Consider the following 288,358-nt stretch of genomic DNA (forward strand, 5'->3'; position numbering starts at 1 on the left):
TGTCAAAGTAGGCTTACAATCCATGAGACTTTGAAAAAAGACATGCATGGCTTGACATGAACCTGTTTATCCACTTGTTCTTCAGACAAGGATGTTACTGAAAATGTTGTGTTGTTTGATGCAAAAAAACACTATACAAAATTAAATGCATTATTATTCCCATACCATTATTACAGAGAATCAAACAAATGATGCTACCCTCTGCCTATTGGCTACTTATTCAAGCCTGTCTCAAAAACACTGCCCCTTTAAAGATAAAAAAAAAAAGCTCTTTACCTGACTTGCTTTTCAAAGTCTAAAAATGTATATGTTTTGTGCTCTTGTAGGAAGCAATCACTTCCTTATTGCTGACTACAAATGATATATAACTGGGCTAATAACTCACAAACTAGCAAAGGATATGAACAAAATGTGCAGACGTGGCGACATGCAGCTCTCACTTTGATCTCAAATCAAGCGCATCTACTCACAACTGCTCAGTCTGTAAACACAGTCCAGTTCAATAAATGGCACAGATCCATATATGGCAATGGTCTATTTGCATATAGGCCTACTGCAGCTCTGATTGTTTATGCCGCACTGGTCTGTGTAGAGTACGGGCTGAGTAGTTTATTTTTAAAAAATTATTTCACCTTTATTTAACCAGGTAGGCTAGTTGAGAACCAGTTCTCATTTATAACTGTGACCTGGCCAAGATAAAGCAAAGCAGTGTGACAAAAACAACACAGAGTTACACAAGCAATAAACAAACGTACAGTCAATAACACAATAGAAAAATCTGTATACAGTGTGTGCAAATTAAGTAAGGAGGTAAGGCAATAAATAGGCCATAGTGGTGAAGTAATTACAATTTAGCAATTTACACGGGAGTGATATATGTGCAGATGAGGATGTGCAAGTAGAAATACTGGTGTGCAAAAGAGCAGAAAAACAAATGTGGGAATGAGGTAGGTAGTTCGTTGAATGGGCTATTTACAGATGGGGTGTGTACAGCTGCAGTGATCGGTAAGCTCCTCTGACAGCTGATGCTTAAAGTTAGTGAGAGAGATAGAAGTCTCCAACTTCAGTGATTTTTGCAGTTCGTTCCAGTCATTGGCAGTAGAGAACTGGAAGGAAAGGCGGCCAAAGGAGGTGTTGGCTTTGGGGATGACCAGTGAAATATACCTGATAGAGAGCGTGCTACGGGTGGGTGTTGCTATGGTGACCAGTGAGCTGAGATAACCTAGCAAAGACTTATACATAACCTGGAGCCAGTTGGTTGGGCGACGAATATGTACAGTGCCTTGCGAAAGTATTCGGCCCCCTTGAACTTTGCGACCTTTTGCCACATTTCAGGCTTCAAACATAAATATATAAAACTGTATTTTTTTTTGTGAAGAATCAACAACAAGTGGGACACAATCATGAAGTGGAACGACATTTATTGGATATTTCAAACTTTTTTAACAAATCAAAAACTGAAAAATTGGGCGTGCAAAATTATTCAGCCCCTTTACTTTCAGTGCAGCAAACTCTCTCCAGAAGTTCAGTGAGGATCTCTGAATGATCCAATGTTGACCTAAATGACTAATGATGATAACTACAATCCACCTGTGTGTAATCAAGTCTCCGTATAAATGCACCTGCACTGTGATAGTCTCAGAGGTCCGTTAAAAGCGCAGAGAGCATCATGAAGAACAAGGAACACACCAGGCAGGTCCGAGATACTGTTGTGAAGAAGTTTAAAGCCGGATTTGGATACAAAAAGATTTCCCAAGCTTTAAACATCCCAAGGAGCACTGTGCAAGCGATAATATTGAAATGGAAGGAGTATCAGACCACTGCAAATCTACCAAGACCTGGCCGTCCCTCTAAACTTTCAGCTCATACAAGGAGAAGACTGATCAGAGATGCAGCCAAGAGGCCCATGATCACTCTGGATGAACTGCAGAGATCTACAGCTGAGGTGGGAGACTCTGTCCATAGGACAACAATCAGTCGTATATTGCACAAATCTGGCCTTTATGGAAGAGTGGCAAGAAGAAAGCCATTTCTTAAAGATATCCATAAAAAGTGTCGTTTAAAGTTTGCCACAAGACACCTGGGAGACACACCAAACATGTGGAAGAAGGTGCTCTGGTCAGATGAAACCAAAATTGAACTTTTTGGCAACAATGCAAAATGTTATGTTTGGCGTAAAAGCAACACAGCTCATCACCCTGAACACACCATCCCCACTGTCAAACATGGTGGTGGCAGCATCATGGTTTGGGCCTGCTTTTCTTCAGCAGGGACAGGGAAGATGGTTAAAATTGATGGGAAGATGGATGGAGCCAAATACAGGACCATTCTGGAAGAAAACCTGATGGAGTCTGCAAAAGACCTGAGACTGGGACGGAGATTTGTCTTCCAACAAGACAATGATCCAAAACATAAATCAAAATCTACAATGGAATGGTTCAAAAATAAACATATCCAGGTGTTAGAATGGCCAAGTCAAAGTCCAGACCTGAATCCAATCGAGAATCTGTGGAAAGAACTGAAAACTGCTGTTCACAAATGCTCTCCATCCAACCTCACTGAGCTCGAGCTGTTTTGCAAGGAGGAATGGGAAAAAATGTCAGTCTCTCGATGTGCAAAACTGATAGAGACATACCCCAAGCGATTTACAGCTGTAATCGCAGCAAAAGGTGGCGCTACAAAGTATTAACTTAAGGGGGCTGAATAATTATGCACGCCCAATCTTTCAAATCTTTTGATTTGTTAAAAAGTTTGAAATATCCAATAAATGTCGTTCCACTTCATGATTGTGTCCCACTTGTTGTTGATTCTTCACAAAAAAATACAGTTTTATATCTTTATGTTTGAAGCCTGAAATGTGGCAAAAGGTCGCAAAGTTCAAGGAGGCCGAATACTTTCGCAAGGCACTGTAGGGAGGACAAGCCAACGAGAGCATACAGGTCACAGTGGTGGGTAGTATATGGGGCTTTGGTGACAAAACGGATGGCACTGTGATAGACTGCATCCAATTTGCTGAGTAGAGTGTTGGAAGCTATTTTGTAAATGACATCACTGAAGTCAAGGTTCGGTAGGATAGTCAGTTTTACGAGGGTATGTTTGGCAGCATGAGTGAAGGAGGCTTTGTTGCGAAATAGGAAGCCGATTCTAGATTTAATTTTGGATTGGATATGCTTCATATGAGTCTGGAAGGAGAGTTTGCAGTCTAGCCAGACACCTAGGTATTTATAGATGTCCACATATTCTAAGTCAGAACCGTCCAGAGTAGTGATGCTAGTCGTGTCAATACAATGGAATCCTACTCCGATGCGTTCTGCCTACAACAAAATCTCTTGCATAGTTTGTTTTGTTTCGGTATGTTGCATTGAAAGTGGCTAATGTTGATTCGATCACAATTGTCACAGTAAAGGGAAACGTTGATAGTGTTAACAGGGAAAACTCTAGAACAGTGGTCACCAACCTTTTCTTAATCAATATCACTTAGTGTCAAAATGCAAGCTGAGATCTACCTCTCAGTAAGCTATAGGCCCAATACATTATCACTGCATATTGGCATATTGCCCTGCCAAAGCAGTGTTGTTTGGGACATTTAAAAAAAAAAATGTATGTTTCAAAATTATGATCACACCGGTAATAGATCCATTGTTGTATTACTTGTGAAGCTGAGTGAGCATACATTTAAATAATTTGCTTTTATTTTCCTGGGCTGATGGTGCCTGCATCTGATGGTCAGTCTCAGTGGAGGGAGAGAGCAGCAGACTGAGGGTCAGCCTCTCAACATCCCTCCGCTCTCCCTTTCCTCCACTGACACTGACCAAAAAGGGGCACCGCATTATTTTTGCCTCGTGCACAAATTCATGTTATTATGCCTATATGAACAGAGAAAGTGAAATATTCCTCAATATTAATAAAAGACCCAAGCCGCTAATAATAACAACAAAGCAAGCCTAAACCCAAGCCTATAGATACACTTGCCTACTCATTCATTACTGCTGCAGTGCTTGTTAGCATGTAAATCTTGGTGTGGCCACATTTTTTTATAAAAAGTGGGACGCACGCCAGCAAAACCACTACACAACACTAAACAATAAATTTATTGCACAAAAAAGGGCTTGAATTTTCATGGTCTACCCTTAGATTTGGCAGTGATGTACTGTCCCCACGAGTGACAGAACACTGAGCTAATCATGGCGCAACTAGACAACATTACCAATACCTACGCTCCGTATTTTCCGCTGGCAGCCCCACCACCACAGAAAGCACTGAGCTAGGCTGAAACACCTGCATTTTGGAGCTGCCTTACTCAAGAAAGCAAAAAAAGAGACCATCTTTGTATGCGGCTTTATTAACTTAATTATATATTTTTTAATACATTGTTTGCAAACTGATATGTGACATGTATTAATGCTAAATTAACATGCAAAACAGGTAAGGGACTGGTTGGTGAGCACTACTCTAGAAAATTGTGAAGTACAATCTCGTGCTTCTCTATGTGGGCTGGTTTTTCTGTGAGGCAGTCCCGGGAGAGCTATGCAGCAGTCTCGGGGCCACTGCGCACACGCAGTTTAGAGGGAATGTTGCTCCCAAGACATGCTAACGTTGCACCAATAACAGGGGAAGTTAGCATTTTGTTGGTGGGAGGGATGATATTTACAGAGGCTCAACTTTCACCGGGGAAGGGGGGGACATGTCCCCACATTTTGAAATGTCCCCAGTTTTATCATTGGAATGTGATACAAAACGAGGCAACGGTGTGCTTTAGGACCCTGCGGACGACTCCGAGAAGGCCAGGTAGGCTGTTTGGAGTGTTTATCCGACTGGATATTTTTTTTAAATGACAAAGTTGAGCCCCTGGATATTTATGCCTCTAACTTTCTCACTCATTATTCACGATTAATTCAGCATTATCCGTAATCATGGTAGCATCCACATTTGTCCAAATATTTTTGGTTCCCTGCATAGAGTTGACCAGGCTGTTGATTGTGGCCTGTAGAATGTTCTCACACTCCTCTTCAATGGCTGTGCGAAGTTGCTGGATTTTGGCGGGAACTGGAACATGCTGCCATACACGTCCAGACAGAGGATCTCAAACCTGCTCAATGTGTGACATGTCTGGTGAGTATGCAGGCCATGGAATAACAGGGACATTTTCAGCTTCCAGGAATTGTCTACAGATCCTTGCAACATGGGCCCGCGCATTTTCATGCTGAAACATGAGGTGATGGCGATGGATAAAAGGCACTACAATGGTCCTACAGAATCTCATCACGGTATCTTTGTGCATTCAAATTGCCATCTATAAAATGCAATTGTTTTCATTGTCCATAGCTTATGTCTGCCCATACCATAACCCCACCTCCACCACGGGGCACTCTGTTCACAACATTGACACCAGCAAACCGCTCGGCCACACAACTCTGTTCACAACATTGACACCAGCAAACCGCTCGGCCACACAATGCTATACACGTGCTCTGCGGTTGTGAAGTCAGTTGGATATACTGCCAAATTCTCAAAAAGACATTGGAAGCGGCTTATGGTAGAGAAATTAACATTCCATTCTCTGGCAACAGCTCTGGTGGACATTCCTGCAGTCAGCATGCCAATTGCACACTCCCTCAAAACTTGAGATATCTGTGGCATTGTATGACAAAACGGCACATTTTAGAGTGGCCTTTTATTGTCCCCAGCAGAAGGTGCGCCTGTGTAATGATCATGCTGTTTAATCAGATTCTTAATATGCCACACCTGTCAAGTGGATGGATTATCTTGGCAAAGGAGAAATGCTTACTAACACAAATATAAACAAATTTGTGCACAAAATGGGTTAATATTATTTTGTGCATATGGAAAATGTCTTCCATCTTTTAGGGGACCAACATTTTACACGTTGCATTTATATTTTTGTTCAGTATAGACTGCCATGCACCGATTACCTCGGGGAACCTGCGTTAAATAAGAAAATACCTCTGAAAAACTATTTTGAGAGCAATAATTGGCTTACACGTGCAACTACAAAACCTTAAAGTAACCAAAGCCGCTACACGAGAGCTCCTTTTTTGTTTCCAACTACGTGTAACTTTCATTCGGTCGGCAGACAAAAGTAGGCTACTCAGAAAACGTACTTCTTCTCCGTCAACTGAGTAGTCTAGCTGACAGCCCTCCCCTTTATTCGCCTCTTCGCCCTGGCGGTGATCATTGGATTTTGAGTGCCCTGGAGAACTCCACGAAGAGGGAATGAAATAGGACTTCATACCAGGATCATGGCGGCGCCGCTCGGGCGGGAGACCTTACCTGAGCACTGGTCCTACGGTGTCTGCGGAGATGGCAGGGTGTTTTTCGTTCAGTGAGTCGAATATGTGCTTTTTGGCGAGGCGAAATGTGGTCGTTCTTCTTTTTTTGTTGGCTCTTTTAAAGGAGAGTTCGATTGTCTAGTGTTTATTTCCTCTTAACAGGTGTTTTGTCTTTCTGGCAGCGATGAAACGAACACGACTGCTTGGCTCCATCCGAAAACGGGCGAACCTGTCAATTCCGGACACATGATACGGTCAGGTATGCTTGCACTCGTATCAGATTATTAATGCCGTTTTGGCCTACTTCACAGAAGAACGGGTTTCTTTTGTGCGTTATTGATATACCGGTAGCATAATGATGCACGAAACTTTCAGGGAATGCGCCTACCCTCGAAGGTAACGCACTTTTTTTTTTACTCGCCCAATGCAGATTTACCTCAAGGATGGGAAGAGGGTTTCACGGACGAAGGGGCCAGCTACTTCATAAAGTAAGTCAAAGCAATTGAATTCGACTATATTATGTCGTGGCGAAGTACCTGAGCGCACTACTGCCGTTGAGGTTACTAGGGGAGCAAAAAATATGGCTTCTCTAGCCTACTGACTGACACAGGTGTGTGTGTGTGTGGTGGGGGTGTTCATAGGTTAAAATACTTCAGTTACAGTTGGTTTACAACTAGCCCGATAATGGACAAAAGGAACCTACTTACTCCTTAGTCCAGGGATCTTACATGTTCTGTTTATACGCGAATTGGCTCTGGAAGCCAAAACAGCCAAATCCTATATCTAAACGTGAACTGATTCTCAATTGTGGTATGGTTCTAGAAACATAAATCCCTCTACTTTCATATCACTTCAAAAATAATGTCACAAATGCTAAATACTTACTTACTGTACCCAAACAAAAAAATGTGGGATGCATTCCAGCAAAGCCACTACACAACACCAAACAATACATTAGTTGCACTATAACGATGCCAAACGGTGCCCATAAACTGTTAGAGCCTACATAAATCTGTCCCAACAGCAGAGCTGAGTCCCAACTCCTTACCACTGCTACACCTGTCTTTCAGCGTAGCCTTGTCTGGCAGCAAAACAGTTCATTCAGCCTCATTTACTGCCTTAAAAAAAACGCATAGCTGATATGGCTGACTTGCTTAAACAAATGTAGTTTCTACTGACAATTGAGATGTCGTCCCCTTATGCCATAATTTGTACAAGTGGATAAGAGGCAATCTAATTAATGAGCAACCGATGACGGACGTAGTCAATATCACTATTTGTTCAGCACTTTTTGAAAGGTACAGTGACAGATGTCAGAACATGGGCTACTAAATGCTTACTACACAACATACACTTAGTATTAGTTTCTTAGCTACAGTATACATTTCTCCCTGGCATATTACACCATTTATGCAGCAGCATACAAGACATTTTTGGACTCACCTTGTGAAGTTGGCGAAGCGGTCCTTTTGTAGGCACATTTTGTTATCAAAGTCTGGTATTCTCTGGATTTATGGTGGGAACTCTGGGGGAGAAAAAAACCCACAGCCACTCCATTGAATAGCAGGCTAACGTTAGTGGTTTCTTTGCAACTCTTAGCCACTGATTCCTTCCAAACAACTCATTGTTGAATTTGCAATTTCCAACTTGTTGTGTAATGTTTATGTACAATGGCTGATGAGCACCGATACGTTTTATCTATAATTTCTCTTCATTATTTCCCTTCATATGACAAGGGTCGAAAAGGATTTGCCAGTAGATTGTCGAGTTGATGACAACTGATGATGACAGCTGATGATGACTGCTAGCTAAGACTTTGAAAGTAAGATGTTGACATCAGTCCAATCAAAGCTACTGCAGATATGTGATTTGATGTCATTCTATCTGTGGCCAATAACCTTGAGCCTTCTTGGATGGGCTCTTCTAATATAACTCTACAGCAGAACCCAAGGGGCTAACAGTTTCGAGCTCTAACCTTAGAATTGGGGATGACGTATTGTTCCATGAGTGACAGAAAACTGAGCCAATCAGGGGCAACGCTCTGTATTTTTCGTCTGGCTAGCACCACCACCAAAAAAAGCTCTGAGCTAGGCTGAAGCACCTGCATTTTGGAGCTGCTTTATTCAAGAAACAAAAAAAGAGACCATGTTTGTATGACATAATAAAAATATTTCACCCCATGCTTCCTGATGCAGCTCCCATAAGTTGGATTGGCTTGATGGCTTGACTTCTTATGTACCGTACGGTGAAGTGGCTCCCACAACAGCTCAATAGGGTTGAGATCCGGTGACTGTCCTGGCCACTCCATTAAAGACATAATACCAGCTGACTGCTTCTTCCCTAAATAGTTCTTGCATAGTTTGGAGCTGTGCTTTGAGTCATTGTCCTGTTGTAGGAGGAAATTGGCTCCAATTAAGCACCGTCCACAGGGTATGGCATGGCGTTGCAAAATGGAGTGATAGCCTTCCTTCTTCAAGATCCCCTTTACCCTTTACAAATCTCCCACTTTACCACCACCAAAGCACCCCCAGACCATCACATTGCCTCCCCCATGCTTGACAGATAGCATCAAGCAGTCCTCCAGCATCTTTTCATTTTTTTTCTGCATCTCACGAATGTTCTTCTTTGTGATCCGAACACCTCAAACTTAGATTCGTCTGTCCATAACACTTGTTTCCAATCTTCCTCTGTCCAGTGTTTGTGTTCTTTTGCTCATCTTAATCTTTTATTTTTATTGGCCAGTCTGAGATATGGCTTTTTCTTTTCAACTCTGCCTAGAAGGCCAGCATCCCGGAGTCGCCTCTTCACTGTTGACGTTGAGCCTGGTGGTTTGTGGGTATTATTTAATGAAGCTGCCAGTTGAGGACTTGTGAGGCGTCTGTTTCTCAAACTAGACACTCTAATGTACTTGTCCTCTTGCCCAGTTGTGCACCGGGGCCTCTCACTCCTCTTTCTATTCTGGTTAGAGCCAGTTTGCGCTGCTCTGTGAAGGGAGTAGTCCACAGCGTTGTACCAGATATTTAGTTTCTTGGCATTTTCTCACTTGGAATAGCCATCATTTCTCAGAGCAAGAATAGACGAGTTTCAGAAGAAAAGTCTTTGTTTCTGACCATTTTGAGCCTGTAATCGAATCTTTCAAAAACAAGAACATTTCTAAGTGACCCCAAACATTTGAAAGGTAGTGTGTGTCTGCCCCACCTGCCCTGAATGACGGGTTGCCACTGACTTGTACCTCTGTTTTAGCAGTTGCGCCCGACAGTATTTTTCTGCCTTCCTTCATCCAGGTGTTAAGGAGATGCAGCTAGCTAATTAGCACAGGTAGTCAGGTCTGTTTTCTGTAAACAAGCGCTGTACCATAGAGATGTGGCTGTGTGGGAACCCATAATCCTAACCCTATAAAGGTGTGTATCAATTGAAACTTAAAAAAATATATATATATATACATTTTTATTTTATTTCTTGCTGATATGAAAGATTAGGTCCTTATGCTTCCAAGACTGTACCGCAAGCGATGCATGTTAATGTTCAGACCTAGCGTCCCAGGGCTCTTAACAACCCCCCCCCCCCCCCCCCCCCGTACGGAAGACTCCTTCGTCCACTGACTCTTATGTATAATGTAATGGAACTGAGAGTCATGATCAAGGGCTAGTATACAACGCACCCTCTCTTGTTGACTTGCTTGCGTATTGAACGATTGTGGCTGTTGTTTGACTATTTGGAAAGTTGGTTGTTCAATATCACAGCTACTGCTTTAGGCTGCGAAAAATTTTGCTTGTGTTTGACCATCTGATTCGGGATGTTTTTGACATCTACGACACTTATGATCTTGACGTGAGGCTCGATGTGTTATTGTGTACCTCTTCGCTATTAGATTCAGTAAGGTGTATTGGGCTACTGTCGATTTACACACGAGTTGAGATTTCACACGTTGATTTCTGCTATTATTGTAGGATTTTGAAGGCCCAGCACTCTTGATACCTATAAAGGGAGGTAATGTAAACAATGTAGCACAGGAGAACGAGGGCACTTACATGCTATTTGCTAATGTCGGTGTTCAATGAAGTTCCTTTTCCAGTGTCTCGTGTCTGTCTCCACTCAAAAATGTGACCTTTTTATTTAACTAGGCAAGTCATTTTAAGAACAAATTCTTATTTACAATGACGGCCTACACCGGCCAAACCCGGGACGACGCAGAGCCAATTGTGCGCCGCCCTATGGGACTCCCAATCACGGCCGCTTGTGATTCAGCCTGGATTCAAACCAGGGTGCCTGTAGTGCAGTGCCTTAGACCGCTGCGCCACTCAGTGCAGAGCATCACAACTGGTACCTGGCATTATGTCGTGATATGATTCCAGATTGCCCTACTGTGACATAGGGCCTGCTGTTATGTGACTCAGGGCTACCGCATTATCAATACTCCATGGTGAAATGAATCCTAGTGAGTGACTTCAGCATAGTTGGCCTGTCTGGCCAGCATTTGGACTGTGTGTATGTATATATTGAGACTCCAATACTGAAAGATGCAAACTTCAGAGGCCTGGACCTCACCTATAGCTCTCTTTTTGACATCCATCCACCTGTGTTGTCTTCAAACTATTCCTCCTTTGGGAGTTTGAGTTTCGTACGGCCTCGTCTCTGGCCACACAATTGCCACATGAGTGAGAACCTTGTGGAGAAATAACGTGACGTACATGACACCCTTCCAACCCAATATCCTATTCTAGTTGTGGGGAGGACTATTTCCAAAGGTTATGTTTCTGTAGCATCTCTCAATGTTTGCTCTGGCCGTCACTGCTACTGACTGGCTGAACATGTTTTCTTTTTATTTTTTTTACAATATCAAAGAGCTCTCTCCAATGGAATGTGTTTTTCATTGTCTTTGGACCCTCAGTTCTGGGATTTACGACCTCTCCCTGTGATCTGAATGTCCACTTAAAGTAACCGTTATGCCCTTAGATTGGTGCAGTCTGTTTTTATCAAGTGTGTGTGTGTGTGTCTTAATCCGCCCCATTTCTTGAATTCTCTCATAACACAACCCACCCAGTCAATTTACTATTGTCCATTTTTTTGGCATTCTCTTCAGAGACATGAAAGGGAAAGGGGGATACCTAGTCAGTTGTACAACAGAATGTCTTCAACTGAAATGTGTCTTCCGCTTTTAACCCAACCACTCTGAATCAGAGAGGTGCGGGGGGCTGCCTTAATCGACATCCACGTCTTCGGGGCACCCGGGGAACAGTGTGTTAACTGCCTTGCTCATACCACAGACATGGGAGAATTCTGGTGAAATGCCCTCTCACTGTGTTTCTCTCCCGCTCAGGAGTAGTGTGCTCTAGCCTGGTCCCAGGTCTGTTTGTGTTGTCTTACAAACTCCTACGGCCAATGTCAATCAATTAGGTGCAAACAAGCCTGGGACCAGGGCCGTGACAAATGTTTTTTGTTTTGGCTCTGTACTCCAGCACTTTGGATGACACAATGCCAGAGGACTAATCATGAACACTAAATGTAATACAATAATAAATAAAAAAATCCTTTCTTTAGATACTTAATCTGTCCTTTCTCCGGTTTGTCAAGCCAGCTCTCTATGTCAACTACCTGAATGGAGCTGTGTGCTTTAAGTGGAAAGAACTACTGAAAGTGTACCCACTTTTTAGACCACCAAAACACTTATCTCCCAGAGGCACTCATGTGAAAGAAAAGAGCATGTGCATTCACAACATCTCACCGCATATTTTTATTTTAACCGTCTTTGTTAAAATATGTGCGTCACCAAAACGCAGCCATCCGAAACCTCATTCTTTCTACTTACTAACACATCAACAAAACAGACTGAGCTCAAAGATGATGATGATGATGATGAATTCATTATGGCAATAGGATGGCCAAATGTGTTCCTTATCTGTGCCTCTGGCTGTTTGCATTGGGCCACATTTCATATCCGTCTCAACTGTTACTCCTTCAGACTCTTATTTGCCTGGGCTTTGTGGTGAATAGTCCCGCTTACGCTCCAGGGGAGGGTCCACAGACCCATACGTCACATACACCCCCCTCCTCCCTTTGGACGTCAGGGGCTACAAATGGGGGGGGGGGGGGGGGGGGGTGTAGCTTGTTCGGGGCCCCTTCAGGAGTCCCTTGAGCCTGCTATCGTGCGTGTGCTGCAGGGGCAGAGCGGGATCAAATTCTAGGGATGAAAGAGGAAAACTAGGGGATAAACCCCTCGCAGAAATGTCAGAGGGATCTTAACTCCGGCTGTGCCTATTGGAGGAGGGATGGTTGGTACTGGGGGCGGGGGGGGGATGCAGATGGCACAGCCAGGAGTGAGTAGCAGATGTCAGGGCCAATCTCTAATGAAAGATGGCACTTCTAGCCTCCCCCTAAACCCAAGTCCTCCTAGCCTCCTCCTTTAGCCTGTTAGCAGATCTGAAGACACTGGGTAGGTGGGAGCAAAATGATAATGGCTCCACTTAGACCTACAAGGGGCTTTGGAGAGCTGTATAGGTCTTTCTACAAATAATTGGGCCAATGTGTGACATTGGAATCAACATTTCAAAATGTTTTGAAATAAATACATATTTATTTTTTTAAATTTATTTTTACATTTATGCAGTTCTACCTGTGTACGTACTTATTGGAATAAAAGTGAATTTATGCAAATTTGCCCATAACTCCTATACAACAACAGGCCTAGGACTATACATCCTTTAAAAACCTCTTAAGGATCCCGTAGGATCGGTGGGATGGTTGTTTTACTGGGACGGTTGCAGCTAATGTGACTAGAATGACGTTGTAAGCAGTGGCAAGTTTAGCATGTAAATCTTGGTGGGGAAAAAATATAGAAAATGTTGGATGCATGCCAGCAAAGCCACTACACAACACTAAACAATACATGAATTGCACTATAATGGTGTCCCAACAGCAGAGTCCCTACAACAGTCCCAACACCTTACCACTGCTACACCTGGCTATCATCAGAGCCTTGTCTGGCAGAGAAACAGTTCATTCAGCCTAATTTACTGCCTTTAAAAAAATCATAGCTGATATGGCTGACTTGCTTAAACAAATGTAGTTTCTACTGACAATTGAGATGTACAAACTATGGCATAAGGGGACAACGAGCGGATAAGAGGCAATCTGTCATTTCGATGAAGACAATAATGAGCGAGCGATGAGGGACCTCTTCAATAACTTTGTTCAGCACGTTTGAAATGTACAGCGACAGAATTCACAACATGGGCCGTTCTTAAAGTGTTCTCTCTGTACACCAAGTCAGAACCGTAGGATAAATAAAGGGGGCATATAAGCAGACAATGAAAGCTCTTATAATGTTTGATTACATTCTCTAAAACAGGTTAGGCTTCATGTGCACCTTGAGCCTTCTTGGAAGGGCTATTCTAATGTAACTCTATGGCAGGACCCAAAGGGATTAAATATTTGATGTCCTCCCTGACTAAGGACTTAGACTTTGCCTGTGATGTAGTGTCCCCATGAGTGATAGAACACTGAGCCAATCACGGCGCAATGCTCCTATTTTCTGCTGGCTTCCCCCACCACAGAAAGCACTGAAGTAGGCTGAAACACTTGCATTTTGGAGCTGCCTGACTCAAAAAAGCAATAAAGAGACCATGTTTGTATGCTGCTTTATTTACTCAATGATATATACAGTGGGGCAAAAAAGTATTTAGTAAGTGTAAGTTCTCCCACTTAAAAAGATGAGGCCTGTAATTTTCATCATAAGTACACTTCAACTATGACAGACAAAATGAGAAAAAATCCAGAAAATCATATTGTAGGATTTTTAATTAATTTATTTGAATTTATTTAATTTGCAAATAAATTCATTAAAAATCCTACAATGTGATTTTCTGGATTTTTTTCCCTCATTTTTGTCTGTCAGAGTTGAAGTGTACCTATGATGAAAATTACAGGCCTCTCATCTTTTTAAGTGGGAGAACGTGCACAATTGGTGGCTGACTAAATACTTTTTTGCCCCACTGTGTGTGTGTATGTTATATGTATATGTATGTATGTATGTATGTATGTATGTATGTATGTATGTATGTATGTATGTATGTATGTATATTTATTTATTTATTTATTTATTTATTTTACATTGTTTGCAAACTGATATGTGACACGTATTAATGCCAAAATAACATGCAAAACAGGCAAGCCAATGGTTGTAAGTAACTGCAAACTTTCCAGGGCATAGTCAAATTCTTGTCATTCTAACTCCACTGTCCAATTACAGTAGCTATTACAGTGAATAATTACAGTGCTATTGTTTGAGAAGAGTGCACAACAAAACTTTTATCACAGCAACTGGTTTGATACATTCACCTCTGAAGTTAGATTACTGAATGCAAGTACATTATTTTTGATTTGTCATCCTGAGGGTCCCAGAGTTCGATAAAATACATTTTTATATTAAAATGTAACTGGGTTCTACAGTTTGAACCCCTGCTGTCTCTGGCCCCACATCCACCCCGCCCGGCGGTCTAGATGTGTGAACGTTAGTGTTTTTTCATTAGGGAAGCTAATTATTCATCATGTATGACATTCCTGGTAGTGTGTAAGCTTAAATTGTGTATTACCAAATCATTGTTGTATGTTCTCTATAGTTATGTACTTGAAACTGTATCAATTGACCAGTTCGGCACAAGAGCAGACTTGATAGACAATATTGTGCAGGATTGCAATGCTTCACTCGATCAGTCTAAAACGTTGCACAAACACTGCTGCCATCTTGTGGCCAAAACCTTAATTGCACCTAAACTCCAGTATGATATTATGGACTTTCTCTTGCATTTCAAAGATTATTAAAAAAACAGGAAGTGCATGTTTTTTTGTTTGTATTATCTTTGACCAGATCTAATGTTATAAATTCTCCTATATTAATTTCACATTTGTACAAACTTCAAAGTGTTTATTTTCAAATGGTATCAATAATATCCATATCCTTGCTTCAGGTCCTGAGCTTCAGGTCCTTAGCTACAGGCAGTTAGATATGGGTATGTAATTTTAGGCAAAAATGTAAAAAAAAGGGTCCAAATCTGCAGGGTTCATACAGACATTGACAAGTCAAGTTCAAGGACTTTCAGGGAATTTTTCATGGACTTCAATGTTATACAATTGTGGCGTTTTTATAATTTAACATATAGGGCCTAATATAAACTCAGCAAATAAAGAATTGTCCTCTCACTGTCAACTGCGTATATTTTCAGCAAACTCAACATGTGTAAATATAACAAGATTCAACAACTGAGACACAAACTGAACAAGTTCCACTAACATGTGACTAACAGAAATGGAATAATGTGTCCCTGAACAAAGCGGTCGGGGGGGGGGGGTCTAAAGTAACAGTCAGTATCTGGTGTGGCCACCAGCTGCATTAAGTACTGCAGGACATCTCCTCATGGACTGCACCGGATTTTCCAGTTCTTGCTGTGAGATGTTACCCCACTCTTCCACCAAGTACCTGCAAGTTCCCAGACATTTCAGGGGGGAATGGCCCTAGCCCTCACCCTCTGATCCAACAGGTGCCAGACATCCGGGCTCTTCGCTGGCCATGGCAGAACATTGACACTGACATATGAGGAGGAGGATGTCTTCCCTGTAACACACAGTGTTGAGTTTGCCTGCAATGACAAGCTCAGTCTGATGATGCTGTGACACATCATCGGACGCGAGTGAACCACCCCAGTCCATGACGGACCCTCCACCTCCAAATCGATCCTGCTCCAGAGTACAGGCCTCGGAGTAACGCTCATTCCTTCGACGATAAACGCAAATCTGACCATCACCCCTGGTGAGAGAGAACCGCAACTCGTCAGTGAAGAGCACTTTTTGCCAGTCTTGTCTGGTCCAGTGACGGTGGTTTTGTGCCCATAGGCAACATTGATGTCTGGTGAGGACCTGCCTGACTCCAGGCCTATAAGCCCTCAGTCCAGCCTCTCTCAGCCTATTCCAGACAGTCTGCGCACTGATGGAGGGATTGTGCGTTCCTGGTGTAACTTGGGAAGTTGTTGTGTGTGATGTTCGGATGTACCGACCCTGTGCAGGTGTTGTTACACGTAGTCTGCCACTGCGAGGACGATCAGCTGTCCGTCCTGTCTCCCTGTAGTACTGTCTTAGGCGTCTCACAGTACGGACATTGCAATTCATTGCCCTGGCCACATCTGCAGTCCTCATACCTCCTTGCAGCATGCCTAAGGCACGTTCACGCAGATGAGCAGGGACCCTGGGCATCTTTCTTTTGGTGTTTTTCAGTCAGTAGAAAGGCCTCTTTAGTGTCCTAAGTTTTCATAACTGTGACCTTAATTGCCTACCGTCTGTAAGCTGTTAGTGTCTTAACGACCGTTCCACAGGTGCATGTTCATTAATTGTTTATGGTTCATTGAACAAGCATGGGAAACGGTGTTTAAACCCTTTACAATTTTTCTTTGAAAGACAGGGTCCTGAAAAAGGGACGTTTCTTTTTTTTTTGCTGAGTTTAGAACCTCCCCCCTCCCAAAAAGCTTGCAAAAATTGTAAAAGAAAAAGTAGGCCATTACCTCAATTTTTTTTAAGGCCTAGATATTCAAATTGTTATTATATTCTAAAATATGTGAACATTGCCTGACTAAATAGATTGGATGCCTGCATGGAGATTATTTCCATGTGGCTGACGCAGGTACACATAATAAAACCACAAATAGAGGTAGCATTAATCTCATTGTTATTTTTATAATGAGAAAATGAGTTTCCTTTTTTAATGTAATGATTTGTATGGAAAGCCAAGTTGAAGCCAACATTCAATGTTGTCATCCTCACTGCAAATGGTTTTTACCGCAGCAGAGTAGCGCAACACCCTTCAATTAAAGTGGTGGGAAACAAACGAAAGTGGCCACATCTCTCACAAAAACAGATTTAAAAAAATTGTAGTCACTGATAATTATAAGGGAGCAGGAGAACTTATAAATTGGCTACAATAATTGCAAGGACTTTTCAAGCACCAAATTGACAATGTCCGATTTTTCAAGGTAGGCCTATTCTAGTACCTGATTTTCTGTGCTCCCAAGTTCAAGTAGGCTACTTCAAGCCCCTTGTATTGTTTAACGTTGCCGGTGTAACATGGAAAACAAGATGTATTTGTCATGACTTCATTACCAGATCATCATTGTGAATAAGCCCACTAGGCGATGTAATTTGTCATTATTTAAGGGATAATGCCAGAGAAGCCGGTGTTTTGCAGGATAAATTGCCACTGGTATTAGGCCCGAGACAATGTTTAAGCTAACGAGACCCTGCTGTAAATCAAGCAGACGACAACAGATGATCAACCTCAATTCGCTAGGGATATTAGATCCAACGTGGAACCAGGCACCACTGTCTTCACCGGCATAACGAATGAGACGCCAAAATATTCTGGACATTCCTCGCAAATGCACCCCCCCCCCCCCCCCCCCCCCCCCCCCCAGCACTTGGGCTGCTGTTGCATTGCATGCACTCACGACAGCTGTTCGTCACTTGCCTGTCATTCTGATAATTCCTTCCTGGTGTGAAAATATCACTGTGTAATTAAACAGCTCAACACCAGATGTAATACCACAATTATTATGCATTATTGATACCTAGGTTTTTAGGTATCAAGTATCTTTCTGTTAGAAGTATTAGATTTTTCAATTGCATTTATTATTTAGCATTTGTGTGCCCATAAACTGTTTTCACCATGTAACAAGGAGACACACAAAGTTGCGTAGTTACACTGCATTTCTGACCGCTCGGTCCAGGAGTCCTACAGGGTTAAATGTCTAATTTCACTGATTTAATGCTTACTATGTGATATAACGACAACTTGCACTGCCATAAATGCAAGGACAGAAAAGTACTGTTTTGTCACACGGTTTTGGACCGGTACCCTAGCTTTATAGAAAGATCCATGTGAGTTTAACTACGAACGGTATATTTATTACTAAAATTGCTTGATCAAACCCACTTGACCTAAAGCCGTCAGTAGCTCTGGGCGTTCAGGATGCAATATACAGCTCTTATGCATATAACGAATAACCACATGTAGCATCTGCACTGGGATTCGATAGCATGCTGCTGCCACCTGCAGCGCTAGAGCTGGGAACTGCCAGGGACCTCATGATACGATCTCATCACTCATGTGCTGATACGATGTGTTATTTCAAAGAAGCAACCCTAGCTTAACATCACACTTGGGTGGCTGGTGTTGACATAGAAGATTACATGAAACATTGTTCTTTGTAACATTGTCTTAGATTGACTGTTTTTTAATTTTTTTCTTCCCATTTTCCACCATTTTCTTTTTCTCCCCAGCTCTGCAACAATAACATTGGTGGTGGGGTGGCGGTGGCGCTGTTTACGCCTTCTGCGGATTCCACCATTAGCTCAGTAGCCTAATGCTAGCAATTTGAGTAAGATTGATTGTTTTGTTTCAGTGTCCTATGGGCTTACCAATAACGACACCCTATGTAGTGCACTACTTTTGTCCAGGGCCCGTAGGGTTCTGGTCAAACGCAGTGCGCTTTATAGGGAATAGGTTGCCATTTGGCATGAATACCATGGCTAATTCAAAGAGCAGCATTTTTTTGTGGCAGCCAAAGAAAGGCAGGTTAAGAGGAAGCTCTGTAAGCAACTGTTTAAAAAACAACTTTGGGCTCAAAACAGGCAAACTGAGTTTGTGTTTGCTCGCTGTAATGCATTTTTGTTCTTTGGAAATGTCAAACCAAGGATGGTCTCCATGCATGGTTGTAGAATGTTTAATTGTTTTAGTGGAACTTTCTTTTGACAACTCTTTGTTGCAACTCAGTTATTTGACAACAAAGGGCCTATGGATCAGCCATTTCTATCTATCCATATATTGCCTGTCTGGTAGCTGGGCAATAGGAATATATCTCTGGTAGTGTGAGTGATTAACCTTTAGAGGAGTCACCGGTAAATCGTCTGTCTTACTCTATGAAAGAAACATCGGCCTTGGAGTCACAAATACTGTGTCATTGTTCAGTGTGACGAGCTGTGTATTTTTTGGAAGGAAGGGTTTTTGTATTCAGTTGCTGTCTGTACTGCACTCGGCAAAACAAATCAACACACACCGCATGACTGTCTGGATTGGCACCGACTTGAGTAAAACTTGAATATTTCCATTTTCTGTTCAAAAAGAGAGTATGAAAGAAGGGAGGGAGGCAAGGAGGGAAAGAGGGGTTGGGTGTCCTTGGAAAGAGGGATAATTTTTCTCTGAATCAGAGCTTCCCAGTGGGCTCGTTGTGCTGAGGCTGCTTGTTCTTGCCCCTCAAACACTCTCATATATATATATATACACACACACACTTTTTCTTGCCACTGTGTGTGAACCCTTTGGAAATACCTGGATTTCTGCATAAATTGATCATAAAATTTGATCTGATCTTCATCTAGGTCACACCAATAGTACAAACACAGTCTTCTTAAACTAATAACACACAAACAATGATATGTTTTCATGTCTTTACTGAACACACCGTGTAAATGTTCACAGTGCAGGGTGGGGAGGGTATGTGAACCCTTGGATTTAATAACTGGTTGACCCTCCTTTGGCAGCAATAACCTCAACCAAACGTTTTCTGTAGTTGCGGATCAGACCTGAGCAACGGTCAGGAGGAATTCTGTACTATTCCTCAGTTCAGCAATATTCTTGGGATGTCTGGTGTGACCTGCTCTCTTGAGGTCATGCCACAGCATCTCAATCGGGTTGAGGTCAGGACTCTGACTGGGCCACTCCAGAAGGCGTATTTTCTTTGGTTGACACCATTCTGTTGTTGATTTACTTCTGTGTTTTGGGTCGTTGTTCTGTTGCATCACCCAACTTCTGTTGAGCTTCAATTGGCGGACAGGTAGCTTAACATTCTCCTGCAAAATGTCTCGATAAACTTGAAATCATTTTCCCGTCGACGATAGCAAGCGGCACTGGCTCTGAGGCAGCAAAGCAGCCCCAAACCACGATGCTCAACATAGACACGGAGAATACAACAATTTGTGTGTTTGAGCACACTGTTTGTCTATTTTTGTGACCTTAGATGAAGATCAGATCAAATTTGATGATCAATTGATGCAGAAATACAGGTAATTCCAAAGGGTTCACATGCAGTGCCTTGCGAAAGTATTCGGCCCCCTTGAACTTTGCGACGTTTTGCCACATTTCAGGCTTGAAACAAAGATATATAAAACTATTTTTTTGTGAAGAATCAACAACAAGTGGGACACAATCATGAAGTGGAACGACATTTATTGGATATTTCAAACTTTTTTAACAAATCAAAAACGGAAAAATTGGGCGTGCAAAATTATTCAGCCCCCTTAAGTTAATACTTTGTAGCGCCACCTTTTGCTGCGATTACAGCTGTAAGTCGCTTGGGGTATGTCTCTCAGTTTTGCACATCGAGAGACTGAAATGTTTTCCCATTCCTCCTTGCAAAACAGCTCGAGCTCAGTGAGGTTGGATGGAGAGCATTTGTGAACAGCAGTTTTCAGTTCTTTCCACAGATTCTCGATTGGATTCAGGTCTGGACTTTGACTTGGCCATTCTAACACCTGGATATGTTTATTTTTGAACCATTCCATTGTAGATTTTGCTTTATGTTTTGGATCATTGTCTTGTTGGAAGACAAATCTCCGTCCCAGTCTCAGGTCTTTTGCAGACTCCATCAGGTTTTCTTCCAGAATGGTCCTGTATTTGGCTCCATCCATCTTCCCATCAATTTTAACCATCTTCCCTGTCCCTGCTGAAGAAAAGCAGGCCCAAACCATGATGCTGCCACCACCATGTTTGACAGTGGGGATGGTGTGTTCAGGGTGATGAGCTGTGTTGCTTTTACGCCAAACATAACGTTTTGCATTGTTGCCAAAAAGTTCAATTTTGGTTTCATCTGACCAGAGCACCTTCTTCCACATGTTTGGTGTGTCTCCCAGGTGGCTTGTGGCAAACTTTAAACAACACTTTTTATGGATATCTTTAAGAAATGGCTTTCTTCTTGCCACTCTTCCATAAAGGCCAGATTTGTGCAATATACGACTGATTGTTGTCCTATGGACAGAGTCTCCCACCTCAGCTGTAGATCTCTGCAGTTCATCCAGAGTGATCATGGGCCTCTTGGCTGCATCTCTGATCAGTCTTCTCCTTGTATGAGCTGAAAGTTTAGAGGGACGGCCAGGTCTTGGTAGATTTGCAGTGGTCTGATACTCCTTCCATTTCAATATAACAGCTTGCACAGTGCTCCTTGGGATGTTTAAAGCTTGGGAAATCTTTTTGTATCCAAATCTGGCTTTAAACTTCTTCACAACAGTATCTCGGACCTGCCTGGTGTGTTCCTTGTTCTTCATGATGCTCTCTGCGCTTTTAACGGACCTCTGAGACTATCACAGTGCAGGTGCATTTATACGGAGACTTGATTACACACAGGTGGATTGTATTTATCATCATTAGTCATTTAGGTCAACATTGGATCATTCAGAGATCCTCACTGAACTTCTGGAGAGAGTTTGCTGCACTGAAAGTAAAGGGGCTGAATAATTTTGCACGCCCAATTTTTCAGTTTTTGATTTGTTAAAGTTTGAAATATCCAATAAATGTTGTTCCGCTTCATGATTGTGTCCCACTTGTTGTTGATTCTTCACAAAAAATACAGTTTTATATCTTTATGTTTGAAGCCTGAAATGTGGCAAAAGGTCGCAAAGTTCAAGGGGGCTGAATACTTTCACAAGGCACTACCTTTTCTTGCCACTGCAGTCAGTCTGTGAGAATAAGGGATGCAGGGAGTTTCTGCTGTGACTCAGCTAGGTATTTCCAAGGTTGAGGGGAGAGGGGGGACAGCTGTGCTCATAGCAGCCCAGTGGAGAGGAGGCTTGGTCAGGTCATAACCTCTACACCAGGGTTTCCAAAACTCTGTCCTGGGGCCCAACCTGGGGGCATGTTTTGGGTTTTTGCCCTAGCACTACACAGCAGATTCAAATAATCTATGCTTGCTAATGAGTTTATTTGAATCAGCTGTGTAGTGCTAGGGCAAAAACCAAAATGTGCACCTAGGTGGGGCCCCATGACCAAGTTTGAGAAACATTGCTATACACAACCTCTGCTGTCTGAAAAAGACAAGACTTCATAGTTTATATTTTATATTAGAAGGGTATTTGCATTAAGAGGGAGAATAACCAGGGGAATGAATACCTGTTAAATGTTTCCTGTAACAAAGGGTTCGTCCCAAATGGTGCCCTATTCCTTATGTAGTGTACTACTTTCGACCCAAGGCCTATAAGCCTCTGGTCAAAAGCAGTGCACTGTATAACGTGCTTCTACACCTGCATTGCTTGCTGTTTGGGGTTTTAGGCTGGGTTTCTGTACAGCACTTTGAGATATCAGCTGATGTACGAAGGGCTATATAAATAAATTTGATTTGATTTGTATAGGGTCACGGGGGCCATTTGGAACATTCAGTCCGGTGCATTTCGCTTGAACACGACTCAAGTGCTTCTTGAACAGAAACAGGTTAGGGATCCGTGAGGTTGTGACACTGATGGAGCGTCATTGATCCCACATCGTCTATGGAGAGATGGACGTAAGTGAACGAGAGGGGATTAAAAAAAATGGAAGGAGAGAAAGCGAGAAAGAAGGCTGGATTTGAAGAGGAGTGGAGTGGGTAGGTGGAGGAGAGTTGAAGATTGCAGGTGCAAGGGGACCTGAGGAGGTAGTGCCTGTGTCCAAATACACATACTAGCCTCATAAATAGTAAGCGGAGAAAGTGTGTGAAATATAAAAAAACAAAGTGCTCAATGTGTCATCTGATGTGTGATCGCGTTGATTCCCGCCAATTCCTTCGTCTTGGTACAGCGCGTCAATGTATCTGCTTCTCAGCTGTTGTCAGACACGTGAGTCAGAAAAGACGACTGAATTCTACTAGATCAAACGGCGAAATGAGTATGCAGTTTAAGTACGTGGTACGCTAGTATGGATATTCGGACACGGACAGTGAGAAAAGAGGATGGGGAGAAGAGGGCAAGAGAGGAGAATAGATGAAAAGATCGGGAAGGAGAGAGGAGGGGGGTGAGTGACTCACTGTTTCTGTTGCCTGACTCACCGGGTCTGTGTTGTGGTGCTGAGCTCGGGGAGTTATTCAGCACTACTGGCATATTATGTGGTGGGTGGGTGTACAGGAAAACCATATCAGACAATCGAACCTCAAATCACAACCTGAAGGTACATGCTACTGTACTGTTTGCTGAAGCTCAAAGCTAAGATGAAAAGCATGCAGAGAGCGTCAAGCCAAATACCGGTACTGTAACGGAAGAGTGTCACGTTCCCAATGGACTATTGTACTATGTACTGAACTATTTACAGAAGGCCTTGCTGCATCTCTGTTTGTTGAAATGTGTTTGAAGTTCAGACCAAGTAATGAGCCAATTGAAACATGCTCCTGTCATGGTGTCACAGAAGCCTATTCTTCTTATATCCCAATAGTTGGATGGGTTTGCAACCCAAATTATACCATATTCCCTATATAGTGCACTACTATTGACTAGGGTTGTAGGGTAAAAGTAATGCAATATATGGGGAATAGGGTGCAGTTTGGATAATGATAGCCCTAGATCCTAGCATTCATGAATGTTAGCAGTTGCTTTGCTGATTGATGTTCACCCATTTCAGATAGAGAGCTGGACAGTGTGTATTGTAGGTATGTGCTCAAGATTTTTACACACACAGTTACCCAGGATTCTAGAATATCTTCGCTGGTTGAAAACAGCCTCTTGTCCTCGACTTGGTTGACAGTTCTTGTGTGTGCGCGTTCGTTCGTTCAAGCTTTTGTGTCAGTATATCTCAGTGCATTCGGGAGAGTATTCAGACCCTTTGACTTTTTCCACATTTTGTTACTTTACAACCTTATTTGGACCTTAAATGGATTCAATTGGTTTTTTCCCCTTCTCTCTCAACAATGTACACACAATAACCCATAATGACCAAGCAAAAACTAGTGTTTAGACATTTTTGCAAATAAAAAAAAAATGAAATAAATTACATTTGAAATCACATAAGTACTCAGTACTTTGTTGAATCACCTTTTGGCAGCGATTACAGCCTAGAGTCTTCTTGAGTATGACACTACAAGCTTGGCACACCTGTATTTGGGGAGTTTCTCCCATTATTCTCTGCAGATCCTCTTCAGCTCTGTCAGGTTGGATGGGGAGCGTCGCTGCGCAGCTATTTTCAGGTCTCCAGATAAAACATGTTAAATGTTTTTTTTATTTGACCTTTTTATTTAACTAGGAAAGTCAGTTAAAACACGGCACTCCCAATCACGTCCGTTTGTGATACAACCTGGATTCGAACCAGGATATCGGGAGTGACGCCTCAAGCACGGAGATGCAGTGCCTTAGACGGCTGTGCCACTCGGGACCCCCCGATCGGGTTCAAGTCCGGGTTCTGGCAGGGCCTTTCAAGGACATTCTGAGACTTGTCCGGAAGCCACTCCTGCGTTGTCTTGGCTGTGTGCTTAGGGTTGTTGTCCTTTTGGAAGGTGAGCCTTCTCCCCAGTCTAAGGTCTTGAGCGCTCTAGAGCAGGTTTTCATCAAGGATCTCTCTGTACTTTGCTCTGTTCATCTTTTCCTCGATCCTGACTAGTCACCCAGTCCCTGCCTCTGAAAAACATCCCCGCAGCATGAGTCTGCCACCACCATGCTTCACCATAGGGATGGTGCCAGTTTTCCTCCAGACGTGACTTTTGGCATTCAGGCCAAAGACTTCAATCTTGGTTTCACCAGACCAGAGAATCTTGTTTCTCATGGTCTGAGAGTGTTTAGGTGCCTTTTGGCAAACTCGAAGCGGGCTGTCATGTGCATATTTACTGAGGAGTGGCATCCGTCTGGCCACTCTACCATAAATACCTGATTTGGTGGAGTGCTGCAGAGGTGGTTGTCCTTCTGGAAGGTTCTCCCATCTTCACAGAGGAACTCTGGAGATCTGTCAGAGTGACCATCGGGTTCTCGGCCGCTCTCCCCCGATTGCTCAGTTTGACCAGCCGGCCAACTCTAGGAAGAGTCTTGGTGGTTCTAAACTTCTTCCATTTAAGAATGATGGAGGCCACTGTGTTCTTTGGGACCTACAATCCTTGACACAATCCTGTCTCTGAGCTCTACGGACAATTCCTTCAACCTCATGGCTTGGTTTCTTCTCTGACATGCACTGTCAAGTGTGGGTCCTTAAATAGACAGGTCTTTTTCCAAATCATGTCCAAGGATGATCAATGGAAAAGGGATGCACCTGAGCTCAATTGAGTCTCGTAGAGGGTCTGAATACTTTTTTAAATACGTTTTTTTTTTAAATACTTTTTAAAAAATGACTAAAAACCTGTTTTCACTTTGGCTTTATCAGGTATTGTGTGTAGATTGGTGATTATTATTTTTAAATACATTTTAGAATAAGGCTGTAACTTAACAAAATGTGGAAAATGTCAAGGGGTCTGATTACTTTCCGAATGCACTGTATCTCTGGCGTGCGTGTGTAAGTGACTGTGTGCACAGGCCTGTGTGCCCCAGACCTAGGTTCAAGTACATGTTTATTTGAGTATCTGGTATAGAAGTCGATCGATTATGATTTTTCAAAAAAAAAAAAAAATTGTGTATGTATATATACTGAAGAGTCTGCTTAGGAGACAAATACTCTCAACTGTTTGAATGAAAATAGAGTTTAAGTTACATTGGACCTATATGCAGGAAATCCTATTTTAATAATGGACATGGTAAGAATTTACTACCAAAGTGCAAGTCATAATTCCCATGACACCTAGCAAAATCTGAAAAGCGGGTTCCTTCATTCATTTATTCCATAGGATATTTTTAGATTCACTTAAAATAAGGTCTGTTTCGTGTAGGCTTACACCACCGTGCCAATTTTATAACTGTGTAGATATCCATAGGACAAGGTAACTCTGATCAATATTGGATAAATATAAGCAAAGATCTTTTTTTTTTTTTTGTAGAGTGGATTTATGAAAATATGTTGACAAACGTTACCTTATCCTAGTGAGATTTACACGGGTATCAAAACGCTGAGGCGGTTTAAGCCTGCACGAAACACAGACCTTATTGGTAGTAGATCAAGACATTCTCTATGGAAGACATGAACGGTAAAATAACGAAGGAACCCCTTTCAAGTTCAGCCGCAAGTTATTACAGGCATTATAACGCGTCGACTATTTCTCTCTAAACCATATACCTTTGACTATTACGAGCCTGCTGCTGCCTACCACCCCTCAGTCAGACTGCTCTATCAAATCATAGACTTAACGATAATAAACACACAGAAAGGTCAAATCCAGAAACGATCACCTCGAAAACAAAAATGTTTATTCCGTTCCGTATTTTATCTAACGGGTGGCATCCACGAGTCTAAATATTCCTGTTAAATTGCACAACCTTCAATGTTATGTCATAATTACGTAAAATTCTGGCAAATTAGTTCGCAAAGAGCCAGGCGGCCCAAACTGTTGCATATACCCTGACTCTGCGTGCAATGAACGCAAGAGAATGGACACAATTTCACCTGGTTAATATTGTCTGCTATCCTGGATTTCTTTTAGCTAAATACGCAGGTTTAAAAATATATACTTCTGTGTATTGATTTTAAGAAAGGCATTGATGTTTATGGTTAAGTACACATTGGAGCAACGACAGTTGTTGGACTAGTTAACTGTAAAGTTGCAAGATCGAATCCCCGAGCTGACAAGGTAAAAATCTGTCATTCTGCCTCGTTCATAGGCCATCATTGAAAATAAGAATGTGTTCTTAACTGACTTGCCTAGTTAAATAAAGGTGTAAAAAAATATATATATATCGGCAAATCGGCACCCAAAAATACAGATTTCCGATTGTTATGAAAACTTGAAATCGGCCCTAATTAATCGGCCATTCCGACTAATCGGCCGACCTCTAATCTGGTATTATAAAACAAATCTGTGTATTTGAGTATTTTCAAATACACAGTCCAAAACAAGTACTTTTACTTTTATTCCCCCCAGAAATGACAGGGAACTTGCAGGTAGGTGCCTTGGTGGAAGAGTGGGGTAGCATCTCACAGCAAGAACTGACAAATCTGGTACAAACCATGAGGAGGAGATGCACTGCAGTACTTAATGCAGTTGGTAGCCACATCAGATCCTGACTGTTACTTTTGATTTCGACCCCCCCTCCCCCCCCCCCCCCCCCACACACACACACCATTTGTTCAGGGACACAATATTTCATTTCTCTTAGTCACATGTCTTTGGCACTTGTTCAGTTTATGTCTGTTGTTGAATCTTATGTTCATACACATATTTACACATGTTCAGTTTGCTGAAAATAAATGCAGTTGACAGTGAGAGGCCATTTTCTTTTTTTTGCTGAGTTTATATCTGAGAACTTTACAGTACCTGTCAAATTCCACGAGTGCAAAAGCTCTCATCAGGCAGGGTGGCTACCTTGAAGAACCTAAAACTAAAATATATTTTGATTTGTTTAACACTTTTTACTTGGTTACTACATGATTCTATGTGTTATTACATAGTTTTGATGTCTTCACTATTATTCTACGATGTAGAAAATGGTAAAAAATAAATAAAGGGAAAAACCCTTGAATGAGAAGGTGTCCAAACTTTTGACTGGTACTGTACTTCGAATGTATGTGAAAATAATTGATAGTATTTGAACCGAGGCGTGTGTGTGGGTGTTTTGTACTGATCCCAGTATATCCCTAGCCTGGTAGTGCTGTCGTGACAACGGCCCTGGGTCCCTTGTGTCTCTGTGTGTGGTGCGAGAGGCGGCACAATGACGCTGTTGTTGCCTGCTGGGGTCTCTGGTAGCAGCGGTGGTGTTGTACACATGCATTTTGATGCTGCCCCACTGGAGACTTGTTTGAGCCCTCAAACTCTCTGTGTGTGCAGTGCACTAATGATTAAGAACGCTTCTTTTAGAATGAGATCGGGTTCTCCATACAGTACAAATCCAACCTGACCCCTGAAAAAGTATGTTTGACTGGCGCCCGTAGAGCATTTCGTAAACTCGACTGCGAACTTAAAATGGAAGTCTTTCATCTTTAACGTTGTCCTGGGGCAAGTTGCCATTTTAATCTTGAATGTTTTTAAATACATCTGGACGAATCTTTTATCTCTTGGAGGATGACTGTGTACAGAATGTAATATATTTGAAAGAGAACTTGTTTTATCACCTCTGCTTGTTAATACACAAGTGTGTTGTTGACAGATGAGGCTAGTTTCGTTTGAGGTTTTTTAGTGAATATGAAATTACAGTGTAAAAATCCCCATTCGTCCGATGTTTATAAATAAATTATCCTGCCAGGATTTGCTTCCTGCAACACATGGCCTTTATATCCTAATAATTAATGAGTACTCCATAGATGCTATGATGCGTGCGTGGTCTTCTGTCCTACTCTGCATGAAACTCTATTTGTGAAGGTAGAAGCCAAGACTTTGTTAGTACTGTACAATCATTTTTTGTAATTTCATCTTGCGAGCATTGTAAGGACACTGATTTTTTTTAGGTTGAAATGGCACCCTATATAGTGAATTACTTTTGACCAGGACCCATAGTGCACTACATTTGATCAGACCCTATGTAAGGAATAGGGTGCCATTTTGGGATGTAGCCTTCGAATGACCTAATTTAGTTATTTGACTGACTGACAAGGTCTTGCGTGGGCAGAGGAAAGAGTGGACTATAAAAATATAAATGCAACATGTGAAGTGTTGGTCCCATGTTTCATGAGCTGAAACGAATGCTCCTTACACAGGAGCACCTTGTGCTGGGGACAATAAAAGGCCACTATAATGTGACGTTTTGTGTCAAAACACAATGCCACATCTTTCTTAAGTTTTGAGGGCGTGTGCAATTGGCATGCTGACTGCAGGAATGTCCACCAGAGCTGTTGCCAGAGAAAGTAATGTTCATTTCTCTACCATAAGCCGCCTCCAACATCGTTTTAGAGAATTTGGCAGTACGTGTGTGCGAGCAGTTTTCTGACGTTAACATTGTGAACAGAGTGTCCCATGGTGGCGGTGAGATTATGGTATGGGTAGGCATAAGCTATAAACTATTGCATTTTATCGATGGCAATTTGAATGCACAGAGATACCATGAAGAGATCCTGAGGCCCATTGTCATGCAATTGATCAGCCGCCATCACCTCATGTTTTGGCATGATAATGCACGGCCCCATGTCGTAAGGATCTGTACACAATTTCCAGAAGCTGAATATGGCCCAGTTCTTCCAGGGCTTGCATACTCACCAGACATGTCACCCATTGAGCATGTTTGGGATGCTCTGGATATACGTGTTTGACAGCGTGTTCCGGTTTCTGCCAATATCCAGCAACTTTGCACAGCCATTGAAGAGGAGTGGGACAACATTCCACAGGCCACAATCAACAGTATGTGAAGGTGTCGCGCTCCATGAGGCAAATAGCGGTCACACCAGATGCTGACTGGTTTTCTGATCCACGCCTCTACCTTTTTTCTTTTCTTAAGGTGTCTTTGACCAACAGATTGCATATCTTTATTCCCAGTCATGTGGAATCCATAGATTAGTGCCTAGTTAATTTATTTAAATTTACTGATTTCCTCAAATGAACTGCAACTCAGTAAAATCTTTGAAATTGTTGCATGTTGCGTTTTTTATATTTTTGTTCAGAATAAATGTAATGTTAAAATGAGCTTCTTTGTTCCTCTCCACATAGAGATGGAGAATGGCCTTTTAAAGATAAGTGTGTGTGTTTTGTATATATCTCACACCAAACAGCCCAGATGTCAGAGAAGAATTGGCTTTATTTCTTCGGTTCACCCAGCTATCTGTTCAAGTCACGCTGCGTACACCGGTCTCACCGCCCTCGCACAAGCTCAGTGTGGGATCTTTGCACGTTGTCTCCCTGGGCTGGGCGCGGTTATTTACCGTGTTGGCAGCATGGCCAGGTACGAGGCCCTGCATAAAGACACAGATCCCACCACTGTGTCGGTGTGTGTTTACGCTCAGTCTTGTGTGCCTCTGATAAAGTAATGAGTGATAAAGACTATTGCCGCTTAATGTTTTCGTTAAGTCCACCTTTCTCCTACAGGCAATATGTAACCGGGTGTGTTTATGTGTGCGAGTAAATGTATAATAGTCAAACAATGAACATTTGGACAATCGCAAACTTTTTCGCCAGTCCCCACAAGGGAAAATGGCTATTTTAGGGTTAGAATTAGGTTTAGGGGTTAGGGAAAGTAGGATTTTGAATGGGAATCAATTGTTTGGTTCCCACAGATCCACAGATGTTCCTTCAATATTGTAATTACCAGCAGAGTAATAAAAAAAAATATAAAAACAAATTAAATAAAAATATTGATCATCACTGAATTAGGGTTCCAAAATTCCTAGCTTTTCCAGAAATCCCGGGTTGGAATCAGGAGGGAATAGGCAGAAAATCCAACCAGAATTTTTGGAATACCTGGGAATTGTGAGAAAGTTACTGGAATTTTTGCATTCATATGTTGGAATGAAGTCATGCAAATCTCTTGTCTATGCCTTGGACATTGCTCTGACCCCAAACCATGTTTCTTTACCACCTACACAACATTGGGAAAGTTGAATGTGATTATTTTGGACTTGGGTGCGGATCTGGTCTAGCCCATAGAGCCACCACATTTCAATTCAAGGTGTATGCAAACAAACGCGCCTTGAAGGGTATATCAAATGAAGACCTCCCTTGAAAAGAAACGAAAATAACACCCGCCCACTTTTATGGCTGCTCTGAGTCGTAATGTAGTTTTGACCAGCGTGGGTCTCCGTCATGTAGTGTGGGATTGTCATGTGGGCCACAGGCCATAGAAATAGAGTTACTAGAGGGGTTAAAGCCCCTCCCTCATACCACTTGAATAGTGATTCCCATTCTAGTAATTATGTTTCTATGGGGGGGGGGGGGGGCTTTTCCAGTTCATCACTACATGGCTACATCTCAAGTGGCACCCTATTCCCTATTTAGCGCACTACTTTTGACCTGGGCCCATAGGGCATGTGACTTCTGCTCAGCGATATTTATTCCATAGACAAACACGAGGGGCTCGTCTGAGCAGTGTGGGGGTCTGACCATACAGAACACAGATATCGGAGGAGGACACACACAATGGAGGGATTGAGGAAGTGATGGAGAGATGGCAGATGGATGCAGTGTTGTGGCCCAAACGTCTGTCCAGTGTCCATGCTGCACCATGGGAGACAGTAGGCATTCTGTCACCCGAATGACAAATGACAAATAGTGCTTGGGCACAAAACCATTAGCATTTTGAGTCTGAGTGGAAAGAGGGGGAGAGAGAGAGAGAGAAAGAGAGAGAGGGTGTCATGTGAGAGGACAAAGACTGGGGAAGAGACAAAACGCAAAACAGAGGGAAGGGATGAGAGGGAGGACAAACACTTCATGGGACTTAGAGGAGGGGAAAAAGAGTGTGGGAGATGAAAACAGAGGGAAGGCTACATGGGGAAAGGTTAGACTAGTTTGTCCTCCTAAGGCAGAGTTGAGGGATGGGGACCTGCTTTAGCTGTGACCCGGCTAGAGACTCGGGTCCCGAACTGGTTCCCGTCAAGCGTCACGTCACCCAGCCGAGACGAACCAAGGCTATCGCTAGCGTAGATCGATGGGATCTGATATGCAACACCAGGTAAACATAGAATACTTAACTTTTTTTTAAATACGTTCCTTATATTGGCACCTAATTCAGTATTTTGTATGTCTATATATATTTTTCTAATTCAGTTTTGCCGAACCTTAATAGCAGGGTTTTGTTCCTTAGGCACCAAACGGAAGAAAACAGACTGAAACAGGGAGGTACTATCTGGACTGGTCCAATAAGAAACGCTCATTTGTTTTCTTAAATGTTTTAAAAAAAATGTTTTTACATTAAACACAACCCAGTGGTAGTGTTAGATACAGTAGAAATGAATTGATATTGACCGGGGAGGCAGCAGCAGCGAGGCGAATGAACTGCTCCATTACAGCTTGTTACATCACCCCTGGTTTGTTTTTGAGGTGTAGCGGTATCCTGCGTCGTACATCACACTCCACAGGCACTGACATCTGCTTCACTCTGTTTTAACTGCACATGTACACAGTCAACCGCGCCCACAAACACATGCATGCATTCATACATAGTCAGTCGCACACATGCAACCACACACGTACCCGTGCATACGCACACACACGCAACCTAACGGCATCCGCAGAGAGCAAACATTGGCTTAATTCGGGGTGGCAAGAGGCATTTGACAGCTTTACTAGCACGCTCAGCACTTTTCCCACTCCCACTCACCCAAGCCAGCCCACAACACAGGTGGATACCTTCTCATCGTAGCAGTCTGATAGAACAGACCTCGTTATCCAAGCTGTGATTTGATTATCTGTCCGACGGCCGTTTCGAATGGGATTCAGTTGAATCCAGTTTGAAAATGTGGCTCACATTGCTAATTTTAACAGTTCTCTTTTTAGTGTGGCATAGATATGGCAATGACTCTGGTAAATTATACAGCAGTGTTGGTTGGGCATCGCTATAAGACCGATCTTCAGCTATGTCTCCAGTTTCTGTTCAGAAAAACTTTTAACATGCAAATCATTGATGACAAGGGCCAGATTCCTTCGAACCAGGGTTGTCAAACTCATCCCACGAAGGGCCTAGTGTCTGCAGGTTTTTGTTTTTCTTTCATTTTAGACCTAGACTTATTATTATTATTATTTTTACTAATTAGTGACCTTAATTCATCAATCAAGTATAACTGTCTCAAATGTAGAACTTAGATTTGTATAATCAAACAATTGCTGCTACTGAACATAGTGGCAGATCACTGGATTCAATATATATGCAAACACAACACTGCCAAGCCAGTGATAAGAAAACGCCCCTGCGGATTCCTGCCTGCCTCTTATGGCACTCATTTGATTATTAACTTGGCTTCCACGTACTGTGCGATTTATTCACCATCAAACAGTGGGTTGAAATGAAATGCAAAACCTTACTTTTTAAAATATTTTTATCAACACCACGATATCAGGAGGAGGAAATTAGCCTTTTATGCATTTTCATTCAGATATGAGAGATGGAAATTAAATGGAAATTGTTCCGACTGTAAGGAAGGCAATTAGGATATGGATTATCCAAGGTATCTGAGGTCGATTACTCTCCTGGGCGTTGTGAGTTCTTAATCTTGTTTAGCCGGGGGGGGGCACAGGACGAGGGTCCCACTATGTGTCGTCAGTCTTTAGGTGGGGTCCCTGAGGTTGTGTGTCTACTGCTGTAACTGTGTGCGTGTTACTTTCTTATGACGCAGGACAATTAAGTGCTGGCAGTGGCAGTGTTTTAAGTGTAATCCGGCATCCACAGACGCAGAGACGCGATAGTCCGGCATCCCGTTGTGCCATAGCTACGTGGCTCTGAGACCACCATCCGTGGGGGACGCCCAGCCCGCCCGCGCAACTCCCCAAAATTCCAAAGCAACACCGGCACCGCGTACGCATCCTCTGTTCATTTGAATGTCTTGACAGTTGGCCCCGAAAATTGCTTGAGCCGCGCTAAGAATTTGGAACGTATGAAAGCCGACAGCCCAATATTCCAGAACGCTGCTGTGCCTCCACGTTTTGGACTCTTGATAGGCACTTAAAAGGTTAAGAACCGGAGGCCTGTTCAGCAGGGCACAGCATTGCGGACTGTTCCAATTTCTAGAAGTGTAGTATCTATAACAAACCTCTCTTTTTCTGACATGTAGAATAAGGAATGACTTCAGCTCCATTCATGGCGTGACATGTCAAGCTGCGAGGTTCCACAACGTTTATGCCCTCTGAGGTGTCTTGACTGTTTCTCAGGCTCACTGACGTGGGATCACTGCTGTCTCTGTGGAACTCCGCCTACACTGTAGCGCTGCCCCGGCATTTCGACGTTGCTTTTATACCAGCTGTGAACTGTGTATGTGACGAAGAAAATGTACATTTGGTGTCACACTGTCGAGGACATACCCACTATATTTCTACCAGAGACTGGGAAGCTGTGGTTCCTCCTCCTTGGAGGACTGCTTGTAGTAAAACTAACACTTTTTCAGGAACTGTTACATTTAAAACAAACCCTTGAGAACTGACTAAATAGGTGTTGGAAAACCATTTTGAAGGACCGGCCAGCAACACCACAGGTGCCGGAGCTGGTCCCCTGAGCGGGAGGGTTGAGAAACACCAAGATATATCCGATGTAGACTGGCTATGTCCCAGTGTGCCACGTCACATACCTACTGTACGTCCTTGACCCTGATGTAACGTCTAAGGAACCCTAATTCAACGTTACCTCAATGGTTTCTGTGTGAGAAACAGCTCGTTGTCTTTTGGGCTCGGTTGCACACAGACCCACCACCAGGAGTTACTGTTGACTTTCCTGCTTTACAGGAAAATGTGTGAAAAAACATTAAGTCTTAGTAAGATGAATCTAGACCTTCTCGATGAAAAACACGATTCTGTGTACTACAGCGTTGGGTTGAATCTCTTAACACCAAACACCCACTTCCCTAAGAACAACCTTGCTTTTTAAAAAATTATTATATGATGTAGGGACACTTTGTTCTCGCCATGTTTTTCTCCCGTGGCAGGGTCCTCTTGAGGTACCTCTCTGTCACTTTAGATCTCGATCGGCTATGGGCGAGAGTGATTTGATATATTTGGAAAGAATGTGAATTATTCAGCGGCGAGGATTGAGTTAGTGGTCCCTTAGCTCGCGCTTTTACTGTAAAGATGATATCCGTGAAGTCTAACCGTGAAAGACTTGTATTTCCATTCGTGTCTGGATTGCCATATGTAATGTGGAGTTTGTCACAGGAAGCAATATAAAATAATAATTCCCCCCCACATTAAACTGGTTACATGTCAGTCTTTTGTCAGTTTCCTTTGCAGCTCAATATGAACCTCTCACTATAATCTGCTGTAGTCTCATGTGTGGGCACTGGTTGGCTGTTTTTGACATGTACAACATGCATATAAAAGGTTGGCTTTTTCTATAGAAATAGGTCCTGCCTCTCGCTAAATAGTAGAAAGCAGATTATTCAGCCGGCATTCCTATTGGTCCTTACAATATGGCGGCATCTATATGAACGCAGCTGCCACGTCATTAAAGCCGTTAGCCGTATGACTCCCTGAAAAAAATAAAAGGTTAAATACATTTTCTTTTTAAAGTCAAATAAACATCAAGGCCACAAGCATCTGGCAACACAGTTTGGTTTGGGTGTGACAAGTGTAATGTGGTCTTGTGGAGAGGAATCATCAACTCAGCCATCCGTTGTCAGTGACTGCAAAGAAAAGATGGCTTGGAGCAACGCCACCACTCGCTCGTCACTCTGTGTATCAACCAGTCTGTCAGCCAGTCTGTCTGCCAGTCTGTCTAGCAGTCAGGCACACAGTCGGACTGTGCCGTAACACGTGTTTGGCTGAATCGGTTTAGAGGGAGAGGTAAAAGCAGTCAATTAGCGAAGGGACTACTTTTGTCCTCCCCGGGGTGTATTGTAATGGTTAACTTCACTCTGTTAGGCAGCGAGAGCAGCCGGTGTGAGGTGAAACTAAACCCAGTGTATTTTGGGCATTTTCTACATTGTTGTTGCTCTTTTAGTCCCGAGGCCCAGTTAAGGGGATATTTTTAATCTTGTTAACTAAAACTGAATACAGGCTACTGCATTTCTTTCACAGTATGGTTTGTCTACTTTTGCAGATAATATCATACAAGTCTATAGAGGCAATGCCAGAAAGAATAGTAACAGAACACTGTCTGTGTATTGTTAGCAGACCTCGCATGGCGTTGTTGCGACTTCGGTTATTTATGAATGGATCCTTTTAATGTCCTTTAGAGGCGATTTGCATGTGACTGTTCCTATACCAAGCTGGCCCTTTCGAGTGTACGAGGAGACAATTAAAGGTAACGGAATTACATCATGGGTCCCTGATCTGTACTATATAGAAATGCATGGTTCTGAATATTAATATCATTCTCATGTATCCTGAATAGGTACACAAATCTAGAAATATGCCATATCTTTATTTAGCATATTTTGGTAATTTTCTACACAGTGGCTATTATTGTAACGAGCTCCGCCCCCAAAACAAGACCACATTTGGTTGGCCTGGACCAGACCAAATCTGAACCAATCACAGAAGTCTGTTTCACAAGTTTGCACATTACGGCTCAGTAGAGAACACTATAGTACAGTAGAGTAGATATGTTTAGTAGAGCACAATACAGTACATTACACTGTACTCTAGTGTGCTCTACTGTATTGAATTCTACTGTACTCTACTTTTCTTCACTGTACTGTACTGCGCTGTCCAAACTCGTGAAACATAGACGTCTAGGATTGGTTCAGATTTGGTCCGGCTAGGGCGGACTGACCAAATGTCCACAAATTTTCAACATCCGTGGATGGCCGGTGCCAGTTTGTGACTATATGAGTTCCCATTGTTGCCAATACAATTGCAGTAATTCAGTTATAGATTTGGTAACAGAATTACTGGTTGTAATCACTTCATAATTCATAAACAACCTTGCTATCAGTAGAAACACTAACTAGTGGGTCTATCGTTTCTTGTTACTTCTGTGAACTTTCGTTATCCTCCCTCCTCACGGGGGATCGAAATTAGAAAATATCTTAAAGATGTGGGTTTTTGGTAACGGAATTTGTTTAAACCTACAGAAGACAAATAATTTCTCCAAAACTAAATGTAAGTGTGTTGATATTAGTTGTCAGGGGTCTTTTAAAGATGGTCTAAATGACACCTTTTTTTTCCTGTTTTTTTTTTTGTCTTTAAATAATTATTTTTTTACCTAAAACTAAAATAACAACATTTAGTCGGGGAAAGTTGAAAAGGGAAAGTGCGTTGGTGTGATCACTTTGGCCGGATATGATGACATTGTTGCACTGATGCATTGCAAATAGTTGCACTGCACAGACGGAGATGAGCACAGCGAAAAAGATAAACCAAAGGAATTGACAACCATTAGAAAAACGGAAATTACTTGCAAACCACTTGAGCAATGAGGCTGTAAGAGATGTGCAGGGTAAACGGCATTTATTGTTGAATTGCTACATTTTACATACGAGTTATTTAAAAAAAATTATGTACAGTACATGTATTATTTGCAGATGTCACTGACAATAAACATACCCTGAAAGCACTGAATTGTCTTCCATTACCACCTTATTAATAGGCCTACAGCGTTCAGTAGGATGCGTTGCTCAGTTGATTGTCAGGTGTACTGTAGAACGATAACCTTTCATCTAGTGTGGATGCTCACCAATGTGGGTTAGAGTCTGGACTCGCGAAAAAACTTATTTTAAAATATCTGACTTTTACTGAAATACTGCCATCTGTAAGATGATAATGAGTGTTCTTGACTTTAGGGCTGGCACAATTACCGTATGACCGTGTAACTGATGGTTATGGATGAAGATCTTCATAAAAATTTAACTATCATAACTGTAAAGAAAGAAAATATATTAAGGGTGGGTTGCACCAACATGGTTTAAATTAATCTAGGATTTGAGCTAATCTAGGTTTTGTAAATCTAGGTTTATAATTAATCAGAGATGTGTTGCACCACTTAGTTTTAACTCTGGATCAGTAAATTGATTTAACATTTTTAAACTATGATTAGTGACATGTTAGACCAATATAAGAGGTATTTTGTGAGTTGAAACAAAGTAGCTAGCCTACTTGACAAATGAGGCCACAAAGTTGCTGTTCCTTGGTAAAATAATAACAATGTAACGTTAAAACTACTGCAACTCCATCGTGAAAGGTTCTCATGGGTTGGTTGATTTTGAAATAAAATCTGTTATTTGCCAGTACTAGACAGAAAATGTATTTGTTAGCTAACGTTAGCTACTGTAGCTAGCTAGTTAATAAACCAAGCTAGATGGCATAAAATATTTTCATTTATTTAGCCATTTTATTATTTGTCCGCTAGCCACCTGATCATGGCACTATTGTCGGAGCTGATGGAGGAAATGAGTAACGTAACTGTTACCGGAGGATCAAAAGACAGGCATCACGACTGTCAAAAAGAAGGAAGCAACCTGGGCCCTTTTTATGTGACGGAGAAGAGGCACCCCCTTTTTTTTAAAGCCAAAAAAGGATGCAGCAGAGAAGACGCGGGGGATATTTCAGACCGGAGCGGGGCCTCCATCCAAGGGAATTGATCCTATCACCCAGACGATATGCGAGATGATTCCCCAGCAGTTTGCCCCTCTCCATAACCCCTATGACAACGACGGACAACTCTATCCACCAATATTTAGCAAGCGTAAATATCAGTGCCTATAATGCACGTTAAAACTAACATTAACCGTAACATTGTAGTGAAGTTGCATTATCAGGCCCGTTACAAATGATGATGTTATGCAACATGCTGTATCAAGGCAGGGCAAATCATAAGCCCCAATTCAATTGTCGTACAAAATGGGCACAAAAATAGCCTACTAATAATGAGTTAATTATCATAAAACTCAACAGGATTCAACCTCTCTCTAATTATTCTCTGAGGAACTCTGTCGTTTTGGTCTCTCCACAGTAGATATGCTGCCATTTTATTAGTTAAACCACCTCAAGTGGCAGATTAGAATTCATCGCCAATCTAAGTTAATATTTGTATTAAAATAAAATCATTGCGCAACAGGTTTCAAATAAATCTAGGTTTAAAGTGAATACTAAACTTAGATTAGAGGAAGAATTTAACTAGGATGCATTTAAAACTAGGTTTAAAATTTGGTGCAACAAGATTATTAGATAAACCTTGATTTAACCCAGTTTATGAGTTAATCCATGTTGGTGCAACCCACCTTAAGTCTAGATATACACTGAACAAAAATATAAATGCAACATGCAACAATTTCAATGTTTCCCTTCACAGAACAGTGCAAACTGGCTCTAACCAGAATAGAAAGAGGAGTGGGAGGCCCTGGTGCATAACTGAGCAAGAGGACCTAGAAGGCCAGCATCCCAGAGTCGCCTCTTCACTGTTGATGTTGAGACTGGTGTTTTTCGGGTACTATTTAATGAAGCTGCCAGTTGAGGACTTGAGAGGAATCTGTTTCTCAAACTAGACACTCTAATGTACTTTGCCCTCTTAATCAATTGTGCACTCTTCTTTCTATTCTGGTTAGAGCCAGTTTGCGCTGTTCTGTTAAGGGATTAGTACACAGCATTGTACGCGATCTTCAGTTTCTTGGCAATTTCGCACATGGAATAGCCATCATTTATCAGTGCAAGAATAGACTGACGAGTTTCAGAAGAATGCTCTTTGTTTCTGGCCATTTTGAGCCTGTAATCGAACCCACAAATGCTGATACTATAGGTACTCAACTAGTCTAAAGGCCCGTTTTATTGCTTCTTTAATTAGAACAACAGTTTTCAGCTGTGCTAACATTATTGCAAAAGGGTTTTCTAATGATCAATTAGCCTTTTAAAATGATCTACTAGGATTAGCTAGCACAACGTGCCATTGGAACACAGGAGTGATGGCTACAATAGTTATATATTTACAATAGTTATATAGTTATTTACAACATGAACAATGTCTACACTGTATTTCTGATCAATTTGATGTTATTTAAACATTTTTTAAAGTAATTTTTTTTACACCCTTTTTCTTCCCAATTTCGTGGTATCCTGTTGTTAGTAGTTGTCTCATCGCTACAAATCCCGTACGGACTCGGGAGAGGCGAAGGTCGAGAGCCATGCGTCCTCCGAAACACAACCCAACCAAGCCGCACTGCTTCTTAACACGGCGCGCATCCAACCCGGAAGCCAGCCGCACCAATGTGTTAGAGGAAACACCGTACACCTAGTGACCTGGTCAGCGTGCACTGCGCCCAGCCTAGGCGAATTGTGCACCGCCCCATGGACCTCCCAGTGGCGGCCGGCTGCGACAGAGCCTGGGCTCGAACCCAGAGTCTCTGGTGGCACAGCTAGCACTGCAATGCAGTGCCTTAGACCACTGCACCACTCGGGAGGCCCAATTTGATATTTTAATGGACTAAAAATGGCTTTTCTTTCAAAAACAAGGACATTTCTAAGTGACCCCATACTTTTGAACGGTAGTGTACATGTAGGTAGAGTTATTAAAGTGACTATGCATAGATAATAACAGAGTAGCAGCAGTGTAAAAGGGGGGGCAATGCAAATAGTCTGGTTAGCCATTTGATTAGACATTGAGGAGTGTTTTGGCTGTAATGTAACGTTCTATCATGTGCACGTTAATCTACTATTTTAATTGGCTGATACTCTTTTTGAGATGGAGAAACTTTAAAAAAATGTAAAGTATGGCCCCAGGGAGGCTCTGACAAAAAGATCAGGATGTAGAAGATTTGCCATTTTCTATATGGAGCCACAGAAATAATAAGTGAAAGTTGAGTCCAAATCTCTCCAAATTCTCATGCTATTATTGCAGAGTTAATGCTCTTTCATTTGGGATTGTAAGCCACATTACAACAGCAACTCAACAGGTTGATTGTAGCACTGCATACAGTCTGACACCTCTCTCGCTTTCTCACTCATCTCATAACCACGTAGGTGCTCTTTGTTCTGTTCAACAAAGATCTCTAATTTGTCAAATTGTCTCATCTGTTGTCTCATCTATTGTTAGGTTCAGAGACCTCATTTGCCCATCACTAGGTTTAACCTCCTGTCTTGACTGGATGAGGAAATGAATTATATTATTACAGTTGATCCTTCGATCATAACATTTATCTTTTTGGGACTTTAACTAAGCGTATTCAGAAACTTGCTTTTGTATGATCCAGCAGTCAAACATTTTGTTTCAGTGTTCAAGAGAATTTAGTCAATTTAGTCATTCTTGTAGCAAATGTCAAGGATTTGGCATTTGGCATATATTTGGCATTTGTGTCAAATGTAGATGGTGAATTTAATGGACATTTTTTGTTCCACTTTCACATGAAATGACCCTGACCTGAATTTCCGTGTCACCATCAGTTGGTGGTGACTTTTTCTGGTAGCCATTATGTAAGGGATAAACGCAGACGTTCTGTACATTTACTTTGGAGCAGAGTCCCTTTGCTGAGTAAATATTTCCAAGGTAATGATCAGAACGGAGCCGTTTATCCTGCTTTTACAGTTGCCAAAGAAAACAATGGTACTAATTATTTTTTTCATTTTTCTAAGCAAATTCATACTTTCATTTTTTTGTTGCTAGAGACGCAACCAAGTTGTTTGTTCTATATGTTCCATTACCATGCTCGCTGGCAACGTTCTTATCCCTTGCTTGCTAATTAGCCAACTAGCAATGGCTAACACGGTCAACCTCTGCAGCCAAAATAGCAGCATAGTAGCTCCAGTGTAGTAGCATAGTAGCTCCAGTGTAGTAGCATAGTAGCTCCATTTGCGTTTGTTTAAGCTGTTTTCTATTGACATTTATTTGGATGTATCCAAATGAATGATGGCCGATATTGTCTGGCAAAGCTAGAACATTTTTCCTTCTCGTCAGGACACTCGACACTGTTCATTACGAGGAGGATTTCATTTATGGGCTCCCAAGGGGCTCAGTGGCCTAAGGAGGCATCTCAGTGCTAGAGGTGTCACTACAGACACCCTGGTTTGAATTCAGGCTGTATCACAACCGGCCGCGATTGGGAGTCCCATAGGGCGGTGCACAATTGGCCCAGCGTCGTCCGGGTCAAGCCGGTGCAGGCCGTCATTGTAAATAAGAATTTGTTCTTAACTGACTTGCCTAGTTAAATAAAATGTTAAATTCACGAAGCTAGCTAAATAATTTGTTGCTGACAAACCTACCAATATGACAACCGTATTCTAAAATATCAGTTGCTGACGACAACTGGTCGAACTACACTGAACAAAAATATAAACGCAACAATTAAAAATATTTTACTGAGTTACAGTCCATATAAGGAAATCTGCCAAATGAAATAAATTCATTAGGTCCTATGGATCTATGGATTTCACATGGCTGGGAATATAGATATCCAGTACCAGTCAAAAGTTTAGACTTTTATGTTTTTCTTTATTTTTGCTATTGTCTACATTGTAGAATAATAGTGAAGACATTAAAACTATGAAATAACACATATGGAATCATGTAGTCACCAAATAAGTGTTAAACAAATGAAAATATATGACCGCTTTGCACACCCTTGACAATTTTAAACGGAATGAAACGGGAGGGACCTACATTAATTGTCATATAGAAACTCTTGTTTTAGTGAAGGTATTTGGACTAATGATTACCCCACAGAACAGTTATATGCATGCAAGAATGTGCAAGGCAGTATTGAATTTGTCACTGTCTGTCATCTTGATTTACTCCAGTTTCTCTCGACCTTTGCACTTAAGTTATAAACTTTTCTTTGCAGGCTAGGTTGTAGCAACCTCATGATGGGTTTAGGGCAAATTCGAGTATCATGTAGTAGCCTAAACCTATCGATGTTACATTGAACTGGGTGAATGGAATATGAATGACAGTCATCCAATATGCTGTATTAGAAATAAGGCCATGCTCCTAAAAAAAAATAATCGTTCTCCCTAATCTTAAATAGAACACACACACACACACACACACACACACACACACCCCAATAAACACACCTCTTCTGCCAGATCACAATCTCTATAGACCTCTAAGAATTTCGTATCACCCCCCTTATGGTTATGTATTATATAATAGCAATATAAGTAACTAACAGTTCAGGTGGGCCTTTGCCACACACACACACACACACACACACACACACACACAGGGGGCTGGACTGATTCATATTGTCAGTGGGTGTGATGGGCCAGTGTGATGAGGACTCTGAGCTTATCGGTGTCCTACAGCAGCCTTTCTCCCCTCGCCTTCTCCCCACCCCTTGTCTGCTGTCAAGGTTACATCCAGCAAGGTATTTCAGGAATTCTACCTCCCCCCAGCAGACCCTGGCTGCGTTCCAATTGCCACTCTATTCCCTATATTGTGTACTACTTTTGACCAGGTCCATAGGGCTTTATAGGGAATGGGGGGCCATTTGTGACAGCCCCGCTCTCTCTCTCTGTTGCAATCTTACTCTCATGCTCTCTTTCCCTCTTTAACCCGATCCTTCCCCGCTCTCACTCTGACTTCATCCCTCCCTCCTTCCCAATCTCTGTTTCTTTGAACAGGGGTGTGTGTGTGTGTGTGCGCACATACACCCCCCCCCCCTAAAAAAAGGTCTACTGATGCAGATACTTCTTCAGACTAACACACACACACACACACACACACACGTCTTCTCTCACTGCAGCGGTGAGATAGCGGGGCTACTATAAACAATTGTTAAAAAAGCAGTTATCAAATGTATTGGTCACATACACATGGTTATCAGATGTTATTGCGAGTGTAGCGAAACGCTTGTAGTAAAGTGGCTGGTTTTCCCTTTGTAATCCGTGATTACCTGTAGTCCCAGCCACATACGTCTCGTGTCTGAGCCATTGAATTGTGATTCCACGTTGTCCCTATACCGACATTTCGCTTGTTTGATTGCCTTGCTGAGGGAATAACTACACTGTTTGTATTCGGTCATATTCCCAGTCATCTTTCCATGGTTAAATGCGGTGGTTTGTTCTTTGTTTTGCACAAATGCTGCCATCTATCCACGGTTTCTGGTTAGGGTAGGTTTTTGTAGTCACAGTGTGTACAACCTCTCCAATGCACTTCCTTATAAACTCACTCACCCGGAACATTTCCCAGTCCGCGTGATCAAAACAATCTTGAAGCGTGGAATCCGATTGGTCAGACCAGCGTTGAATATTTCTCGTCATGGGTACATCCTGTTTGAGTTTCTGCCTTGTATGCATCGCGGAAGTTAGAGCAGCAGTGATCCAGTGTATTGCCCGCACAAGTGCTACAGTCAATATGCTGATAGAATTTAGGTAGGCTTGTTCTCCAATGTGCTTTGTTAAAATCCCCAGCTACAATAAATGCATCCTCAGAATATATGGTTTCCAGTTTGCATAGAGTCCAGTGAAGTTCCTTGAGAGCCGTCGTGGTATCGGCTTGAGGGGGGGGGGGGGATCTACACGGCTGTGACAATACCAGAAGAGAAGTCTCTTGGGAGAAAATATGGTCGGCATTTGATTGTGAGGAATTCTAGTTCAGGTGAACAAAAGGACTTGAGTTCCTTTATGTTGTTACGATAACACAATGAGCCGTTAATTATGAAGCATACACCCCCGGCCCTTCTTCCCAGAGAGATGTTTATTTCTGTTGGCGCGTCGCATAAAGAATCCTTGTGGCTGTACCAACTCCGACAACATATCCCGAGAGAGCCATGTTTCCGTGAAACCGACTATGTTACAATCCCTGATGTCTCTCTGGAAAGCAACCCTTGCCCTTATTCCGCCTACCTTGTTATCTAGAGACTGGACATTGGCAAGTAATATACTCGGAAACGGTGGGTGGTGTGCACGCCTCCGAAGTCTGACCAGGAGACCACTCCGTCTACTTCTTCTGCGGTGATGTTGTTTTGGGTTGGTCTCTGGGATCAGATCAAATGCCCTAGGTGGTGATGTGAACAATGGATTGGCTTCGAGAAAGTCGTATTCCTGGTCGTAATGTTGGTAAGTTGACGTCGCTCTGATATCCAATTGTTCTTCCCGGCTGTATGTAATAACACTTAAGATTTTCTGGGCTAAAAATGTAAGAAATAATACATAAAAAACAATTGTTTCCAAAGGACTAGAAGCGAGGCAACCCTCTCTGTCGGCGCCATCTTATACAAGACTGGCTGATGCTACCTAGCTAACCTTGTTAGCAAGATATGTCAAGTTAGAATGCGGTCCTTGGCTAAACTGTTATTGCTACTGAGCTAACTAGTTAGCAATGCTAACTATATGTATTTTAGGACTGGATTACTAGCTATTCTATCCAGGACCAGGTGTAGAGTTAAATCCACTGTGTCAGGCAATTGCAAGCAGGTAAAAAATTCCTTAGGATTCTGAATTTAAGCAATCATCTGAGGAGCAATGTTGGATAAGAAAGTAAAGCGTATCTGCTTCCTGGATACCATCTTCGTAATACGTCTAAGAGAAGATTAATGCTCTCTCTAGCCTTCCAGGCTTTCATTAGACGCATTCCAAATGACACCCTATTCCATATGCACTACTATTTACCAGAGCCCAATTGGCAATGATCAAAAATTGTGCACTATGAAGGGAATAGGGTGTCATTTGGGACTCAACCATGGAAACCAAGACAAGGGATAGATTTGCATATCACCACCATTTGAATCCCCTTTCAGTACAATAGTCTGATGGTTATCATTTGAACTAAATGAATGCCTTTCGTCAGGGAGAGTTTCTCATACTGAAGGACAGAAATTAATCTAATCCAAATGGATTGCTCGTCTCTTATATAATAGTTTTCTAATTCCGTTAAAATGTGACTGCATCCCAAATGGCACCCTGTCCGCTATATAGAAGAATACTTTTGACCAGGGCCCATAGGCTCTGGTAAAAGGGTGCCATTTGGGATGTACCCGGTCTCTTCAAAATCATACTGTGCTCATATTGTATTGTCATATAAACATTCTAAACTGACACAGGGAAATTGTGTTACATTGTCTTCTCCACTACTTTAGGGAGCCTGGGTTATCCTGGATTCTATTTTAGTCAAAAAATTGGATTCCCACAGACAAAGTAATGGGTCAGACTGTTGGAAGCAAACGAATATGGCCCCGAGTTCTGAATAAAGAACTTTTAAAAAGTAATGGCTGCCAGTTTCCAGGTCCTTTTTATGATTGAAGAATAACTTTAACATAATCGCTGCTAAACTTGTTGAATACACGTTTCTGATTGGCTAGAAGGGCATTCTAGATTGGACATTAAAACTAGATAACGGGATAGTTGGAAAAGATATCGGAACACCTTGAAATCATGACGCTATATGCTCCTACACATGCAGACCGTCCTTGCTACAAAGTTACAGAAAGCTAAACCAACAATCACACAAACCCGAAATTGGATACATTGTAAATGCAGGTGCAACGAGGAAAAACTTCCAGCGTTGACTGTTTTTCAGATACGTTTTTTTTTTTTTAGCATCTGATGACCTAATGTGGTGAGTGATGAACATGAAATTCTCCAGTCCCTACTGTTGCAGTAATGACGCAAGTGGTGCTATGCTGTCAAATCCACGTTTCTACTCTGAGTAAAAATATAAACATGTAAAGTGTCCCATGTTTCATGAGCGGAAATAAAAGGTCCCCGAAATGTTCCATACGCACAAAAAGCTTATTTCTCAATTTTGTGCACACATTTGTTTACATCCTGCTAGTTTGCATTTCTCTTTTGCCAAGATAATCCATCCACCTGACAGGTGTAGCATATTAAGAAGCTGATTAAACAGCATGCTATTTACCCAGGCGCACCTTGTGCTCGGGACTACAATTGAATGTCCGAGAATTTAATGTTCGCTTCTCTAGCATAAGCCGCCTCCAATGTTTTAGAGAATTTGGCAGTACGTCCAACCGGCCTCACAACCAGAGACCACGTGTAACCACGCTAGCCCAGGACCTCCACATCCGGGGTCTTCACCTGCTGGATCGTCTGAGACCAGCCACCCGGGACAGCTGATGAAACTTGGGGTTAGCATGCTCAACTTCAATGGCCACTGCCACACTGGAGAAGTGTGCTCTTTGGGGATGAATCCCAGTTTCAACTGTATCGGGCAGATGGCAGAGTATGGCTTCTTGTGGATGAGTGGTTTGCTGGTGTCAACATTGTGAAGAGAGCACCCTGTGGTGGTGGGGTTATGGTATGGGCAGGCATAAGCTACAGACTGCGAACACAATTGCATTTTATAGATGGCAATTTGAATACACAATGATACCCGTGACAAGATCTTGAGGCCCATTGTAGTGCCATTCTTCCACCGCCATCATGTTTCGGCATGAAAATACACAGCCCCATGTCACAAGGATCTGTACACAATTCCTGGAAGCTGAAAATGTCCCAGAACTTCCATGGCCTGCACACTCGCCACACGTCACCACCCGTTGAGTTTCTTAGGGATGCTCTGGATCGACGTGTACAACAGCGTGTTTCAGTTCCCGCCAATATCCAGCAACTTCACAGCCATTTGAAAAGGAGTGGGACAACATTCGACAGGCCACAATCAACCACCTGGTCAACTCTATATGAAGGGGATGTGTAGCGCTGCATGAGGCAAATGGTGGTCACACCAGATACTGACTGATTTTCTGATCTGTGTGCCTAACTTAACTTTTTAATTTTTTTATCTGTGACCAACAGATGTACATTACCAGTCAAACGTTTGGATACACCCACTCATTCAAGGGTTTTTCTTAATTTTTTACTATTTTCTACATTGTAAAAGACACAAACTATGAAATAACACATTTGGAATCATGTAGTAACCCAAAAAGTGTTAAACAAATCTAAATATTTTTTATTCTTCAAAGTAGCCACCGTTTGCCTTGATGACCGCTTTGCACACTCTTGGAATTCTCTCAACCAGCTTCACCTGGAAGGATTTTCCAACAGTCTTGAAGGAGTTCCCACATGCTGCGCACTTGTTTGCTACTTTTCCTTCACACTGCGGTCCAACTCATCCCAAACCATCTCAATTGGGTTGAGGTCAGGTCATCTGATGCAGCACTCCATCATTCTCCTTCTTGGTCAAAAAGCCCTTACACAGCCAGGAGGTGTGTGTTGGATCATTGTCCTGTTAAAAAACAAATTATATTCCCACTAAGCCCAAACCAGATGGGATGGTGTATTGCTGCTGAATGCTGTGGTAGCCATACTGGTTAAGTGTGCCTTTCATTCTAAATAAATCCCTGACAGTGTCACCAGCAAAGCATCCCCACACCACCACACATGCGGAGATCATCCATTCACCTACTCTACACCTACAAAGACATGGCGGTTGGAACCCAAAATCTCAAATTTGGACTCATCAGACCAAAAGACAGATTTCCACCAGTCTAATGTCCATTGCTCGTGTTTCTTGGCCCAAGCAAGTCTCTTCTTATTGGTGTCCTTCAGTAGTGGTTTCTCTGCAGAAATTCAACAATGAAGGCCTGATTCACACAGTTGATGTTGAGATGTGCCTGTTACTTGAACTCTGTGACGCATGTTTTGGGGCTGCAATTTCTGAGGCTGGTAACTCTAATGAACTGCAGCAGAGGTAACTCTGGGTCTTCGTTTCCTGTGGAGGTCCTCATGAGAGCCAGTTTCATCATAGCGCTTGATGGTTTTTGCGACTACACTTGAAGAAATTTCTGCATTGACTGACCTTTGTCTTAAAGTAATGATGGACTGTCATTTCTCTTTGCTTATGTGAGCTGTTCTTAACATAATATGGACTTGGTCTTTTACCAAATAGGGATAACTTCTGTATACCACCCCTACCTTGTCACAACAATTGATTCGCCCAAACGCATTAAGAAGGAAATAAATTCCACAAATTAACTTTTAACAAGGCACACCTGTTAATTGAAATGCATTCCAGGTGACTACCTCATGAAGCTGGTTGAGAGAATGCCAAGAGTGTGCAAAGCGTTCATCAAGGCAAAGGGTGGCTGCTTTGAATTATCTCACATATAAAATATATCTTGATTTGTTTAACACTTTTTTTAGATTACTATGTGATTCCATATGTGTTATTTCATAGTGTTGATGTTTTCACTATTATTTTACAATTTAGAAAATAAAGAAAAACCCTTGAATGAGTAGTTGTGTCCAAACTTTTGACTGGTTCTGTATTTGGTATAGTTTCATCTAAAAAGGATAACTTTAAAAAATAAATGTTTAACCTTCCTCCTCTGAGGAGCTTCCTCTGGTGGACATTTTCTGTTTTTGTGTGCGTGTGTGTGACGTCCCTCCCACTCTGTCTGCCGTATTCTTTCTCTCGGCTCTTGTTTTCCATAATAGGATATAGGTGGGTGGAGCTGGGAGGGTCGTCAGCGAAATCGGACACAGTTGTGTCCCGGGGATAAATACACCTTTCCCTCATACATCGAGGAGACTCTCTCCACACAAGACACACTGTTGTTTTTTTGTTGTGGCATTTTGGGGCTTTGTGTTCATTTATTTTGGCACCTCTCAACACCACTCATTATCACCATCTATGCACACATCCACTCACTTTCACTACACACCATTGTTACTTTATTTAATAAATATATATTTTTTAAATTTCTTTATCGCTGCTTCCCTCTTTGTTATGGGCTATGAGCCGGTTCGTAATAGTGAGAGAGAAACTGCATGTTTCAGTATGTACTTTTTTTACCCCCCTCCTATGTATGTGTGGGCAGAGCAAGAGCACAGGTAGACTGTCCACCTGCTTCTAGACAAGGGGAGAGAGAGACAAAAAGAGGGAGGGAGGTAAAGAGGGAGTGGGTAGGCAGGGTTTCCTCTCCCTGATGAAATTGGTCTGGAATTGAGTTTCATAAAAGCAAATGGCAGGAGACAGAACCCACCTCCCTCCCTCCCTCCCTCCCTCCCTCCCTCCCTCCCTCCCTCCCTCCCTCCCCTCCCATTCCCACCCCAGTCTTGACGGCACAGGGGCTTGACGTAACCACACTATTACACCAGTCTCCTTCGGAGAGTGCTGCTCTGCCCTACACAACTAACCTGTATCTATCAATCTGTTTGTCTGCCGTATTGTGTCAGACTGACTCTGTCGTGTATGATGCATAACAGGTGGGTGTTTGAATTGCCTGAGGCCGCTGATTCAATATGCTCTCTGAGTAACACTTAGACAAACAAGACTGTTGGATCATTCAAGGAACGATGTACAGGTAACTGCTAAAATCATGGAAACACTTGCATAAATGAGGGATACAAAGTATATTGAAAGCAGGTGCTTCCACACCGGTGTGGTTCCTGAGTTAATTAGGCAATTAACATCCCGTCACGCTTAAGGAAAAAATGCTGGGCAGGCCATTATTTTTCCTACCATGGCTATGCCCTGATAGGATGACAATGCCCCATCCACAGGGTAGGAGTGGTCACTAAATGGTTTGGTGAGCATGAAAAGGATGTACAGTGAACCATGTTCCAATGGCCGTCTCAGTCACCAGATCTCAACCCAATTGAACACTGCCGGGAGATTCTGGAGCAGCGCCTGAGACATCATTTTCCACCATCATCAACAAAACACAAAATTATGGAATTTCTTGTGGAAGAATGGTGTCTCATCCCTCCAATAGAGTTCCATACACTTGTAGAATCTATGCCAAGGTGCATTGAAGCTGTCCTGGCCCGTGGTGACCCAATACCCTATTAAGACACTTTTATGCTGGTGTTTCCTTTATTTTGACAGTTGCCTGCACTGTATGTAGTAGGGCTGTTAAGCTAACCAAATTGCCCCCTGGGATGTATTCATTAGTCACCCTGTAGTAAAACATTTGTATAGATTCATGTTCAGTTTGATGTCCTACTGCCCCAAGTGGATGTTAACCATGTTAAATCCATTTAGTGGATATGAATGCAGTGACCTAACTTCCTGTTGCTCGTGTCCTCTCGCTTTTGGCACTGCTGAATTCCGTCCCAAATGGCAGCCAATGAATTCCTTCTATAGTGCCCTATGGGCCTCTGGTCAAATCCGTGTACTACAGTACATAGGGAATAGGGTGCCATCTGGGACGCAATCCATTGCAGTAACAAGAGCGAGAGCGGACATGAGCAAGAGGAAGTTGGGTCATTGTATTCACATCCACTAAATGGATTGAGTGGATATATTCAGGGGCGTGTGGAGGGCTCTGAACACTGCGGCTCGAAATAGAATTATCAGCTCCATTCATTCTGTCTGACAGATAATAGTTTGTGTTCTGCACGACACATTCTGTGATGTTACATCCTTCTGACCAGTCCCCTGCTCTGTCATTTTTCCCCAGCATATTCAATAGAGCATGGACACTGAAAGATCCACTGTTCCACCCATTTGCGCGGTTCATTACAAATCTAAAGTATTGGACTTTTACTATACAATAGGACTAAAAACATCTGGACTTGCAAAATGATTATGTTTCAATAGTTAGGCATAGGCTCAAAAATGACTATCGTCAACCAAAACATATATCCACTTTCTATCAAATCTATGTCCTCTATAGTCCTTTAAACAGATCAGGATTTTACAGGTCGGGACATTGACCTATACACACAACAGAAACGGTCAGTTTTCCCAGATTTTGGCTGTGGAGGTCACTCCCTTGTTGAAGTGGAGTTGTGTACTGGCACCCTACCAACACTGCTGCCAAGACCAGGTAGAGTAGTATTGGTCTATCTCGATTGGTCCCTCTCTCCTTGTTTTGCACTCACTCTCATTGTTTTTCTCATTCTCCCATTCTCTCGCACTCTTTCTCTCTTAGCAGTGCATATCCTGCCACTGAGCATGGGGCGGGAAAAGGAGAGCAGCCTCTCTCTCTCTCTCTCTCTCTCTCTCTCTCCCCCTCTCTCCCAGTCAATGTGCTCAGTCGCTCAGTGCTGTCGTGTCATGAGGCTCGGGAGCCGGGCGGAAAGCCGGTGCTGAGGGGAGAGAGACTAGTTTCTAATTAGTAATGACTGCCTCAGAGATGTATTAGAGACAGCGGCAGAGAGATGCAGCCAAAACTGTCCGGACCGACACGTAAGGGACACTGGCGATACGGGATAGAGAGAGACTGGACTATCGCTATCCGCCACAGACTGAGGAGATACGCATTGAAGTGATCCAGCTAGTACCAGAGACCGTGAGGATCCACTGTAGAGAGACTGGTGATTTAGTGTCAGAGACCGTGGGGGGGATATTGCTCGCTTTGACATACCGGTTAAAGAGATTGAAGACTTTGCCGATACACGCTTACGACCTCGCACGTAGTTTACATGTCAGATTGTTTGGGGGATACCTGTTAGACGCTAAGGAGGGGGGGGGGGGGCATCCGAGACTCTTGACTTGACTGAATGTTTTGGTTAGAGGGTAGACGTAGACACGTCTCCCCAGTGATGTCAGGTGGGGTCAGCCACACCCCTTTCCTACCCTGCTGAGAATTGTTGTGTGGTCTGGGAAGAGGCTAGGGTTTTTCGGGGTGTCTGGATGACGGCACAGGTGTGTTAACCACACCAGTGCGTTCCTCTCACTCTATCCTATCTGCTCTCTCGGTCTCTCCTTCACTTAAAGCTCTCTCTCTTTCTCTTTCTCTTGATCCCTCCCTATGGATAAGTTAAATAGAGCAATAGCAGAAGAGGCTCTGTAAAGTAATTCCACCCCAATAAGTCTTAAGAGGGCAGGTCTGCAGCTGCTACAGAAACCGAAGCAACAGCCGGTAGCCGCAGTAACTGAGTGGATTACCAGAAGCATCATGTGGAGCCAGTCGGGATACTGCAATCACTTCCCTCACCCCGGACATCCCTTCTACCACGCACCCTCCTGCAGGTGTGTGCTACTTCTAATACACCAATCTTGCTCTATTTCTGCCCGCTTTTTATAGCCTCGAAATACAGCAGATGTGTTCCTTTAGGGTAGAGTGTTAGTGCCGGTGATGTTGTGCATTTTTTTACAGAACGTTTGCTGCAGGGATATTTGGATCAGACATGGTTGCTAGGTAATCTCAATGTGATGTTGTTTTAACAAAAGTGGTTTAGCTTTTGTTGTGGAGTCCTACTTGGTTTTTAGAGGACAACAATGTCTCTGAATAGGCTGTTTTTTTGGGTGCGATTAAACACTGGATTGGAATGAACAATGAGGCTAGCAGAACAGGCTGGTTTAGATTGGGTGATGTTGTTCCTGGCTAACTGACGTTGAGGAGGTTCTGCATTTTTGTGGTGGAGTAGGGCCAGGTGAACAGGCTGATTTGGGCTCGGTCATTGTCACAATGCCGTGGGTGTGTGCTATTGAACGGCTGGAGGGACTTGTTTAGGAAGGACTCAAATTACACGTTGACTCTTTGGGATGTCCTAAACATAGTTGGCTGAGCCATTGTGCTTATATATGTTACCCTTACAGTGGTTCATATTTGTCACCCACGTTGACATCGGAATTCCCATGGATATGCCATGATTTGTTAATGAATCTTGTAGTGTTCGATGCTTGCTATTTGCTAGTTCTCTAAATTACACGTCATGCTTTCTCATAGCATCACTGTTGACTCCACATCCTAGCACAGTTTCACTGCACGGAAATCGGGAATCATTGCGCAAACCCATTCCCAGGTTTGATGGAAAGCTCAGAGATTGGAATCTTTTTGAGGGAATGAAAATGACTCCTCCTCCTCGTGTTAGAGAAACGTTCTATTTCCCGAATAGAAGTTTGAAAGGCTGAGATATCATCACTGTGGCTCTCTATTCCCCCTCCAGCCATGACGACATCCTTACATTTATCACACTGTTGCGGATGTGCCCCTATCTCAAATGAACACCATCGATTCTCATCACCAGAGGGGGTGAAAGACGGACACACACACACACACACACACACACACACACACACACACACACATTGTTATCTGGCAGATGAGGAATCTCTATTCTCTATAGACCTCTAAGAATTGAATATCACCACGCTTATGGTTATGTATTATGTAATAGCAATAAAACTCACTAATAACAGTTGGGGTGGGCCTCCGCGCTACAACAAATGTACTTCTTGGATCTTACAATCTACAAAAAGAAAGAAAACGAGCTGGAGTCAACTATCTTCCCGCAAGCCGCATAGTAGGAACACACTTTTACGCGCAGACAGTAACCACCCTGAAAGTAGAGTCAATTCCTAAAACTTTCATCTAACTGTAGTACAGACAGAGTTTGAGCGCGAAGCTAATATGCTCACCAGGTTCCTGTAACGCGGGTATACGTGTTATTGAACAGGCCTATACATTTTTGTTGTTGCCGTATGCACAGTCTAACCGATTCCCTTACGCACAGCATGCAGCTACCCAAGAAGCGTGACACTTGGTTCCCAAGCCTGCCCAATGTCATTTACAAGTGTGGCGACTGTGTACATTGCGACAAGGCGACCAATACTAAAAAAAAAAAAAAAAATGACCACTCGAGAACAGGTAAAGACTACCAAATCCAAAGCTTCCTTACTTGTCGGACCACAAATGTCATATACAGTACATTCTCAAATGCATCTGCGGGCTGCTTCTATTGGTCAAAATAAACAAGCATTGAAGCTCTGCATCTGAACAGAAGGCTGCTATTCGTAATAAAAACACGGACCATGCTATTATCACCACTGCATTAGATGCCAACCATGGGTCACCTTCCTCCCTGCACTTTGTAACCATAGAACACAAACACATTTTTTTCCCAAGAGGAGGTGACCTACATCAACTAAAACAAAAAGAGGCATTCTGCCAGTACTCCTTAGACCAGAGATCATCAACTAGATTCAGCCGTGGGCTGATAAAAACATTTCTGGAGCGGATGGTCCGGGGGGCTGGAACACAATTACAAATAATATGTAGACTGTGAATTGACTGCAAGAAGCCAAAACAGATATAATGTTTGACTAAAAGAAATGTATTTGCTTATGTGGGAATACTTGAACAGATTTTTTAAATTAAAATCAATTGGAGATGATTTCCTAGTGTTTTTACAATCTTTTATGTCCAATAAAAATTCCACACAAAATGTTCTTGAAGCCAGTTGGGGAACCCTGCCTTAGACACTGTGGATCTTAAGGGACACAACAATGATTTTTCACTGTCCTTGTTTCAATAATGTTGTTGCCTTGATTTATTGTGTCTCTGGATTCACAGACATCCAAATATCACCTATGTACACTACCTTTCAAAGTTTGGAGTCACTTAGAAATATCCTTGTTTTTTAAAAGAAAAGCACATTTTTTTGTCCATTTAGAATAACATAAAATTGATCAGAAATACAGTGGGATCATTTTCGTCAACATCCGCAGAATTCAAATGAAATTACTAAAAATATGTAATTTTCATGAAATCACAAGTGCACTATAGCAAAGCACAGTTTGGCTTGTTGTTAATCCACCTGGCATGTCAAATGTCAAAAAACCTTTTTCGGGAAAGCATACCAAGCGTTTATGTAAGGACATCTCTCTCTCAGCAGACAAAACATTACAAACAGCTAGCAGCCAAGTAGATTGGTCACGAAAGTCAAAGCAATAAAATGAATCGCTTACCTTTGATCTTCGGATGTTTGCACTCACAAGACTCCCAGTTACACAATAAATGTTCCTTTTGTTCCATAAAGATGATTTTATATCCAAAATACCTCCATTTGGTTGGCGCGTTATGTTCAGAAATCCACAGGCTCAAGCGGTCACGACCGGGCAGAAGAAAATTCCAAATAGTATCCGTGAAGTTCGTAGAAACATGTCAAACGTTTTTTATAATCAATCCTCAGGTTGTTTTTACAATATATAATCGATAATATTTCAACCGGACTGTACCTTCTTCAATAGGAGAGAGAAAATGTCTGCTCCAAGCTGTTGCGCATGCAAAACGCTGCTGGCACCCAGCCATACAATAACGCAATGTGATCTTTCTCGCTCATTTTTCAAAATAAAAGCCCGAAACTATGTCTAAAGACTGTTCACAACATGTGGAAGCCATAGGAAAAGGAATATCCCTTTTAAATGGAGCGAAGGCAGGCAATGGAACAGAGAGCTTTCAGGAAAGACAGCACTTCCGGGTTGGATTTTCCTCAGCCTTTCACCTGCAATATCAGTTATGTTATACTCACAGACAATATTTTGACAGTTTTGGAAACTTTAGAGTTTTCTATCCTAATATAACAATTCTATGCATATTCCAGATTCTGGGCCTGAGAAATAGGCAGTTTCATTTGGGTACGTTTTTTTCATCCAAACATCAAAATACTGCCCTCTACACTCAATAGGTTAAGAGACTCAACAATGATTTTTCACTGTCCTTGTTTCAATAATGTTGTTGCCTTGATTTTTTTGTGTCTCTGGATTCACAGACATCCAAATATCACCTATGTACACTACCTTTCAAAGTTTGGAGTCACTTAGAAATGTCCTTGTTTTTTTAAAGAAAAGCAAAAAAAAATTTGTCCATTTAAAATAACATAAAATTGATCAGAAATACAGTGTAGACATTGTTAATGTTGTAAATGACTATTGTAGCTGGAAACGGCATATTTATGGAATATCTACATAGGCATACAGAGGCCCATTATCAGCAACCATCACTCCTGTGTTCCAATGTCACGTTGTGTTAGCTAATCCAAGTTTATCATTTTAAAAAGGCTAATTGATCATTAGAAAACCCTTTGCAATTATGTTAGTACAGCTGGAAACTGTTCTTTTTAAAGAAGCAATAAAACTGGCCAGTTGAGGACTTGTGAGGTGTCTGCTCTTAACTGACTTGCATAGTTAAATATTTAAAAAAATTAAAAGTAGTTTTTCATTATGTAATCTGATGACAATATTTATGGTAACGTAACTGATTTTGTTAGGTTTTTTTGTAATCAGATTACATGTAATCAGTTACTCCCCAAAACTGTATATATTGTTGGATATAGTGGCTATACATAGTGTACAAAACACTAGGAACAGTTTACTAATATTGAGTTGCACCCCCTTTTGCCCTCAGAACAGACTAAATTCCTCGGGGCATGGACTGTACAAGGTGTCAAGAGTTCAACAGGGATGCTGGCCCATGATGACTCCAATGCATCCCAAGTTGGCTGGACGTCCTTTGGGTAGTTGACCATTGTTGAGACAGACGGGAAACTGTTGACCATGAAAAACCCAGCAGTGTTGCAGTTCTTGACACACTCAAACTGGTGTGCCTGGCACCTACTACCATACCCACTTCAAGGGCACTTAAATACTGTATGTTGTCTTGCCCATCCCCCCTCCGAATGAGACATACACAATCCATGTCTCAATTGTCTCAAGGCTTAAAAATCCCCCTTTTAACCTGTCTCTTCCCCTTCATCTACACGGATTGAAGTGGAATTAACAGGTGACATCAATAAGGGATCATATCTTTCACCTGGATTCACCTGGTCAGCCGCATGGAAAGTGTTCCCAATGTTTTGCTCTCTCGGTGTATTGTTCATAGAACTCTGCTATTGTTGGGTGGCATTGCTGGTGGTTGATGACTGAGCTCAGACTACTAGGTCAGTCACCCCTTTAGGTCACTGGGCTGAGTAGTTCAGTCCGTAGAGCAAAACCAGGAAATAGCCTTGAGCACCAACCAACCACCAAGCTCGATCAACTCCCAATCATTAATTCTCTCTGGGGTAGTGTACCAAATGGCACCCTATTTCCTATATAGAGCACTATTCTTTTTATTTTTTATTTTTTTACCATGTATGGAATGCATGAAGTGCACTATTTAGGGAATAGGATGCCGTTTGCAAGGTTTACGGCCTCATTGGTAGCAATCTGACTCACATCTTGAACACAATACGACAGATCAGGGATGGGGAACTGGAACTTTTGTAGGCCGTGGATAAATCCGTGGATCAACCCCCCCCCTCCCTCCCCCCTTTGGCAAAATGAGTAGGATTGCAGCTAACTTGTTTAAAATGTATATTTTTTTCTCTACACCTCATGGCAAAATGTGTAGAATTGCAAGAAATTAATATAGAATTGCAGTGAACATTATATATTTTTTCTCTCCACTCTCAAGAGGGGGGGCCACTAAAATGTTTTGCTTCCAACATTTCACTTAGGCCCTCCAAAAGATGAGGGCCGGCTCTGACTGCATGTGTGGATACGGATGTGGGTACGGATGTGGGTACGGATGTGGGTACACAGACGTGCAAACCATTGCAGCCCCTTATGATGAGTTCAGATTTGAACCGGGACCTGGCTGACCTGGTTTAATCATTTCCTCACCTGTCAATTAAATGCATCGTGACACCGATAGCCTCCACCCCTTCTCGGCTCTCTCTGTTTACATTGAGATGACACGGTGTCACTGGCTGTTTGAGGAAGCACTTAGGGAAACGTCTGTCATTTGGATGCCTAATCCTTAGACTGAAGAGCCCCATTTCAGGCACGGTGAGTGTATTTTAAGTGCACACTAATCAAGAAGGTTGTGTGTGATTTGTGTATTTGGTGTGTTGCGTTTTGTATTCTTAAGTATGGCGTAGTGTGTTCATGCCTATTATTGTGTGTGTGTCTGCTAACTTTTTGTATGTATCTGTACAAGTAGTTTTTGTATCAGGCATTACTCCAGCAGCGTTTGTGCTGTCAGCAGCCCAATGGTCTCAGCAGTGTAAATGGATTGGTCTTGATGTCACAGCAGGGGTGTGGATGGAGCAGATTGTCTGGGAGCCTATGCTCATCCCTCTGTCACAAGCATATACACACACACACACACACACACACCTTAACACATGCAGTACAGGAGTAACCAGAAAGCCAGGGGATCACCCTATCCATTCACCATCTCTCATGTCTGAACCACAAAGTTGCAGTGATAACCTGGTATTCTCGCCTCCTTGCTCCCGTTTTGAAATGGGCAACGTGCGTCTTGAATGAGGTCTAGAACTCCAGAACCAAGTCTATTACCACGGTACTGGTGTGATTTTTAGAGCATTTAAGGGGTTTTGTTGGGCTCTGCTATTGAATGTATTCCTCTTGGTTGGAAATGTGAGTTTGGTTCCAGACAGTTACTGATGCTGTGCTCTTTGCCAATGTCTCTCTGAGAGAACCAGCCTGGCAAAAAACTTAGCAAACGGAAATCTCTTGTGACAGATTTGGTTCTAGGTGTGGAGATTACGAGACTTTGTAAGTGCTCCATTTTGTCAGTCAGACTTTCAGTCAGTTTCCCTTGTCACAGCAATGTGAAACTAGTTGTATGCCCAGCTTTTGCTGATTAAGTGTCTTGTTTCGACACGTTGAGTGATGGGAGAAAAAAAAATCTATAGTTTCATATTGCAATATTATTTTTGGACAATATTATAACGATATTATCTGCCAACTGACCAGTACAATTGAAACCGGGGTTCAGCACACTCCAGTATGCCAGAGGCCATCGAAGGTGAGCGGTTGCCCATGCAGATCTGTTACGACGCTGAACTGCAGTCAGGTTAAAGACCCTGGTGAGGATGAAAAGCACGTAGATGAGCTTCCCTGAGATGGTTTCTGACAGTTTGTGCCGAGATCCTTCGTTTGTGCAAACCCACAGTTTCATCAGCTGTCCAGGTGGCTGGTCTCAGACGATCCCGCAGGTTAAGAAGGCGGATGTGGAGTTCCTGGGCTGATGTGGTTAAATGTGATCTTTTATTTCAGCTCATGAAACATTGTACCAACACTATACATGTGTGTGTTTATATTTTTGTTTAGTACAAATTTTTAGCTACTGTAGGTAGCATTAGCTAGCACTAGTTGGCGGTGACTGCACCTTGCGCTAGTTGGCGGTGCCTGCACCTTACGCTAGTTGGCGGTGCCTGCACCTTGCGCTAGTTGGCGGTGCCTGTACCTTGCGCTAGCTGGCGGTGCCTGCACCTTGCGCTAGTTGGGGGTGTACTTAAGTAAAAATACCCCAGAAAAATACTTAAGTAGTACTTTAAAGTATCTGTACTTTACTATTTATATTTTTGACAAATTTTACTTAACTCCATTCCTAAAGTACTTTTTACACCATACATTTCCCCTGACACCCAAACATACTCATTACATTTCGAATGCTTAGCAGAACAGAAAATGGACCATTTCACACACTTATCAAGAGAACATCCCTGGTCATCCCTACTGCATCTGATCTGGCGGACTCACTACTATCTGTACATTTTGAATTTGAAATGAATCATACTTTTGATACTTGAGTATATTTAAAACCAAATACTTTTACTCAAGTAGTATTTTACTGGGCGACTTTCACTTTTACTTGAGTTGTTTTCTATTAAGGTATCTTTTACTATTACTCAAGTAGGACACTTGGGTACTTTTTCCACCACTGCTAGTAGGCTGTACCTGAGTTAGTTGCCAAAACGCCGGTATTTTTAATCCTATAACAGTAGCTTGTTTTCCATACTTTTAAATAGTGAGCCAACATGTTTCAGCACTTTAACTTCCCCGACTGACCAAAACTCGCTCACTGATGCTCTCTCGTCTCTCTGCAGCAGACAAATAGTAAGCAATTTGTTTAGAACACAAAATCTCAATAAAATCGTAATATTGAATTGCAATACAAATGGAATCGTGAAAAATCTCAGTGCGTATCGTACCTGGCGATTCCCAAACCACCACGTTGTGTGTGGCACCACTAACATTTTCAATCTCCTACATCGTAACTCGAGCCAATGTTGACGATACTCGTTAAAAATGTAATTCCATAGAAGGAAGATGACGACATTTAAACCGGGGACCCCCCCCCCCCCAAAAAAAGTCCTGAAAGCTGTTGTGACTGACCACGAATGTAATCTGTTGTACCAGGCTTCAGTTTCATTATGTCGTCTGTGCCATGTTACGCTGGGATTGAGAGGATCAGAGATGATCTAATACACTGACCCAGCTGTGGCATGTTATTCCTCCTCCATCTCCTCTTTTTCCCTCCCATCTCAGTCTCAGTGTGTTTGGATGGTTTTTTCTGCATTGCCTGTTAAGACATTTTTTTTAAATTAGATGCCCAGTGCACACCATCCGAATGGTGCTGCGTTTTCGTTCTCTGTATCTTCTCGCATGGACTTTGCTGCTTCAGCAAATCCGCTGAAGAAGCAAAACCAACAGAGCTGGATTTTTTTTTTAAAGGACCAGAAGCCTGTGATCTATTCCGTTAGCTACGGAGGTGCGGACGCAAGATGCTTACCAACTGTGTGTGGAGTATGTGCTCCTGCGTGGGTCTCAGGCCAATCAGGTAGGACCCAGAGAATGCCCCATGTAGCTTTAATACATACCATTTAGCAGACTCTTTTATCTGCCTGACATTAGTGAGTGCATACGTGGTCGTATGGGTGGCTCCAGCAGGAATTGTACCCATGACCCTGGCGTTCCTAGTGCCATGCTCTACCACCTGTGCTGTTTTACATGGAAGTTGTTATTTGAGTCGAGAGCCAAAATGCCTGTTTCTGTGCCATGGATCCTGTGAGCTGTGGATGTGGCCAGTTGTACTGTTGGGAAAGGTTTGTAGTGACGTTTCCAGGGCACATGTAGATGCTGGGATGAGCTACGTTTAGCTAGCGTGTGTAGTAGCCTTTGATGGTATCCTGATTTTTCATACCTTTCATACCGACCTTGTGCAATCCCGGGATATACCGGCACTGAACACAAGGGGAGCTATTTTCAAACTCCACTGAGCCTCTGTAATCCGAAGGTTATCAATACTTAACAACACTATCAACAAGGCAGGTCCTACAGGCCCTAGTTTTGCCGCACCTTGATTCGTGTGGTCAGGTACCACAAAAAAAGGAGTGGGCAGCACGGCTGGCCCTTGGAGGTACACAGAGAGCTAATATTAATAATATGCATGTCAATCTCTCCTGGCTGAAGGAGCGTGACTTCATCACTACTGGTATTTATGAGAGGTATTGACATGTTGAATGCACCGAGCTGTCTGTCTGAACTACTGGAACACAGGTCACCCATCCATACACCACAAGACATGCCACAAGGGGTCTCTTCGCAGTCCACAAGTCCAGAACACACTATGGGAGGCGCACAGTACTATATATTGCCATGACTACATGGAATTCTATTCCACATCAAGTAACTGATGCAAGCAGTAAAATTTGATTTAAATAAAACACCTTATGGAACAGTGGGGACTGTGAAGCAACACAAACATAGGCGCAGACACACGCATGCACACACACACGATAACATACACACTATACATACACAAGGATTTAGTACTGTAGATATGTGGTGGAGTAGGGGCATGAGGGCACACAGTGTGTTGTGAATGTACAGTAATGTAATGTTTTTTACAATTGTATAAACTGCCTTAATTTTGCTGGACCCCAGGAAGAATACTGCTGCCTTGGCAGGAGCTAATGGGGATCCATAATAAATACAAAAACAAAAATATTCAAATGTGTGAAATAGTTTCAACAGTATTGATAGTATTGAAAAAAAACAATCCTGTGGCTATTTCCAAATACCCCGGTATACAGTGCCTTAGGAGACTATTCAGACCCCTTGACTTTTTCCACATTTTGTTACGTTACAGATGTGTTCTAAAATTGATTAAATAAAAATAAATCCTCAACAATCTGCACACAATACACAATACACAATAATGAAAACGAAAACAGGTTTTTAGACCACCACCACCACGGGGAAATAGACCGGGCATACTGGCATTTGTCAATAGGAGTGGGACAAGCTCATGTGATCAGATGGGAGGGTGGGAGAAGAGAGCGAGATAGTTTTAAGCCCTTTAACTGTAACATGATTTAGGCTGGTGTGTGTGTGGTTGGTCAGTTGGCTGCAGCAGAAACGCTGGCACCCAGGCAATTGTGTTCGACACTGCCGTCCCAACCTAATTTTTCAAACGAGACAGTCTAAACAAATCCTTCCAATGCATTCTTACTCAACCCACACTAGAAACTGGATCCGAGACATACTCCCTCTATCCCAACCCAGTAGACATGGTAAATCAGGAGTAGGCCGGAACACAAAAAATACATTCTCCTCAAGGGGCTCTGTGGGTAGCCTGGATTTGCCCGCTCGCATATTTGGGAATAATGTGCCTTTGTATGCAGACATTCTGATTCTCCACGGGTGGTGCTAACAATGACAACGGCTCGTCTCTGCTCCACATTTTCCACTGTCTGGCTAGCAATTTGTCTTACATCGTTTTCATTAAAAACACTGATTAATTGGACTTGGAGTTATGAAGTGAACGAGCGCAGTCATTTGCGGCAAAGCAATGAGCACACTCTGATCTGATTGGTTAAGTTCGAGGGGGGGAAGCTGTTTTTTTTTTAAAATCACATTGAAGATTAGTGTGTATATAACTTTATTGCCTAAACAAAAAAGCATATTCTGGTGTTTTTTATGTTGTACTTGTAATGGTTACAGGGGGATGCTGCCCGATCATTTAAAAAAAAAAACATTTGTAACAGGGTGCCATTTTTTTATTTGCTTTTTTTAAATTGAAAGAATAACAAGACCATGATTATTGGACGCCTGGTGTAAAGTGTGTGTACGTGTACTTGTGCTTTTGCGTGATGGGCTGCGGGTGTGTATGCAGTGGCATACGCCACTGCTTATATTTTATTTGGCAGATCTTAAATAGTTAAGTTCTCCAGCTCAGGACTCCAGCTATCTATTACCAAGAAGCACGATCAAGCTTCTTGGTTACAGCAGAGACAATCAATCACCTGCTAGATTAAAAGCCCTGCTGCCTAAATTTGTTTTGAGCATATACACTGCTCAAAAAAATAAAGGGAACACTTAAACAACACAATGTAACTCCAAGTTAATCACACTTCTGTGAAATCAAACTGTCCACTTAGGAAGCAACACTGATTGACACTAAATTTCACATGGTGTTGTGCAAATGGAATAGACAACAGGTGGAAATTATAGGCAATTAGCAAGGCACCCCCAATAAAGGAGTGGTTCTGCAGGTGGTGACCACAGACCACTTCTCAGTTCCTATGCTTCCTGGCTGATGTTTTGGTCACTTTTGAATGCTGGCGGTGCTTTCACTCTAGTGGTAGCATGAGACGGAGTCTACAACCCACACAAGTGGCTCAGGTAGTGCAGCTCATCCAGGATGGCACATCAATGCGAGCTGTGGCAAGGTTTGTTGTCTGTCAGCGTAATGTCCAGAGCATGGAGGCGCTACCAGGAGACACGCCAGTACATCAGGAGACGTGGAGGAGGCCGTAGGAGGGCAACAACCCAGCAGCAGGACCGCTACCTCCGCCTTTGTGCAAGGAGGAGCAGGAGGAGCACTGCCAGAGCCCTGCAAAATGACCTCCAGCAGGCCAAAAATGTGCATGTGTCTGCTCAAACGGTCAGAAACAGACTCTATGAGGGTGGTATGAGGGCCCGACGTCCACAGGTGGGGGTTGTGCTTACAGCCCAACACCGTGCAGGACGTTTTGGCATTTGCCAGAGAACACCAAGATTGGCAAATTCCCCACTGGCACCCTGTGCTCTTCACAGATGAAAGCAGGTTCACACTGAGCACGTGACAGACGTGACAGAGTCTGGAGACGCCGTGGAGAACGTTCTGCTGCCTGCAACATCCTCCAGCATGACCGGTTTGGCACAGCCCTCCATGTGCTCGCCAGAGGTAGCCTGACTGCCATTAGGTACCGAGATGAGATCCTCAGACCCCTTTTGAGACTATATGCTGGTGCGGTTGGCCCTGGGTTCCTCCTAATGAAAGACACTGCTAGACTTCATGTGGCTGGAGTGTGTCAGCAGTTCCTGCAAGAGGAAGGCATTGATGCTATGGACTGGCCCGCCCGTTCCCCAGACCTGAATCCAATTGAGCACATCTGGGACATCATGTCTCGCTCCATCCACCAACGCCACGTTGCACCACAGACTGTCCAGGAGTTGGCGGATGCTTTAGTCCAGGTCTGGGAGGAGATCCCTCAGGAGACCATCCGCCACCTCATCAGGAGCATGCCCAGGCATTGTAGAGAGGTCATACAGGCACGTGGAGGCCACACACACTACTGAGCCTCATTTTGACTTGTTTTAAGGACATTACATCAAAGTTGGATCAGCCTGTAGTGTGGTTTTTCACTTTAATTTTGAGTGTGACTCCAAATCCCGACCTCCATGGGTTGATACATTTTGATTTCCATTGGTAATTTTTGTGTGATTTTGTTGTCAGCACATTCAACTATGTAAAGAAAAATGTATTTAATGATTATATTTCATTCATTCAGATCTAGGATGTGTTATTTTAGTGTTCCCTTTATTTTTTTGAGCAGTGTATATATTTATTTATTTTTTCCCTTCAAATAAACAAATCAAGATATATTGTATATTTGAGATTCTTCAAAGCAGCCAACCTTTGCCTTGATGACAGCTTTGCACACTCTTGGCATTATGTCAACCAGCTTCACCTGGAATGCTTTTCCAACAGCCTTGAAGGAGTTCCCACAAATGCTGAGCACTTGTTGGCTGCTTTTCCTTCACTCTGCGGTTCAACTCATCCCAAACCATCTCAATTGGGTTGAGGTCGGGGGATTATGGAGGCCAGGTCAACTGATGCAGCACTCCATCACTCTCCTTCTTGGTCAAATAGCCCTTACACAGCTTGGAGGTGTGTTGGGTCATTGTCCTGTTGAAAAACAAATGATAGTAACACTAAGCACAAACCAGATGGGATGGCGTATCACTGCAGAATGCAGGGGTAGCCATGCTGGTTAAGTCTGCTTTGAATTCTAAATAATTCACTGATGACGGTTCACCAGCAAAGTACCATCACACTTCCTCCTCCATGCTTCACGGTGGGAACCACACATGCTGAAATCATCCTTTGTCCACCTAGTCTGTCTCACAAAGACACAGCGGTTGGAACCAAAAATCTAATTTGGACTCATCAGACCAAAGGACAGATTTCCACCAGTCTAATGTCCATTGCTTGTGTTTCTTGGCCCAAGCAAGTCTCTTCCTCTTATCGATGTCCTTTAGTAGTGGTTTCTTTGCAGCAATTCGACCATGACGGCCTGATTCACGCAGTCTCCTCTGAACAGTTGATGTTGAGATGTGTTTATTACTTGAACTCTGAAGCATTTATTTGGGCTGCAATTTCTGAGGCTGGTAACTCTAATGAACTTTTCCTCTGCAGCAGAGGTAACTCTGGGTCTAGCATTCCTTTGGCGGACTGATGGACTGTCGTTTCTCTTTGCTTATTTGAGCTGTTCTTGCCATAATATGGACTTAGTCCTATTTCGTAAAGGACCATCTTGTGTATACCCACCCCTACCTTGTAACAACACAACTTAATGCTCAAACGCATTAAGAAGGAAAGAAATTCCACAAATGAACTTTTAAGGCACACCTGTTTAACTGAAATGCATTCCAGGTGACTACATCATGAAACTGGTTGAGAGAATGCCAAGAGAGTGCAAAGCTTTCATCAAGGCAAAGTGTGGCTACTTTGAAGAATCTCAAATATAAAATATATTTTGATTTGTTAAATTTTTTTTTGCTTACTACTTGATTCCACATGTGTTATTACATAGTTTTGATGTTTTCACTATTATTCTACAATGTAGAAAATCGTAAAAACATTATTTTCCAATTTTGTGATTACGATCTTATCTTATCGCAGGAGGTCCCCAATGGGCTCTGGAGAGGTGAAGGTTTAGTCATGCGTTTTCCCAAAACATGACCGGCCAAGCCGCGCTTAACAACTGCTCGCTTAACCTGGCAGCCAGCCACACCAATGTGTCAGAGGAAACACCGTTCAACTGACGACCGCAGGCGCCTGGCACGCCACAAAGAGTCGCTAGAGTGCGTTGAGCCAAGTAAATCCCCCCCGGCCAAACCCTCCCCTAACCCAGATGACGCTGGGCAAATTGTGCACCGCAATATGAGACTTCCGCTCCCTGTCACACTTGGGAGGCCTGCGAGATACTGCTTTTGATTGCAGAAAGATAGGCCTAGTGCAAACCATTGCTTGCAGCAGCTCTACTGCACTGTGATATCGCAAAGAATTTTAATTTTACTTGTTGTTTTAACGGAAAACAACAAAAACTTTAAGAAAATGTGTCCACTTGTCACATCCCTAACACACATACATCCATCCTCAGGAGACTGTGCTGTTTCTCAGTATAAGCCCAAGCGTTCTCTCTGCTGCTGATTCTCCCTGTGTGACTTATGACTCATATGCAGTCAGGTGGGAACAATAGCAGCAGCCAAGCACACATCCCCAAGCAGGGAGGTAGACACATGCATCAAATTTAGACGTTGTCTCTTTTCCCTCTCTGTCCCACGGTGCACATCCGCTCCCTACCAGGGATCTCCACATCGGTCCTCTGTCATGTCCACAACCATGACAATAGCTCAGCTTTAGTTTCATGGGGGCAGTTTGGGTCACTGTGCAAAGTGGTGGTAAAAACAGCAAGGTTGGTTGGTTGGTAATTGCCACGGACCTCACAAAACAATATTTTCCGCGATACTTAGGTGCCGATACGATATGTATTGCGACTATCACGACCCTGCTAGAACATAACGTTCTGAAGACCACATGCTTCTTAGCTCTGTGAAAGTGTGGTTGTCCTATGGATATTTTGCGTACAACCTTCTCACAATGTTGCAGGATACTCAGCTAGCAAATCATGTTCTGAGAACCCCATGTTTCTTTGGCGGGAAATTCAGTACATAACGTTTCCTAATGGTTTTATTTATGTAGTGCTTGATTGATAGTGGCACAAGACTTTGCCAAGGAGCAGACCTTTTGTAATGAGTTGAAACCTAGCCCTGACCTTCTCAGTACTAACACTCTAAATGCCAGCCCGTTCCTCTATGGCCATTACCTCATGTGTTGACATGATGCGACAACTGGACACCAGGGTTAGGGTAAACTCCTTTTTCAATTCAGTTAATTCAGAAAGTAAACTGTAATTCAAATGTTCCTCAATGCTTTTCTACAAGGAAAAATAAATATAACTGGAATTCGATTTTCTTTTTTCTCCTGTGTAGCCTGGGAGTCTGGATGGGTAACTCAACTTTCCAGTCTGAAACTTAGGCACAGCTTGATAACAGATCTTAGGTCAGTCTAGGTGCACTATTGTTGTCCTGTCCTCCAATGCTCTCGCACTAGCCTTAGGGCAGTTCAATCTCCACTGACTGGTCATGGGTCAGTTTAGATGCTTTGCCACCTGCTACGCCAGCTTTAAACAACCAGCAAGGACTGAATGTCTGTGTGTATATATGAATGGGACAGAGATACCATGCTGCTTCCCAAATGGCACCCTATTCCCTTTTGTGGTGCACTACTTTTGAACAGGGCCCATAGGGAAAAGGAGTAGGGTGCCATTTGAGATGCTGCTTAGTAGTGTTGGTGGTAGTTTGAAAGTGAGTGCTGTTTTAAAAAAAATAGTAATTCTAGCAATATAGCCACCTTTTGGAGGAGATTGATGCCGTAAATGAGCCCCGAAAAATGTAAAGCCGTTTCAGACCTACTGAAAAGCGCTATGCACATACAAGCCGTGATCCTTCATTTACATACTGTATAGATATGAGCTCTCGCTAGGCAACATTTTGAATGCAGCGTGTGATGACTTCATTTAACTGTCAGAGCAGTATGGAGGAGCTGTGTCAGGAACGTTGATATGCCACGTTTGTTTAGTTGATTAGTTTTAATGCTTCCTCAAAGCAGCGCACTTGGATGTCATCTCCTCTGAGAAATGCCCCCCCCCCCACCTTCTCTCAACTGTTATTGCTGAGTATAATAAGGCTGGTAATTGCCAGGGACCTCATAAAACGATACTATCACGATACTTCGGTGCTGATGCGTATTGCAATTCTTATGACCCAGCTAGCACATAATGTTCTGAGAAGCGTATGTTTCTTAGAGCTTGGTGAGAGCGTGCGTGGCGGTCCAATGGTTATTTTTACATACAACCTCCCCTTCAGCGTTGTCTCTAGACTGAAAACCCTGCTCTCCAGTCAGCGGGAGGCCAAGCCAGTCCGCCGGTCTAGAACTGTTTTATTCCGTGTTTATACAGTGGACTCAGACCTGTTTGGAGGAAGCAGAGCATATGTACTAGTAAACACTTTTACCTTTCTCACTAAAAGGGCACTTTTCAATATCACTGCTCCCCGAGCTCTTGTTTATTATAATCGATGACATAAAAATAAAAAAATGTGTGTCCATCCGTATGTACGGCCACATCACCGATCGCCATGGCAACAAGTGTCCCAGAGCAGCCTTTTGGAGAGGAGGAAAACAAAAAGCCACGGCTGGCCCCATGGCGTCGCCGATGGCAAATGAGACGAAGGACTCACTCCAGCTGTCGTATATAGGGTGATTGGCGAAAAGGCTTTGCTTTTTTTTTTTTTTTTTTTAGCTTTTCTGCGACGGTGGCTGTGGCATATTTTCCCGGGCCCCAATCAAGACAGAGCTGCGTCTCAAAGGGCACCCTATTTCCTATATAGTGCACTTCTTTTGACCTCTGCGTTTTGGGCCCCGGTAGGAAGTACTGCTCTATATATAGGTAATAGGGTGCCATTTGGGCCACTGATTGAGCATCTCATCAGGGCTGGAGAATCACAATCCGCCAGCATCTCTCTGCACAGCTGCAATTAACTCAGAGCGTTGCCCCCTGTCTTTCTGAGAGGGAGGGAGGGGGGACGCTAAGGGGAACGGGGAAAGGATAGGAGAGGGGTGAAGGAGGGGGAGGAAGAGAAGCATCGGATGGGAATGAAAGAAGGGAAGATGGAGGGAGAGGGAAAGCAAATGATAGTCAAGTGCAGGGGTGTCAAAGTCAAATGGACGGAGGGCCAAATAAAAAAATCAGCTACAAGACGAGGGCCGGACTGTTCGAATGTTCATTGAAAAATTTTTAAATGACGCATATAGTCTAGTGAACCTAATTGAACCTACTGAAAACCTAACAAATATATTACAATATGATCAGATAAATAAAGCAATATTTTCTTATGGCTCTGTCAGTAATCTTTAATTTTCAACAGACACAAAAGACAAATTTCCTTTATATAAATATCCCCATAACATGAACATTAAATGAAAGAAACCGGTATTCAAGGCACCATCAGTAGACTATATTTTCTATTTTAGCAAAAGTGGGCTAAATTTACTTCAAAGAAAAAACAATAATAGCAATTTTCTATCATCCACTCAACTGAAATATTTTTAAAATATAATTGGATTGAAATACAAAAAAATAAAGTGCAAAAATCTATTAATCAAAAACAACACTTTGTTTAAGGAGAAGTAACATGCAGTGAAAACAAATATTAAATTTTAACTTTTAAACTTGAACTGAGTAAAAACTCTAAATATGTGATTGCACAGTAATGTTCACTTGTTTGAGGTTGAGGGTGATACTTGGTGGTGTCCCATCTTTTCCACAAGTTCATCAATGTTCGGGGTAAGGCTCTGAGCTGAAGAAATCCTCAGAATTGAGTGGAGGTGTTCAGCAGTAAGTCGACTTCTGTGTGATGTTTTGTTCAGGTTCATCAAAGAAAACAGTTGTTCACACAGGTATGTGCTGCCAAACATAGACAACGTTTGAGCAGCCTGGATGCGCAGCTGGGGCATTGTGCCGGGGAGGAAACGGGCGAACTCCGCAGCACCCACTGCCGCATATTTTGCCCTCAGTGCATCATTGCATTGGAGGTCAATCAACTCCATTTGGAGGTTTGGTGGTGAGCTTTCCACGTCAACAGCAAATGGGTTACCGAGCAGTTCCAACCTGCTTTTTTGTGCTTCAAAGTCAGCAAATCGGCGTCGAAAGTCAGCGGCAAGCATACCTATTTTATCAGCCAACTGTGTGCTCGGGAACGCACTGGTAGAGAGCTTCTCTTTCATGGTCTGGCAGCTGGGAAAGTGGCTCAAATTTTCTTTCCGCATCTGCGTCTCCCACAGAGTCAGTTTGGTTTTAAATGCCTTCACTGTACTGTACATATCAGAGATGACACGATCCCGACCCTGCAGCTGCAAGTTTATTGCATTCAGATGACTCGTAATGTCACACAGAAAAGCCATTTCACACAGAAACATTTCGTCTCGGAGTTGTGTTGTGTCTTTCCCTTTGCTGTCCAAGAACAGACAAATCTCCTCACGAAGCTCGAAACATCTTTGAAGCACCTTTCCCTGGCTTAGCCATCGCACCTCTGTGTGATAAGGCAAATCACCATGCTCCGTTTCTAACTCCGTCAGAAATGCCTTGAACTGGCGGTGATTCAAACCTTTGGCTCTGATAAAGTTAACTGTGCGCGTGATGATGCTCATTACATGCTCCATTTTCAAGGCTTTACCGCACAACGCTTCCTGGTGTATGATACAATGATAAGCTGTCAGCTCACCTGTCGCGTTTTCCTCTTGCATCTTTTCCCGTATCTTCGCCACCAGTCCGCTCCTGTGTCCACACATCGCAGGTGCTCCGTCGGTTGTCAAACCCACGAGTTTTTCCCAAGGCAGCTCCATCTCATTTACACATCTTGACACCTCTTCATACAAATCATGCCCCGTAGTTGTGCCATGCATAGGACGTAAAGCCAAAAACTCCTCTGTTACGCTTAGGTTGGAGTCCACTCCGCGGATGAAAATTGACAACTGGGCAATGTCAGAAATGTCGGTGCTCTCATCCACAGCCAAGGAATATGCAATAAAATCTTTTCCCTTTTTCACAAGCTGCTCTTTTAGATTGATGGACAACTGGTCTACTCTCTCGGCAATGGTGTTTCTGCTCAGACTCACATTTAAAAAGAGTTGCCTTTTTTCTGGGCAAACTTCGTCACAAACTTTAATCATGCAGTTTTTGATGAAATCCCCCTCCGTAAATGGCCGGGCTGATTTAGCGATCTCTTCTGCCAAAATAAAACTGGCCTTGACAGCAGCCTGGCCTTGTGATTTGGCTTTTTTGAACAGAGCCTGTCGAGATTTGAGGCCTCGTTTTAATTCCTCTGCCTTTTGTAGCCTTTGTTCCATGTCCATATTCTTGTTTTTGTCCGCGTGTTTCGTTTCATAATGTCGTCTCAGATTATACTCTTTCAGTACCGCCACACTTTCTCCACACAGAAGACACACAGGTTTTCCAGCTACCTTCGTGAACATATACTCCGACTCCCACCTTGTTTGAAACCCCCGGTTCTCAGTATCCACCTTCCGTTTTGCCATTTTTGATGGGTATCTGAAAGTTAATTTTACTGTGATGCTGACGACTGCTGTGCCAATAAATATTGAAATGAAGCAGCCTACTGCTCGGTGCGTCACCTTTGCATTGTGGGAAATGTAGTATTGGTGCGTGTAAAAGATCTGCGGGCTGCCGGCTTGCTGCGGGCCGGTTCTAATAATAAATCAAGATCATCCCAGGGGCCGTAAAAAACCTTCTTGCGGGCCGGACGTGGCCCGCGGGCCTTGACTCTGACATATGTGGTCAAGTGGATCGAGAGAGGGTTGAGGGGGGAGATAGGGAATGGCATAAGCGGTAGGGAGAGAGACAGAGAATGGGGTCTTAGACAGGCGTACACAACAAGCAGTCAATCTGGAGAAAGAGACATTGAGAGAGAAAAAGTATCGTCTCACTTTCGAATCAATATGTATCATGTCAAACCATGGACGAGACAGAGCCCACTTTCTTTTTGGGGGGGGGGGGGGGGGGGGGACGACAAACGATTTGATGAATCTCTTTCCTGGATAATCTTGTCATCTTGATGACCTGCAGGTGTAGCCTAAAGCATGTCTGATCAACAGAACATGTTTAACCTGACATGCGTCACTGCTATGTTGTAGATAAGCCAGCTAAATTGTGAGCGGTCTAAACAAAGTGTAAACACTACGGTCCAATTGTCACACTGAGATTTTCCCACTGAGCTGTGTGACCGGAGTCAGTTACCCAGGTCCACATTCTCACGTCATTGTGGTGTTTATTGGAATGGGGTGTCCTCATCTCTATTCTGTTTTCACTACATATCAGTGTTTTTTCACTAGGATTGTCCGTCGATGAACAGATGATCTCTGCATGTGTAATTCCTACCGTGAAGCATGGAGGAGGAGGTGTGATGGGATGCTGTATCGCTGCAGAATGCTGTGGTAGCTATACTGGTTAAGTGTGCCTTGAATTCTAAATAAATCACACATACCGTGTCACCAGCAAAGCACCCCCACATCATCTGGTTTGCATTTAGTGTTCCTATCACATGTTTTTCAACAGCACAAGGACCCAACACACCTCAAGGCTGTGTATGGGCTATTTGACCAAGAAGGAGAGTGATGGAGTGCTGTATCAGATGACCTGTCCTCCACAATCACCCGACCTCAACCCTGTTGAGATGGTTTGGGATGAGCTAGACTGCAGAGTGATGGAAAAGCAGCCAACAAGTTCTCAGCATATGTGGGAACTCCTTCCAGACTGCTGGAAAAGCATTCTAGGTGAAGCTGGTTGAGAGAATCCCAAGAGTGTGCAAAGCTATCAAGGCAAAGGATGGCTACATTGAAGAATCTCACTTTTTTTGGTTACTACATGATTCCGTATGTGCTATTTCATAGTTTTGATATCTTCACTATTATTCTACAATGTAGACAATAGTAAAAAATAATGGTGTAGTAGATGTGTCAACTTTTGACTGGTACTGTATGAAAGATTATGTGAAAATCTATGTAAAACTTAATGTGAAATATCATCACATGTGAAGTGTTCCAAAAACACATGGTTTCTCATGTACAAAACATGTGGAAATGTCACATGTGAAGTCGTGATTTTTTTCCCCCGTAAGGGTCGTTCCCATTTTCCATTCAGTCCATCAATTTGATGTATTTATTTATTCTTAATCTCCCTCTTCCCTCTACCTCCTCTCCTCCATCTTTCCCCCACACTCTATCACTTTCTCTCAAACACACCATCTGTCCCCTGTCACTTCCCTGGACCATGAAACTCTGAAAAGACAAGAGAAAAATGTTATCAAGTTATGCAGATGGAAGATGAACAGAACCCTAGTCCTTTATGTAAACTTTCCTCTCTCTCTCTCACACACACACACACACACACACACACACACACACACACACACACACACACACACACACACACATGCACACTTTACTCCTGAGATAGCTTCCCCTAATCCTCCCTCCCTCAGTCTCTCATTTGCAGTGAATGCATAACCTGCCGTGTGTAGACTAGACTGGGTTTTGGAGTCGGCGTAGGCTCTTCTCTAACGAGTCTTGATACTGCTCAGTGCTCACCGCACTCATCCCAATCACACAACGCCACAACGCTGTCTCTCTGCCATCAGTGTTTATGCTAATGTGAATATTTGTATTATCTCCAAGTGGGTTTAATGGAAGCGAATCAGGCACAGAAGCAGACTTCCAAAATGGCCGCGTTGATTTGTGCGTGGACAAGGGTCGAACAACCAGCTCTCTAATTTCCATAGCTATCGGAGAAAAGAGTTGTGCTCATCAGTGAACAAGTCCAACTCCAGAGGAAGTTTGAGTGATTGAGGAAACACCTCTTGATGTGAACTTGCTAGCGTGTTGAAGCTAACTTGGTTGATTGAGAAACTCTGCTTAAAGTAATAAAACTTGCCGAACTCATTTTAAGTTAACTTTACCAAGTGTTTTAAGTTAATTTCATCCCATGAAAAACTTAATGTAAGCACAAAGGCTTGACCTTGCTAAAATTTGGCAAGGAGAAATGATCTTGTTAAGTGAACTCAATTAAATGAACAAGATGAGCAAACCATGACCGGGCAATTTTTGTTTTTACTTGAGTAAACTTGACCTATCCTGATACTCACCTCCGTTACCTTGACCTTGTCTGACAACACTGTGTTTTGACACTGACACCCAGAGGGAAGTAGTGGTATAGTGTAAACTATAAATCACTCACACAAATGTTCACGCAATGTTAGCAGGCCTGTAATGTTAGCAGGCCTGTAATGTTAGCAGGCCTCTAATGTTAGCGCTGGAGCTGTAAGACCAGTTGTTTCCCTCTACATCCCAGTCGCACACATACATACACAAGTCGGTTCTCCTCCAATGTATTGCAGTTTAACAATGCGAATATGCAGTAGTACATCCGATTTGAATGCATTTTGGATTGTGCACGTGTTCTGAGACAGTGCCGACAGTTCAACGGAGGGTCAGGTCCAACCTGTTCATTGGAGGAGACGGTTGTCGTCTATTTCAGGCTAGCTACTGCCAAGCCTGGAGACAGCAAGAAAAGTCCAATGGGGTAACTATAGGTTAGGTCCCTGTACCCTCTCAATCCAGACCAAGTTTATAGTCTTCTCTATTCTAGCCAAGTTCCTTCCCGCTTCTTTCTTTCGTCTGTTTGTAATCCACATTGTTTTGGAGACGAGACACACTTATTTTTTTTACCCTTATTTTACCAGGTAAATTGACTGAACACATTCTCATTTACAGCAATGACCTGGGGAATAGTTAAAGGGGAGAGGGGGATAAATGAGCCAATTGGAGGCTGGGGATGATTAGGTGACCATGATGGTACGAGGGCCAGATTGGGAATTTAGCCAGGGCACCGGGGTTAACACACTTCTGCTCTTACGATAAGTGCCATGGGATTTTTAGTGACCACAGAGATTCAGGACACCCATTTAACGTCCCATCTGAATGACTGCACACCACACAGGGCATTTTTCCTCAATCACTGCCCTGGGGCATTGGGATATTTTTTTTTAGACCAGAGGAACGAGTACCTCCTACTGGCCCTCCAACATCTGAGGCATATGTCACAAAGCCAGCTAGACATATTTGGGATTTTCTAAAGATGGCTATCTTCAGTTAGCTTCACAGTCCTATGAAGTTGGATACTGATGAATCACCTGTCATTAGACCGCAGACATACTTATTTGGTCTGTGAGTTTATACATAACCAACAACATTTTGGGGTCACGAGACACCTGGACTTCAGATCTCTTGCTTGTTTTGGTGGCGTCAACACATCGTTGATTAACATATCACACCAGCTAGACAATGGGAGTTGGAATACACAAACCTCTCATTGCAAAATGGCCGCCTCCGTGTCGGCGTGTTCCGCTATCAACAGCATGTTGCACGAGGTTGTCGCATCATAGCCAGCAGGCACTCCATGCCAGGTGTGTCAGTGATGCCTATGCCCCGACTATGCCCGTTATCACTGGCATGTTGTCGATGCCAGGCTGTCACCAGAATTGAGTGCCCCCTTCCCCCTCTCTTGTGCTGGAGATGCCCTTGTTGTTCAGGGCCACGGTGAAACAGGAGAGTGGGGGGGTGGCACTGGTTACAAGCTGGCCAAATAGATCAGGCTGCTGGGTTAGGGTTAGGCTGTGACGTCAAGCCCTCGGCTGAAAGCAATCCCACAAGTTATACTTCCTTTATCGAAAGGACAACAGAGGAGGTAGAGAGGCTTGTTAGTTTGGTATAGAGAAGAATACGGAGGCTTGGGAACATGGCGAGATGAAGGCATACTGTGTGTGTGTACAGTACGTGCATGTGTCTGTGTTTGTGTTTGCGCGCACATTGCTATTGTGGACGAGAGCAGAGCAGAAGACGAATTTCCGTCGTAACAGATGGCCAAATAAAGTTTGAAATTGTGGATTCGTATGAAAGGAACAAACTCACCGTTAGCTTTTCCTGTTCTCGGCAACAAAGGCTTCTTGAAGTCACTGCCAAGACAACCTCATGATATTTATTTGAGGTGAACACCCAAGTACCTCTGAGGGGCCCAGTCCTAAAGGATTTGGAGTTCGCTGCAAAACAAATGCCCAAAAATAGCACCTCAAATATGATATTTCAGAAGAGGCTTGTTACGGAGGATATGGTCAAATGGCCGTATAATGGCGCATGTGTAGCAGTCTAATGGCCCATGCTCATCCTGTGTGGTTAATAACCCTCATTAAAGTGATTTGTGTCGCCAGACACAGAGAGAATTCTACACACAGCCGGCCGACACTGATAAATGGGCCTACTTTCTCCATGTGCCAATACCCATAGCTTTCTCTGACGTTCCCATTCTGGTAGGCATCTGTAGACTTTAGTTTATCTCAATAGATCTGATTTTTGTTTTATGGCATTTCTGCGTGCTCTGTATAAGGGGGACGTGAGACCGTGGTAGTTTGGAGCAAGGCTACGTTGGGTCACTTGCCTCTCAGTGTACTGCCTCTCACAGTCGTACTGGGAAGCCAACGAGGGAGAAAGAGGGAACGAGAGAGCAAGGTGTGGGTCAGATAGTATTCCCCCGCATTCCCTCCTCCCTATGACAGGACCTAGCTACTGGGATAGCACATTAACCTCCCTCTCCCCCTTCCCTCTAAACACAGGAATAGCTCATACACACCCACAGACCAGCAGAGTGAAAGCCGTAGCCATGTGGAAGCAGGTAAAAGAGTCCAGTTTGATTTAACCCTTAACTTTCATTTAACCATTTTAAAAAGCTCTGTGTTTTGTAAGTGCTCACCCTTCCAGCAATCTAGGGATGTAAGTGCTCACCCTTCCAGCAATCTAGGGAGAGTGAGAGGCAGAGAGAGAGGGGGCAAGGTATAACTGAGCTATTGGGATACTGAGGCGACATTGACCGAGGGGGCAATGCACGAGCTATAGTAACTGCCTAGTGGTTCTGGCTCTAGGGAAACAAATGGAAGCAGCTCTGAAACGGCACTAGAACTGTAGTTACTGTCATAGTTCAGCTGAGGTGCTGTTTTTATTTGGAAGCTGTAGCAGCAAGTCACTTTGGTGAGCTTGGGCTTTGCTTGGATATTAGCCTACAATACTGTATATATCTTCAGAGGGTTGTGCAGCTACACAGGCTAATTATTGATCTGTTGCGATGGTACAGCCAGGTGTGCACGTGCTAGCTTTAGCTGGGATTTGATTGAGATTTTAAAGAGATAAAGAGCTAGAGTTCTCATTTAGCTGATAAAAATGTAATTGAGGAAGAGGGAATGGCTTTAGTGAGCTTAACTGTGAAATAAAGTTGACACTTGCTTTACTAGGATGCAGAGTAACCTTATAACTTTTCTTGGAGGTGTGAAGGTTTTATAGTTTTGGTAAATGTTGTACATAGGGCTGTGAAGATAATGGAATTGTGGGTTCATTGTAATGCAAATGGTAATAATGGGGCTACTAACTAACTGTGCTATTTTGTGTTTTTTTTTTTGCAATTGTTTAACTTATTTTGTACATAAGGTTGCTGCTACCGTCTCTTATGACCGAAAATAGCTTCTGGATATCAGAACAGCAATTACTCTCACCTCAAACAAAGATTTCTTTCTTTAATGAGTCTGACGCGAAGGATATACGGTTTCACCGAGTCAGGGCTGAACGACGACATGGATAATATTCATCTGGCTGGGTTTTCCGTGTATCGACAGAACAGCTATGTCTGGTAAGACGAGGGGTGGGGGTGTGCGTCTATTTGTCAATAACAGCTGGTGTGCAAAGTCTAATATTAAGGAAGTCTTCGAGGTATTGCTCGCCTGAGGCAGAGGTACTTCATGATAAGCTGTAGACCACACTATCTACCATGAGTGTTGATCTATATTTTTCGTAGCCGTCTATTTACCATGACAAACCGATGCTGGCACTAAGACCGCACTCAACAAGCTGTATAAGCCATAAGCAAACAAGAAAATGCTCATCCAGGAGCGGTCCTCCTAGTGGCCGGGGACTTTAGTGCAGGCAAACTTAAATCCGCTTTACCTAATTTCTACCAGCATGTCACATGTGCAACCAGAGGGGAAAACAACTCTAGACCACCACAGAGACAGATACTTAAGCTCTTCCTTACCCTCCATTTGGCAAATCTGACCATAATTCTATCCTCCTGATTCCTGCTTTACAACCAAAAACTAAAGCAGGAAGTACCAGTGACTCGCTCAATATGGAAGTGGTTAGATGACGCGGATGCTACGCTACAGGACTGTTTTGCTAGAACAGACTGGAATATGTTCCAGGATTTATCCAATGGCATTGAGGAGTATACCACCTCAGTCACCGGCTTCATCAATAAGTGCATTGATGATGTCGTCCCCACAGTGACCGTACGTATATATCTCAACAAGAAGGCATGGATTACAGGCAGCATCCGCACCGAGCTTCAGGCTAGAGCTGCCGCTTTCAAGGAGTGGGACAGTAATCCGGACGCTTATAAGAAATCTCGCTATGCCCTGAAATGAACCATTAAACAAGCAAAGCGTCAATACAGGACTAAGATTGAATCCTACTACACCGGCTCTGAAGCTCGTCGGATGTCGCAGGGCTGGCAAACTATTACAGACTACAAAGGGAAACCCAGCTGTGACCTGCCCAGTGTGATCACGCTCTCGGTAGCCGATGTGAGCGAGACCTTTAAACGGGTCAACATTCACAAGGCCGCAGGGCCAGACGGATTACCAGGACGTGTACCCAGAGCATGTACAGCACTTTGAGATATTAGCTGATGTACAAAGGGCTATATAAATACATTTGATTTGATGTGCGGACCAACTGGCAAGCGTCTTCACTGATATTTTCAACCTCTCCCTAACCGAGTCTAATATCCACATGTTTATTATCTGTGCATAGTCACTTTACCCCAACCTACATGTACAAACTACCTCGACTAACCTGTACCTCCACACACAGCCTCGTTATTTTACTGTTTCTTTTCATTTTTTACTTTAGTTAGTAAAAATTTTCTTAACCCTATTTGAAAAAAATAATTATTGGTTAACGGCTTGTAAGTTAGCATTTCACGGTAAGGTCTACACCTGCTCTATTCGGCACTTTTGATTTGATTAAACTGTTATTTTATTTTTAGTTAAATTTCGCAAGGTAAATTTTTTTTTTATCTTTTGAAATTGACATACCAAAAGTAATACAACACAGCTTTGGTGACACCCCTATCGTAAAAACAAATGATTTGACAGCTTTGAACTTTTTGAAAAATCATTTTACGAGCAGAGTGGAACTTATGGGCTATTACTGCAATTTGACAAACTATACAGAAATATAAAGTTGAATGCCCCTTCACCTAAAATGAATGTATTCCGAATTTTTTTTTAGTTTACATTTATTGTCCATAATTGTCGCTGTTATACAATAATTGTGCCAGCCCATATCATGCGACTTGAAAGGAGTTGAGATGCATTCCTTACGTTAGTTGTAGGTGTAGTTAGTCGTACTGTACTGTAGTTGTACTGCCTAGTTGGACTGTATATTTTGCTGTATTGCAGTTTCTTGTATAGCTTGTGTAGCTATATTTAAGTGATGGATTGAAATTGTGCAATTATGCCCTTTTTTTCTACTTACCCAGAGTCAAATGAATTAATGGGTACCGTTTTTATACAGTACCAGTCAAAAATGTGTACACACCTACTCATTTCAGGTTTTTTCTGTATTTGTTTTACTATTTTCTACATTGTAGAATAATAGTGAAGATATCAGAACTATGAAATAACACATAGGGAATAATGTAGTAACCTAAAAAGTGTTAAACAAATCAAAATATATTTTATATTTGAGATTTTTTAAAGTAGCCACCCTTTGCCTTCATGATAGCTTTGCACACTCTTGGCATTCTCTCAACCAGCTTCATGAGGTAGTAACCTGGAATGCATTTAAATTAACAGGTGTGCCTTGTTCGTTTGTGTTATTTATTTCCTTATCAATGCGTTTGAGACAATCAGTTGTGTTGTGACAAGGTAGGGGTGGTATACAGAAGATAGCCAGCCGTATTTGGTAAAATACCAAGTCCATATTATGGCAAGAACAGCTCAAATAAGCAAAGAGAAACGTCAGAATCCGGACAATTTCAAGAACTTTGAACGTTTTTTCAGCTGCAGTTGCAAAAACCATCAAGCGCTATGATGAAACTGTCTCTCATGAGCACCGCCACAGGAAAGGAAGACCCAGAGTTACCTCTGCTGCAAAGGATTAGTTCATTCGAGTTACCAGCCTCAGATTGCAGCCCAAATAAATGCATCACAGAGTTCAGGCAATAGACACATATCAACATCAACTGTTCAGAGGAGGCTGTGTGAGTCAGGCCTTCATGGTCAAATTGCAAAGAAACCACTACTAAAGGACACCAATAAGAAGAAGAGACTTGCTTGGGCCAATAAACACAAGCGATGGTTATTAGGCCGGTTGAAATCTGTCCTTTGGTCTGACGAGTCCACATAATTTTGGGGGGGGGGGGGGGGTTCAACTGCCGTGTCTTTGTGAGACGCAAAGTAGGTGATCAGATGATCTCCACGTGTGGTTCCCACCGTGAAGCATGGAGGAGGAGGTGTGATTGTGTGGGGGTGCTTTGCTGGTCACACTGTCAGTGATTTATTTTAACCAGCATGGCTACCACAGCATTCTGCAGCAATACGCCATCCCATCTGGTTTTCACTTAGTCTCACTATCATTTTCAACAGGACAATGACCCAAAAAACACCTCCAGGCTGTGTAAGGGCTGTTTGACCAAGAAGGAGAGTGATTGATTGAGTGCTGCATCAGATGACCTGGCCTCCACAATCACCTGGCCTCAAACTAATTGAGATGTTTTGGGATGAGTTGGACTGCAGAGTGAAAGGAAAAGCAGCCAACAAGTGCTCAGCATATGTGGGAACTCCTTCAAGACTGTTGGAAAAGCATTCCTCATGAAGCTGGTTGAGAGAATGCCAAGAGTGTGCAAAGCTGTCATCAAGGCAAAGAGGTGGCTACTTTTGAAGAATCTCACTTTTGTTTTGTTGCTTACCACATGATTCCATACGTGTTATTTAATAGTGTTGATGTCTTCACTATTATTCTACAATGTAGAAAATACAATAAAAAAAATAAAAAAAACCTTGATTGAGAAGGTGCGTCCAAACGTTTTACTGGTGCTGTATCTCTGTGTGCGGTTTGAACGTAGTTTCTGGAGCCATCGCTAACTAGCGTTAGCGCAATGACGACATATACAGGAGCCGCTAGCATGCTGAGGTGCCTACTGACTGTAGTGATGCCTTTTTTTAATGTGATGAAAAGGCCAACATATAAACCTGCTTGCTGCTGTTGCTAGCCTGGCTCCCACTGTATTTGACTTAGGGGTGGCAGCGTAGCCTAGTGGTTAGAGCGTTGGACTAGTAAACGGAAGGTTGCAAGTTCGAATCCCCTGAGCTGACAAGGTACAAATCTGTCGTTCTGCCCCTGAACCAGACCATTAACCCACTGTGTAAGAACTTGTTATTAACTGACTTGCCTAGTTAAAAAAAAGTTTTACAAATCCGTGGCAGGGTTGTGTGTGTGTGATTGTGTGCACGTTCACTTTTACGTGTGTGTACGAATGTGTACATGCTGTATGTGGTGTGCGTGTGATGGTTGTGTGTGGAGGCTTGTATATCCAGTCCTAACTACCCACCTCTTGAAATCAATCTGTGCCTTTTTAACAATAGTTCAAAGTCTGCGTTGAAACAGTTTTCTTTTGGAGGAGAGTGCTGGTGTTCCGAGTTCTCAACTTCTGATGACACCGGAGCCTCTTCATCTCTTTAACAAAAGCCAGCATGTGGGATGGAAGGATAATTATTAGCTGTATTATTCAGAGCCTACATAGCTGCTCCACTCAAAGGGCTACTTTAAATGTCTGTCTTTGCCACCACGTACGCAGACACCCACATCGCATTACACACGCCAACGTATACACACACACACACACTGATACCCACATTGCATTAGACACGCCAACTTATATATATATACACACACACACACACACACACACACATAGCATTACACACGCCAACTTTTATATATATATATATATACACACACACACACACACACACACACACACACACACACACACACACACACACACACACACACACACTGATACCCATACAAACGAATGCCACACACGTATACATGGACAGACGGACCGACTCATGCGCGCGCACACTCACACACCCACACCTCTCCGCACTTTGAATGGGAATGACCTCGCTCTGTCCCTCAGAATGCACCAACAACCGCCCTCCTTTCTCTCCCTCCCTCCCCTCCCTCCGTCCCTACATCTGTCCTCCGCCCTGCATTTCAAACACATTTCATCTGGAAACCTTTAAATAGACCTGACCTTTTTGACTGAACACACACACACCCACTCACCAAATAGATGTTTTGAAGCAATCTGTCTTCCTCAGCGCGCAGCTCTCGCAAACCTGCCAGCTGTCTCACGCCAGTAGATACGGAGACAAATGTCTCCACTTAGGATTGGATGAGACGTCAGTGAGGAGAAGAGGCTGCATCCCGAAAGGTACCCTGTTCCCTATTTAGTGCATACATTTTGACCAGGACCATATGGGCACTGGTCAAAAGTAATGCACTATTTAGGGAATAAGGTGCCATTTGTGACGTAACCTGCTGTTCAAAGCCAACATATTTAGCCTTTGATACGCTACATGACCAAATGTATGTGGACACCTACTCGTCAAACATCTCATGGCAAAATCATGGGCATTAATTCATATGGAGTTGGTCCCCCCACTCTTCTTGGAATGCTTTCCACTAGATGTTGTAACATTGCTTTTAGGACTTGCTTCCATTCAGCCACGAGTATTTGTGAGGTCGGTCACTGATGTTGGGCGATTAGGCCTGGCTCGCAGTAGGGGTTCCAATTCATCCCAAAGGCATTCGATGTGGTTGAGGTCAGGGCCCTGTGCTGGCCAGTCAAGTTCTTCCACACCGAGCTGACTGTATGGCCCTCACTTTGTGCACAGGGGCATTGTCATGCTGAAACAGGAAAGATCCTTCCCCAAACTGTTGCCACAAAGTAGGAAGTGCAGAATCGTCTAGAATGTCATTGTATGCTGTAGCATTAAGATTTCCCTTCACTGGAACTAAGGGGCCTAGCCCAAACCATGAAAAACAGCCCCAGACCATTATTTATCCTCCACCAAACGTTACAGTTGTCACTATACCTTGGGGCAGGTAATGTTCTCGTGGCATCCGCCAAACCCAGATTAGTTTGTCGGCCTGCCAGATGGTGAAGCGTGATTCATCACTCCAGAGAATGCATTTCCAGTGCTCCAGAGTCCAATGGCGGCAAGCTTTACACCACTTCAGCCGACCCTTGGCATTGCGCATGGTGATCTTAGGCTTGTGTGCGGTTGCTCGGCCACAAAAAAACATTTTATGAAGCTCCTGACACAGTTATTGTGTTGATGTTGCTTCCAGAGGCAGTTTGGAACTCGGTAGTCAGTGTTGCAACCGAGGACAGACTTGCTAAGCGCTTCAGCACTCTGCGGTCACTTCTCACTAAAAGACACATGACAGCCCGCTTGGAGTTTGCCAAAAGGCACCTAAAGACTCAGACCATGAAAAACAAGATTCTCTGGTCTGATAAAACCAAGATTGAAAGCTTTGGCCTGAATGGCAAGCATCACTTCTGGAGTAAACCTAGCACCATCCCCACGGTGAAGCATGGAGGTTGCGGAGACTAGTCAGAATCAAGGAAAAGATGAATGGAGCAAAGTACAGAGAGATCCTTGATGATATCTTGCTCCAGAGCGCTCAGAACCTCAGACTGGGGTGAAGGTTCACCATCCAACAGGACAACGACCCTAAGCACACAGCCAAGCCAACGCAGGAGTGGCTTCGGGACAGGTCTCTGAATGTCCAGCCAGAGCCCGGACTTGAACCCATGCAGCAATGCTCCCCATTCAACCTGACAGAGCCTGAGAGGATCTGAAGAGAAGAATGGGAGAAACTCGCCAAATACAGGTGTGCCAAGCTTGTAGCGTTTTATCCAATAAGACTCAAGGCTGTAATCTCTGCCAAAGGTGCTTCAAAAAAGTACTGAGTGAAGGGTCTGAATATTTATGTAAATGTGATATTTCAGTTTTATTATTATTATTTATTTATATAAAATAGCCAAAAAAATCTACAAACATGTTTTTGCTTTGTCATTATGGGGTATTGTGTGTAGATTGATGAGGGGGAAAAAAAACAAGGCTGTCGGCTTTCTCTCTCTCTCTCGGAGGACCTGAGCCCTAGGACCATGCCTCAGGACTACCTGGCCTGATGACTCCTTGCTGTCCCCAGTCCACCTGGCCGTGCTGCTGCTCCAGTTTGATTTGATTTAACGTAAAAAAAAAATGGATAATAAGTCTGAATACTTTCCGAATGAGGGGAGGGGGGGTGTAGAGTTGAAGTCGGAAGTTTACATACAATTAGGTTGGAGTCATTAAAACTTGTTTTTCAACCACAACACAAATTTCTTGTTTAAAAACTATAGTTTTGGCAAGTCGGTTAGGACATCTACTTTTGTGCAAGTCATTTTTCCAACAATTGTTTACAGACAGGTCATTTCACTTATAATTCACTGTATCACAATTCCAGTTGGTCAGAAGTTGACATACACTAAGTTGACTGTGCCTTTAAACAGGTTGGAAAATTCCAGAAAATTATGTAATGGCTTTAGAAGCTTCTGTTAGGGTAATTGACATCATTTGAGTCAATTGGAGGTGTACCTGTGGATGTATTTCAAGGCCTACCTTCAAACTCGGTGCCTCTTTGCTTGACATCATGGAAAAATCAAATGAAATCAGCCAAGACCTCAGAAAAAAATGGTAGACCTCCACAAGTCTGGTTCATCCTTGGGAGCAATTTCCAAACGACTGAAGGTACCACGTTCATCTCTACAAACAATAGTATGCAAGTATAAACACCATGGGACCACGCAGCCGTCATACCACTCAGGAACGAGACGTGTTCTGTCTCTCAGAGATGAACATACTTTGGTGCGAAAAGTGCAAATCATCCCCAGAACAACAGCAAAGGACCTTGTGAAGAGGCTGGAGGAAACAGGTACAAAAGTATCTATATCCAGAGTAAATTGACATAACCTGAAAGGCCGCTCAGCAAGGAAGAAGCCACTGCTCCAAAACTGCCATAAAAAAGCCAGACTACGGTTTGCAACTGCACATGGGAACAAAGATCGTACTTTTTGGAGAAATGTTCTCTGGTCTGATGAAACAAAAATAGAACTGTTTGGCCATAATGACCATTGTTCTGTTTGGAGGGACAAGTGGGAGGCTTGCAAGCCGAAGAACACTGAAGCACGGGGGTTGGCAGCATCATGGGTTGGGGGGTGCTTTGCTGCAGGAGGGACTAGTGCACTTCACAAAATAGATGGCATCACGAGGATGGAAAATGATGTGGATATATTGAAGCAACATCTCAAGACATCAGTCAGGAAGTTAAAGCTTGGTCGCAAATGGCTCTTCCAAATGCACAGTGACCCCAAGCATACTTCCAAAGTTGTGGCTAAATGGCTTAAGGACAATAAAGTCAAGGTGTTGGAGTGGTCATCACAAAGCCCTGACCTCAATCCTATAGAAAATTTGTGGGCAGAACTGAAAAAGCATGTGCGAGCAAGGAGGCCTACAAACCTGACTCAGTTACACCAGCTCTGTCAGGAGGAATGGTGCAAAATTATCCAAACCTATTGCGGGAAGCTTGTGGAAGACTAACTGAAACATTTGACCCAAGTTAAACAATTTAAAGGCAATGCTACCAAATACTAATTGAGTGTATGTAAACTTCTGACCCACTGGGAATGTGATGAAAGAAATAAAAGTTGAAATAAATAAATCCTATTATTCTGACATTTCGCATTCTTAAAATAGTGCTGATCCAAACTGACCTAAGACAGGGAATTTTTACTTCGATTAAATGTCAGGAATTGTGAAAAACTGAGTTTAAATGTATGAGGCTAACGCGTAATGTAAACTTCCGACAGAGAAATGGACAGCGGTTAATTTATTACGGGCCTGTATTCAGTCTTGTAGGAGTGCTGGTTTAGGATCAGTTTTGCCTTTTTAAATGTTTTTAAACGCTTTGTGAATACGGGCCCTTCTTTTCTTCTCTAATTTCATCATGAGAAAATGGGAGAATGGACTAAGACTTTATCAACAGGCATTTGCACAATGTTGTCCAGTCAATCTTCATCTCGCATCACTAATGACTCTTATCTGCATGTGTAGGAACTTAAAGCAGAGAGCCGCCAGACAGAGAGCAGTGTGCAGCATGGCCTGCGTCCCAAATGCCACCCTATTCAGTGCACTGCTTGAGTTCACAGTTCTGCTTGAACCATGCACTGAAGCATTTTCACAGGTTGACACTGGTGAGCTTTTTAGCCTCTCTCTCACTCAGTGATAGTGGTTTTGATATAGGAGAAAGCTGGTTTCTCAGAGGGAAATGCATACTGTACTGGATGAGAAAAAAGGAAACCGTTTTAAGCCTAGGCCTATTGTAGGCGTATTTTAAGAAAAGTGTGTGTGTGTGTGTGTGTGTGTGTGTGTGTGTGTGTGTGTGTGCGCGCGTGCGTGCGAACAATAACAGCCCTTTGCTGCTGTCCTGACAGGACTCGGTACAGAGCCCCTGACAGAGCACAGCACTTCAATAGCACCGCTAACCAAACAACACAGCAGCCTGCTTTTACAGTAAACACACACACTCGGGAGACTTGAATTAAGTCTGAAATGGGAGCAGGTTAGGAGAATGTAGGTTAAATACTGGTTTTCGGTTGTGTTGGTTATAGGGATGTGACAAAGGGAGAGAGAGAAAAAATTACATACAAAAAATGCTTAAAATTTCATGTGAATTCACATGGCATCTGTGCTGCTGTCAACCGTCTCACAGTGCGTCACTTTCAGATAGTACAGGGACAATGCTTAACCATCATTGCTGTACCTCAATTCCATCTCGCAAAGTTTGGATTTCCTTCTCATTTACAGTTTTAAGTCGAAAGTTTACATACACCTTAGCCGAGTACATTTAAACTCAGTTTTTCACGATTCCTGACATTTATTCAGAGTACAAATTCCCTGTCTTTGGTCAGTTAGGATCACCACTTTATTTTAAGAATGTGAAATGTCAGAATAATAGTAGAGTGATTTATTTCAGATTTTATTTCTTTCATCACGTTCCCAGTGGGTCATAAGTTTACATACACTCAATTCGAATTTGGTAGCATTGCCTTTAAATTGTTTAAATTGGGTCAAATGTTTCGGGTAGCCTTCCACAAGCTTCCCACAATAAGTTGGGTGAATTTTGGCCCATTCCTCCTGACAGAGCTGGTGTAACTGAGTCAGGTTTGTAGACCTCCTTGCTCACACCCATTTGCAACCAAGCTTTAGCTTACTGACTGATGTCTTGAGATGTTGCTTCAATATATCCACATCATTTTCCAACCTCATGATGCCATCTATTTTGTGAAGTGCACCAGTCCCTCCTGCAGCAAAGCACTCCCACGACATGATGCTGCCACCCGTGTGCTTCACAGTTGGGATGGTGTTCTTCAGCTTGCAAGCCTTCCCCTTTTTCCCACCAAACATAACGATGGTCATTATGGCCAAACAATTCCATTTTTGTTTCATCAGACCAGAGGACAATTCTCCAAAAAGTACCATCTTTGTCCCCATGTGCAGTGGCAAACCGTAGTCTGGCTTTTTTATGGCTGTTTTGGAGCAGTGGCTTCTTCCTTGCTGAGCGGCCTTTTAGGTTAAGTCAATATAGGACTCGTTTTACTGTGGATATAGATACTTTTGGACCTGTTTCCTCCAGCATCTTCACATTGTCCTTTGCTGTTGTTCTGGGATTGACTTGCACTTTTCGCACCAAAGTATGTTCATCTCTAGGAGACAGAACGTCTGCTTCCTGAGCGGTATGACAGCTGTTTGGTCCCATGGTGTTTATACTTGCGTACTATTGTTTGTACAGATGAATGTGGTACCTTCAGGCGTTTGGAAATTGCTCCCAATGATGAACCGGACTTGTGGAGGTCTACAATTGTTTTTCTGAGGTCTTGGCTGATTTTATTTTGATATTCCCATGATGTCAAGCAAAGAGGCACTGAGTTTGAAGGTAGGCCTTGAAATACATCCATAGGTACACCTCCAATTGACTCAAATGATGTCAATTAGCCTAACAGAAGCTTCTAAAGCCATGATGACATTTTCTGGAATTTTCAAAGCTGTTTAAAGGCACAGTCAACTTAGTGTATGTAAACTTCTGACCCACTGGAATTGTGATACAGTGAAATCTGTCTGTCAAGAATTGTTGGAATAATTACTTGTCATGCACAAATTAGATGTCCTAACCGACTTGCCAAAACTATATTATGTTAACAAGAAATTTGTGGAGTTGTTGAAAAATTTGTTTTAATGACTCCAACCTAAGTGATTGTAAACTTCTGACTTCAACTGTAACTTCTCAGAGTATTGACATGCAGGACCGCTGCTGTCGCTTGATTTTCTCTGCCATTTTTACAACTGTTAACGATGATGACTTAGTGGAGGAGCGTCATCACAAAAATAAATGATTCCTCGACTCCTTTCATGCTGACTCCTGGTGTCTACTGCAATTTCTGAGTGTCAAGATTCGATTCCGCTAGGACTCCACTCCCAAGTTTCAGTATTTTTTGATTGGTGTAGAGTGATTTGTTGCCATACTTCCGAGAACACAAACACTTCCATCTTTCTTAGCGAGCTAGCGAGGGATGGAGAGCGACGGGAGGGGCACCGCATAGGCAAGTCGGCCACCAGGCAGACAGTCAGAACCGTGCACTAGGCCTGTCTATTGGCAGTCAAAACCTGTATCTTTCAATGAAATGCTGTATCTCGCAATTTCCTGGCTTGCAATGTCAAGCAACTTCCGTCAAGCAATCATCAATGAATAGGCTAGGATATTGAGATGAGCGAGATGCAACACTTCGCTCTCCCAGTCACACACAGTATCTGCGCAAGTGCACGGGTTCGTTTCACGCTGTTCTGTACGGTAGCCAGGGCACCAAACAGGAGAAATTGAACTTTGCGCTGCAATGCTCTTAGTTGATGCGGAAATAGACTATGCTGTTTACGTTCTGCGTCTACATAAAGAAAAACATTGTTTTTCTGTTATGGATTTTACTTAAAAATAAGGATCTCAATTTTGTTTAAACGTTCACACCACTACTTAGTGAGCAGCGCTTGCTGATGTTAGATGGAGACACTACTACTACTACTACTACTACTACTACTACTACTACTACTACTACTACACATAAACACACGCCTTTGCACACACACACATTCTAAGAGGTTAAGTAATCTGCACTGGGATGGGGTGGGCATAGTAGCCAAGTAACCAACATTTGTTTACATTAATGTTTACCTCCCTTGATGTGCCAATCAAGACTTGAGTGCCCTTATGTACCTCCTCAGCACTGTAGGTAGATACCACACCGTACATGGAGAGGGATGAGCTCAGCGCTAAAGCCAGTGTGGAATGGGTTATTTCTCTCACCATGCGGGGTGGTTTTTGAGAGAAAGCAGACATTTTTTCTTAGAGGGATGTTATCTGTTATGACGCTTCACCTGTGTCTTTGTTTAGGTACTCCCACAACATGTTCAAAGCCAGATAATAAGAGTTAACATTTATCTAGTCTTACTTAATACCCCAAACCAGAAACGAACAGAAACAACCCAAAATACCAAACAGCAGCCCATTAAAAAATACCAGAAACACCCAGAAACTACTCCAAACAGCTACCCCCCAAATACCAGAAACAACTGAAAATAGCTACCCTCAAAATACTGGAAAGTGCTCGGAACAACCCCAAAATATCCAAATCAATTGTTCATTGGTCGCCTACATAGGTTTGCAGATGTTATCTCAGGTGCAGCGAAATGTTTGTTCCTAGCTCTAGCAGTGCAGTAATATCTAACATCTCACAGCATGATGCTGCCACCACCATGCTTCACTGTCCTCCAGATGTGACGCTTGGCATCCAGGCCAAACAGTTCAATCTTTGTTTCATCAGACCAGACAATCTTGTCACTCATGGTCAGAGTCCAAGAGGGCTGTCGTATGCCTTTTACTGAAGAGTGACTTCCGTGTGGCCGCTCTACCATAAAGGCCTGATTGGTGGAGTGCTGCAGAGATGGTTGTCCTTCTGGAATGTTCTACCAGCTCCACAGAGGAACTCTGGAGCTCTGTCAAAGTGACCATCGGGTTCTTGGTCACTTCCCTGACCAAGGCCTTTCTTCCCAGATTGCTCAGTTTGGCCGGGTGGCCAGTTCTAGAAAGAATGATGGAGGCCACTGTGTTCTTGGGGACCTTCAACGCTGCAGAAATGTTATGGTACACTTTATGCTTCGACACAATCCTGTCTCTGAGCTCTACGGACAATTTCATTAACCTCATGGCTTGGTTTTTGCTCTGACATGCACTGTCAACACTGTGGGACCTTTATATAGACGGTAATGTGCATTTTTACAAATCATGTCCAATCAATTGAATTTACCACAGGTGGACTCCAAGTTGTAGAAACATCTCAAGGATGATCAATGCAAACAGGATGCACCTGAGCCCAGTTTCGAGTTTCATAGCAAAAGGTTTTCTGTTTTTATTTTGAATACATTTGCAAAATGTTTTCGTGTTGTCATTATGGGGTGTTGTGAGTAGATTGTGGAGGAAATAGATTAAATAAACAATTTTAGAATAAGGCTGTAACAAAATGTGGAAAAAGTTCAGGGTTGTTTTAAGCGTCCTGATTAGAGTCCCGCTCCTTGAAAGCGGTAGCTCTAGCCTTTAGCTCGGTGTGGATGTTTCCTTTCATCCATGGCTTCTGATTGGGATATGTACATACTGTGGGGACGATGTTGTCAATGCACTTATTGATGAATCTGGTAACTGAGGAGGCATACTCCTCAATGCCATTGGATGAATCACAGAACATATTCCAGTCTGTTCTAGCAAAACGTGCTAGCAAAAGTTCCTGTAGCGTAGCATCCGCGTCATCTGACCACTTCCGTATAGATTGAGTCACTGGTACTTCCTGCTTTAGTTTTTGGTTGTATGCAGGAATCCGGAGGATAGAATCATATTTGCCAAATGGAGGGCGAGGGAAAGCTTGTATGCTTCTCTGTGTGTGGAGTAAAGGTGGTCTAGATTGTTTTTTCCCCCTCTGGTTGCAGATATGGGCCCTGAGACTGGCACTGGTTGTTTACAAGTAATACACTGAGGTCATCCCAAATCGTTGCAACATTACATTTGCTGTTGAATTTGATGGGGATCTGTGACCACGTCACCATTGTCGCTCATGGCTGACAAATACTGTGGAGGGTGGGTGCTACTGCCATCCCCCTGGACAGCACTATTGCTAAATGACTATAAAATGATTCATTCCTGTTCAGCCAATATCGCTAATACTTATGTTTATTTGCATAGACAGCAGTACAGACTTTTCTAAGATAATTGTCTATGCTAAGGTAGACCCTCTGGTTGCAGATATGTCCCCTGAGACTCGTATCTAGAGCATAGTGCGTATTTTCCTGTGTGAAACATAACTCTGCTTGCATCCCAAATGGCACCCTATTCCATATTTAGTGCATTACTTTTGGTGCCATTTGGGATGCAGCCTCTGTCAAGACAACTAACAGCACAGCAGCCTCTTCACACGTCCCTGTGTGTATTGGACCAGAGTGCTTTTTTCCCTTCCTTAACCAGGAAGTGAGCTCTCAGCTGTCACTCCACATCAGCTCCGACAGGAACAGGGACGGCAGCAGCTCAACTACAGGGATTTGACGGAGGGAATATATTGGGAGGGTGTTGCGCGATGTGTGCCCTATAAAGGCTTGTTTTTAAGTCACTTGGACTGTGTCCCAAATGTCAACCTATTCCGTACATCGTGCACTACTTTTGCCCAGAGCTCTATTGGCACTGGTTCGAAAGTAGTGCACTATATAGGGCATGGGGTGCCATTTGGCATGCTGCCTTGGTGGTGTACGCAGGGCCTAACTGATTACATCCTAACCCCTGGAAGAAGAGGAATGGATTAGAGCGTCCTGGTACTCTGGGATATCTGGGGACGACGCGCTGCCTATCGTCAGCGATCTCCTTAAAGATCCAAATCTGCCTTTTATGTTCTGAAAGGGACTGACTTAACCCACATAGCAAGCAACAGCAAGACGTGTTGAAGACTTACTGAACTTAGTATGTATGGGTGATTGGCTTTGCGATATCAGAAGATGCTACACGAATGTCTTCCCTAGTTATTTTGAGATGTCAACACTCGCTGGTTCGGATCCCCCGAGTAGACTGGATTGTGGATCTGTTGATGTGCCCATGAGGGGGGCACTTCAGCCTGATTGCTCCTGTGTGCTGCTCTGGATGGGAGCTTCTGCTAAATGACTAAAATGTAATGTGAATGTCGAGCGACTTCACTGCAGGTGGATTGTAATGTTTTTTTAAAAATTTATTAAAATAAAATAAAAAACTTCACTGATTCACTTAGTGTCAGTACACTACGATTGATTTGTGTTTCATAAATGGAACACTTGTCATCAGCCTTATCCTATAGGCAGTCAACTTTGACCGTGACTTCGATTTTCCAACCCACCCTCACTCTGCAAGCTCCCACGAGACGAGTCGAATGTTGAAGACTGTATATAGTTGGAAAACATTGGGTGCCGTTTGCCTTCAAAGTTTTTCCAAAGCAAAGCGTTATTGACCAGCCCCCCTGCCTCCACTCCTCTTTGTTTATCCCCTTGGCAATGGCATTTACACCACTGATAGGGGGCCATGGCACCCTATTGGCACCCTACATGGCACCCTATTTCCTATGTAGTGCAGAAGTACATATCAGTAATAGCCTAGGGACGCAGGCCCCAGGTTGAAATCAATGGAGGCCTTGCCTGGCCTGACCTCGCTCTCGCTCTCGCTCTCTCTCTTTCACTCTCGCTCTCTCTTTCGCTCTCTCTCTCTCTTTCGCTCTCTCTCTTTCGCTCTCTCTCTTTCACTCTCTCTCTCTCTCTTTCGCTCTCTCTTTCGCTCTCTCTCTCTCTTTCGCTCTCGCTCTCTCTTTCGCTCTCTCTTTCGCTCTCTCTTTCGCTCTCTCTTTCGCTCTCTTTCGCTCTCTCTTTCGCTCTCTCTTTCGCTCTCTCTTTCGCTCTCTTTCGCTCTCTCTTTCGCTCTCTCTCTCTCGCTCTCTCTCTCTTTTGCTCTCTCTTTGTCTCTTTTGCTCTCTCTTTGTCTCTTTTGCTCTCTCTCCGTGTGTGTGTGTCTGAAATGTAGTGCTGAGCCTGACACTTTAGGGCCAGATCATACGAGCTGTCCAGGACGGGGGCCACCGCCACCCCACACATTCTACACAGGCCTGAGAAAGTCAGGGGGGGTGAGACTAAGGGGTTATTTGGTGCTTGAAACCCACTACGCCCCTAGAGAAAGATCCGCTTGTGTCTACATGTGAGCGGAAGGGGGTGAAAATCCAACGCAATGACCACCGACTGATTCGATAGCCAGGGATGCTAAATTTGTTCTACTGTTTTTTTTCCCCCTCTCTCCTCCTACCTCCATTCACTCTCTCTTCTCCTCTGTTCCTCTCATAGCCATAACCAGAGGACCACGACGTTCCGGCACCCCGTGACGGGACAGGTGTCTCAGGAGAACGTTGGTTTTATCCTCCAAGAAATGTGAGTGACGAATCTACTTGTATTTACCCTTTGTGCGATGCATATCGCTGGAATGCTAGTTGGTAATGGTCAATAACAGACCTGTGGCCTCTCAGGAATGTCAATGGCGTACATCTATTTGTAACTACGAGTGTGCAAACCTCGAACACAGCCAATGCCGAGCTTAAGTATCTATATTCATGTGTATTCATTCAGCGTCTCAGACAAATATCAATCTTTAAAGTAAATCCAACTGTATTATTTCTAGACTAGATGGGAGCCTAGGAATTGTGGCGATGGCCAGATATGTCAAGGTATATGGAGCAAGGAAACAATCTATGGATGAATGGAATAGCGGTAAAAAGCCAGTACTGCTGGGAAAGCTGACATTTGGGAAAGTTGGCTTTGTTGGAGTATAGATATGTAGTTGTTGTTTGGTGTGTACAGCATTGGGTGTGAAGTAAAAGGCAAAGCCAGTGTTGTTCAGAAACTGAGATTATGGAACAGTGGTACATTAACCCACATAGGATGTTCTTTCTCTCAGTCCCTTTAGGGATCATCAAGGTTGGAAGGGTGGACCATGTGCCCTCTCAAATGTCCAGGGACCTGGTCTCCAGATTCCACTCTACCCTTAGCTGGCCTCTACCAGGCCATCTTAACCCTGACTGTGTGAACCAAATGGCACACTGTCAGTACAGCTATGATTTACCACCCTAACTGCTCATGAGTTGTGACCTACCAACTCTGGTATATAAGTGTAGTGTTATAGGCGCATGATCTGCACATCTTGAAACCCCCAGTTTAGCTCAGAGTACTGGTGTGGGGTGTCACAACGCAACGCATCTGTCCATCTCTTGCTCTAATTTCTCTTTCTCTCTTTGCGTTCTTCTGTCTCTTCTCTCTTTTTTTTGTTGCTCTGCCCTCCGAAATTGTGTGCAAGGAGATTCTGGAAAAAAATGACCAGGTTTTTCTTAATTCATGGTTGCATCATTCCCAGATGGAAGATACCCTCCCAGCTTATCCCCTCCAGATTCTGAGAATCTTCCGACCAGGATTTCTGAAAAACCTGTGAACTTCGGGAAAGGAGACGAGCACCATTGGTAGAACCTTGTAGTTGGTTTTACTGAAGATTTTCTATTATATTGATAAGATGGTCGAGCGACCGCTCTAACAACGGGGCGGCAAGTAGCCTAGTGGTTAGAGCGTTGGACTAGTAACCGGAAGGTTGCAAGATCGAATCCCCGAGCTGACAAGATAAAAATCTGTCTTTCTGCCCCTGAACAAGGCAGTCATTGAAAATAAGTATTGGTTCTTAACTGACTTGACTAGTTAATTAAAGGTAAAATAAATCAAATGAAACTTCTATTTGATCAAATAAGCCTCACATAGAAAATTTGCAATTCAATTTGACACTCATTAACCTCTACAAACGTTCCTCACTTCATGGTCTTATTTTTTTATGGACAGATTTTGGACAGTCTCTCTCTTCGCCTCTTCCTCTCTCTCTTCGCCTCTTCTTCTCTCTCTCTTCGCCTCTTCCTCTCTCTCTCTCTCTTCGCCTCTTCCTCTCTCTCTCTCTCTCTCTTCGCCTCTTCCTCTCTCTCTCTCTCTCTTCGCCTCTTCCTCTCTCTCTCTCTCTTCGCCTCTTCCTCTCTCTCTCTCTTCACCTTTTCCTCTCTCTCTCTCTCCGCCTCTTCCTCTCTGGTTGTAGCTTGTCAGAAGTCTTCAGTCGTCCTGTGCTCTAACCTTTAAATGGGGGACCAAATATGAGTGAATTTAGACTACCTTTGGTTAGAACAAAGTGCCAGTTGTCCCCCTCCTGTGTCAGGGTCCAGCACTTTGGCCCAAGATGACACAGATTGGAATGGTTGTGCACAGTCATTCCATGAAAAAGATTTTGGATTTTGTTCCTCAACACAAAACTACAGTGGACAAGCATGAGTTCACGCAGAACTTTCTTATTTCTTGAATATCTCATTGCATCTACACACTGCACTGGCTGCTCGTCAATGTAAAATCTAAACAGCTGTGGCGCAAATAACACGGACACCACACACTCGCCAGCGTGGAGCTCTGTTCTCTACCTCGCTCCATATCTCTCTCCAGTCTGTCTCACTTTCTCTCTCTGGTAGTCGCTCCATCTCTCTCGTTCCCTCTTCTAGCTCACTCTTGCTCTCTCCTTCTGTCTGGCGAGAACAGGAGAGCACATTCCCCTGCTATGTTCTGATGGATCCGTCTCATTAACGGCTACAGTATGTGGGCGTGGAGGCTTATTTGAGCCGCGCAGATAATGTGTCACGGCCACTCAGCATGCACACCCTCTATCTAGCACTGCATATAGAGGAACAGGCCAGAGGTGTGTGTCGGTGTGTGCGTTGTGTAATGAGTCTCAGTGCAGCTGTAGCCTTGAAAGCGTTTCGGGGGAACTAGGCAAGCTATAATGCCGCAGCCATGAGAATTGTGGGATACAATGTAGCCTAGCACTACCTGTAGTTTGGTGAGCGATTTTAAAATCGGCGCATTCAACAAAAGTAGGTCAAACTACCACGTAGATCACAGGCGTTGCTCTGTCTGGCTCTACACTAGGGCTAGTCCAGGGTTTTCCGTCAGGAAAATGTGGCGCCGGACAATGTGACCGGGAAGATTTTAATTTGCCGGCCATTTCAGAAATGTATTGGACCTATATACATTGGGTGCACAACCCATTAGGGCGACCACTCACGGTGCTCAGAATGACACATCACGTTTAGATTATGGTAATTCACCTTAACAGAACATGCAACTCATGTAATGAAGCAGCCAATAAAACCACATTTTCCAACATTTGCTAAAATATAATTCCCGGGGAAACACCATTCTAAACAGAGCACCTGATAGCAGGTGACAGAGATGAACATCTCTGTTAGAGGGGAACTCTAAAGATGCAACCACTAGGATGGGTTGCTAATATGACCAGGACTGTTCCTTTGGCTTCTGGACAACGAAAGAAAGTTGATATGAAAACCAATAGAACAGGAGAGAAATGCTGGTTTCCTTCCCTACCGTTGCCTATGCACTTGAATGACGAATGGGAGGCGAGCTTCAATGACCATTTGAGAAATAAAAATAGTAGCTATTTAAGATATGACTGTGGCCGTATCTTGCTCCAGCATATAAAGCCAGCAGATCTACATTGAGGCATTCAGGGACTGTTTGATTGAATGTGAGAATGGGCAAAACGAGTGACCTTAGCAACTTTGAGCGGGGTATGATCGTCGGTGCCAGGCGCCGGTCCCAGTGTCTCAGAAACGGCCGACCTACTGGGCTTTTCATGCACGACAGTGTAGCATTTACCGAGACTGGTGCGACAAACTAAACATCCAGTCAGCGGCAGTCCTGTGGGAGGAAACAGCTCATTGATGAAAGGTCGAAGGAGAATGGGAAGAATCAGGCAAGCTAATAGGTGGGCCGCAAACAATGGCGCAGTACAACAGTGGTGTGCTGAACAGCATCTCGGAACGTCCAACTCATTGGTCTTTGAACACGTATGGGCTATTGCAGCAAACGACCACACCGGGTTCCACTCCTATCAACTAGAAACATTGAGGAGTGGAAAAACATTGCCTGGTTCGACGAATCCCAGTTCCTGTTGCGTCATGCTGAGGGCAGTCAGGGTGTAAGCAGCATGAGTCCATGGACCCGTCCTGCTTGATGTCAACAGTACAGGCTGGTGGCGGTGGTGTAATGGTGTGGGGAATGTTTTCCTGGCACACGTTAGGTTCCTTGATACCAATTGAGCAACGTTTCCTTGCCCCGAGTAATTCAGGCTGTTCTGGAGGCAAAGGGGGGTCCGACTCGGTACTAACAAACTGAGTGTAAAAGATGACAGCACAGACCCACAACATTTTAGGCTTAGTTCAATATGATGTGGAGACTACTGATGAAGTGCAAATTACTTCATATAAGACATTCAAATCTGGACCTCGAAGTCAGTTCCACCGCTGATTTTGAATTCCTCCCCTCTAATCAAGGACTGATTTAGACCTGGGATGCCAGGTGTGTGCAATTAATCATCAGGTAGAAGAACAGAAAAGCAGCAGGGATCTTGACCTCCGGGCTCAGACCCCTGGTATAGTCTTTAGATCATATATCCTTGTTCCAGCACTGCTTTTGATAGAGGCACCACCTAACAGATCACCATCAAAGCCAAGTTGAAACCTCATCTAAGGTCTTATAATATTGCCTTGGGGAGACTGGCATCTAAAGGGAGACTGGCTGGGCCTCTCAGACCCAGCAGTGGCTAAAGTGTCTAGGCTTCACACTTTATAAGAGGCCACACGTTTTTGCCTCTTATTTTTATATCAGGCTGGATTGGCGTCTCGCGTCCGTGTCAGGTCTGTCTGTCTGCCTGCCTGCCTGCCTACCTGCTTGTCCGTCTGTCTGCAACTTCTTCTCTTTCAATCAGTCTATTGCCCCTCTCTCTGTATCTCAAACAGTTATTTGCAGATTCTTAACCTCTCTCTCTCTCTCTCTCTCTCCTCATTGCTATGGTATCTGGTGATGATGGGCAAAGCTACGCTAGCAATGTGATGACTCGCTCACAAGAGGGATCGCTGACCCGCCGGGCAGGGCAATGCTTTTGTTGACTGTCGCCATGGCAGCGACAGGGTGGATTTCAAACACCTGGACCACAGGCAGACAGGGAATGGGGAGGGAGAGCAGAGAGCGTGTTTCCACCTCCACAAGGCCTCACGCTGAGTATTTATACACACACTTGCTCTCTGGATAGGTCAGGAATGGGGTCGTGGGATGACTTTTTTTATGTGGCGATATTGTAATACTCCAGAACCAAAGAGGCATTTTGAAGCCGATCATTGTCTCCTTTTAATGTGATGTTCCTTCTATACCTTCCCCTAAACTGCTCTGTACAATATCTATATCAGGTCCCCCAAACACACCAGAACATGAAAAAAACATTGCCACTGTCTGTCCTAATGACGTCCCCTGTTTGGGTGCACTACACTACACTACACTACAAACGTGACCACAGTGCTTTTCTCCCTGCTGCACGTCAGTCTGGCCCTGAAGGGAGGCGGCAATAAGAGCCAAAGCCCAGGTCCTTTTCTATCTGGTTATCATTTTCTTTATTTGAAATTGCACCCTGGTTACTGTCGTTTCCTACTAGCTATTCTGGACTTTTGCTAAATAACCAGCTAACGAATAAAAAAAAAAGGTTTTGGAGGAAATGGCAACACCTTAGGGAAGTTGAAAATAAGTTACAACTTGTGGGAAAGAACATCCCCTTCAAGGCCCTTTATTCCAGGGTGACAACTCTCAGGAGGCCCAGAGTGATGATAATAACCAATGTGCTGAAAAGCTGGCTGTCGCTGCCTAGATTGCCTGGCAGAATGGCCCTTCGTAAGTGCCAGTCCTTGGCCTGTGTCCCAAATGGCGCCCTACTCCCCATGGCACTACTCTTGACCAGAGCCCATAGGGTTAGGGTAAAGGTTAGGGCTCTGCTCAAAAGTAGTGCACTAGGGTGCCGTTGGGGATGCACCCCGTAAGTGTTTTCTTCCCCTCTCATGACGACAAAGTAAATGTCTGAGTCAGATCTGCGTTACAAGGTTTCTATACAGCGAAGCGATGAGGAATTCTGTGTGTGCAGATGGAAAGATTTGACTATTTGTTTCTTGTGTTTATGGACAAGAAGGGTTTTGTGGGTCTCCTTGTGCATTTGTAGGTTTTGTTTCAGTGATTTATATTAGTTTCTGTTTTCCATCGGATAATGAAGTCGTATTTTCATTTGATGTGATTTGTTTTGCCTCCATTTCAGTCACACATTTCAGACTGAGCCTTTAGTTTTTAACACTTATCCTCTCGTTTTAGTAGCTTCAAAGGTTTTGCTGATAGTTCATCTAAGGCAGTGGTATTCAAACTGTTTTAGCGGGGGCCCCATTTTCTTCCTGCCAGAATTTCTGGTGTCGCCATTTTTTCCCTCCAAGAATTACTGGCGACCCCACCCAACCCCACCTCAAATCTAATGACACAACCTTAAAATGGGTACATTCAGATTTTTAAATAACACAATTTTCAATTCATTGCATTTTAATCTCTTATCAAAATAAAAAATAATACAATTGTATTTGAATACCACTGATCTTAAGGCTAAGCTATAATAGTTTTGTCTTTTAGGTCATAATGAATAAGATTGTATGGACCGATTCAAGATCAGCACTCTTACTCAAAGACGCTTTGTGGAAAGGGGCCCAGAGCGCAGTGCATTGTGGGAAGAGGTGATGATTTCTCTCAGGTGATGGCCTAGTTGGCTAGCCGCCCACAACATCGCATCACTTCCTGACAGATGAGTTCGCTCTATCCATATCCTGTGAGAGAAACCCCAGAGGAGTGTCTGTGTGTCTGTTTGTAACATGAGCTGGTCAGTATGTGGTAGGTAATCCTTTCTAATGCTGCTTTTTTTGAAAGATATTATGTCGTAGAACTGCAGAAGTGTTCCACTTTCTGGGGGACCGAGTTTTGAAATCAGTGGAATTAGACTAGGATAGCTAAGGAGATGGAGAAGATTCTGGCGTTTGATCGCAAAATGCAGAGGGAGTCGAAAAGAGAACACACAGAAGGCTGTTGTATAATACACCTGTCTCCGGATTGCATCTTAAAACTAAGGGCAACCATGGCATCCGTGACAGAGAGGGAGAAGCGTGCATCCATGTATACGGGTAAGATAATCTAGCTAGCTACCTTTTTCAGATATTACTCATTTTAAATTTTGTCACAGTTGTTTTCATTTCAAGTTAAAGTGTTAGTTGTCTGGCTCGCTAGCTAACGTTACATGTCTGTGTAGTAATATTATTTATATAGAGTTTGATGAATTGTTGAGTTTGATGAATTGCACTGCCCCGTGGGTAACCTTTTGTGTTGGGAGCGGCAATTTATACTTTCGACTTCAATTGAACTTCCACTCCTGTCCACACAGGGGTTCGCATTTGCCTCCGAAATCACTGCATCCACAGAACACAATTCACCTCCCGTGAATTGTGTCCTGTGGATGCAGTGATTTCGGAGTCCGTGGGCACATGTGCAGATTGGAGCGGACGCTCGATATTGCTTATTTTTGTTTCAGCGAACCTAGCGGACGAGGCGGAGGGTGGAAATTAGATTTAAGATTAAAGGACTCCTGTCAGTGGACAATGAAGAGCCTTTTAGATGGATTTCTTTCTGATGAAGTCAACCTGTGCTCTGACTTTTAGTAAACACGATACATTATTAGTCATGCCCATATACTTATTGATATCGAGTGCAAGGATTGCTAACCTGGGCCTGTGTTCAATAAGCGTCTCAGAGGAGGAGTGCTGATTTTTTAAGATCAGGTCCCCTCCTGTCCATGTAATCCTATTCATTATGACCTAAAAGGATAAACTGATCCTAGATATCAACACACGTTAGGAACATGGGCCCTGAGGCTTGAAAGAGCTGTTCCGGTGAAAGTTCAGACATCTCCACAGAACACCATTCTGTCCTTGGCCTCCAGGGTGTGTGTTCAGTCTACGGAGTCGTGTGTGTGTGTGTGTGTGGGTGGAGTCGCATCCTCTACCGGGTGTCTCAATGACACTCTGTGTACACAAACACACACCTACACACACACACAAACAGTTTGTCTCTCCCTCAAGTTGTCTTAATACACACACACACCCGGTCATGTCTGCTCTGTGTGACCCTGTGCTGCTGTCTCTGTTTCTCACCAGGCCCGGCGGCCGCATGTCAAACCCCCAGCAAGCCGACTTGAGGCCCTCCAGCACCATCAGCGAGGCTTCCACCGCCGTCACCAACTCCACCGTGGACACCACCTCGGGGTCAAAGGTCAGTCCCAAATCCTTGATGATTTATTCTCTCCCAAACCTCTTCAATTTGACATGCCGTTTTGAGATGACGTTATCTTTTTGAAGCGCAAACGATATGGAGCGTTTCTGTTTCGATCCTGGCCTTCCTGTATTATACCTATGCTAAAAAAAATGTATTCTACTGAGTCATTTACTTGTTTTTAATTATTTCTTATTGTAGCATTGTCAAGAAGGAACCCGTAAGCATTTCGCTGGACGATGTATACCATGTGTATCCCTTATACAGTGGGGCAAAAAGTATTTAGTCAGACACCAATTGTGTAAGTTCTCCCACTTAAAAAGATGAGAGAGGCCTGTAATTTTCATCATAGGTACACTTCAACTATGACAGACAAAATGAGAAAAAAAATCCAGAAAATCACATTGTAGGATTATTAATGAATTTTTTTTGCAAATTATGGTGGAAAATAAGTATTTGGTCAATAATAAAAGTTTATCTCAATACTTTGTTATATACTCTTTGTTGGCAATGACAGAGGTCAAAAAGTCTTCACAAGGTTTTCACACACTGTTGCTGGTATTTTGGCCCATTCCTCCATGCAGATCTCCTCTATAGCAGTGACGTTTTGGGGCTGTTGCTGGGCAACACGGACTTTCAACTCCCTCCAAATAATTTCTATGGGGTTGAGATTTGGAGACTGGCTAGGCCACTCCTTACGAAGCCACTCCTTTGTTGCCTGGGCGTTGTGTTTGGGATCATTGTCATGCTGAAAGACCCAGCCACATTTCATCTTCAATGCCCTTGCTGATGGAAGGAGGTTTTCACTCAAAATCTCACGATACATGGCCCCATTCATTCTTTCCTTTACACGGATCAGTCGTCCTGGTCCCTTTGCAGAAAAACAGCCCCAAAGCATGATGTTTCCACCCCCATGCTTCACAGTAGGTATGGTGTTCTTTGGATGCAACTCAGCATTCTTTGTCTTCCAAACACGACGAGTTGAGTTTTGACCAAAAAGTTATATTTTGGTTTCATCTGACCATATGACATTCTCCCAATCTTCTTCTGGATCATCCAAATGCTCTCTAGCAAACTTTAGACGGGCCTGGACATGTACTGGCTTAAACAGGGGGACACGTCTGGCACTGCAGGATTTGAGTCCCTGGCGGCGTAGTGTGTTACTGATGGTAGGCTTTGTTACTTTGGTCCCAGCTCTCTGCAGGTCATTCACTAGATCCCCTCGTGTGGTTCTGGGATTTTTGCTCACCGTTCTTGTGATCATTTTGACCCCACGGGGTGAGATCTTGCGTGGAGCCCCAGATCGAGGGACATTATCAGTGGTCTTGTATGTCTTCCATTTCCTAATAATTGCTCCCACAGTTGATTTCATCAAACCAAGCTGCTTACCTATTGCAGATTTCAGTCTTCCCAGCCTGGTGCAGGTCTACAATTTTGTTTCTGGTGTCCTTTGACAGCTCTTTGGTCTTGGCCATAGTGGAGTTTGGAGTGTGACTGTTTGAGGTTGTGGACAGGTGTCTTTTATACTGATAACAAGTTCAAACAGGTGCCATTAATACAGGTAACGAGTGGAGGACAGAGGAGCCTCTTAAAGAAGAAGTTACAGGTCTGTGAGAGGCAGAAATCTTGCTTGTTTGTAGGTGACCAAATACTTATTTTCCACCATAATTTGCAAATAAATTCATAAACAATCCTACAATGTGATTTTCTGGATTTTTTTCCCTCATTTTGTCTGTCATAGTTGAAGTGTACCTATGATGAAAATTACAGGCCTCTCTCATCGTTTTAAGTGGGAGAACTTGCACAATTGGTGGCTGACTAAATACTTTTTTGCCCCACTGTGTATTACGATAGCATTGTCTATCGACGAAGATTGACTGCCTTTGATGATGGTGACGACATCGTGACGTGACAGACAATGGATGTTTTAGTCTATTTGAACTTGACTGGCACTGCACAATAACGAACGGAGTCTCTTAAAATAAAGTGGTGATCCTAACTGACCTAAGACAGACATTTTTACTAGGATTAAATGTCAGGAATTGTGAAAAACTGAGTTTAAATGTATTTGGCTAAGGTGTATGTAAACTTCAGACTTCAACTGTATATCCTCTAACTATGGCAGTAAAACTAGTTTAGTTTACCTTTTTAGGTACAACTTAAACAACTTTTTAGGTGCAACTTAAAAATGTGTATCTACTGTATGGCGGTGGATAGAAATGAGCTGGCTGTGGCAAGCTACTCACCATCAAACCCCAATGCCTGCTCTCTCTCACGTTGTGACCTAGGGCTGAGTTCAACCAGCAGCTCGTAGAGGAAACCCATTGAACTTTTTTTTTTAATGACCGCAAATGAGCATACGCATTTGTTTATTCTATGTACAGTACCAGTCAAAAGTTTGAACACACCTACTCTATCCAGTGTTTATCTTCTTTTTTTTCTTTCTTTAAAAAAAAACTATTTTCTACATTGTAGAATCATTAAGAAGACATCACAGCTAAGAAATAACACTAATGGGAATCATGTAGTAAAAAAAAAGTGTTAAACAAATCAAAATATATTTTAGATTCTTCAAAGTCGCCACCCTTTGCCTTGACATATTTGCACACGCTTGGCATTCTCTCAACCAGCTTCACCTGGAATGCTTTTTCCAACCGTCCTCAAGGAGTTCCCACATATGCTGAGCACTTGTTTGCTGCTTTTCCTTCACTCTGCGGTCCAACTCATCCCAAACCATCTCAATTAGGTTGAGGTTTGGTGATTTGTGGAGGCCAGGTCATCTGATGCAGCACTCCATCACTTCCCTTCTTGGTCAAATAGCCCTTACACAGCCTGGAGGTGCGCAAACCAAATGGGGTGGCATTTTGCTGCAGAATGCTGTTGTAGCCATGCTGGTTAATTGTGCCTTCAATTCTAAATAAATCACCGACAGTGTCACCAGAACACCTCCTCCTCCATGCTTCACGGTAGGAACCACACATGCGGAGATCATCCGTTCACCTACTCTTCGTCTCATAAAGACACGGCAGTTGGAACCAAAAATCTCAAATTTGGACTCCAGACCAAAGGACAGATTTCCACCTGTGTAATGTCCATTGCTCGTGTTTCTTGGCAAGTCTCTTGTTCTTATTGGTGTCTTTTAGTAGTAGTTTCTTTGCAGCAATTCGACCATGAAGGCTTAATTCACGCAGTCTCCTCTGAACAGTTGATGTTGAGATGTGTCTGTTACTTGAACTCTGTGAAGCATTTATCTGGGCTGCAATTTCTGAGGCTGTTAACTCAAATGAACATATCCTCTGCAGCAGAGGTAACCCTGGGTCTTCCTTTCCAGTGGCGGTCCTCATGAGAGCAAGTTTCATCATAGCGCTTGATGGTTTTTGTGACTGCACTTGAAGAAACTTTCAAAGTTCTTGAAATTTTACATATTAACTGACCTTCATGTCTTAAAGTAATGATGGTCTGTTTTTTCTCTTTGCTTATTTGAGCTGTTCTTGCCATAATATGGACTTGGTCCTTTACCAAATAGGGCTATCTTCTGTATACCACCCCTACCTTGTCACAACACAACTGATTGGCTCAAACACATTAAGAAGGAAAGATTCCACAAATACATTTTTAGCAAGGCACACCTGTTAATTGAATGCATTCCAGGTGACGAAGCTGGTTGAGAGAATGCCAAGAGTGTGCAAAGCTGTCAAGGCAAAGGGTGGCTACTTTGAAGAATCTTAAATATATTTTGATTTGTTTAACACTTTTTTTGGTTATTATAAGATTCCATATGTGTTATTTCATAGTTTTGATGTCTTCGCTATTATTCTACAATGTAGAAAATAGTCAAAATGCAGAAAAACCCTTGACCGAGTAAGTGTGTCCAAACTTTTGACCGACACTATATAATATCGTCTCTTTTATCCCTGGAATAAAGACCGATGCAAATATTTCTGTGAATGGGTAATATCTGCCGACAATATTGGTCAACCGATTTATCGGTCAGGGACTGTATATAGGGAAAAGTAATTAACGACGGGCATTAGGTGAGGATGAATGGCTCAGTGGGCTTCTCTCACACACCTTTGACCAAGACCCCATTAAAAGCCACCAGACAGTGGACAGGGGGTTTGAGTGGAGAGGAGGGGGGGGCTTCTGTCTGCCCGTAGGAGGCTGGTTTAATTAATGTCGCAGACTCCAGAGGGGGGAAAGTTAGACGTGTGGATCTGACGGAATTAGACTGCGCCTGTGTGTTTATGGAATTGTGCAGGTTGAGGGTGAATGTGACAGGGCAAGAGCGTGTGTGTTTGTGCGTTTTGTGTGTGTCAAGTGTAAAATTTGTGCCCGTTTGCGTGTCAGGTGTATGGCGAATGACAAGTTGTGTGTGTGTGTGTGTGTGTGGCTCAACATAACAAGCTCGGGGCCTTCTCTCCAGGCTCTACTGTGACCCCGGCAGAACAGTCAAGCCGCAGGTGGGATACTCTACTGTGACCCCGGCAGATTTCAAGCCGCAGGTGGTATACACCTGATGCTCACCCCCCCGCCCCATTTATAACTTGAAAGGCGATGAACTCCCTAACTTTCACTTTGAAGACTGGTCTTAGTGGAATTACTTCCCCATGTACCTTTTTAAGGCTTTTTGCGTAAAGCCAAGAGAACAGGCTACTGTAGCCTTAGCATGAAATGAGCTCTCTCTCATTCCTTTCTCTTGCTCTGTCTCGCTCTCTCTCTTTTGCTCCTTATCTCACTCTCTCTGGCAGAGGATGGGAGAGCACACACACAGACACACACACTGCTTCTCTTTCTTAGGCACACACACATCACTAAACAGAGGTAAATCATGTCCACCCCATCAACAGGTGGACCCAGACTCTGATTGAATGTGGCACACAGGGAGAGGATCGGGCATCCATCACACTGGGGCTCATCAGTTACCATGACGAGAGACCACAGCTTTTTGACACCGCAACCCTTTTCCCTTTATTGTGCAGTACAAAAAGTAGTGCACTATGTAGAGGACAGGGTGCCGTTTGGGATGCAACCCAGGTGATCCCACCCATTCCCCACCCCCTCCCTCCATAAGGGATCAAGCAATATCCTTTGCTTTACTGATGAACATCAGCACTAAACCGCTGCATCGCTTTCCAGAAGCATGAGTCATGCTTTTCCTCTGTGTGTGTGTGCTGTTACGACATAAAAAAAAAGGATAAAAATTGGTGAGCCAGAACAGGTATTCATTACTTTTGTTTCGTCGGCATTCCTGAAAATAAGCACCAATATGTCTGTGCCAGACGGTTCCCAGATTCTGTTGCCTTATGTGAAGTCTTTGTCAAAGAGATGTCTTCTCTTTAAACTCTTCAAGGCAGTGTGAAGGTATTGTCACCACATAGTTAATTGCAGACAAATACATACTGAAACGGACTGTAAAGAGTATGTAGCGTGTACAGTGCATTGGGAAAACTATTCAGACCCCTTCCTTTCCCCCCCATTTTGTTACGTTACAGCCTTATTCTAAAAAATGTATTTTTTAAATAAAAAATCTCATTAATTTACACACAATACCCCATAATGACGTAGTGAATACAGGTTTTCAGACATTTTTGCAAATGTATTAAAACAGAAATACCTTCTTTACATACGTATTCAGACCCTTTGCTATGAGACTCGAAATTGAGCTCGGGTGCATCCTGTTGACAGTGCATGTCAGAAGAAAACACCAAGCCATGAGGTCGAAGGAATTGTCAGTAGAGCTCCGAGACAGGATTGTGTCGAGGCACAGATCTGAGGAATGGTACCAAAACATTTCTCCAACATTGACTGTCCCCGGCATTGACTGTCCCCAAGTGGTCTCCTTCATTCTTAAATGGAAGAAGTTTGGAACCACCAAGACCCTTTCTAGGGCTGAAGACCTTGCCAAACTGCAATCGAGGGAGAAGGGCCTTGGTCAAGGAGGTGACCAAGAACCCAATGGTCAATCTGACAGAGCTCCAGAGTTCCTCTGTGGAGATGGGATAATCTTCTAGAAGGACAACTATCTCTACAGCACTCCACAAATCAGGCCTTTATGGTAGAGTGGCCAGACGGAAGCCACTCCTCAGTAAAAGGCACATGAAAGCCCGCTTGGAGTTTACCAAAAGGCACCTAAAGGACTTGCATCGCAGACCATGAGAAACAAGATTCTCTGGTCTGATGAAACCAAGATTGAACCCTTTGGCCTGAATGCCAAGAGTCACGTCTGGAGGAAACATGGCACCATCCCTACAGTGAAGCATGGTGGTGGCAGCATCATGCGGTGGGGTTGTTTTTCAGTGGCAGGGACTGGGTGACTAGTCAGGATCGAGGGAAAGATAAACAGAGCAAAGTACAGAGAGATCCTTGATGAAAACTCGCTGCAGAGTGCTCAGGACCTCACTGGGACAAAGGTTCACCTTCCAACAGGACAACAGCCCAAAGCACAAGCCCTAAGCAAAGACCACACAAGAGTGGCTTCGGGACAAGTCTCTGAATGTCCTTGAGTGGCCCAGGCAGAGCCCGGACTTTTGAACCCGATCCAACCTCTTCTGGAGAGACCTGAAAGTAGCTGTGCAGCGACGCTCCCCATCCAACCTGAAAGAGCTTGGGAGGATCTGCAGAGACGAATGGGAGAAACTCCCCAAATACAGGTGTGCCAAGCTTGTAGCGTCATACCCAAGACAACTCGAGGCTGTAATCACTGCCAAAGGAGCTTCAACAAAGTAGCGAGTAAAGTTTTTTTCTCTTTTTCTTTTCCATAAATGTATTTTAAAAATTGAAACCCAGTTTTTGCTTTGTCGCTATGGGGTATTGTGTGTAGATTGAGGGGGATTTTTTTTTAAATATACATTTTAGAATAAGGCTGTAACATAACAAAATGTGGAAAAAGTGAAGGAGTCTGAATACTTTCCGACTGTGCTGTCTATAGCCTTTCACTGACAAAAGCTGAATCTTACATTAGAGACCCTATTGTATGGTGTGATATACAGTTACATTTCTGTTGGCGCTAATATCACTCCCATATTTCCACGAGTTTACCCGGCCTTAAAATAGACTATATTAAACTACGTAGACAAGGGAGTCTGTTGTGACAGCTCTTCTGGCGTTTAGTGTCTACCTTCCACGCTTGGTCAGCAGTGGTTCTTATAATCGTGTAATTAGACATTTTTTTTCTTCTTCCCACCAGCTGTAGAGCTGTAGCGCCAGCGCCCCCGAGCTTCCGACAACGTCACTAAAGCACTTGTAGCCGTCACACCCCGCCAGTTAAACCAAACCCCTCAGCCGTAACTCCCTGCTCAGGTTTGGGATAGAAATGATGGGAGGTGGTGTGTGGGAGGTGGTGTGTGGGAGGTGGTGTGTGGGAGGTGGTGTGTGGGAGGTGGTGTGTGGGAGGTGGTGTGTGGGAGGTGGTGTGTGGGAGGTGGTGTGTGTGTGGGAGGTGGTGTGTGGGAGGTGGTGTGTGTGTGGGAGGTGGTGTGTGTGTGGGAGGTGGTGTGTGTGTGTGTGTGCGTGTGGGAGGGAGGTGGTGTGTGTGCGTGTGGGAGGGAGGTGGTGTGTGTGTGTGTGGGAGGTGGTGTGTGTGTGTGTGGGAGGTGGTGTGTGTGTGGGTGGTGGTGTGTGTGTGCGTGTGTAGGGTACAGGATACATCACGGCCTGTAGTGTACTCTATGTATATACACACACACACACACACACACACACACACACACACACACACACACACACACACACACACACACACACGGCTTGCCTCACGTCACATCACTGACATGCCAGGGGAGTTGAGTGAGGCTTTTCTTTGTGATGTTGATAGGCTCGTTTAACGCTGCAATTAAGGTACTGGAATGACGAGTGTTGCAGTTCAGCGAGGGGACGGAGAGAGCGACCACATGACGTCAGAGGTGTCGGTCAATGACGGCCATCCCACCCCCCCGACACGCACATGTGGTATCCGGTCCATGTTGCATAAATGATAGGTTATAATTCAGGTCATAGGGATGCATGCATATACAGCTCCACTGAGGTAAATCACGCCCACCCCATCAACAGATGGACCCAGACTATATTTGAATGTGGCACATTCCATTAATGCTTCGGTGTGTGTGTATGTGAATGCATTTGAGGAACTTTAAGCTTGTGAATTGCTGTCCGTCTGTCTGTGTTTGTATGTGCTGTATGTATGACTTGTGGCTGGTGCGTGTGATAGGGTCGACCGAGATCTCTTTAGTCGAGCGGTCACTATTTTAGTTTTTTTTTCTTTCATGGCGCACAAGACGGCTGTCTGATTCGCACCTGTGTCCAGTGGACTAATCCATTGCGGAGGTCAAGGGGATGGCACAGACGTGATACTGAAATTGTATATGGATATGTTTACCCCAAAAAATAATGGTACAACACTAGTATATCTAATATTACTTTATAACAAATGCGCTTTCTCCTGCGATGGATACGGTTGCTGTCCGCGGTTCTGAAACGATCTTCAGCGTGCCGTAGAATATGGCGCCTTTCCCTATGTTGCTATGTGCAAAATAGCAAAGTTAACCAGCGTGTTGGGGTCGAGAGCAATGCAGTGAAGGCAGCAACAGCAGAGACAAGGAAACAGCCCTTGCCTTAGCCTAATTGTCTAAGAAAATTGAGGAGAGAGGAAATTAGGTCTATTTTCAATCGCCTAACTATTAAATGTGCCTGGCTCTATAAATCATCCACATACACTACCAGTCAAAAGTTTGGACACTGACTCATTCAAGGGTTTTTCTATATTTTTACTATTTTCTACATTATAGAATAATAGTGAAGACGTCCAAACTGTGAAATAACACATATGGAATCATGTCGTAACCAAAAAAGTGTTAAACAAATCAATCGCTTTTTTTCTTTGAGATTCTTCAAAGTAGCCACCCTTTGCCTTGATGACAGCGTTGCTCACCCTTGGCATTCTCTCAACCAGCTTCACGAGGTAGTCACCTGGAATGCATTTCAATCAAGCGTGTGTCTGTCTATTCATGGAAAAATACGTTTTTTAAACATTTCAACCCGTTGATTGGTCGAAAGAATAGATTTTTTACATTTTTAGTCAGAGACATTCCTAGCGTGTGGTGTGTGTATGTGATCTGTGTGCATACGTGTCTGCGTGTTTCCATGAATGTATTGTGTCTGTATGTTGGTAGTGTCAACCTTGCACTCGTGTGCGGCGCATGCGTGGTTGATTCATGGCCCTTACCCAGCAGCTGTGTCTCACTAATGGCCGACGAATCGATCTTCACCCAAGGAGGGGATCACACAGACACACACAACCCGGAGGGCATCATTCAGCCTCCACAAGCTGTCCTGTTGACGGCTACCTCTATAACATATTTAGAAAAACGTGAGCTGGCGCACACCCAGAAAAGAGTTTGTGTGGAGGTGCTGACTAACGGCCAATAAACTATCAAGGGTCAGACCCCGAGGAAGACACAGTGATGCCGAAACGTTGGTAAATAACAATTAAATTGCTGGGAGATTACACATGGCGTGTGTGACTTTCTTTATTTTGATCGTTTATAGGCTACCTCTATAACCTCGTCAGCTGTAACTATATGGTCACGATCACTACCGCTGTAGACCATTACCAGCAGGCAATGGGCCCGAACGGCCATGTCAGACCTAGTTGAACTTTCATCACCTCCTGGTTAGTCAGAAGAGCAGTGGGCTCACCCACCCCTCCACCCCCTCAATGGTTCCTCCCGAGGTGTATTGCTTTAAAACTCATGGGAGTACTTTTCTTCTTCTCTTGTTATTTGTGTGGGTGAGAGTTTGGCTTATGGTAAACTATTGTCACAAATAGATTTTGAGCTTGCTTAAAAATTCTACTTAATTGGATTGGGTCAACCAATCAGAACATACTGTAAAATGTGTGACGTGAAACTTAAAAAATATATATATATTTATTTTTTTAAAGAACTTTACGAGCAAACGGCATTTCTTCTTTTGTATCATGCTAAGTATTCCAACTCGCCGACAAGAGACCGCCGTGTGCTGTCATGGCCGCCTGCGCTTTTAGTTGTCTAGTCAATGAAATCGATCGATCTGTGTCCCCTTTTCAAGTATGACTTTGAAATGGAGGATGGAACAGTACAAGCTAAATTGTCAGGGCTGGTGAGGTCAAAGTTGAAATAACTAACCAGTATGCTGGATGTGTGTGTGTCCTATAGGGTTCCAGGTCCAGTGGGAGGGTGCACAGTTTTGGGAAGCGAGAGCAGTCCATCAAGAGGAACCCCAATGTCCCCGTGGTGGTGAGAGGATGGCTCTACAAACAGGTAAGCACACACATTCACGTGCACACGTATGCATACCTACACGTACAAAGGCGCACACACCTAATACGACTAATGAAACTTGAAACGTGCGAACGCACACACACACACACACACACACACACTGTCTATCAGGGTTGAGGAGAGGTTTGGGAAGTACTTGCATTGGTTGACATGGCAACAGAGGTCATAGACACATCACATGGACACATCACATGGACATGCATTGGGTTGCTTTTCAAAAACAGGATAGAGCTCATTGGTTGATAGGTGTCTGTAGGACAATACTGATTGGCTGATAGTGGGACAAGCAAGCCAATGGAGCTGATAGACATGGCTGTCAGTTGATTGGTCGACAGGAACTCTGGTTACAAAGCTCATCGGTTGACACACGAAGGGCTGCGGAATCTACAGGATACTGTCGATTGGTTAGTAGAGACACACAGAGACTCATAGGATAGAGCCCATTGGTTGATAGGTGTCTGTAGGACAACATGATTGGATAAACTGGTAGCTGGTTGTATGGAACATATTGTATACGTTTTTTTTTTGTACACAGTCCCAAATGACACCCTATTCCATATATAGTGCACTACTTTTTACTAGAGCTGGTTACATGTAGGGCACCAAATAAGAAATAGTGTGTACTATTTGGGATACACACAGTGTCTTAATGAGCTCCAGGGTTGACCTTTTGAACCCTGTTTGTCTGCCAGGTAGACGGATGTGACTTTGCCCTCGCTGGAACTCGGGAAAAGCCAGCACTGTCACATTTTTATAAAACTCTAAGAGAAAAGAGAAGCACAATGCAATTATCTTTAACTGACAGACACGCATTATCTGTGGAAACACAAAAACACCCACACAGAAAGACATGCTCGCGCTCTTTCTCTCTCTCTCTCTCTCTCTCTCACTGTCAGGCACTCACGCAACACACACACACACACACTCACGCGCACACACTCACTTCTGACGGAACGCTATTCAAACACCAAATGAGTTTCCTCCCAAACAAACTCCTCATGACAATGGGGACATGAACACACGCTCTTCCTACCAGGGACAATATTCAAACAGGCAGCACTTAATTACAGTGTGTGGCGTGTGCGCACGCATGTGTGTGATGATCTGTTTTGAAGTGCGTTTTTCCCTTCTATCTTTCATCATTCCCCTGGCTGCAAGTGTGTTTGAAAAGCGATGGCAGGCATCGCAGGGCCAATAAAAGAGTGTAGGCCTGACTTCTCTCTCACTTTCTTTTGCAGGACGGCTCTGGAATGAGGCTTTGGAAGAGGAAGTGGTTTGTGCTGGCTGACTACTGTCTGTTCTACTATAAAGGTGAGATGGTTTTGTGTGTGTGTGGTGTTGTGTGCGTGTGTGTGCGCGCGCTCTAGGGGAGATGTGACGTGGTATTTTAGTGCTGTAAGTGTAGACTTGATGATTGATGACTTCATAAGCCTGTAAAGTTTTCAAGATGGACTACTTTCAGTACAGAGCAAGACTGGGATGATGATTATGATGACGATGATGTGTTCAAATCAGATCCACATGTCCTATTGGCTGAGCTAGAAGAGAGGCCAATTGGAGCACAACGGAAGCTATTTATAGTCAAAGTTTCATAAAAGGGCCTTTCTCGAGACTAGACGACAATCTGGGATCTTGGCTGGGCCTTGTGAGTGAATGGGTTTGCCGAACGAGCCTGGAGATAAACCACGCCCATTACACTTTTTTACTTTGGTTTAATCTCACCGTGTTTGTTCTTGCCACATCTTGGCGACGCCAACGAGGGCTCATCGTTCCAGACCCCTGGTAGTCTATGGTTGAGTCCCAAATGGCACTCTGTGCCCTGTTTAGTACTATACTTGTGGTCAAAAGTAGTGAACTATACAGGAGAAGTCGTGCACTACTCCGAGAATAGGGTGGCATTTGGGGCACGGCCTCTCCTGATCCCTAGCCACTGTCCCACACGTGAACAGGTTCTCAATGTTGCCCTAACGTTAGGAGAGGGTTGGGAGAGCGTTATGTAAGAGATTGGAACCAGAATGTCTCGAGTTGATGAGGGAGCCAGAGGTTTAATCAGTGGTTAATCTGATGTGTATCCCGAGGTCTCGCTCTTCATTTTTCTCTCGCCTTCACTATCTCTCCTTGCGTCACTCTCTTGCTGTCTAAACCCTTCTCGCTCACGTACTCTCTATCACTTTTACTCCTTCCCCCGCTCTCTCACCCTCTTCCTCCATATTTCTCTCTCTCTCTCTCTCCCCTCTCTCTTCATCTTCATCCTGCTCCCATTTTACTCCGTCTCATCTCTTTCGGCCGCCATCGACTCTTTCCCTGTTTCTCGCTCTTATTAATCTGTTCATTTCTCTGCGTTAAGGTGTGTATGTGTGTGTGCAGACAAAAGGACGAGGCCCCATGTGGAGAATTTCTCCTCCAAAGCTCCTTGAATTTATTTTTAACCAATTACTCTTTAATCCAGACCCCCCCCCCACCACCCCCACCTTCACTTATCAACCAAACATTCCAATCCACCACACACACAACCACATGTTTTCGCACACACACACACACACACACATTCTAGCACTCTGTCACAATGTGCAGCGGTGGAAACACTCCCCCCATGAGAGTTGTCCCTTTTTTTATTTATAGCGACGTGAGCTAATTAAGATATGAGCAGGCTCTAGTATCAGAAGGGGCACACAGTGGCATGACACTGATGCCAAACCGGGCAGAGGACGGCCGTGGTATGAACCCGGCCAATGCCAACTGGATGGGCGGAGAGCGATTTAGTGGAGTGGCAGTGTAGTGCCCGTTTGGGTAAGGGGGGGGGGTTTAGTGGTTTGGCAGAGTACTGCCACATGGGTGTCAGGGGAGGGGAGTTTTTCTTTTTCACTATCCAAAATGATTAGTGGGTCGTAAGTGACATCTCTCTCTCTCTATGTATCTCTGTCTCTCCTCTGTCTATCTCGCTCTCTCACTTCAGTAGACTTTCTTGACATGGCAAGTTAAACGACTGACATTGTCAAAGTAGACTTATAACGAAAGAATGGTGGGACCATTGGCAATAAGGCGTCTCAAAACTAGTAGCAGCTGTGGTAATGGGTTTTCAATTAACAGCAACGACAACAACGATATGAATGAAAATAACAATACATTCAATGCAAGTAGTAGAGCGGTCTCAACATGACGTGGTGTGAAAGCCTAAACAAAACCAAATGGGAAATATTATTGATGTTGCACTTTTCACTGGCTAACTCCTCAGGTTTTGGCCAAAGCTGCACATTTAGCCTTTTCACTCGATAAATATTGGATTTGATTGTATAGTTTCAAAATCTTTGTAGTGAATGATCATTTTGGGAAAGATTCTCTTAGGTCTGAGTATTTGTCACAGTGGAATAGGAAATGCAGCTCGCTCTCTACCTCTCCCCTGGAGCAGAGTGAGCACAGCCTGTCCTCTCTGGGCAGCCAGGTTTGCCTGTGACGACCGGTCTCTATAGCCAGACTGTTCTCACGGAGTCTGTACCTCGTCAGTGTTTTCCTCAGTTTTCTATCAGCCACAGTGGTCAGATAGTCTGCCACCAAGTTACTGTCGGTTTAGAGCCAAATAGCACTGAAGCTTTCTTTAGATTTTTTTTTTTGTGGTGTCTTTCCAATAAGTGATTTATATTTTTATTTTTGCTTTGTGATGATTTGGTTGAGCCAGATTTTTCTGAGTGCTGTCCTGTGACTCAATGGGGTTGGTTTGGGTTAGTGAACTGAGCCTCAGAACCAGCTGACTGAGGGAACTCTTCTCTGGTTTCATCTCTTGACATTGTAGGGTTGTGTGATGAAATGTTTTAGGGGTCACTTGTTTTTAGATGGTTGCAAAATTTGATGGCTGTTTTTTTTCTATTCGAATAAGAGGGGGAGGGGGAGGGGGGGGTTTGGCCCAATTCTGTTCTTACATGTGAGTTTTTCTTTGCACTTGCAATACAGTCTTATAAAACTCAGCATGCAGTATTTTGATTGGATTTGTCCCATTTGCTGAATTCATTATTGGAGAGTGGACCCCATACTTCGCTACCCTCTTAGAGCAATTGGTTCTATTTTAAAGCATTGAATGCTTTTCTACCTTTGTCTCTCAGCTGTGAAAGCTACCTGTGAAAGCTACCTGTGAAAGCTACCAGTGTCGCTGATATTTAGTCCTAGATACGTGTTGTTTTTTTAGGTGTGTTCTATTAGAACTGTGTCCAAATAGAATTTCTATTTGTCATCCTGATTCTATTTGTCATCCTATATATATGGGAGTCCTATATATATATTAGGTTAACTGTCTGAGCCCAGGTCTGACAGAACCTGTGCAGATGATCTAGATGCTGCTGTAACCCCTCCTTAGTGGCAGACAGCAGCACCAGGTCACCTGCGTACAGCAGACACTTGATTTCAGCGTCGGGTAAGGTGAGACCAGGTGCTGCAGATTCTTCTACTGTTTCTTTTGCCAATTCATTCATGTAGATGTTAAATAGTGTTGGACTTATTGAGCAGCCCTGTTTCACTCCACGTCTCTGAGAGAAGACGTCTGTTTGCTTGTTGCCAATTTGACCCGCACATTTGTTTTTAAGTGTACATTTGATTTAATAGCATCTTATGATCCTATGATCCCCCGATACCTCTTTGTATTAGTTTATTTTAAAAATACCTTTGTGCCCGAAAAATGAGTAGATTTTGCCTTTGTTTTGGTCTACTTGTTTGTCATTTAGAGTGTGGCGGGTATAAATGTGGTCTGTCGAGCAGTAATTTGTTAGAAATCCAATCTGGCTTCTGCTCAGGACGTTGTGTTAATCAAGGAAATGAAGTAGTCTGCTATTTATGATACTGCAGAGAATTTGCTGTTAACGCAAATCCCTCTAATTATTTGGATCAAATTTGTCTCCGTTTTTTATAGATTGGTGTGATCAATCCTTTGTTCCAAATATCAGGGAAAATGCCTGCAGTGAGGATAATGTTGAAGAGTATAGCCAATTTGAATTTGTGGTCTGTATATTTGATCATTTCATTTAAAATACCGTCCGCACCACAGGTCTTTTTTTGGGTTGGAGAGTGTACAGGTAATTATTGTTCTGTAATTGAGGTATCCACAGGATTCTTACTTGTCATTTTTTCTTGTATATATTGTTGTTCTGGGCTCTTTGTTTTATTGCTGTAGAGGTTTGCAAAGTGGTTTCTTCACATATCAGCATATTGCATAGCCAATTCCTCATGATGAGGTTTATTAATTTATCCCAGTTTTCCCAGAAGTGTTTTGATTCTATGGATTCCTCAATTCCATCCAGGGGATTTCTAATGAGCGGGTCCTTTTTTGTCCTTAGGGTTTGCATTGCTTCAGTGTTTCCCCGTGTTGAAGACGTATATTTTTGTTGTCTGGTTCGCTGTGTTTTTGATTAGATATATTTCTCAATGACTTTCTTAGATTTTTGTAATTATTTATCAAACTATTTTTCATTCTCAATTATTTTTGGTTTGCTCTTATGTGTCTTTATATTAGCCAAGGAGGCTAATTTGTCAAATATAAAGTTTGTTCCAAACTTCCAAATGTACACCTTCATTGCTGTAGGAGAATGTTAAGGCTACGAAGTTGTCCAGGAGCGATTTGAATTTTTAGGGTACTAATTGCTTTTATGGTAGATTTCTGTACTGTTAGCACTCCATCTATAGACCTTTTTAGTGGCATGTAATTTATTGGTCCGTGATGCTTCATGGTTGTGTTCCGCTCTTCTCAGATGCACTGTGATTTTACTGTGGTTGAGCTCTCTTTTCTTTCTCTTTTCTTTCTCTCAATGTTCTTTCTCCCTCCTGTCTTGTCTCTCCTGTCTCTCCTGTCTTTCTTTCTTTCCCCCCTCCCCTAACAGACAGCAGGGAGGAGTCAGTCCTGGGTAGTATTCCTCTGCCCAGCTATGTCGTCTCAGCCGTGGAGCCTGAGGACCACATCAGCCGCAAGTACGCCTTCAAGGTAAGACTCAGAGTTCGCCTCTTAACAGGACTTATGTGTAGTCTTTTTAATGTTTTTTACATTTTACATTTTATTCATTTGACTAATGTAATATGCCATGGCTTTATGTCGTCTCTGTTCCACTGGTTTACATTTGTAAGCGACGCAACGTTTCTGCCTGCTGTTAAAATACAACTAGTTTTATTGCTTTTATTACTCAACAGCGGCTTGTTGGCTGATTTAGATTATGGACTGAATATGATTTGGTTCTCTGCTTCATATTTGGCCAACCGCTGGCTTTAGAGGCATTGCGTCACCGTGAGGTCACTATGCTCACAGGGAGAATTCTGTCAATCAATGATGGACGATATTCTGGATAATAAGCCAATCATCAGATATTTAATTGCACCCATCCTCCCCTTTTTATTGGCTATTGAGGATTTCAAATCAAATCAAATTTGTCACGTGTGCCGAATACAACCGGTATTGAAATGCTTACAGTCCGCTTAACCAACAATGCAGTTCAAGAAGTAGAGTTAAGAAAATATTGACTAAATAAACTAAAGTCAAATCAAATTTTTAAAAAAGTAACACAAGATAATTACATAACAATAACGATGCTACAGTATATACAGGGGATACCGGTACCGAGTCAATGTGCGGGGGTACAGGTTAGTTGAGGTCATTTGTAAAGTGACAATGCATAGTTTAACAGTAGCAGCAGCATAAAAACAAAGGGAGGGTCAATGTAAATAGTCTGGGCGGCCATTTGATCAATTGTTCAGCAGTCTTATGGCTTGGGGGTAGAAGCTGTTGAGGAGCCTTTTGGACCTAGACTTGGCGCGCCGGTACCGCTTGCCGTGCGGTAGCAGAGAGAACAGTCTATGACTTGGGTGACTGGAGTCTGACTATTTTGCTTTGGGGCCTTCCTCTGACACCGCCTAATGTATAGGTTGTTGATCAAATTGGATTCTCTGTGTTGGTCGCTTTTTAGCTTTCTAATTTGCTAGTCTACTAAATTAATATAATAATAATAAAGGTATTTTCTCCAGAATGCCTCCAACCGTAGGTTTTCTCTACAGACATGTTATAGGTATAGTACTACAGTATATCATTTAGGACTCCCTGCCTATGCCATAGAGCTACTGTGCCTTCTGAAAGAAAATAGGGTTAATATAAATTTACATTTGTCAATGATCTACACAAACTATTCTGTCAAAGTGGAAGAAAAATTCTAACATTTGTATTAAAAAAAAGAATCAATCCATGTTAGAATCATCTTTGGCAGTGATTACAGATGTGAGCCTTTCTGGGTAGGTTTCTAAGAGCTTTCCACACCTGGATTGTGCAGAATTTGCCGTTTAATAGTTTTACAATTCTTGAAGCTGGTTGTTGATCTTTGCCAGACTACATTCTTCTACATTCTTCTTGAAAAACAAATTCGGTGTAGATGTAACTTTGTGTTTATGGTTATTGTCCTGCTGAAAGGTGAATTCATCTCATAGTGTCTGGTGGAAAGCAGACTGAACCAGGTTTTCCTCTAGGATTTTGCCTGTGCTTAGTTCCATTCAGGTTCCTTTTTATCCTGAAAAACTCCCCAGTCCTTAAAGATTACAAGCATACCCATAACATGATGCAGCCACCACTATGCTTGAAAATATGGAGAGTGGTACTCAGTAATGTAATGTTTGGGCCAAATCCAATACAAAACACTTTGTCTTCAGGACAAAAAGTGAATTGCTTTGCCACATTTTTTGCAGTATTACTTTAGTGCCTTGTTGCAAACAGGATACATGTTTTAGAATATTTTTATTCTGTACAGGCTTCTTTTTACTCTTGTCTTGTTTACGCTAGGGTTAGTATTGTGGAGTAACTACAATGCTGTTTATCAATCCTCAGTTGTATCCTATCACAGACATTACATTCTTAAACTGTTTTAAAGTTGGCCTCATGTGAAGTCCCTAAGCGGTTTCCCTAAGCGGTTAGGGTGGACGCCTGTATCTTTGTAGTGACTGGGATACACCATCCAAAGTGTAATTAATAAATTCACCATGAAAAAAAGGGATATTCAATGTCGGCTTTTTTTTTTACCCACCTACCAATAAGGTGCCCTTCTTTGTGAGACATTGGAAAATCTCCCTGGTCTTTGTGATTGGATCTGTGTTTGAAATTCACTTCTCGACTGAGGGACCTTACAGATAATTGTATGTGTGGGGTACAGAGATGAGGTAGTCATTCAAAAATCATGTTAAACACTATTATTGCAACTTATTATGTGACTTGTTAAGCACATTTTTACTCCTGAACTTATTTAGGCTTAGCATAACAAAGCGGTTGAATACTTATTGACTCAAGACATTTCAGATTTTCATTTTTTATTAATTTGTAAACACTTATAACAACATAATTCCACTTTGACATTATGGGGTAATGTGTGGAGGCCAGTGACAAAACATCTCAATTGAATTCCATTTTAAATTCAGGCTGTAACACAACAAAATGCGGGAGAAAGTAAAAGGGTTATGAATTATTTCTGAAGGCTCTGTATACAAGTGATAGAGACTGTAGTGCTAGCTGTATATCTGTGGTTGGTTCTAGATTACCCACATCTTTCTCTAATGTCCTCTGCTAGTGGTTTCATTCCCACAGGAAGCCAAGTGTGGTTCCGTTATGTTTCCTTTCACCACTACATATACAGCCTTGCCTCTGTTGTCATGCAGAGCCAATAGGGGTTTAGGTTTCAGTCTATTGGCTGTATGACAGACGGTAGGCCTGGCTGGTTGTAATAATGTAGACCAGTCAGTGACTGATACAACCAGTCGGTCTCCTAGTAATGTAGGGTTTCTTTTCCTGGTTCAAAAAAAGGATTTAGGTGGTGGGCGTGGCAGGGGTCGGCCCCTTCGGCACGGCTGACTTTTAGTGAACATTTCAGTGGCCCCCGTCTTGCCGGTGTGGAGAATTTCCTGCAATTTCCAATTTCCTGCAATTGTACAAATTTCTCCATGGACCTGAGAGAAAAGTTAGCAGTTTTAAAGAAAATTTCCCGCGATTTTATGCCTTTTGCTATGGCTAATACTGTGTTCTATCGCTCAAACATAATAACAAAATCTATTCTCCCTGCCTTGTCTAGGTTTTATTTTGGTTATTGTTAGTTTTCAAAGATTATATTCTAAGAAAATGTATAGGTCATTTTTTTCCTACATACTTTATCTTCATTTAGTCGTTCAGTTTACACTGAAAGTGTTTATTTTTTACACGGTTTGGATTTCAATGGCAGAAAAATCCCTGTAATGCCTCCAATCTCCGCCCCTCTGGCTGATGACATGTATTCAATGTTATTTCAATGTTAATTCAATGTTTCCTCCCTAACCAGACCACCCTGACCCTAAAAAGGCAGTGTTTTCTCAAGTGGTTCTACGGTTGCGTATGGTTTCTAGCCCAATACAAGAACACCTGATTCTACTCTCTTCTATTCCTAATCACTGAACCCCTTTCCTTAGTTGAACACGGTGTACTTGTGTTGGGCTGAAACGAAACAGTCTTGGTGTTACCCAGCAAGGTTGCAAAGTTCTGGTAACTTTCCCCCAAAGAAATTCCTAGGGTTTCCCAGTAGTCCCAGTTGGCCCGTAATCAGTAGGGGGGATAAGCAGGAAATCAGGAATAATTTTCCGGGAAAACCTAGGAAATTTTGGGGAAAGTTATTGGAATTTGGCAAACACTGCTGTCCAGTTGTCGTATTGTAGTTTCTGCCTCATCTGGTGGTGTTTTCTGTTGTTAACTTTTCACTCTACTGATGCAGTGAGAAAGGCTCGTAAAGGGACTCAGTTTGCAGTTACACTGCAAGCCAAATGTAATTGAATGCAGAGTGGAGATTTGGCCTGGCGATTTTAGGCTCGACTGTGGAATGGCTCGGTAATCTACTCTTAAGCCCTTATCAGAGAGACGGGTTATATTTGAGCCGCTGCACTCTTGTGCAATCTGTCCCACTGCTGTGAGTGTGCGTGTGCGTGTGAGGTCGGAGGGAGAGGCAGGGGTCAATAGAGAATGGCTAGCTTGTGTTTCCTGCCTCCCTGAACCCGAGATTCTGTTACTGCCATGGAAGAGTTGGGAGAATGTTAGGAGGACTGTCGTCGTCGTCCCCCGTCGATACCTGTAACCCAATCCTGTCAGGACCACTCTCCAGTGTCTCTCTAGAGTGGCGTGTGTGTGTGTGTGTGTGTGTGTGTGTGTGTGTGTGTGTGTGTGTGTGTTTTATGTCATCTGGTTAGTTTGTTTGTGCTGCAACCATTGACCACCACAGTGAGTTAGTACTACTTGTGTTTGTCTGACTACTTCAACCCCCCAAAAAATGTTTCCCCATGGTTAAAAACCTTACTTTCCCACCCCGCCCCTCCACAGTAGAGCCAACCAATCTAGATAGAAGGCTGGTACCCCTCTCCCCTATTCGCTGAACTCTGTTCCCTCTCCCCTATTCGCTGAACTCTGTTCCCTCTCTTGTTCCTATTGGTGGGCTGCCTCGCTGGGACCCTGCGAGTGTGCGAGGTCGTCCAATTGAAACCCAAGTGCACCGTCCTCTCATAAATAGGTACCGCCCTCATAACCTATTGAACTTTACCTGAGTTACTGCTTTTGCCATGTCATTTACCTTCAGTGTGTGGTTGGAGAAAGGCTAAATATATACAGCGCCGTGTATATTTGTCATGGTTTGGAGCATGTTTTGAGAGTGGTGTGTGCCTTTTTGGACGTGGTTGTGGTTTCCCTCCATTTTATCTGTCTTGTATGATCTCATTCACTCGTGTCTCTGGTTCTGTGTGTTGGCTGAACTCTGCTTTGTCTGATATCCAGCATGCCACTCGTGGAGGTAGATCGATTTTATTTTATTTAAGTGGAATAAACATTAATTTTTTTCACCTCTTATGCAGTCTATTTTGGAATGCACTTAGAACCTTCTAGCCTGGTCCCAGATCGGTTTCAAATGAAACGTTTCTTTATAGAGCACATTTCTCACAGGGGATGCATTTCAAGGTGCTTAACAAGTGTCTGTGCCGTCTTGCTCGAGGATGTGAATATTCCGTATAATAACTTTCTTAACGGCTGTTCGAGGTTATTAGCCTGGTGCCAATTCTGTTTGTGCCGTCTTGCCGACTCCTATTTTTTTTAATCTTTTTTTTATTTAACCCTGTGGGGATAGTCGAGCAGTAGGAGTTGTCAAGACGGCACAAACAGAATTGGCACCAGGCTCATAACCTTCAACAGTCGTTAAGCAACACTCGGTATACAGAATATAGTTCCTATATCCATTTCCATTATGCCAATGGTTTCCCCAAAGCAGAAAGGTTTTTCGAGATTGCGGATTCCAGAACGTACCGTGCGAGCCGTGCCTTCATTCTGAGCGTTTATTGCTGTAAAAGTATTTCCACGTGAGAGTTCGGGGGTCCGTGTTATCGCAGCTTGGAGGCCAGGGCTACGTCCCAAATGGCACCCTATTCCCTACATAGTACACTACTTTTGATAGGGCTCTGGTGAAAAAAGTAGTGCACTGTGTAGGGAATGGATAAGCCCCCTTTCCAGATAAGCCCCCCCCCCCCCCCCCCCCAGGCTTATCTGGAAAGCACAATAAGAAGGCTTTGAATAGACGGGACACACACAAAAAAGGCCTGCGTGTCTGAGAGGGGCTGGGGAGAGGAATAAGAGGACTGCTGCTATTGTTAGCCTTCCTGTCTGGGAGTACAGGCTGGCTATTTTTGAGGAGGAGAGCTGAGGGGGAAGGGAGACTTGCCCAGGGTGAGCAGTGTGCATTCTCTGTGGAGGTGTGGTGGTCACACAGTGCACTTGAATGTCCCACGCAGCCTCTTCCCTGTAGCGGGAATGCTATGAGGCTGTGGTAAGGAATGTTATAAGAGACCAGGCACTGTCTGCACATTCTTTCATTGGTCTGAAAAGGCAGGGCAGGTATTGGATAATTACAGCGACAGGGTAGCTGTTGGGATAGATGGGTGGGTGCACGTACACCCGACCATGATATAGAACTATATTAGAGAGCAGCTTGTCCAGACCGCTGAAGAGGCTGGAGAGTGAGTGAGGGGAGATTAGACAGCTGATTAACACAGCAGCAGTCTGAGCCCCCCCCCCCCCCCCCCCCCCCCCCCTTACGCGTGGCCTTGCCAGTAGCTACGTCGGGCCTTCTGTTGCTACACTGTAGTGTACGGAATAAGGTGAAGCTGTCTGTAGATGCTGATCTCAGGTCAGTTTCCCCACCTATGGTTAAAGGTTAAAGGTTAGGGGAAGCTGATCCTAGGTTTCGGGGCAACATCACCCTGTTCCACAGTGTACACTACAGGCCGAACCTTAGACCAGCCAGGGAGGAGATTTAAAGACCTCCCCAGGGGGTAGAGGCAGCCTTCTGGCCCGACCTTCTCCAACCACTGCCTGGGGCCAAGAGGCTTACCGTTACACCCCGGTCATCCTGCAGGAGCACGGTCTGTCTGTGTGTTTGTTTATGTGTGTACATCACAGGCGGCCGGCGGCTCCTTCATTGGTGAGGACGGACTCGTAGTAATGGCTGGAGCGGAATCAATGGAATGGTATCCAACACATCAAACATGTGGTTTCCATGTGTTTGGTGGTATTCCATTCCAGCTATTATTATGAACCCGTCCTCCCCTCAGCAGCCCCGTGTGTGTGTGTGTGTGTGTGGTGTTGCAGGGGTTTTCACGCCACGAACAACACCCATGCCTCAACTTGAAAAGCCATGTTTGTATCAAACGTCGAGTCAGGCAAAATCTAAAAAAAAGATGCCAACACTCAAATGAAGAAATCACACCCATTTCACACCCGCTTGGCAATCTGTTACCTTGCTTTGTCTAGATCCAACTAAAACCCATGAGTCCTGAATGGCACCCTGTTGACTACATTTGACCAAGGCCCTGGTCAGAAGTAGTGGACTAATGCCATTTGGCATTATTGGGTTTTAGTTGGATCTGGACTCTGATAAGACAAAAAGGCATGGGTGTATTCATTAGCACACATTGTAGCAAAACGTTTTGCTACGGGAGAAAGGGAAACAAGCGTTTTTTATTGGACAAATTCAGGTAGGTCCCTCTCCATTTCAGCCGGTTTGCTTCAGCTTGGTTTGCTAGTGAATACACCCCATATAGATTGGCTCTAATTTGTTACATGATGGCATGAGTGATTGCCTCAATAATTGCTTTTTTGCGGTGCCAGTGATAGCCGTCTCCTACCTAACGAAAACAGCCTCTTGAAATATTGGTGTTGCTTCTTCATAGACTACAATCCAGTAATGACCCCCCCCCCCCAAAGGAATGGGCTGGTGGAAGGAAAATGGTGGAAACTCCCTCCAACCATGCTTACGTCAAACCAATGCTTGTAAATGTATGAGAGGGAGTGAACGAGTGAACACTTCTGGGGTGAAGGCTGGGAGAATCTTAACTTGGCCATAGAGATTTGGCCTGCGTACTGATTCTCCATCCTTCTCCCAAAGTGTGCACTTGCGTACTCCCCGGGGGTGGATTTGAAAAGCATTGGAATGGTGTATTTGTTGACTATTGTAAGGGGGGGGGGGGGGTTTCCACCATTGTTAAATCGATGATGGGAAGTGTGCAAGTGCACACTTTGGGGAAAAGTGTGGGGAATCAGAACGCCCCATAGAGACCAGCATAAGACAAGTATGAATAAACAAGTATAGAATAGGCCCAGTACAAACAATTCGCGAGCATGTTGAAAATAGCAATGTCATGGTTGAAGTTCTATCACAATGGCTCCTTCTATGCTTGCTTGCTTGTTGATTGGCTTACACTGCCCTCTGTCGTGGGTTGGATTGGACCTTTTTCATTCTTGTTATGTCACTCATGCTACTGTGTCTATTGGTCGGTATGGATGTCTCTCTCTCCTTCTCCATTGGCTAGAGTACTCTGTCGCTTTTCTTTGTTATTCTATTGGCTGGCTGGCTGGCTTTTGTCTCTATTGGCTAGTATCTCTCTAGGCTAATGCTGATTTGTCTCTATTGGCTAGTATCTCTCTAGGCTAATGCTGATTTGACTCTCTATTTTTTTCTCTCTATTGGCTGACTTGAATTTGTTTGTCTCCATGGGAAGACATTGGTTGATGTCCCTATTTCTCTTAATTGTTCAACACTTCTCTATCCATCTCGTTCATGGTTGGAGTCAATTCAGTTCTCAATTCAGTTCATAGTATACCCTTTTTTGTTCTTGAATTACATATAAATTCACCTGAAATAACTGAATTCAAAACTCGGTTGACCCCAACCTTGCTATCTATCCCATTGGCCAGACACCCCCGTCCATCATTCTTCTTCAGTCTGACCCTCCCTCTCTCCTCTCCCATAGGCCAACCACACGGGCATGCGCTCGTACATTTACAACCGGAGCACTGTGATTGACTCGCAGGCGGAGCACGGCGGCATGCGGACGTACTTCTTCAGCGCCGACACGCAGGAGGACGTGAACGGCTGGGTGAAGGCCATGAACCAGGCGGCGCTGATGCAGAACCAAACCGACAGCCTCAAGAGGTAGGTGTAGTGCGGAAGTTTGCCCTAGACACTGATCCTGGGTCAGTTTTGCATTACCGCCGCCAATGGTTAAGGTTCGGATCCGGGGGCGCAACGGTCGTCAAAATTGATAAAGTGTCCAAAATCTATTTCTGATAAATCTTAACGGCTGCGTACTGGTGTAAGATACTCAACTCCTATAGATGATTTTATTTTATTTATCCATCAAATAATGGATTTATATTGACTGTATTATAGCGAATGAACAATGAGAGACAGGGAATGAATGGGATCCAGACATTTTGGTGGGACTTCAGGTGTTCAATATAATGTGAAATATGCCATTATTTCTTCGTTAAGTGATTCATGGCAACTTTTTTAAACCGCATATGGCCCTTTTCAAATGTTTTGCTATTATATTGCTAGAAATATAACGTTTGTAAATAACAACCAATTTGCATTTACATACAGGCACAAATTCATATAATTAGCATGAAATGACTCTTTATCCAACCAGCTCTTTCTAAGTTACCACCCCAAAGAGAATTTGTACCCAACATGTTATCTAGAATATTAAACAAGGCAGAAATGTTTTGTACCAAAAATGTCCACACATGTTGTGAACATCGTCTCATTAGAATTAACCAATGCATATTTATTTGACAGTAAGGGGAAAGATCAAAAAGTTAAGCGATTGACCCAGAATATCTGCTTTCTTTTCTGAGAGTCCGACCGTTATTCACATGATCATCTAATCAAACCTCAACAGGTTTCCGTCCCCACGGAGTGAAACGCTTACTGTGCGTAGACCGTTTTTCTCTTCTCTCGTCATTTAGTTGCCGTGTCAGTGCATTCCATACCCTGTCCATATGTCAACGCTGATGAAACGCCTGGGTCGAAACCTCGACCTTTCCGACAATGCCCCCATCCTTTCGAGACATCGTTTCACACTCCCCCCCCCCCCCCCCCAATAGTAAAGTCCAGGAGAAAAGGGTGGATTGCACGGGCAATCGTATGGATATTGTCTGTTTTCTATTTTGAACGAAAGTCAATGAAGTTGCAATTAGTTGACAAATAGATGATCCACTTCTCAAACACAGCCAAAGGATGGCGAAGAGGTGTATTCTCAGATGGGCCGTGCTACTGTACGTAAGGGGAAAGTTCACCATGGAGCCCAGACGTACGCTGCCTTGGACCGAACCCCCCTGTCTGTCAGCCTGTCACTCCAGACCTGGGTCATGTACATATGAAATATTGTCGGTTTGTTTGATTTAGCTTTAACAAATTGAAGGGGTGGGTTGAGTTTGCACTTTTGGGACTGTTCAGTTGGTTATATTTTATTGGGCAATTACCCATCTGACCGAGGTTGTATTGTGAATGGTACATGTAACTTAGCTGTGGCAATTCTTAAGTGTGTGTGTGTCTGAATATATCTGTCTGGGGAGAGAGATGAGTTTCCTTGTGTTTGCCATTCTGTCAGTCTCATTGATAGGCAGCGCTGAGAAACAGAGCTGCAATCTCTAGGGCTATTTGGGTTTGTGTGTGTGCGTGAGTGCTTGTGCATGCCTGTGTGACCTTGCAGCAGAGAGTGCATTGTGATGCTGTGTCTGTGCCAGCCTTGCTCCATGATGCCACTCAGCCTACTCTCAGATTGCATTGGTGCAGACGCACGCACGCACATGCACAATAGTACAGTTTCACAGACTTTATGACAGATGTCTAACTATGCTGTGAGAAGGATGGCGAGAAAGTGAATAACATAGAGAGATGGAAGAAGAGAGTGATGGTGGGAAAAGCGATGGACAGACTAGAGAGAATAATAGATGGGGGGGCTGATGGGAGAAAGATGGGGATATGTGGAAGAGAAGAGGGGGTGAGAGGAGAGACACACAGACAGACAGACAAAGAGATGGACATGGACAGACGGACGGGGATGGACGGACAATCACAGACAAAGACACGGGCGGACAATACGGACGGGCTGTCCATCCGTCCGTCCGACAGGCAGAGACAGACGCAGACGGGCTGTCCATCCGTCCGTCCGACAGGCAGAGACAGGCACAGACGGGCTGTCCATCCGTCCGACAGGCAGACAGACGCAGACGGGCTGTCCATCCGTCCGACAGGCGGACACAGACACAGACGGGCTGTCCGTCCGTCCGACAGGCAGAGACAGACACAGACGGGCTGTCCGTCCGTCCGACAGGCAGAGACAGACACAGACGGGCCGTCCGTCCGACAGGCAGAGACAGACACAGACGGGCCGTCCGTCCGACAGGCAGAGACAGACAGACGGGCCGTCCGACAGGCAGAGACGGACACAGACGGGCTGTCCGTCCGTCCGTCCGACAGGCAGAGACCGACACAGACGGGCCGTCCGTCCGACAGGCAGAGACCGACACAGACGGGCCGTCCGTCCGACAGGCAGAGACAGACACAGACGGGCCGTCCCTCCGTCCGACAGGCAGAGACAGACACAGACGGGCTGTCCGTCCGTCCGACAGACAGACACAGAAGGGCTGTCCGTCCGACAGGCAGAGACCGACACAGACGGGCCGTCCGTCCGACAGGCAGAGACAGACACAGACGGGCCGTCCCTCCGTCCGACAGGCAGAGACAGACACAGACGGGCCGTCCGTCCGTCCGACAGACAGACACAGAAGGGCTGTCCGTCCGACAGCCAGAGACGGACACAGATGGGCTGTCCGTCCGTCCGACAGGCAGAGACAGACACAGACGGGCTGTCCGTCCGTCCGACAAGCAGAGACGGACACAGATGGGCTGTCCGTCCGTCCGACAGGCAGAGACAGACACAGACGGGCTGTCCGTCCGTCCGACAAGCAGAGACCGACACAGACGGCCTTTCCGTCCGTCCGACAGGCAGAGACAGACACAGACGGGCTGTCCATCCGTCCGACAGGCAGAGACAGACAGACGGGCTGTCCGTCCGTCCGACAGGCAGAGACAGACACAGACGGGCCGTCCGTCCGACAGGCAGAGACAGACACAGACGGGCCGTCCGTCCGACAGGCAGAGACAGACACAGACGGGCCGTCCGTCCGACAGGCAGAGACAGACACAGACGGGCTGTCCGTCCGTCCGACAGGCAGAGACAGACACAGGCGGCCTTTCCGTCCGACAGGCAGAGACAGACACAGACGGGCCGTCCGTCCGTCCAACAGGCAGAGACAGACACAGACGGGCTGTCCGTCCGTCCGACAGGCATAGACGGACACAGACGGGCTGTCCGTCCGTCCGACAGGCATAGACGGACACAGACGGGCTGTCCGTCCGTCCGACAGGCATAGACGGACACAGACGGGCTGTCCGTCCGTCCGACAGGTATAGACGGACACAGACGGGCTGTCCGTCCGTTCGTCCGACAGGCAGAGACAGACACAGACGGGCCGTCCGTCCGACAGGCAGAGACAGACACAGACGGGCCGTCCGTCCGACAGGCAGAGACAGACACAGACGGACAGGCGGATGGATACGGGCAGATGGACAAGGACAAACACGAACGGACAGACAGTCACTCCCGACAAACAGTTATTGTGCTGACATTGCTTCCAGACGCAATTTGAAACTCGGTAGTGAGTGTTGCAACTGAGGACAGATGATTTTTATGTGCTTAAGCACTCGGCGGTCCCATTCTGTGAGCTTGTGCGGCCTACCACTTCGTTCTGATGCTCCTATACGTTTCCACTTCACAATAACACCACTTACAGTTGACTGGGGCAGCTCTAGCAGGGCAGAAATTTGACTAACTGATTTTTTGGAAAGGTGACATCCTGAAATTGCCGAATCCACTAATTTGAAGGGGTGTCCACATACTTTTGCATATATACTGTATATGTGAAAACGTGTATTTTGGGTAGTAGCCTCGTAATAAAATGTGTCATGCAATATTGGCACACTACACGTGTGACAGACCAAGCCGAACAAAAGTGAACCTTCAATTTGGAGGTTTCAAATGTCCCTCAAGGGCCAAGTTGACCTATTTTATGAAGTGCCATTGGTTGGTGGATTTAAAGTCTAAGATCTTTGATAGGCCGATGCAGAAGTTGTTAGTGGAAATAATCTCTGCCAGCTGGTGCTGTTAGCATAGTGTGCCAGGTTATCTCATGGGAACAGCTAACATGTAGCATTGTATCACGTGCGACCCCCCTCACTCACGTCAAGCGTTTCTGTTAATTAAGGAGAGAAAAAAGGTTCACTGCTGGTCCTCGATGCTCGACTTTATATAATGGATATAAAACGTACATGTACGTTTAGCCTACAAAACAAATGAAGTGTTTGTTACTGCCATCTGAATGCACAATTCAAATAACAGTAACATTATGCTGTTCTATTCGGTGTGCTAGGCCCATGTCGAATACTAAATAATCATTAAGCGATCTTGTGAGACATTTGATTCAGCTTTGATGGAACCTTCCCTGAACAGGCACCGTTTTGAGAGGTGGCGGAGCGTCGCTCCGGGAACATTACAGCCCTGTAGCCTTTGTGTTGGTCTGCAAGAGACACTCCATGAAGCTCCTCATTAAAGAGATTTCTCACCTTCGTTTGCAATGGTTTTGATTTCCCATCTTCGTTTGCAATGGTTTTGATTTCCCTTCGAAACAGACTATCGCAGCAAATGTACTTCAACATTTCAAAGTTTTTCACTTCTGTTAAGGACGCTTTCATGGCGAGGTGTTCAGTCACATCCAACTGCATCAACATTTGGATTTGGCAGATGCAAGTGTTTGTCCCAGGAAATAATCATGTCCAGCTGGTCTTGTTGTCATAAGGCTAAGTGTGCCAGGTTTTCGGGATGGGAAAAGCTAACATGTAGCGTACTATGTCAATGATTTTCATTTTAATGTTTAGAAGTATGGACCCATCAGATTGAGCCATGCCGCTTCATGACCCCACTGTATGCTGCATACTGTACGTACGTGTGTGTGTGGATGTGTGTGGGTGTGGGTGGATGGGTGTGTGTGTGGGTGGATGGGTGTGTGTGTGTGTGTGTGTGTGTGTGTGTGTGTGTGTGCGGGATGTGTGTTATAGCCAACCAATTCACTGTGGCTCTTATGACTAAACGGTCCTGGAGAGCTGTATTTGATGAATGAGAAGCTCATATCATCGGAGGGAAATGATTGTGTCCATCGTCGCAAGTATGACTGCTCATTCCCACCAGTACATTAGACACCCTGAGCTATTTTTAGTGGCTGTCAGCCTGAGAGACCTGGGAGGCTAGGCTACGCTAATTGCTAACGCTAAGTAGCCCAGTTCTCTCTTCATTTAGATGGAATTAGCCCCGACTTCCCCTTTCCCTAGCTATGTTCCTATATCCTATTTTGACGGGCCCTTCATTCACGTTAGGCTATGCTAATGTTAACACCTCACTTGGTTGCAATTGGCGATATGAAGGGATGAAATAATGATTCTCTAGTAAATTACAAAAAGTAACATCTAACATTAACTCCTGTGAGAGGTTAGAGGTATGAAAAATGTGGAAACAAAATAAGTGGGAAAGTAAGTTACTGGGAATTTTGCAACCCTAGTTACTGTCCTGATACAATAGCAAATGTCAATAATTATGTTGTTCCTATGTGTTGAGATAGAGAGTCAAACCATCTCCCGTTCTGTTCCTCTCCTAGGCCATCGGAAACATCGGAGAAATCGGAAATGCCCAACACGTCGGAACGCAAGGGGGTCCCCCAAACCAACCACGTCAACAACTACACAAAGACCTCACGCGAACCCCGAGCTGACCCCCATCTCCATAGCGATGGAGTGGTCCTCGAACCTGCCGATATCCGAGAAACCGAGGAGCGCCGTAGCTTCCGGAACGACACACTCAATCCCATCACTTCCAAGATTCCTTCCCTCGGCGGCGGAAGCGTGGAAATTGAAATGGACGCCGTCCCTCCTAACAGTCTCCCTCCCCTTCCCTCCCTAACTCCTGACTCCGCCTCTGCACCCACATCCGCGCCCCCCTCCAGGGCGCCATCGCGCGCCCCGTCGCGCGGCGCCTTCACCCTGCCCCCCGGGGCCTGTCTGAGGAACGGGACACCCACTCCGGAACCCAACGGGATGGGGACGGGGACGTACCAGAGGGCCACGCTGACGCCCCAGGTGGTTGACACTCAAAGGCAGGTGCAGAGGAGGAGCGCCCTGGAGCAGGTGGAGCACTGGGTCAAGGTGCAGAAGGCCGAGCACAAAGGGTAAAGGTCACGGTTCACAGGTCACACCACCAGTCGTCTAGGTGTTTATCACTGTGCATTCAAATGGCATTTAATTACAAACACATAGACACTCATATCTTGAGTTCAAACACATTGGCCTACTCTTATAAGCATTTCGTTAGACAATGAGTACCATATGTATCCCGTACATGCTCTATTACTAATAAAACTTTACACGTGCACAGCATGAGCATTCACACTCGCATATGTTTATTGTGATGCATATTCAAACACATACTTTATCACACACACATTCTACTAGGTAAGCGGTTTCAGTGTTTAGGTATGGTTGATATACTGCAAGTACATCATGGGGGTCATAGCCAACATCTCCCTCTAGTGGGGTTCTTGGAATAATGTACGCATAGAGTCGCTCAAAACATTAAGGTTTACGTTCAGTACAATACTCCGACCCTGCTAAGCCAGTCAAATGTATATCAGCAACACAATGATACAAAGTTCACAGCCTTGCTTTTGTCTGACCTCCGGCCTCTTCCCTGTTCTCTCTCCCATAGCCCCCCCTCAAGAGGGGGCACCCTCCCCCGTCACAGCCCCCCGACCGCCGCGCGCCAAGGGGAGTACAAATACGCACAGGACCGCCTCAGCCACTTCCGACTCGGACCCTCAGACCCCCAGGGTACCGGCGCCAGGGACGGGGGTGGCATCGGTGGGCCTGGCACCGTGTGGCAGCTCTACGAGTGGCAGCAGCGCCACCAGTTCCGCCACGGCAGTCCCACTGCCCCCCTCTACACACCTGCCCCGGACTACCCCTTCGGGCCCAGGCCCCCCTCCACGGTGCCCCCCTCGGCCCCGCGACCCAGTTCTGAGGTTCCCCGCTGTGTGTCGGTGCCCCCAGACCCCTCCGATATCCTCCCACCGGGCCCCCAGAGCTCCAGGGCCCTTTCCCCGCCACGGAGGCCCCACACACCCGCTAACCGGGTGGTGGTAATGCCCCAGGGGGGGAGAGATGCACTGGACATGCCGGTGGCTGGGTCCCCACGAAGAGCCAAGTCTCAACTACTCAAGGTAAGACGAAGGGGAATTAAACTTTTGAATGTTTCATAGCAGGTTTATAAAAAAATTCTGACAGTATTTTTGCGGAGGTAATGATGGCAGATTAAGACTGTTAACTGCAGTGTGTGTGGGTTGTGTTTGCCAGGCTGCCACCATCGAGAGACGGTCCATGCCTCCCTCCAACTACATCACACACACGGTCAGCGCGCCCAGCCTTCACGGGAAAACGGTATGGAGTCACGCACCCAGTCACAACCCAAGCATGTTGTATTAGATGCCGACATAAAGTCAAAGATCCAGTGTTTCTTGAATAACCTGGACACTTTCCAATTAGCTTAATTTACAGTACTTCTTTACAAGGATGGGATGAGAATCAGCAACATTCTGCTCCATACACATTTCAGGTTTCCGATATACACTGAACAAAAATATAAACACAACATGTAACAATTTCAACGATTTTACTGAGATACAGTTCATATAAGGAAATCAGTCCATTTGAAATGAATTCATTAGGCCCTAATCTATGGATTTCACATGACTGGGACTACAGATACAGTGCATTTGGAAAGTATTCAGACCCCTTGACTTTCTCCACATTTAGTTACGTTACAGCCTTATTCTAATATGTATTAAATTGTTTGTTTTTTCGCTCATCAATCTACAAACCATAACCCATAATAACTAAGAGAAATTTCTGTATTCAAAATAAAAAACTGAAATATCACATTTACATAAGTATTCAGACCCTTTACTCCGTACTTTGTTGAAACGCCTTTGGCAGTGATTACAGCCTTGAGTCTTCTTGGGTATGACGCTACAAGCTTGGCACACCTGTATTTGGGGAGTTTCTCACATTCTTCACTGCAGATCCTCTCAAGCTCTGTCAGGTTGGATGGGGAGCATCGTTGCACAGATATTTTCAGGTCTCTCCAGAGATGTTTGATCATGTTCAAGTCCGTGCTCTGGCTGGGCCACTCGAGGAGATTGAGACTTGTCCCAAAGTCACTGCTGCATTGTCTTGGCTGTGTGCTTTGGGTCGTTGTTCTGTTGGAAGGTGAACCTTTGCCCCAGTCTGAGGTCCTAAGCGCTCTGGAGCAAGTTTTCATCAAGGATCTCTCTGTACCTTGCTCTGCTCATCTTTCCCTCGATCCTGACTAGTCTCCCAGAATCTGTTGCTGAAAAACATTGCCACAGCATGAAGCTGCCACCACCATGCTTCACTGTAGTCTTGGTGGTTCCAAACTTCTTCCATTTAAGAATGATGGAGGCCACTGTGTTCTTGGGGACCTTCAATGCTGCAGACATTTTTTGGTGCCCTTCCCCAGATCTGTGCCTAGACACAATCCTGTCTCTAGGCTCTACAGACAATTCCTTCGACCTCATGTCTTGGTTTTTGCTCTGACATGCTCTGTCAACTGTGGGACCTTATATAGACAGGTGTGTCTTTCCAAATCATGTCCAATCAATTGAATTTACCACAGGTGGACTCCAATCAAGTTGTAGAAACATCTCAAGGATGATCAATGGAAACAGGATGCACCTGAGCTGAATTTTGAGTCTCATAGCAAAGGATCTGAATACGTATGTAAATAAGGTATTTCTGTTTAAAAATGTTTTATAAAATAGCAAAAAAAAAATTGCTTTGTCATTATGTGGTATTGTGTATAGATTTTGAGGAAAAACATTAATTTAATATATTTTAGAATAAGGCTGTAACGTAACAAAATTGGTTAAAAGTCAGTACCTTAAAAAAAATAGATAGGGGCGTGGATCAGAAATCCAGTTAGTATCTGGTGTGACCTCCATTTGCGTCATGTTGCACGACACATCTCCTTCGCTTAGAGTTGATCAGGCTGATTGGGGCCTGTGGAATATTGTCCCACTCCTCTTCAATGGCTGTGCGAAGTTACTGGATATTGTTGGGAACTGGAACACGCTGTTGTACACTTCGATCCAGAGCACCCCAAACAAGCTCAATGGGTGGCCATGTCTGGTGAGTATGCAGGCCATGGAAGAACTGGGACATTTTCATCTTCCAATAATTATGTACAGTGTCTTGCGACATGGGGCTGTGCATTATCATGCTGAAACATGAGGTGATGGCGATGGATGAATGGCACGACAATGGGCCTCCAGGTTCTCGTCACAGTATCTCTGCTTTTAAATTGCCATCAATAAAATGCAATTGTGTTCGTTGTCTATAGCTTTTGCCTGCCCATAACATAATCCCACTGCCACGATGGGGCACTCTGTTCACAACTTTGACATCAGCAAAGTGCTCGCCAACACGACGCCTTCTGCCCAGTGCAGTTGAAACTGGGATCCATCCGTGAAGAGCACACTTCTCCAGCGTTCCAGTGGCCATCTGAAGTCGGTTAGGATGCTGAACTGCAGTCAGGTCAAGCCCCTGCTGAGGACGACGAGCACGCAGATGAGCTTACCTGAGACTGTTTCTGACAGTTTGTGCAGACATTCTTTAGTTGTGCAAACCCATAGTGTCATCAGCTGCCCGGGTGGCTGGTCTCAAACGATCCCGCAGGTAAAGAAGTTCCTGGGCTTGCGTGGTTACACATGGTTTACGGTTGTGAGGACGTAATGCCAAATTTACTAAAACTACGTTGGAGGCGGCTTATGCTAGAGAAATTCACAATTCAATTTTCTGGGGAAAAGTTCTGGTGGACATTCTGGCAGTCAGCATGCCAATTGCACGCTCCCTCAAAACTTGAGACATCTGTGGCATTGTGTTGTGTGACAAAACGGCACATTTTAATGGCCCTTTTTTTGTCCCCAGCCCAAGGTGCACCTGTGTAATGAGCATGCTGTTGAATCAGCTTTTTGATATGCCACACCTGTCAGGTGGATGGATTATCTTGGCAAATGAGAAATGCTCACTAACAGGGATGTAAACACATTTTTGCACAACATTTGAGAGAAATAAGCTTTTTTGCATATGGAACATTTCTAGGATCTTTTATTTCAGCTCTTGAAACATGGAACCAACACTTTACATGTTGCGTTATTTTTTTGTTCAGTGTAGATACAGATATTTGAATGGCTGCCGTGTTGGTATCAAAAGTTCCAAGACAAGAAAACACTTGGAAATTGGATTGCGTCCTAATCTGTAAAATGTCAAAACAACTGGAAGCACATGTTTTTTTGTCATGTTATTGACACAAGTGTTACTTTAGCCACCACTCCTGTACCCTTTTACTAGCTAACTAGCTCTAAATAACTTTAGCTAGTTAAATAATTAAATAACCTGGCTGTGGGGCGAAACATTTTAGCTAGTTAGCTACTGTACAGCTTTCTTTGCTAGCAAGCGTAACACTGCCTCCAAAACTGGTGTCTCCACTACTATTTACAGTTAGACTTTTGTGATGTCTCCACTTTCCCTAGCGTTCCAGTAAGATTTCTTTGTTTGAATGTAAATGGCATTGAACATTTGGTGCTAACATGACCGACAGTTCAACCTAACTATATAGATTCTATACAGCTCTGAGTATCTTTGCTAACCGTTGAGCGCTCTGTCTGTGTTGGGGTGTTGAGTTAATTCCCCCATTTCCTCCCTCTGTCCCCCGAGGGACACACTACTGTTACACACGCAGCCTGAGGAGCTCACCCTCCTGCTCATTCAGCTCCGGAGGCATCAGGCAAAGATGGCCGCCGCTCGCCACCACACGCTAACCCAGCTGCAGCACTTCAACTACAGCCCTTCTGGCCCCCACTTCCTCACCACCAAAACCAACCCTCTCTTCTCCTCCGGCCCTTCTTATCTGGGGCCCTTCCTAGGCCCCATGGGCCACGGCAGCAGCAGCCAGGTGGGGGCCCCCAGTGCGCCTGGTCGTCTTTACCCCACCAATGTGAGCTCAACCTGGGCATGGCTGTTTGTGAGCGTTGGCCTGTGCTGGCTGCCCCCCCCCTCCATAGTCCCTTTCTATGCTTTTTAATTTGTTTCATTATTATAGTGTCTTGCATCTTCAAGATGCCCAGCCCAAATGAGCTTATAAAACACTGTATCCACAGTAGCAAAGAAATGAATCATATACGCACGCAGAAATTACACTCATTCATCTACGATGCCTTGCAAAAGTATTCAGACCCTTTAGGTTTCTTCACATTTTATTGTGTTATAAAGTGGGATCAAAATTGAATTGTCTTTTTTTTTTTTTTAATTAACAATCGATTCAAAATAGTCTAATGTCACAGTGCAAGAAAAAGTATTTTAAATATTAATAGAAATGAAATAACTAAAGTATAGTGTTTGCATAAGTATACAGCTCCCTGAGTCAACACATGTTAGAAACACCTTTGGCGTCGGTTACAGCTGTGATTCTTTTTGGGGTAAGTCTATAAGAGCTTTGCACACCTGGATTGTGCAATATTTGCCCATTTATTCTTTTAAAAATTCCTCAAGCTCTGTTAAGATGTTCTGGGACCATGGCTAGACAACCATTTTCAAGTCTTGCCATAGATTTCCAAGCAGATTTAAGTCAAACCTGTAATTTGGCTACTCAGGGAAATCCACTGTCTTCTTGGTAGGCCACTCGTGTAGATTTGGCCTTGTGTTTGTAGGTTGTAAAGAAGACTAAAGCAGGTTTTCCTCTAGGATTTCGCCTGTGCTTAGCTCCATTCTGTTTCCTTTTATCCTGGAAAAACTCCCCAGTATTTGCTGATGTCAAGCATACCCATACCATGATGCAGCCACCACCATGCTTGAACATAAGGAGATAGTTACTCCGATGTGTTGGATTTGCCCCAAACATAAGGCTTTGCATTTAGGCCAAAAAGTGTGTTCCTTTGCTGTGTTTTTTTTTTTGCAGTATTACTTTAGTGCCTTTGTGTACAAGATGCATGTTTTTGGCATTTTCATTCTGTATATTTCTGTTCTTCATTCCACGCTGTCATTTAGGTAATCGTTGTGGAATCCCTTCAATGTTGTTGATCCATCCTCACTTTTCTACCATCTCAGACATTTAACTGTGTAACTTGTTTTAAAATCACCGTTGTCCTGATGGTAACATCCCTTGAGCAGTTTCATTCCTGTCCTGCAGCTCAGTTCAGAATGACGGCCGTGGCTCTGATGTGTCTGGGTGGTTTTAATATACAGTATAATCCACAGCATAATGAATAACTTAATGTCTGATTTTGTTATTGTTACCCAATCTACCAATCAGCGCCCTTCTTTATGAGGCTTTCGAAAAGCTCCCTGGTCGTTTGTAGTTGAATGTGCGCTTGAAATTCAAAACTTGACTGAGGAATCTTACAGATGTTGTCTGTATGGGGGACAGAGGAGGACTTAGTTATTCAAAAATCATGTCCACCGTTATTAGTCTATCTAACTTATGTGATTTGTTCAGCCAAATTTGACTCCTGATTTAATTTAGGCTGAATACTTATGCAACGACTATATTTTGGTTAGTGTTTTATTTTTTAAGTTTGTTTGGCTGAGATGTTGCTAGTTGGCTTCAAAGTGGCGCCGTTTTTGGGCTTGTGATCTTGGAGCGGCTGCTTGTAAGTGTGCTTCCATTTTGTATGTGCACGTCTTGCCTCTCTGGGGTTATAACATTGAGAAGCTCATAATAAATTAAATGTGCCAATACGTACAGTTTTTCTCTCTGTGTGTGAGTGTGTGTGTGTGTGAGTGTGTGAGTGTGTGTGAGTGTGTGTGAGTGTGTGTGCATGCTTTGGATGACAACATGAACGTTTTCCCCATTTTGATATTTCACTCATCTTATAACGAGCCTAACGGATGGCAATCATCCAAAAGCATATTCTTGACATTAGGCTTACAATCATCTCACCCTTAATTCCTAATCCATTATGGATCATTATAGATGATTATAGTAGAACGGGGTAATTATTATAACACATCATGGTAGATTTGCCGTTAATGAGTAGCGCCATATAATCATATGTATTATCAGTGACTCATTCGGCAACTAATATCCACTATACAGTTAGATCTATAATGTGGAAGCGTATACCTGTCAAAATCCTGTGGGCTTCCATACTGTAATGCCGTAAAGCTTTGATTTGACTCTTCTTTATCTCTCCACTCTGCCCGAAGGTTGACGATACGTACATGCAACTGAAGAAAGACCTGGAGTATCTAGACTTGAAGGTGGGAACCCTCTCTCTCTCTCTGTCTCTCAGGCCTACTCAAATAGAGTAGGGTGAAGTTGCCCCTAGGCACTGATCTTGGATCTGTTTTGCATTTTTCCCCCCTACAAATGGTTAAGGTTAGGATTGGTGGAGGGGAAGCCGATCATGGATCTGTACCTAGGGGAAACATCACCCTGGAGCCAGTCCTAATGCCTGGCCAAAGCTCTCTAACATTAACACACTCCCCTCACTACTCGCTGGATGACCAACACACACCCTGCATCTCAGGGTAGAGCTGAGAACGACATGGCATAAATGGGGATGAACAAAACGGCAAACTTGGTAAAAGAACAAAGCGCACGGGATGTTTTAAAGAAATGTATGCGTGAATAAGTGTAAGAGGTAGCTGGTCCCAGCACAGGCAGCGTGGTCTTCTGGTCCCAGCACAGGCAGCGTGGTCCCCTGGTTTTCTGGTCCCAGCACAGGCAGCGTGGTCCCCTGGTTTTCTGGTCCCAGCACAGGCAGCGTGGTCCCCTGGACTTCTGGTCCCAGCACAGGCAGCGTGGTCTTCTGGTCCCAGCACAGGCAGCGTGGTCTTCTGGTCCCAGCACAGGCAGCGTGGTCCCCTGGTCTTCTGGTCCCAGTGATGCTTAGCGGGGGGAAGACACACATGTACTGCCAGTTTATTGATATTCTGGCTCTATATAACACTCTGAGTGTACAAAACATTAGGAACACCTTCCTATTATTGAGTTGCACCCCCTTTTGCCCTCAGAACAGCCTCAATTTGTTGGGGGCATGGACTCTACAAGGCGTCAAGCGTTCCACAGGGATGCTGGCTCATTTTGACGACAATGCTTTCCATAGTTGTATCAAGTTGGCTGGATGTCCTTTGGGTGGTGGACCATTCTTGACACAGCGTTGCAGTTCTTTACACAAGCCGGTGCGCCTGACACCGACTGCCATACCCCATTTAAAGGCACTTAAATATTACACATTCACCCTTTGAATGGCGCACAGACACAATCCATGTCTCAATTGTGTCAAGGCTTTGAAATCCTTATTTAACCTGTCTCCTCCACTTCATCTAGACTGATTTGAAGTGGATTTAACAAATTACATCAATAAGTGATCATATCTTTCACTTGGTCGGTCTATGCCATGGAAAGAGCAGGCGTTCTTAATGTTTTGTGTACTCAGTGTACGCTGGAGCTGCTTACCAAGACAACATTGGATTTCCTGAGTGGCCTAGTTACAGTTTTGGCTTAAATCGCTGTCTACCATCTACCATCAACAACCAACTTGACAGAGCTTGAGGAATTTTATTGTAAAATTCAGGTGTGCAAAGCTCTTAGAGACTTACCCAGAAAGCTGTAATCACTGCCGAAGGTGATTCGCTGCCGCCGAAGGTGATTCGCTGCCGCCGAAGGTGATTCGCTGCCGCCGGAGGTGATTCGCTGCCGCCGGAGGTGATTCGCTGCCGCCGGAGGTGATTCGCTGCCGCCGGAGGTGATTCGCTGCCGCCGGAGGTGATTCGCTGCCGCCGGAGGTGATTCGCTGCCGCCGGAGGTGATTCGCTGCCGCCGGAGGTGATTCGCTGCCGAACATGATTCTAACATGTTGACTCAGGGGTGTGAATAATTATGTAAATATGATATTTCTGAATTTATTTTTCAATAAATTAACTACAATTTCTTCAAAACATGTTTTCACTTTGTCATTATGGGGTATTGTGTGTAGATGATTAAAAAACATAAATTTCAGGTTGTAACAACAAAATGGGGAATGAAGGCACTGTACATACAGTGCATTCGGAAAGTATTCAGACCCCTTCCCCTTTTTCCACATTTTGTTACGTTACAGCCTTATTCTAAAATGTATTAAATAATTTTCTTCCCCAGATCAATCTACACACAATACCACATAATGACAACGTGAAAACGGGTTTAAATTTGAGCAAATTTCTAAAATATAAAAAGAAGTACTTTATTTACAAAAGTTCACTGCTCAAAAAAATAAAGGGAACACTTAAACAACACAATGTAACTCCAAGTCAATCACACTTCTGTGAAATCAAACTGTTCACTTAGGAAGCAACACTGATTGACAATACATTTCACATGCTGTTTTGCAAATGGAATAGACAATAGGTGGAAATTATAGGCAATTAGCGAGACACCCCCAATAAAGGAGTGGTTCTGCAGGTGATGACCACAGACCACTTCTCAGTTCCTATGCTTCCTGGCTGATGTTTTGGTCACTTTTGAATGCTGGCGGTGCTTTCACTCTAGTGGTAGCATGAGACGGAGTCTACAACCCACACAAGTGGCTCAGGTAGTGCAGCTCATCCAGGATGGCACATCAATGCGAGATGTGGCAAGAAGGTTTGCTGTGTCTGTCAGCGTAGTGTCCAGAGCATGGAGGCGCTACCAGGAGACAGGCCAGTACATCAGACGTGGAGGAGGCCGTAGGAGGGCAACAACCCAGCAGCAGGACCGCTACTTCCGCCTTTGTGCAAGGAGGAGCAGGAAGAGCACTGCCAGAGCCCAGCAAAATGACCTCCAGCAGGCCACAAATGTGCATGTGTCTGCTCAAATGGTCAGAAACAGACTCCATGAGGGTGGTATGAGGGCCCGACGTCCACAGGTGGGGGTTGTGCTTACAGCCCAACACTGTGCAGGATGTTTGGCATTTGCCAGAGAACACCAAGATTGGCACATTTGCCACTGGCACCCTGTGCTCTTCACAGATTAAAGCAGGTTCACACTGAGCACATGTGACAGATGTGACAGAGTCTGGAGACGCCGTGGAGAGCGTTCTGCTGCCTGCAACATCCTTCAGCATGACCGGTTTGGCGGTGGGTCAGTCATGGTGTGGGGTGGCATTTCTTTGGGGGGGCCGCACAGCCCTCCATGTGCTCGCCAGAGGTAGCCTGACTGCCATTAGGTACCGAGATGAGATCCTCAGACCCCTTGTGAGACCATATGCTGGTGCGGATGGCCCTGGGTTCCTCCTAATGCAAGACAATGCTAGACCTCATGTGACTGGAGTGTGTCAGCAGTTCCTGCAAGAGGAAGGCATTGATGCTATGGACTGGCCTGCCCGTTCCCCAGACCTGAATCCAATTGAGCACATCTGGGACATCATGTCTCGCTCCATCCACCAACGCCACGTTGCACCACAGACTGTCCAGGAGTTGGCGGATGCTTTAGTCCAGGTCTGGGAGGAGATCCCCCAGGAGACCATCTGCCACCTCATCAGGAGCATGCCCATGCATTGTAGGTAGGTCATACAGGCACGTGGAGGCCACACACACTACTGAGCCTCATTTTTACTTGTTTTAACGACATTCCATCAAAGTTGGATCAGCCTGTAGTGTGGTTTTCCACTTTAATTTTGAGTGTGACTCCAAATCCAGACCTCCATGGGTTGATCAATTTGATTTCCATTGATCGTTTTTGTGCTATTTTGTTGTCAGCACATTCAACTATGTAAAGATAAAAGTATTTCATAAGAATATTTCATTCATTCAGATCTAGGATGTGTTATTTTAGTGTTCCCTTTATTTTTTTGAGCAGACCCTTTGCTATGAGACTTGAATTTGAGCTCCGGTGCACCCTGTTTCCATTGATCATCCTTGAGATGTTTCTATAACTTGATTGCAGTGCACCTGTCTATATAATGTCCCACAGTTGACAGTGCATGCGAGAGCAAAAACTAAGCCATGAGGTCGAAGGAATTATCCGTAGAGCTTAGAGACTTTAGAGAATTTTGTCGAGTCACAGATCTGCGGAAGGGTACCAAAACATTTCTGCATTATTGAAGATCCCCAAGAACACAGTGGCCTCTTTCATTCTTAAATGGAAGAAGTTTGGAACCACCAAGACGATTTCTAGAGCTGGCCGCCCGGCCAAACTAAGCAAACGGTTGAGAACGTCCTTGGTTAGAGAGGTGACCAAGAACCCGATGGTCACTTTGACAGAGCTCCAGTGTTTCTCTGTGGAGATGGGAGAACCTTCCAGAAGGACAACCATCTCTGCAGCACTCCACCAATCAGGCCTTTGTGTTAGAGTAGCCAGATGGAAGTCCTCAGTAAAAGGCACATGACAGCCCGCATGAAGTTTGCCAAAAGGCACCTAAAAACTGACCATGAGAAACAAGATTCCTTATTCTGATAAAACCAAGATTTAACTCTTTGATCTGAATGCCAAGCGTCACGTCTGAAGGAAACCTGGCCCCATCCTTACAGTGAAGCATGGTGGTGGCAGCATCGTGCTGTGGCAATGTTTTTCAGCGGCAGGGACTGGGAGACTAGTCAGGATTGATTGAAGGATGAATGGAGCAAAGTACAGCGAGATCCTTGATGATAACCTGCTCCAGAGTGCTCAGGACCTCAGACTGGGGCAAAGGTTCACCTTCCAACAGGACAACAACCCTAAGTACACTGCCAAGACAATGCAGGGAGTGGCTTCGGGACAAGTCTCGGAATGTCCTTGAGTGGCCCAGCCAGAACCCGACATCCAAAATCTCAAGAGAGACCTGAAAATAGCTGTGCAGAGGTGCTCCCGATAGAGCTTGAGAGGGTCTACAGAGAAGAATAGGAGAAACTCCCCAAATACAGGTGTGGCAAGCTTGTAGCGTCATACCCAAGAAGACTCGAGGCTGTAATCGCTGCCAAAGGTGGTTCAACAAAGTACTGAGTAAAGGGTCTGAATAGTTATGTAAATTTGATATTTCAGTTTTACATTTTTAATACATTTGCAAAACCTTCTAAAAAAACTGTATTTGCTTGGAAAAAACGATGTAATCAATTTGAGAATAAGGCTGTAACATAACAAAATGTGGAAAAAGTCATAGGGTTTGTGTCATTTGTTATTTTATATTTGTCAATTTCGGCCTGCCAACCCAAATAAGATGGTCCGGCCCTTCTGTCATTGGCCAGATTTGCTAGATGGCCAATCCGCCCATGCACAACACCACCATAATGCTGACTCGCTACTGTTGTAAATATGACATAGGGCTTCCTGAGTGGCGCAGTGGTCTAAGGCACTGCATCGCTAGCTGTACCACTAGAGATTCTTGGTTTCAGTCCAGGCTCTGTCGCATCCGGCCGCGAACACAATATCCCAGCGTCGTCCAGGGTAGGGGAGGGTTTGGCCGGCAGGGATGTCCCTGTCCCATCGCGCTCTAGCGACTCCTGTGGCGGGCCGGGCGCAGCGCACGCTGACACGGTCGCCAGGTGCTTCCTCCGACACATTGATGTGACTGGCTTCCGGGTTAAGCCGGCATTGTGTCAAGAAGCAGTGCGGCTTGGTTGGGTCGTGTTTCGGAGGACGCACGGCACGCCTCTCCGTACGGGAATTGCAGCGATGAGACAAAACTGTAACTACCAATCGGATACCACAAAATCGGTGAAAAAAAAAAGGGGTAATTTTTTTAATGTTATATGACATAACAGTTGGTATACAAACAAGTATATTCAAATGAATGGTCAAATTGCTAACTTGCTCAGCGAATGGCAGCCATTTTGTAACAGTGGCTCTCCATCTCCTATTTGACGCAGATCAAAAGTTTAGAGCCGTTCATCCTCACGGCTCACAGTGTGCTACTGCACTGCACCGCCGGGCCACTATGGAACGTAAGAACTGTGGACACACTGTGTGTGTGTGTGTGCGTATGTGTGCGCGTGCATGAGCGTGTATGTATACATGTTTACGAGGGAGACCATCCCATCGCTTAAAAACACTATGTGTCCATGGCTGTGTGTAGGCACTGGCTTGGCATTGACCCCTCTGTAACCCCTGACTCTCGGCTCCTTTGTGATGTGATCGGTGGTCCTGGCCTGGGATGGCGCTGCAGTGTGTGTGCTGTGGTGGCTGTGGTTGGTTCGGGGTTGAAAAGCTAGCCGGTTGCACCATCCTCCTGTTGATCTATCAAACATATCTCCTTGATATATCCCCAGTACAACACAGCATGTTTACCCTAAACCCAGTTGGTTCAGAATATACTCTAGGAATTCCCAAAAAATATATTTGTACAAATGTATGTATTTCCAACACTGGGAGTATTATAAGGAGTAGCCTAAGCAGTGTCTCATTCCATTTTTGTTTTAAAATTGGTTTGTTGTCCCATCTTTTTGTGATACAGGGACATGAAAATCTATGGAGATAAAAATAAATGTAATCAATGGGCATTGTCTTGAGTGGCGTTCATGCAAAGAGCTTCTTTGTCTCTGTGTCATATAGGCTGCATTTGTCAATGGCTATTTTCTTACTTTCTCTAAGTCATCATGGTTGGTTCACGGTTGGTTTCCTCATTGTGCTTTCAGTGTAACTTTTTAGTATCATCAACAGCCAATATCCCTACCAGAACAGGGGCCAGTTTATTAGGTACACCCATCTAGTACCGGGTCGGACCCACTTTGCTTACAGAACAACTAGAATTCTTTGGGGCGTGGAAACGTTGGTCAATTGGTATCAAGGGACCTAACGTGTGCCAGGAAAACATTCCCTACACCACCGCCACCACCCTGTACCGTTGACACCAGGCTATGGACTCATGCTGCTTAGCCAAATCCTGACTCTACCATCATCATGACGCAGCAGGAACCGGGATTCGTCGGACCAGGCAATGTTTTCCCACTCCCCAATATTCCAGTGTTGGTGATTGGATGCCCCCTGGAACCGCTTCTTGTTTGTAGCTGATAGGGGTGGAGCCCGGCGTGGTCTTCTGCTGCAATAGCCCATCCGTGGCGAGGACCAACGAGTTGTGCGTTCCGTGACGCCGGTCCGCACCACTGTTGTACTGCGCTGTTATTTTACCTGTTTGTGGTCCACCTGTTAGTTTGCACGATTCTTGCCATTCTCCTTCGACCTTTCATCAACAAGCTGTTTTCGCCCCCGGGACTGCTGCTGACTGGATGTATAGTGTGTCGCACCATTCTCGGGATAAACGCTAGACACTGTCGTGCGTGAAAAGCCCATTAGGCCGGCCGTTCCTGAGATACTAGAACCGGTGTGCCTGGCAACGGCGATCACACCCCGCTCAAAGTCGCTTAGGTAACTCGTTTTGCCCATTCTAACGTTCAATCGAACAGAACCGGGATGCCTGTCTGCTTGCTTTATATAGCAGGCCACGTGACTCACCGTCTGTAGGAGCGAACCATTTCCGTGAACGAGGTGGTGTACCTAATAGACTGGCCACCGAGTGTACACAGAGCAACCCTATTTGAAAATGTATTTCTTTTCTGGTCCCAAGGTGGTTGGAAGTCAGACGTTGAAAGAAGCAACGAGACCCGTCAGAGTAGCCGAGAGTGACGTGGATGTGAGTATGAGCCCGCAGCATTCCGCATTGCTTACACACACACACACACACACACACACGCACACACTCTCTCTCTCTCACACAACCCTCAACGACATTTTCCCTCCATCTCTTGTCCCAAGGGAAATGTTTAGAGTTTTAGCTTCAAACCTTTCTGGAAGGGTAGGTACAGAGATGAGACTGATACACTGACTACCATAGACCCTTAAGGGGATAGAGTGAGCGATAAAAATCTAATAAAATAAGTCATCTAGGATTTATTGAGTCTTTCAGTTCTATATTAGCACTTTTCAAAGTCAATTTGTTCTCCTTTCAGAGTGTAACTACTCCAAAAGGAGTTGAAGAGTGTAGCGTTGACAGCTCCGCACGTTTGCCCTTTAACAATTTATAAGGAGGCCAGGGTTTTTCCCCCATCCGCACTAAATATTTCACCGTGTCAACCAAGCAATATTACTGCGCGTGAAGACATCACCACAAATAAATGATGCGCTCAACAGAGTGGCAAATGGAACGTAAACACTTATGTTTTGTGCCTTTCGAAAGATACCATGCGACCATAATCTAGCTGTTTTCAAAACCACAAACAGTTATTATGCAACTTTGATGGAATACTATTTGTTCACGTCGAGGGGTTGTGTTTGTGATCTTTACTGCCCTCCTGAGATGTCCACAAATGGCCCCTAAATTGAGAAATGAAAATCAAGCTGATCCATCCTTTGTCATGTTTGGGTTTCTTACCCTGTGTCCCAAATGGCACCCTGTTCCCTATACATTGCACTCCTTTTGACCAGGGCCCCAAGTAGTGCCCTGTATAAGAACTAGGGTGCCCGTTGGTGACGCACCCTTAATCGGGGATTCATTTAGGAGGACTCAAAGGTTCCGAGACACTTTGACAAAAGGGTAGCGTGGGATGTGGCGTATTTGCGTAAAGGGTTTGCTCTGCATAATTATCAGCTAATGAGACAGGAGAGAGGGATACGGACACACTTATGCAGGTAGACTTGCACGCACGTACACACACACACACAAACAGGTGCGATGTGAGAGGGGGAGGATATACATGTACATGGAGGAAAGTGACGCGCACACACTGTAGGAAACCGTAGGAAAGATTGGTCTATAACAGCCCTGTCTCTCTCTCTCTTGCTGTCTTTCTGTCTCTCTCTCTTGCTGTCTCTGTCTCTCTCTGTCTTGCTGTCTCTCTCGCTGTCTCTCTCGCTGTCTGTCTCTGGCCTACAGGTGAAACTCAGTCGGTTATGTGAGCAGGACAAGACCCTGAAGGAACTGGAGGTCCGGATCTGCTCACTAAAGGAGGATAAGGTACTGACACTTCATCTCTATACTCATGTGTGTCTCACTGCATTTGGGTCCGTTTTGAATTTATCAGCCAAGGAATCAATGTCAAGTCAATGTGTGAGGTAAAAAATATATTTTTTTTAATGATTCCAATTTAAAGGGTTTTATTTCGTTTTTTTTCTTCCGCTTTGACAAAAAAATTACATCGTCGTGTGCATTTCCTGGGTTGAACTGGAATTGACCTCGACCCTACGGTCTCTGATATTGACCTCCTAACCCCTAACCCATCAGGACAAGCTGGAGTCGGTGCTGGACGTGTCCCACCAACAGATGGAGCTGTACAGAGACCAGGCGGCCCACCTGGAGAAGATAGCCTACCAGCAGAGACTCCTACAGGAGGACGTGGTGCACATCAGGGCCGAGATCTCCAGCGCGTCCACGGTGAGATCATCCCAGACACACCTGAACTTTAAGCCTGAGCCTTACCCGTGCCCGCGATGTTTAAGCCCTGCCTTACCCAGGCCCGATTTGCTTCTGCCAAATTTAAGGCCCCCTTGGCCAAAATCAGAAATAACTTATTGCGTTAGTAAATCCGTTAGCTGCTCTTCTCGGTCTGTCACAGGTCGCTCTGCATGCGCGCTGCTCATGACGCCTCGGGGAGTGTCTGAGTATCCATGGCAACGGCTCGGCTTGCTCTGCTAAGTGAAGAGACGTGAGAGCGCAGTTAGCTACTTTTCGTCACTCTAAACTCCGACAAAAACTCACGGAACATTATTATTTTCTTGTATTATGACGAGGTTGAAGCACTGCATTATGATCCTAGTCAGATGTGACTGTATTGCCCAGTAGAGCACGAGCAGATGACTTCGCTTTCAGAATGTTACCGATCAATTTAGTGATGCCCGAGCCCTGCCCGTACCCTGGTTATTGATGAAAAAACGGGCCCCACCCGGCCCTAACCCGGTCTACGTCGGGGCCCGTTGGAGCTCGGGTCGGGTAGCAATCAGTCAATCGAATGTATTTATAAACCCCATTTCAGCAGATGTCACAAAGTGCTTATACAGAAACCCAGCCTAAAACCCTAAACCGCAAGCAATGCAGATGTAGGTGTGCGGTTCTGGCCAACACATTCCACTGTATATGTTTACGGAAACTGTCTTCCCCTGCTGCCTCATGTTATATGTAGGAGATGGCCCGGGCCTGGGAGGACTACAGCAGGCTGGAGAGCTCTGTGGAGCAGTTGAGGGCCGTGCTAGAGGCACACATGAACCACAGCGCCACCCCTCAGGTCAGAGCCGGTACTGCACCTCAGTGCTGTGCAGTGCTGCTATTCCACTCGATGGGGACAATGTCCACAGGCGTAGACGTGAACAGAACATTGAGTTGTTATTCACTGTTTTGAAGCGTGTACTGTAGATGGGGTGGGTCTACTGGGAAAAGCCTGTTTGTTGTGTGTGTGTGTGTGTGTATATAGCACAGTAGGAACCAGCTAAGGTGTGTGTGTGTGTGTGTGTGTGTGTGTGTGTAGCAGGAGAAAACAGAGATAAAGCGGGAGCTGTGGAGGATAGAGGACGTGATGGCAGGACTGAGCTCCAGCAAAGCCAACTACAAGATCACAATCGACTCAGTGCAGAACCCAGGTGGGAGAAATCACCACCCACCCACTGTGTTTTACCATATTTTACTCAATTAAATTCAGATCAAACAACTTGATTCGTCCCCTTGGGGGAATTCCCAACTACAAAACACCACATGGGAGACAAACGACTAGGGTAGCTTTCCATGGCAAAAAGACGAATCTAGTCTCTCCATACCATGTGCTCGTGTTACGAAACCAACTGCACCAAACTACCTCCATATCCTAACACTTAACCATGACAGACCAACCAGCACAGAGGCCTTCATTTGTCTCCTGTGTGTGAAGTTGCACGTCTTCATTTGCCCGTGTCCTTCTATCCTCCAGAGAGGAAACTAGTGGCTTCAGTGCCGGACCCTGCAGTGCCTTCGCAGAGCGCGACGCCCCCCGTAGGGGAGGTTAGGCCCCCTCCTCGCAGCTCCTACACGCTGCCTCACAACCCCGTGCCAAAATGGGTGAGTGGCAATTGAGTTTGTAGATCTGGGTTTGCTGGGGGATGTTAACCTAGACATGGACCACAGTGGGTTAATAATAACAGCAGTTAGGCCTGCATTAAAGTGGATGTGTTCCATCACAGTTGAGCTGTCAAAAGTGTGTGGGTTTGGAACTACTGTACAAAGTGATTTTTTAAAAACAAACAAATGTTTGAAGTAAATGAGTTGAGAACACTTGACCGGTGCTGTGAAGGGTCAGAATGCATGAAACACATTTAACAGTAAAGCTGAACATGAAACCTAGGTAGCCCTGAGTAGAATGACTCCCTTCTAATCAGGGTTTGTCTGAAAGCGTTTCCAGCTGACAAATCCTTGATTCCTCCCGCTTCAAGGTCCCTCCCCTTCAGGCTTCTTCCTCCAATGAGCTTTGAGGTACTTGACAATAAGAACCAATTGTGACTGACTTCCTGTATGGGTGTGGCTCTGGTACAGGCAGAAGATGAGGCTCCTCCCAGACCACCCCTGCCCTGCCTCTACGATTATGAAGACCCGCCCCCTGCCATCCCACCCCTCCCCAAAGAGGCGTCGGTGGTAGTACGACACACGTCGGTTCGCGGGCTCAAACGCCAGTCGGACGAGAGGAAGAGGGACCGAGAGAGCGGAGTGTGTGTCAACGGAGACTTTAAAGTCAGGACAAGCCTTTTATTTACACTTATTTTGTTATTGATTGTGAAGACGAGCCTTTGCTGTGTTTGCTGTGCGTACAACAGTGCTTTTATCGGGTACCGCTTGTGAAGTTGAACGGTCCATGGCGGCACTTACGGTATCAAAACAAACACTGCTGTTTTCAGCTATTGCCATCGAAGCCAGTCTTACAGGGCAATATCATACTGTCACTCAGCCGCGTTAACGCCCTCAGCATTGAAATCTCACTGAGGAGATGCATCAAGGCTGCATTCTATTCCAAAAAGCTGCCCTCTTCCCTCACTCACTCACTAATCTTCATGCCTCTGAGAGACCTGAAGAGGCAACATAGTGGGAATGAGTGGCTAACGCACCACAACTTTTTTTAAGTGGAATGCAGCCTTTACCTCATTGAGAGCAAGATGTATTGTATTGAGTAATAAGTTGACTCAAACCTCGCGGATCTAGTTTGTGACAACTGCAGTATGATTGTGTGTCAGGTGGAGCTGCGGTCATACCTGAGTGAACCAGAACTGCCAGGGGCGGGCCAGAGCAGCACAGGGTCTGAGGGGGGCTACCAGACCCTCCCAAACAAAGGTATTGTCAGCTAGCTTGCAATTCAGACCTGTGGATATGCTGACCTTCCACTCTTTGTCACTCCGCGTCTCTTCGGGGCAGTGGTGCTGTGTCAGAATGGGTCCCCCCCCCCCCCCCCCCAGGCATACCACAACAGTGTTTCCTGTCCGTAACAGGTCTGTCGGGCTCATCGCCAAGGCTGAACCAGTCCAGTAACATCTCCTCCTACGTGACCCTGAGGAGGGGGGCAGCCGCCTCTGCAGAGAGGGTGAGTCACCAAACAGAGCCTGCTCTGGTCGAAGATAGTGCACTAGGTAGGGATTAAGGGGAGGGTGAGTCACCAGTCACGACACAGGGGAAGGAGCGAGATATGAGCATTATCCAAATCAATCAATCAATAAATCGTATTTATAAAGCCCATCAGCCGATGTCACAAAGTGCTTGTACAGAAACCCAGCCTAAAACCCCAAACAGCAAGCAATGCAGGTGTAGAAGCACGGGGGCTAGGAAAAACTCCCTAGAAAGGCCAGAACCTAGGAAGAAACCTAGAGAGGAACCAGGCTCTGAGGGGTGGCCAGTCCTCTTCTGGCTGTGCCGGGTGGAGATTATAAAACCCTATTTGCTATTCAGTCCACTGCGTTTGACCGGGGCCTATAATTCTCTGGTCAAACGTAGTGGAATAAGGTGGCATAAGCCGTGCGGTAACCTCTTCTTCTTCAGGAGAACATTAACCAGACCGATTGTCTGTCTGCACAGCACTGGGACGATTCGTTTGTTGTTTGTTTTTTTGCTTGCTGTTTGCGAGGTGTGTTTTAGGGACCAGAAGTTTGCAAATTACATCCGGCACTCTGTTCAGAGGTCCGCGGAGGCTCGACAAAACCTACCGGTCAAACCTACCGGCCTTTACACATACACTACGAACACCACCGAGCTGTGGAGCGTACGCCTAACTCGACTAACCTGGGAGCTTCGTTTAGTACTTTATCCTGAGACTGAAGAGGAATTAGTGTTGAGGATTCATTATTGTTTTTCTTTCTTCCTCCTTTCCTTTACCCCTCTTCATATCACACCCCTATGTCACGACCCATCTCATCTCTTTCACTATGTTTCTCTCTCCTCCTATCTTCATCTTTCTTTCTCTCTCTTTCTATCCTATCCTTATCTCGCTCTCTTTCTCTCTCCTTTTCCCCTTCTTTCGCCCTCTGTCCCCCTCTCTCTTTTTCTCTCTTCTCTCTCCTTTTCCCCTTCTTTCGCCCTCTGTCCCCCTCTCCCTTTTTCTCTCTTTCTCTCTCTCCCTCTCTTTCTCTCTCCTTTTCCCCCTCTTTCCCCCTATGTCCCTCTCTCTCTTTTTCTCTCTCTCTCTTTCTCTCTTTCTCTCTCTCATACACTATCTGTACCAGGAGAGACCTAAGAGTGCTTTGGAGCAGCTGTACTCCTCTGGCCAGCAGCCCCAGCCTCTGGCCCAGGCCCCCCGGGGCCGCATGAGTGCAGAGGAGCAGCTGGAGCGCATGAAGAGGCACCAGAGGGCCCTGGTGCGCGAGCGCAAGAGGAACCTCAGCCAGGGAGAACGCCACTCCAACACTGCTCATCGTACCTCCTCCTCCACCAGGGCTCTCTCCTCCACTGACCTGGGCTCAGTACGTTACCCCCGCAGCAGAAGCAGGGACCACTGCCACTGCCGCCCCCCCGCCGAACCCCCCACATAGGCGCCGCCGCAATTGCTAACATGCTAACATCCCCTACTCACCCTCTCCCCCATGTGTAACCAATGGCACTAACATGAGTAAGCGTTAGCACCGTGCTAGCACGCGAAGGGCCGGTGGGACTGGATGGGACAAAGCCGTGGCTGGCTGGGCTTATAGAGCGGTTGGACTGTGCGTGGTGGAGGCAGCTTGGGAGAGTAGGGGAGGGGATATCTGTCGAAGATGGGGACTGTAAAGACAGAGCTGTTCCCCATATGAAGGTGTATGGGTTGCGTTTCCCCGATCACTGGTGCCCCCGTGCGGTACCTCACTGACACACACTGAATGTATTTCAAGGAGAAGAAGAGGGGGATTGGCTACAGGCATAGCTCTGCCTTCCCCCTCTGTCACGAGAAAAGAAAAGCCCATTCTATGTACATTTACACTTATGTACATTAGTATTTATTTACTGAAGGATATTTTCAGTAGCCTATACATTTGTAAAATTATATTTTATAGAGATTTGATAAAATGAGGGATGGGGAAATGTGTATCGTTATTTGAACCAATCAACTCGGTGGGAAGTGGCACAAATCATTATCAAACCGCCCTCCTCCCTCCATCTTTCAAATGGAATGAATCGAATGAAATCAAAGTGCCTTTAGTTCCCGGTGAATAATCATTCCTCTTCTCACCAGATTCTCCTTCAGCCTCACCTTTTTCCACCCTGTTTGTCTTATGGCGTGCTATGGCGTGCTATGGCTACCACCGAATCCCATTCAAATGAGCTTTCAGATAGTTGTCTTATGTCTGTTTGAGGTTTGTTGTGCGTGCCAACGTAGGAGAGTCAACCTTACGAAGACTAATTTAACCATCTAATATATTATCTAACACACAATCTTAACCAGATTGCTGTGAGATCATCAATACCCTCAAACTCCTTGCTACATTTGCCATCAACCCTTGTGTTCCCAAAGCTCCTACTAACATTTGGCAACACGTAGGTCAACTCCTGCTGGTTACTAAATTACATTTTGTAACGCTTCACCGTAATAGCCAAGAGATTTTAGGCTCCCTCTTTTTTTGGGGGGGGCATTTGAATCGTTTTTTTCCCCACCATTGACACACTAAACAGTCGCTTATTCACAGCATTTAGTTTTTAGTTTCTGCTACATCGACATTATCACAGCCTTTTATCACAAAGACTTTTGTACTTAACCGTGGTTGATCGCTACAACGGCCTACTTCTACAGTCAAGGTCATAGTGAGAGAGTATTAAGCCTATTTGATCTGCTTCACTGCAAATGAAAGGACAGGAGGGGGGGGGGGGGGGTAAAATGGCTGCCGCCAGCTTACCGTCAAGGCAGGTGTAAATTCCACCATGTTGCTTTTCCCCGTCCAAATTGCTTGATTTATTTTTTTTAGCAGCGAGGATGTACAGAAAATTGCACAGAGAAAGGAAGTCACTAGAGACACTAGCGAATGCTAAATTATACTGAGAGGCAACGCACAGCTCCTTCACGCCTGTTATTTTCCAATGTAGAGATTTGCGCTCGAGAATAAAATCATTTTGCTTCAAAAAACTAAATAAATCACCTCTGGCTGTGTGTTTCCATTTTTGCGGGGGTTTGATGAATATGTAATGCATGTATTTTCCCTGTTGGGGGGGGGGGGGGGGGGGGGTTAGCACAATAACGCATGTGATGCACTTTCTCCTCACATCATGGGAGGCCTACACGCACAGGAGTGGCAATGATGCATGCATGGGTTTGAGGGCTAGGACACACACATAACAACACGCATACAGTACAAACAGATATTTACTCACAACACAAATGTGTTTATGTATGTTTTTGGAAAAGCAAATGTGTGTGTGGTAACAGGTTAATCAGTATCCTTTTGGTGGTTGCTTCTTTATGTTGCTGTCATTAATCTAATAATGAAATCCTCTTTCTGGTGATCCTGAAAACAATTAAATGCAATGAAGTTGCTGGTGGTGGAATGGAGACACCGTAGGGACGTCCTGTGGTGACAATGCAGAAGCCAAGAAAGACAAGATTTCGGATGCATGGTCCTCACTCCTCAAGACTCCATTTGTCCCTGCAACACAGAAGCTGTCCATCCTCATGGGACTAGGATTTGTGCTGTGAAATCAGCTCCATTACTTTACGGTTTATTTTCTCCGGGTTCTACACAGGGTGGTCCAATCTGTGCTGGTGTTGTGTTGTCTCTTAGTGTGAAATAATACGTTTTTTTTGTTTTTGTTTTTTTTGCCTCTGAAAATCAACCAGATAAAGTAACTGTTGTGTTTGTCCCCTCCAGTGGTCAGATAAAGTAACTGTTGTGTTTGTCCCCCCCAGTGGTCAGATAAAGTAACTGTTGTGTTTGTCCCCTCCAGTGGTCAGATAAAGTAACTGTTGTGTTTGTCCCCCCCAGTGGTCAGATAAAGTAACTGTTGTGTTTGTCCCCCCCCAGTGGTCAGATAAAGTAACTGTTGTGTTTGTCCCCCCCAGTGGTCAGATAAAGTAACTGTTGTGTTTGTCCCCCCCAGTGGTCAGATAAAGTAACTGTTGTGTTTGTCCCCCCCAGTGGTCAGATGAAGTAGAAGTCTGTCTCCCTCGTGGTCAGATAAAGTAATCGTTGTTTGCCCCTTCACTAGTGGTCAGATAAAGTAATGGTTGTGTCTGTCTCCCCCTAGTGGTCAGATAAAGTAATGGTTGTGTATGTCTCCCCCTAGTGGTCAGATAAAGTAATGGTTGTGTCTGTCTCCCCCTAGTGGAGGCGAGAGCAGCAGGACTTTGATTTGCAGCTGGTGCAGAAAGCTCAGGTGGAAGAGCGACAGGTTGCCGAGGGCCAGAGCGACGAGGGGCGTAGCGAGCTGAAGGAAAGGGAGAGGATCCAATCAGATGAGTGGCTCTCGGTGATGGCCATGCCCACGATTGCCACACCCATGAGGGAGACGGACATGGAGCCCCTCGACTATGACCTGGATCTCAGTCGTGAGGTACGTTGACTGATGGCCCATCAGGATCTGGCGCCCAATATTCTCCTATCAATACTCTCCATTATTGGTTGAATATTACATCTGTACACCTGTACACAAGTGGTTAAAGAGAAAGTTCAATATTTTAAAACTTAATGTTAGGTGGTTCCTGAAAGTAGTCTATGTGCCTGGAGAAAATGTTTTATTTTTATTTTTTAACTAAAACACTGAACTTCCCCTTTAATATTATGCAGTAATGGTTTTGTATTAGAGGAAAGACTGTAGCCTGCTGCACTCGTACTACTTCCCATTCACAACATACAATGATGACCTGTTGCTTTCAACTACAATCACATAACCTTGCCTTTATGGAGCCTTCGTAACATTTATCTAACCCCGACAGTGTGACCACCTAAACAGATGATTGGTGAATATAATAATAAGCCTGAATACGGATTTGTTGGTTGACTGGACATCTTCACTATGATTTGGTCTATGTAGCTTTCCAAGCCCCAAAAGGTGTCTATCCCAGAGCGCTATGTGGAGTCGGACCCCGAGGAGCCTCTGAGTCAGGAGGAGATGGAGGATCGTCAACGCAGAGCAGAACGCATCAAAAACATCCTGGCCAAATCCAAGTACTACTGACTTAGTTTCAGCCATTCAGTTCGTGTTCATACAATGAGGTCGATGACGACGATAATAATATATTTTGTTTGATATCAATTCTCCTTATTGAGAAAAGGGTAACACTTTATTTGGATAGTCCATCTGTAAATGCTCTACAGCGGGGATCGTCAACTAGTTTCGGCCAGGGGCCAATTTTTTTTCTTGGGCGTATGGTCAGGGGGCTGGAATATAATTCTAAATCATTTGTAGACCACAAATTGACTGCAAGGAGCCCGAACAGATACAACATTTGACTAAAACAGGATCATTTCAAACCTTGCTTACATTTCTATACAATCACATACATCTCTCGATTATGTATGGAAATACTTTGGAACACATTTCCAAAATTAAAATGACTTGGCGCTGATTTGCTGTTTTTATTATTATTTTAAACAGTCTTTTATGTCTCGGGCCTTGCCGCTAGCTGGGGAACCCTGCTCTACAGATTACAAGCATCATTTCAACAGCATGTCTTGGGCCTTTCAGTAGCAACAGTATAAATCACATAATTTTCAAACAAGGTAGTTTATAGTCCATCTATGGATGTTCAACAATCTGTAGACCGTCAGCAGCGTTTTAACAGAATGCCTTTAGTCCTTCAGTAGCATCTCCACTGTGTTTTCATCATTTCAACATGCAGATGACGTGTTACTGATCGTCTGTAGATAGTTTGTAGAGCATCTACAGATGGACTCTCCAAATGAAAGTGTTACCTAGAAAGGAAAACATTAACGGCATCGCATGCACCATCTCATGGGTCCCTGGATCCTGTGCTGTGGCTGTGGCTGATTTGATAAAAAATGTACAGATTAAAACAGGGGTTCTGAAAAACCGGGTCCTGACTTGAACCTTAAGCAAACTACAAAAGCTTTAGAACCCACGACAAAAAAAGCTACCGCAATAATCACCTTGTGTCCTAAATGGCATCCTTTTCCCTGCACTCTATTCTGTACGAGCCTTGGTCAAAAGCAGTGCACTATATAGGGAATAAGGTGCCATTTGGGATGCTGGTTTCCTTTGTCCCTCAGTGTTTTCCTTTGTTTCGGTCTCTCTTTTCCCTGATGTGTATTTCCCTTCCCACCGTGTGTGTCAGTTTTCAGAACATACACCCGTCGTCTGGCGCGTCTGTCCCACTGAACTTCACTGATTTGGACATCGCCATGCAGCAGCAGGAGAGGATCATGACTGTGTCCCATGCCTTGGCCTCTGAAGCCTCCGTTAAGAGCAAGCAGTTCACAGGTCAGCTCATACATGCACATGTTTTAAACACGCACACTGCAAATGTGCATATCGCCCAGTTCTCTCACACACACTCATAGGTGACTCTATGTCTATTGCGCGCGCGCACACACACAAACAAATAAACAAACCCTTTTCCCACTGAACTGCCTACAGTATCTTTGATCCCAACATAACCATGAATTCCTTCATAAAACACTCCCAATTCTAAATTGGCGTGAACAGAGAATCCTTTAATATTCCTATGCAGAGCCTTCGGAAAGTATTCACAGCCCTCGACTTTTTCCACATTCTGTTGTGTTACAGCCTGAATTTAAAGTTGATTACATTTCAAAAAAAGGTTGTCACTGGCCTATACACAATACCATAAAATGTGAAAGTGGAGATTTGTTTTTAGAAATGTTTACAAATAAATTACAAATGAAAAGCTGAAATGTCTTGAGTCAATAAGTATTCAACCTCTTTGTTATGGCAAGCCTAAATAAGTTCAGGAGTAAAAATGTGCTTAAGTCACAAGTTGCATGGACTCTGTGTGCAATTATTGTGTTTAACATGATTTTTGAATGACTGCCTCATCTCTGTACCCCACACATACAATTATATGAAAGGCCCTCAGTCGAGCAGTGAATTTCAAACACAGATTCAATCTTCGCAAACACAGATTCAACCTTCGCAAAAAAGGGCACCTGTTGGTAGAAAATAAAAAAAGCTGACACTGAATTTCCCTTTGAGCATGGTGAAGATATTAATTACACTTCGGATGGTGTAGCAATACACCCATTCACGACAAAAGACAGGCGTCCTTCCTAACTCAGTTGCTGGGGAGGAAGGAAACCCCTCAGAGATTTCACCATGAGGCCAATAGTGACTTTAAAACAATTACAGTTTTAAGAATTTAATGGCTGTAATAGGAGAAAACTGAGGATGGATAAACAACATTGTAGTTACTCAACAATACTAACATAATTGACAGAGTGAAAAGAAGGAAGGAAGCCTGTACAGAATAAAAATATTCCAAAACATGCATCATGTTTGTAACAAGGCACTAAAGTAATACTGCAAAAAATGTGGCAAAGCAATTCATTTTTTGTTGCACAATCCAGGTGTGGAAAGCTCTTAGAGATTTACCCAGAATGACTTACAGCTGTAATCGCTGCCAAAGGGGCTTCTACAAAGTATTGACTCATGGGTGTGAATACTTATGCAAATTAGATTTCTGTACTTCATTTTTAATATATGTGCAAACAATCCTAAAAACATGTTTTCACTTTGTCATTATGAGGTATTGTATGTAGATGGGTGAGATTTTTTTTTTTTAATCCATTTTAATTTCAGGCTATAACACAATAAAATGTGGTTTATGTCAAGGGGTATGAATACTTTCTGAAGGCACTGTAAATATCTAGCAGGAAACCGAGGCTATCACTGTGCTGTTGATATATAGCCTCCCTTCAGAGAAGCCAAACTAGTTCACAGTAAACTATTTAGACATACTACTATGTGTGAGGCAGAGCCTGCGTCCTGATTCTCCCTTGTGCACTTGCACACTTTCTCGTATGGATTTATCAATGGTGGAAACTCCCTCCAGCCAATGCTCGCACACTCAAGTGTCATAGAATTGATGTAAGTGCGCACATAGTCTGTGAAGGGTACAGCACACTCCGGGGTGAAGTTTCCCTAGGCACAGATCTAGGATCAGCTTTCCCTCCCCCAATCATAACCTTAACACACTAGTGGGGAATATGCAAAACTGACCCAAGATCAGTGTCTAGGGGCAACTTCACCATACAGCACAGTAACCGGACCCTCTCTCATTGTCCCTGGTTGTGCAGAGAGCGAGATGCTGGGGAGATGAACAGATCTAGTGAAGGTACACCGCATCTCCTCTGAGTGTCGTGGCCTTAAGATGCCTCTCTGTGATGTTTGTGGTGGCATAACTGTAGTTGTCATTTCTGCTCTCACTAGATTGGGTGTTTTGGTGGTTGCTTTTCTGAAGTGTGGTGGCTTTTCGCGTCCAAATGTTCTTGGCTCATGTGTTTTGAATGTGGAAAGGTTGTGCCTCATTGTTTCCATACAAACACGTTTGGATAATACTTGGGCTTTTTTTAAAAGATGGTTTAACTATAGATTGAAGGCAAAGTCTGTATTTTCAATGTCAAGAGTGTTTTCTTCCCCCCTTCCCCATTTCAGCCAAAGCTCAGCTGAGCTCTGACTGACCGTTGACTCAGACACCAAGGCACCAACAGGACCTCTGTGTGGATGAAAATTGTTTGTGGAGTTCACTGACAAAAGTGAAGTGATTTTGTATTAGGCTTATTAGAGCTAAAACGAGATGTTTTGAAGAACCAAACAGTTATTTGAAACTACACTGCGTGTACCTAATGTTAAGGTTGAATTGGAGTTGTTTTTACATGCTTTTGCACTTTTATGGCGTGTTGTGTGGAATTATTAACACCTACTAGTTTTTGCAATAGAGAGTAATTAGCTGTTTTTTTTGCAGTGTGGTCTATTTTCAACAGAAATTTAAGTTCAAAGCAATGTTTTCTAAGGTCGCAGATAAGGAAATGTATTTATTTTGAGTAATGAAAGAATCTTGCACCAAATATAACTTTGTAGCTCAGCAATGCCACCTAATGCTTTGGCCAATCAACTGTATTGTATGATTTAAAAAGGAAAGAAACCATACTGGTGTTTTATTGAAATAAAGGTTTTAACAAAACATGGTGTCTCACTATTTACATTCTACTCTCCATGTGGATTCAATGTGTCAAATGAACTCACCAAAAATAGAAATGCAACAATTTTACAGTTCATAAGGAAATCAGGCCTATCAGAATGAGTTTTTTTCCCCACAAAAGGGCATTATTACAAAGAAACTCAGTTTCATCAGCTGTCCGGGTATCAGACGATCCCGCAGGTGAAGAAGCCATAGGTCTTTGCCTGGCATGGTTACATGTGGTTGTGAGGCCGGTTAGACGTACTGCCAAATTCTTTAAAACGACATGGTAGCGAAATGAACATTCAATTATCTGGCAACAGCTCTGGTGGACATTCCTGCAGTCAGCATGCCAATTGCAACTGCACATTTTAGAGTGGCCTTTTATTGTCCCTAGCACAATGTGCAATGATCATGCTTGTTCATATGCCACACCTGTCAGGTATATGGATTGTTTTGGCAAAGGAGAAATGCTCACTAACAGGGATGTTGAGAAATAAGCTTTTTGTGCATGTGGAACAGTTCTGGGATCTTTTTCACCTCATGAAACCAACACTTTACATTTTTGTTCAGTATAGTTAACTATTTTCTCCCCCAGAATTCAGAACCTGAGAGAACTGTGGTGCTTCAGTTTGTCATTAAGTACCTTTTATTACTGATGGTGAGACATTTGAACAGGACTGTAAAAGAGCTATCGAGCCAATAGGTTTCATTCAATACAACTTAATTAAAGCCTTTGCTTCATCTCAGATCCATTAAAAACACGTCAGACCAGTCCCTCTTCCAGTTAGGAACTCCTAAAAATGGACAAAATAATGGGAAGAATCTGTCTCAATCGACGATTACGTCACCTCCTACAGTAGTACGCTGCTCAGCATTGAAACATTAAAAAAAATACATTCTTAAACCATGAAGTTACCAAGTACTTCAGAGACAAAAGAACATATTTACAAATCTGTGGTTCGACGTTAGAAAAAGTGATTTAGTTTTTCGCCCATTCTTAGGATGACTTCACAAAGGCCATTTTGTGTTTCTTGTCTTCTACCCTCTTGTCTTTTGCGCTGGGCTCTGTCCTGCCGTTTGGGCTCTGTGAAAGGGATTTCTCTGGTGACTCCTGGTTTTCCGAAGGGCTGTCTGGGGCTTTGGGACTGGCTGGTTGCTCTGCTTTGCTTTGGCTTTCTGCAGGTGGGGAAGGTGGGGCTGGTTCAGGCTGTGGGGGGACAACAGAAGAGAAACACTTAATATCTGAAGACTGGGGCAACACGCAGATGTGTACATTACATGACTGTAGCAATCATGCCCCTGTGACTTGAGCCAATCACAGTCTTACAGAGCTACCACATGTCGAGGAACTTAATCTGCTGTCATTAATCTTACATGCAATAGAAAATATACAGGTCCAATAAGAAGCACTGCCCCTAACTAAGATCTCAAAATGTAGATCATCCATCAATCAGTATAATATTGCGGTCTAATCATGTCATTCTAGCCTCACCTAGCTGTAACAGGCCAGGGTTGTGCTCATTAGGACAAACGTTTTGCAACAGAAAAGGAAAACAAGTGTTTCTTAGTACCTCGCGCTTCAGCCATCGAACACCATAAATTGAGCCTCTAAGCATCAGAATGTAACAATTTGTCGGCCATCTTTGCTAGGACCTGTTCTCAACCATCAACAGGAACTTGTGGCATGCACGCTCTGTATCGATGTTCAACCCGTCTCTCCATGATCTCTCACCTCACTGAAGCCCAGGCCGACGTGTCTCCTGTTTCTGCCTGACAGCTTCCCGTCCAGCCCCTGCTGGTACTGCAGCTCCAGCTCAGAGTTCATCCTCCTGTCCTCCGCCCCTGCAGAGGACAAGCTAGTGAAACACCAATCATACCCAATACAGTGCTATCCGGTCCGAAATAGTGCTGTATGGGATAAGATTAAATGGATACATCCCTTAATAAAGAGTGATCGAACAGAGTGCAGAATAGGGTTGTCATGATACCAGTACCATGACAACCCAAATATATAATTCAAAGAGGGTTCCTCACCACTGCGGACATGGGATGTTGACTTGTGATCTCCAATGACTAGGCGCCCAGTGTGCTCTTTCTGCAGAATCAAAACGGTAAACATTGGATTCTGTAATACCACAGTTCTGTTTCTCCTTTGACAAAGCTGTAGCCGACAATAAAATGGTGGCTCAATCTAATACTGGAATAGAGGTAAGTCACAAGAAAAACATTTGTCCAGCACCATATGTTTTGCCCTAAAACTGCCACACTTGATTCAACTAGTCACAGGCTGGGTGATTCGTTTACATTGAGCCAGGTGTGTCAGTGTAAGGGCCACAACAAATGTGAACACCTTGTGGTCCAGAGGGGTGGGAAACCTTGTAACAGTCTACATAGAACATGACCAAACCTTCCCTGCACCCATCAACCGCAAAAACTTCTGCTTTCTCTCACTGTCCCCCAGATCTGCAGCTTCCCATGGTGTAGGTCCATCCTGCAAGAAACCAACACAGAATTGGCTACTGTACACAACGAATGGGATCCCAGAATATAGCCTAGGTCTATTGCACTTTAGCCTCAAAGATCAAACTGCCAAATTAGCTACATCACATCTTAATCTAACGTTAGCTAGTTACATCATAGGCCTAGTAGTAACAGCATGGAGTTGATTGATTCGTTTATCAAAAACTACATTTCTAATTATTGCCTGGCTGGCATGCATAATGACCTGTCAATCTGGCCACCTAACATGGTGACTAAATTAGCTAAAAACGTTTTTTTTTTTTTTTTTTTGACTAACGTACAGTAACGTGGCTATCTATACTAAGGGTTGTTTACAATTAACTAAGTTAGCTAGCTGTTTTACCAACGATTTTTATAACTGGCTTTACGCTGTAGTTATGGGTTAGTTATGAGGACGCGAACTGGCTGAATGCTTCTCTTTTCTGAAGCCAACACGACGGGCCTTGCTAGCTACCTGAACCGCAAGGTAGTCACGTTTCAATGACTTTAGCTAGCTAACGTTTATACAGTTTACCTACTTCACTTGGAGAGCCAGGTCTTTTTGTCCCGTGTCGATTCCCTGGAGAACTCATTTTCACAGCAACGCTTCAGCTGGCTAAGTCAACAAAATATTGACATAGCCGTTCAGACTGGCTAGCTATGCTACTGTCAACAAATAGCAAAGACCTGTGGCTGCAGTGTGTGAACGCGACCGGAACAAAGCGATTCGAACTTCCGGCTGCAGTGCTTTGATCTTCTTTACGTTTTTATGGCAGACTACACCTATTGGTGTATTGCCGCCCGCTTACTGTACAGGGTATTGAAACAAAACATATTCCATTGCGGGAAGAGGGGCTGGTGACCCGAAATAATACAAAAAAATAAATCAAACAACCATCCCACTTCAAATCACAACCAGGCGCAGGTGCATGTGTGGACAGAGCGTTCATCGACAGGATTCCGTGCAATGCCGCTGCAGAACAAACGCTGATGCCTATTTTCTCACATTTCCTCTCCGTTTGCACTGTGAAGTTGATAACCAAAGTAATAAACGCTACTGAGTCCACCTTCTTAACACGCAACATGTCAGGATCCCTCTGTTGACAAGGAACACCATCTTGTCTCCCTACTTCTACTATTACATCTTCAACCTTACTTCCACTCTTCCCAACACCTCCGGATAAGAGACATTACGGACAGCCCTTTATTTGTGAGTGGGGGGAAAAAAACATTTCAACTTAAATTGGATTTCCACCACTTTTCAACATACTATTCATCATCTCCAGCACCATACCATTATCTATGTGAAAACAGGGGTTATTCGACCCTGTAGAACAAATAAGAAGAAAAGGTCCTGAAAATGCCTGGTGATCCAAAGTAAAAACAGTACAACCTAATAAAAAAAACTGCAATGTGTTTATCTTACCTGAAATGCTGCCACATCTTGTAACTTGTTGTACCATCTCTTTCCTACAGTAGGTAGCCCAGAGCCATCTCCTCATGATAATTCCTCTCTAGTTTCATTTTTCATTGATTGGCAAATGTCGAATCGAATCAAGTGGTATTGGTCACATACACGTGTTTAGCAGATGTTATTGCGGGTGTAGCGAAATGCTTGTGTTTCTAGCTCTGACAGTGCAGCAACAAGTAATATCTAACCATTTCACAACATATACGCAATACACACAATTCTAAGTAAAGGAATGGAACTAAGACAATATGGACGAGCAACGTCAGAGCGCCATAGACTAAAGATACAGTAGAATAGTATATTATACAGGATATACATATGAAATGAGTAATGCAAGATATGTAAACATTATTAAAGTGACTAATGTTCCATTTATTAACGTGGCCAGTGATTTCAAGCCTATCTATGTAGGCAGCAGCCTCTATGTGCTAGTGATGTCTATTTAAGTCTGATGGCCTAGAAGCTGTTTTTCAGTCTCTCGGTCCCAACTTTGATGCACATGTACTGATCTCGCCTTCTGGATGATAGCTGGGTGAACAGGCAGTGGCTCGAGTGGTTGTTGTCCTTGATGATCTTTCTGGCCTTCCTGCGACATCGGTGCTGTAGGTTTCCTGGAGGGCAGGTAGTTTGCCCCCGGTGATGTGTTGGGCAGACCGCACCACCCTCTGGAGAGCCTTGCAGTTGCAGTATTAGTTAGTACACTTGCAGTTCAATTGCAAAATGACTGGTCATAAAATAACAGATTTTAGATAGGATTATGATGTAGATCAAACCAGATGAGTTCAGAGGAGAATTAACATCCTTTGAGTGAATTTACTGGGTTAAGTAATAACAGCCGGAGTTGATTATCTTGTTATGGCACAAAAAATCACAAACAAGTGAATGCTGATGAAAAACAAAATAAACACACTTTCATTAGTTTAAGAGCGCAAAGATGACACCTATTCCCCACAGCACCATGCGGCCACATTAATCATGATATGCTCTCTTTCATGGTAATTTCTTTGTAAACCAACAGAGATACGGTGGAAAACAATGGTCATAAAATGACTGATGCATTGCTGAGGGATTCCTTTGGTCATAGTACCCTCTAGTGGTCAAGGTAAAGAAGTGCAATCCCTACCAAGGAGTATGAATTAGTGGTACATGAGCGCACATTTTAGTTTTAGCCCAGCAATTTCACACCTGATTCTAATCAAGGACATGATATTTGGTTAGTTTTTAAAAATGTATACTGAAAAGTATGCAATGGTTAATGTATCAATAATATCTGTCTCACAATTCTCTTATCACCCTAACAGACATTCCAAAACAAACGACCACAAATTCAAATCAAGTCATATTTTATTTGTCACATGCGCCGAGGACAACAGGTACCTTACCATGAAGTGCTTACAAGCCCTTACCAACAATGCAGAGTTAAGAAAATATTGACTAAATAAACTAAAGTAAAAAAAATACAACAAAATAAAAATGTAACAATAAAATAACAATAATGAGGCTATATATAGGGGGTACCGGTACCGAGTCAATGTGTGGGGTTACAGGTTAGTCGAGGTCATTTGTACATGTAGGTAGGGGTAAAGTGACTGTATAGATAATAAACAGCGAGTAGCAGCAGTGACAATGCAAATAGTCGGGGTGGCCATTTTATTAATTGATCAGTCGTCTTAGGGCTTGGGGTAGAAGCTGTTAATGAGCCTTTTGGACCTAGACTTGGCAATCTGTCTCCGCTTGCTGTGCGGTAGCAGAGAAAACAGTTTACGACTTAGGTGACTTGAGTCTTTCACAATTTTTTGGGCCTTCTTCTGACACTGCCTAGTATATATGTCCTAGATGGCAGGAAGCTTGACCCAGTGATGTACTGGGCTGGGCACAACCCTCTGTAGCATCTTACGGTCGGATGCCAAGCAGTTGCCATACCACACAGTGATACATCCGGATAGCTTTCAATACACCCAGTCACTACAAAGATACATGTGTCCTTCCTAACTCAGTTGCCGGAGAAGAAGGAAACCACTCAGAGGGCGATATGGAGGCGTCTCAGTGAGATTGAGATGCTGGGTGACCCGTCCTCCCTTACCGAGGATACTACTCGCCGTTGTTCAATCATTAGTGAATAAACTTGACGAACTCAGAGCGAGGATCTCTTTCCAGAAGGACATCAGATGCTGCAACATACTCTTACTTTCCACTGACATCCAAACAGATTATATAGAATCAGTGGGTTTTACAGTTCATCGATAGGAATGAAGTGGGCTTTCTCTCTCGGATAGGAAGTGGGCTTTCTCTGGCAAGAACGAAGGTGGTGGTGTCTGCTACATGACCAAGTGGAGTGATGGAAACACAGGAACTTGCGAGCTTCTGCTCTTCCTTCTTGGAATACTTGGTCATCAAATGTCACCCTTTTTACCTTCCGAGAGAGTTCTCAGGGATTATCACCAAGGTGTACATCCCGCCCCAAGCCGACACCGAAAATGCTCTCAAAAAGGATCTTCATTGGACCCTGAACAAACTGAAGAACGCGTACCCAGAGGCAGCATTCAATGTCGCGGAGGTCCTTGCTCCCAAATTACTATCAGCACATTGACTGTCCAACTCGTGGAAATTCCACTTTTGACCAATGATACACGCCTTTTCGATAAGGTTATAAGGCTCTCTCCAGTCCTCCTTTCGGGCAAATCTGACCACGACTCCATTTTGCTCCTCCCCGCCTACAAAGACTTGAGGGAAGTTCCTTCCATACATTCCAGTGGTCAGGGGCCTCATTTATAAAACTGTGGAGGATTCACATCAAAAGGTGGCATAAGGAGGAAACAAAGAAAGTGGTTATGCACAAAAATATTCTGATTTATAACAGTTCACACGCATGTCCCACGCTGGTTTCCCTTTATAAATCACAATCAACTCCATATTTGGCGCACGTGAGCATCTTGTCCCACCCTTTTAACGCACATAGTTGCCTATAAATAGTCAGTGAAACGCCCTTAATTAATATTTATCCATACTTGACTGCATGACGACAATGATGGTAAATCCTGACAGAAAAGCTCAAAAAAAGAAATTTCACCCCGTGTGAAATGGAAGTTTTTGTAGGGGAGGTTGAAGCAAGAAAAAATACACTGCTCAAAAAAATAAAGGGAACACTAAGTTGATTTTGCCTTTAAACAGCTTGGAAAATTCCAGAAAATGATGTCATGGCTTTAGAAGCTTCTGATAGGCTAATTGACATCATTTGAGTCAATTGGAGGTGTACCTGTTAATGTACACTCCTCAAAAAAATAAAGGGAACACTAAAATAACACATCCTAGATCTGAATGAATGAAATATTCTTATTAAATACTTTTTTCTTTACATAGTTGAATGTGCTGACAACAAAATCACACAAAAATTATCAATGGAAATCTGGATTTGGAGTCACACTCAAAATTAAAGTGGAAAACGACACTACAGGCTGATCCAACTTTGATATAATGTCCTTAAAACAATTCAAAATGAGGCCTGTGAGTGTGTGTGGCCTCCACGTGCCTGTATGACCTCCCTACAATGCCTGGGCATGCTCCTGATGAGGTGGAGGATGGTCTCCTGAGGGATCTCCTCCCAGACCTGGACTAAAGCATCCGCCAACTCCTGGACAGTCTGTTGGTGGATGGAGCAAGACAAGATGTCCCAGATGTGCTCAATTGGATTCAGGTCTGGGGAACGGGCGGGCCAGTCCATAGCATCAATGCCTTCCTCTTGCAGGAACTGCTGACACACTCCAGTCACATGAGGTCTAGCATTGTCTTGCATTAGGAGGAACCCAGGGCCAACCGCACCAGCATATGGTCTCACAAGGGGTCTGAGGATCTCATCTCGGTACCTAATGGCAGTCAGGCTACCTCTGGCGAGCACATGGAGGGCTGTGCGGCCCCCCAAAGAAATGCCACCCCACACCATGACTGACCCACCGCCAAACCGGTCATGCTGGAGGATGTTGCAGGCAGCAGAACGTTCTCCACGGCGTCTCCAGACTCTGTCACATCTGTCACGTGTGCTCAGTGTGAACCTGCTTTCATCTGTGAAGAGCACAGGGCGCCAGTGGTGAATTTGCCAATCTTGGTGTTCTCTGGCAAATGCCAAACATCCTGCACGGTGTTGGGCTGTAAGCACAACCCCCACCTGTGGACGTCGGGCCCTCATACCACCCTCATGTAGTCTGTTTCTGACCATTTGAGCAGACACATGCACATTTGTGGCCTGCTGGATGTCATTTTGCAGGGCTCTGGCAGTGCTCCTCCTGCTCCTCCTTGCACAAAGGCGGAGGTAGCGGTCCTGCTGCTGGGTTGTTGCCCTCCTACGGCCTCCTCCACGTCTCCTGATGTACTGGCCTGTCTCCTGGTAGCGCCTCCATGCTCTGGACACTACGCTGACAGACACAGCAAACCTTCTTGCCACAGCTCGCATTGATGTGCCATCCTGGATGAGCTGCACTACCTGAGCCACTTGTGTGGGTGTGGGTTGTAGACTCCGTCTCATGCTACCACTAGAGTGAAAGCAACGCCAGTATTCAAAAGTGACCAAAACATCAGCCAGGAAGCATAGGAACTGAGAAGTGGTCGGTGGTCACCACCTGCAGAACCACTCCTTTATTGGGGGTGTCTTGCTAATTGCCTATAATTTCCACCTGTTGTCTATTCCATTTGCACAACAGCATGTGAAATTGATTGTCAATCAGTGTTGCTTCCTAAGTGGACAGTTTGATTTCACAGAAGTGTGATTGACTTGGAGTTACATTGTGTTGTTTAAGTGTTCCCTTTATTTTTTTGAGCAGTGTATTTCAAGGCCTACCTTCAAACTCAGTGCCTCTTTGCTTGACATCATGGGAAAATCTAAAGAAATCAGCCGAGACCCCAGGAAAATAATTGTAGACCTCCACAAGTCTGGTTCATCCTTGGGAACAATTTAGTTTGGCCTGAATGTACCACGTTCATCTGTACAAACAACAGTATGCAAGAACAAACACCATGGGACCACTCAGCCGTCATTCCACTCAGGAAGGAGACGCGTTCTGTCTCCTAGAGATGAACGTACTTTGGTGCAAAAAGTGCAAATCAATTCCAGAACAACAGCAAAGGACCTTGTGAAGATGCTGGAGGAAACAGGTACAAATTATCTATATCCACAGTTAAACAAGTCCTATATCGACATAACCTGAAAGGCCGCTCAGTAAGGAAGAAGCCACTGCTCCAAAACCGCCATAAAAAAAGCCAAACTACGGTTTGCAACTGCACATGGAGACAAAGATCGTTCTTTTTGGAGAAATGTCCTGTGGTCTGATGAAACAAAAATATAACTGTTTGGCCATATTGACCATCGTTATGCTTAGATGAAAAAAGGGGGAGGCTTGCAAGCCGAAGAACACCATCCCAACTGTGAAGCACGGGGGTGGCAGCATCATGTTGTCGGGGTGCTTTGCTGCAGGAGGGACTGATGCACTTCACAAAATAGATTGCACCATGAGGCAGGAAAATTACATGGATATATTGAAGCAACATCTCAAGACATCAGTCAGGAAGTTTAAAGCTTGGTTGCAAATGGGTCTTCCAAATGAACAATGACGTCAAGCATACTTCCAAAGTTGTGGCAAAATGGCTTAAGGAAAACAAAGTCAAGGTATTGGAGTGGCCATCACAAAGCCCTGAACTCAATCCTACAGAAAATTGGTGGGCAGAACTGAAAAAGCGTGTGCGAGCAAGGAGGCCTACAAACCAGCTCTGTCATAGGGAATGGGCCAAAATTCACCCAACTTATTGTGGGAAGCTTGTGGAAGGCTACCCAAAACGTTTGACCCAAGTTAAACAATTTAAAGGCAATGCTACCAAATACTAATTGAGTGTATGTAAACTTCTGACCCACTGGGAATGTGATAAAACAAATAAAAGCTGAAATAAATCATTCTCTCTGCTATTATTTTGACATTTCACATTCTTAAAATAAAGTGGTGATCCTAAATGACCTAAAACTGAATTTCTACTAGGATTAAGTGTCAGGAATTGTGAAAAACTGATCTTAAATGTATTTGGCTAAGGTGTATGTAAACTTCTGACTTCAACTGTATATCCTTACATGAAAACAACCCCTTTCTTTAAAGGTTCTGAAGGACTTCTTCTGGCAATTTGAAGGTACATTCCGTAAACACTTTGATGCATTTCAAAAGAACAACCCCCATTCCTATGCCATTCACATGCTAATTCCAGGCTGAGCTGGAACATTTTCAAGTGTCTTTCTGAGAGCGCAGCCCTCTTCCCATATTTAGAATCCCCATTCACTGGGGTTTCTAACATTCCTCTGACCTCCTCTGAGGAGGTTAAGAAGTTTGATAAATGTTTACTGTGTTTTAGCTCATCGGGGGTCTTAAAATACTTTACTAGATAAAGTCGTAAAATGTATTAGAAATACATCAAAACACGATCATGGCCCCTGCCAACTAATTTGCCTATCTGAAATATTGCCTAGTGTCTCATCTGTCTCATTCTGTTAGCAAAAACTCACATATCTTTAAGATATGGTTTAGCTTCTCTCCCTCATGAGGAGGAAGGATAATGAAAGTTCACAGAAGTAACAAGTAAAGGTAGACCTACCAATTAGTTATAGGGTTTTAAGTGATTAAAACGTGTCACTCTGTTACCAGGTCGGTAACAGATTGACCGAAAAATCTGTAACAGAATGGCAGCAATTGGGCACAATGGGAAATCATCGTAGTCACAAACCACAATTGCAGTAGAGCACAGTACAGTAGAGCATAGTAGAGTACAGTACAGGACAGTAAAGAACGTAGAGTAGAGCACACTAGAGTAGAGTTCAGTACAATGCACTGTATTGTAGTCTACTTTGGGACAGAGTGGAGAAGCGGTCTAAGGCACTGCATCCCAGTGCTAGAGGCGTCAGTCACTACAGACCCGGGTTCGATCCCGGGCTGTATCACAACCGGCCCGTGATCGGGAGTCCCATTGCCCAGCGTCATCCGGGTTAGGGGAGAGTTTGGCCGAGGTAGGTCGTAAATAAGAATTTGTTCTTACCTGACCTAGTTAAATAAAGGTTAAATAAAGGTTAAATAAAATAAAATGAGACATCTGTACTGAACTCTACTCTACTGTATTACACTTTACTGAACTATACTCTTTACTTTACTGTAATTTATTCTACTGTACTGTACTCAACTCTACTCCAGGGGTTCTCAAACCTTTTGAAATTACCTTGTTTTTGAAAGAAAAGCACGTTTTTTTGTCCATTAAAATAGCATCAAATTGATCAGAAATACAGTGTAGACATCGTTTATATTGTAAATGACTATTGGAAACGGCAGATTTTTTATGGAATATCTACATAGGCGTACAGAGGCTCATTATCTGCAACCATCATTCCTGTGTTCCACTGGCGTGTTGTGTTAGCTAATCCAAGTTTATCATTTCAAAAAGTCTAATTGATCAGAAATAGAAAACCTTTTTGCAATTAAGTTAGCACAGCTGAAATCTGTTGTTCTGATTAAAGAACCAATAAAACTGTCCTTTTTTAGACTAGTTGAGTATCTGGAGCATCAGCATTTGCGTGTTCGATTACAGATTCAAAATGGCCAGAAACAAAGACTTTCTTCTGAAACTCATCAGTCTATTGTTGTTCTGAGAAATTAAGGCTATTCCATGCGAAACTGCCAAAAAACGGAAGATATTGTACAACGTTGTGTACTACTTCCTTCACAGAACAGCGCAAACTGTCTCTAACCAGAATAGAAAGAGTGGGAGGCCCCGGTGCACAATTGAGAAAGAGGACAAGTATATCAGAGTGTCTAGTTTGAGAAACAGACGCCCCACAAGTCCTCAACTGGCAGCTTCATTAAATAGTACCCGCAAAACACCAGTCTACACGTCAACAGTGAAGAGGCGACTCTGGGATGATGGCCTTCTAGGCAGAGTTCCTCTGTCCAGTGGCTGTGTTCTTTTGCCCATCTTAATCTTTAATTATTTTGGCCAATCTGAGATATGCCTTTTTCTTTGCAACTCTGGCCAAATTTGTTTAATCTGTTGTTGTTAGTAATATTAATAAAAAATACAAGTACATATATCTGGCCACGGACTCCCAGCACCCCACTTTCAGAACCCCTGCTTTGCTCTGCTTTACTCTACTCTGCTTTGCTGTACTGCACTCTACTGTGATGTCCAAACTTAGACATAGACATACAGGTGTATAGGATTTGGACAAATTTGGTCCGGTCTGGACGGGTCTATACGGACATGCCTGGTGCACTAAACTGATGAAGTACAGTGCGTTCGGAAAAGTATTCAGACCCCTTGACTTTTTCCACATTTTGTTACATTACAGCCTTATTCTAAAATTGATTTAGTCATTTTACCCCCTCAATCTACACCCAATACCCCATAATGACAAAGCAAAAACAGGTTTTTAGAAATTGTAGCAACAAAAAAAACAACGTAAATATCACATTTACATAATATTCAGACCCTGTACTCAGCACCTTTTGGCAGTGATTACTGCCTTGAGTCTTCTTGGGTATGACGCTACAAGCTTGGCACACCTGTATTTGGGGAGTCTCTCCCATTCTTCTCTGCAGATCATCTAATCAGGTTGGATAGGGAGTGTTGCTGCACAGCTATTTTCAGGTCTCTCCAGAGAAGTTGGATTGGCTTCAAGTCCGGGCTCTGGCTGGGCCACTCAAGGACATTCAGAGACTTGTCCCGAAGCCACTCCTGCGTTTTGGCTGTGTGCTCCAATCAAATCAAGTTTTATTGGTCACATACACACGTTTAGCAGATGTTATTGCAGTGAAGCGAAATGCTTGTGCTTCTAGTTCCGACAGTGCAGAAATATCTAACATGTAATCTAACAGTTCCACAACTATCTAATACACACAAATCTAACTAAAGGAATAGGAATACATACATATTATCACGTTTCAGGTAAGACCCAGATGCAGACAGTGTCGAAGTAGCAAAAGTGTATTACTAGTACAGGGGCAGGCAAAATGACAGGTCAAGGGCAGGCAGAGGTCAGTAATCCAGATAGGGTGCAAAAGGTCCAGAACGGCAGGCAGTCTCAGCGTCAGAGCAGGCAGGGGTCAGTAATCCAGTGTGGTGTGGCAAGGTACAGAATGGCAGGCAGGGTCAGGGTAAGCAGAATGGTCAAAACCGGTAAAAACTATAAGACAGGAACTAGAACAGACAGTAGCGGGGGGGGGGGGGGGGGGGGGGGGGTAGGTTTCACAAAAACGGAACGAACTGGCAACAGACAAACAGAGAACACGTGTATAAATACACTGGGGATAATGGGGAAGATTGGCGACACCTGGAGGGGGATGGAGATAAGCACAAAGACAGATGAAACAGATCAGGGTGTGACACATACATATATGGATGGGCAATGACAGAGTGGCATAGGCAAGATGCAATAGATGGTATAAAATAAAGTGTATACAAAGGAGATGAGTAATGCAAGATATGTAGACATTATTAAAGTGGCATTATTAAAGTGACTAGTGATCCATTTATTAAAGTGGCCAATGATTTCAAGTCTGTATGTAGGCAGCAGCCTCTCTGTGTTAGTGATGGCTGTTTAACAGTCTGATGGCCTTGAGATAGAATCTGTTTTTCAGTCTCTTGGTCCCAGCTTTGATGCACCTGTACTGACCTCACCTTCTGGATGGTAGCGGGGTGAACAGGCAGTGGCTCGGGTGATTGTTGCCCCCCGTGATGCATTGTACAGACCACACCACCCTCTGTAGAGCCTTGCGGGTGTGGGAAGTGCAGTTGGAGGTGATGCAGCCAGACAGGATGCTCTCAATTGTGCATCTGTAAAATTGTGTGAGGGTTTTAGTTGACAAACCAAATTTCTTCAGCCACCTGAGGTTGAAGAGGCGCTGTTGGGCCTTCTTCACCACACTGTCAGTGTGTGTGGACCATTTCAGTTTGTCCTTGATGTGTACGCAGAGGAACTTAAAACGTCCCACCTTCTCCACTGCTGTCCCATCAATGTGGATAGTGGGGTGCTCCCTCTGCTGTTTCCTGAAGTCCACGATCATCTCCTTTGTTTTGTTGACAAAGGGTCATTGTCCTGTTGGAAGGTGAACCTTCGCTCCAATCTGAGGTCCTAAGTGCTCTGGAGTAGGTTTTCATCAAGGAACTCTCTGTAGCGGCTCCCGATGTGCCGCAGTGGGGTTTGATCCCAGGCTGTATCATTACAGGCCATGACCAGGAGTCCCATAGGGTGGTGTACAATTTTCCCAGCGATGTCCGGGTTAGGGGACGGTTTGGCCGAGAGGCTTTACTTGGCTCATCGCGCTCTAGCGACTCATTGTGGCGTGCCGAGCGCCTGCAGGCTGACTTCGGTTGTCAGTTGAATGGTGTTTACTCCGACACATTGGTGCGGCTGGCTTCCGGGTTAAGCGAGCAGATGTTAAGAGGAGCGGTTTGGCGGGTCATGTTTCGGAGCACACATGACTCGACCTTCGCCTCTCCCGAGCCCGTTGGGGAGTTGCAGCGATGACATAAGATCATAATCCCAGACGCTGAAAAACACCCCCCCCCCCCCCCCACCATGATTCTTCCACCAACCATGCCTTTTGGGAAACTACAAGCGGACTGTCATGTGCGTTTTACTGAGGAGTGGCTTCTGTCTAGCCACTCTACAATAAAGGCCTGATTGCTGGAGTGCTGCAGAGATCGTTGTCCTTCTGGAAGGTTCTCCCATCTCCACAGAGGAACTCTGGAGCACTGTCAGTGACCTCCCGGACCGAGGCCCTTCTCCTCCAATTGCTCAGTTTTTCCGGGCGGACAGCTCTAGGAAGAGTGTTGGTGGTTCATAACTTCCATTGAAGAATGACGGTGGCCACTGGGTTCTTGGGGACCTTCATTTCTGCAAGTAATTTTTGGTACCCTTCTCCAGATCTGTGCCTCGACACAATCCTGTCTCTGAGCTCTACGGACAATTCCTTTAACCTCATGGCTTGGTTTTTGCTCTGACATGCACTGTCAACTGTAGGACCTTATATAGACAGGTGTGAGCCTTTCCAAATCATGTCCAATCAATTGAATTTACCACAGGTGGAATCCAATACAATTGTAGAAATATCTCAAGGATGATCTTGTTTTGTCATTATGGGGTATTGTGTGTAGATTGATGAGGATTTTATTTTATTTAATAAATTTTTAGAATAAGGCTGTAACAAAATGTGGAAAATGTCAAGGGGTCTGAATGTTCTGTTATGTCGAGCTGAGTTGAATGGAGACAAACATATGGTTCAGTCAGTTCAGTCAGTCGGGCTAATGAGCCATCCCCAGGGCATGCGAGGTTGGTAAACAACAACGTAGCTAAGTATTTAGCTGGTCTTTCGAAGAACGACCGTCGGCTCATAGCTTTGAGGATTGACACTCTTGCAACAGTTAAAAGCTATTCAATTAGGAGCCATGCCGAAGTCAAAGAAGAACAAGAAAAGTAGGAGCAATGATCATCAGACAGGCACCCAAACGCGGCATTTGGGAGGGAAGCCTACCATGGTGGCGGTCAAGAGACGCAAAGGAAAAGTAGCAGTGGAGACATGTGGAACAAGAAGTCTGAGAGTGAAAGTGATAAGGATTTTGCTGAAAGTGTAATTCCAAGTGTGTTGTCGTTGAGAGATGGCTGGAAGTCGGTTATTTGTTTTCCGATGAAGCTAGCAGTAATGAGGAAGACTGGGGCGTCGAGGATGATTGGGGTCAAGTACAAACAGAATGAGCCATACTCCAATAGCTCTGGAGGTGAATTGGAAGAGAGTAAGGATCAAGTACCTGCGGTGGCAGGTGTGGTAAAGATCTCAGAGCTCGATGGTCCAATGGTCAAGATAAAGATTAATCTAGTCCAGTTATTGGAGAAAGTGGACCCCTGCCTTTTGGCTGAGCCATATGTTTACTCAGGGTGAAAAAAAATTGTTGGGTACTGTTGAGTTGGTGAAAGTAACCCGAAGTGGACTTGTGATTATTTGTTGTGCTTCTTCTGTCCAGAGGGAAATACCTGTTACTTGCTTTGCTCTCAGGAACAGGGTGCCATTTACAGGAGTGATTACTGGTGTGAAGGTGGATCAACTGAAGTTGAAGATTCCCAGTGTCTCGGACGCCGGCTGTTTGGTGCAATGCAGACCCGGTGGCGAAACAAAAGAGTCACTGTCAGTCCTTTACCTGACAAAGTCATGTTAGGATATATCAGTTATCGCGCAATAGCTTTTTTTCCAATCCCGCAGCGGTGTTTCAGATGCCAAACTTATGGTGATGTTGCAGCAGTGTGTAGGAGGGAGATTCCTAGATGTGAGAAGTGTGCAGGAGGGCATGGTACAAGGAATGTGTCGTTTCGGCAAAAGAAGCGGTATGTGTTAACTGTAGGGGTGTCCATGTTGATGGGGGTCAGAAGTGTCCGGTGTGAGAGAAGCTGGTTGTGGTTGCCAGGGTCAGAGTAGTACAGAAGGTGTCGTATGCTGAGGCAGTGATGAGAGTGGAGGAAGATGGGTCAAGGTTGAGGGATCAGCCTACAAATGAAATCTTTAGTAAGGTTGGCTTTTTAGTGTTCATTGCAATGGTTATCAACAGTACCGCAGAAATGGAACTTAAATCACATAACATCGGTGTTGTGCTGGTAGCTGCAGAGAAGTACTTGGGTTTACAAGATTTTAATGCAGAGGGGTGACAGGCAGAGATGGGCAAAATTACAAAATACAATTACAAAATACCATAAAGATCAATGTATCAAAATAAACTACAAGATACTTGTATTTTGAAATGTATTTCATGAAATTAAAATACAGAAATACATTTGCAAGTAGCCGGCCCGAACAGCAACAACATTTGCAGTAACGGTTACAGAAATGTTTTACTTGCTATGAGTGATATGTTTTTTTACATTTTTATCTACCTTAGTTGAATGCACTGACTATAAGTCACTCATGAAAGGCTGGTCATGGCTCACATCAACACCATTATGCCGGAAACCCTAGACCCACTCTAATTCGCATACGGCCCCAACAGATCCAGAGATGATTTTATTTTTTAAATTGTACCTTTATTGATACAGGTTTTTTCTCATTGAGATAACATCTCTTTTCCAAGAGAGACCTGGTCCAATAGCAGCAGGGGAAACAACGTTTCAGACAAAACAACTTACATACACTAACACAACATTAAACAAAACTATAAACACACATACAGTACAACAATTACACAAACACAAACATATTGACTAAAAACAGCTGGCCCAAAAACAATTACACTCTTCTATGATATATACATCGATCAAGTGTTCAAACTCCACCAACGAAACTAGATCATCACATTTTAAAATGTTCAGGAGAGAATTCCAGGACCACGGTGCTAAGTAACTAAAACTATTTCTACCATGACCTGTTCTAATTTTTGGTACTGACTAAAAAAAACAGAGATACAGTGCCTTGCGAAAGTATTCGGCCCCCTTGAACTTTGCGACCTTTTGCCACATTTCAGGCTTCAAACATAAAGATATAAACTGTGTTTTTTTTTAGAAGAATCAACAACAAGTGGGACACAATCATGAAGTGGAACGACATTTATTGGATATTTCAAACTTTTTTAACAAATGAAAAACGGAAAAATTGGTTGTGCAAAATTATTCAGCCCCTTCACTTTCAGTGCAGCAAACTCTCTCCAGAAGTTCAGTGAGGATCTCTGAATGATCCAATGTTGACCTAAATGACTAATGATGATAAATACAATCCACCTCGGGGCGGCAGGGTAGCCTAGTGGTTAGAGTGTTGGACTAGTAACCGGAAGGTTGCGAGTTCAAACCCCCGAGCTGACAAGGTACAAATCTGTCGTTCTGCCCCTGAACAGGCAGTTAACCCACTGTTCCCAGGCCGTCATTGAAAATAAGAATTTGTTCTTAACTGACTTGCCTGGTTAAATAAAGGTAAAATAAAAAAAATAAAAATCAAGTCTCCGTATAAATGCACCTGCACTGTGATAGTCTCAGAGGTCCGTCAAAAGCGCAGAGAGCATCATGAAGAACAAGGAACACACCAGGCAGGTCCGAGATACTGTTGTGAAGAAGTTTAAAGCCGGATTTGGATACAAAAAGATTTCCCAAGCTTTAAACATCCCAAGGAGCACTGTGCAAGCGATAATATTGAAATGGAAGGAGTATCAGAACACTGCAAATCTACCAAGACCTGGCCGTCCCTCTAAACTTTCAGCTCATACAAGGAGAAGACTGATCAGAGATGCAGCCAAGAGGCCCATGATCACTCTGGATGAACTGCAGAGATGCACAGCTGAGGTGGCATTTTACCCAATATGGCCTTATAAATCAGTGTATACTGATCAGAGATGCAGCCAAGAGGCCCATGATCACTCTGGATGAACTGCAGAGATGCACAGCTGAGGTGGCATTTTACCCAATATGGCCTTATAAATCAGTGTATACTAGTGTTTAAGCCTACCAGTGTTTAAGCCTTCTGATTTGTCATGGGCTGCATGAGGGCTGCATGATACACTGAATCAAGTGCTGTCAGGGTAGTGGCTGAGCCCTGCATATATATAACATCACTAAAATCTAAAACCGACAGTAATGTACATCGTACGAGCTCCTTCCTGGCCTCAAAAGAAAAACAAGCCTTATGCCGGTAATTAAAACCTATTTTCAGCTTTAGCTTCCTTATCAAGTTCTCTACATGCACAGTGAAGCTCAGCGTATCATCAACCCACACACCCAAATATTTGTACACTTTAACTTGCTCTATAGTATGTCCGGCCAATGTAGCAATGACATGATTTGTAACATGCCAGGCATTTGAAAATACCATGCATTTTGTTTTACCCGAATTTAGAATCAGCTTTAAATCACACAGATTCTGTTGTATGATGTTAAATGCTCTTTGGGCATTTTCAAAAGCTTAAGATAAACTACTACCACTTGAATAAAGAACAGTATCATCTGCATAAAAATGAACATCTGCTGTTTCAATAAGATCCCCAATGTTGTTGATATACAAAATGAACAGTGGGCCAAAAATAGAACCTTGAGGAACACCTGAGCACACCTCTATGGACTCAGATTTACAGTGCCTTGCGAAAGTATTCGGCCCCCTTGAACTTGCGACCTTTTGCCACATTTCAGGCTTCAAACATAAAGATATAAAACTGTATTTTTTTGTGAAGAATCAACAACAAGTGGGACACAATCATGAAGTGGAACGACATTTATTGGATATTTCAAACTTTTTTAACAAATCAAAAACTGAAAAATTGGGCGTGCAAAATTATTCAGCACCTTTACTTTCAGTGCAGCAAACAACCATCCGCCATTACACATTGTGTATGATTTGATTGGTTTATAAATTACCTATCTAGAGCATGACCAGTAATTCCACAACATTTTAACCTTTGCACTAACACAGCATGGTCCACGGTGTCAAAAGCCTTCGACAAATCAATAAAAACAGACATACAATGTAACTTCTTATCAAGAGCACAGTGGATGTCATTTAAAACCTTCAATGTTGCTGAAACAGTGCTGTGGCCAGACCTAAAAACCTGATTGCATTCCATTTAAGATGTTGTTTTCTTGGAAGTAGGCCTTTAGCTACCTCCAGTACCTTTGACAGTACAGACAATTTTGATATGGGTCGATGGTTGTCAAGTAGCGAGGGATCTCCACCTTTCAGGAGAGGCAGTACAAAAGCAGATTTCCATAACTTGGGGATTTCCTTAACATCAAGTGTAAGGTAAAAAATACATGGGGGGAGCAATGATGCCTGTGGCTAGGTGTAGGAGGCAGGGGTCTAGTTCATCAGGGCCAGGGGATTTTTAAAAATCAATTTATTTCAGGGCTTTACACACTTCTGAAACAGAGAAGGATGAAAAGGAGAACCTGGTGAAGGAGTGCACAGGGGTGTCAAGTAAATTTATAGGGGGCTCAATTATACCTTTGACCTTTTCAAATAAACTGCCTGCATCTAAAAAATGCTGTTTCAAGGCTTTCAGAATGGAGGTTCTCTCAGTTACAATCTGTGTGTCAACCAACAATTGTTTAGGAAGCTGTGTATCTTTTCTGCACTCCAAACCTTTCACTACTTGCCAAAATTTGGATGGATTATTTAAATTTTGTGAAGTAGATTTCAGGTAGTGGTCTGCTTTCAATTTACGGATCATAGCCACACCCATATTTCGAAAACATTTAAAAGCCATCCAATCATCTGCCAAACAAGTTCCTCTTGTTTTAGCCTACATAGCATTTCGTTCCCTTATAATTTGTGTAAGTTCCTTAGTAAACCAAGGGTTCTCTCTGCCCTTAATCCTGATTTTTTTTTTTTTAAAGGGGCATGCCTATTGCATACATCCTGGAATGCGTTGTGGAAGGAAGAAAAGGCTAGTTCAACTTCAGGGATTCATTCCATTCTATTCCATTCAATGCCAGATACATCATGTAAAAAACCTTGAATATCAAATCACTTCCAGTTTCTTTTCATAATAACACGTGGCGATTTCTTAGGAATTTTACCATCTCTCACACAGGAAATAGCACAGTGATAACTTATGTCATTTGCAAAAATACCAGAAGCATTAAAACGATGAGGAGTATTGGTTAAGATCAAATCAATCAAAGGGGATTTCAGAGGATATTTTATATTCAACCTAGTTACACTGTTGACAATCTGAGTGAGATTGTAGGTATTGCACAGAATTTTAAGGTGATCAGAGCTAGATGTTAACCAGCCTGATTCAGATCACCCATCAGGACAAACTCAGAATTGACATTCTGTGAAAACAATTTGAAAATACAACCCAGAGAGCCAACAGCAGCAGATGGAGGTCTAGAACAACAAGATACAACCATATTTAAAGATGAGCCAATGTTTAGGTTCAAAGACAGATATTCAAATTGCTTAGGTTTAGTAACAGAAGTCAGAACGACCACCGAGAACTTGTCTTTTACATATACAGCAACACCACCACCCTTAGATTTACGATCTGTACGAAAAACATTGTAACCATTTATGCCAATATTTTTGTCTGTAATATATTTTTTAAGCCAGGTTTCAGAAAGCATAAATACATCCGATTCGGGCAGGTTTTAGCCATATATTGCCAAAATCAAGCTTCGGCAGAAGACTTCTTACATTCATATGCAAAAACTTCAGGCCACTCTGACTACTTAATTCGGCAGGGGTAAGAATGTCAGGACCTGGATTAGACTGGACATTTCCAGACTGAAGAAGCAGCAAGATAATGGCAAGTCTAGATCGAGGGTTACAACATTTGGAGTTACAGACAGCATTTGAACGAGAATCCAGAGTCTTTAATATTTCAGGAGATGTGTAAAGTCCAGAGACATGGTTAAGTACTAAGAGAACAGTCCTGACATGTAAGCGCAAGAGTCCGATTTCTCCCATATTGTTCGGGAGAAATGTGCATAGTTCTCATGTGCATTTCCGGAGCAAGCGCGGGGTTTCTCACAATACTCGAGGGACAAACAATCATATTGTAATGAAACAGCAGGGAGCAGGTCTCGACCTTCTAGCCCGAGGTTCCGGCGCGCTATCGACTGTGCCGCAAAAGCATGCTCGTGCGGCAGGGTCGATTTCCGTGCTTATAAACCCAGGGTCGTTACAATATATTTCCTCATTCACAGTGCAACAGGCTCTAAATGTATCGCCAACTTTGCAAAAGCCAAGGGTAGACACCAGCAAAATGAACAACAGCATCATGTTTGTTAAATGCCCTAAAAGTCACTAATCAAATAGTTCAACCGCTGATCAACAAAAAAAAAGTCAATGATGTAGACGAGCAAAGGTCCGAGAGAGAAAGTGACGAGGGCACCTGTACAATAATGGTAGAGAAAGACCAGGGCAGGCGGGGAGAAGGCAGGCAGAGAGCTCTGGTCAACAGCGCACATGGATCCTTGGTCGGCAGGACCATTGAGTGCTCATGTTTGTTCGTTAAATCGTGCAAGTCGTTGTACGTCGTTTGATACTGGAGCTCCAAGGCAAGCGTTGAAATTGCGATAAAGCAGCTCAGCTAAAGCTGATGAAAAAAGCACAAGCCTCTGGGTAGAAGTAGTGTAACACTCACACACACTGGTAACATTAGTACTCTTGCTTGTGCACATTTGTTGATATAGTTAGCGAGCTATTAGCCCAGTTATAGATAAGTATACATCAGCAATGGGGAGGTACTGTTTCCTACAAGAGCACAAAATGTGTAGGCTACATTTCATGATGCAATCTCAATCGCACTGCCCTTTCCCACCTGGACAAAAGGAAGGAACACCTATGTAAGAGTGCTGTTCATTGACTACAGCTCAGCGTTCAACACCATAGTGCCCGCAAATATCATCACTAAGCTAAGGACCCTGGGATGAAACACCTCCCTCTGCAATTGGATCCTGGACTTCCTGACGCCTCCCCCCAGGCACCAACACATCTGCCACGCTGATCCTCATCACGGGGGTCCCTCAGGGGTGCTTGCTTAGTCCCCTGCTGTACTCCCTGTTCACCCACGACTCTGTGGTCAAGCACGACTCCAACACCATCATTGATTTTGCTGATGACACAACAGTGGTAGGCCTGATCACCGACAACAATGAGACAGCCTACAGGGAAGAGGTCAGAGACCTGGCAGTGTGGTGCCAGGACAACAACCTCTCTCTCAATGTGAGAAAGTCAAAGTAGCTGATTGCGGACTATAGGAAAAGGAGGGCCAAACAGACCCCCATTAGCATTGACGGGGCTGAAGTGGAGCAGGTCGAAAGTTTCAAGTTCCTTGGTATCCACATCACCAACAAACTATCCTGGTCCAAAAACACCAAGACAGTCGTGAAGAGGGCACGACAACACCTTTTCCCCCTCAGGAGACTGAAAAGAGTTGGCATGGGTCCCAGATCCTCAAGGTTCTACAGCTGCACCACCTGGTATGGCAACTGCTCAGCATCTGACCTTAAGGTGCTACAGAGGGTAGTGCGTACAGCCCAGTACATCAAAGGGGCCAAGCTTCCTGACATTCAGGACCTATATACAAGACGGTGTCATAAGAAGGCCCAAAAAATGTATTGTCAAAGACTCCAGTCACCCAAGTCATTGATTATTCTCTTTGCTACGGTAAAGGAGCCAAGTCTAGGACCAAAAGGCTCCTTGACACCTTCTACCCCAAGCCATAAGACTGCGGAACAATTAATCAAATGGCCGTCCGGACTATTAACATTGATACCACTCCCTCCCCCCCCTTGTTTTTTTGATTTGATAAGAATGTCTACTAAAGGACCAAAATGTAAATGTATATGTGAAAATTAACATGTGAAAATCACCATACCAAAATTAACTGGAAAGCACACACTATTATTATTGGCCTTGTTTTGGGGTCATGTCTAGATGGGATACAGTTTAACCTTATTCGTCTAACCTGCTACGTTAATTCTCCTAGTCTGAGCTACAGACAGCAGTGATCAACAAGTGGCTTATTTGATCAAATTTAAATGTCACAATGATTAGGTTGTTACGAGTGAGTTATGAGAAAAAAAGAACACAGAATGGGCCTGTTGTCCACACGGGTATCTGTTCTCTCATTGGCTAGAATCGTCCCACCTGATCTCGCCTCCTCCCGACTGCCTTCCCTTTTTTTAAGACTTTTATTTTCATTGTTAGAGTGGCCACTACAGTATCTGGTCAATATAACGGATGATCTGCGCTGCAGGACAGCAGTGATCGACACGCGGGAGCGAAGGACACTGTGCCCCAGCACAGCTGTTGTGTTGTCAGCTTGCCAGCTTGCAGCTCAAACTCTCCCCATTGAGCAGTAGACTGTATCACGGTGACATCCAGATGGTTTCAACCAATATTACAAGTTCTTTCTGTGGGATTAAACAAATTGGCCACGTAGCTACCACAAGCGACGTGATACTGCTGCCCTACCCCCCTACTAAAGTTAATGCTGGCTAGCTTGCAACAACAGTAGCTTACAACACCGTTGCACTGGTCATTCGCACAGCTTGTTGTTACGTTAGCTGATTGGCATGTGACAGTGACATGCAGACCAATTGGTGACCAATACTAAAAGTCGCCTATCGTATTAGACATCACTTACTAAATGCCAAGCTACTGTTGTTGCAAGCTAGCCAGCATTAACTTTAACAGGGGGGTAGCCTAGTTATTATGCCCAGTCTGTTGCAAAATGTTTCATAAATGGAAGCAAACGAAACCGGAAGGGACCTACCTAAATTTACACCCCTGGGAACGGCTCATCAGGAAGACTAACTGAACCAAATTCAAACGTTTCCACTCGACTCTCAGCTGCGTGACATATGTCATCAATTTGGGCACCAGGTGTGTCCGTTTCGCCTCTCCCGGTCTGGACCAACCAAATTCGGTCTTGTTTGGGGCCGGAGCACATTTGAATAATAGCCAGTGGGCAGAATAATACCCAAACATGCAAAGAAGGATATTACATTTTTCTACCTTTGTGTACCTATTCAGGATACATCACCATGAAGAGAATGACATTCATAATTATGCATTTCTGTATAGTACAGATCAAGGATTCATGGTGTCATTCTGTTACGGGTTTTGATCCACTTCACTTACAGTAGTTCAATAACCAAAATAAATGTTTTTAAACTCAAGGTGTTATATCATAACAGACACCTCATTCTTTCTGCAGACATTTTTTAAGCTGAGTTCTGAGTAGATATTCAAGTGTGGTCACAAAAAACAGGGACATTTTATTTATTCTGTTACCAAACTTGCACTGCTCCTCAAGTAAGTGTTTCAAAAATACCCACGCTACAGGTGCGCAACGTACAGAGACGACAAACGTGTTTAAACTAACCAGGCTTCTCACCACATAGAACCCCCCCCCCCCCCCCCCCCCCCTCAATAATTCTCTGCGGCACAACCCCAATACAACACACTAGGTTCATTCTCTGATCCTAATCCTATGATTGGATGGACAACATGTCAGTTCACACTGCAAAAGCTTTGATTGGTTGGAGGTCGTCCTCCGGAAGTGGTCATAATTACCATGTAGGTCTATGGAAGGGGGTGAGGCCTACAAGCCTCCTAGGTTTTGTATTGAAGTCAATGTAGCCAGAGGAAAACGGAAGCTAGCTGTCCTCCGGCTACACCATGGTGCTACCCCAGAAAGTGTTGTTGAAGGTACTATAGACCTTCATTGCAAACAGTGTGTTTTAATCAATTATTTTGTGACTTATGAATATATTTAGTATAGTTTTTAATGAAATTTCACTGAGGAGTATAATCCTCCCCTTCCTCCTCTGAGGAGCCTCCACTGGTGGAATTCCCCTGCTACTTGAGCAGAGCATGGGTTGGGCCTCACGCGAATCAAAAAAAGTAATTACTAGTATTATTTTTTATTTATAATGCCGTGCTCATGAGGCCCTTTGATGTGAGGCCTGATGGTAAGTGCACGCTTTCTCAACATGACAATGGTTGAAGAGGATCAAGGCATGTTTGATCCATCTACATGTTTTTTTCCCGGCACATTATTGTAGGGAAAACTTCAATTTTTATGACTCTTGTCATAAATTATTCTCTTTTCTGGCCATGAACAGCTACGATCTCATTGGATTGGTGAGCTTTAGAGAACAGCCATCCTGCACCTTGTTAAATAATGCATTGATCTGCAATCTTTTGCATAACTTTTTCATAGCGTTAACTCTGTCATACTATTTTCTGCTCCGCCGCACAGTGGTTTTCGGCTGATGGTGCATAACACATCTGAGTGGTATGACAGCTGTCCTCGTGAGCTCTCAAGATGACTTTAAACCTCACGGCGATAGAAAGATACGTGTTTTTTTTGCCACAGCATCCACTAGCTAAGAATAATGACTTCCAGGTGTGTGCAGCTTGCCTTGGTGCTAAGCTGGTGTTGAGTGGCAGTGTTGGTCGTGATTGCTATGTCCTGCTCAACCTGGGACAAAGTGCTGTTAACCAAGCCACTGCAGGACTGTTTTGTGACCCTACAACTGTTGAAGGATCTAATGCGTTTTATGCCGAAGGAAAAGGTACTGTTCTCCCGCCCTCGCATCTGCTCCGGTTATGGATGCATCTGCTCCGGTTATGGATGCATCTGCTCCGGTTATGGATGCATGTGGCTCCGGTTATGGATGCATGTGCTCCGGTTATGGATGCATCTGCTCCGGTTATGGATGCATCTGCTCCGGTTATGGATGCATGTTGCTCCGGTTATGGATGCATCTGCTCCGGTTATGGATGCATCTGCTCCGGTTATGGATGCATGTGCTCCGGTTATGGATGCATGTGCTCCGGTTATGGATGCATGTGGCTCCGGTTATGGATGCATCTGCTCCGGTTATGGATGCATCTGCTCCGGTTATGGATGCATGTGGCTCCGGTTATGGATGCATCTGCTCCGGTTATGGATGCATCTGCTCCGGTTATGGATGCATGTGCTCCGGTTATGGATGCATCTGCTCCGGTTATGGATGCATGTGGCTCCGGTTATGGATGCATGTGCTCCGGTTATGGATGCATCTGCTCCGGTTATGGATGCATGTGCTCCGGTTATGGATGCATGTGCTCCGGTTATGGATGCATCTGCTCCGGTTATGGATGCATCTGCTCCGGTTATGGATGCATGTGGCTCCGGTTATGGATGCATGTGCTCCGGTTATGGATGCATCTGCTCCGGTTATGGATGCATGTGGCTCCGGTTATGGATGCATGTGGCTCCGGTTATGGATGCATCTGCTCCGGTTATGGATGCATGTGGCTCCGGTTATGGATGCATCTGCTCCGGTTATGGATGCATCTGCTCCGGTTATGGATGCATCTGCTCCGGTTATGGATGCATCTGCTCCGGTTATGGATGCATGTGCTCCGGTTATGGATGCATCTGCTCCGGTTATGGATGCATGTGGCTCCGGTTATGGATGCATGTGCTCCGGTTATGGATGCATCTGCTCCGGTTATGGATGCATCTGCTCCGGTTATGGATGCATCTGCTCCGGTTATGGATGCATGTGGCTCCGGTTATGGATGCATCTGCTCCGGTTATGGATGCATGTGGCTCCGGTTATGGATGCATGTGCTCCGGTTATGGATGCATCTGCTCCGGTTATGGATGCATCTGCTCCGGTTATGGATGCATCTGCTCCGGTTATGGATGCATCTGCTCCGGTTATGGATGCATCTGCTCCGGTTATGGATGCATCTGCTCCGGTTATGGATGCATCTGCTCCGGTTATGGATGCATCTGCTCCGGTTATGGATGCATCTGCTCCGGTTATGGATGCATCTGCTCCGGTTATGGATGCATGTGGCTCCGGTTATGGATGCATCTGCTCCGGTTATGGATGCATCTGCTCCGGTTATGGATGCATGTGGCTCCGGTTATGGATGCATCTGCTCCGGTTATGGATGCATGTGGCTCCGGTTATGGATGCATGTGCTCCGGTTATGGATGCATCTGCTCCGGTTATGGATGCATCTGCTCCGGTTATGGATGCATCTGCTCCGGTTATGGATGCATGTGCTCCGGTTATGGATGCATGTGGCTCCGGTTATGGATGCATCTGCTCCGGTTATGGATGCATGTGGCTCCGGTTATGGATGCATGTGGCTCCGGTTATGGATGCATGTGCTCCGGTTATGGATGCATCTGCTCCGGTTATGGATGCATCTGCTCCGGTTATGGATGCATCTGCTCCGGTTATGGATGCATCTGCTCCGGTTATGGATGCATCTGCTCCGGTTATGGATGCATGTGCTCCGGTTATGGATGCATCTGCTCCGGTTATGGATGCATCTGCTCCGGTTATGGATGCATCTGCTCCGGTTATGGATGCATGTGGCTCCGGTTATGGATGCATGTGGCTCCGGTTATGGATGCATGTGGCTCCGGTTATGGATGCATCTGCTCCGGTTATGGATGCATGTGCTCCGGTTATGGATGCATGTGGCTCCGGTTATGGATGCATGTGCTCCGGTTATGGATGCATGTGGCTCCGGTTATGGATGCATGTGCTCCGGTTATGGATGCATGTGGCTCCGGTTATGGATGCATGTGCTCCGGTTATGGATGCATGTGCTCCGGTTATGGATGCATGTGCTCCGGTTATGGATGCATGTGCTCCGGTTATGGATGCATGTGCTCCGGTTATGGATGCATGTGCTCCGGTTATGGATGCATGTGCAAAGTGGCTCGCAGAGGTGGTAAGAGCTGTGGTAAGCGAGCTGTGGTAAGTAAGAGCTGTGGTAAGCCAAGTAAACAACCACCATGCCTGTAGCACTGTAGCCTTCTACCTCTGCATGTTTGTAATGCAGCTGCTGCCACCTCTATACTACTACAAGAGCAAACTATGTCCTTTCACTTGTCTCAGCAATGGAGTATCCAGCATGTCACATTGCTGGTGTTGCTCATGTTGCCTCAATGCATCAACCCTGTTGTCTGTATACTCCGCAACGATGTGGTGAAGAATGCACTGTTCCGTCTCAACAAAAGCAGGTGCAGACGGCATTTCAAAAAAGGCAGGTGCAGGCGACATTTAGGAGGAGAAAGATTGGGAAGAGGAGACCGCTTGGGAGGAGGGGATTGTTTGGGACGAGTGGAGAATTCGGGAGGAAAGGAGCGATGCCTCTGGGAGAGAGAGGAGAACCACAGAGGGATGGCGTGGGGTTGGATGAAAGCAGGAAAGTGTAACCGGACCCCTCTGTCCCTCCATTTTTCCCTGCCTCAAATTGAGGTGTGATTTAGTAATTTTGCAGAGTCAGAGGAAAGTGTCTCATAGTATATTGCATAGATGCCGTGTCTGTCACGTCTCTCGTCAGAATGAGGATCGGACCAAAGCCCAGCGTGGTAGGTGTTCATGATTCTTTATTACTCAAAACACTCAAACAAAATAACAAAGAGAAAAATGAACCGTTCATGAACCGTTCTGTAAGGCAAATCAACTATACAGAAAACTACCCACTAAAAACCAGGTTAGAAAAAGGCTGCCTAAGTATGATTCCCAATCAGAGACAACGATAGACAGTTGCCTCTGATTGGGAACCACACTCGGCCAAAAACAAAGAAATAGAAAACATAGAAATAAAGAAACTAGAATGCCCACCCTAGTCACACCCTGGCCTAACCAAAATAGAGAATAAAAGCCTCTCTATGGCCAGAGCGTGACAGTATCTGACAGATCTGGCATGAGAGATTAGTTAAACTCTTAAATTGGTTAGGGTGAAAATTTGTTTCTGGAATCATTTAAATAATACATTTTTGTAAGATATTTTCGACATTTAGAAAACCTTGTATTTGTTTTACTTGATTACCTCTGCCTTTCTTAAGTGTTTGTGATTGAACAATTTCACGTAACATATTGATTGGTGTCATTCCACAAATAGAGTGCTTTTTGGGTTGTTTTGTAAAGAAATTATATTTATTTAATCTAAGTTTAACCTTCTGTCATGAAGTGCACATTTAACTTCATAACAAACATGTTTTCCCATCTCAAGAGGTTAAATGAAGACAAATGACTATAAAAGTTGAGTGTTGATGGTAATAGGTTTGACGATTGGAAGCTTGTTGTATGCAACAGTAGTAGTGCAGTAGTAGTGCTAATCACATTAAATAAGTAATTTACAATAATTTATACAAAATAAATAAATAATTTCTTCAGAGAACTTCATCAAAGCAAAAAAATAATTAGGGCTTTGCAATGGGGGAAACTTGGCAAAATCATGTAATGAGACAAACATGACGAGGTACATGCCAAAATGTGGATTTTCGGGGGGGGGGGGGGGGGGGGGGGGGAATCATTTATTTTAATGAAAACATTTTTAACATGGTTTAGTTAGAGCAGATTTATTTGATCCAAATGCCAACTTGAGTGTTTGATCAAAATGTAAACTCATAATGTCTGAGGGACATAAAAGGAACTCAATTTGTGAAACAACCCATTGAGTGAAATGTTTCATTAGTAACATGTTTGAAATGTGCTTCTCTGTTGTTATAATACTTTACCACTTGCCATTACTTTTATACTTTACCACTTTATTTTTTTTATTTTATTAAATCCCGAAGCTCCAGCTTTTAAACTGTTTGTACAAAATTCACTTCACATACTGACTTCCACCAATCACCCCTTCCAGTTTCCTGCAGGGGCAGGACTTCCTTCTCCAACACACCTTAAGTAGCCTCACCTGCTTCTAATCAAGGCAGCTGGGATATGCACGGATGATGGCGGAAACGGATGTTATGTTTGAAACCGACGATGCTTTGTGTGAAGATGAGAGCACAGAGTGAGAATGAGTGTGGTTACAGTGGTGAAAAGGAAAGAAAATGAGAAGTAAAGGTGTAGTGAAATCCAAGCCTAGTCTAGTTTTTAGTTAGTGAGGGTTTTGGCCCAATGCTACCTGGGAGATCTGTTGGACATCTCAAGGAAAATCTGGGATGCGTCGGAGGAAAATGTGGCGTCGGTGAGAGTAACAAGAAGTGCTCTTATTTAGATTTTTTTTTTGTGTCTGCGGAGCAGAGGAATATAGCTTAGCGCCTGAAAAATAAATCGGAGTGTAAAATTTTGTGTATGGATTTTCAAAGCAGGGCACCTATCAAGGGGTGGCAAGTAGCCTAGTGGTTAGAGCGTTGGGCCAGTAACCGAATGGTTTCTAGATCGAATCCCAGAGCTGGCAAGGTAAAAATCTGTCATTCTGCCCCTGAACAAGGCACTGTTCCTGGGCCGTCATTTTAAATAAGAAATTGTTCTTAACTGACTTGCCTAGTTAAATAAAGGTTAAATTAAATAAATTAAATAATTCAAGGGGGTTATCTCTGGGGTGGCTCATGGAGTACAGTGCATTCAGGAAGTATTCAGACTCCTTAACTTTTTCCAGATTTTGTTATGTTACAGCCCTCTAAAAATGTATTTAAATATATATATATATATATATATATATATATATATATATATTCTCTCAACAATGTTCTTAAATGGAAGAAGTTTGGAACCAACAAAACCAACCTTCTCGGGAGAGAAGGGCCTTGGTCAGGGCGGTGACCAAGAACCTGATGGCCACTCTGACAGAGCTCTAGAGTTCCTCTGTGGAGATGGGAGAATCTTCCAGAAGGACAGCCTTCTATGCAGCACTACCAATCAGGCCTTTATGGTAGAGTGGCCAGACAGAAGCCACTCCTCAGTAAAAGGCACATGACAGCCCACTTGGAGATTGCCAAAAGGCACCAAGCGTCACGCCTGACCATGAGAAACGAGCTTCTCTGGTCTGATGAAACCAAGATTGAACTCTTTGGCCTGAATGCCAAGCGTCACCTCTGGAGGAAACCTGGCACAATCCCTACAGTGAATTATGGTGGTGGTGGCAACAGCATCATGCTGTGGGGATGTTTTTCAGCAGCAGGGACTGGGAGACTAGTCAGGATCGAGGCAAAGATTAACGGAGCAAAGTACAGAGAGATCCTTGATGAAAACCTGCTCCAGAGTGCTCAGGACCTCAGACTGGGGTGAAAGTTTACCTTCCAACAGGGCAATGACCCTAAGCACACAGCCAAGACAACACAGGAGTGGCTTCGGGACAAGTCTCTGAATGTCCTTGAGTGGTCCAGGCTGAGCCCGGACTTGAACCCGATCAAACATTTCTGGAGAGACCTGAAAATAGCTGTGCAGCAACGCACCCCATCCAACCTGACAGAGCTTGAGAGGATATGCAGAGAAGAATGGGAGAAACTCCCCAAACACAGGTGTACCCAAGAAGACCCGAGGCTGTAATCGCTTCCAAAGATGTTTCAACAAAGTACTGAGTAAAGGGTCTGAATATATATGTAAATGTGATATTTCCGTTTTTTATTTGTAATAAATTTGCTAAAAATCTAAACTTGTTTTTGCTTTGTCATTATGGGGTATTGTGTGTAGATTGAGGGGGGGGGGGGGGGACTATTGAATTAATTTAAAATAACCTAACAAAATGTGGAAAAAGTAAAGGGGTCTGAATACTGTGTAACAGTCAGATGTTAGCGTGTCTTGGGGCTATGATATTTGTGCGTCTGTAACTTTTTCACTAATCATTATTCACAATTCATTCAGGATTATCTGTAATCATGGTAGCATCCACATTAATGTAGAAGTGTTTGAAACATGTGCTATGCTTATTTACAATAAAAGTGACTTCAAAATTACACAACACATTATTGACCCTTCATTTCTATTGGGCACAAAATAATCTCAAACACATCCAAAACTAAAACACAAATGAATCCAACTAATTTGTAGTCACAAGCTTGATGTATTCATTCTGTGCTATGAATATGGGACGAAATTCTTAACATTGTACTACTTTAATACACATGAAGAATGACAATGAAGAAAAAAAAAATACTTGAACTGACACGTGAATTTGTCCCAATACTTGTGGTCTCCTTAAATGGGGGGACTATGTACAAAAAATGCTAGAATTTCTACATGGTTCACCCGATATGGATGAAAATACCCTCAATTTAAAGCTGACAGTCGGGGCTTTAACCTCATAGTCATATCATTTCAAATCCAAAGTGTGGAGTACAAAGCCAAAACCACAAAACGTGTCACTGACCCAATACTTTGAGCTCACTGTATATTTGGTCATGGTTATTTTCAAGCCTGTCACGCCTAATCCCGCTCCCTCTCCAGCGCTCGATTTCGCAGGACCACCGCTGCGGAGCCAGGCACCGCCAATCAGAATGAATTTTTCTCCAAAAAAGAGCTTCATTACAAACAGAAATGCTCCTTAGTTTCATCAGCTGTCCGGGTGGCTGGTCTCAGACAAGGATATGGGTTAAGGTTAGGCTTTAGGGTACGGGGCGTCCCAAGGATTCCAGATTGCACTGACCGTTTTGATACATCACCCAAAAGTGTGCGTTACTGGCAGTCAGTGATCGTAGACACTCTGGTGAGTTTGAGCTGAGCTGTCTACGTTTACCACAGGGTGGCGTAAGAGGAACTGCATTTTTGTCTGCAATTTTACCAGGCATATCTTTAAAAGGCACTCATATTTAAAGTTTCAACTCCAAAATGTCCCTATCAATAGTCTAGTCAATCCATCATCTTTGAAGGAAATAAATAACCCATGTCTCGTATTTTAAGATGGGATTGAATAGGTTGACAACCAAAAAGCCTACATGTCCGTTTTTAATAGGCTACAATTAATTTTCCAATTTATACGAATATCAAATTCATATAAATTCGATAATTGCTCATAGGCTATAGGCTGATTTACAAAAGCTTTGATCGTGAACATGCATGTATTTTGGCATGTTTATCTTATTCGTTAAGATACATAGTTCTGAAATGTTACTCATTTAGAATATAGCCAAACATTTAATCATGCAATAGCCCTTTCATTCTATTAAAATAGGGATATAATTATTCAACAGACATTTAAGAAACAATGTCGTCGACATGTCATGATATTCTTAATGCTTGATAGAATGAAATTTTCATCCAAAAGTGAAACGCCTTCATTTGTTTATCTTTTATAAACAGCGTCATACAAACTAATTAATTAAACAAGTCACCCGGGAACCAATATTTATTTTAGATAGCCACTCAACGAATGTGTGCCATGAAAGGCATTGACATTGGTTGCATTGACGTTGCTAAAGTGGTGGTAGTCTGATTTCCTTGCCAAGTCGTTTCGTTTTTATAAGAAGCAGATTATACACTTCGCATATTAAAAATAACCAAAATGAAAACTTGTTTTACTGAAAGCAAACGAGTTATGCCCTGTGGTCGTTGTATTTTGAAGCAAACAAGTGATCATTATCATTATGTAAATACCAATAGACCAATTTATTAAACGTGACACACTATCTCTCGCTCTCTCTCGATCCTTCTCAATGCTTTCATTCTCAGTTTCTCTCGTTGCATCCCATTAGGGAGAATGAGTACTCTCCGTGCACGACAACAGTGAACACTCACTCACTTCGCCTCACTTTCAAATGGTTGCACGATGGGAAATGCTTAAAATAGTTAAGGGTAGCCAAGATTGACTAGTTTAACAAAGTTACCAAAGAGCCTCTCAAGCGAACCTCACTTCGCGCACCAGAGTGTTAAAGTGGCCCATGGCCACACAAGTTGCCTGTATTGCTTTCTCCACTGATACAGACAACATTGTCCTTTGATAATACAACGTGATGCCCACAGACTGGATACACCAAGCCAAGGTAAGAATAGCCCTATTGCTATATCCCAACATTTATATGAATGTGGTGCTTTGTCTGGCCGTGGCTGTGTGTTGCTTCCCAGTAGAAAGCCAATGTGTAGCTTAAGTCCCTGCATCATAGGTTATTAAGAGGTTATTAACGTTTTGCCATTGAGATTGATAGGCTACTATGCCTACACTTACATGTTATTATGAAAGGGAAAATGTCAAATGGGGCGAGTTTGGTCAGTGAACAAATCACACGTAGCCTGATGATTTGCAACATACATACGCCTATTGTATTTGTCATTTGCATATAACATTTACAAAATATTGTGCCTACGTTGTGTTTCAGACTGAACTACTTTGCTAAACTAAGTGTTGTCAAATGCTTATTGTAAAACGATGTCTGTAGCTTAAAGTGATATCATTCCGTGCAAGCTGGTTTATGTCAGCACGTTTCACTGTAATAGGCCCACAATCCGTTTAATACAAGTCGTTTTTTCTGCATTCCCCGTTAACTTTGTGAGCGAGCCCCGCAGCTTGAAAATAGCTGCCCGGTGGTATTGCAAGCTATTGTAACAGGACGTAGTTTCATGTTTGTCCACATAGTGGTAGCCGGCTACTATTCATCGAAACGACGTGCGCTTTTCTGGCCACAGGGCCACCACCTCAACTGTAAATGCCGAGCCTTTCGGAGTTTGTTCACTGTGCGCTCGGTTGACTTCGGCGCCATGTCCAAATCAGAATGAATTTGATTCAGTTGTAATCAACTGGAAAATGGGAATATTGTCGACGCTGCCGAGTAGGGGATGTCTCTCTCACAAGTTTACTCTCTCTCGGGTCATGGAAACTGACCTTAAAAGAATGCGTGGTGAGTCATAAATTAAAATAGACGTAACCATTCGTTCTAAAACGGTTCCATTGGGAGACAATACAGAAGAAACAAGACGTTGGTCCCAGCGAGAACACGGTGCGAAGCAAGGGGAACTTCTTGAAGTAAGTTGTTCTCAATTGGAATTCTGATTGCCTAGGCTATAGCCGACATTGAACATTTACATTTTTTTCGTGAACGTTTTCAAGTTGAAAACAGCATGTTAGCGTAGCCTATAGACTAGAATACTTGTCTCTATATCTTTTATTTTGACTTAGGCTGTTGTTTTAGATGATTGCCAAGGCAATACCTATTATGGTGGACAATTACGAAATGTCATTTAATTGATTGTCATATGAGCGTAGCGATTTAGGAGGAGCGTTTATTTAGCCATGCTTCACACACTTCGACTGACATTTAGAACTGTACGTTCTGCCTTGCACTTAACAGTATGGACTTTTTGTAGGCTATCTTGTGAAAGAGTGAACGTTTCTTTGAGGTTTCGTGCGGTGAACTTAATGATACGTTTACTTGTCAGTGTATAGGAGGACAAGGCGCACTGAAGCATCATAGCCTTTCTGGAAAAGCGAGATAGGTCATCACTTTAGGGAGTTTCCCACATTTACACGCACACACGTTCTCAGATAATGCATCTCGGAGTGCTGCACGCCCGGTGATAACGTTTTGAAAGAGAGCCCTCGCACGCACTGGCGATCGAAATGAATTCACGTGCCAGTGATGCGGTTTTAAAACAACTAAAAATGTAATTAACTGGATTGTGGTAATATCCGGATCAATGCCACACATATGTATTTATTTTTGATCCCTCTAACTTGTTGACACTGAGAGTGACATCCAGGTAAGAAGGATACGCAACGTTCCACCCCATTTTTCTTCTAATTAACCTAGCATATAATTGAAATGCAGCAGCCTCATTGCTATTTGGACACATTTCAAATCCATGATCTCGAATTTAAATAGTGCCTATATTCTTCAGCTTAAGTTTAATTGTCTGTGCTCTCTAGCTAGCCAATAGAGAAGCACATTCCCGTTGTAAGCGAGAGTGTCTGTTTGAAAAACAATACGAGGACGGGACCCTTCGCTGGGGTGAAGTTGATCTCGTATGCCAATTTGTTTTGAGCAGGTGCTGTGGGTTAAAGTTCCCTCATAAGGTAAAGTGGCATTAGAGTGCAGTCCACGTTCAAATGGCAGACTTATAAATAGGCTGCCAATTCAGCACATTGTCCCGGGACGTGCTAACATACAGTCGCGGCGCACCTGTAGCTCGCCTGGATTTAGTTATGGACCCGTTCATTTGTCGTTTCAGCGCACAAATACCGCCTCCCGCATCGTTCACACTAAACCTTTACAGTATATAGCCTATTAATTATGTCAGTCCCATCAAACACGTTCATATAGGTTAGCCTTCTAAGTGCCCCCAAGTGTAGGCTAACATGTCCAACTATTTAGGCCTATTAAAACACAGAGCTAATATGATAAAAACCTTCAAGAAGTAATACAAAAAAACCACAATGAACCTTGCATTGAGAAAACTGTGACTCATTGTCATTTGATAATTAGGCTATGATTAGCACCAGGCCTGGAATTTCTTGATTTTAGGGGCAAGGCCATTTTCCAAACATAGGCAATTTATTTGATTTGATTGATTTGAAAACCGAAAAACGTACATAAATAGTTATCCTACATGTCAAAGTGTAGGTGATAGACATTGGCTACAGCCTGAAAATAAATGTTATAATAACCCATTCTTGAAAATATTGCATGTGCAAGAGCTAAACCTTACCTCATGGTATATTTAAGCAATAATGAGACTTTTAATTGTATATACAGTACCAGTCAAAAGTTTGGACATACCTACTTATTCAAGGGTATTTTCTTTATTTTGTACTATTTTCTACGTTGTAGAATAATAGTGAATACATCACAACTATGAAATAACACATATGGAATCATGTAGTAACCCAAAAGTGTTTAAAAAATCTAAATCTATTTTATATTTGAGATTCTTCAAAGTAGCCACCCTTTGCCTTGATGACAGCTTTGCACATTCTTGGCATTCTCTCAACCAGCTTCACCTGGAATGCTTTTCCAACAGTCTTGAAGGAGTTCCCACATATGCTGAGCACTTGTTGATGTCTTTTCCTTCACTCTGCAGTCCAACTCATCCCAAACCATCTCAATTGGGTAGAGGTTTGGTGATTGTGGAGGTCAGGTCATCTGATGCAGCACTCCATCACTCTCCTTCTTGGTATAATAGCTCTTACACAGCCTGGAGGTGTGATTTGGTGGAGGAGGTGTCCTGTTGAAGAACAAATTATAGTCCCACTAAACGCAATCCATATGGGATGGCGTATCGCTGCAGAATGCTGTGGTAGCCATGCTAGTTAAGTGTGCCTTGAATGTTAGATATATCACAACAGTGTCACCAGCAAAGCACCCCCACACCATCACCCCTCCTCCTCCATGCTTCATGGTGAGAACCACACATTCAGAGATCATCCGTTCACCTACTCTGCGTCTCACAAAGACACGGCAGTTGGAACCAAAAATCTAAAATCTGGACTCATCAGACCAAAGGATAGATTTCCACCTGTCTGATGTCCATTGCTCGTGTTTCTTTGCCCAAGCAAGTCATTTCTTCTTATTGGTATCCTTTAGTAGTGGTTATTTTGCAGCAGTTCGACCATGAAGGCCTGATTCATGTAGTCTCCTCTGAACAGTTGATGTTGAGATGTGTCTGTTACTTGAACTCTGTGAAGCATTTATTTGGGCGGCAATTTCTGAGGCTGGTAACTCTAATAAACTTATCCTCTGCAGCAGAGGTAACTCTGCGTCTTCATTTCCTGTGGCGGTCCCCATGTGAGCCAGTTTCATCATAGCACTTGATAGTTTTTTCGACTGCACTTGAAGAAAGTTCTTAAAATTTTCCAGATTGACTGACCTCCGTGTCTGAAAGTAATGATTGACTGTCGTTTCTCTTTGCTTATTTGAGCGGTTCTTGACGTAATATGGACAGGGTCTTTTACCAAATAGGGCTTTATTCTGTATACCACCCCTACCTTGTCACAACACAACTGATTGGCTCAAACGTATTAAGAAGGAAAGAAATTACACAAATGAACTTTAAACAAGGCACACCTATTAATTGAAATGCATTCCACCTCATGAAGCTGGTTGAGAGAATGCCAAGAGTCTGCAAAGCTGTCATCAAGGCAACGGGTTGCTACTTTGAAGAATCTCAAATATATTTTGATTTGTTAACATCTTATGGGCTACCGTCCCACCTGGCCAACATCCGGTGAAATTGCAGAGCGCGAATTTCAAATTACAGAAATATAAATATTTAACATTCATGAAAATACAAGTATTATACATCAAAATAAGCTTAACTTCTTGTTAATCCAGCCGCTGTGTCAGATTTCAAAAAGGCTTTACGGCGAAAGCACACCATGCGATTATCTGAGGACAGCGCCCCGCATACAAAAACATGAAAAACATTTTTCAACCAGGCAGGTGCGACACGGAAGTCAGAAATAGCGATATAATAAATGCCTTACCTTTGAAAATCTTTTGGTGTTGGCACTCCGAAAGGTCCCAGTTACATCACAAATGGTCCTTTTGTTTTATAAAGTCCTTCTTTATATCTATAAAAACTCAGTTTAGCTGGCGCGCTTCATTCAATAATCCACCGGTTTCCCTCCATCAAAATGCATACAAAATGAATCCCAAACGTTACCAATAAACTTATCCAAACAAGTCAAACAACGTTTATAATCAAACCTCAGGTACTCTAATATGTAAATAAACAATACAATTTAAGACGGAGAATAGTATGTTTATAACCGGAGATAAATAACAAAGAACCTGCTTTCACCCACGTGCATGGAAACACTACAGCCAAAATGGGAGCCACTTAGAAAAACTACAATTTCTAGCTAATTTTTCCATAAACCAGCCTGAAAACATTTCTAAAGACATCTAGTGGAAGCCCTAGGAACTGTAATCTGGGAGGACTTCGCCTCATAATAAACATGAAAGCCATTGGAAACAGTGGAAGGCCAATTTTTTATTTTTTTTAATGGTTTGTCCTCGGGTTTTCGCCTGCCATATCAGTTCTGTTATACTCACAGACATCATTTTACAAACTTTAGAGTGTTTCTATCCAAATCTACCAATTATATGCATATCCTAGCTTCTGGGCCTGAGTAACAGGCAGTTAACTTTGGGCACGCTTTTCATCCAGACGTGAAAATACTGCCCCCTACCCAAGAGAGGTTAAACATTTTTTTGGTTACTACATGATTCCATATGTGTTATTTCATAGTTTTGATGTCTTCCCTATTATTCTACAATGTAGAAAATAGTAAAAATAAAGAAAATCCCTTGAATGAGTAGGGGGGGGGGGGGGGGCGCGTGGCGTGGTTACACCTAGTCTGCGGTTGTGAGGCTGGTTGGACGTACTGCCAAATTCTCTAAAACGATGTTGGAGGTGGCTTATGGTAGAGAATGATCATTCAATTCTCTGGCAACAGCTCTGGTGGACATTCCTGCAGTCAGCATGCCAATTTCATGCTTCCTCAAAACTTGAGACATCTGTGGCATTGTGTTGTGTGTCAAAACTGCACATTTTAGAGTGGCCTTTTATTGTCCCCAGCGCAAATTGCATCTGTATAATAATCAGCTTCTTGATATGCCACGCCTGCCAGGTGGATGGATTATCTTGACAAATAATAAAATGCTCACCAACAGGTATGTTAACAATTTTGTGCACAAAATTTGAGAGAAATAAGCTTTTTGTGCTTATGGAAAATGTGCGTGTGTCTGTGTGTATGTGTGTACAGGTCATGTGTGTGTGTATGTAAATATATATATATAGATAACTTAAGATGCAATTTGGTTTGTGATTGTGTAGATAATATCATATAAAACAACGGCTATTATATATATTTTTTAGATTCTCTGCACTTGGCCTTCAATACACTTTGCTTTTCAGCATTTTTTCAGCAGAATATATCAGAACTTCAAAATAATTGAAACAGTTTCTGAAGTTCAATCTATAGTGCTAAGTGACTTGTACATTTTTAAGGCTCAAGTGGTCTTTTAAGAAAATATATGATAAATGCTGATGTCAAATGAGTTGCTATTGGCAGCAGAGTGAAAGAGTAGATCCTGTTAGCTTTCTCTTTCATCTAGGGTGACATTCTCTTGGCAATAGGAAAAGGGGCAAACGGTTGCAGGCGACTTACAGGTGAGGGTGTTTGACAGCTGAGAGAGAGAGGGGGAGAGAGTGAGTGTGAGTTATGGACTACTTAGAGATTGGTACAATTGGCTGCACTCATTAGCAGCTTGCCTGCAGCCTTGCTGATGGTTATAACCATGGTAATAACATAGAAATGGCCACAGGTGTATTTCATTAAGACACAATAGTTTTCATAGTGACTAAAACACATGTGTTAATGAATACATATTTATTAATGTTGCTAGTTTTTTCATCCTTATTCTGACCCTGTTTTTTTTGTTGTCATTTTCTTTGGCTTATCCTTATTTGATTAAGCGCATGCTGCTTCTAAACACTATACATTTATTATATTTGTATTACTTAAATTACGTCCACATTTGCACTTTTTCCCTCTGCGTGTTGTTTTGAGATTAAAGGTGTCATTCAGAAAGCTTGATTCTTGTTAGTGACAGAGCCAGAAAGTCATAATTATTGGTTGTTGATCTCTTTCAAAAGGACACCAGCACCCAAATTGGACATGTGTTGTACAAACAGACATTAAACATTTAGCCGTAAGTATTTCTCTCCATCTCGTAAGTACATATTAGCCAGCCTATACTTATCTGCGGCTGTACGACACACCCAAATTGCAGTCTTGCTGCTGAAAAAGAAAGGATGAAGCTCTAGTGAATGAGCACTTGAAGTACAGTGGCATATGCCTGTACCTTCTTTAACCACAATGCCAGTTGAGGGTGGATTGAATTGCTTTCTATTTTCCCTCCACCATATAACCTTGGAACCCGATTTCCCATTTTGCCAGTTTTATTTTTCCTGCTCACTTTCAATGGCTGTAATGACCCATACTTTTTGTGGGTGCTGCTCTTCAGAAGTAGGATCTTAATTTGATCATTCCGTTGCAGGAGAACTTTCTGCAATGGAGGAAATGTAAAAATTGTAGTGTATTTGAGGTTTATTAAAAGAGAGAGCTTTGTATTAGAGGTTAATCGATTATGATATTTCAACGCCGATATGATACCAATTATTGGAGGACCAAAATAAGTCGATACCGATTAATCGGATGATTTATATATATATTTTTAACTATGACTAATTACAGCAATACTGAATGAACAATGAACCCTTTAATTTTAACTTAATGTAATACATAAATAAAATCAATTTAGTCTCAAATGAATAATGAAACATGCTCAATTTGGTTTAAATAATGCAAAAACACATTGTTGGAGAAGAAAGTAAAAGTGCAATATGTGCCATGTAAAAAAAGCTAACGTTTAAGTTCCTTGCTCAGAACAGGAGAACGTATGAAATGTTGGTGGTTCCTTTTAACATGAGTCTTCAATATTCCCAGTTAAGAAGTTTTAGGTTGTAGTTATTATAGGAATTATGACGCTTCAACTATTTCTCTCTACACCATATGTATTTCATATACCTTTGACTATTGGATGTTCTTATTGGCACTTTAGTATTGCCAGCCTAATCTCGGGAGTTGATAGGCTTGAAGTCATAAACAGCGCTGTGCTTCAAGCATTGCTGAGAGCTGCTCGCAAACGCAGTAAAGTGCTGTTTGAATGAATGCTTACGAGCCTGCTGCTGCCTACCACCGCTCAGTCAAACTGCTCTATCAAATATCAAATCATATACTTAATTATAATAAGCACACAGAAATATGAGCCTTTGGTCATTAATATGGTCAAATTTGGAAACTATCATTTCGAAAACATAACGTTTATTCTTTCAGTGAAATACGGAACCATTAATCATAGCTAAAGTTGTGGCCGGCTGCAACAGAGCCTGGACTCTAACCAGGATCTCTAGTGGCACAGCTAGCAATGCGATGCAGTGCCTTAGACCACTGCACCACTCGGGAGGCCCGGATAACCTGCTTTTTAAGTACACCGACCTTGCTGAGTACACCAACCAGTATACCGACCAGGAAAAAGTGTGAACTTACATCTAAGTACACCGACCAGGCAAACCCAATCTGTTTTAATATAGCAAAGCTGTCGGTGAGTCGGGCGGCGTTGATCTGTCCCAATCCAACAGACAGATGTTAAACTCAACTCCCCGGCCCATAGGAATCTGGACACTCGCAAGGCGTAGGAGATTGGGGAGGCAGTCTGGCCACCCTTCATCTATCCGAGAAGAGCCGATCCAACTATCAAACAGCTTTGCCCTGCTTGAGAAGGACCTACCAGCCCCCAGGAGTCAGCACGGATCCTGGGTGTATACCAACAGCCGGCTGCCGCCCAGTGGCCCCCTCCCCCACGAGCACGACAGTTCAGCAGGTTGGTGACTCAAAACAGAAGGGTCTCGGGCCATCCTCCACCTTCCTGGGGTTTCCGACGCCATCCTCTGTAGCTGGCGCGAAAAGTCAGGCTAGCCTGGCTTGAATCCTCCATCCCCCCCTGCCCGAGGCAGTCCCAAACCGCTCCCCCTCTTCGTTCCCCATCGGATTCCATCATGACCACCAATCATTGTGGGCAGATCAATGGTGAGAGATTTTAGCCTGCCTACGGTCTGTAGACCGACCAAGGTCCACTGTCACCCAGGAGCCGGTGTCCATGACAGGAACTCCCTCTTCTGGCCAACTACTCCAATATTGACACCATCGTCACTCACGTAGGTTTTAACGACCTTCGTTTTAGGCAGTCTGAGGACTACAAAAAAAATGTCAACAACCTGCTAGCACAGGGAAGATAATTATCTCTGGCCCCCTCCCGTGCTACTGATAGGGTTTGGAACTTTTCAGCCGACCCGTTGCACTAAACGAGTACCTGAAGGAATTTTGCAACGACAGGAATGTCTCTTTTTGTGACAACTTTTATTTGCTGTGGGAGCATCCAGCACTTTTTAAAAAAGAGATTGGATTCACCCTAACCACAGGGATTCCCAGATTATTTCCAGTAATATCGCAAACTGTTTTTGAGATTGACATACAGGGTCTGGTAGTTCTCCAGTTCTCTCTGTCAGAATATGCAACAGAGGACTTGGAAAGCATATTAACTCCTGTAGAAATGGCACTGTAGTTATTATGAGTAACCTAATTTATGTTCCTTTAACTCCACCTTCTGGTGAGTTTATACAAACTGTCATCTCCTACTATTCTGATAGATTAGAGACGGTCAGAAAACGTGGTAGTAACGTTAATAATTAGTTTGTTATTCCATTGGTTACCTCGAGGCATCCTTATAACGAACGTGACAGAAGATCCCACCACAAAAAGACCAAGCAGCGTGTTCAAGAGGAGTGGACATCCTGGGCTTGGGTGAAAGATGAGTGGAGGACATCCTGGACCTGGGAAGAGGTAATGGCAGGGGACAAGACCCTGCCATGGAAGCAGGTGGAGATAGCGCAGGAGGAACGGCGATGATACGAGAGGACACGGCTAGCACGGAAACCCGAGAGGCAGCTCCCCACATTTTTTCTGGGGGGCACACGGGGAGATTGGCAGAGTCAGGGGTTAGACCTGAGCCAACTCCCCGTGCTTACTGTGGTGAGCGTGTGACTGGTCAGACACCGTGTTACGCAGTGATGCGCACGGTGTCTCCAGTTCGCATTCATAGCCCGGTGCCCTCTATTCCAGCTCCTCGCATTTTCCGGGCTAGAATGGGCATCCAGCCGGGATGGATGGTGCCGGCTCAGCGCTCCTGGTCTCCAGTACACCTCCTTGGACCAGGATATCCTGCGCCGGCTCTGCGTACTGTGTCTCCGGTGCGTCTGCACAACCCAGTGCGTCCTGTGCTAGCGCCCCGCACTTCCTGGGCTCAAGTGAGCATCCAGCCAGGACGCATTGTGCCAGCACTATGCTCCAGATCTCCAATGCGCCTCCACAGTCCAGTACGTCCTATGCCTGCTCCCCGCACTCGCCCTGAGGTGTGTGTCACAAGCCCGGTACCACCTGTACTGGTCCCACGCACCAGGCCTCCAGTGCGCCTCCAGAGTCCAGTATGTCCTGTGCCTCCTCCCCACACTTGCCATGAGGTTCGTGTCTTCAGCCCTTCAGCCATTTCCCTTTGGTGTTTGTGGGATCTTGTTCTATGTTTAGTTGCCTGTCTGCACTATTCGTATAGCTTCACGTTTCGTTTTGTTATTTTGTTAGTTTGTTCAGCGTTTCATTCTGTAAATAAATAAGAATGTACGCATACCACGCTGCACCTTGGTCCAATCCTTATAACGAACGTGACAGGCGACTTTTGGTCTTTTGAGCATCATGCTATACTGTTTAAATGTCATCCACCAGTGCTGGCCAGAACCCTGTATAGGCCATCAAAGCACTTCCCCACTTTCTTTACTGATTTCTCTGAACTATTGTCTATTGTCCTTGAGAACTATGATAAAATCATTCTATTGGGCGATTTTAATATTCATGTTGACAAAGAGACGGACTTCAAGGCTATTGAATTTATTACTTTTTGAGCTCTATGGACTTTATCCAACATGTTACCGGGCCCATCCATAACCGCAGCCATACTTTGGACCTGGTTATTACCAAGGGGATTTCTATTGACATACAGTGGGGCAAAAAAGTATTTAGTCAGCCACCAATTGTGCAAGTTCTCCCACTTAAAATGATGAGAGAGGCCTGTAATGTTCATCATAGGTACACTTCAACTATGACAGACAAAATGAGAAGAGACAATCCAGAAAATCACATTGTAGGATTTTTAATGAATTTATTTGCAAATTATGGTGGAAAATAAGTATTTGGTCAATAACAAAAGTTTATCTCAATACTTTGTTATATACCCTTTGTTGGCAATGACAGAGGTCAAACATTTTCTGTAAGTCTTCACAAGCTTTTAACACACTGTTGCTGGTATTTTGGCCCATTCCTCCATGCAGATCTCCTCTAGAGCAGTGATGTTTTGGGGCTGTTGCTGGGCAACACAGACTTTCAACTCCCTCCAAAGATTTTCTATGGGGTTGAGATCTGGAGACTGGCTAGGCCACTCCAGGACCTTGAAATGCTTCTTACGAAGCCACTCCTTTTTTTTGCCCGGGCGGTGTGTTTGGGATCATTGTCATGCTGAAAGACCCAGCCACGTTTCATCTTCAATGCCCTTGCTGATGGAAGGAGGTTTTCACTTAAAATCCCACGATACATGGCCCCATTCATTCTTTCCTTTACACGGATCAGTCGTCCTGGTCTCTTTACAGAAAAACAGCCCCAAAGCATGATGTTTCCACCCCCATGCTTCACAGTAGGTATGGTGTTCTTTGGATGCAACTCAGCATTCTTTGTCCTCCAAACACGACAAGTTGAGTTTTTACCAAAAAGTTATATTTTGGATTCATCTGACCATATGACATTCTCCCAATCTTCTTCTGGATCATCCAAATGCTCTCTAGCAAACTTCAGACGGGCCTGGACATGTCCTGGCTTAAGCAGGGGGACACGTCTGGCACTGCAGGATTTGAGTCCCTGGTGGCATGGTGTGTTACTGATGGTAGGCTTTGTTACTTTGGTCCCAGCTCTCTGCAGGTCATTCACTAGGTCCCCCCGTGTGGTTCTGGGATTTTTGCTCACCATTTTTGTGCTCATTTTGACCACACGGGGTGAGATCTTGCGTGGGGCCCCAGATCGAGGGAGATTATCAGTGGTCTTGTATGTCTTCCATTTCCTAATAATTGCTCCCACAGTTGATTTCTTCAAACCAAGCTGCTTACCTATTGCAGATTCAGTCTTCCCAGCCTGGTGCAGGTCTACAATTTTGTTTCTGGTGTCCTTTGACAGCTCTTTGGTCTTGGCCATAGTGGAGTTTGGAGTGTGACTGTTTGAGGTTGTGGACAGGTGTCTTTTATACTGATAACAAGTTCAAACAGGTGCCATAATACAGGTAACGAGTGGAGGACAGATTTGCCTCTTAAAGAAGAAATTACAGGTCTGTGAGAGCCAGAAATCTTGCTTGTTTGTAAGTGACCAAATACTTATTTTCCACCATAATTTGCAAATAAATTCATTAAAAATCCTACAATGTGATTTTCTGGATTTTTTTTCTCATTTTGTCTGTCATAGTTGAAGTGTACCTATGATGAAAATTACAGGTCTCTCTCATCTTTGTAAGTGTGAGAACTTGCACAATTGGTGGCTGACTAAATACATTTTTGCCCCACTGTATCCTCTATTGTTGATGTTGCTTTATCTGATCACCACTGTGTGTTTTTTTACTACCTTGTTGCCCATAGCACAGGGTAATACTGAACGCGTTATTAAGATCTTACCTCGGATGTTGCTACAGATTTGATTGAATGTAGGAACCTAATTCTGCCTTCCTCTTGTGATGATTTAGTTGATAACTTTCATAGCAAATAAAGGGCAACCATTGATGCCATAGCTCCAGTAAGGTAGAAAAATGCCCCATCCAAATGGAGAGCCTCTTGGATGAGTGAGGAAACTAAATCAATTAAAGAGAAATTGCAGTAAAGCAGATCCAAAGTGGAGAAAGTCAAAGTTGCAGGTTCGTTATGATATTCTGAGAGAGCAATTGGCGTATATAAAGTGCATTCGGAAAGTATTCAGACCCCTTCCCTTTTTCCATGTTTTGTTACATTACAGCCTTGTTCCCCAATTTTTTTTAACATCTCATCAATCTACAGACAAAACTCGGTATTGTATTCAGACCCTTCACTCAGTACTTTGTTGTGTCACCTTTTGACAGTGATTACAGCCTCGAGTCTTATTGGGTATGAAGCTACAGGCTTGGCACACTTGTATTTGGGGAGTTTCTCCCATTCATCTCTGTAGATCCTCTCAAACTCTGTTAGGTTGGATGGGGAGTGCTGCTGCACAGCTATTTTCAGGTCTCTCCAGAGAGGTTGGATCGGGTTCAAATCCGGGCTCTGGCTGGGCCCCTCAAGGACATTCAGAGACTTGTCCCGAAACTACACCTGTGTTGTCTTGACTGTGTGCTTAGGGTCATTGTCTTGTTGGAAGGCGAACCTTCAACCCAGTCTGAGGTCCTGAGTGCTCTGAAGCAGGTTTTTATCAAGGATCTCTCTATACTTTGTTCCATTCATCTTTCCCTCGATCCTGACTACTCTCCCAGTCCCTGTCGCTGAAAAACATCCACACAGCATGATGCTGCCACCACCATGCTTCACCGTGGAGATGGTGCAGGTTTCCTGCAGACATGAGGCTTGGCATTCAGGCCAAAGAGTTCAATCTTGGTTTCATCAGACCAGAGAATCCAAGAGGGCTGTCATGTGCCTTTTACTGAGGAGTGGCTTCTGCTTGGCCACTCTACCATAATGGCCTGATTGGTGGAGTGCTGCAGAGACGGTTGTCCTTCTGGAAGGTTCTCCTGTCTCTACATAGGAAATCTGCAGCTCTGTCAGAGTGACCTTCGGGTTCTTGGTCACCTCCCTGACCAAGGCCCTTCTCCCTCGATTGCTCAGTTTGGCCGGGCGGACATTTCTAGGAAGAGGCTTGGTGGTTCCAAACTTCTTCCATTTAAGAATGATGGAGGCCACTGTTATTTGGGACCTTGAATATTGCAGAAATGTTTTGGTACTCTTCCCTAGATCTGTGCTCGACACAATCCTGTCTGGGAGCACTACGAAAATATCATTTGACCTCATGGCTTGGTTTTTGCTCTGACATTCACTGTTAACTGTCTGTCCTTATATAGTCAGGTGTGTGCCTTTCCAAATGATGTCCAATCAATTGAATTGACCACTGGTGGACTCCAATCAAGTTGTAGAAACATCTCAAAGATGACCAATGGAAACAGGCTGCACCTGAGCTCAATGTCAAGGGTCTGAATGCTTGTGTAAATTAGATATTTTAGTTTTTTATGTTGAATTCATTTGCACAAATTTATTAAAATGTATTTTCACTTCGACATGATAGAGTATTGTGTGTAGATTGATGAGGAATGTTTTTAATGTTTTATCCATTTTAGAAAAAGGCTGTGACGTAACAAAATGTGGGAAAAGTCAAGGGGTCTGAATACTTTCCGAATGCACTGTATCAAGGCAATTAGAAATACCAGACCGGGCTAATTTGATCTAAGTTGATCACTAATAATCAGAATAGTATGAGTGTGCTCTTCTCGACCATTGATGGTCTACCCCCGCAAACCTATGTGAACTTTCCTCAAAATCTAAATGTGATAAGTTTGCGTAATATTTCAGAGATTAGATAACAAACACTAAGCTAGGTATCAGTCAAGCAAGATGAGAAGTTTGATGATATGTGCCCTACCCTAACACGCAAAGGCACTATAGATTTATTTTCCCAGGCTGACGCAGACATGCTCGGGAAAGTGATCACAACTTAAGCCTTCTACCTGCCTTCTCGATCCTATCCCCACCACCTTCTTCAAAACGGTTTTAAATGCAAGCTATTGTTAATCACAGGCACTTTCCTCACTGCACTAAAAAATGCTATGGTGAAACCCCTTATGAAGAAAAGTCATCTAGATTTTTCAGCTGTTAGCACTTTTGGGCTAATCTCCAACCTTCCATTCTTAAGCAAAATTCTGGAGAAATTGGTTTTCGGGCAGCGAAATGATTTTGTGCCAACTGTATTTAAAAAAACAAAAAATCCAATCTGGTTTTCGTGCCCACCACAACACAGACACAGACTTAGTTAAAGTGATACATTATCTTATAGCCGACATAGATGCCAAACAGCTCTCTGTACTCTTGGATTTAAGTGTTGCATTCGATACTGTTGACCATGAATTCCTTCTGGACAGACTGGAGAGGTGGGTTGGCCTCCACAGATAAATTATTAGACTGTATTAGTGATTTAAATACTTGGATGGCTCACAACTTCCTCCAACTAAATCAAGACAAGACCGAGGTACTTATTGGTGGAGCCAAAGCACAGAGCGAGAATCTGGCCGCACATTTTAATTTGCGGGCAATAAAGATAAAACACCAGGTAAAAAAAACTAGATGTCATTTTAGATTCTGAACTCAATTTCAAATCACACGTTAGGAATGTGACCAAAATAGGTTTTTACGATCTGAGGAACATTGCCAAGGTGCGGCCGTTTCTCTCTCAGGCTGATACAGAGAGACTCATCCATGCTTTTAATTCAAGCAGGCTTGACTACTGTAATGCTCTCCTGTCTGGTCTACCCAAGAAAGCCATTGGTCAACTGCAAAACATATAGAATGCTGCAACACGGGTTCTGATCTAGACCAGACAATGAGCACAGATTACACCTGTTTTAAGGTCTCTGCACTGGCTGCCTGTGAGTTTTAGAATACCTTTTAAGATTCTTCTATTGGTTTTTAAATCAATCCATGATTGTGCACGATGTCAGACATGCTTTTAAGTTGTATTCCCAGTTGGTCCCTCAGGTCCTCTGGCACTGGCCTTTTAACTATCCCAAAGCCTAGGACCAAGAGGCATGGAGAGGCAGCCTTTAGTTACTATGCCCCCAGCCTGTGGAATAACCTGCCAGAAAACACGAGGGGGGCCCAAACTGTGGACATATTTAAAAGAAATCTTAAAACATACCTTTTTAGCCTTGATTTTCTTTATGGTGCTCTTTAGTCATTCAGTGTTTGTCATTATTTTGTTTTTTTATCCTCTTGTGTTTGTTGTGTAGTTAATTGTTTTTATTCGTTTTTTCCTGTGAAGCGCATTGCATTCCATGTCTGAAATGTGCTGTGTAAATAAAGCTTGATTTGATTTGATGAAAAGGCTTCTGAAGTTTGTCATTTCCACTCTGAAATGTCAGACTGGATTTTCCCTTACGGAAAATATATCAACCCCTACAAAAATGTCCATTAATTATAATCCCTAAATTCACATTTCCTGTTGCTACAGGATTATTTTCCTGCTGTAGCAAACTGGCTCAAATTAAGATCCTGCTCCCCCCACCATCCAATTATAAGTCTGAATGGGATCATACCTGACAAACCAGTAATAATGACAACCCAAACTGTGCTTGGGCCTCCTTCTGCGAGAGTCACTTAAGTGCGTTTGCGCCTCTCTCCCCAAATGTACTTTGCTATTAGACATCGAACATGCCCCTTGAACTCACCACAACAATCAAACCAGTACTTTTCTGTCCCCCAATGTATAGCAGCGTCTCATTTATTTCTCCTTTTTGTGATCCCCTTATCTCTCTCCTTCACCCCCTGTCCTCCTTTGAAAACATTGAACCCATGGTCATCTTGTCTTTAAGGGAATCCTCCAATCTATTCTAAGCATCCCTGAAGCTAACCGTGGCAATGGGCTGCACCTGCAGGCTGCAGCATAGGGCGAATAAAGCAGTACGTTTGAGTGAGTGGTTTTAGACAACAGGCCTCAACAAAGGACCGTGGCAGTATCAACACAACCTTCAAATCGTGACTTCCACCACCACCCAACAGGGAGAAAACCGCTGGATCGGCAGCCGTCTTAATCATCAGTTTATTTAGGCTTGTCAAAGATAATACCTGGAGGATTCCATGTAAAGCCCACAGGAAATGACATCGTGAGCCAGCAATGAAGGAACCCAAAGCCAATCCAATGAAGAGTAAAAAATACAACTACTAATCTTACCCTACAAGGTACTGCTGGTTTTCTCTTCTACCTGATAGTTAATTGCACCACCTGGTGTCCCAGGTCTAAATCAGTCCCTCATTAGAGGGGAATAATACAAAAAAAAACAGTGGAACTGGCTTTGTGTTCCAGATTTGAATTTGAGGAACATCTAGAGGCACTCAAAAACCCTCCCAATGCATCCAGCCTGGCCAGGCAGCACAGGGTCTGATGCTTGCATGGGGTATGCCAAATAGATCAGTGTCCCTTGTTTATATTCGCCACTGTACTGTCTGTAGCTCCCGTCATTGTAACTTTATTAGTACATTTTTTTTTAAAAGACTGAATCGTTGTAAAAGAGAAACAACATAATTCTGCTGGGTCTTTTCTCGATCGTTCGATGACTGACTTCTAAACGTTGGTGGTACAGCCAAAAGGACATGTCAAGGAGCTGTCCTCTGGAAGTACACTGTAGGTAAACTGTTGACAATTTTTTTTGTTTTTGGGGGGGGGCTCCTTAAAAGCCAATGGAGTGCTGACTTTGTGATCGTTGGCAGAGTGAGATGGCCTAGTAGTGACTGACACTTGTGCTTCAGTCGTCCCTCTTATTGCACTGCAGCAAATTCTTTGTTTATTAATGGAAGCCTCAAGGATTTACCACAGTGGGAAGGAACACCCGCTAGGCTAGCAGTTTTGTTGATATCCAATAGATCTATTACCCCCCCCCCCCCCCCCCCCCCCCCATTTACTTCCCCTTGTAATGTTTCAATGTTTTGCTTTCCCTCCCTCTCGTCTTTCACTTTACCTTATTTCATCTTACCTCTTTTTACATCAGAGATTTGTTCGTTTGGTACGTGCGTTAAAGCCTTAATTAACCTTAATTAGGAGGTAATTGGCTAATAATTCCTCTAGCTGTTAAGGAGGCAGAAGGCGGCAGCAGGTTTAGTTCCAAGAATGTTGCTTAGCGTCTTCAACTACTAGTCAATGCAATCGTAAAGGATGAGACCTGCAACATGAATGGTTTATGAGCAGGTTCTAAAACAGACTATGAACAGGCTACGAATGGTCTCCAGACCAGGAAGCTTACAATCCCCGAAGCTGTCTTCCACGAGCACCCCAGCCGCAAGGACGCACAAAGGGAAACTAGGAAAATATGAACACTCGACTTGGATCGAAATGGGATAAAACAAATCATAATGAAGTTAAGCCTGGCTTTCTTTCTGGTGTGTCAAGGGAGAAAAATGGCCTTCCTTCACGAAACAAAAGACGCGCCACAGAGGAAAGCGGTGAATGAGTTACCGTATGAAATAACAAAACATAGACCAGCTTTTGTTAGGCTCCACTCCCACACATTTCAGTGTGTGCTTTACGCACGGTCAAAAGGCTGACACCAGACGTGGCGAACAAAAGGGTGAGAAGGTGTTGATGCTTGTCTGTCTGCGCCACATTGCCTCTAGGTGAGTATGTGTGTCACCTCGAGGTCGCGGGGTCACGTGGCCTTTGGCTCGATCATTTCACACCACAGTGTTGACCACCTGCGAGACGGTCTAAGAATTATTACCAGTTGTCATGTTTTTTTGCTAGTGTTACTACCGTTTGTGTTTAAGAACAATGGTTTGCAAAAATGTTGAGTTAAGAGCTTGAGTTCATGAATGTGTTCCCAGAATCCTATTGGCAGAGCTGGATTTGAACCTCCAATCAGAGTAAAGTGCACAATTAACAAACGCCTTGACTCTTTTATGAGATCCTGTGATTTTTTCTCTGTGGTATTGACATACTGTACATCTACAGTTTGTCTTCTTCTGGATGGGGTTGAAAAAGGGAAATGTGCTGAAATGTTGTGGTGAGGGTTTGAGGTTTGGCCTCCCATGCAGTTCCCATGAGCCTTTCTGACCATCTGAAAGGGCTGCTGAAACTGGCACACGCCACAGACATACAGATGCACTGGCATAACACACTTGCACACACACACTTGCCCTCATACACACACGTATACATAGCACACGCACACACACTTGCACGCACACACCCAAGCAGGGTATACTGTATGTATTGATATGTATCACAGTATGGAGTCATGTCGAGATGTTGTGTAACATATTTTGGTGCCTGGATGAAATGCTCCAGCCTTCAACTCCCATGAGACCACACTTCACCACTCTCACAGAGGCTGCTACTAATGGGGCGTGGCGGCAACGCTCGGGGCGTGAGGCCTCCGTGGTTGGACCGCCAGGGGAAGGACAGTGGTCCCATCCACCCATGACCCTATAGCTGACGCTAATTGGTCGGTGGCCAGCAGCTGTCGACGCAGGCTGTTCCCGTGGTTTCCAGCTTGGAGAGAGGCCTTTAATCAAACTGTCGTCATTACGAGGTGGTGGTGAGAGTTGGGCCCACAGTAAGACTGGTTCTGTTTGGAGGCCTGGGATGGGGAGTGAGGCCACAGGAAAAGGGATGGGGCCCACAGTAAAACTGGCTCTGTTTTGGAGGCCTGAGAGGGGAAGTGAGGCCACAGGGAAAGGGATGGGGCCCACAGTAAGACTGGCTCTGTCTTGGAGGCCTGAGAGGGGAAGTGAGGCCACGGGGAAAGGGATGGGGCCCACAGTAAGACTGGCTCTGTCTTGGAGGCCTGAGAGGGGAAGTGAGGCCACGGGGAAAGGGATGGGGCCCACAGTAAGACTGGCTCTGTCTTGGAGGCCTGAGAGGGGAAGTGAGGCCACGGGGAAAGGGATGAGGCCCACAGTAAGACTGGCTCTGTCTTGGAGGCCTGAGAGGGGAAGTGAGGCCACGGGGAAAGGGATGGGGCCCACAGTAAGACTGGCTCTGTCTTGGAGGCCTGAGAGGGGAAGTGAGGCCACGGGGAAAGGGATGGGGCCCACAGTAAGACTGGTTCTGTTTTGGAGGCCTGAGAGGGGAAGTGAGGCCACGGGGAAAGGGATGGGGCCCACAGTAATACTGGCTCTGTCTTGGAGGCCTGAGAGGGGAAGTGAGGCCACAGGGAAAGGGATGGGGCCCACAGTAAACTGGCTCTGTCTTGGAGGCCTGAGAGGGGAAGTGAGGCCACGGGGAAAGGGATCGGGCCCACAGTAAGACTGGCTCTGTTTGGAGGCCTGAGAGGGGAAGTGAGGCCACAGGGGAAGGGATGGGGCCCACAGTAAGACTGGCTCTGTCTTGGAGGCCTGAGAGGGGAAGTGAGGCCACGGGGAAAGGGATGGGGCCCACAGTAAGACTGGCTCTGTTTGGAGGCCTGAGAGGGGAAGTGAGGCCACAGGGGAAGGGATGGGGCCCACAGTAAGACTGGCTCTGTTTGGAGGCTTGAGAGGGGAAGTGAGGCCACGGGGAAAGGGATGGGGCCCACAGTAAGACTGGTTCTGTCTTGGAGGCCTGAGAGGGGAAGTGAGGCTACAGGGAAAGGGATGGGGCCCACAGTAAGACTGGTTCTGTCTTGGAGGCCTGAGAGGGGAAGTGAGGCCACGGGGAAAGGGATGGGGCCCACAGTAAGACTGGTTCTGTTTGGAGGCCTGAGAGGGGAAGTGAGGCCACGGGGAAAGGGATGGGGCCCACAGTAAGACTGGTTCTGTTTTGGAGGCCTGAGAGGGGAAGTGAGGCCACGGGGAAAGGGATGGGGCCCACAGTAAGACTGGTTCTGTCTTGGAGGCCTGAGAGGGGAAGTGAGGCTACGGGGAAAGGGATGGGGCCCACAGTAAGACTGGTTCTGTCTTGGAGGCCTGAGAGGGGAAGTGAGGCCACGGGGAAAGGGATGGGTTCGGGAAACCCAGAATAGAAATGCACTCGTACGCTTTGACTGACAACCCTGAAATCTCTCCATGTGAAATCCGGTTGAGCGTTACAAGGTGTATAACATGGTATTCTGTGTTTTAAGAGTCCAACCACGGTTCAAGAGACAAGCAATGATGAAGTGTTAAAAATGATTAAGGCTACTTGTTTCTCTCACATTGCCTTATTTGTGTACAGTGTACTGTACAGCCCTGTTTAAGCAGGAGTCCTATTCGCTGGGCTGCTGAGGCATACTGTTTCTGGATGACGGAGTATTGAAGAGTGGCTTTGGCACCAGTACTGACTGGGTTGGACTGCTGCAGGACTGCATGTGACCTCATGTAATCTAACACGCTGTGTACGATATGACCGATAGCAGTTGAGGTTCACTGACATTTCTATTGAAGAGTTTCTCAAACGCTCCTCTCGTCTCGCAACTGTAGCGCTGTGTACAGCAGCCCACCTGAAGATAATTACAGACATTTCACGGGACCCACCTGTTGTGCAGCCAGCACTATTGACGCAGCCCTCGTGCAGGGGAAGAAAATGGTAAAACACTTCACTTTTCTAACGAAAAGCCGAGTCAGTCTCGGGACTGATAGGGTTATGAAGGGAGATTTGGTCGGTCTGGCTTGCCGGACTTACGCTGATTCAGAAGCAAGTGTAGCCAGAGGAGAATAACTTTTCTCATGGCTCCCGACTTATTCTTTCCCTTTTGTAAGGGCCTGCCTTCAGTAGAACTGGAAACTAGCTGCCTCAGCAGGCTGTGGTCATGTGGTAGTCTCCTTTTCGCAGAGCTTACACGGTGTCCCCCCTTTTTAATATGGCAAATATAGGCTGACTTGTGATGTCAATTGTTATTGCTGGGTCCATGCTGTAGGAAAAATCTCATTTGCTTTACTTAAGCTCCTGTCATAAAGGCGCTATTGTGGCACCCATGGCCCGCTTGGTGAAGTGTTGCTGGCTCTATTCGCACCATACATTGTTAAACTTCACGTGTGTTTTTACCCCTCCAGCGTGCCGCCAGTCTCAATGCACAATGGACTCTGTGCCTGTTTTGTTCACGGTGCACACCGGAAAAGGGTTAAGTGCCAACCTTTTTATGAGACAGATTTGTGAATACGAGCAGCCATGGAAGCCGCCGCAGATGATTGTATGTTCTTGTGCTCGTTTGTCATCGCGTACTTCTATAGTACTCGCGTACTTCTAACACACTTCTATAGTTGGTGGTCCGGATGAAAGAGAATAACGACGAGTGCTTTCGATGGTGTCGAACGACTTCAAAAACACATACACCCCCTTTCTGCCAGGTAGGTTTGTCATGGGCAATTGACAGCCCCCCCGCCGCCAAACAGCCAATCAGGTTGTCGTCTCCCCTCAAGTTCTAAGGCGATTGGTTGTGATTCAGAGTTCGTCTTCTTTCGAAGAGGAGAGAACTCACCGCGTTGCACGTGCACAGCATTAGGATCCGTGGGAGTGACGAGGGTAGCTGTAGCGGATAGGTTGTGGATCAATATGTATCTTTCTGTCTTTCTTTGCTTCTTTTCTAATCATGCCTTCTCAAGCACAACCATTCCTGTTTAACCTCAAGTTACGGGGACGTTCTGCTGAATGTGCATTTCACTTGATTAAAGCAGTGGTCAGCACGACAGAAGCTTGTCTCTGGAGAAAAGGTAGACGAGACAGTTAAGAGACAATGAAGATCCGATTCAACCGCTCTCACCCTTTTCCCTGATCTAAGAAAGCAGCTTCAGCACCCCACTGTGAAGACGAGGAGGACTTTTGGAGTGAGCACGTTTGGTTGGACATTTCCTGACTTAAAGGAAAACACCACTCAAAAACAATCTTTTGGTATTTGCTCCATTAGTCCACATGTCAGCAACACGTTTTCAAGATAAAACGTAAAAAATACAGAAAGTGTCACGGTATGATGCGTTTTGAATCTTAGGAAAGTAACTTTGTGGCGAGTTGATGCAAAACGCATCATCATGATGATGTGGCAAGGTACAATTTGCTTTTGGAAAGTCCTATATGTTGATTTCTGACACGCAAAACATTTAGGGACTCTATCAACAGGGGACCAATGAAAAACAATACCTAAAGATAGTTTTTGAGTAGATTATTCCTTTAAGAGATTAAGAGAGACCTGTCTAACTCCCCAATCCCAATCTCAGTTCCACAACACACTGTACACCTCCTTCCTTGAGTTCCATCATATGATAGATTTGTGTTTCTCCACTAAATCATTTCCCTCTCTCGTAGATTAAGCCCCCCCCCCCATTCATTTACTTTTACACACGCAGCAATTAATTATAGACCTGAGCTGGCCTTGTAAATTAAAGCATGCCAGTTGCTATGCTAATTGCCCTGACAGTTTAAATTGTTGGTGGGGCCATGACACAGTCAACATCAGGTTGATGCTGTGCAACCGTTCAGTACAGTGCTGTCAAATCTTTAGAGTTATGATACTGCTCTGGGATCAGTCCCCTTGGTTCTGTGTTTTGTCGCCTTCATGGGTTCTTCCGATATCTCCACACAGGTCAGGAACTGTTTCTTTGTGTTTTTCTCTCTCCGACTTTTTCTCTCTCCGACTGTACGTTCAGGGCCGCCAGAAAAATTGCGGTGAGGCGGCATTTGCCACAGCACTTTCCAATCGGGTGTGGCAACTCCACACCACTTAAAATCTATCGACGCAAAGCATTAAAAAGAGGGGCAAAGTGCTGTTTTTTTTTTTATTGATTTGCCTCATGATTTGTCAACTCACGTACAGGTTCTCTATCCTTCACACCGGTGTGCTGCTGCAGGCTCTTTGCTTGACCAATCAGATTCACAGAAATCGCGGGTTGGGTGGGCCGGGCACAACACACAAAGCTCAAGGCATGCTCGCCACTTTCCTCCGGTATTTATTTAGCACGCGTGATAGCACACCACTCCCGACAGACACAAGCAAAAACTCTTACATAAATGAACCTGCCTATACACCTAAACATTAGCGATCTGATATGCTGTATTGCATGGAAACAATACTATTGTTCAGTCTGATCAACTGTAGGCTGCTAACAACAGCAGCTGCATAGTCTAGCCTACTATGTGTTATGATTGTTCCTTGTATAATGACAAACTGGGGTGTAGGTTTAACTACTTTTAATGAACATATACTTCAGCTAGAAAACTCCTTGTTTTGCCATGCAAGGCATTCTTCAACCAGCCGATTCAGTGTTAACCAGGTCTTTTGTGAGCCAGCACCATAGCATTTCAGCCATGCAAGGCATCCCTTACCTTGTTCCCCTCATGAATGTGTTGACTTGGAGTTTTCATCCATACTGACATCTGGGTCGTTTTCAGTAGGTACGAAACAAAAGAAAGCAGCCCGAAACGGGGAGATACTATTTGAACCCCATATAAAAAAAATGCTTCTTTTCTGAAAACATTTTGCTACAGTTTGTCCAAATGAACACAGCCCTGGTGTATTTATAGCCCATTTGTTTGTGAGAAAATGCGAATGGGAAAAAATGTGGTTTATATTCAGACTTGGGCTGACTAGGCTACCTAGAACTTTTCAATCCAAATTGATGAACTGGAATGAATCAATAAACACAATAGCTGTTTAAAAAAAATATATATATATTAGGCCTACAGCTGCATGTGAGTTGTATTGTCCAATCATGTTGCTTTCTCCTTGTCTGTGCATAGGAACCCCCTAGGCTTTCTTTGAAATATAATTCATATAAACAAGTACAAGGTTGCTGCAGTTCGACAGGATTTTCATCTTCCTCGAGGCCAGGAGTTTTTCCAGGAGTTATTTCTTAAAACCATGTGACCTGATTAGAGAAACTCACGGCATACCGTATAAGGTCCAGAGTTTTACCTGGTTAGGTTACCAGATCAGGAAAAACAATGGGCCCCAGAATTATTATTATTTTTTTAACACCTCACCACTCTGGGACCTGTGGTATATCTCTCTTTTGGTAGTGTTATGACTGTTGAACTTTTCATTTACGGTCTCTACGAGCTCACAGGTCTGCCTTTCGGGGTCTGTCAGGGGTCTGTTTTCCCGAGAACACTGTCTAAGCCCAAGAAGGCACTTCTTCTCACGATAGGTATTTTCATGCGAAGACCGTCGGGCTCCTCGACTCCCTCGCAGGGCCTCCTTTCTTCTCTCTCACGCAGTGACGTGTTTGTGCATACCAACAAAAGAAGAGAAATCCTATTCACGGCTCCCTCTTGACATTCACCCTTGTTTTTACAATGTTCGGGGATAGTTTGCAGAGTGGAACAGGCTTTGTCTTGAAAACCGGGAAACAATGGTAGCGAGCATAATGTAATCTTGCCTAAGTGTACCGAGCAAGGGTGAGGTTGAGACTGATGTGTTGCCACTTGCCCCCTTTCCCCTCACCTCTGCAATATTTCATGTTAACGACGGCTTCAATAATGCTTGTTGTCAGTTAAGTCGATTCAGTGTTAATAACCAGGTCTTTTGTGAGCCAGCACCATAGCATTTCAGCCATGCAAGGCATCCCTTACCTTGTTCCCCTCATGAATGTGTTGACTTGGAGTTTTCATCCATACTGACATCTGGGTCGTTTTCAGTAGGTACGAAGCAAAAGAAAGCAGCCCGAAACGGGGAGATACTATTTGAACCCCATATAAAAAAGGCTTCCTTTCTGAAAACATTTTGCTACAGTTTCTCCTAATGAACACAGCCCTGGTGTCTTGGAACCCCTCATATTGGGGGTTGCATTCTCAATGAGTGAAAGAGTGGCTACAAAAACAAGGCATCAACCAGAACATTATAAAGGTACAGTATCGTTCCCTGGGGTACACAAATCTAAAAATACACAATGTACATTCGGAGGTACACATAATGATCTCACATGGTACCGTTTGGTACCTTTTACGGTACATGTGCAGATAAAGAGTATAATTTTGAATATAACAGGTACAATCATCATATTCTCACCCTCAAAAAAGGGGTACAATGTGAAGGTACATTTCTGTTTACCAGGGTACAAATTATTTTTGTGTACCCTCAATACCCACCATAAGGTACAATTATGATTTTTTTGCCACCTAGAATAAACTAATGGCTTTGTCACTGAGGTGGTACCTAAAAAAGGCACATTTCCATAATTATTATCATCATCATAGTTCCCAACATGCTCTACTACAGGTAGATTAAAAAAAATAATACAAATTCAAACTGTTGGAATTACAAATCACTTTGCAGGCCAGCATAATGTCACTTGCAGGTTGGGCTGCAAAGTTCTGGTAACTTTCCCAAACTTCCCAGGTTTTCCAGAAATCCTGGTTGGGAGATTAATGGAAACGGAACTGAATAAGCAGGGAATCCTTCAACCAGAATACACTCAATTAGTATTTGGTAGCATTGCCTTTAAATTGTTTAACTTGGGTCAAACGTTTTGGGTAGCCTTCCACAAGCTTCCCACAATAAGTTGGGTGAATTTTGGCCCATTCCTCCTGACAGAGCTGGTGTAACTGAGTCAGGTTTATAGGCCTCCTTGCTCGCACAAGTTCTGCCCACCAATTTTCTATAGGATTGAGGTCAGGGCTTTGTGATGACCACTCCAATACCTTGACTTTGTTGTCCTTAAGCCATTTTGCAACAACTTTGGAAGTATACTTGGGGTCATTGTCCATTTGGATGTTGCTTCAATATATCCACAATTTCCCTGCCTCATGATGCCATCTATTTTGTGTAATGCACCAGTCCTTCCTGTTGCAAAGTAAAATCAAATCAAATGTATTTATATAGCCCTTCGTACATCAGCTGATATCTCAAAGTGCTGTACAGAAACCCAGCCTAAAACCCCAAACAGCAAGCAATGCAGGTGTAGAAGCACGGTGGCTAGGAAAAACTCCCTAGAAAGGCCAAAACCTAGGAAGAAACCTAGAAAGGAACCAGGCTATGAGGGGTGGCCAGTCCTCTTCTGGCTGTGCCGGGTGGAGATAAGAGAACATGGCTAAGATGTTCAAATGTTCATAAATTACCAGCATGGTCAAATAATAATAATCACAGGCAGAACAGTTGAAACTGGAGCAGCAGCACGGCCAGGTGGACTGGGGACAGTAAGGAGTCATCATGTCAGGTTGTCCTGAGGCATGGTCCTAGGGCTCAGGTCCTCCGAGAGAGAGAAAGAAAGAGAGAATGAGAGAATTAGAGAAAGCATACTTAAATTCACACAGGACACCGGATAGGACAGGAGAAGTACTCCAGATATAACAAACTGACCCTAGCCCCCCGACATATAAACTACTGCAGCATAAATACTGGAGGCAGAGAAAAGAGGGGTCAGGAGACACTGTGGCCCCATCCGATGACACCCCCGGACAGGGCCAAACAGGAAGGATATATCCCCACCCACTTTGCCAAAGCACAGCCCCCACACCACTAGAGGGATATCTTCAACCACCAACTTACCATCCTGAGACAAGGCCGAGTATAGCCCACAAAGATCTCCGCCAAAGCACCCCCACAACATGATGCTGCCACCCCCGTGCTTCACGGTTGGGATGGTGTTCTTTGGCTTGCAAGCCTCCCCTTTTTCCTCCAAACAGAACGCTGGTCATTATGGCCAAACAGTTATATTTTTGTTTCATCAGACCACAGAACATTTCTCCAAAAAGTACAATCTTTTTTCCCTATGTGTAGTTGCAAACCATAGTCTGGCTTTTTTATGGTGGTTTTGGAGCAGTGGCTTCTTCTTTGCTGAGTAGCCTTTCAGGTTATGTGGACATAGGATTTGTTTTACTGTGGATATAGATACTTTTGTACCTGTTTCCTCCAGCATCTTCACAAGGTCCTTTGCTGTTGTTCTGGGATTGATTTGCACTTTTCGCACCAAAGTACATTCATCTCTAGAAGACAGAACACATCTCCTTCCTAAGCAGGTATGGCGGCTGTGTGGTCCCATGGTGTTTCTACATGCGTACTATTGTTTGTACAGATGAACGTGGTACCTTCAGGCGTTTGGAAATTGCTCCCAAGGATGAACCAGACTTGTGGAAGTCTATAATTTTTTTTCTGAGGTCTTGGCTGATTCCTTTTGATTTTCCCATGATGTCAAGCAAAAACTGGTTCTGCACTGAGTTTGAAGGTAGGCCTTGAAATACATCCACAAGTACACCTCCAATTGACTCAAATTATGTCAATTAGCCTATCAGAAGCTTCTAAAGCCATGATGATATTTTCTGGAATTTTCCAAGCTGTTTAAAGGCACAGTCAACGTAGTGTATGTAAACCTCTGACCCACTGGAATTGTGATACAGTGAAATAAACTGTCTGTGAACAATTGTTGGAAAAATTACCGAAACTATTGTTTGTTAACAAGAAATTTGTGGAGTGGTTGAAAAACGAGTTTTAATGACTCCAACCTAAGTGTATGTAAACTTCCAACTTCAACTGTATTTGAGACTAAATAGATTTTTATTTATGTATAATATTAAGTTAAAATAAAAGTATTCATTGTTCATTCAGTATTGTTGTAATTGTCATTACTACAAATATTTATCAGTATCTGCTTTTTTTGGTCCTCCAATAATCGGTATCAATATCGGCGTTGAAAAATCATAGTCGGTCGACCGCTAAACTGGGGTACAATTATGTACCTGTAAATAAAAGTTCAAATGAGGACCTTACAGGGTGCTGCCCCTGTGACAAGTGGCTGTACCCCTTTAGGAACAAATCGTAACGTTTCTTTCTGAGGGTGTAGCACCGTCAGTGAGTGCTCAGTGGATCCACTGACCTAAGCTCGTCATTTCCGGATCAATTGACCTCCATTGTAGTTTAATTGACCGTTGCTGTAAAACAGTATCTGAGTAGTGCTGTGCTTAGTACTGCATTGACATCGCAACACCGAAGCTCAGGGGCTACAAGTGTTATTGAGATGCTCTCTGTCTCACAGTGTCTCTTGGTCTACTATTGAATGTCTCAGTGTTTTTTTTTTCTGAGCAGAACTGACAACTGGGATGAGACAACACATGGATGTTTTGGTGTGCCGGCAATGTACTGTATTCATGTGTTTGTCCAACTGCATGCCTTGCACCATGTGTGTATTTCTCCACATATTTACCCTGGTTGTACCCCTGTACCGTCTTTCGTTGGTCAATGTCTCACGAAAGGTATTATCTCACAAACTACCTGACATTTTGCCAAACAGGTTGCTAGCTACCCTATAATTGAACCCTTTTCAGATCCTCACTCAAACAGGTATGTTCTATAGCTGCCTGAATGTTCGCCTAGCATGGACAGTAATATTTGACAGCTGATAGAACACTTGCCAAACAGGTAGCAGCCTTTTCCCAGTTCTTAGGGAGGGCCTGGTACGTGTATGTGTGGAGGGGATAGACTTGTTGTCGGTTTGTCTGTGTGTATGTGCATGTGATGTGATGTGATGTGTGTGTGTGTGTGTGTGTGTGTGTGTGTGTGTGTGTGTGTGTGTGTGTGTGTGCGCGTGCGTGCATTATGTGCACAGGAGAGTGTGTATGTTTGTATGGATCCTCACTTTTTGCCCAATGCTCCCACCAGCAGTGCAGGAGGTGGACTGGATGGGGCCCAGTAACTCAATGACATGGTGGATGTTCTCTGAGGGGAAGGCCTGTCTTTTGTTATTCTGCTACCTCTGTGACAGACCTCTGTGTTTTCCTGAGCAAATGTATAGACCTCGATTAGTTAGGTTATCGTGGCAGGGTCGTGAGCCTCTCACCCTCGCCTCTATGCACGGACAGAGCACTGACCTGCACAGTGACATTTATTTAAACACACATGTACATGAACGCACATGAAAACACATGCGTGCCTGCACGCACACGCAAATGTCTTCGAGGCTGAACGCGTCTTTTGAGCATGTCGCATGCCATATACTGTGAAATGAAGGTATTTATGTTAAGGAGTGTGTGCGTGTGAAGTGTGTGCGGGCTAGTGCACGTACGTACGTGTGTGTGTGTGTGTGTGTGTGTGTGCTCTAATGTGCACACGCATGTGTGTTAAGTGTGTTCTGTGGCTTGTTCTTGTCCTCTCCTGGGTAGCCAGCTGTCTTTCTGATTACCCAGCATCCTCCAGGTGTTGAGGCCACCAGCTGCAGATGGGAGAGTGGCGAGGCTGTGTGGACCGGCGGAGAAAAAGAGAAGGAGAGAATGGAGGAGAGGAGAGCTAGAATAACTGGTTCTGCAGATATCTGGAACGTGTTCAGACGAGCTAACGAGAGAATGTGAACGGATCTTGAGAGATCCTAGTGTAAGGTTTTTTTTAAAGGTGGGTTTGACTCTGTGGTATTATGGAATATCTTATGGGGTGGCAGTGGTTGTTCTGCAACTGACTGTGTAACAGTCAGAAACAGGCTCTGGGGTGAAGTTTCGCTTAGGTACAGATCTAGGATCAGCTTCCTAGATCTAGGTTGTTTGGTCACTTAGTTGGGTTGTTTTCTTTATTGGTGCTACGTGTAGGTTTTGAGACATGACCCTGCGTGTTAGATCAGAAGACCGGAGGTGTAGTTTAGTAGGGGTGTGGCTTTCAGATGGTTATTTTTAGCCACCCGTGAGAGTAAATGTCCTTCCTGTTCATCTGTTCTGTTGTACTATTATCAGATGTTAAGGTCGAACATTGACGTTTTTGTTGCTTCAATGAGACTTACAAAAGTGTATGAGTTTTCTGAAAGCCTATGTAAATCCCATTGTTGGGATACAATAAGGTGGAATACTTAAGTGATAATGCCCTCGAAGTCGGTGTTTGGAGGATATATTGGCACCGGTGTTGTTAGGCCCGAGACTAATTTGAGGGCTGGCTTCAAGGGCATGATCACAGTTATTGTTATTTTTCCTTTTTCTTACCCCCCTTTTCATATCCAATTTGCAATCCAGTCTCATCGCTGCAACTCCCAAACGGGCATGGGAGAGGCGAAGGTCGAATCATGCGTCCTCCGAAACATGACCCCCCCAAACCGTGCTTCTTAACACCCACCCGCTTAACCCAGAAGCCAGCCGTATCAATGTGTCGGAGGAAACACCTTTCAACTGACGACCAGGTCAGCCTGCAGGCACACGGCCCGCCACAAGGAGTCGCTAGAGCATGATGAGCCAAGTAAAAAATGCCAGCTGATTCATGATATCAACAAGTTGAGAAACGCTGCCTGCCTGTCTGTCTCGTTCCGACTCCCTACACGTTCATTACTATGGGACAACTGGAGATTGAATTTGAATATTGAAACAATGTTGCAAATGTCGGAGAGACAGACATCAAGGTTTATACAAATCTCCGCTGTTGAAAACTGAATGTTAGTGTAAAAGAAATGTGAGATAATGTCTAGATGCTTTTATAGTAGAGAACAAGTTTATAAATTGCTTGGCTGGGCTGGTGAAACAGTAGATTACGCAGTCAGATGGAACAGAGTAAATAAACATTTCAACATCATAGATTTAGCCGTGGAATAGACACCGGCTGGAATGCGGTTTTAACCAATCAGCAATCAACCCACCCATTTGTATAACTTGTTGTAATATGTAATAAATAATCGTAATATTATAGAAGAATGCGTCAAATGCATTTTTTAATTTTTTTTAGGAATGGAGGTATGAATCTTACGGGTGGCCAATAAGATTTATCTGAAAGCCACACCCGTAATAAACCACGCCTCCTGGAAATACTTGAAGGATTATATTCAAAAAGACCATTGAGACAAAAAAAAAATGTTGAATTATTGTTCAATTATCCCATGTTTGGGTAATCCTTAACAACCCAACTTGTTGGGTTATTTACACAACCCAACTTGTTGGGTTATTTACACAACCCAACTGCCTGCATCAAAATGAACCCTGTGTGTGTTCTGTCCAATATAAACCCTGTGCTGGGTTACCAAATAACCCAAATTGTTTTTTGTTTTTTTGAGTAGGGGCAACTTTACCCTATTCCATAGAACAGGGATATGAGTGGATGATTCTAGCTCAGTGGTGGTGTTTTCTGCTGAGTAATTGTTTAGTCGTGTAAGGGTTCTGGTTGTTTTTGTTGGAAACGCTCTTAATTGTACCCTCAAAGAAAATAATATGGTTCTACTAGAGAATAATTGTCTTGATTAATCCATGAATAAAAGATCTTATGTGCCCCGTATTAGCTTGTTTTCTTCATTGTTCTCAATTAGCTTCAAATTGTAGAATCAAAGGCATGTTTGTTTCGACCGTTTTGACTCTCTCTCTCTCTCTCTTTCTGTGTGTGTGTTATGTTCACATGCCATTTTTCGTTAAATTTTGTCCTGACTTCATCCTACCAAATTATTAGGTTCACATCTTCAGTATGTACAGTGCATTCGGAAAGTATTCAGATTCCTTATTCTCAAATGGATTAAATCAATGTTTTTCCTCATCAATCTACACACAACAACCCATAATGACAAAGAGAAAACAGGTTTTTAGAAATGTGTGCAAATGTTTGTTTTTTTAAGTATTCAAATCTTTCGATATGAGACTCGAAATTGAGCTCAGGTGCATCCTGTTTCCATGGATCATCCTTTGTAGTAGAAACATCTCAATTCAATTGATTGGACATGATTTGGAAAGGCACACACCTGTTTTATATAAGGTCCCACAGTTGACAATGCATGTCAGAGCAAAAACCAAGGACAATGCCCCCATTCACAGGGCACGATGTAAACCATATGCCATGGCTGTCTCAGTCACCAGATCTCAACACTTATGGGAGATTCTGGAGCTGCGCCTGAGACAGCGTTTCCTACCAGCAAATGATTACATTTTTCGTGGAAGAATGATAATTCCAAATAGAGTTCCAGCCACTTGTAGAATCTATGCCAAGGCACATTGAAGCTGTTCTGGCTCATTGTGGCCCTAATAAGACACTTTATATTGGTGTTCCTTTATTTTGTCAGTTACTGTACCTGTAGTTTGGTCTCAACAGACACTGCTCTAAGGTGAGAACATACAACATATCAGGTTAAAGGCCCAGTTCAGTCCAAAAAATTAATTTGACAAATTTCCACAATATGAGTTGGAATAATACTGTGTGAAAATGATCAATTGTGAAAATTACGATAATGCCCTTTTAGTGTAAGAGCTGTTTGAAAAGACCAGCATGTTTTGTTGGGATGGAGTTTTGACTTCACCAAGCGGTAAATTATTTAACAGACCAATAAGAAAGAGAGTTCCAAACCTCTCGGCCAATAACAGCAAATGTTCAGTTTTCCCCTGCCCACTCAGACCACTCCCAGACAGTCCTAAGACAATTCTTGCTTAAGAAATTGCTCATTGCTAAGAAACTATTTGTTTCTTTTTCACAATTTGAATTCAAAACAATCACAGTAAGGTACTTAATTGTTACCCAGAAATGAGTTGTCATCGAAATTAAAAACATTTTGCAATGGAAAGCAGAAAGTCCTGTTCTCTCCTATTAGGTGTCTAATGAGCTGGTCTGTCCATTTCCTTTCCTGTTACCGTCCTCTCATCCCTACTGGGCCTTGAAGTTTTCCGGCAACAGCTCCTGCTTTATTGTATTTATTTGTTGCCGTCGTGCCACAAACCCAGGTAGTTAGGGATGCTTGTGGATCAATTAAGGTTGACTCACGGTAACTGACAGTCACAGGCAGGTGAATAGGCTCTTTAGAAGCTAAGTAGCTTGTGAGCGATCACCCCCACCCCCACCCCCCCGCATCCCAAATGGTACCCTATTCCCTACGCAGAGCACTACTTTTTCCAGGGCCCATAGGTTTCCTGTCAAAAGTAGCTCACCGCATAGGGGATAGGGTGCCACCGCCTTCTTCTCCCTCCCAAGTTTTACGAGGACAACATGTCCTACTTCAGCAGCGTCCACAATAATCAGGATAACGACAAGGCTGCCAACTTCAAAGCTGCGTTCAATAATCGTGATGTTGTGTTTCCGGGTTTGTGTGCCTGCGTACAATGTGTGCTAACGTTCATGTGGTGCCGTGTGATGCGTCATAACTTTACACTGCCTCTCCCACATATAGGCTCTCTGTTGGATAGGCAGCAGGTATGAAAAGCACATTGCATGCCTATATGCAAGGGAGGGGGGACAGAAATGTACAGCACTACGCTAGAGATGGAGACGGTAAGCGTCATTTATTAAAGATGCCCTGACCTCTGTTTTTAGGGGCAACACACTGAGCGAATCGTGATCATTCACACAGAACCTAATGAGATATTTCTCATTGCAATCAAAACAACAGCAGCTTAAGTGGCAATTACGCATGGACTAGAGGTCAGCGCTGTGGCCTGCAGCACATCTACCAGTGTCAGCGTGGGTTTGAATGTGACCCGCTGCCTTCGTCACACACTCTTCTCCTATCTCTTCTCTGTCCAATAAAAACGTTTGTGGGAATTCACACTCCGTGAAAAACTGAATACATAACATTGGCATTTATGTGTGCAAGATATGACCTTGTAATCATTACGCTGTCCATATGTGTTTACATTGTGTGTGTCCCCCCCCCCCCCCCCCCCCCCCCTTAATCGCAATGTAATGATGACCTCTTGTTTTTGCTCTTTTTTTCAGGTGACGTTCATGAATCCAAAAACTGACCCATAAGTGAGCTGAGGGTGTTGGGGTTGAAGTCTCTCTACTGCGGTAAGTGTTGAAGGCTATTCTAACTTCTACTGTGGAAGACATCAGTTCTCTTTTTTGAAGTTAAGCTTATTCTGGACGTTGCTTTTTAACGGTTTGGAGGAAATCGACAAGGCCAAAGGGAAGTAGAAAATAAGTAGAACATTTAAAAAAGTGAACATTCACTTTAAATCTTGGAATTCTTAGTGCATATGTTGTGCTATAAAGAAATGTGGCGGTCTTGTAGAACTGGTAATGTCAGTGGCGCGCACACCTTTTCAGGTCTGCGCTTTAGGTGAACAAACTGTACCTAAAATCAAAAGGGGACCATCGTGCTCTCAGAAGTGTGGTTGGTGTATAAAACCTGTAAACTCAGATAAGCAAAAAGGTGTGATGGGTCCGCACTCAAAAAGGTGTGATGGGTCCGCACTCAAAAAGGTGTGATTGGTCCCCACTCAAAAAGGTGTGATGGGTCCGCACTCAAAAAGGTGTGATTGGTCCCCACTCAAAAAGGTGTGATGGGTCCGCACTCAAAAAGGTGTGATTGGGTCCCACTCAAAAAGGTGTGATGGGTCCGCACTCAAAAAGGTGTGATTGGTCCCCACTCAAAAAGGTGTGATGGGTCCGCACTCAAAAAGGTGTGATTGGTCCCCACTCAAAAAGGTGTGATGGGTCCGCACTCAAAAAGGTGTGATGGGTCCGCACTCAAAAAGGTGTGATTGGTCCCCACTCAAAAAGGTGTGATGGGTCCGCACTCAAAAAGGTGTGATGGGTCCGCACTCAAAAAGGTGTGATGGGTCCGCACTCAAAAAGGTGTGATTGGTCCCCACTCAAAAAGGTGTGATGGGTCCGCACTCAAAAAGGTGTGATTGGTCCCCACTCAAAAAGGTGTGATGGGTCCACACTCAAAAAGGTGTGATGGGTCCACACTCAAAAAGGTGTGATTGGTCCCCACTCAAAAAGGTGTGATGGGTCCGCACTCAAAAAGGTGTGATGGGTCCGCACTCAAAAAGGTGTGATGGGTCCCCACTCAAAAAGGTGTGATGGGTCCGCACTCAAAAAGGTGTGATTGGTCCCCACTCAAAAAGGTGTGATGGGTCCGCACTCAAAAAGGTGTGATGGGTCCACACTCAAAAAGATGTTGCGTAAGGCTTTGCACCCTTCAGTGTGTAAGGCATAAATCTTTTTTGTTTGTTCAAAACAGCAGGGAACACAGGTGAGCAACTGATGAGCAGCAGCAGGTGCTTCTAATCGGGGATGCCACTCATCAGCCAATTAAGGATGTGGCTTCTCTAATCTGCCTCCATACAAGTTACAATTGCAAAGGTAGACAGAGAAGACTTATAGGGTATGGGAGGGGGCGTGAAGGGCAATTAGGGATATCAGGTGTGAGCCTTTCATGAATCAATTGCCTTAGGTGTCTGTTCACTTGGATACATTGTATCAATTGATGACTGCTTACCACACAGGACATCAGGCTAGGTCATTCATAAATATGTGGGGCTAACTCATAAATTATATGCAAAATATGGTATGGACCGTGTTCTTGTACAAGAGTCTACATTTTTCTTAGAGGAAGGAGGTGAAATCTAGTTATTTGTTTAAACAGTGTTGGGATACGGAATTAGATGTATATATCCACAGCAAATTGGCCAGTGTGACCTAGTGTTCATTTTGATAATGGTGTTAATAACCAGGGCAGGTTGAATGCAGGTTGCGCGTGAATACAAGTTCCAACTGTTGGCTGTGCCAACTTTGGCTGGATTCCAATAGGAGTTACACATACATTTTCAAGCTAACATAATGTGACCATGATTTTTTTTAATTTTTTTTTTTACCCTAAATACTTGTGTTGTGTTTAATGACAGAGTATTTGCTTAGAATCTCACTTGGTGAAGGCCACAAGACAAACCAAGTCTCTGTCACCTAACAAATACAGTGATGGTTGGTAACTCAGCAGAAAGGCAAAAACTAATACAGCTTCACATTAAGCAGTGTGTTAATCTAACACAGAAAAGTGTGGACCCATATGGACAGGTGTGTAAATTACACACTGTCAGTGTTTAACACTGGAGAATTGCTGTGTCCCCATGGCTTCTCTTTGGAGTCATTTGTTGTTGTAATCACCTCTGCGTGGTGGAGGAACTTTCTAGATCCTGACGCAACATAATTCATTATTAGAGTGATTCAGTTCTATGAAGTGTCTCGCAACTGGCGAGGTGATATCTTGACATCTGATAGCGGATTTATGTTCTCCAAGGCGTACTTTCAAGGCATGGGATGTTTTTTCCACTATAAATCTTATTGCAAGAAACACAGTAACACATACATAACTCCTCTAGTAATGCAAGTTAGACATTTATTTGATTGTTCCTAGACGTCTGAGGGCATACAACGCTAGTACATTTTGTTATGGTGCTACATGAGGTTCGTGATCTACATGGGGAAACATCCTTTTATGAATGTTAGGTTTGGGCGATATACAGTTTATACCATATACCACGGTATTTTGAAATACCAACGGTGTGAATTTCAATACCCTCACTGGGGGTGCGTGCTGCGCCTCTGCTTGTAGTAAGTTAAGTGTAACTGTAATACATCTAAGCTGTGTCAAATAAATTATATCTTTGCTAGCTAAGTAGCTAGATGGGAAGATCAAACTTCTTGGTTACTACAGAGACATTCAATCCCCCCCCCTGGATCAATTGTTCAATTTTAATTCACGTATAACCATGGTCACACTCTCAACACTCAGAGGCAGTAGGGATGACCCGTCTTGATAAGTGTGTGAATTTTATTTTCCTGTCCTGCTAAAAATCTAACTAGTACTTTTGGGTGTCAGGGAATATGTATGGAGTAAAAAATCTCTCTTTGTTTTTGTAGTGAAGTAAAAATATAAATGGTAAAGTACAGATACCCCAAAAAACAACTTCAAGTATTTTTATTTAAGTGCTTTACACCACTGGTATATACAGGTGAATTCTGGAAGGCAGAATTTAAGGAGGAGTCTAATGATAGTATATGCCAGTGCTTATTGACAATAGATATTGTTGAAAGTAAGTACAGTCCATTCATAAAGTGTTCAGACCCCCCAACTTTTTCCACATTTTGTTACATTACAGCCTTATTCTAAAACGTATTTAAAAAATGTTTCTCATCAATCTACATACAGTACCTCATAATGACAAAGTGAAAACAGTGTTTTATACAAATGTATTCAAAATAAAAACAAATACCTTATTTACATAAGTATTCAGACCCTTGGCTATGAGACTCAAAATTGAGCTCAGGTGCGTCCTGTTTCCATTGATCATCTTTGAAATGTTTCTTCAACTTGATTGGAGTCCACCCGTGGTAAATTCAATTGATTGGACATGATTTGGAAAGGCACACACCTGTCTATATAAGATCCCACAGTTGACAGTGCATGTCAGAGCAAAACCAAGCCATGTGGTCGAAGGAATTGTCCGTGGAGCTCCGAGACAGGATCTGGAGAAGGGTACCAAAACATTTCTGCAGCATTGAAGGTCCCCAAGAACAAAGTGGCCTCCATCATTCTTAAATGGAAAAAGTTTGGAACCACCATGACTCTTCCTAGAGCTGGCTGCCCGGCCAAACTGAACAATCGGGGGAGAAGGGCCTTGGTCAGGGAGGTGACCAATAACCCGATGGTCACTCTGACAGAGCTCCTGAGTTCCTCTGTGGAGTTGGGAGAATCTTCCAGAAGGACAACCATCTCTGCAGCACTCCACCAATCAGGTCTTTATGGTAAAGTGGCCAGACGGAAGCCCCTCCTCAGTAAAAGACACATGACAGCCCGCTTGGAGTTTGCCAAAAGGCACCTAAAGGACTCTCAGCCATGAGAAACAAGAGTCTCTGGTCTGATGAAACCAAGATTGAACTATTTGGCCTGAATGCCAAGCATCACGTCTGGAGGAAACCTACCACCATCTCTACGGTGACGCATAGTGGTGGCAGCATCATGCTGTGGGGATGTTTTTCAGCGACAGGGACTGGGAGACTAGTCAGGATCGAAGGAAAGATGAACGGAGCAAAGTACAGAGAGGTCGTTGATGAAAACCTGCTCCAGAGAACTCAGGACCTCAGACTGGGGCGAAGGTTCACCTTCCAACAGGACAACGACCCTAAGCACACAGCCAAGACAATGCAGGAGTGGCTTCGGGACAAGTGTCTGAATGTTCTTGAGTGGCCCAGCCAGAGCCCGGACTTGAATCCAATTGAACATCTCTGGAGAGACCTGAAAATAGCTGTGCAGCAACGCTCCCCATAATAAAAAAAAAATTAAAATCAGTTTTAGAATAAGGCTGTAACGTAACAAAATGTGGAAGTAGTCAAGGGGTCCTTCTGTTTTGGTTGGTATTTATTAAGTAAATAATAAGGGAGAGAATTTGATTATTTATCATATTCGTCCTCTGTGATTGGCTAGTCACTCTTGATGTTTCATTGCTATACACAAATATTCCTCATGATGGAGGTATAGAGGCTCTCATATTCTTCCTCTCCAGCCGGGAAAGCGATGTGCCTGTAAATGATATAATTGAGCTTACGCAACTAGTGCTTACTAAAAACAATTTGAGGAATATTACCACCTACAGACCTTTGGAACAGCTATGGGAACCCCATTAGCTCTAACTACACACATTTCCTAATGGGGAAATTCTATTTGGATTTAATTTATGAAAATAATCCTTCCAAAGATTATGTGAAATATTCAACCCGCTATATAGACAATTGAATAATGATCTGGAGGGGTTCTGAAATGTAAAAAAATAAACGTTTTAACTACATTAACTCTAGAATACAATAAAATAAAATACTATACTAACAGCTGATAGATACAAGGCAGCCAACTTCATAGACTGCGTCGCATCTGACACAGAGGAAGAATATGATAGACAATCAAATTCTCTCATTGAGCGTTTCCACTCGAGACGATACCCCGATACCTGGCTTGATAAGGATTTTTTAAAAACTAATTAAAAGCTTGAACAGAAGCCATCGATTACTCCACGAAGCCCAACAATAACGATATACTTACTTTCAATGATAGCTATTTATATCATCAAGTCTATTGTGAAAAAGCGCTGGCATATACTATCATCAGACTGGTCTTTAAATGATGCCTTCCGGAATCCATCTTTATTTACCTAGAAACGATCAAGATATCTATCAAACATATTGTTCAAATCAGATGTGGTTGTAACTTGTACGCAGGTAGACCAGAGAAGCAACATCCCTGATTGGCAGATGAGTGACAACCCTGATTAGAAGCACCTGCTGCTAATCGGTTGCTCACCTGTGTTCCCTACCAATGCTGTTCTGAATGAAAAAGAGTTGTACCTACACACTGAATGAGACTGCAAAGCTGAAACGTCTTCTGTGCGCTATCCCTGATGCAGTGAAAATAATAATAATAATACTAATAATATGAAAATGAAGTAAGCTTTATGCGACATCTTTTTGAGTGTCGGCTCAATCACACCTTTTTTGCTTATCTGAACAAACTGTACCTGACTTTTTGGGTGTCAGTTAGTTTGCCTTCATCGTTCACATACAGGGTTCCTTTGATAGCTTCCCTCATGCGGCTGTAGACCACTACTCTGGTCAGTGTGTTTCTCTGTATTCACTCAATAGGAGCATTCAGTATGATGTAGAAAGGCCTCTTTTTAAAGACACACAGGCAGGCAGCACCCCAGGAGCCTTTTAGCACTATGTTACAGCCCTTTAATGGACTTCTATCTCTGTTCGCAATAAAGAGTCAAATGTCGTTGTAGTTAACACTAGCCCAAATTAAGAGCGGCAATACTGAAGTCATATAGATTTAAATGGTTTTGCCAGGGGGATAGGAGAAACATATGAAATGTGAAGATGGGAAAAGTTAAAGAAAAGTGCCAAATGGTTAATCGCACGTTTAAAGTAATTATAGTTGTTATAATAGTTGTCTTCATGTCAGAGGGGGAGGGAGTTTACAGTATACAGTAGGTCATCAGGTACCTGATCCCCATTGGCCCACAACTTGGGCAGGCATTACTGATTTACTGTTTGGTGATGGGCTAATACATGTCTACTTTGTTGGCTAGGGCAGGGAGCTCCATTTCAAAGGCTTTGTTGTTAACGAGGTGTGCACTTCATGTTGTACCCCTAGCCATACTACTTAACTCAATTGTTGAAATCACTTGAGTAAAGTTAAAGGCAACTCTATTTCTTTCAATTTGGCTGAGAGGCCTTTGAGATTGTCTACACCTGGAGAAAGTCTTGAAGGGCCGTTATGAATGACAGTTAAAGGAATAGTACACTCTAAAATCAAAGTTTGTCAGATGTTTTCAAACCTCCATCGTAGTCTAATGTCAAGATGAGTTCCCATCCCAGCCCATTGGTTAATGAGATGCAGCTTCAAACAAAATGAATGGAAAACATAAGCAAAAAAACAGGGTGCTTATCTCTTCCATTCATTTTGGATTTTGCCACATTTGGAAATGCACAGGCCCAGGATGGTTGTCTGAAAGAACCATTAACCGATACAGACCTATCCTAGATCTCACTGTCTCCACATTTGATGTTGTTTGAAGTACAGAGCCGAGGCATGGCGGAAACAAGACCACTTCAGTTTTAAATGCATAAATCGTCTCCAAATCCTAATTTTATCAGGTTTAGAGGGAAACTTGAAATTAAATTATTCTCTTTTTAAGATGCCACTTGCCTTTCCAATTGAATTACACGGCGGAAAGAGGACAAAAATGAACGCTCATAATACAATTACAATGTATGAATCCTGTCATGACAGACATCAGTTCACGGTTTCTTCCTGACCGACCAGCTCGATTCAGTCTTATGTAGCTAAATTTGAAAGTGTGTTTTTTACAGTGGCTAAAGGTAGAGACTCCGAGCTAGAAAATGGAATATCATACACTGCAGTTGAGGAACAACAAGAAAGTAATTCTGCTTTGAAAGTTGATAAACTTGTAACTCCACTTTTGAGAAAATGGCCTGTGAATGTTTTGGTGCACCTCCTGGAGAGCTCTTCTTTGTCTACACCCATTCAGCATCGTTCACACCCTCTTAAGCCGTAGCCCCACCCACCTCTTTAAGGATTCACAGTGTAGGAAACAACCAACGTTTTCAAGACTAAAAGTGGTGAAAGTAGTAGAAAAAAGTAATTGTAAAAATAAACGTTTATCTAGTCCTTGGCCTATATCCTGATCTGACTTTGGTGCAGGTCATGTTTGTGTTTCACATTACCCACTCTGGTAAGTAAACACACACTATATCAAATAAAATCTTAATTTACAGAAGGTGTAAACAGTAAAGTGAAATGGTTACTTGCATAATGAAGTCTTTTGTTTTACTTGTAGCTAGCTAGCTAAACAATGAACCATAATCCCCAACACTAATGCTGCGTTCAAAACAATTGGGAATTTGGGAATAAAACAAACTCTGACTGGGAAAAATGTATTTGAACGGTCATTCAACTTGGAATTCCACTAGGCTTGTCGTCCCCTAGAGCTCCTACACAGATCATACACGTAACGTTAGCTAGCGAGCCAGCCGGCTAACATTAGCTAGCTACCTAACAGTACGCTTTAACTTGAAATGAAAACGACTTTCTGACAAAATTAGAAACGTATAATATCTGAAAATGTAGCTAGACTCTTACCCATATACATGGTTGAATGCTTCTCCCTCTGTCATGGGTGCCATGGTTGCCCTTAGTTTGAAGATGTAATCTGGAGACAGGTGTTTTATACAACAGCCTTCTTTCTGTGTTCTCTTTTTGGACTCTACACATTTGGCAATCATCTCTCTGCTTCCACCGGGCATTCCACTGATTTCAAAACTTGGTCAACTTCTTCCGTGATGACACCATTTCTTCCCCACCATTGTCATCAGAAGACTCTACAATGTCTGGTTCAATGAAAAATGTTTTTAACTAAATCAGGGATATCCTCATTGTCTGATTCCTTTTCAGAGTCAGAGAGAGTCAGCATGGCACGATCACTCTCCAGAAAGTAGTCCATCGCAACATGTCCATCGCAACATTTTCCCACTGAGCTTTGTCCGTAGCACTATTAACTTCAGGGCAGCAATGTTGAGAGCAGTAGCAAAACATGTTAGGTTCTTCGTGATATCTTAAAAAAACATCCATAGACAGGATTATCCACACATACACATGCAGTTCATGTTGTAGACAGAAGCAAGCTACATGGCAGACCAATCCGAACTCATCTCTTGGCATGTCCAGCCCATCCATTATCTCTACCAGAGATAAACCAACCAGAGATTAACCAACATTTTTTTCCGCATTTACAGATGGAGTACACATTTGGGTTATGTAATCATTGAATCATAGAATGGCGCCCCCCCCCCATAGGTAATAACTTGCCATTACGTTGTCCCACGGAAGCTTTTAAATCTCAATGAATAGGATAACATGGACATCCTACTCTGAGAAGGTTGGTACATATACGGCCTCCTTTCTTGCAAAGTCAGATCATGCTCCTGTGTCCCTACTCCATGGGTCTTGGCAATGCACTGGTTACAGATATGAAATACCCTTTAGTCCATCCTTATTAAATATAACATTTTTTTCCACTCATGCCGTTATTTGTGTTATTTGTGCATTCATGGCAAATCAGAGTTCATTTAATCTTGACAGCAATTCATCTGTTTTTTAGGAAGGACACAAGGAAACTCCTTACAACTGTTTGTTTGGCAATTTGTCTGTCTTGAAAGAACTGTATCCCTCCTGGGCTGCATCTCAAATTGGACCCTATTCCCTACATACTGCACTACTTTTGACCAGAGCCCAATGGGCCAGGTCAAAAGTATTGTGCCATATAGGGAATAGAGTGCCATTTAGTGTGCGGCCATAGTGTTCTTTTAAGAGAGACAAATGGCCGAACAGTTGTAACTAACTATTATTGCTATCCCCATTGCTATTCCCCATTCCCTATATAGTGCACTACTTTTGACCTCACCTGAGCCCTATGGGCCATAGTCAAAAGTAGTGCATTCTATAGGGAATAGGGTACCACTTGGGACACAGCCTATATCCCTCCTGGTTTCTCAGTTGTTAATAATGACAGTCATTTCAACAGTCAGAGAGAACTGACCTGGCAAGTCAGCGCCCTTTTGGATGGATTTGTGGTAAGCTAATGAGCTAACAAGTTAATGAGGCCTCTGAGTTTGCTGGCTTGGCTTGCTCTAGGGTGAAGTTTCCCCTGGGTACAGATCTAGGATTAGCTTCCCCTCCCCCAATCTTAGCCATTAGTTGGTGGAAAACTCAAAAATGTCCCAAGATCAGCTTCTAAAGGCGCCTTCACCATACTCTCCGGTGGGGCACCCTTAAAACCGAACTATCCGAACTAACCGTACTGTGTTCTACTGAGTGCCCTCCGCATCCTTCTACTTTGTCTTTCCATTTTGTCAAAGGGAAGGGAACACTGCCGCGACTTCGCTATCCAACCGAGGGGCGTCAATTGAGTTGCCGACTGAATGAAGAGACATTTCAGCAACTCTTGGTGCACAGTAGAAGTTGATGAAAGCGCTTATTTTATTGTTCAAAGTAAAGCCAGCGCATTTCGGTCATTAGCCTTCATCAGGATTTTTTTCATTGGTATTTTGTCAAATGCAAACTTGGTAACAAGACTCGACAAGTCTTCCGCAATGCTGGTCAGGGTGGAAGTTCAGTTCAGTTATCATTTTGCATCGGTTTGACTTGGAGGTTATGTTATAGGCTCTTTTTAAGTAGAGGCCACACAAATAAAAACATATTTCAATTGAAATGCCTTGCAAGTCTGTGGTGATGAGGGACCCATTTAGCCGGCAGTGTGAATGAGTATCAGATGTCTGCGCTAGCTCAAGAGGGAGTGTGTGTGTGTGCGAGACCGTGTTACTATCCCGCCCGAGGTCCATATGGTTCTGTTTTGAATGCGCACATTGGTTGCAGATGGAGAGGCTATAGGTTGGGCCCGGGATGTGGTTCCTAACTTAGGCTGGATCAGCAAGCGGCTCAGAGCCAGTGAGAGAATCCACCAGCCTCATCCCACAGCCTCTTCACAAAACCACCAGCTCTATCCCGCTTTCACTTATATTACCATTGAAATTAGGCCTGTTCTAAATATTATCTCCTTCTATTTTATCCCTCCGTTTATGAAGGACTGGAGAGAAGAAAGGAGCCGCGCGGCTTAGTCACTTTTTCCCCCTCTCGTCCTCCAAACCACAAGCGACGGCAGCTTCCCCTAGATTAGTACTTTTGTCTGTTCAAAAACCACTGTGGCTTTAGGGCGATCCTCCTTCCATGAGGTCATGCAGTGAGAGATGGGGTGATAGAGGGAGAGATATATAACAAAAAGGAGGTGGAGGGGGAGGGTGAGAGTATGACTGGAGCGGAGAGTTGGAGAACGGAGTAAGGTCGTCCTGCTTACTGTACCATGGGTGTCCGTGGCACAAAGTATGTTGTTGTGCTCACTGCCATGCCAATGGATAGGAGCAAATTGTCATCATCGTCCTTATCTTCATCACCATTGTCATCACCATCATCGTCTTAATCGTCATCACTATTGTCATCATCATTATCTTCTTAATCGTCATCATCCTTGTCATCACCATTGTCATCACCATTGTCATCATCATTGTCATCATCATCACCATTGTCATCATCGTCGTCTTTATCGTCATCACCATTGTCGTCATCATCGTCTTAATTGTCATCCCCATTGTCATCATCGTCGTCTTTATCGTCATCATTGTCATCATCATCTTCATGATCTTCATTATCATCATTCCTATCCTCAGTGATGGCTGACATCCTTCGAAAATCCTTCCTTGCCTCGCCCCTCTCTCATCCTCTCAGATGTCTTCAGATGCACAGTGATATACGTCACAGTACACATAACTCCCCAAGGGGAGACTCAGACTCTCGCCATACTGAAGTGGATGCATTTAATCTGTGTCCCTCTTCTTCAGAATACACTATGTACATTATGTGATCTGTACCAAGGCAGTGAAAAAACGCCAAGGCAGGAGATTGTATTTGTTTTGGTGAAATGCTCTTTCCATTCGGTTAGCGCAGGTTTCACCTACCATTGCATGATGGTTCTGTTGATGTCAGAGAGCCTAGATGTTGCTTTGGGGGCCTTTGCGCCCTGTCTGTTCAATTAAACTAGGGAGGACTGTGTGTGTGTGTGTGTGTTTGTGTTTGTGTGTGTGTGTGTGTGTGTGTGTGTGTGTGTGTAACTAAGAGTGATCTAATTCATTTATTCTCCAACTGGATCAGAGTAGATTAAGAACAGGAAGGTTGACAAGGCAAATAGGCTCTCTTTCTCGTCTTTTACCCCTCTCTTCTTCACTATGGCATTTCCACCAACTAAATATAGACCTAAGAACTTGAACTTAACCCCCGTAATCGGTAAGTAATCTTATAGGCTCAAAGTTCACCTGACCTGCGGACTAATATGGTCTTAACATTAGAACCGCCTGGCCTTTGAGCCTATAAGTACCCGCTACAGAATGTTGAGAACGTTTCCGGGCGTCTCCTTTAGCATACTGCATCAGTTGCATATCAACCAGCAAGGTACGCAAACATAAGCACCAACGCATGATAAATAGTGCATCAACATGGGAATATATCCATGTAAAAATATAACAATAGTTGCTTAGATATACTTGACTCTATGTTTTGTACAATTCTACAAATTCCGAGTGAAAAACGTACGCCTAAAGACAATTTTGTACACTTTCAGTGTACACCAACATTCTAGCAGTCTAATAAATTTCATATATGCTATCAGAAGAATAATAATTTGGTTGTTTTTGTAAAGGTCTTAGGTAACATTTAAAATACAAAAAAAAAACTTTTCCAAAATAACTTAATAGCATTTTCATTAGTTTATGTTACTCTGTGCTGTAAATAATAACTAAAAACCACTCATTCAAGTCCATCACAAAGAAGTATTTTATCAATTTGTTTTGGCAGGTCTAAAGAAACATTGTGGAAATTAGAAAATAAAGTACCAGTCAAAGGTTTGGAAACACCTACTCGTTGTTGAATAATAGTGAATACATCAAAACTATGAAATAACACATATGGAATCATGTAGTAACCAAAAAAGGGTAAAAAAAAATCTAAATATATTTAGATTCTTCAAAGTAGCCACTTTGTTCAAAGCTGTCATCAAGGCAGTGTTGGCATTCACAGCTTCATGAGGAAGGCTTTCCCAACAGTCTTGAAGGAGTTCCCACATATGCTGAGCACTTGTTGGCGGATTTTCCTTCACTCTGCGGTCCAACTCATCCCAAGCAATCTCAATTGGGTTGAGGTCGGGTGATTGTGAAGGCCAGGTCATCTGATTATCAGCAGCACTCCATCACTCTCCTTCTTGGTCAAATTGCCATTATACAACCTGGAAGTGTGTTTTGGGTCATGGTCCTGTTGAAAAACAAATGATAGTCCCACTAAGCGCAAACCAGATGCAGAATTCTGTGGTAACCATGCTGGTTAAGTGTGCCTTGAATTCTAAATAAATCACTGACAGTATCACCGGCCAAAGCACCTCACACAATCACACTTCCTCCTCCGTGCTTCACGGTGGGCACCACACACTTTGGAGGTCATCCGTTCACCTACTCTGCGTCTCACAAAGACATGGTGGTTGGAACCAAAAATCTAAAATTTGGACTAATCAGACCAAAGGACAGATTTCCACCGGTCTAATGTCCATTGCTCGTGTTTCTTGGGCCCAGTCTCTTCTTCTTATTGGTGTCCTTTAGTAGTGTTTTCTTCAACCATGTTGAGATGCTGGTTGAGAGAATGCCAAGAGTGTGCAAAACTATCATCAAGGCAAAGGGTGGCTGCTTTGAAGAATCTAATTAAAGAAAATATATTTAGATGTATTTTTGTAACACTTTTTTTGGTTACTACATGATTCCATATGTGTTATTTCATAGTTTTGATGGTTTCACTATTATTCTACAACGTAGAAATGGTACAAATAAAGGTACAAATAAAGAAAAACCCTGGAATCAGTAGGTGTGTCAACTTTTGACTGGCACTCTATATTTAAAAGAAAACAGAATAGCATATCGCAAGTGTATTATGTTACTATTATGTTACTAGTCTCTGCTTAGTAGCCAGAGAAATGCTGCAGCACGAGTGGTCATGTGTTGAACTCATGGACACTGCAGATATTCCTGGAACAGGTGGAAGTTGGAAAAAGAGCTGCACAACCTCTTGAACCTTTGAGTTATTGAATGAAAACGTTTTACCTGCATGTGACTGAAGGAGGATTTGATAAAGTGATGCTCCTTTCCCTGCGTCTGTCAATTACAAGCTGCGTCCATCTCTTCATGTACAATTTGACAATAATATGTCACGCAGACTATTGTGATTTTACTCCGATGTGTGAAATTAGTTTTGGCATAGGTTAGGTGGAGTTTTGAAGGACCTGTTGCGCAGGCTGACTGGTTTCATTTGTTTCCCCGCACTCATCAACTTGGATAGAATCAAGAGTATGTTTGGCATTATTCTAAAAGGCCTAGTGCACCACATAGCCTGTTTTCGTTTCCCTTACAATAAATGTGATAAGTAATAGTTATAATACATCAAACAGTCCCGTAACATATTCTTTTTACAAAGTAAAATGCAAAAGAGAATGGTAACAACCCGGAAGGCACGGTCAAACGATCAAATGATCAACATGAGCGCCAACGCTGATAAATAGGCGTAACACAAACTCATCATTACATTATTGTTGTTCGAAATTAAATAAACTTCTTCACCCTCCTTATCATTCAGTTAGGCCTAACTGAAATTCAATTGTGAAGCAATGTGCACAATTATCGCCCATTCCTCCATTTGTCATTCATTCGGTGAGCAGAGAGCAACACGTTAGCACCGGGCTGGGTACCGTCGTCCTACAGCGCATTGTCTTGGCGGGTTAGGTTGGGGAATTGGTGTGAAATCAAATGGTAAAAAGGCTCTAAATATGATTCTGTTTATGATTTCAATATTCTGACAAATAGTCTATGTAAAATACAACCATTTAGGAACATCTGGGGAAGGAGCAGGATGTTTTTGGGGGACTATTGTTATTTACTAAATCAAACGTCATCGGCCGTTGGCCTACCATGCTGACTGACACGCAAGGGGAAAGAGAGAAAGAGGGAGAGAAAGCAAGAAAGAGAGGGAGACAAGACATCAAGGGTCGAATTTTGAAGTAGTGGGAAAGTTTTTTTTTTTTTTTTTTAAGGTCCCAGGGTGACATTTTCCTCACCTGTTCTGTGTGCAAACGAGTGAAATGATAATATGCTGTAACCTTCCTCTGACAATATCAGTGAGGAGGACGTTTGGTATTCACGCGGTACACGTAATGCAATCGCTAGCTGCAGTATCAGATCTCCTGTTTATTTAAAACGCTACTTGTACTCACATTGCCTGTAGGTTTGCTAGAGGAAAATGCCCCTCCCTTATGCTTGCTTGCCACTGTATCCTATCCTATGAGATAGTTCTCTTTATTCACTCCCAACTGAACATTTGGATGCCATGTGAATATGCACCAGTAGTAGTTTTGGGTGTTAATTTGTTCTCACTGGTCAAGTGTCACTCCATGTGTACACCTCGCTCTCCTGTTTGCAGAACCCGTGCAGAACCCCCACAGAACCCGTGCAGCTTCGAAAAATGTCACCGTGCCATGTCGATTACTTTTTTCAAATCCGATCAGTCTTCCACGTTGATTCAACGTCATCACAGAGTTTTTGGGGTTGAAATGACGTGGAACAATGTTGATTCAACCAGTTTGTCAGTGGGGAAAGACAAGGGTAGAATGGAGGGAGAGTATGATAAATGGACCAGGATTAGACAGAGCTTGTGTCCCAAACCGCACCCTATTCCCTACTTTTGACTAGAGCCCTAAAGTAGTGCACTACATGGGAAATAGGGGGCCATTTGGGATGCACAGAGAAACAGAAGAGCTCCACACTGCCCTGAGCACTGCCCTGTGCACCCCTGGTACTAAACTGACTGTAAAACAAACACAGAACAGATATATCTTTGAGATTAGGTAGGCAAACAGCTCTGGCGTGTATAAGGAAAAGCTTAGGGAATAAATTATTGTGACGCTTCAGGTTGTTTCATACACTGCTCACTGTATCGTGACTAGTAATTCATAATATTATTATTATTAGATTTTACATATTTAGATATTTAATTACCTTGGAAAGCAGTCTACGGACAAGAAGTGACTGCTTTCAAGATAAGGAAACAGACATCTAAATATGTAAAATAGCTGAACTGTCCCTTCAAGTGGTTTACTGTTGTACTATCTACTCAATAGACACTATCAAATAAAATAACATTTTATTGGTCACATGCACATGGTTAGCAGATGTTAATGTGAGTGTAGAGAAATGCTTGTGCTTCTAGTTCCGACCGTGCAGTAATATCTAACAAGTAATCTAACAATTTCACAACAACTACCTTATACACACAAGTGTAAAGGAATGAATAAGAATATGTACATTATGGATGGGTGATGGCCTTGCGGCGTTGGCAAGATGCAGTAGATGGTATAGATTACAGTATATACATATGAGATTAGTCATGTAGGGTATGTAAACATTATATAAAGTGGCATTGTTTAAAGTCCGGACCTCTGGCAGTCTCTATGGGGGTGCCACAGGGTTCAATTCTTGGACCGACTCTCTTCTCTGTATACATCAATGAGGTCGCTCTTGCTGCTGGTTAGTCTCTGATCCACCTCTACGCAGACGACACCATTCTGTATACTTCTGGCCCTTCTTTGGACACTGTGTTATCAACCCTCCAGGCAAGCTTCAATGCCATACAACTCTCCTTCCGTGGCCTCCAATTGCTCTTAAATACCAGTAAAACTAAATGCATGCTCTTCAACCGATCGCTACCTGTACCTACCCGCCTGTCCAACATTACTACTCTGGACGGCTCTGACTTAGAATACGTGGACAACTACAAATACTTAGGTGTCTGGTTAGACTGTAAACTCTCCTTCCAGACCCATATCAAACATCTCCAATCCAAAGTTAAATCTAGAATTGGCTTCCTATTTCACAACAAAGCATCCTTCACTCATGCTGCCAAACATACCCTTGTAAAACTGACCATCCTACCAATCCTCGACTTTGGCGATGTCATTTACAAAATAGCCTCCAATACCCTACTCAACAAATTGGATGCAGTCTATCACAGTGCAATCCGTTTTGTCACCAAAGCCCCATATACTACCCACCATTGCGACCTGTACGCTCTCGTTGGCTGGCCCTCGCTTCATACTCGTCGCCAAACCCACTGGCTCCATGTCATCTACAAGACCCTGCTAGGTAAAGTCCCCCCTTATCTCAGCTCGCTGGTCACCATTGCATCTCCCACCTGTAGCACACGCTCCAGCAGGTATATCTCTCTAGTCACCCCCAAAACCAATTATTTCTTTGGCCGCCTCTCCTTCCAGTTCTCTGCTGCCAATGACTGGAACGAACTACAAAAATCTCTGAAACTGGAAACACTTATCTCCCTCACTAGCTTTAAGCACCAACTGTCAGAGCAGCTCACAGATTACTGCACCTGTACATAGCCCACCTATAATTTAGCCCAAACAACTACCTCTTTCCCTACTGTATTTTATTTATTTATTTATTTTGCTCCTTTGCACCCCATTAGTTTTATTTCTACTTTGCACATTCTCCCATTGCAAATCTACCATTCCAGTGTTTTACTTGCTATATTGTATTTACTTTGCCACCATGGCCTTTTTGCCTATACCTCCCTTATCTCACCTCATTTGCTCACATCGTATATAGACTTGTTTATACTGTATTATTGACTGTATGTTTGTTTTACTCCATGTGTAACTCTGTGTCGTTGTATGTGTCGAACTGCTTTGCTTTATCTTGGCCAGGTCGCAATTGTAAATGAGAACTTGTTCTCAACTTGCCTACCTGGTTAAATAAAGGTGAAATAAATAAATAAAAAAAGTGACTAGTGATACATTTATTACATCCAATGTTTTATTAATAAAGTGGCTGGAGTTGAGTCAGTGTGTTGGCAGCAGCCACTCAATGTTAGTGGTGGCTGTTTAACAGTCTGACGGCCTTGAGATAGAAGCTGTTTTTCAGTCTCTCGGTCCCAGCATTGTGGGACCTGTACTGACCTCGCCTTCTGGATGGTAGCGGGGTGAACAGGCAGTGGCTCGGGTGGTTGTTGTCCTTGATTATCTTTTTTTGCCTTCCTGTGACATCGGGTGGTGTAGGTGTCCGGAGGGCAGGTAGTTTGCCCCCGGTGATGCGCTGTGTAGACCTCACTACCCTCTGGAGAGCCTTACGGTTGTGGTAGGAGCAGTTGCCGTACCAGGCGGTGATACAGCCTGACAGGATGCTCTCGATTGTGCATCTGTAAAAGTTTGTGAGTGTTTTCGGTGACAAGCCACATTTCTTCAGATTCTTGAGGTTGAAGAGACGCTGTTGGGCATTCTTCACCACACTGTCTGTGTGGGTAGACCATTTCATTTTGTCCGTGATGTGTACGCTGAGGAACTTAAAACTTTACACCTTCTCCACTACTGTCCCGTCGATGTGGATAGGGGGATGCTCCCTCTGATGTTTCCTGAAGTCCACGATCATCTCCTTTGTTTTGTTGACGTTGAGTGTGAGGTTATTTTCCTGACACCACACTCTGAGGGTCCTCACTTCCTCCCTGTAGGCCATCTCATCGCTGTTGGTAATCAAGCCTACCACTGTAGTGTCGTCTGCAAACTTGATGATTGAGTTGGAGGCGTCCATGGCCACGCAGTCATGGGTGAACAGGGAGTACAGGAGAGGGCTGAGAACTCACCCTTGTGGGGCCCCAGTGTTGAGGATCAGCGGGATGGAGATCTTGTTTCCTACCCTCACCCCCTGGGGGCGGCCCGTCAAAGTCCAGGACCCAGTTGCACAGGGCGGGGCCGAGCTTAATGACAAGTTTGGAGGATACTATGGTGTTAAATGCTGATCTGTAAGCGATGAACAGCATTCTTACATATCAATAACCATCTATGGTTAATGGTGAATAGGTGGTGGTAAATGAACTTTGACATATGGTAATTTATGTTACTCCATAACTAACAGAAAAGGTTTTGGGGGGTATAAATCATGTAAAAAATTTTTTTTAAAAACACACACACACACACACACACACACACACACACACACATGAGAATTGAATATATTCATGGTTGGCTAATATATGGTGGTTGCCTAGGGACCAGCTGTGAGTGTTAGTAAACCACGCTTGACTAATGAACTGCTTAATACTACTACATATCTAGAACCTCGATAGAGAAGCCAAGTGAAGTGGTAGTGTTGCAGTCCCCGGACCACAAATGCCCCTGGAAGAAGCGGTTGGATCCCCCGTTCTGCCTCTCACTTTCTCTGCTGTATGCATCTCCTCTATTTCCCCATCTTCATATCTATACTAAATCTTTCAATACAATTTCAAAATACCTTCAAAATAGACGTTTCTTATTTTTTGACTTACACAAGAGAAGCCTTCAGTGAACGGATGGAGCGAAAGAGAGCAGCGTGACGGATTTAGGGATGGGTTGAATCGGAGAGAGAGAGACCGATTTGAGCAGAGATGCTGTACACTGTTCAGTGCAGTTCAGAGGTAAAGACCAGTTCAGCCCGTTATCATCAACATCGTGGCATAAATGCCAGCAAACAAAGTGCTTAAGAATGCCTTTCTTCCAAGGAGGAGTCCCAAATGGCACTCTGTTCCCTATGGGCCCTGGTCAAAAGTAGTGCACTACCCAGGTAATAGGGTGCCATTTGAGACGCAAGTCCATCTATGACATTCCTCACATCTCGCCAAGTCCATGAGGGCCGGAGAGGAGATTTGTTAATATGATTAACTTTAATTTGATAGAAATCCCAACAGCTGTAAGACTGTTGCTCCAGTCAAAGAGTCGACAACAAAGACGGAGCCTAGTTATACGCACAGGGGAACACAGGTGTTACTCAATACACAAAAGCCCTACTTTCCTTGTGGGACATGGGAAATATTTTGATGAAACAAGCCCTTGAGACTTTGCTGATGTGGATGGTGATTTCAGGTTTTAGCCCTATGTGAATGAAAAGGCTACGATTGGCTAAATGAGTGCCTAAGGCCTTCCTTTCCCTATGCAATGTCCGTGGCAACATGGTACAGTGGCTACCTTGTGTAGGATAGATTGGTTTACCATTTTAATATTTACTGTACACCTCTCAAAACCAGGCAGGATTTAAGTGTTTTGTGTGTGTGTGGGCGTGGGCGTGTTTTTGGCGGTAGATCTATCTGTGTTGTATTTGAGGGAGTGTGTGTGTTTGTCTGTCTGTACTGTATGTCTATGCTAACAAATCTAAATGTGTGTCTGTGCCAGCCTTTTGCCCCATAATAAACCTTTAACGTGCCCCACAGAGAGACAGACAGACAGACAGACAGACAGACAGACAGACAGTGTGGTGGAGGCGGGGGCAGCAGGGGGGGGGGGTCATACCATGTTCTGGCTTGGTGGGGGGATACCTCGGAGGATTAGCTTGCATTCTGACAGCTGGCCATGCCAAGGGAACACTGCTGACGTGCCTGCAACCCGACAACAACTGCTCTGGGAGGGGAGAGAACAACAGTTTAAGGGGCTAAGGGCTCTTCTCTGATTGCTACCCCAGCATTCCCTGACCTCCCTCCCTCCCTCTCCTCCTCCACTGCCCTCAAGTCATCCAAGAGCTATTCTAATTCTGCTTGCATACGCCATCAGTGGATTTGCACCATCATCTACTCTCGCTCTCTCCTCTCCGTCTACGTTTTAGCCTGTGACTGGGGATGAGGAGGAACTCTGTTTGGAACCTGAGCTTGTTTCCCTGTGAGTCTCCTCTCCCCTGTAAGAAAGTGTGTGAGTCACCTCTTCTTGGTAGAAAGCAGTACCGTATTCTAATGCTATGGGCCCGTATTCACTCTAGCCCTGATTTTCTACCAGTAGTAGGCATTCAAAACTCTTGGACTGTCAGACTGGTTCTGTAGCAAGGTACTTTAAACACACATCTGTCTCCCCAATGGCTCTCCGTTGTGTATCGTGTTCCCTGCAAAGCCCGTGACGCTCCTCGCGTCAAACTATTAATACCCAAACCAAGTTCATTATTTATCGTATAAAAACTAAAACAAATTTACGTCGTCTCGAATCGGGAGAGCCGAGTTAAATCGGGCCACCATCTGCGGACGTTATGCTTTCACGCTTTTCAATCATTTAATACGGATATTTGTTGTTGTTCATCCCCAGTCAGAAAGACGTTTTGTGGTGAATAATACAGCTGAAAGCTGGAGTGTCATCGTGTTGTTTTTTTCATGGAGAACAAAGTGTGCTGCGGGCGGAGAGCTAGGAGTCAGCCTGGGACTACAATGAAGGTGTACTCCCAATCCAGCGAAGACCTGTTGTCAGTCTTAATCTAGGATTTGGAGGTTTAAGTGCCATCGAAAAGCCACCTGTTTGTATGCTTGTTACAGATTATCTCAGCACTATTAGATGCACCCGTAACATGGATTTGGCTCCAGGTTAATGTGCAGAGTGTGGTGGAAAAGTGTAACCATCGCTATAGTATCGTCGTTGACCTTACATTTGTGTTGTCATGGTCTTGTGTTTTCCACATAGGTTATACACATAACAACACAAAGCCATAACCGGATTTAACTCAGCAGCAGTGAGAATAGCTGATTTAACTCAGCAGCGGTGAGAATTAACATATTTCCACTTCAGTTATCTGTTGCCCTCTCTTGACTGAGTGGGACGTGGGTCCTCTGTGGCCCTCTGTGGCCCTGAATGATACATATGGGTGTGTGTGTGTGAGTGTGCGCGTGTCTGATGACCACAAATGCAAAATGCACCACACAACAATCTTTGATTTAGCTTCACAATGAACACTTTGTGATTATTTTAACTTTAGGGAGATGTCTAATGATTTGTTGAAGCTCACTTTGTCTGGTCTTTAGCCTCTGGGCTAATGCAGTCTCTCGGAAATATGTGTGGATGCAAACTGTTGCAAACGCACGCTGACAGCCTCCCGATCACTGTCTATACTCACGCTCTCGTCTCTATATCAGTCGCTAGCCCAAATTGAATTGGCTAATAACACGTTTACCATTCTACCACATTATAGTACAGACTCGGGTATTGCTCTAATCAAATAATCATGATGACATTTTAAGACTCGTTTGGAAGTGTATTTTGCTAAGCCGTTTGACTCATTGCATTTACATTTCAGTCACTAGCAGACGGTCCAAAAAGGTACCTCTGAGAGAAGGCAAGGATTTTGTAGTGGTAGAGTAATAGGATTTTCCCCTGTTCACTCCTGCTGTTAAGTTAAGGTCTCAAAACAGGCTTACACTTGTGTAACGTACTTAGTTGAGTATCCGAAAGGGAATTGTGTTTAGTTTAGTTTATTAGGATTCCCATTTAGCTTCTACACATGCAACAGCTACTCTTCCTGGGGTCCTCATAAAACATGCAAATACATAAGAATATACAGTACCAGTCAAATGTTTGGACACACCTAGTCATTCAAGGGTTTTTCTTTATTTTTAATATTTTTGACATTTTAGAATAATAGCGAAGACATCAAAACTTTGAAATAACACATACTCATGTAGTAACCAACAAAGTGTTAAACAAATCAAAATGTATATTCTATTTGAGATTCTTCAATGTAGCCACACTTTGCCTAGATGACAGCGTTGCACACTCTTGGCATTCTCTCAAATAGCTTCACGAGGAATGCTTTTCCAACAGTCTTGAAGGAGTTCCCACATATGCTGAGCACTTGTTGGCTGCTTTTCCTTCACTCTACAGTCCAACTCATCCCAAACCATCTCAATTGGGTTGAGGTCGGGTGATTGTGGAGGCCAGGTCATCTGATGCTGCACTCCATCACTTTCCTTCTTGGTCAAAAAGCCCTTAAACAGCCTGGAAGTGTGTTTTGGGTCATTGTCCTGTTGAAAAACAAATGATCGTCCCACTAAACGCAAACCAGATGGAATGGTGTATTGCTGCAGAATGCAGTGGTAGCCATGCTGGTTAAGTGTGCCTTGAATTCTAAATAAATCACTGACAGTGTCACCAGCAAAGCACCTCCACACCATCACACAACCTCCTTCATGCTTCACGGTGGGAACCACACATGCAGAGATCCTTCGTTCACCTACTCTGCGTCTCTGAAAGACACGGAGGTTGGAATCAAAAATCTCAAATTTGGAATCATCAGACCAAAGGACAGATTTCCACCGGTCTAATGTCCATTGCTTGTGTTTCTTTGCCCAAGCAAGTTTATTTTTCTTATTGGTGTCCTTTAGTAGTGGTTTCAGCAATTCGACCATGAAGGCCTGATTCACACAGTCTCCTCTGAACAGTTGATGTTGAGTTGTGTCTGTTACTTGAACTCTGTGAACCATTTATTTGGGCTGCAATCTGAGGCTGGTAACTCTAATGAACATATCCTCTGCAGCAGAGGTAACTCTGGGTCTTCGTTTCCTGTGGCGGTCCTCATGAGAGCCAGTTCCATCATAGTGCTTGACAGTTTTTGCGACTGCATTTGAAGAATCTTTCAAAGTTCTTGAAATGTTCCATATTGACGGACCTTCATGTCTTAAAGTAATTATGGACTGTCGTTTCTCTTTGCTTATTTGAGCTCTTCTTGCCGTAATATGGACTGGGTCTTTTACATAATAGGGTTATCTTCTGTATACCACCCCTACCTGTCACAACACAACTGATTGGCTCAAACGCATTAAGAAGGAAAGACATTTCACAAATTAACTTTTAACAAGGCACACCTGTTAACTGAAATGCATTCCAGGTCACTACCTCATAAAGCTGGTTCAGAGAATGCCAAGAGTGTGCAAAGCTGTCATCAAGGCAAAGGGTTGCTACTTTATGAAATATATTAAATATGTTTTGATTTGTTAAACACTTTTTTGGTTAATACATGATTCCATATACGTTTTTTCCATATGCGTTTCTATTATGTAGAAAATAGTAAAAATAAAGAAAAACCTTGCAATGAGTAGGTGTGTCCAAACTTTTCACTGGTACTGTATATATTTGTAAAACTTGAACATAAATATACACTGAACAAAAATATAAAAGCAACATGTAAAGTGTTGGTACCATGTTTTATGAGCTGAAATAAAAGATCCCAGAAATGTTCCATACGCACAAAAAGCATATTTTTCTCAAATGTTGTGCACACATTTGTTTACATTCCTATTAGTGAGCATTTCTCCTTTGCCAAGATAATCCATCCACCTGACAGGTGTGGCATATCAAGAAGCTGATTAAACAGTATGATCATTACACAGGTGCACCTTGTGCTGGGGACAATATAAGGCAACTCTAAAATGTGCAGTTTTGTCACACAACACAATGCCACAAGATGTCTCGAGTTTTGAGGGAGCATGCAATTGGCATGCTGACTGCAGGAATGTCCACCAAAGCTGTTGCCAGAGAATGTTATGTTAATCTCTGTACCATAAGCCGCCTCCAATGTTGTTTTAGAGAATTTGGCAGTATGTCCCTCCGTCCTCACAACCGCAGACCACGTGAATGGCGTCGTGTGGGCGAGTGGTTTGCTGATGTCAACTTTGTGAACCAAGTGCCCAATGGTGGCGGTGAGGTTATGGTATGTGCAGGCGTAAGGTACGGACAATGAACAGAATTGCATTTTATCGATGGCAATTTGAATGCACAGAAATACTGTGACGAGATACTGAGGCCCATTGTCGTGCCGTTCATCCGCCATCAAGTTTCAACATGATAATGCACAGCCCCATATCGCAAGGATCTGTACACAATTCATGGAAGCTTAAAATGTCCCAGTTCTTCCATGGCCTAAATACTCAACTGACATGTCACCCATTGAGCATGTTTGGGATGCTCTGGATCAACGTGTATGACAGCGTGTTCCAGTTCCCACCAATATCCAACAACTTCGCACAGCCATTGAAAAGGAGTGGGTAAACATTCCACAGGCCACACTCAGCAGCCTGAACAACTCTATGTGAGACAAAGAGGCAAATGGTGGTCACAGCAGATACTGGTTTTGTGATCACCCCCTGACTTTTCTTTTAAGGCATCTGTGACCAACAGATGCATATCTCTATTCCCAGTCATGTGAAATCCATCGATTTGGGCCTAATGAATTATTTTCAATTGACTGATTTCTTTACGTAACTCAGTAAAATCGTTGAAATTGTTGCGTGTTGTGTTTATATTTTTGTGAGCTCTAAGTATTGGGACAGCAACATTTTTTAGTTGTTGTTTTGGCTCTCTATTCCAGCACTTTGAATTTGAAATGATTTGAAATGATAGTGTCATTTTGGAGTCACTAAGTCAGTAAGAATAGCATATTTTTCTAAACATTTCTACATTAATGTTAATGCTACCATGGTTACCCATAATCCTGAATGAATCGTGAATAATGATGAGTGAGAACGTTACAGACACACAAATGTCACACCGCCAAGACACGCTAAACTCTCACCATTACAATAACATGGGAGGTTAGTCTTTTTTGGGGATATGATATTTGTGCGTCTAACTTTCTCACTCATCATTATTCATTATTCTTTCAGGTTTATCTGTAATCATGGTTGCATCCACATTCATGTAAAAGTGTTTAGAAACATATTTATTCTTATTTACAATAAATGTTGCTCCAAAATGACACAATACATTACTTACCATTCATTTCTACTGGGCACTAAAATAATCTGAAACACAACCAAAACAAACAGCAAATGCATCCAACAAATTTGTAGTTTCAAGTTTGATGTATTCATTGCATGCTATGAAAATGGGATCAAATACTTTTTACTACTTGAATACACATATACAGTGGGGAGAACAAGTATTTGATACACTGCCGATTTTGCAGGTTTTCCTACTTACAAAGCATGTAGAGGTCTGTAATTTTTATAATAGGTACACTTCAACTATGAGAGACGGAATCTAAAAATCCAGAAGATCACATTGTATGATTTTTAAGTAATTAATTTGCATTTTATTGCATGACATAAGTATTTGATCACCTACCAACCAGTAAGAATTCCGGCTCTCACTGACCAGTTAGTTTTTCTTTAAGAAGCCCTCCTGTTCTCCACTCAGTACCTGTATTAACTGCACCTGTTTGAACTCGTTACCTGTAAAAAAGACACCTGTCCACACACTCAATCAAACAGACTCCAACCTCTCCACAATGGACAAGACCAGAGAGCTGTGTAAGGACATCAGGGATAACATTGTAGACCTGCACAAGGCTGGGATGGGCTACAGGACAATAGGCAAGCAGCTTGGTGAGAAGGCAACAACTGTTGGCGCAATTATTAGAAAATGGAAGAAGTTCAAGATGATGGTCAATCACCCTCAGGCTGGGGCTCCATGCAAGATCTCACGTCGCGGGGCATCAATGATCATGAGGAAGGCGAGGGATCAGCCCAGAACTACATGGCAGGACCTGGTCAATGACCTGAAGAGAGCTGGGACCACAGTCTCAAAGAAAACCATTAGTAACACACTACGCCGTCATGGATTAAAATCCTGCAGCGCACGCAAGGTTCCCCTGCTCAAGCCAGCACATGTCCAGGCCCGTCTGAAGTTTGCCAATGACCATCTGGATGATCCAGAGGAGGAATGGGAGAAGGTCATGTGGTCTGATGAGACAAAAATAGAGCTTTTTGGTCTAAACTCCACTCGCCTTGTTTGGAGGAAGAAGAAGAATGAGTACAGCCCCAAGAACACCATCCCAACCGTGAAGCATGGAGGTGGAAACATCATTCTTTGGAGATGTTGGCCAACAACCTCCTTCCCTCAGTAAGAGCATTGAAGATGGGTCGTGGCTGGGTCTTCCAGCATGACAACGACCTGAAACACACAGCCAAGGCAACTAAGGAGTGGCTTCGTAAGAAGCATCTCAAGGTCCTGGAGTGGCCTAGCTAGTCTCCAGACCTGAACCCAATAGAAAATCTTTGGAGGGAGCTGAAAGTCCGTATTGCCCACTGACTGCCCCGAAACCTGAAGGATCTGGAGAAAGTCTGTATGGAGGAGTGGGCCAAAATCCCTGCTGCAGTGTGTGCAAACCTGGTCAAGAACTACAGGAAACATATGATCTCTGTAATTGCAAACAAAGGTTTCTGTACCAAATATTAAGTTCTGCTTTTCTGATGTATCAAATACTTATGTCATACAATAAAATGCAAATTAATTACTGAAAAATCATACAATGTGATTTTCTGGATTTTTGCTTTAGATTCCGCCTCTCACAGTTGAAGTGTACCTATGATAAAAATTACAGACCTCTACATGCTTTGTAAGTAGGAAAACCTGCAAAATCAGCAGTGTATCAAATACTTGTTCTCCCCACTGTAAGTGAATTTGTCCTAACACTTTTAGTCCCCCATTTTAGTGGATCATGTACAAAAAGTGCTGTAATTTCTAAACGGTTCAACTGATATGGATAAAATACCCTAAAATTAAAGCTGTTTGCACTTTAACCTCATAGTCATTGTAACATTTCCAATCCAAAGTGCTGGAGTACAGATCCAAAACAACAAAACATTTGTCACTGTCCCAATACTTTTGGAGCTCACTGTATATAAAAGATAATAGGTATATATTGGAAAGACACCAAGACACAACAAATATACTATTTACACATTTGTATATTCATATTCTTATACACAGTTCAATTATAGGAGAGTGATACAATATGTTTTTTTATCTGTTTTTTTTCAAGCTAAACTTGCTTTTTGCCTGAGTAATCTCTGGTGGCAGAGCATTCCACCATGACATGGCTCTATACACAACTGAGCGACACATTAAATCTGTTTTTGTTTTGCGTACCGTGAAGAAACCCATAGTGGCGTGTCTGGTGGGGTATGTATGTCTGTTCAAAGTGTATGCAAATAGATTATACAAGTGGTTAGGCATTTTCAACACACAAAATGCTTCTTGAAGAAAAAATCTAGAAGAGAGGTAGTCAATTTCTCTTCAACCCTCAACCATGAAAGACTTTCATGCATGTTGTTGATGTTAGTTCTGGGTGTGCAGTTAAGGGTAAGGAGTGCTGCTTTGTTGTGAGCCAGCTGTAGCCTGTGTTGACTTTTGAAGCCTCTAAGGGACGTATGGGACAGTTGGGTGTGAGGTACAGTACCAGTCCCAGACAGAGCATTATACTGCACACACAGGCCTGCGCACACAGGCCTGCGCACACAGGCCTGCACACACAGGCCTGCACACACAGGCCTGCACACCTTTTCAAGGGTTCCATTCTATTTTCACTGAGATTTTCCTTTTAGAAGACTTACGAATCCACATGCTGGTGCCAGACCAAGGTGTCCATTTGATGTGATTCACAATTTCAGGCTATGCACACTTTTAAAACTAGAATAATACTCATAGAAAATGTGTTTTGAAATGCAGAACAACGGCATACACCGTCTTGGGTGGGTCAAATTAGGTTTTGAAATAGAATTCGAACTTGCCATCCCTGAGGGCCAGAGCAGTTTTGTCTTTTAGATCACAATTAATAAGATTACGTGGATGGAGCGGGGACCTGATCCTAGATCAGCAGTCCTACTCTGAGGTGATTGATACAGCCCCGGGTTTATTACAATACACATACAGCACTCTACATAGAATGTGGACTTTGCTACCAAGTATTGATTCAGCAGCCATTCACTTTCCCCTGCCACCCCTCCTGCAAGCTGTCAGCTTTCAACACACTGTCGACCAGGCCCTCCATTCACTAGGGGCCAGATGAATTGGTCCTTGCGATAGGTCGGAACTCCTTTACCAATAAGGTAAATACATAGAGGTCCAATTGAAACACACTGTTGACTATACACCAACTTTCCATTGACCTGTAGAATGATGAATGCAACTCCTGTGGTTTTTAAGTGTTTCATTGAGCCAAATGCACAATATTCGAGCAATTGACGTATCCACCATACACTATATCCGCTTGCTTCACAGGTTCCTTCAATGTGTCATGAAAGTACCCCCACAATGCAGTGTATCTGTAGTGCTACTTGAAAGCCGCCACGCAGCTACCCAGAGAGTCACCCCATAATGGACACAGTGCTAAAGTACATTTCCTCCAGCACCACCCCCTTCCCAGAGAAATCCATTTATGGGAATAGAATGACAGGAAACACAACTGCTTTTCTTGTCATTAGGGCACTAGCTTTCAAAATTGGCCTGTTTTCGCTACGACTGATTGGTTGCTAGTGAATTTTTGTATTTCGGTGAGAATTTAAAGAATCTCTGTGGAGAAAGCCGGGTCTGTGTGTGTGTCTCTGCATTCCAACGTATGTGAATGACAGTAGCCTCTGTTTGGGCCTCTCAATTACCATTTAACGAGGGACCAAACTGACTAATGGGCAACTTATGGATCTGGGATGCATCCCAAATGGCACCCTGTTTCCTTGTATAGTGCACTATAGATGGGGAAAGTAGTGCGCTATATAGGGAATAGGATGCCATCTGGGATGCACATTCAGATACTCTGGGGGGAACACGGTAGTAAGAAGAGGACCTATTATGTTTGAACGGTTTGTAGCGCTTAGCCTGTTGGACCAGAATACACATTGGGGAGGGTTGAGTATTGACATATTTGTCCAAAAATCTCTAATGGTCGCCCCCAGCGTGAGTTGATTTATGCACGTGATGTCAGAATGCACTCACTGTTCCAAAATGTGATTGTTACACAACAGGATAGTTAACCCGCGCTGCCTGCTAATTATCTAGAGGCTATGTTTCAACAAATTTTTGAACAAGTTTTTATTTCCTGACAACAGTTTGAATTGTGGTGTGCTCCGTCTCCTCGTTAATTCACATAGAAGTAGCCCATTTCACTGTTGCGGACAATATGTTTTAGGCTTTACTGAGCCGGACAGACTACTCTTGAGGAGAGCCCAAGCACTTCCCCAATGTTTCCGCAGATCAAGTATGCAGACATTTGCGCGGTCTTGCACATACTTTCCCCCCGTGGCACATTTTCTGGTTGGCACTCGCATTGCCTTTGTTGTTTTCCGTACAAATAATAACTTTGGACATGTGTGCGTTCCTATCAAAGTAAGTGCCTTATTTTCTGTATATTGTGTTGTCATTTCTACTGTTGTCACGCGGGACTAGGTGTGTGTGCAGGAATCAGACGCAGAGAGAGAGTAACGGAGTAAAGTGCTTTACTATTGCACACCAAACTGATAAGCCCAATACAATACAGGGCGCAGGACACTATACCAGACAACCCAAAACCACAGGGTGTCCAGTATAGAAAATAAAATACACTACGACCTAATATGTACACACGTAACAAAAGACAATCCTGCACAAAACAAAGGCGGGTCAAACTACTACATATAGGGAAGCTAATTAAACCAAAATACACACAGGTGAAATTAATAAGACAAAACCAACAGACAAACGAAAAAGGGATCGGTAGCGGCTAGTAGGACGGTGACGACGACCGCTGAGCACCGCCCGAACAGGCAGGGGAGCCAACTTCGGTGGAAGTCGTGACAACTGTAGCATACCGTTTGTATGTATGTATGTATGTACAGTGCCTTGCGAAAGTATTCGGCCCCCTTGAACTTTGCGACCTTTTGCCACATTTCAGGCTTCAAACATAAAGATATAAAACTGTATTTTTTTGTGAAGAATCAACAACAAGTGGGACACAATCATGAAGTGGAACGACATTTATTGGATATTTCAAACTTTTTTAACAAATCAAAAACTGAAAAATTGGGCGTGCAAAATTATTCAGCCCCTTTACTTTCAGTGCAGCAAACTCTCTCCAGAAGTTCAGTGAGGATCTCTGAATGATCCAATGTTGACCTAAATGACTAATGATGATAAATACAATCCACCTGTGTGTAATCAAATCTCCGTATGAATGCACCTGCACTGTGATAGTCTCAGAGGTCCATTAAAAGCGCAGAGAGCATCATGAAGAACAAGGAACACACCAGGCAGGTCCGAGATACTGTTGTGAAGAAGTTTAAAGCCGGATTTGGATACAAAAATATTTCCCAAGCTTTAAACATCCCAAGGAGCACTGTGCAAGCGATAATATTGAAATGGAAGGAGTATCAGACCACTGCAAATCTACCAAGACCTGGCCGTCCCTCTAAACTTTCAGCTCATACAAGGAGAAGACTGATCAGAGATGCAGCCAAGAGGCCCATGATCACTCTGGATGAACTGCAGAGATCTACAGCTGAGGTGGGAGACTCTGTCCATAGGACAACAATCAGTCGTATATTGCACAAATCTGGCCTTTATGGAAGAGTGGCAAGAAGAAAGCCATTTCTTAAAGATATCCATAAAAAGTGTCGTTTAAAGTTTGCCGCAAGCCACCTGGGAGACACACCAAACATGTGGAAGAAGGTGCTCTGGTCAGATGAAACCAAAATTGAACGTTTTGGCAACAATGCAAAACGTTATGTTTGGCGTAAAAGCAACACAGCTGAACACACCATCCCCACTGTCAAACATGGTGGTGGCAGCATCATGGTTTGGGCCTGCTTTTCTTCAGCAGGGACAGGGAAGATGGTTAAAATTGATGGGAAGATGGATGGAGCCAAATACAGGACCATTCTGGAAGAAAACCTGATGGAGTCTGCAAAAGACCTGAGACTGGGATGGAGATTTGTCTTCCAACAAGACAATGATCCAAAACATAAAGCAAAATCTACAATGGAATGGTTAAAAAATAAACAAACATATCCAGGTGTTAGAATGGCCAAGTCAAAGTCCAGACCTGAATCCAATCGAGAATCTGTGGAAAGAACTGAAAACTGCTGTTCACAAATGCTCTCCATCCAACCTCACTGAGCTCGAGCTGTTTTGCAAGGAGGAATGGGAAAAAATGTCAGTCTCTCGATGTGCAAAACTGATAGAGATATGTCTCTATCAGTTTTGCACATCGAGAGACTGAAATACCCCAAGCGACTTACAGCTGTAATCGCAGCAAAAGGTGGCGCTACAAAGTATTAACTTAAGGGGGCTGAATAATTTTGCACGCCCAATTTTTCAGTTTTTGATTTGTTAAAAAAGTTTGAAATATCCAATAAATGTCGTTCCACTTCATGATTGTGTCTTTATGTTTGAAGCCTGAAATGTGGCAAAAGGTCGCAAAGTTCAAGGGGGCCGAATACTTTCGCAAGGCACTGTATGTATTGAGCATAATGTATTTACAGTTTTATTCACGTTCAAGTACTGGTGATTATTGCATACATATTTTTGTATTTTACTCCTTTTTTTCGTGAACTTGTCTCACAGCTGCAACTCCCCAACGGGCTCTGGAGAGGCGATGGTCGTGTCTCCCTCCGAAACATGACGCGCCAAACCGCGCTTCTTAACACCTACCCACTTAACCTGGAAGCCAGCTGCACCAAAGTGTCGGAGGAAACACCTTTCAACGGACAACTGAAGTCAGCCTGGAGTCACCCAGCCTGCCATAAGGAGTAGCTAGAGCACGATGAGCCACGTAAAGCCCCCCTGCCAAACCCTCCCCTAACCTGGACGACGCTGAACCCTGGCCCCCTTAGACCGCTGTGCCAGTTGGGAGGCCCCTGTAAAATAGGTTGTACTGATTATGATGAGCTAATGCTAAGTTATTTGCCAGCTATGTGTGGAGACATTTTTGCTGACAGTATACACTGCATTCTGGGTGTCACAGAATCGTATGTCAGACCAAAGATGTTATAATGAGGTGAAGGAATGGTTCACTCATCTTTCGAGTAAACTTCCGGAAGTGAATGATCGTCGACGACACACCCCCTTCAATATACATACTGCAAACAGACAAAACTCATCTTGTCTCCTCTTCTCATCTTTGGTTGATGCGAAAAAACAAACATGGTTGCCCACCCAAACTACCCATTGTCGGATTACTTTACATTTTTTGAGAGTGTTTCACTCAATTATTTCGATCAGTTGTAAATAGTAGTTGCTATTAGCTAATTCATATTGTGGTTTCTGTCAGCCAAGAGTTAGCTACATATGACCGCTTGTGTTACGTTTCCTCAGTTAGTGCTAGGACTAACGTAGCCTACATTTACCGGTTTGGATGACTATGTTATGCTGTTGCTCCTTCTGTGAATGTCTGAACATTGCATTCAAAAATAAACTGGTCACATTCAGGACAGACGTTTGTAAGGGCTGTGTTTGTGCAAAATGTTTTTGTGAAAAAAGAGTCCGACCAGCTCAGACGCTGACTGTTGCGTCAATCAAAACTGGACGTTATAAATAAGCGTTCTAACCACACCGGTTTGAGTGTACGTTGCAGAGACCCCTTTAGAAGGATCACACCTGTTTGTTAACACGTGTCAAAGGGTTAATAAGGCTTACACAAAAGTGTGAGTTCCTTATGTGCCTATGCATATCCAATGTTGAGATAGTTACCACTTTATAATATTTTAATCATGTTATGAATGTTATATTCAAATATGTAATGAGAAGGAACATATTTATTTGCAGTGTACAGACTTAACAGGATGAACATAAATTACACCCGTGAGAGTAAATGTAATTCATGTTCATGTTATGTTTGTACACTGCAAATGTAAATTTGCCTTCAATATTTTAATATACAATTAAAAACATTATTATTTAAATATCATTAAGTGGAAACTTTCCCAACATTGGGATAAGCGTAGGCACTTGAGGAACTCAACTTGTTCAAGCCTCATTAAGCTACAAAAGTGTCAGCTCTCAACCTTAAGATGTGTTGACAATACAATAGAATAGATGAACCGGAATGACATTTACTCTCACAGGTGGCCAAAAAAAACTGAAATCCACACCACTACTAAGCCACACCACTAGTATTTTGATATAACCTGTTGGATCATAGCTCAATATCCCAACTAAGTGACCCAACTGGCTGGGTCAAAAATAACCCAACTTGTTTTCTGTCCACTATTTACCCAGCATTGGTTGTGTGCTTATTGGGGTTGTCCAGGAGACCAAGAAGATCCAGAATGGTCTCTTTCTCTCTTTTTTGTGACTTATTTTTCTTAATTCTCTTTCTCACTCTCTCTCGCTCTCCTTTCTCTCTCTAGTGCCCTTTCTTTTTGGCATTTCCCATTTCCTCAGCTCCCTTCAGCGGAAATTGCTGGAGATTTTACACCCAATTGGGCGAATCAGAGGCCTTTATTGCCACCCTCATCACTCCACAAGTGGCAGAGGGGACTCTGGCTACTGAATGGTGTATTGTGTGCTGTTTTTCTAAGAGGGGCCCTCGCTCTACCTCTCATCTGTCACGGACAGGTCCTTCTGCCTCCACGCTCCACAATGGCCTATTGTTTCTCCGGAATAGTCAGGTTTCCATGTTCCAGGAGAGGTAGTGAATGATGAACTCCTGCCAAATTCTGACCCCCCATTTTCTTTCGCTTGAGCTCACGAAGGGATCAACGTCCATTGATATAGGTTGGGCGAGTGTGTTTTTGGAAATACATTACCCAAAAGTCTTTTATACATTTTCTATGGTGAGAGATGGAAGAAACTACATTAACCAAAAGCAAACCCTAATGTAGAACCGCGAAATATGCCTATATATATATGCAAATAGAAATATGCCCCCTTGGCCTTATTATGGAAAGAAACTACATGCAGCTATTTTGTATCCAGCAGCTAAATTAGATTGAATGACTGTTTTCTTTTAGCTACTTGTTTTTGTGGAATATCAGTTAGCCATTTTACTCATCATGACTAAAGTGATAAAAGGCATATGTGATTGACATGGTCACACTGTGTCTGATCTGTTTCCTTATCAATCTTGACAACTCTTGTGTCATGGATATACAATACATTTGCTACTTTGGCTCGACTTTCCGAGAAAAAAATCTTAGACATGAACGCAACTTCGAGAGAAGCAATTTGATTTTGATACTCTAATAGTGTGTAAATATTGGCCTGGAAACGGGTAGTGGTCGTTCGGGATGTTGCCCTAGGTTGGCCTAGTCGGTTTGGAGACACATGACCGGTAATCATGTGAAACAAAAATGAATAGAGTGTATTGTTAGAACCACTGTCTCATCATGGTCTCATCAGAGTCTCTCCAGGAAGCCAGAGTCACTCTTTTGTTGGGCTCCCAGCGGGAACATTCTCTACTTCAGGGAAAATGTCCGCCACCGCCTCGACTGTAATTACTCCATTTCTACATTCCTCTCTCCTAAGGCTTCCTCCAGGCATCTCAAACTGTAGTAATATTTAGTTTACAGTGAAGTAAAGGCTGATGTCTCTGGGGCTTTCTCTGTCTCTTTCGCTCTGTGTGCCTCATCAGATGTATAGTAACAGCCATTGCACCAAGGTAAGTTGAGTAGGGGGGGGTGTGTGTGTGTGTGTGTGTGTGTGTGTGCGTGCGTGCGTGCGTGCGCGTAGATGGGAGTGTACTTCATTCATGCTCCTTTGTGTACAACTATTGATTTTCTGTTCATCTTTCATCACATACATACTACATAGCCAAAGGTATTCGGGCACCGCTACTTAGACTTGCTTTCAATGAGAATGGCATTCTCATTGGTCGCACAAGAAGTTACATATAGCAGCTTTAAAAACTTCACTGAATGGTTCAATAAGACTGCTAGCGTATTTGGGGTTAAGCACAGATAGGACACGAGGAAATTAATTTCCTTCGGAATGAATCACGCAAACATGTATTTTATTATTATGAAACGGCATCAGGGAGATTCAAACATACACTACATTACCAGGAGTATGGGGACACCCGCTCGTCGAACTTCTCATTCCAAAGTCATTGGTATTAATATGGCGTTGGTCCCACCGTTGTTGCTATAACAGCCTCCACTTTTCTGGGAAGGCTTTCCACTAGATGTTGGAACATTGCTGCGGGGACTTGCTTCCATTCAGGCACAAGAGCATTAGTGAGGTTGGGCACTGATGTTGGGCGATTAGGCCTGGCTCACAGTCGGCGTTCCAATTCATCCCAAAGGTGTTCGATGTGGTTGAGGTCAGGGCTCTGTGCAGGCCAGTCAAGTTCTTCCACACCAATCTTGACAAACCATTTCTGTATGCACCTCGCTTTGTGCACTGGGGCATTGTCATGCTGAAACAGGAAAGGGCCTTCCACAAAGTTGGAAGCCCAGAATCATCTCGAATGTAATTGTATGCTGTAGTGTTAAGATTCCCTCCACTGGAACTAAGGGGCCTAGTCCTCCTCCACCAAGCTTTACAGTTGGCACTATGCATTGGGGCAGGTAGCGTTCTCCTGGCATTTGACAAACCCACATTTGTCCATCACTTCACTTTTGGCCTACCACTTCGCGTCTGAGCTGTTGCTGCTCCTAGACGTTTCCACTTCACAATAACAGCACTTACAGTTGACCGGGGCAGGTCTAGCACGGCAAAAAATGTACGAACTGACCTGTTGGAAAGGTGGCGTACTATGACGTTGCCACGTTGAAAGTCACTGAGCTCTTCAGTAAGGCCATTCTACTATGAATGCTTGCCTATGGAGATTGTATGGCATTGTGCTTGATTTGATACACCTGTCAGCAACGGGTGTGGCTGAAATAGCCAAATCCAATCATTTGAATGGGTGTCCACATACTTTTGTATATACAGTGCCTTGCGAAAGTATTCGGCTCCCTTGAACTTTGCGAACTTTTGCCACATTTCAGGCTTCAAACATGAAGATATAAAACTGTATTTTTTGTGAAGAATCAACAACAAGTGGGACACAATCATGAAGTGGAACAACATTTATTGGATATTTCAAACTTTTTTAACAAATCAAAAACTGAAAAATTGGGCGTGCAAAATTATTCAGCCCCCTTAAGTTAATACTTTGTAGCGCCACCTTTTGCTGAGATTACAGCTGTAAGTCGTGTGGGGTATGTCTCTATCAGTTTTGCACATCGAGAGACTGACATTTTTTCCCATTCCTCCTTGCAAAACAGCTCGAGCTCAGTGAGGTTGGATGGAGAGCATTTGTGAACAGCAGTTTTCAGTTCTTTCCACAGATTCTCGATTGGATTCAGGTCTGGACTTTGACTTGGCCATTCTAAAACCTGGATATGTTAATTTTTGAACCATTCCATTGTAGATTTTGCTTTATGTTTTGGATCATTGTCTTGTTGGAAGACAAATCTCCGTCCCAGTCTCAGGTCTTTTGCAGACTCCATCAGGTTTTCTTCCAGAATGGTCCTGTATTTGGCTCCATCCATCTTCCCATCAATTTTAACCATCTTCCCTGTCCCTGCTGAAGAAAAGCAGGCCCAAACCATGATGCTGCCACCACCATGTTTGACAGTGGGGATGGTGTGTTCAGCTGTGTTGCTTTTACGCCAAACATAACGTTTTGCATTGTTGCCAAAAAGTTCAATTTTGGTTTCATCTGACCAGAGCACCTTCTTCCACATGTTTGGTGTGTCTCCCAGGTGGCTTGTGGCAAACTTTAAATGACACTTTTTATGGATATCTTTAAGAAATGGCTTTCTTCTTGCCACTCTTCCATAAAGGCCAGATTTGTGCAATATACGACTGATTGTTGTCCTATGGACAGAGTCTCCCACCTCAGCTGTAGATCTCTGCAGTTCATCCAGAGTGATCATGGGCCTCTTGGCTGCATCTCTGATCAGTCTTCTCCTTGTATGAGCTGAAAGTTTAGAGGGACGGCCAGGTCTTGGTAGATTTGCAGTGGTCTGATACTCCTTCCATTTCAATATTATCGCTTGCACAGTGCTCCTTGGGATGTTTAAAGCTTGGGAAATATTTTTGTATCCAAATCCGGCTTTAAACTTCTTCACAACAGTATCTGAAGCCTGAAATGTGGCAAAAGGTCGCAAAGTTCAAGGGGGCCGAATACTTTCGCAAGGCACTGTATAATGTATCTGCAACGGTTGGGCTCTTCATTGATGGCCCTTAATGTAAGTTTGAGATAATTTGAACGGAATTGATGAAAAATGGTTATTGTTAGATTAGACTATAGTGTCTGTTTGAGGACTAAACAGCAATGCATTCTTGTTATCATAGTTTTTTTTTTTGCCGCTTTAGCTAACATAAACCAAACCCTTGCCTCACTCAATTATACTGGGCCTGATATTGCCAATGGAGATTGCTATTTTCTATGATTGGGTCTGGCTAATGCTAACTAACTACACACGGTCTGTTGGTCTCATTAACACTAACAAACAGCTCTGGGTCTGTTGCGTGATGATACTCTCAGTGGCAGCGATTTTATGAGGTCCAGGCATTCCAGGCCATATGATATCTCAGTTCCAAGAAGCTAGCTAGCTCTTAAGCTCCCATGAACACAGCAGGCGGCAATATTGTCAGCTAAATATAGGCCACCTTCTTTCTTCTCTCCTTTTTCCTCAAACCCTCTTCTCCCCTCTGCCTCCCGCCCAAATCGATAAGCAACACGCTTATCGATTCGCTTGGTGTGTTAGCCGCTGAAGCGTTGTAGTAAATTTGGATTGTTATCTGGAGTCAGGGGACATATGGGTCTATATGTGAACTCTGTCTGTCTGTCTGTCTGTCTGTCTGTCTGTCTGTCTGTCTGTCTGTCTGTCTGTCTGTCTGTCTGTCTGTCTGTCTGTCTGTCTGTATTCTGCTATGCAGGGGGCGTGAAAGTTCATATAGCTAACTCTGACTGGAGGGCCAGACTCTCTGGTTCCTTACATGAAGCATTGTGATATTGTGTTGAATGGCATTGGGAGATGGCGCATACTACTGGGTTTGTTGTTGATTGTGTACAATTTTTATGCTAGCCTATGGGCCTGGGTTAAGTGTGTATTCCATATCACTTGCTTGCTAACCTTTGCCTGCTCATATTTTTGTTTTATCACATGATGCACATCAGATGATGTCACGAGTGTCTCCAGATGATGTCATCAGAAACACTTATCTTTTTCTATCTTTTTAACTACAGAACATAGACATTTTCACATTTTCACACCACATTGCGGTGGTGCTGGAGATTATGCATTTTATGTTGAAAAAGTGTGAATTTTCCCTTTTTAAATCTAAATGTAGCCTTTCTTTAACTTGGCAAGTCAGTTAAGAACAAATTCTTATTTACAATGACGCACCTACACCGGCCAAACCCAGACCACGCTGGGCCAATTGTGCGACGCCCTATGGGTCTCCCAATCACGGCCGTTTGTGATTCAGCCTGTAGGGAGTGAGCATGATAGCAACACACAGTAGATGGATTTGGTGGGGTAATTAACCAATGCTATCGTCAGTGTCACGGTCGGGTCAGGGCTGGCGTCAGATGTCATCTTTGCAAGGACGGCCGTGTGACTTCATGCAAGGGGCCTCTCCTGTCCAAGTTTGGCTTTGTGCACAATCACACAACCATCTCACACCCCTTTGAACGCACACACACATGCAAGCATACACATACTCACACCAACACACACAATGCTAGTACAGACCCTGCCCCCTCTCTCCAAGGTTCTTTTCAGCACATACGATGTATCATTTTCTCCAGGTGACAGTTGCAGAACGTCCACCTCTGATCCCGTGCATATGCTTCCAGACACCTGCTACTGTGGGACACCTGCTACTGTGGGATACCTGCTACTGTGGGATACCTGCTATCCTTTCCTTCCCGTTTTGTTCTCTTTCTTTCTCAACTTTCCTCTCCCCTTCTTTCTCTGACTCTCTCTGTCTGTCTGTCTGTCTGTCTGTCTGTGTCGGGCGGTCGTAGATATTTGAGTAAGGGTTGGATTTACGTGTCAGAGGGCCCAAGAGACAGAACACTTCAAAGATAAACCGTCCTGCGTGATTTATGGAGTGCTAATACTGTTCTACTTCATAGAATCTTTGGGCTTTGATTGTCTTTGGCGTGAAACACAACTCTCATGTTCCCACTTTATAATCCCATTTGGCTTGAGGCCCAATTCGCCACCCTTCTCCCCGAGTGTGCGCTTGCACACTCTCTGTCATGGATTTGGTATCATGTGGTCGGTGTAAGCGTTACGCCATTGTTAAATCCATGACAGTAAGTGTGCAAATGTACACTTTGGGAGAAGAGTGGAGAATTGGCATGCAGCTTTTGTATTATCAATCAACACTTAACAATTGTTTTGAGGGGGTTTGGGTGTAAAGTAATTGCAGCAAGTGATTTATTGGCGTGGCACGGTCAGGTGGTGGCATGAGGCTTTGCGTTAGGAAATACAGGTTTACACAGAAGGCCACTTTGAATCAAGCCCACTGTATTTCCTTGATATTTCATTACTTTAACAGAACATTTCCCAAAAGTTCAAACATGGTTACATTACATTTAATTTCAAGTTTGGTAATGTTCTAGGAATGTTCTCCAACTGGTTTGACATTGGGAATGTTCTCATAGTTCAGAGAACTTTAAGAAACAATGTTCTTGTTTCACAATGTGTGAATTCCAGTACTTCAGCGTTAAGGTTCTTACAGGTTTTCTCGTGGTTCTATTTAAAGTCATGTTGTCAAATTGTTCAGAGAACGTTAAGAAAACGTTCCATAAAAAAACCCAAGAACACTAATGACAATTAGAGAATGTTCAAAGAATATTATTTAAAAACATATACATTCCATTTTCAGCATCAACAAAGCTCTCTCTAGCCTCTATCTTAGTAAGTGTGTTCAGGTGTGTTGGCTGTACCCACTAATTGGCCACACCTGATCTTAATGATTGCGTGTTTCCTTATAAAATGGGTTATTTTTGAATCGACAACAATTGACAGCTTTATGCGTAAAAAACAATAACATTGCTTGCTAACTCCAACCTGGTGGCACAGTGGACCAATTCCATTGATACACAACAGACAATTATGAATATCCCTAATGCTTTTCACAATTAAAAAGAAATGTGTTTCCGTGATTAATGCCTAAGGAAATGAATTTCCACGTGTCCTCTCTGTGCTTAATCCCAAATAAACAGTCTTATTGAAACATTCAGTGAATGTTTTAAAGCTGCAATATATCACTTTTTGGGCGACTAATGAGAATGTCTTTCTCATTGAAAGCAAGTCTATAAGCGATAGATCTTTTCTAAGCACGCTATTTCTATGCTTCCCGCTCTTAAGTTTTGTTTTTGCGTCTTTTACTTTCGGTTTTGTACACCAGCTTCAAGCAGCTTAAAATACAACATTTTGGGTTATTGAAAATATATTTCACAGCGGTTTAGATGGTACAATGATTCTTTACATTATGCATTGCTTGTTTTGTCTCATGAAGTGAAATTAGGTGAACAATTCGAGTTTTAGCAACCAGGAAATGGCAGAGCGATTTCTGTTTATTGCACCTTTAACGAAGTTATTCAAAAACCTCAAAATAATCTATAAATTCCACTGGAGAAGGAGACAGAGAAACCCCTCTGCACAGCAGTGCTTTTAAATCCAGATGCTAGTTTTGGCAGGAACAACTAGTTTTATAAAAAATCAAGTGTAATAACCAGACACTAGAAGGACTTGTTTTGCAGTGTAGTCGTGATTGTCTTCCTGATGATGGACCTCAATACTCGACTTCTAGGAATCAGTAGGCGATGGAGTCACACCACTGATAAAACCCACATCAGAGTTTGGGTCTTTATCTCCATGCGATCTGCCATCAGCAACATCCGCTTAATCCAGGAAGTCTTCCTGTGGTTCACAATTTCTTTCTGTCTTTCTCTTCCAGTATGAGAGCATTCTATCATCCTGCCATCCACCCTAATCCTGGAATTCAATTATAGGGGTTGTTTTGGGTTATTTCCAGCGGGTGCATATCTGTTTCAAGATTGAAAAACTGTAGATATGCCTGAATATTGAGGAAATTCATAAATGTTTTCCCTCTCCCTGTTTCCTTATAGAATGATGTCGTCCAAGCGAGCCACACCTCCGTTTCCCCCGGCGACAGAGGAAGAGGAAGCGATAGGTCAGGACAGTGTGGGCTGGGCCAATGAGGACAGAGAAAGCCATGACCAGCCAGTTACGCCCCCTCTGCACGGCAAACCCCTCCCAGAGGAGCACCAGCCAATCAGAGACAGCCAGCCTGAGTCGGACTGGGAGAGTATAGGCCCTACTCAGACAGTGAGACACACACAAACACACACACTCTCCGTCAGATTGACACACTGCCACTGAGCCCTATTACAGAGGAATCTTCCTCTTTAAGAGAAATGCCTCTTGGAACAGATTCAAGGAGGTCTTAAGATGTCGCTGTTAGTCAAAGCCATCTAAAGTTCTTGGAGACCCCCCCCGCCCTCCGCCGCTCTGTAAGAGGAGGAGAAAACATACAGGAATAAACCACTCGTCAGGCCACCTGTGCTACAGTGTCTACTGATGGACAATGTGCATTCAATACCAAACAGTATATTTGCGTACCAAATGGCACCTCATTCCCTATATATTGCACTACTTTTGACCAAAGCCCGTGGGATCTTATGTATCAACATTTGAATTTGTTTTTTACTTTGGATAAAAGTACACCCGTTCAGCATCGTTCACACCCTTTTAAGCTTCATCCCCATCCATCTTTTTAAGGGTTGATCCGAGCGTTCTGTCCTAACAGCAGTCTAGCACCCAAGCTAACTGGCTAACGTTGGCTAGCTAATTACAGACACAAATGAGAGAACAGCTCACTCTGACCATTTTACTCGCCCTAGCAGAGCTGGTTAGGCTGTTTTTATGTTATCCAGAGTATTGCTAACTGCAACTGTGCTGCTGTCAACAATTTACGCTTTTTTGCCCACGTTTACAGACACCGGCCATGTGGGAGCCAATTTACCAAATAAGTCTATCAACAGCTGTCATATCACAGTGACATCATGAACATTCTATTGAAATGGATACTTGCATAGTGGGGTCTCTTGTTAAGACATGTAGCTAGCTAGCTAAACAATTAATCATAATCCCAACTCATGACGTTACTACCCTGCGTGAATCTGCAGGTAGCTAACCAACCAGGTGCAATGTTAGCTAGCTAACATTCGGCTATAACTAGCAAAGCAAATGGCTCTGAGATACAAATAATATTACTACACAGATCATTCACGTAACATTAGCTAGCGAGCCAACAGTACACTATCTTGAAATGAAAATGACTTTCTGACAAAATTAGAAATGTGTAATATCTGAAAATGTAGCTAGCTAGAATATCTTACGTATACATGGCTGGACGCTTCTCCTTCTCTGTCACGGATGCCATGGTTGCCCTTAGTTTGAAGATGTAATCCGGCGACAGGTGTTTTCTCCATCTCTTTAGCTATTAAACTCGAATTACACTGATTTCAAAACTCGGTCCTCCAGAAGGTGGAGAGCAACACTTATGCAGTTCTACTACGGGATATATTTTTTTTAAAGCCGTGTTAGACAGGATTACCTACACATACTGACCAGCTCAAATAGACAGAAGCATGGCAGACCGGTCCGAACTCAATATCTCAGCCAATCATGGCTAGCGGGAAGTTTGCTTTCTTTTTCTGTGGCTAAAACAACTAGGCTCATAATTTAACAATTGTATTCATATCTACAGATGGCATAAATATTTGTTATTTAGGCACATGAAAGTTCACCTGTTCCAGAAGGCATTTCTGCCCCCCCAAAAAACGCATTTTGATTAAAATACAGAAGTTTCCGTACTAATTGATCTCCTGTGGAGTAGTGACGCATGACACACACCTAGTATCCTGAAACGAGTCGCATATGTTAGCTGATGGAAGTTTATTCAGTGTCACAAAAACTCATAGTCCTACAAAAAGCATGGCTGAATCTCTCTCCCCAAATGGCCATCGTCAGTCCTGTGGGATTCTTTGACATAGGGTCAGAGTTAGCTGGCCTTTTCAGGTTAAAAAGAGCTATCTCCATGCATGACAGTTGTAAAAATGTACCTCTCACCCTTGCCCCACAGTCTATGTATGACCGGTGTCATTCTTCTGTATTGAGTTGCATTCGTCAATCACAAGATGGAGGGAGGGGATATCCGTAACCGTGTTCTTGGTACAAGCCCGAAGGGGACTGTCTTTGTTGCGAAACTGCTGAGTTATGGTGTCTGTCCCAAATGGCACCCTATTCCCTATATAGTGCGCTACTTTTAACCTGAGCCCTATGGGTAGTGCACTACATAGGGAATAGGAAGCCATTTGGGACATATATCTCAACTTGACCTTTCCCCACTGCTATGCCAGTCCCTCTGTGCCAAGGTGTCACTCTCTGGCTGCCAATACAGAGATTTGCAACCTGGCCCGAGTCTAAATTCTGCTGTAAGAAGATGATTGCCATGATTTACGCAACAATTTAAACAACACCCACAGCAACAACACCCACCCCATTAGTCTAGGGATATCAATAGAGAGGTGTTGAAAAGTTAAAAGTTGTTAGAGAAATAGATTGTAAGTTACACTTAACTTTGTGGCGAGTGATAAGTTGAAATAATGGCCATAAGCTACTAAAGAAAAAATGAAAAAGTCCTAGTATTGTCATTCCACTAATTCCAAAACACCCCTGTTTTATTTGTTCCTATAGGACAATGCTAGTAGCAAGGGCTGTTCCTTGAACTCCTACCGGAATAACTCTATATCTCCACCAAAGCCTGAGGAGTGTTCCCAGGATTGCGGCGAGCTGCTAGGCGGATCCGCCTTCAGAACACCGGAACGCCGCAAAGGAAGCCTGGCTGACGTGGTGGACACCCTGAAACAGAAGAAACTAGTAGAGCTGACAAAGACAGAACAGGATGGTAGGAGATCTCCTATAACCCCCCTCTTCTCTATGTGTGCATGCGTGTGTGAGCTCTCTTGCACATGTGTGTGCGTGTGCTATGTGTGTGTGTGTGCATGCCCGCCTGCGTAAACACAGTATGTTCAGCCTTTACTTTGTGTCCATATCCTCTTCGGACGGATCTTTTAAACCTTTCAATGAGTGACAAATTCCCCCCCGCCCATAGATCATAGATCTGTGAGAAGTGAAACCTCACATCAGGCTAGTGGTTGACTCCCGTTGCATGCCCCTGCATGCGCCTATTCCCCAAAGCTATGGAGTTCTATCGACTCTCTGTACTGTTATGCTACACATTGTAATTGTCATGATATCACTGGCCCCACTGATCTTTCGTCTTAAATGCTTCACTTTATTCATATAGTGAAGTGTAGAGTAGTGATCTCTAGAGCCGGATAGCCAAAGGCATCAAAGTTTTTTTGCAATGTCTTCTGTACTGTAGATCAGGGTTTCTTAAACTAGGGGTCGTGACCCAAAATGGGCCCTAAGCATGTAAGAGGTGGGTCGCAAGTTATGAGAATGCATCTACCGTATAATCAAAAACAATTTGTTCTTCATTTGGGTCAATGGAGGACGATTTGGGTCAGGGGATTTTTTCATTTTGGGTCTTGAGCTGAAAATGTTTAAGAACCCCTGCTGAAGTCTTCTGTTTACTGTTAGTGAACCGTCACATGATCCAGAAGGCATTTCTGCCAGAAAACGCATTTTGATTTTTAAAAAATTATTAAAAAAACCTTTAAAATGCCTCTCCTCGCGTCTAGTGACGTGCGGCATATGCCTGTCTTCTTGAAACGGGTCACAAATAATGATATTGAAAAGATGCCCAACAATTGAATGGAGCAGTAGCTGAGTTTCTGTCGGGATCAAGTGCCATTAGAGGAATTATGATAATTGCATGGGGGCTGACATCTATATGCACCTAATCTGACCTGGATTTGACCTGGATTACTTAAAAAAAAAAATTGCAGTGATTGTTTTGATATTGAGTATCGTGATGGTATCGAGAATCATGATACTAAACCTGGTATCAAAGTCAAAATGATGGTATCATGACAACACTAACTGGTAGCAGGATAGCCATGTAAACAGGGTTGAAAAGTAACTGATAGCAGGAATATATAAATACTTATGGTGTTATACTAATGGTAATATATACAGTGCCTTCAGAAAGTATTCATACCCCTTGACCTATTCCACATTTTGTTGTGTTGGTCAGGGAGGTGACCAAGAACCCAATGACCACTCTGACAGAACTACATAGTTCATTGACTGAGATGGGAGAACCTGTTAGAAGGACAACAGTCTCTACAGCACTTCACCAATCTGTGTTTTATGGGAGAGTGGCCAGACAGATGTCACTTCTGAGAAAATGGCACATGACACCTGGCCTAGAATTTGCAAAAAGGCACATGAAAGACGCTGAGAGCATAAGGCAAAATATGTTGTGGTCAGATGAGACAAAAATGTTACTCTTTGGCCTGAATGCAAAGTGCTATGTCTGGAGAAAACCAGGCACAGCTCATCTAACACCGTCCCTACCGTAAAGCATGGTGGTGGCAGCATCATGCTATGTTTATGTTTTTCAGTGGCAGGGACTGGGAGACTGGTAAGGATAGAGGAACAATGAATGGAGCAAAATGCAGGCAAATACATGATGAGAGAGCGCAGACGACCTTAGACTGGGGTAAAGATTTACGTTCCAACAGGACAATCACCCCAAGCATACAGCCAAAGCAACGCTGGAATGGCTTCAGAACAAGAATGTGAAAGTCCTTGAGTGGCCCAGCCGAAGCCCAGACTTGAATCCCATATAAAATCGGTGGAAAGATTGCTGTTCACCGCCAATCCCCATCTAACTTAACAGAGCTTGAGAAAATCTGGAAGGAAGAATGGGAGAAGATCCCCCCAACTCCAGATGTGCAAAGCTGATACAGACATACCAAAGATGGCTCAAAGCTGTAATCAAAGTTGCTTCTACAAAGTTTGGACTCAGGTGTGAATACTTATGTATTTGAGATGTTTATTTTTCAATACATTTGCTAAAATGTCTAAAAATATGTTTTCACCTTGTCATTATGGGGTATTGTGTGTAAATGGGTGAGATTTTTTTAAATGTTATTTAATACATTTTGAATTCAGGCTGTAACACAACAAAATGGGGAATAGGTCAAGAAGTATGAATACTTTCTAAAGCACTGTACGTCCTGAATGGCTTGGAGCTTTCCCCAAGTGATATGCTGGGCTGTCCGCACCACTTTCTGTAGGGCCTTCCGGTTGCAAGCGGTGCAGTTGCCATATCAGACGGTGATACAACTAGTCAAGATGCTCTCAGGTGCAGCTGTAAAAGTGTCTGAGGATCTGAGGGGCTATGCCAAATTGTTTCAGCCTCCTGATGTAGAAGAGGCATTTCCATGTCTTCTTCACAACTGCTCTTGTGTGAGAGGACCATGTTAAGTCCTCAGTGATGTGGACACTGAGGGACTTCAAGCTCTTGACCCTCTGCACTGCGGCCTGTTAATGTTGTGTTGTCTGAAAACTTGATGATGGAGTTGGAGTCGTGCATGGCCACGCAGTCGTGGGTAAACAAGAAGTACAGGAAAGGGCTAAGCTTACATCCTTGGGGTGCCCCAGTGTTGAGGATCAACGTGGCAGAGGAAGTGTTGCCTACTCTCAGCACCTGGTCGGCCCGTCAGGAAGTCCCGAGTCCAGTTGCAGAGGGAGGTTTCAGTCCCAGTTTCCCGAGCTTGGTGACGATCTTGGAGGGCACTATGGTGTTGAACACTGAGCTGTAGTCAATGAATAGCATTCTCACATAGGTGTTCCTTTTGTCCAGGTGTGAAAGGGCAGTGTGGAGTGCAATAGATTGCGTAATCTGTGGATCTGTTGGTGCGGTATGCAAATTGAAGTGGGTCTAGGGTTTCTGGGATAATGGTGTTGATGTGAGCCAGCATTCTCACATAGGTATTCCTCTTGTACAGGTAGGAGAGGACATTATGGAGTGCAGTTGAGATTGCATCGTCTGTAGATCTGTTGTGGCAGTATGCAATTTGGAATGGGTCTAGGGTGCTATGACCAGACTTTCAAAGCACTTCATGATTACAGATGGTAGTGCTACAGAGCGATAGTCATTGTGGCAGGTAGCCTTAGAGTTGTTGGGGGCAGGAATGAAGGTGGTCAGTTTGAGACATGTGGAGATTATAGACTTGGACAAGGAGAGGTTTGAAAATGACCATGAAGATGCCTACCAGCTGGTCTGCGCATGCTCTGAGAATGCACCCTGGTATACCGTCCAGCCCCGCGGCCTTGCGACTTTTGACCAGATTGAAAACCTTACTCACATTGGCCTCGGAGAGCAAGATCACCCAGTTCTCTGGGACGGTGGATGCCCTCGTGCACGGCTCAGTGTTGTTTTTGTAAAAACTTGCATAAAATGCTTTGAGTTCTCTGGTAGAGAGGCATCGTTGGATTAGTCACGACTAGGTCTACCTTTGTAATCTGTAATGGACTGTAGCTCCTGCCACATGCGTTGAGTATTGTAGCCGGTGTAATAGGATTCCTCCTTGTTCCTATAGTGTCCTTTTGCAATTCATTAAGTGCCAGCTTGTTGTTCTCCTGAGGTGGAATATATACAACAGTCATGATAACAACCTCTCGGGTGATAGAACGGTCTGCATTTTACATTCAGGTATATACTAATGGAGAGACATACCCCCTCTCCCTCTCGATTTCCCTGAATCCACTGTCCTGTCTGCACGGTGACTGGAGAGTCCATCACGTTTTATTTTTGAGTGAGTAGATAAGATGTTTCTGAACACTACTAAATGTAATCCTGATAATGCCGTGATTAAGAAATGCATGAATCATGAATAATAATGAGTGAGATGCCATTCAGAGGCTACAACAAAACATGCTAACCTCTCACCATTACCAGTAACAGGGGAGGTTAGCATTTTGGGGGGGTATGATCTTTGTGCCTCTGTAACCTTCTCTCTCATCATCATTCACGATTCATTCATGATTCTCCATAATCATGGTAGCATCCACTTGGATGTAGAAATGTTCAGAAACATCTTCTATTCGTACTTACAATAAAAGTTCATCCAAAATGGCACACGACTTTATTCACCATTCAGTTCATATCAGACAAATGTTAATCCAAAACACAACCAAAACAAACCGTAAATGCATCCAACAAATTTGTAGTCACAAGCTTGATGTAGTCATTGTGTGCAAGGAATATGGGACCAAATACTAAACTTTTGACTACTGTAATACATAAAGGGCTTCTTCTTTTTGATTTATGAACGTACCCTCAAATAAATAAATCAATAATTAATACCCTAATATCTTAAATCTACTGTCCAAATACATATGGAGGGTGTATCAAATCAACAAATCAAAATCAAGTAAAATGTATTTGTCACATGATGTTTATGTACACGAGCAGTTTATGGTCTCACCTAGGGCTGTGGCGGTCATAACATTTTGTCAGCCGGTGATGGTGATGGTCTCTGTAACTGTCGGCCTCACGGTAATTGACTGTTAATTCATGGAAACACATTAAGCATCTCCTGGCTTCCACACATAGCCTACAAGCCACTGATACAGACCTTTGGAACATCTACATTTTAAATAGTCTAATAAATCCATGTAAGATAGCTTACACCTTCAGAATAAATCAATTATTTATTTTAGACAGGACTAAAGAAACATGATATTTCAGAAAAACAGAATAGCATACTCTGAGTTGTCCTTATGTTAGGTCCTGATCACACTATGCCATATGGCTGTGGGCTACACTAGTTCATTTATCAGACAAGATTTGCTTAGAATTCCGTGGCATTATTTTACATTAGTTTATAGTATGAAGAATACAATTGAACAAAGCTAAATAAAATAGAAAGGATATTTTCTCCAAACGATTTGAGGGAGTGAGCACATTTGGCTATTCTGTGTTGAGTGGATAATGAAGAAATATGTACTCCTATATGTTTAATTTAGAGTTATTCATGTAACTTTAGTTGCTCTACAAACGTTGGGCTATATGTTTTGATTTGTAATACAATGTAAGGTTGAATGATGCGACTAATGATGATTTGAAAAAAGTATCTTGAAAGGCATGAGCTCCGCTTTGTTTTTTTGCGCAGATTGTACACACTTCGTCAGTCTCGCATTCACATTTTGAGAAGCACTTTATAAGTCCTCGAATTTCCCCTTTGTGTGGCCATAATGCACCCTAAAAAATCCATGCCTTTTGCAGCCCTTCTCCCTGAGTGCTGTTTGCTCCAAAGCACCTCTCACCTTACTCACATGGCTTCCCAACATGTGACCGTGTCTTTCTCACAGGCTACAAGTGAAGACAGACACATCAAGAACGCAACTGCGTGCATCCTTATCCAATTCCGAGGTGCATATTGAAGATATTGGAAGATGTCATGTCCTGACCGTAGAAAGCTTTTATTTTCTATGGTAGAGTAGGTCAGGTCGTGACTGGGGGGTTGTTCTAGCTTATATTTTCTATGTGGGGTTCTAGGTTCATTTTCTATGTTGGTGATTTGTATGATTCCCAATTTTATCGTTGTCTCTAATTGGGGATCATACTTAAGTAGCATTTTTCCCACCTGTTCGTTTTGGGATATTGTTTATGTTTAGTTGCCTGTTCGCACTGCATTGTCGTCGCGGTAGTTTATTCTTTATTTGTTTTGTATTTGCTTAAGTTTCACTTTATTCATTAAAAGTATGTGGAACTCAAAGTACACTGCGGCTTGGTCCGATCATTATTACGAACAACGTGACAGAAGAACTGTCCACATTTACTTTTCGTCAGCCAATAAGATGAGTAGGCCTAACAAACAGCAAAGCACTAGCCTTTGTCAATCTACTATCCCCCATTGTACAAAAGTTTACCTACTCTATTCTGTGAGAGAAATAAATATTCCAAACTTACTCTGGGACAGTTGTGGGATGCGATAGATCACAAATGAATGCAACCACTAGCATCAAAAAACTTTTTTACGCAATGAGGCTGACACAACAGATCAGAACGTTTAGCTTAGAATGTTGATAAACTATTAGGCTATTTCTTCACACTATAAGCACAGCAATGCACACCCGGCAGTAGGCTATAAGCATGAATGTTCCATTAGCGGAAAACACCATTATCAAGAGTGACCGTAAATGCGATTATGCATGTAATGCTTTTATGATAAAGGTGCATTTTTATGGTTCAAATGATCTTCCCCAAACTTGAAACTCACGCGCTGCTTATGTATGCCAGTTAGGCTCTACACCACTGGTAAAGCGGATTAATGTGCTCCACTTTGAAGTTATTGGGCCACTTTAGTTGTGATACAAACTTTATCAAAACATTTATAGGCCTATGGGCTAGGATACATGAGGTGTGCGACTATGATTAGAAAACGTCACAAAATAAAGACATAGTTTCTTGCCTTAAACTGGGCATCATTCACAAGTGATAATATATAGTGATAATATATCATTCACAAGTGATAGGCTAATATTATCAACCATCAGACTATTCTTGATTTAATCTTGTCTTTACATACTAAATAATATATGCGTGAGATTACATAGCCTATAGAAATGTTGGTCCACATGAGCTCATGGGCTCTTATGAAGTGTGTGATTAGATTTTCGATCACATTTGTATTGATGTCAGAGTGATTCGAGGTACAATAGAGTGCTGAGTACCAGGCAGTTAGCAAGTTTGTTAGCCTACTAATGACCATCAGCAGCATTAGAGCTTGGAGAAGCCTAATTACTTTGACTAGATGGTCACGTGGAATTTGACTCAAGACCGCCGGTGTGGCGGTAATGCGGTCACCGCAACAGCCCATGTCACATACACAGTTTACTTCAGGTGTAAAAGGTGCAGGGAAATGCTTATGTGCTATCTCCCTCAACAATGCAGTACATTCATCACTAATCAAGTCAAAAAGAATAAGTAGTGGAAGTAATAGAATAGGTCATACGCAATGTAATAATGGACTGTATTTATAAATATAAAGTGGGTAGTGAAGTCAATAGTATATATTAGAACAGCAGCTTTGACTCTGTGTGTGTGTGTGTGTGTGTGTGTGTGTGTGTGTGTGTGTGTGTGTGTGTGTGTGTGTGTGTACGTTTGTGTGTGTGTGTGTACGTTTGTGTGTGTGTGTGTGTGTGTGTGTATGTACGTTTGTGTGTAAGGTATACAGTATATTTTAATACTCGAAAAAGTAGTTAACAGAATTATATGTGTCAAATTAAATTAATTAATATAATCAAAACACTAATGGTGAAATATACAGTAACGGTACGTTGTTAATGAATAAAAAAAACAGGCCTATTGTTTCACTCCTAATTAGTATGACTGTAGTCCCCAGGGACCCACCAGTCGCATTGATCGCACTGAGAGCACTTAGCCAAGGCAAAATGAATGAGAAGCACCAATGACCCAAACACTGTGTTGTAGATTAGGATTCAACCATCCATTGGCTGCAAGTAACATCTTTCTGTTTTAGCTCCCTTTTTGAAGTTTGAGATCGCGATGACATGAATTACAGCGATGATGCCTCAGGGCACTGTACTGTAGCTGTTAGAATTTCAGTTCCTTCACTCGTACATTAAATATGGTTCTATATACATTTTTGGCATTTGACCACTGAGCTTAATAGTTGGGTTCATTTCATTCAATGTGTTTGGCTAAAGAGAGCAGGGGATCAATAAATCACTAAGGCTGAGAGATGGATGTCGTCCCTTCTAAATGAATGCATTGATTGGCTCTGAGAACATCTCTCCACAAACTCAAATGCAGCCATAAACATATAGATCTAGATTAATGTGGATTGAAGTGCTGCTATATACCGATCTCTTTACAGAAATGCATTTCTCGAAATACTGTACTTTTGTTTCCTTTTTTTTTCTATTTTTTTCTTTTTGAATGGTTCTCTTTTAAGAACAACTATTCATAGTTTTAGACACCTACGCTACCGTTCAAAAGTTTGGGGTCACTTAGAGGTGTCCTTGTTTTTGAAAGAAAAGCACATTTTCTGTCCATTAAAAGAACAGCAAATTGATCAGAAATACAGTGTAGACATGGTTAATGTTGTAAATGACTATTGTAGCTGGAAACAGCAGATTTTTAATGGAATATCTATCTATATAGGTGTACAGAGGCCCATTATCAGCAACCATCACTCCTGCAAAACACCAGACATTTCTAAGTGACCCCAAACTTTTGAACGGTTGTGTATATACAACAACTGGAAGGTGTTATTTCTATAAAATGTCAGTATAATGCTGCATTCTGATTTCAATTACTGTACAACCTTGTACCGTGACCACATTTGGGAGTCAGCCTTAAATGAAATGTGAACTCATAACTTCTTGGTCGCTAGCAAACAGAAATGTCCTGCTATAGTGCAGCTACATCACCAGATCTGTGAGCGTGAAAGAGATATGGCCACAGACTTATTGGCAAGAATGCACTTCTGCACTTTGCTAAAAGCTGCCCAGATTCAAGTAAATAATTGTCCAATTATCACCACCAACATAAAACTAGCAGTGCTCAAGGACACTTGACGTAGAGTATACATGAATTATTTGGGGATTTGAACCTTTTAGTTGGAAGTGCATCAATGCATCTGCAGTGCCACCAGGTTCATACGAATTGCATGGAACATACTGTATATTAACACACTCTTAAAAAATAAGGGTAGGTTTAGGGTGTACTACAGTGTCGTTACCTGGGGTGCAACCAGGTAAAATGTCAACTTTACAGGTGCACTCACATGGTACAGTTTGTCAACATGTAGGTATAATGGGACATTTTTCTACCTAATATTTGGAATATAAGACACGATCATCACTGCATTTTGATAAGTGGGAGCAATATACTGGTGGGGCTCATTAGCATATTTGGAGGTGTGGTGAAATATGTGTATTTGTGCCAACCGTCAGTGGAAGTTTTGTAGCAGTTTAAGTGTTTGATGGTTATGCCAATTACAATCCTTTGATACTGTTCATTCTGCAAATGTTGTAAGATAATGTGTCGTTAATGAGCAGCCCTGAGCTGCACCGTGAAGAGGTTATTATGAATGTTCCAGTAACTTATTGTGAACTTGTTGCTGTGAATTACTAATTTCTTAACTGGAAACTACTTGCTGCCACCAGCAATCTTGACAATAACCTACCTTCACTGACTCTTCTGTTGACAACATGCACATCACTTGCTGATTGGCATCATACTGCAACAGCACCAGCCTATCAGAATATTGCAGGCGTGGCTTTCAGCTAGCTTTTTTGGTCTCCCATAAGGTAAGGTTATCCCAGTTAATTTGCTCTGTTTATAAACATTAAGCTTGTACACTGTCAGTTCTTCAGCCTTGTTAAAAGGCTGACAAGTGCATGTGATACCAAAGAACCATACAATAGCTCATTTATGACTAGTCACCATGTAATTGTAATACTCACTTCCCTTCCAGACCATCAAGTCAGTGAGTGTGATGGATTAGCAATAATCCACTTGTAATTAGTTGACCATAAATTAAATTAAACATTAACTTTCTGTGAACCAACTTGCATTAAGCTACTGGAAATGCACAGTAACCTCTTCACAGTGCAGCTCTTGATTTTCACAAGTTTTTAAAAAGATTGCAGTACTGACAATATCAAAAGAGGTGCTCAACCTTCATCAACATAATGATAAAACCACGTAAACTGGTACACCATTTCCACTGACGGTTGGCACAAATACATCATATTCTAGACCATACCCCCACATATGCTAATGAGCCCCCACCAGCACAATGCCCCACCTCCATTTCAAAGTGCAGTAGTGATTGTACCTAGTGGGAAGCGGGAATTTACCACATACGACTGGCAAACATCCACTTGTATGACCCTCCAACTGTTAATAACTAGTAGGAAACATGCTTATCATCCCTGAGCTCTGAATTATCCCACATGCTTACCTCTGACAAATGGTTGCAATTTCAAATCCAGAGAGTATTTATGCACGTTTAGGGCAATATTCTATCATATCCACGCTAGTGGACACCCACATAGCGATTGTTTTGGAACTGCTTTAGAGCTGTCAAATCCACAAGTGTCTCATGCCATTATACTTGAAGCAGAAATTGCTATTGGCTGCATAGAGCTGCGTTAAGGGATCCCATGTAGCCTTACAAGTTGGAACACTGGAATGTGAAATGTAATCTACACCTAGAAATCCTCATTATTGTTAGCTATTGAGTGTTTACGCTTGATCTCATTGACTCTAGGTCTTAATGTCAAGTGTCCCTCTGATCTTAAACTTTTTAGTTGATAATCACACAAATATTGACTTGTTTCCGGGCAACTTTTATCGAAGTGCAGTAATATATTCTTGCCAGTAAATCGGGCCTTTCACATGTGAAAACATTTGTATTTGGAACACTTCACATGTGACATTTCCAAAAACACATGTTTTCACATGTGCAAAACATGTGGGAAATGTCTTGTGAAGTCATGTGGTTTTTCCGTAAGGGGTGGTATACGGCTTGTAGTGGCCCTTGCAATGATTTTTCTTGTGTGGTCCAACAGACTCTCACATCTCCACAGCTAGTTTGGCCTAGGGTAGCTCTGCCTGCATCCCTAGGTTGTGTTTGAAATGGCACGCTATTCAATATATAGTGCACTACTTTGACCAGAGCGCTATTCCCCCTCGTTAAAAATAAGGCACTATATAGGAAATGGGGTGCCATTTGGGACCCATCGCAGGCCTGGGGATCCGATCACAACATCTAATGGCTTAACCAGCTGGAGGGCAACATCAAGGGAGTCCAACTTCGCTTAACCCCTGTCTGTGACAATAGACTCATTGTGTGTTTCTCCACTTTGTTCTCTCGCAGCGATGATAGGCCATTTCAGCATCTCTGTCAATGCCACTCAAAACGCAGAGCGGGTTTTCCCTTGGCACTATTGTTCCTGGGATAGATAGAGGGAGAGAGAGAGTGTGTGTGTGTACATGTGCACTCGCGCTGATCCCAATTAGTCGACTGGTCGATTGTTTGGTCGTTAGGCTGTTGGTCGACCGAGATTGTTTTAGCCGAGCAGGAACAAATATATATATATATTTGCGCCAATCTCAGTGAACTAATCCATTACGCAATTGCAGAGCCTCCAGAGAGGCATGCAGAGACCAAATCAAACTCTGTACCGCATCGCCATCCACCTCCCATTGACATGGTTTGTTGGTAAGTGGGGGCTAAAAGCAAATTTATGCTTGATCCGAAAATGTGGTCGGTGGCTCCATATGGAGGGTGTGACGCAATTGCGGAGCCTCCAGAGGCATACAGAGACCAAATCAAACTCTGTACCACATCACCATCCACATGGTTGGTTGGTAAGTGGGGGCGGTGCTTCCTGTATAAACACAAACTCACTTCCTTCCAAACCTGGACAACGTTAGGCCAATTGTACATCACCCCACGGTCTTCCCGGTCGTGGCCGGCTGCGACGGAGTCTGGGCGCAAACCCAGAGTCTCTGGTGGCACAGCTAGCACTGCGATGCAGTGCCCTAGACCACTGCTCCACCTAATGCCCTGACTTCTGCTGAGGCCATATCCCCGTAAATGCTGCATGGCAAATGCAGACGTCAGATTGACCATGCGGCCAGATGCGCAATGCACTTCCAGAATGCGCTCTCTCCTGGCCATTTGTGCACATTCATTGTTTCACAACTTCATAATGTGAATTCTTTGCGTTTCATCGATAGTGTATATCAATTCCCGATTATATATCAAATAAAATGTTATTTGTCACATACACATGGTTAGCAGATGTTATTGCGAGTGTAGCGTAATGCTTGTGCTTCTAATCCCGACAGTGCAGTAATATAGAACAGGTAATATCTAACAATTCCACAACAAAACCTAATATCTAACAAATTCCACAACAAAACCTAATACACACAATCTAGTAAAGGAATGGGTTGAGAATATATAGTACAAGTATAAAATATATGGATGAGCAGTGACAGAGAGGCTAAGATGCAATAGATAGTAAAGAATAGATAGTGAAGGATACAGTATACAGTATACACATATGAGATGAGTAATGTGAGATATGTAAACATTGTTAAAGTGACATTGTTAAAGTGACTAGTGTTCCATTTATTAAAGTGGACAATGATATCAAGTTTGTAGGTAGGCAGCCGCCTCTCTGTGCTAGTGGTGGCTGTTTAACAATCTGATGGCCTTGAGACAGAAGCTGTTTTTCAATCTCTCTGTCCCAGTTCTGATGCACCTGTACTGACCTCGCCTTCTGAGTGGAAGTGGGGTGAACAGGTAATGGTGGTTATTGTCCTTGATGATCTTTTTTGCCTTCCTGTGACATCGGGTGTTGTAGGTGTCCTGGAGGGCAGGTAGTTTGCCCCTGGTGATGCGTTGTGCAGACCGCACCACCCTCTGGAGAGCCCTGCGGTTGTGGGCGGTGCAGTTGCCGTACCAGGCGGTGATACAGCCCGACAGGATGCTTTCAATTATGCACCTATAAAAGCCAAATGTTTTCAGATTCCTGAGGTTGAAGAGGCGCTGTTGGGCCTTCTTCACTACACCGTCTGTGTGCGTGGAACATTTCAGTTTGTTGGTGGTATGTACACAGAGGAACTTAAAACTTTCCACCTTCTCCACTGTTGTCCCGTCGATGTGGAAAGGGAAGTACACCCTTTGCTGTTTCTCTTTTGTTTTGCTGACATTGAGTGAGAGGTTATTTTCCTGACACCACACTATGAGGGCCCTCACCTCCTCCCTGTAGGCTGTCTCATCATTGTTGGTAATCAAGCCTACCACTGTAGTGTCGTCTGCAAACTTGATGATTGAGTTGGAGGCGTGCATGGCCACGCAGTCGTGGGTGAACAGGGAGTACAGCAGAGTGCTGAGAACGCACCCTTGTGTGGCCCCAGTGTTGAGGATCAGCGGCATGGAGATGTTGTTTAATACCTTCACCATCTGGGGTCAGCCCGTCAGGAAGTCCAGGACCCAGTTGCACAGGGCGGGGTCGAGACCCAGGGTCTCAAGCTTAATGATGAGTTTGTAGGTTACTATGGTGTTGAATGCTGAGCTGTAGTCAATGAACAGCATTCTTACATAGGTATTCCTCTTGTCCATATGGGATAGGGCAGTGTGATGGTGATTGCATCATCTGTGGACCTATTGGTGTGGTAAACAAATTGGAGTGGGTTTAGGGTAACAGGTAGGGTGGAGGTGATATGATCCTTGACTAGTCTCTCAAAGCACTTCATGATGACCGAAGTGAGAGCTATGGGGCGATAGTCATTTAGTTCAGTTACCTTAGCTTTCTTGGTAACAGGAACAAGGGTGGCCATCTTGAAGCATGTGGGGACAGCAGACTGGGATAGGGACTGATTGAATATGTCCGTAAACACACCAGCCAGCTGGTCTACGCATGCTCTGAGGACGCGGCTAGGGATGTCTGGACCGGCAGCCTTGCGAGGGTTAACACATTTAAATGTTTTACTCACGGTGGCCACAGAGAAGGAGAGACCACAGTCTTTGATAGCATTTAATTTGTTTGAAAACAAGATGTCGATGTCCTCGACGGGGCTAGTTTTCTTTTTGTAATCCGTGATTGTTTGTAGACCATGCCACATATGTCTCGTGTTTGAGCCGTTGAATTGCGACTACACTTTGTCTCTTTACCAATGCTTTGCTTGTTTGATTGCCTTACGGAGGGAATAACTACAGTGTTTGTAATTGGTCATGGTTCCAGTCACCTTGCCATGATTAAATGCAGTGGTACGTGCTTTCAGTTTTGCGCGAATGCTGCCATCAATCCACGGTTTCTGGTTAGGGAAGGTTTTAATAGTCACAGTGGGTACAGCATCTCCTATACACTTCCTTATAAACTCGCTCACCGAGTCAGTGTATACGTCAATGCTATTGTCTGAGGAAACCCGGAACATATCCCAGTCCACTTGATCGAAGCAATCTTGAAGCGTGGAATCCGATTGTCCGACCAGCATTGGATAGACCTAAGCACTGGTGATTACTGTTTTAGTTTCTGCCTATAGGAGGGGAGCAACAAGATGGAGTCATGGTCAGATTTGCCAAAAGGAGGGTGGGGGAGGGCCTTGTATGCACTACGGAAGTTAGAGTAGGAGTGGTCAAGTGTGTTACTCGCTCGTGTACTGCAATCAATATGCTGATATAATTTATGTTGCCTTGCTCTCATATTAGCTTTGTTAAAATCCCCAGCTACAATAAATGCAGTCTCAGGATATATGTTTTACATTTGCATAAAGTCCAGTGAAGTTCCTTGATGGCTGTCTTGGTATCTGCTTGCGGGGGGATATACACTGCTGTGACGATAACCAAGGAGAGTTCTCTTGGGAGATAATATGGTTGGCGTTTGATTGTGAGGAATGTCAGGTGAACAAAAGGACTTGAGTTGTTGTTACAATTACACCATGAGTTGTTAATTATGAAACATACACCCCCGCCCTTCTTCTTACTAGAGGGATGTTTGTTCCTGTCGGCGGGATGCACTGAAAATCCCGTTGGCTGTACCGACTCCAACAGCATCTCCCCAGCTAGCCATGTCTCCATGAAACAGAGTATGTTACAATCCCGGATATCTCTTTGGAAAGCAACTCTTGCCCTAATTTCGGCTGCTTTTTTAACTCGGGACCGGACATTAGCGAGTAATATACTCGGAAGTGGTGGGTGGTGTGTGCGCATCCGAAGCCTCACTAGAAGACCGCTCCGGCACTCTCTCCTCGCGGCGGCTTTGATTTGGATCGGCCTCTGGAATCAGTTAAAATGCCCTGGGAGGTGCAGACAAAGGATCCGCTT

General features: G+C 43.6%; 3 protein-coding genes across 27 annotated transcripts in view; 2 read left to right on the plus strand and 1 right to left on the minus strand.

The window, feature by feature from the left end:
* Positions 1 to 6,089: 6,089 nt before the first annotated feature.
* Positions 6,090 to 161,568, plus strand: LOC110492194 (pleckstrin homology domain-containing family A member 7). Of its 22 annotated transcripts, XM_021566298.2 has the most exons (30): positions 6,091 to 6,343; positions 6,473 to 6,549; positions 6,721 to 6,778; positions 94,278 to 94,361; positions 102,080 to 102,194; positions 112,385 to 112,489; positions 113,749 to 113,821; positions 118,372 to 118,472; positions 126,818 to 126,999; positions 132,621 to 133,187; positions 133,724 to 134,234; positions 134,368 to 134,451; positions 137,831 to 138,085; positions 140,293 to 140,346; positions 145,891 to 145,965; positions 147,585 to 147,650; positions 148,890 to 148,970; positions 149,238 to 149,387; positions 150,133 to 150,234; positions 150,475 to 150,586; positions 150,910 to 151,037; positions 151,509 to 151,703; positions 152,201 to 152,297; positions 152,453 to 152,544; positions 153,677 to 153,913; positions 156,735 to 156,962; positions 157,443 to 157,576; positions 158,704 to 158,849; positions 160,682 to 160,719; positions 161,040 to 161,568. In XM_021566298.2, exons 1-29 carry the CDS (start codon positions 6,261 to 6,263, stop codon positions 160,702 to 160,704), a joined length of 4,215 nt encoding a protein of 1,404 aa, XP_021421973.2. In that variant the 5' UTR covers positions 6,091 to 6,260; the 3' UTR covers positions 160,705 to 160,719; positions 161,040 to 161,568. The 22 variants fall into 22 exon arrangements, with proteins under 22 accessions (XP_036806988.1, XP_036806969.1, XP_021421973.2 ...); XM_021566306.2 differs by lacking the exon at positions 160,682 to 160,719 and having other exon boundaries at positions 150,478 to 150,586; XM_021566321.2 differs by lacking the exon at positions 160,682 to 160,719 and having other exon boundaries at positions 6,093 to 6,343; positions 126,878 to 126,999.
* A 623-nt stretch (positions 161,569 to 162,191) lies between these two features.
* On the minus strand, positions 162,192 to 165,203 carry LOC110492408 (small acidic protein). The gene is made up of 5 exons (XM_021566704.2): positions 164,607 to 165,203; positions 163,976 to 164,059; positions 163,603 to 163,663; positions 163,301 to 163,410; positions 162,192 to 162,775 (listed from the first exon to the last, which is right to left on the minus strand). The coding sequence occupies exons 1-5, from the start codon at positions 164,658 to 164,660 to the stop codon at positions 162,566 to 162,568; spliced, it is 519 nt and encodes a 172-aa protein (XP_021422379.2). The 5' UTR covers positions 164,661 to 165,203; the 3' UTR covers positions 162,192 to 162,565.
* Positions 165,204 to 195,462: 30,259 nt separating this feature from the next.
* Positions 195,463 to 288,358, plus strand: part of LOC110492317 (transcription factor SOX-6) — a 158,698-nt gene continuing 65,802 nt past the window's right edge. For 2 of the 4 annotated variants that reach the window (XM_036951218.1, XM_036951247.1), the window contains exons 1-4: positions 196,410 to 196,734; positions 229,658 to 229,729; positions 270,605 to 270,824; positions 273,258 to 273,468. In XM_036951218.1, the coding sequence (XP_036807113.1) occupies positions 270,606 to 270,824; positions 273,258 to 273,468 (430 nt within the window). In that variant the 5' untranslated portion in view covers positions 196,410 to 196,734; positions 229,658 to 229,729; position 270,605. Of the gene's footprint in view, positions 195,758 to 196,409; positions 196,735 to 196,779; positions 197,469 to 229,657; positions 229,730 to 270,604; positions 270,825 to 273,257; positions 273,469 to 288,358 lie in introns of those variants that run through there. The other 2 variants (XM_036951228.1, XM_036951237.1) reach the window with 2 other exon arrangements.

This window comes from Oncorhynchus mykiss, chromosome 2 (assembly GCF_013265735.2).
Source record: "Oncorhynchus mykiss isolate Arlee chromosome 2, USDA_OmykA_1.1, whole genome shotgun sequence".
NCBI lineage: Eukaryota > Metazoa > Chordata > Actinopteri > Salmoniformes > Salmonidae > Oncorhynchus > Oncorhynchus mykiss.

What these genes read in the sequence shown, in the direction of transcription:
- LOC110492408 (XM_021566704.2), bottom strand. Translation starts at nt 164,660, where the DNA reads ATGAGTTCTCCAGGGAATCGACACGGGACAAAAAGACCTGGCTCTCCA. An exon ending in GACCTGGCTCTCCAAGTGAA is followed by an intron (nt 164,060 to 164,606) that starts GTAGGTAAACTG and finishes GGTTTCTTGCAG; the next exon opens with GATGGACCTACACCATGGGA. An exon ending in TCGGCCTGGGCTTCAGTGAG is followed by an intron (nt 162,776 to 163,300) that starts GTGAGAGATCAT and finishes GTCCCCCCACAG; the next exon opens with CCTGAACCAGCCCCACCTTC.
- LOC110492194 (XM_021566289.2), top strand. Translation starts at nt 6,261, where the DNA reads ATGGCGGCGCCGCTCGGGCGGGAGACCTTACCTGAGCACTGGTCCTAC. An exon ending in ACAACCCCGTGCCAAAATGG is followed by an intron (nt 151,038 to 151,508) that starts GTGAGTGGCAAT and finishes GCTCTGGTACAG; the next exon opens with GCAGAAGATGAGGCTCCTCC. An exon ending in ACCTGGATCTCAGTCGTGAG is followed by an intron (nt 156,963 to 157,442) that starts GTACGTTGACTG and finishes TGGTCTATGTAG; the next exon opens with CTTTCCAAGCCCCAAAAGGT.